The sequence below is a fragment of the Mastigoproctus giganteus genome, chromosome 4 (assembly GCF_048544385.1).
Source record: "Mastigoproctus giganteus isolate SK-2022 chromosome 4, ASM4854438v1, whole genome shotgun sequence".
NCBI classification, from domain to species: Eukaryota; Metazoa; Arthropoda; class Arachnida; order Uropygi; family Thelyphonidae; genus Mastigoproctus; species Mastigoproctus giganteus.
In genome coordinates this window covers 97,692,679-97,981,036 of record NC_143578.1, presented here as the reverse complement: position 1 = coordinate 97,981,036, position 288,358 = coordinate 97,692,679, and the positions used below count along the sequence as shown (strand labels likewise).

The window sequence follows — 288,358 nt, the reverse complement described above, 5'->3', positions numbered from 1 at the left end:
CGATCACTTCAGGAATTCCAAACTGCTGTAATTGCTTACATCAGAGGCATCACAGAAGAACTAAAGAAGGTTTTTGAAAATAAAATTAAGCGTGTTCGGGCCTGTTTGGATGACCGTGGAGATTAATTTACTTTCCTCTGAAATAGGTGTATAGTGGCTTGCCGAAGACCCCGTATATTTCTTAAATTATGTTGCCAATTCAACTTGGCTACAATAGGAAATATATTTTATCTTTTTTTTTTTTTTTCCTCAAGCTACTACTAATCAGGGGTGGTACTTGCCTTTATCCATATCTTTAAAAGAAATTATCCGCACTTTGATTTGTTCCGTCCGTCCGCAAATAACAACTCAACTCCCAGCGAGCGGATTTTCGCGAAACTTTATATTTGGCTTTTTAAAGCTATTTGTCGAGCCATTCCAAATTTCATTAAAATCTGACAAACAGAAATTCCGTAATTATTTTTTTTTCCATACAATTTTTATTTAAAAACTATAGTCATGTTAAACGTAGTTTTAATGTAATTTTAATATAGTTAAAAGTTTTGTTTGCTTTAGTTTAGACAGTCACGCACGCTTCGCGTAAATTGTTATGTAAGACTCGTGAACGTGGATTTACTTGTGAAGAGATACATATATAGATAAAAAGAGACTTAAAAAAAAGTATACGGGAGAAGAGTAATAAATATTATACAGCAGTAATTAAATTGAACGGTTAAGTTTGGAGAATGTAAAATTAGTTTTATTAAGTGTTCTATAAAGTTATAATCTTAGTAATTATCAACTGATAAGGAGACAACTATATTTACTTTCACTTATATATATATATATATATATATATATATATATATATTTTTTTTTTTTTTTTCTGTGAAAAAATGCAAGGAAAAAAAAATCGAACGCACCTGAAATGTAAAAGCACTGTGTAAATTAACTAACTTTTTTAACACACAACGATTTTACCGGTATGCCAACTGTTTGTTCGTATCCCTGTTAGCCTCTCCAATTTACAAACCTCTTCCTTTTTCCTCTTTGGATTTTTACTTACTTTCTGGGTAAGCCTTTCATTCTTATTTTATTGCATAACTTTATAATTTAATCAATACTGAAGTGTTGGTTGAATTATAATTTTTTAAAATATATAAAATAGTGATTTCGAAATTACAGTTCTAAATATATGAAGTTAGTTATTTCGAAATTACAGATGACTGTTTATATTAGAAAAATAAGTAGGCTGTGGTATGCAGGCGTTTATCACTGATATCAAGAGACCTAAAGTGTGCCACAAAAACATTCCACACCATCACACTGCTACCACCAGTGTGCAGTATTGATGTGTGGCACAGTGAGTCAATTGATCCATACTACTGTCGCCATACCACGGTTTTCTGCTCCCAGCATAGAACAAAAAAAAAAAAAAAAAAAAAAAAAACCCTATCATATTAGACGACCCAAGAGCTATTTTATATGCCCACGTATATCATATCCATAAATTTTAGTAGGTTTTTTTGTTAAGAAAAACATGCCTGATTTGCTGGGCTACTGTGTCTGACACAATCTATGCTACACGCGCAGACACAGAAACAGAAAGATCTGGGTTCGAATCCCATCACAGTCTGCAGAAATTTTTAAAAACCTCTTCAATTTTGTAGCCCACATAGCATGAGAGCGATCATCTGTTGGGCTCTCCTTTCTCTCTCTCTCTCTCTCTCTCTCTCTCTCTTTCACAGGGTTCATGTCCCATGAACCCTGTGGGGATGCTTTGTATCCTCCACCCAGGAATGCGACGGAATTCTGCGGAACTCTTTCGTTAACTAGTGGGCTCAGTGTCTCGCCGTGTGGCTGTTCTTATCCGGGCGAAAGGTGGACCTACCCGTTACTAGGTACGTATTCCATGATTTTTGTCCACTCTGTGTAGTTCTGCAATGGCGAAACAATGTTTATGCCAGATCCAACATTATGGGGGGGGGGGATTGGTGAGGGCAAAGGTTAATAAAAAAAAAAAGTAAAGTGCAGCCATTATCAACCCACTGCAGGATGGAAGCCTCCTCAACAATTCATGGTGAGGGAAATGGACCATAATCTGCCACGCTAGTCCAGTGCGGGTTGGCAGATCGACCGTATTCAGCAGTCAGGGGTTCGAACCCCGATCTACTCAAAGAACGTGTGCTACTGCACTCCCGCTCCTGCCCACTCGGCTACGGAGGCCTTATGGGCAAAGGTTAGTACGGGAAGATTATTAGGCACGGGAGACCATTCAGAAATCTCGTGAGGATAGCGAATTTGTACTTCTAAATCTATAGTTTTGACCAACAAAATTTATATTGTATTAATTAGAAACTAATGATATAACAAGCTATAACAGGCGCAATGAATATAAAAACTGATTTCGCCATTTATGCATCTTATCTAAAACTGATTTAGATAAGATGCATAAACTTATATAAATGCAAGAAAACTAAAACAAAATAAAAACACAGTCAAAATGAAATACAGTACTGTATTTATATACAGCACTTCACATGACGCACCGCAGGGCACATGGTTTTATCTAGTACTTCTCAGCAATACTTCATGTCACCAACTACTTTCCTGCCTTTTCGGTTATTTCCTTATTTACAAGTAAGTTTACAATTCTCTTTCGAATGTATCATTATACGAAGAATTGAAACAATACATATTTGTATTAGTTTACTTACCGAATTTTGCTGCCGTACCAATTAACGCAATTGCTATTAAACTTTTGGCGGATAAAATTTAATTCTGTCCCCCTATAATGATTTCTCTAAAATGAGATTTGATAACAGATATAGTATAAATAAAAATGAAATTTTCAAATAAAACGAATGGCCCGTCTTCAGCCCAACGTGTAGTTTCTAATATGTACATGATTCTGTTTTCCTAGTTTTATTATAACAACAATTCTCTAAGATTCACCTTTACCTGAAGTTTTAAATTATTTTTTTTTGTTTCCAAAATTACTTCTTCTAATTTTTAAAGTTTTATTTTTCGACTTTTCCTTGAGATAATTCCAAGCTAGATTAAAGAAAACTAAAATAAAATAACAATACTATAAAGAAGAATACTATAAAGCAGGAAATAGACTCTTATTTCCTGATGAATAATCGTGACCTATATCGATCTTTTCTTTACCGCTTCTATCAACATGTTCATTTAGGCTTTATTTATGTCTTTTTGTATTCCTAATGGACTATCATCATATTCAGATACAGAGGTATTGAAATTAAAGAGAGAAATTTTAGCGTGATGTGCCTTTTAGTCCTCACTAACTTCACTACTAATAGAGGGCTGTCAGTCCATTGCAGCTCAGACTATCTATCATTCTACCACCAACGACAAGAGCAGTAAACAATCTACGTCTCTCAGTCGTCTCCACTTTTCCCTTGCCACCGCGCTCATAAGTCACAGCCTCAGTAGTCGTTTAAAGACAGATTGAATTCTGCATAATTAAATAATATGCAGGCCAATATTCGCTATATCAACTATAAGCAACGTTTTCCACACACCGGAAAATGCCTTTATCGCTACGGCCAGCCCTGTGGGAGGAAATCCGAATGTCGGGAATGAGCACTAATTGCCATTAAAGAAAGTTACTAAAGTGAAGTGAATCACCACAGAGTACGGATGGAAGAGGAAAAATTTTCGGTTGAGAAATAACTTGTGAACTTCCCGCCTTCCCGTTACTGAAGAAAAGTGTATAAATTAATGCAGAAACAAAAAACAAGACTTTTTTAAATCAGTTAGGTCATGAAACTTCAAATTCGACATAACTATTTTCAAGTAACTGCAGCGCTTTGAAAGTGATTGTGGTCATCCTTACGAATACATTTTCGGAGCATTCATTGGGTGTCATCTTGTGATCAAAAACTTGGAAGGTCAGGGCTGACTTTTCATTTCCTTTCGCTAACTGAGCGTTCATTCGAATTGCTACATCAGTGTTGTACAACGACTGTAGAAGCTTGACGGAACGGGTGCTATGTTCAGGATTGTCTTGCTAGCAGTGAGCATCATCATTTGTTCTGCTGAAGAGCAGGGTAAGCTATTTCAATTATCTTACAACTAAACGTGTCATTTGGAGAAACTGGGTTGTCGCATTTTAGATTCACAGGTGGTATGAAATTCTTACAAATCATTCTTTTCGCCTCTCTTTCTTTGTGCGTGTGTGTGTGTGTGCGTGTGAAAATAACAGTTAAAAAATTCCTGCAGGAAATACCCGTCTTCAACCAATCCTAACTGAGTTAAAGTTACTTTCTTAAGTGTCAAAGTAGCACCAACAGGGTACTAAATTAAGAAAAATCAGAAAATTTATAATTTTATAATACCCAATTAAAAATCACAACCCAAGAAAAGCACGTCATTTTGGCGCTTCAAAATTCAGCACCGTAGATCTATGCGTAATGCGGGTCTCAATGTCAGGGTAATAATTTCAATACTTATACAATCATAATCATAAATAATTATAGACGTTAAATAATCTTGAGTAACAGAAAGAAAGTGGAAATTATTGCACAGGATCATGGGATGGTATAAATTTGACCAGTTAATAATTAAAATTAATTTACTCCTCTTCGAGTTTGTTTTTTTTTTTTTTTTTTTTTTTTGGTAAGTAACATAGTGCCAGAAAAGTCTTTCAGATAGAATGATTTCCGTTAGTATTTTCAGTTTAGAGTTATTATTATTATTATTATTATTATTATTATTATTCATATCCATATGATGCAAGGAAGCCTGAGGCTTATGCTGCACCAGGAAAAAAAAAAAAAAGTTCCCGAGTAACCCTGAGAGAGAGAGAGAGAGAGAGAGAGAGAGAGAGAGAGAGAGAGAGAGAGAGAATTAGAAGTAGGAAGGAATCACCAAGAAAGAGAAGAATGATGATATCCAGCTCAGGACCCTGGGTGTGCCAAGCCCATACTCACCAGATGTGAGCCCCCGGGGTAAAATTTAAAGAAGTTGTTGCGATGATTATGGATTTAAAAGAAAAAGAAATTGTTCAAACAGTTTTCGATAATTTACTTGGAAAATTGCATTTCTTCTCGGTAAACTGACACATTAAAATGGTATATGGCCCACTCTGTACACGGCATGGTTGTTCAAAGTAAAAAGCACAAAGGTCTATTTCACTTATTTTTAGGTTTGGGCTATTTTTTGCCTGCACCTTTTTATCATATTTGAAGTGATATTTTTCAGTTTGATTTTAAAATCGGACAAGTACTATCGTTTAGATTTCACGATTTATAAATTTAAATTCCTAATCAACTACTTTTATGTCAATGAGAAAGTTGATCCCAAATCCCCAGTTTAGCTTAAACACATTATTATCATTATTATTATCATTATTATTATTATTAGCCATATGATGCAAGGAAGACTGAGGCTTATGCTGCACCAGCCAAAAAAAAAATTCTGAGTTACCCTGTAAGAGAGAGAGAGAGAGAGAGAGGGAGCGAGAGAGTCAGCAGTAGAAGGAAATCGCCAAGGAAGAGAAGAATGATGATATCCAACTCAGGACCCGGGGTGTGTTGAGGCCATACTCACCAGATGTGAGACATTATCGGTATACTTTTGAAAAGAAAGTAAATTGATTTTATTGGAAGAAAAAAACAAAACAACCGCAATAAGCTATTGTAGCTTGACGTGGAGACGGCGCGAAGTGTCCTCGTATTAACTAGTACTGTAGTTTGCACTGCTAACAGCATGCTGAAGAGCGAACATCACATTCAACCGTTGTGTTCGCTAATTTTTTTTTTTTTTTTTTGCTGGTGCTATATATGCTTGCTTTCTTTACCATATGCCACTACCAATGCTAAATCAGAATAAAATCGGTCAACTACTGAGTTCCGGTCACCCAGGATGAAGGATCCATAGTCAGTATAGTATCTCAATTAGTGTAGTATCTCAATTAGAGAGCTTAACTGAAAAAATGTTTCTGGTACCCCGGATTGGCCTAAAACTGAGGAACTAACGAAAACGTTGTCTTTGAGTCTTTCCAGTTGTTGTAAATGACAAGGGTGGGAGAAGCGACTCCGACTTCTTCCTGGAGAAGCGATTAAAGTCTTGGGGGAGAAGCGACTGGCAGGTGAGGACCGTGCAAGACTCCGCGCAGGTTCCTCCCCACCACCGCCTCCTCAACACTGATTCTCTGAGTACCTCCTTGCCAGGACAACTCCAGCTTTGAAAATTGTTAAAAAATACTTCTAACCTCAAAATTTATAAATGACCTTTATTAACTAACTATTTAGCAACCTTTTTGTTACCAAAAGGAGAGTTACTTAGTAAAAAGAAGCGCGCTATCGAAGTGCAATAAAAAATTGTGTTTTTTTTTTAATTTTAACACAAAAAGTAAATGAAAGATTTAAATCGGAATTGTGTTCCCTTGATAAGCTTTGAATAACGCATAGCTAATATGATTTTTAAATTTTTAGCTCCATTAGCGACGGAAATAGAGGGGGAGACACGAAAATTACTCACATTTTCCCGTCTGGCGCCGCCATTTTTAATTTTAAAAATATTTTAAAATTATATTTTAAACCTACTCGTTGAGTTCTTTCCAACGGTGTTTAATAAGCTATAAGTTGTCGAAAACATTTTTGAACCCCCCACATTTCACCCCCCCCATTTCTCAGACAAATTTTTGTCAACAACGATCAATATGGTGTTATGTTGGCTCACATGATGTACAAACTCGTGCAAATTTTCAAGTCAATAGGTTCAATGGTTCCAGCTGTGACGGACAGACAGACAACCGAGTGACATTATAAAGGTCCTTCGTTAAACTACGGACCCTAAAAACTGAATGCAGGGCCGTGCTAACATGGAAGCCTGGAAGTTGCCAGAACAAGCGCTAGCTCTCAGGGGCGGGAAAGTGATTACGGCGATTGCTAGAACCTTTTCATGAAGTTGGGAGCAGAACAGATAATGCACTAAGATAGTTAGGGAAGGACGTCACGAGGTTGTTTCCATAAAAATTAATTGTTATAATAACCACTGTTTTACCACGTGAGATAATGATAATATAATTTATTAAGCCCAAATCACTATACATAAGGTGACGTTTTAAGCAACTTATCTCTGTCTATCATGAGACCATACATTTGCTAATGATAGACAGGGATCTCCCCATAACAGACAATGTATGGTCTGATGACAGACAGAGATAAGTTGCCTGAAACGTCATCTTAAATGTATAGTGGTTTGGGCTATAAGCTTAATAAACTACGTATATTATTATCATCTCACGTGGTAACAGAGTGGTTATTATAACAATTAATTTTCATAGTGAATGCACTGTTTTACTGATATTTCTTCACATAACGTGGGGAACAGCATTTCTCCTTTGTAAGTCTAAAAGTCTCGACCTGCTTTGACCGAAAATTCAAACCTAGTGCTCGAATTTGGCTAGAACTCCGTTCCTGTTGATAAGCATACATAAATAAATAAAAACAAACATAAATAAATAATAACAATATTTTTTTAATTGGAGCACTTCACAAACTGTTAATGATCTCTCTCTCTCTCTTTAAATGGTTGACTAATTAAACTCAAAAAATATATGTCGATATATGTAGTATAAGTGAAATTCAGAACTGTGCTTAGCTAATTTTGTACCTAGGGCAAATAGTTCATAGTCCGCCCCTAAAACAAATAAAAGTTAAGTGATCACCTACTGTATACTGGTGTGACAGGGGGTTGGGATATATCTTCCCAGAACTACGAAAACAAAGTGTCCATCAAAATTTAAGTGAAGCACAGTTGGAAAACCGATTTCCAACTATGCTTCACTTCAATATATCAATTACTTTTCTCACGGCAGGATGCCAAAAGTTTCATTTAATAATTCTAATTGCGTCTTGTAAGACTTAGATCTAACAAATATAATAGAAATACAGTGTATTTATTTTAGATAGAATAAATCCAGGAAGGGCGATGGAAGGGGGGTATTAAGTTTTAAAAATAGTAAGTATTAAGATTGAATATTTAATTTGAATGTGTAATAAAGGTTAAAGTTGGAGAAAACTGGATTTAGAAATAAGGGGTTATAGATGTGCAAATTGAATAGCAGTCAAATGGAAAAGAAGTAACAAGTACTGTAAATGCAGATGTGTGGAAAAGGGGTGAACTTGAGTAAACAAAGACAGTGGCCCGTACTAGGGAAGGAGTGGCCATTTGAGACAGGTGAGAAAGGTTTACTAGAAGCAGAACAATGGGACAGTGAAATGCGGGTGATTAAGAAACGTTTGATGTATTCAGCATCTGGACATAGTCTGGACAGGCTAGCGTTTGTGTCGGAAAAGACTGCGTCACTGTGGTGGACTTTTTGGTAAGTTGACAACATTTCGCAAATTATTTATTTATTTAAATGTGAAAACACGAAAACAGCTATCTTTGGAAACGATCGGCAAACATAAAATGTTTATGCTGCCCGGGGAAGAAAATTACAGGAAAAAGTCTTGGTTTGCACGCTGGGGGGGGGGGGGGAGAGTTATGGTAATTTTTTTTTAACAAATAGGAAAGAGGGAATGGTTAGGTGAATTCTTTGGATTGGTAGAGAGTCCTGTGGGAGGAGGTTCAAACGACGGAGAAAAAGTTGGGAGTCGTCAGTGTGGGATGAAAGGGAAGAGTGACTGAAAAAGTGATCGTGGGGACAGAGCGGAGAAAGGTGGAGTAAGTCGGAAAGTGCAGAAATGCAGGGAGTGCAAAAGGGCCCGAGACAGTAAGGAGCTAAATAGTTAAGAGTAGCAAAGAAAAGCGAAGGCTAAGTACGATAAGCAAAGAGTTATGAAAGATGGCTAAGTGAACCAGGAAAGGCAACGACCTCCTTGAACAAAATACATCCAAAGGATCCGTAGTAAAGGAGGAGACGTGTCAAAGTGGAGACGTGTCAACGTGTCCAGGAGATCAAGGATGCCGGACCCAAGCAACCAAGAGTTCTGGAAAAATATCTGAAGCAGAGTCAGGAAATAAACCAAATGAAGGAAACCAGAAAGGAAAACTCTAGGCAGCCTGAAACCTCCCTGGAGAAGAATATAGAAGTAGATTGGCGATATATTAAGTGTATTCTAAGTTAACACGAAGGATAATTAATGAAAGGGGGGTAGCACTAGAAAGTAAAGTGAAAGATAAATTATCTCCGAGGTAGATATACTAACGTAGTTTATTATGCTAAAAAGGGATTATTGTATAATGCAAGGGAAACGAAGGAATGAGTAATAGAGAGAAAGAGCCCAGATAAAAAAGATGAGAGAGACGGAGAATAGGATAGTTACTAGTTAAGAAAGATATTATTGGGAAAGTGATAGAAATATTGTGTATAGGGGAACATTGAGAGAGTTGTGAATGTATAATATGTTAGAAGGGAAGTAAAAGGATTTAAAGAAAGATTCTGAATATGTTTTAAACGATAGATAAATAAGATATATGAACAAATCTGAATATGGTGTGTTTTAATCGATGAAAATTTGTGTACAAGTAGTTTATCTGAACGATTAGTAACAAAGAGGGAAATTAGGATACCGAAGATTTGTTTACAAGCAAATTGTAACAGTGTAGTGAAAATAAAAGTTTAATGATGAATATAGTATTTTGAATATTACTATAGGAAACAGTATTGTATCGTGAAGTAAAGAAAAGAGGTAAAGTGAAGGTATAAGTGTTAGGGGTTAATTAGGAAATAAGAACAATGAATCATGTTTTTTTTATATAATTGTCTAATCAGATAAACTAGTGAAGGGTAACTGTAATATGACTAATATATGCAAAGTATCTCTGGTTTGACTTTGTGTGACAAGATTATATGAATTTGATTACCTAGGGTCAAGAATAAATAAAAATAATGACTGCTCAAACGATGTAAAGAGACGACAGGCAATTGCTAAAATGTTGGTCACTGATCTGACAAAATTATGGAGAGATTAAGATCCACCCCTAAAGACGAAACTGAGAATCATTGATTCGTTAATTTTTCCAGTTGCCACTTATGGATGTGAAGGGTGGAATCTGAAAAGAGTTGACAGGAAGAAAATTGATGCATTTGAAATGTGGTGTTACAGGAGAATAATGCGTATTTCTTACTTGGATCGAAGAACAAATGAGTGGGTATTGAATAAAATTGGCCGGACTAAAATTCTTCTTCATAGTATCAACAAAAGAAAACTAAAGTTTTTTGGTCATATAAGAAGGGAAAACTTTCTGTTGAAGAATATAATGGAAGGGAAAAAATCGGGGGGAAGAGGTGCAGAGGAAGACCTGCAACTAGGTGGAAGGATGGGATCAGTGAACTTCTGGGCATGACACTTTGCGATGCCGCTCGTAGAGCACATGATCGATGCAGTTGGAGGAATTTGTTGGTGGCTACAACAGCTCCTCAGGGAGCTATGTGACTGAAAGAAGAAGAGAATAATATTATGAAACTGTATCTATACTAGCATTATGTATTAATTATTAATGTCATTTTGCTTAACTTTCTCTTCATTTTTTTTTTTTTTTTTCTGTTTTATATGAAGATTTTGTAATCATTATACTTGTATACTTCTCTGTATAACTGTGTATATTCTCTGTAAGCTGGTCCTGGCTCAAGACCAGCTTACAGAGAATATACACAGTTATTGGTGCCGTTGGAGAATAATAAAAAAAAAATGTTTTTGTTTATACTCCGGCACGTCCACCAGGTCAGCGCAGTTTACAATAAATCATCAATACAAATGCTATTTAGCAGTCACGTATTATCGTATTTAATAATCACGAACCTGAACCCAAGTCCACTCAAAGATTGTGTGTTACCAGCACTCTCGCTCCTGACCACTCGCCTACGTCAGGCCTGTCGACGCCGGAGACGAACAGAGTGCTTTTTTAAGCGGAAGAACCGTAGGTGAAAAATTATAAGAAATAAGAATTATTTCTCTCTTTGGCATCCGCTTATATGGTCGAATCGCTCATGTGTTTCTATACATAGCACACTGCTAGATTCGTATTAATACTTTTAAAATACATACACACCCTCCTAGCCCACATCCATTCAAGGGGTGAATTCTTTCATAGAAAATAAAGGAATTCATTCATTCATTTACAATTCTTCATGAAATCGAATTAAAAAATCGATTTTATTTATACGCTTTCCTTAATAGGCTATCTTTCTTTCCTTCACAGCAGTATGATGTGGGTATACACTATTTAGAAAACTAGGTAAGCAGGAGCCACACAGACTACGTAGGACAACAAACGATATTCATCAGAGCGGCTGATTTCCATGAACCCAAAATATACTAACCGCTGACCGGCAAAGTTAATATCCTAAATGGAGCACAACATGGCTTTCTAAGGGAAAAATCTACCTGGAAAACTCGAAACTATTATGACGCGGATGCACAGGAATTGGATGCAAGAACCAAACTGGACATTAATATACTTAGACTTTAGACAAGAATTAGATAATGGTCCAAGATTGGAGGCTGCGAAAACCGAATATTATTGGAATTACAGGCAGGAACTTCAAATGGATTGAAAGATGGCTCTAGTATAGGGGCAGAAATTTGTTATAAATGGTCGGGGTTAATTGCTTTATTTAAGATTTAAGATTTGGTTTATGTACGATTTATGCTTATAAGCAAACCTTAAATAAACCAATTTATGATAAATGGATTGGATAAATGAATTTTATAGTCTCACGACCATTTTGGACATCAAAATGTTTATCGTATGAATATTCCAATAATAGCCAGTGCTCGAAATGTAAAATATTAACAACCGGAACCATATACCAGGTGTGGGAATAAAGTTCCTGACTCGTCCTGTTGCGGCCATGTTCGATGAGTTTCAAAATATACGGAAATGTTGGCAGTTCAAACTTCCTGCAACAGATGGTAGTACAGAGATTGTCCAGTAGTCTGACAGGTTTCAAGTAACAACCATTTTCTTTAGTAGCCTTACAGTTCCGTGTCACGATTTTCCAATGAAGAAACAAAAGAATATCAAATCTTGCTTTAAACTGGGAAAATCTGTAACAGAAACATATGAAATGTTAAAAACTGTTTATGGTGCGAAACGTTAACTCATACCTGTGTGTTTGAAAGGTATAAGCGGTTCAAAGAAGGACTTGAGGATGTTCGCGGAGCCCAAAATTGTTCGTCGTTTGATCCTCAGAATGATGATCAAGCGGATCAGTATCGGAACGTCTTGTTAGAATCTTGCGTCTCCATCATATACGATGCGTGCAACTTCCGGGGAGGAAATTACCATCCATTATTTATAAGGTGAAAACACCTGTTCCTCCTTTCCTACGGAGTGGTTCCGTATACCGTATTACGTGTCTGGGGCCGACCGGGCTAGCCGAGTGGGTTAAGTACCTGCCCGGCAACCCAAAGGTCGCGGGTTCGATTCCCGCCTCGGGCTTGGATCAAAGTACTGCAAAAACTTTGGGAGGTGCAATATGGCCACAGAAGCCGATGCGCCAACAACTACCAAATCTAAAAAAAAAAAAAAAAAAAAACGTATCTGGATTGTGGGGGATGTTACGTAAGGTGTATTTAGTGTGAGACGGCACCAGGGGTTTTCCCCATCTCCACGTAGTTTTCATTGTGGGTGTACCAGTTCACCGGAAATGCCAGAGATTTAAAAGTGTATGGATATTGTATATGTGTAGTGCCGTGTACCGTTGTTCATCTAGTCGTTTAGCCACTGGACCCCTGCTGAGGCCCAACGTTGCCCCGTGGAGGCAGACCAGGAACCCAGTAGACTTAAGTTACTCTGGCAGGTCCTGCCACCTAATTTCCTGAGATTTCAGTGGCTAGGACCTAAAAAAAAAAAAGGAAATAAATAAAGAAATAAAATAAAAATAAAAAAGATAAATATATAAAAGAATAATAAAAAAAGATTAATAAAAAAAATTATATTGTATTTATATTGCATGCATATATGTGTGTATACAAGCACATATATACACACAACTTGCATACACATACCAATGTCAATCGTGGGGTTGATGTTGCTTGAGTTGGGCCAGAACGTGGTTGAAGATATTTTGGATGTATTTAAATTTAGGTGTATGAGCTTCGCTAGCGTGAAGATAGAGAGAGGAGAGCTGAAGACTGGGGTGAGAAAGACAGAAGTATGGAGCCAATAGGGAAGACAGCCCCAAGTTTCAGTGTTGCAATGCCCATGCCCCACCAGAGTAGAAATGGGGGGGGGCGACGAGAGAATCGTCTCCCCGGGGGAGTAGGGTTTAAAGGTGAAGGGTGCTAGGGTGCCCTCTTCAGGCTGCCGTGAAGCTTTGGGAGCTAGGCTGCAGTTTGTTGTCTCTATTCTTGTCCACTTGATTCATATTGGGACACTCATGATGCAATCCCTGTCCTTTTTTTTTTTTTTTTTTCGTTGATTCTCTTTTCTTTATTCCTTTCTTTTCCGTTCATTTTCTTTTCTTCCACAGTTTTCTTTTCCAGGAGTTGTCTCTGTCTTATGCGATTTATGTTACTGTACTATCAGTCTCGATGTATGGCAATTAACACCCTTCTCCTTGTGAAGAGGTCCTGTGCATACTGGGAGAGCGCGCGGTACTCCTCTTCCGTGTCAATGAAGTGATGTTCAAGTCCTTTGGGGAGGTAATGGATTTTCGTGATGAGGGTGCATCTGAGGTCTTCGTATTGTGGGCAGCCGTAAAGCAGGTGGTCCCAGCTTTGGACCTCCCTGCACGTGCAATTTGGGTCATCGGCGAGGCCGAACAGTTTCTGGTTGAAGGGTCCATATCCTGTGAGTAACGAGGTCAGGTGCAAGCCCGGTTGCCTTCGGTATATTTTGTTCAGTTCTGGAAAGAATTTACGAGTGATATCGACCTTTGTCGTCTCTGTCCATCTTTGTTGCCACTCCTGAAGGAGGTAGGTCTGTAGTCGTGCTCTATCCGTTTTTTGACTGCTTGCTGGGTTGATTGTGAAGTCCTGATGATTTGCAGCCACTCCCTTTGAGTGCAGGTAGAGCAGTCCTGCTTTCACAACTTCTAAATCCAGGGGTAGCGCTCCAGCAAGCACCTGCAGTGCAGGTGTGCTTACCGTGCGGCAAGCTCGTGTGGTTGTCAATAGGATGGTCCTATGTGTCATATCCAGGATTTTCTTGTTGGTTACCAGTGATCTTTTGGTGTACCATACTGCAGCTGCGTAGATTATTGCTGGGATGAAGGTTGACTTATAATATAGCATTAGGGTTCGTTTTTTCAGTCCCCAATCCTTTCTCGTAATCCTAGCCACTAGGGCTGAGTGTCTTCTTATTTTCATTCTTATGTGTTTCAGGTGAGGTATGAACGATAGGTTATTATCGAAGATAACTTCTAAGTACTTCATTTGCTTGGTGAGTTTGATGGTCAGGCCATTTATTTTTATTTGGGGCGGACGCTGTACCTGAAGAGTTCCTTTCAGCAAGATGGATATGGTTTTCGTCGGTGCAATTTTTAGCTGGTTTTTTGTGGCCCAGTATTGTAATTTCTGCATTGTCTGATTACCGATGTTTTCCAGTTGGACTCTGGAATCTACCTCAATAGTAACAACGAGATCGTCCGCAAAAGCCTGGGCCTCAGCCAGCCCCAAGTCATGGCACAGGAAATCGTCCAAGCCCATGTTCCAAATGAGAGGACCAAAACAGACCCCTGTGGACATCCCCTATGTATGTTTCTTGTGATTTTTTGATAATTTGTATTTATTTCCACTCTTCTGCCTGAAAGGTAGTCTTCCATTGCTTTGTATAAGTTGATTGGCACTGCAGCTTCTCTCAGCCTGTTCAGGACGCTCGGCCACCAAAGTGAGTCGAACGCCCGGCAAATCGACTGAAATGACCAATAGATATTTTTTCCTGCACTGTTGTGCTTTCCTAAGCAGATCTCCAAGGGCATCCACCGTAGAGGATCCTGGCTTAAAGCCAAACTGATTTTTAGCTGCGAGGCCTACCCTTTCGTAGTGGTTCTGTATCCGCATGTGGAGCAGCCTCTCGTACAATTTACTGACTACTGAGAGCAGAGCGATGGGTCTGTATGATGATGGACATTCTGGGTTCTTAGTAGGGTTTTTCAGAATTAGCTTGGTGTTTGCAGTTTTCCACGCCGCAGGGAATTTCCCTGTTTCCAAAGATCTGTTGTAGAGGGTGAGTAGGTAGGAGATTGAAAGATCGGGTTTCTGAACATGAGGTGGCTCTGCGAACCGCTAATTTTGAACGCTCCGCAGTCGTCGAACATTATTGGGTTGAGCAGCACAATCTTGATCACCAATGGGATATTGAAATCGTCGACTATTCACATGATAACCGCCAGCGCTCATGGCTTGAAGCACTACACATAGCCACCAATAATAGTACTATGAATCGGACGAGGGCAGTACATTTACACCTATTATAGAATGTATTGTATTGCAGTGCGATGAGCGCTGGCGATCATCACGTGTACGTAATTCTGCTTTACCCACATCAGACTCGTGATACATGATCATGCCCAGCTGACTTGTGCTATTGTAACCATTAATATATATACTTAAGTACACCAATCACCAATCACAGACTAGCTGATGAAGAGACACTTCGCTTCGAAAGCTACTATATATTTTAACTCTTTTATTTTATTTCTGTTTTATCTTATGTATATATTATATTTTTATTTTAATAAATTTATTTTAACCCAGTTAGTCGGTCATCGCAAAAAACTTTGATGATATAATGCAACCCGACGCACAAGGCCTGTTTTCTAACCTCAGAATGATGGTTGATGAGTTGGATATGAACGAGATGATTCGTCAAATTCTGCATGAAGATTTAGAGAAAAGGAAGCTCTGTGCACACGTGTCTTGCCGAGCCTCGCGGTTGAGCAGAAGAAACGAATAGTGCCATCATGCCCAGACTTGCCAAGACAATTCTAAATTCTTCGACTGGATTATCAATGGAGATAAGTGTTGATTGTTTCAGTACGACCCAGAGACAAAGCGTCAGAACATGCAGTGGAATTCAAAATCAACAGGGCGCTGTAGCCTAGTGGTCAGGCGCGAGGTTGCATAATTAAACGAATTGAATGACCGGGGTTCAAGCCCATGATTGCTAAACAGGATGTGATTCAGAAAGTGTACCAGAAGGGGAGAAAGTCGATGCTGCGTTCTACGTACAGGTGCTTCAAAGACTATCGAAGCGCATTTCCTGGGAAAGGCCGCAATTTCGAGAGAAAGGTAGCTGGTTCTCGTTGCACGACAACGCTCGTCCATTCCGCACTTTCCGTGAAGACGTTTCTGACGAAATATGTCATTGTACAGATCAACCATCCACCCTACTCTCTCCCGATATAGCATCAGCGGACTTCTTCCTTTTTCCAAAACGAAAACTGCCCTCAAAGGAAAGAGATTTCAGGATATTGAGGTCATAAAGTGAACGTAACCGCCGAATTGAACATCATCGATTTGGAAATCTTGGCTCGTCGTTCTACAGAAACTTGTAGAAAGGCGTAATAAGTGCATTCAACCAGTGATAATTACTTTGAATAAAAATAAAACCAATTTTTATTTCCTTCACTTTTTTGTTAATTTTATTGCACCAGTCCGGGAGCTTTATTACCACACCTCGTATATATTTTTTCTTTTTATTTCAAAACTTTATCCAACACATGCAAATATCATACACGAGTTCCCATGATTCTGATATTCAGACAATACGATTAACTAGAAGTGTATTCGAACTTATAATCGAAACGACCATCTTAACATTTGGGAATCGTTAAAACCAGAACACTCTAAACTTATTTAAAAAAAATAAAATGAAATAAACTTATTCGCTGGAACGGTGTGTTCCGGTCTAATATGAACACAGATAACAACCATTCTTGTAAAAAAAAAAAGTAACCATTTTCTCCTTCGTTTCGTTAAACTACTGCTAGAAGACTGTAAAGAACAAATTTTCTTTATTTAAGATATAATCATTTTGCAAAATATAAACTTCTCTATGCAATTTTATGACAATGTAAAAATTAACGAGTATACGAAATTGATAATTGATTAATTCAAATAAAATTACTCATTGACTAAATGTTATCAAACTTTGAGTTTGGTTAATTATTTAAGTCGATAAAATTCGTTCAAAACATCATTGCGACAATTTTATTATTTCCTGTTGAGACAGAATGAGCTCTTTGTTTCACCTCGCACTTTCCATTGACCTTTGGTAAGGTTAATAACTTAAGAATTTGAGCTTCGTTCTTATATATACTTGCAGAAATTGTGCAATGCATTTTATCCTTCATAGGAATGATGTAACTATTGAAACAGTCACCAGATAGTACTTAGCTATCAGGGTCGAAAGCTAAACAGCTTGTTATAAGAATGAGCCTGTTCTAGGAAGAGCCGGCGCTAGGCATGGACAACTAGAGCAGCAGCAGCAGCAATGGGCCTTGCACTTGCATAGGGCCTCACTAGACCTAGGTGTATAGTACTTAGTTTTGTTTGATTTTATAACTTCAGTTCCACTCCCATATTTTTTATGGCCCCTAAGACTTTGTGAGAACCGGGGTTTCTTACTATTTATTTTATTTATTTATATGGTTAAGTGTCGTGTAGATGTACACTCTTTTACTCTGTGTACTATATATATATAATTGTTTAATTAATTTATATATATTTTTTTACCACCTACTGGTATTTTATTTTGGTAACTATATGTTACCCTTGGGCATCTGACTGCATATACAAGTCCAGGGATTTGGGTTAGTTAGAATAGAGTGAGACAAACTGACAAATACACATAGTTAATTGTAACATGTTTAATACAAGGGTTAAAACTCATGTACATACAAATTTTCCACTAATTGTCCAATACAAGCAAACTCCACAGGGATGTACCGTTACAAAAGTTCTTTACTAAATCTCATTACCACGAAGAATAATTTACAGTTCTTTCAAGGAATGTAGAGAATAACTCCCACCCCCACCCTATATCCAATTATTAGACCCCTAAATTTAACTCAAAATTCCTGCCACAGCACCAAAAAGAAAAAATCGATCCTTAATTATTAGCCAGTTTAGACCTCCAAAATCTAACTTTATGACAATGTCTTGCAAAATTGATATCGCCTTCCCCATGAATTATTAGCGAGTTGGACAAGGAGAGTTGGAAAAGAAGCTTCCTATATCAAAAATAAAGGTAAGCCCTGTTGATTCATAATATAATAGAATATAGGAAATATCGAGCACTTAATAGCTCTCTAGTATCAAGTTCTTTTAAGACATAAGTCGGGTTTTATCCTTCCACTTTACTGGTTAATCATGTCATTCGCAGATAGGAGTACAGAATGCCTTATTTTGCCATTCTCTTCTCCCCAGGGACTATATCTTGGCTAGGTATAATAATGATAAACAGCACTTACAATTAATTTTCCCCTTCTCCTGGTTGAGCCAGCTCCTTGGTTTTAGGACGACTTTCCATTATGGTCTTCATTTCGGGATTCCGTTGTTCTGTACTTCCAAAAAAAAAAAAAAAAAACTCACGGATCAACTCACTCTCTAAAACGGCTTACTCACTCTCTAAAACCACCAACTCACTCTAAACGACCAACTCTCTCTCCAAACGACCAACTCTCTCTCTCTACGTTTCCCGCCGAACAAATCCTTATATCCCATTTGGTCCTAAATTCTCCCCCACCCCTTATTTTAATATAATCCCTGATTAGTTCGTTCGTCAAGGACGAAGGAACTAATCAGGGAACTCCATATATTTCTCCTGGAGAAATATATGGAAATATATTTTCAAGGAGAATTCCATATATTTCTCCTGGCTGACTTTTTCGAGAAATTCTGACCTGACCTTCTTTCTGTAGGTCGAAGTTCACCGTCCTTCTGAGAAATTTTCCTCGCCCTTAAGCATCTTCCTAACGGTTAATACCTGATCCTATTTTAATCCTTCGTTGACGGGTATAATTAAATGTTCAGTCTAATTTGTAAGAATATACAGTATTCCAATGTTAAATGAATATATATTATTATTATTTTATTTATTTATTTTTTAGTAAGCCAAAGCTTACAGTCGTTATACCCAGTGCTTTGGAACCCAATTTAGGTAGCTGTATTATCTCAATTAAAACACAACTGGCTCCTCACTCCTCCAAATCTCACAAGCTACCTGACTGCTTTATTTATTTTTTCTGTCCCAGAAGACTCTGAGCACCGAGGATATTTTTATTTCCCCTGAATAGATTAGGACTTAATGAAATTTTTTTTTTTGAGAGCAGTGTACATTTCTCTTCGAATAATGAGGCAGTTATTTGAATTTTTAAAACATTAACAAAGGTTTATTTCAATATCAAAAAATTTACATATCTTTATCGCCTTTAAGGTTAAGAAACATTATCACCACCTTCCCTCTGAAAATTTTCACGAAAGTGAAAAATGAAAAGTTCACCAGGTGCAAACTATTTTTTGGTTGAACTGCCCTGATGACTGCGGCACGCCGTCGAGGCATTGACAAGATCAATTTCTGAAGATAATTGGGTGGTGCAGCATAAGCCACAGGCTTCCTTGCACCATATAGCTAATAATAATAATAATAATAATAATCAACTGATAGTTCGTGATTCCAAACACAAATTTTGGATTCCTGAAGTTCACGAAGGGTCTTTGGTTTTTTTTCTGGCAACTGCAGATTCCACACAATATCAACAGTTTTCTATAGGATTCAGGTCCCAGCTGTTTCCTGGCCAGCTAAGAGTTGTAATGGACCATTCTTCCAACCACTTTTTCACCAGTAACAAATGTAAACACATTACTGTCAAACCTCTAATGCAGAAATGAAGCTAAAGTAACTACAGAAGTGCCTACTTACACTTTTAGCCCAATGACAAGAAGCTGAGTCGTCCTTAAAAAAATGCAGTTACTTGGCAGGTTGAAATGGTCTCTATGAAATGATATCGGGATGCATTTCATTTGGCTGGTAGGGAATTTCACTGTAGATATAATACAGTCTGGATGTTATTCTTCACCACGTCTACGGCGAATCGTTTGTCTCCTATCACAGCCATGCAGATTGAATTTCTTCTCATCCTAGAAAATAACTGACTTCCACTGCTCGGGGGTCCATTTGACATGCTCCTTACACCAAATTAATCGTGCCTTTTTCGTTTTTTGTGAGGAGGGGCTTCTTCTGACTGTTACTGCACTTGCAACCACTCCTGTATGTTTTTCCCATTCTCTTTTCGGCTCAGACGAAGCAACTTTAAAGTTTTTAAGGCATAAGCGCTTCAAAACGCAGTCCTGTTTTGGCGTAGAGACTCGTATGCATCTGGTTTCTTTTTTCTTATCAGCAGAACCAGTATTCTTGAGTTTGGAAAGAAATCTTCTCACTGTCGACTCATTACATGACACTCCATAAGCAATATGACGGAAAGAGCATCCTTCCTCACGTAAAGCAACAGTAGCACTCTTTCTTGGTGGCGTGAACTGCACGTAACTCGCCATCGTGACACATCAAGGAATGACTGTAACTCTTGCAGAGCATGCTTATATAGCTGAAAGTAATAGCTGATGCAATATTACGCCATCACCTACGCATGTCAATCTTATCTGATGCAATCTATAAGAAATATTGCTATATACTTACGTTATTCGGACGACAATTACAATTTTAAGGGGTGATGCACTTTCTTTGAACTCCAGTGTATGATACGTACACTTGAAATTGTAAAGAGTTTTATATTACCAGAGGCTTTTGCAGTAGAAACGGACACGAGATGAATTATCATAGTTATCGTTGCGTTCCTACTGTTTACCATAGTTTCTTTAGGAGCATTATTAAGCCACAAAAGGATGCGAGATGTGAACTGCCACTATGTTGAAATTCGATCAGTTTAAAATAGTTGACGATGTAGTAGTAGTAGTGGCATGTGATGCAAGAAAGCAAATGTATGAGCTTATGCAGCATCAGCCAAAAAAAAAAAAAAAATCACACCATTCCCTCCAAATGCCTGTCCAGTTCCTCCTTAAATTTATTCAACCTATCAACTTCCACAACGACAGATGGAAGTTTGTTCCAGCAATTAACCACCCGCTGGCTAAAGGAAAATTTCCGCACATCTATTCTACATCTGTCTTTTCTTAATTTGAATTTATGCCCCCTTAGATTCGTAATCTGAACAAGTGGAAGGATCCCATCATAATTCAGCGTGCTCAACCCATTCAAGGCCTTATATACCTCAATCAGATCACCGCGCAGGTGCCTAGTCTCCAGCCACTGCAATTTGCAGCACTTAAGCCTCTCTTGGTAAGAAGATCCCTTCATTCCCCTCACCAATCTAGTTGCCCTTCTCTGTGCACGCTCAAGTAAATCTACATCCTTCCTAAAATGAGGCCTCCAGACCTGTACGCAGTACTGAAGCCGTGGCCTGACCATTGCCTTATACAGAGGGATAATCACCTCCTTTTCCCTGCTAGCAAAATTCCTATATATCATTGACAAAACCCCATGACCTGCCCTGGCAGCCTGTCTGCATTGCTCAGAAAACTTCATATCTGCCTGCACAATTACTCCCAGGTCTTTTTCATTTTCTACCGCCTTAAGTGTAGTACCACACAGTTGGTACGTTTCTCTGGGGTTACTTCTATCCATATGTAGTACTTTGCATTTGTCAAGGTTAAACTTCAGTTGCCACTTCTTAGCCCATCTGCCCAAATTATCTAGATCCTGTTGCAGTAGCACACTGCCGTTACTGTCATTAATAACCCTGCCAACCTTTGTATCATCTGCAAACTTCGACATTAAGCCTGATATACCTTCATCAATATCATTGATAAATATACAAAATAACAGTGGACCTAACACCGAACCCTGTGGGACTCCACTAATAACATTAGTCCAAAAAGAGCAGCAACCATTGATTACCACCCTCTGTCTTCTAGCACTTAACCATCCTTTTATCCATTGTAGCAACTTACCCTTAATACCATTCTGCTCCAATTTGTACAATAGTCTTCCATGCGCAACGGTGTCAAAAGCTTTCCTGAAATGCAAATATATATCAAAATTATTTTTCGCATCCAGTTCCTTTGTAACCACATCATAATATCCTATCAAATTTGTCAGACAAGACTTTCCCTTAACAAACCCATGCTGTGTCTGAATTATTGCTGCAGTCTTGTCTAGATGATCCTGCAATGCATCCTTAACCAGCGACTCCATTATTTTACCCGGAACAGAAGTTAAACTAACTGGTATGTAATTACTCGTGTCACCCTTCGATCCCCCTTTGTGAATTGGGGATACATTTGCACATCTCCAGTCCGTGGGAACCTCCCCTGAGTCCAAGGATGCTCTCATAATTATGGCTAAGGGTTTGCTTAGTTGCTTTGCCGTCTCCTTTAATATAACTGGATAGATCCCATCCACCCAACCTCAGGGGCTCACATCTAGTGAGTATGGGATTGGCACACCCAGGGTCCTGAGCTGGATATCATCATTCTTCTTTTCTTTTCTTGGTGATTCCCCTCTACTTCTCTCTCTCTCTCTCTCAGGGTAATTCAGAATTATTATTTTTTTTTTTTTGGCTGGTGCAGCATAAGCCTCAGGCTTCCTTGCACCATATGGCTAATAATAATAACAATAATAACAATAACCCCAGGTGCTTTTCTTACGTTTAACTTCAACAATTTCTCTTCCACTTTGCTCTCGGTTATTACAAAATCATTAAGTATCTTGCTACAATTTGATAACCTTCTGCCATTTTCAAACCTTAATAATTCCTCACGTGTGAATGTAGATGCAAAATACTCATTCAGTTTGTTTGCTATGAGCAGGATCATCAACAGTCGAACCATCGATGTCAAGTGGACCGATCAGATTCATTCCATTCCTTTTAGAGTTTATATAAGTAAAGAAATCCTTGCTATTTTTCTTAGCATCTTTTGCCAAGGATTTCTCGTAATCTGCCTTCGCCTGCCGAACCTCCTTTGTGACCTGATTATAGATTAACTTATATCTGCCATATGCTTCTGAGTCGCTTGATAATTTATATGCATCCCATGCATTTTTCTTCTCTGTTACGAGTCTCATTAGTTCATTTGACAACCATTTAGGCCTAAACCTTGAACAATATTTCTTAATAGGTATGAACCTTTTAGTAGCTATTCCGATGTAATATTGTTGAAATGAAGGGAAACGCTTAGACTGAAGTCAAGTTAAAATACGATCCACAAGTTTATTAAAATGAATTGCACGTTACTGCATTTTCATTAACTAATGTCGCCTTTTCCATAAATTGAAGAGCTTCTACTTGCTCGTCGGTTTATCCAACAGTCGTGTTTTAATCTGTATAAAAGTTTTAGAGATTTAGGTCAATCAATTTCGTTTGCCCTCAAAAGTTAAGAAGAACGTAGGTTTACCCAATTACCATCGTAAACTGATCTATTTTACGTTGTACAGTAATAAGTTGAATTTGGAATCGATTTCAAAAACGCTAAATTCTTTTCGATGCAGTTACTGGCGTATTCTCGAGATTGGATTTATTCTTGGGTGAACTTAGCGTCCTTTCCGACGAATCTCGAGTTCTTAGTCTCATTATTTTCATGGCCATATAAAGATGAAGAATCTTCTTTATTATAAAGGCGTGATTCCACGCCGATCTGAACGACGAAGTTCACTCGATGTTACCATAAACGGTAGCATCGACCTTTAAATTATTTGTAAACTCTCGATACTGACCAGTGACAAGGTAAAGGCCGCCGTAGCCTAGTGGTCAGGCACGCGGTTGCATAAGTACACGTGCCTTGAGTGTCCGGGGTTCAAGCCCGTGACTGCTGAATACGGTGCTGTTTCTTGTATTCTGTCTATCTTGTGACTTCCTCTGACCGTCCTTGGTTGTTCCGGAGTATAAACAGAAAATTTATTTATATTTTAAATGCTAGGAAACGACAATTCTTGCATGATCGTTAAAAAGCAAACTTTGTGGACCATTTCGTTCACCAGGAGCTGTTCGTAAATATTTGTCATCACTCCGCAAAAGAGTTTGTTGTTGAGCGACTAAACTTTCTTCAATAGGTATAGCTTCACTCATTTTATCCCGTGTAGGAGCATCACCGAATTCCATGTCTTCATCGAAGAATGCTTCGTCAATCTCGATATCATACAGACAATATTAAGGACAGTCGTAAGTAGATACTTTAACCCTTACATCTCGTTTACGAACCAAGCTCATTAAATAACTCGATTTGTGAATTTTCTTAAGTTTGATATGGACGTTAGCACAATAATCGAAATCTATACTCCGAGGCAAATGATTTACAGGAACATTCTCGACAAGTATCACGAGCCTTCGTAGTTGTTACGTCTGTCTGTCTGCAGTTGGTAATTCTAAGAGAAGTAACGGTAACTTCCTGGAGTGCATAATTTTACATAATTTTCATATTCTATAATCGATCACAGATATCACAAACAGCTCCAAATGTATTTTTCAGAAATTGTCGCTCAAATACTTACCTACTTCTACTTGGTCAAGATTCAGTAGCGGGTACAGCCAATGAGAATGAAGTGAATGAAGGCAGCCGGCTCCACCCAGTGGGCGGAGTCAATTACGTCCTCACGATCACAACTGACAACTGTGCCACGAAGTGCGTGTCACACGTGTCGCAGTGCGTGTCACCCGATATTGACTGGAGCCTCCACATTGACGGGGGTCTGGGGGCAGAGCCCCCAGAAAAAAAAATTAAAGTTATTTATTTTTCTGAAAAATAAAGTGAAAGTTAAAGTGACGTGGCCACTTTCCTCCTCTTCTGAGCCTTCTCATTGGCTGAATAGTAATTCCTAATTACATTCTTAATTACCTTCGTAATTAAAAAAAATCACTTATCCGATTTTAAATGTGATTAAATTCCCCATTTATGAAATTCCGCTTAAACGGGGGTCTGGGGGCAGAGCCCCCAGAAAAAAAAATTAAATTAATTTTTAAATGTCGACTGATGAAAGTGACGTGGCCACTTTCCTCGTCTTCTGAGCCTTCTAATTGGCTGATTAGTAATTCCCAATTTCCCCCAATTTCTGTGGTTCCTCGTGATTTTCTTTCTTGTTCAGCCACGTTGGGTGCAGGTGTGAATTGTAGGTATGTATTAATTTTTTTATGTTAATATTAAAATATATTAATTTTTTAGGTATGTATTAATCTTTTTAGCTTTTCTGATGATGTGCATCCCAAATTTTCATTGTTAATGCTGGTGAAATCGGATAGTAAACAATATTTTTTTTAAAAAAAATCATCATAACCATTTCTGTTGTTCACGTGCATCCGCAATTCTCGTTGTTAATTAATGCTCGCGAAATAGTCTTTTTTGCAATTCCCTGGCGAAATTTACGTTGTGCTGTATTTCCTGCGGTCGAGAAAAGGGTTAGTTTTTGAAATTGGGGTGAAATCGGATAGTACGATTTTACGTTGTGCTGTATTTTTACGTTGCGGCGAAATTTACGTTGTGCTGTATTACCTGCGGTCGAGAAAAGGGTTAGTTTTTGAAATTGTGGTGAAATCGGATAGTAAAACTGGTGAAATCGGATAGTAAACAATATTTTTTTAAAAAAAAATCATCATAACCATTTCTGTTGTTCACGTGCATCCGCAATTCTCGTTGTTAATTAATGCTCGCGAAATAGTCTTTTTTGCAATTCCCTGGCGAATTTTACGTTGTGCTGTATTACCTGCGGTCGAGAAAAGGGTTAGTTTTTGAAATTGTTCAGTTTATTTGCCTTTCCTTTTAGCGAAATTTCGGTTTAAATTACACTTTCCCCTTTCCTTTTTAGCTCAATCAGACTTATTCCAATGTCACGTGACATTTCGCGAACTCGTAGAAACGTGTATTTTTGTATGTGGATTTTCTGATTTTCGCATTTATCCTTTGTTTTCAGCCTCCACTTTCGTTGCTGTGCCACCTGCGTGTCACTTCGCCTCCGCCGGGCGAGGAGAGAAGGGGGAACGCAGTGAGTGGGTGGAGTCAAAACCCGTCAATCACTGCTTTTCCCCTTCATCTCCTCGCCGCCATTTTTGTTGGCCGTACCCGATATTGAATCTTTACCAAATACTTTATTGGAATTACAGTCATGCTCGACTACCGTTGAATGAACCCCGTGGAGGGACTTACAACCGGCGATTTAGCTGAAACACGTTTTTTTTCCTTTTTGGATGATGCAATCGAAGCTGGTTGTTGCAGTATATACTCTATCAGGTTCAGGAATAAACTGAAAATCCTCAGGTAATCCATTAAAACTCAAATCTTTTGGGTCGAAATCTTCAAGAAGTAGAAAGTTCTTGAATATAATTTCGTGATGTTGACGGTGCAGTCGATGTTCACCAAAATCTTGAGAAGCAGATTTTATTAAACTCTGCATTTTCTTTTCTTTTCGTTCGCTACGTATTTGAACTCGTTCTTTTGTCAACATGGGAGGTTTCCTCGGTGGTTCTGAAGCTTTTATTCTTACACAATTCTCTCCATTTCGCTCAGCTGCAATTTTAACCATCTTAGAAATACTCTTATAGGTTGTTAACTAAAATCAGATTTTGTATTTTTATAATTCAATAGTCAGCGAAATCCATTTGTAGAATGGTATGATGTCATTACCAAAACTACTGCAGGAAGTGATTGTTTTATTGTTGCATTCTTAAATCAAAACCGTTTATATTTTTAAACGGTTTAATCGAACAGCTATTCAAAACTAAGAGCTAGAAGTTATTAACGATGCAACGTTTTATGCTCACGCCCGCTACTTACTTACGCTATTTAGAAGGTTGAAGTTGATTAAAATCTTGAGAAGCAGATTTCATTAAACTGCATTTTTTTTCGTTTTTGTTTTTGAACTTGTTCTTTTGTATATGACGCTTCTTCAGTGTCTGAAGCTTTTATTCTTGCATAATATTATTACCCGCCACCAGTGGCAGACTGGGTCTAAAAATATTAGTTGCCAGGAGACAAAGGGGGCCAAACCACAACTATTATATTTTCAAGCTACTAAAAGGTCATTAACATATTGTCTAATGTTATTGCAAGGGGGCCCACTTGACATCGGGCAAGCCGACACCCTGACCAGTCTGCCACTTAGTCTATCGAACCAACGTTAATCACTGAGTTAGCGTCATTTAGGAAGTGACGTTATTGCATCATTTCTGTAAGAAAATTTTGTTACCAATTGGTTTTGCTTCAGTCCGAAAATGTAGAAGGTGCTGCCATAGATGTTTTCACATCAAAATCCTACACGCTACACCCATCCATACCCTCCAAAGATTTTAGTTTTTTCCTTGAATTCGAACCACTCACTTCCACGACAGATGGAAGTTTGTTCCAACAATCAACCCCCATCCAGCTGAACGCAAACTTCCGCACCTGTCCTGCAACCATCCTTCAACTTGAATTTATATCCCCTCATGCGTATAGTCTCAGCAAGTGGAACAATGCCATTAACATTCAGCGTATTCAATCCAGTCAAGGCTTTAAACACCTCAATCAGATCTCCCCACAAGTGCCTAGTCTCAAGACGCTGTAATTCACAGAACAAAAGCCTTTCTTGGTAAGAGCACCCTTTTGTTCCCTTCTCTACGCCCATTCCAGCAGTTCTACATCCTTTCTGAAGTGAGCAGTGTTGAATCCAGAGCGTTTGCACTGGAGGAGAGGAGAATGTAACTTTGGTGGTAAATGCACCACTGGGGAAGAATGTAAACTTCGGGGGTACATGTAATATATTTTTTATTATTATTTAATATTTAAAACATATGTATATGTTACAAACAAATCTATATATTTATGCATATTTATAAATGTTATAATAATAGAATATGAGAAAACAAAAGGAAATATTTAGTATTTAACATCTAAATACTAATAGTCAGTTCACAAAAACTACATCACTGACAATAATCACAGTTTAATAATATGAAAATTACAGATTAAAATTCGCAAAAAAATTATACAAATTATAATCAAACATGTAAGTACTGTATTGTAATAATCTTATTCTTCTTCCCTTTTTCTTTGCATGTGTATTTAATTTTTCCAATAAATCATTTGGGCCCTCTAAGCTTATCTTCATGCAATCTTACAGTTCAGATGCATATATAATAAAAATGTTATAAAATGTATTGTTTATAAGCTGCAACCAAACCCTCTTGTTTGCTGTATACAAAGGAACAAATAAAGGGAATGTGAAAACCATAAAGCGAAACTGCTGACAATTGAATTAGTGGCTGCAGTAGACTTGCCTCTCTGCCCAAACATCGTTCAGCCCTTTCCCTGAAAGCCGCGGGACACATATTTACGATAGCATCTGTCAGGAACCAATTCAGGCTAACCTACTCGCAGGCTGTGATCTTGTTCACGATATACAAAGAATTAGTTGTAAATAGGCTGTTGGTGTGAAACTATCTAGAAATGGTTTATGTAAAAATAAAGGTAACTTGAAAACCATAAAACAAAAATGTGGACACTTGAAACCATGGCTTTTAGTTACAATTTTTGTGGCCAGAAATATTGTCCATTTAATTATTTTGAAAATTTCGCATCTTTTGAATTTTACTGATTTATTTTCACCGTGTACCACCTAACAAGTACCACACTTAGTTGATGTAATTTTTTGTGTTGTGTTTATTTTAAACAAATTTATTGAATTCATGTTTTATAAAATAAAAATTACTATTTTTCACTGGTGGGGATTTTATTCCATCGGGGATGAAACTCACCCTCGGTCACTAGCCCCCCTGGATTCAACACTGGAAGTGAGGCCTCCAGACCTGTATACAGTATTCAGGATGCGGCTAGCCATAGCCTTGTACAAAGGGATAATCACTTCCATATATTGTACCTGCTAGCAAAGTTTTATTGACAAAATCCCATGAGCTGTCCTGGCCACCTGTCTGCACTGCTTGGAGAATTTCATATCTTACTACACAATTACCCCCAGGTCTTTTTCATTCTCCACCTCCCTGAATGTAGTACCTCACAGTTGATATGTTAATATGGGATTACTGCTACCCATACGCACTACCTTGCATTTGTCAATATTAAACTTCAACTACCATTTTTCATCCCATCGACCTAATTTTCCTAGATATTGTTGAAACAGCTCATTCTGATTAAACATTGACCGTCATTAACCATATTTGAGGTGCTTCCGTAGCCAGGTAGGCAGGAGCAGCAGTGCATAGCACACGCTTCTCAATTAGACCGGGGTTTGAGCCCATGACCACCAAATATGGAAAGGTCAGAGAATAACCAAAGAGCGGGAGTGCAGTAGCACTCCCGCTCTTTGGTTATTCTCTGACCTTTCCAAAGAGCGGGAGTGCATTCTCTGACCTTTCCAAACTGTGGGAGTGCTACTGCACTCCCGCTCTTTGGTTATTCTCTGACCAATTGGTTATTCTCTGCAGGAGTGCTACTGCACTCCCGCTCCTGCCCACTTGGCTACGGAGGCCACCGGCCTCCGTAGTTGTGCCACAGTCAACAGAAGGTTGACTGGGGCGCAACTCGCTGGTAATTGGAATGCTGGTGATGGAAGTAATATGTCACAACACACAGTACATCGAACCCTGCTGAAAATGGGGCTGTGTAGCTGCAGGCTGCTCCCAGTGCCCATGCTAACCATGGTTCACTGGCAACAGCACCTACAATAGGCATGCATCGAAACTTGAGTGATTGAAAGAAGGTCATCTGGTCCGATGAATCACATTTCCTGTTGCACCATGTGGACAGCCAGGTACGTGTGCGTCGTTTACCTGGGGAAGTGATGGCACCTGGATGCACTGTGAGACGAAAACAAGCTAACAAACTACCAACTCAGTCACTTGGTAGCCCACTGTATTTCTCAGTATAGTCATTTCTTGCACGTAATAACAAAGATTGCTAATTTTTGTTTTTGCTGCCATTGTAACCACAGCATAGAGCAAAGACAACAGAGAGGAGTCAAGGTCACTCAACAGGCCTTCTCTTCCATAGCATAAGCATGGTAAGGGAATCAAAGTGGTTGATCTTGAGCTGCCTGTAGATTCCTCCCTACTTTAGTCATGCACCTTATGAGCTATATGACTAGTTATAATGGTGGCACAAAAAAAAAAGAAAAAACTATGTGTGGAATTAAATCTGTTGTTTATGTACTCAGCAAGTCACTGTTTATGGAAAAGATTATCCGTACATTAATTAATGGCGCCTCCGTAGCCAGGTGGGCAGGAGCAGCAGTGCGTAGCACATGCTTTTTGATTAAACCGGGGTTTGAACCCGTGACCACCAAATGCAGAGGATACGGAAAGGTCAGGGAATGACCACCGCATATCCACAGAGCAATATGACCTTAGTTGCTAATGCTCCTAAAAACCAAATAACAACAACATTAATTAATCATATATTTTTCCATATATACCCACACCAAGCATTTTCAATCTTTCATTGCTCTCAGCTGTCCTAAAGTAGTAAAGTAAAACTGGTTACTAGCTCACAAAAGTGATGTATGACCACCTATTTGGTAAACTGGCCTATAAATACACTTATGTGAACATAATATAATGCACAATATGGCCCAAGTCGTTGATATGCTTAAACAACAACTCCAATATAATTTGGCATTGAGCTTAAAGGAAGCTCAAGGTGTGTGTGTAATGTTAGGAAAAAAGGCAGCAAGGAGCAGGAGCTCTCCTTTCCTGAATTAAACTCCCATCTCCTTTGTTGGGATTTGGTGGCCCTTTTTGGTCTAGAACCCAAATACTGGGTCCTAGATCTAGACTAAACTGAAATGTATGCACTGGATATGTACCTAGTGAATTCCAACCCCCACCAAAGGACCAGTCCTGAACTAGCCCCATATTGTTATTTTTAACATGGCCTTGCAGAGTTTATTTTGTACTTGGCATTACAAACCATGAAGCTGTTCCTGACAAGCTACTGTTGCAATATCTACTGTTGCTTTTCTTTGCATCCATTGGAACAGGCTCAGAAAAGAGAAAAATTATTAGTCAAGGGCAGAAGGGCTCTTACCAAGAAAGACTTCAGTTCTGTATCAGCATACATCTAGAAACTAGCATTTGCAAGGTGACCTGATTGAAGTATTTAAGGCTTTAGATGAGTTAAACTGATGGTGTCCTTACTTTTTCTCAGATGAGACATGTGATGACATTAATTTAAATTGGAAACGGATAAATGTAGTAAATTTCTCTCCAGCAAGAGAATAATTGATTGTTGGAATAAACTTCTACTTACTGTAGACTGAATAAATTTTGAAGGATTGGACAAATTATTAGTGCAAATAAAGTGGGTAATTTTATTTTTTTTAATGGCTGATGCTGTTTAAATTTGTTTTCTTGCATCATTTTGTCACTATTAATAATAATAGCATTAGCTATTTTACAAATTTGGTGGTATAATTAGATTCTTGTAGTATTATTATGTTATGATTTTATGAAAATATAGTCAGACTATCATCATTTCATTTTACACAGAAAATGAATGCCAACCAGGATTTGCTGATACATGCTTTAGCGATGCTCATGCTGATCTTGATATAATTCTTGGACTGACTGATGGTGTATCAATGGAACTGTCCACAGAAGCCATTCAAGATTTTTGTTTGTAAGTGCAACACAATATGCCCTAAGCAATTTTTTAAAATATTATATAAAAGTAAAGAAACAAATACAGTGAAATCTTATTGATCCATATTAATGACAGAGTGCAGGAGGTCAGTTAATAAAAATTACATTTTAAAAGGTATTCTTTATTAATTGCAATTACAAAAGAAAATCATTTATTCATTGAAAATGCATAATTTTTATGTACAGTACTATCTATCCATTTCCTTACAAGAGAAATTATCTATGTACATAACTTTATATTTTTTTAACACAAGAACAGAAGGTAAATTTACTAGAAATAAATAATCTAATATTAGCTCTTCTTTTTTTTTTCTCTCTGAAAACTGCTTTTGTGTATATTGGTTCCAATTTTCTGTAAATGTGAAATGCTTGTGAATTTAGTGTAGTCCTATATATCTAAGAAAGCAAAAAAAATATATCTTTCACCTTAAGGAAACTGGGTTGCAGTAATTTTTATTTATAGGAACAAACACTGCATCGCTATAATTATTTTCCACAGAATTTTTAACTTCCGCTGAAGTAGAAGGTTCATTTCTTAGATGTATTACACGGCTTTTTATAAACAGTGCCATGAGCTTGGATGTAAATGACAGTGTGTCTGGCCAATTTCATCATTGCCTCTGGTTTGGTGCTGTTTAGGTTCAACATCAAACTGATTAAGGTTTGATTTGTTTGCATTTTGGAAATGAGAATCATCTTTTGCTATTTGAAGGCAATTTTCCATATTGGACCTCTGTCCTTTCCCACATCTTCTTACTTTATTGCATTACTTTGTTAACCATTGACTCCATTTTTTTTCCCCCCTGGTACAGAATCAAGCATATAAGGATGTAATTACTCACACTGCCTTTCGATCCCCCCCCATTTGTGAAGAGGAGGACATTTGCACACCTCCAGTCTGTATAAACAACCTCTGAGTCCAAGGATCCCCCTCATAATTATTGCCAAAGGTTTGCTTGCCTCTCTTTTACCATGTCTTTTAATATAATTGGATGGATTCTTTCAGCTCCAATTGCCTTATTTACTTGTAGTTTCAACAATTTCTCTTCCAGCTTCCTTTCAGTAACTATAACATCATCTAACTCACAGTTAGGCTTAGATACACTTTTGGTATCCACATCTCTAAAAACTTCACATTTCAAAAAAGATGCAGAATATTTATTTGATTTGTCAGAAACCTGCCCAGGATCATCAACAACTATCCCATTATATATTAGTATTAGAGTGGCAAATGATGTAAGGAAGCAAGATTACACGCATCATCCAAAACAGCAAAATCTACTCACCTCTGCTTAGTATACCCTTTAAAACTTTGTGTGATCCTTCCTTAAATTTATTCAAGTTACCCATTCCCACACACCAGATGGAAGTTTGTTCCAACAATTGATTATTCCTTGGCTGAAAGCAAATTTTCATCCATCTGTCCCACAACTGTTATTTCTCGTTTTAAATTATGTCCCCTTATGTATGTTGTTTGAGGAGTAAGGATGACATCAGGTTGTGAATGCTGTGATATCCAGTGGACCAATGTAGTTTGCCCCTTTCCTTCTAGTGTTGACATAAACAAAGAATTCTTTTCTACTTTTCTTTGTGTTTTTAGCCAAAGACCCTGTAATCTGCCTTAACATGCCTAACCCCTCAATAACTGGTTACAAAGGGTTAGGCATGCCAAGGTAGATTGAGTTACTAAGGAGTTAGGCATTATCGCTGGACACAGATGCCTATATTAAGTATATAATATATACTTATTATCCCCTGATAATTTATAATCATTCCTTCAGTTTCCTGCTCTCCACTAGTCTTCTTAGTTCAGCTGTCATTCATTTAAGTCTAACTTTGAACAATGTCTCTTAGTTGGTATAAAATTCTTAGTAGCTTATACTGTTACTTCCCAGAACAGCTCTTTCGAAGGTTCTAAACAACAGCTTTAATTGGCAGTTAGACTAAAATCAGTCCCACATGTATACTTCGATTTGGAGATCTCAACTTAAAAAAAAAAAAATTAATTTGGAGATCGTATAACTTAAATGCAGTTTTTAGTATGGATTTTTTTTTTTTTTTTTAAATTATTCCTACTGAAAGTTTTTTTTTTTCCTGGTCAATGTATCTCTTAGTACTGCAACTCAAAATGCTATTATCATAAAGGCAGAATTTTTCTTTTTTGTACTGCAGAATTTCTGTAGTTCTGCATGCCAATTTTCATATACATTTCAACAGGTTATAATGCTGCTGCCTCTGAATGTTTCTGAATTAATGCTACTTTAAAAATAAATTACTGTGTTGTTAGCATAAGGTACCTTCAGGGCTGCAAGCAATTATGAAACACACATTGTCTAATTAAGTACAGCTAAGCCTGTTCATGAAAAATTGCACAAATGAATGAGGTAGAACAATTCAGTGGGAATTTTGACCTTAGCTCTGTTCACAGTCAGTGAATGTAAAAGGAGTTTCTTGCTACTGACCCACCTTTTAGAATGTCTTTGAAATGTGCTGAGCAGCACAGGAGGTTCAGGAAAACTTTGTTTTTCTTTGAAAATTACTTTTCCCTGGGAATGAATTTCATTCCCATGCCTTAGTGTGAGGTTAATTACATTTTAGCACTGCCACTGGATTACCTTGTTTTACAGGTCAGATAAGCCATACTTTGCTTACTCCTCTTAAGTGATATTTGTATTTTTTACTTAAGTGTGATGCATGGGTAATTTTTCTAAACAAAAATGGCTATTACACATATATTTGGTCTCGTTTTAATATTGATATAATAGCGATTTATTTTTTCAGTATCAATACATTATGTGAATAATATGTTTTTAACTATTTTTTGAATGTTTTTTCCTCCTCTCCTTAGGTCATTAGAAGATGCTTTAAACTGCACAGAAGACATTATAGACGGCGACTGTTCCACAGATGATGGTCGTGACCGATTTGACTCTTGGCTGTTGGCATTGAGAGCAGCTCAAAAATTTGCGTGTTCTAACAGTGCAGAAAATCTTGGAAGTAAATTAATGATTATGTTGTGTTATTACTGATTTTATAAATACTTTAAGGTTAAATACTTGATAAGGACATTTTGTTGTAGTTGTTATTTTGGGTTTTAGGAGCATTAGCAACTAAGGCCATATTGCTCTGAGGACATTTTGTGGATGTACCATTAGGTAAGAAATTTAATAAATGACACTTTACTATGTATTTAATTATTTAATTGGTATGAAAGAACAATTGATACAATTAGACTCAAACAGTCCTAATAACTAAATAAAACTGGCTACATTTTGGATTCCTATATTGAAATCCATCTCCATGCCTTGATTTTGGAGTTCAATAAAATTTTGTTCTTTTAATTTGACCTTTATGGCTTATATGTTTGTTTATAGCATCAGGTAAAAAGGTAAAACAGCATCCTCAGAAGACAAAGGTCTACTTTCTGTGTCCCAATACCACTGCTTTTTTTTTTTTTTTTGAGTATTTGATGTGATATAGATCATGGCATCATGAAATGTCTGATAACCATGAGCTGCCTCTGGTTTAAAGTTCAGGTTTTTTTGTTTTTTTTTAATTTTTTTTTAAAATCTCCTAAGTTTTATATATATCATGTCATATCTCTGAACATCCTGCCAGTTGAATAATTATAGTTTTGAAAGTAATGGCTAAATCAAAACTGTCACTAAATTTAAAATTTTTAATTATCTAAAAAAAATTACTTTAATTTAACCAGAAAATTGATTTGTTTTGTTAACCTATATTAATTTTTAATTGCTTTTGGGTTCTATAATTTTATAGAACCCAAAACCAAGGCCTGAAGATGGATTTCAATAAAAATCTAAATGTAGCCAATTTTGTTTACTTACTAGGATTGTTGGGGTCTTGTATCAATTTATCCTTCCATACCAATAAACTAATTAAATATTTCATATGGTAAAGTGCCTTTTATTAAAATTTCTTACTTAGTAAATACTGAAATTCTTTTTTTTTTTTTTTTTGAAGGTTGGATTAAAGAATCTTTTTGAACTCTGATTCCACTTTTGCTTTCCACTTTAATACAGTAGGGATCAGTTCAGATTTCTAAAATATCTAACCACCTCTATGTAATCACATGTACCCCCATAATAACTGATATTAGCATTTAGCAGAGGCACATGATAAAAGAAAGCAAGCTTATGCAGCATCAGCCAAAAAAAAAAAACTAACCCTCCCATTTCACTCATCTATTCACTCCAAATGCTTATCCAGCTCAGCCTTAAATTTATTTAAGCTATCAACTTCCACAACAAGAGATGGAAGTCTCTTTCAGCAATCAACTACCCGCTGGTGAAAGTCAAATTTCCATACACCTATTCTACAACTATCTTCCTCAGTTTGAATCTATGTCCCCTCAGGTTTGTAATTTGGTTTAAAGAGGAAGAATCCCATCAGCAGTGAGCTTGCTCAACCGGTTCAAAGCCTTATACACCTCAATGAGATCACCTCGCATGTGCCTAGTTTCCAGGTGCTGCAATTTGCAGAACTTAAAGCCTATCTTGGTAAGAGCACCCCATTTGTTCCCCTCACCAAAGTTGTTGATCTTCTTTGTACACATTATAGCAACCAGAGGCGGATTTAACGGCGGGGGCACCGGGCACGCGCCCTGGGCCCTGACTTCTGAAGGGCTCATGCAAAACCCCAACAAATTAGTTGAACTAATATGTTCAACTTTTAGTTCAAAACTTTGTGATTATTATTATGCTTTTATTAATTATATTATATTCAAATTTAATCGGAAATAAAACATTAATAGTACATAATATCATAATATTTTTTATTTATTTTAAAAAATGGTTAACATGTATTTTTATTTTCCCTGTCTCTCTCTTTTTTAAGGGGCCCAATATTTTCTTCTGCGCCCGGGGCCTCAACCGACTTTAATCCGCTACTGCTAGCAACTCTACATCCTTCCTAAAATGAGGAGGCCTCCAGACCTGTACACAGTATTCAAGGTGTGGCCTGACCATTGCCTTGTACAAAGGGCTAATCACCTCCTTGTCCCTGCTAGCAAAATTCCTATATATCATTAACAAGACTCCAATGACCTGCTCTGGCAGTCTGTCTGCACTGCCCAGTGAACTTCATATATGACTGCACAATTATGCCCAGGTCCTTTTCACTCTCGACTTCCCTGAGTGCAGTAATAACCCAGTTGGTACGTTTCTCTTGGGTTACTGCTGCCCATATGCAGTACTTTTCATTTGTCAATGTTAAACTTCTCAGCCAATTTGCACAACTTATCTAGATCCATTTGCAGTAGCATACTGTCTTTACTGTCATTAACAACCCTGTAAAACTTTGTATCATCTGCAAACTTGGACATTAAGCCTGATATATCCTGATCAATAACATTGATGAATACAAAAAACAACAATGGGCTGAGCACCGAACCCTGGGGAACTCCATTAATAACATTAGTCGATGAAGAGCAGTGTCCACTGATTACCACGCTCTGTCGTCTCCCACTCAACCATCCCTTTATCTATTTTAGTAACTTTCCCTTAATGCCATACAGCTACAATTTGTACAGCAGTCTTCCATGTGTAGCAGTATCAAAAGCTTTCCTGAAATCCAAGTATATGATATCAAAATTATTTTTTGTGACATCATAGTATCCAATAAAATTGGCAAGACCTCCCTTTCACAAACCCATGCTGTGTCTTAACTACTACTGCAGTCTTGTCTAGATGATCCTGCAATACTGCTTTAACCAATGACTCCATTATTTGTCCCGGAACACAAGTTAAACTAACAGGTCTATAGTTACTTGTGTCACATTTTGAACCCCCTTTGTGAATTACTGACACATTTGCACATCTCCAGTCCATGGGGACCTTCCCTGAGTCCAAGGAAGCTCTCATAATTATGGCTAAGGGTTTGCTTACTTCCTTTACTGCCTCCTTTAATATAACTGGATAGATCTCATCCACCCCAGGTGCCTTCTTTATGTTTAATTTCAACAATTACTTCTCCACTTTTCTCTCAGTAATTACAAAATCACTTAGCTCCATGTTAGAGTTTGATAAGCTTCTGGCATTCCCCTCATTGAATAACTCCTTGTATGTGGATGTAGATGCAAAATACTCATTCAGTTTATCAGCTACCTGAGCATGATCATCAATAGTCAAATCATCTATGTTAAGTGGACCAATCTGATTCATCCCTTTAAGAGTTTTCATAAGTAAAGAACTTTTTGCTGTTTTTCTTTGCATCCTTTGCCAAAGATTTCTCGTAATCTGCCTTTGTCTGCCTAACCTCTTTGTAACTTGATTACAGACTAGCTTATATCTGCCATAGGCTTCTGTGTTGCCTGATAATTTATATGTATCCCACGCATTTTTCTTTTCTGCCACGAGCCTCACTAATTCATCCGACATCCATTTAGGCCTAAACCCTGAACAGTATTTCTTAGTTGGTATTAAAAGCCTAGTAGCCTCCAAGATTAAGCCCCCGAAGGTTTCCCATTTAGAATTCATTGCTAGTAACATCATCAGTTGATCCCACTGTATAGAATTTAAAAACAGTCTGAGACCACTGTAGTCACCTTCACAAAAGCAAAAGTCCTTCCCTTTTCTCTTGATGCTAGTTACATCTTTAAATAAATCCCACATCAATACACTGCAATCACTGTCACCCAGTGGTTCCTTTATCTGCAAATTCTTAATGCATGAACAATCACTGCTGATAATCAGATCAAGAGTATTACTCCCTCTGGTTGCCTCTCGAACATGTTGTGTAGAAAACAGTCATCCAATAAATCTACAAAAGTCTTGCTAGTGTGCAAGTGACCAACCCACAAGTTCCAGTCAATATCTGGAATGTTAAAATCCCCCATTATAAGACATTCTGATTTACTGGCCCACTCTATTTCTCTGCACAATGGCGCATTGTACTCATCAGATTCATTAGGCCTATAACACACACTTACTCACATTTTTCCTTTCCCAGTGCTTATGTCACACCAAACAGACTCAACATTGCATTGTCCACCAATGTCAATGAGATTCACTTCCTTAGATTTTGTGTGTTTCTTAACTAACAACATAATCCTTCCTCCCTTCCTGCCCTGTCTATCCTTACTGTATTGGAACATTCTGTACACATTGTACGCCCCAAATTCCAATTCTGCACTGCTTATATCTGTGTGACACCACATCTCTGATATCTCAACAATATCTTCCTTTGATGCCATGACTAGCACTACAAGCTCATCAAATTTATTAACTATACTCCTAGCATTGGTGTACATGCAAGTATACATGCACCTGTTCCTACTCTTAGTTACCCTAACACAGCCCATGTATTTACTTGTTCCACTATGACTCCCAGCAGTCCTGGAAATCTCCATTACCTTTCTTTCCAGGCTGCTGCTTATTCTAATAGAAGCAGTGCAAGAATCACTTTTGCCTGTACCTGCGGCCACTGTTAACCTTTTAGTCTGTGTATTCCCCAAGCTAGCAGTTTTCCAACCCACCTAACACTGCCTCAATAGCATCAGCAAATATTCTTGCACCCTTTCTATTTAAGTGTACCCTATCCCTGTAGAAGCAGTCTCTCCTGTTAGCAAGCACAGACCACACTGAAAAAAATTCTACTTCATTCTACTTGCAAAATCTCTCCAGTACTGAATTAATTGATAAGGCTTTCATCATATACTCCCTCCCTCCTATTGTGTCTGGGCAGAATTGCAGAGACTTTCAAATTCATTCTTAGCTCGAAACTTTTTTTCAACATTGACATGTACTTATTAATTAAATCTGCAGATCTCTTACTCTTTTAAAGTGCCAACATGCACAATAATATCAACTTTTGTGCCCTTAAAAGATGATATCTGCTCTACAACATCATCAACTTTTGTCCCTGGCAGACATACCCTGGTCCTGTTCTACCTATCCTTTTTAAAGGATAGTTCAGCTTAACAAAATGTATAAATCATTTATACAAGGCAATTCAGGATATTTCAGCTTAGTAAAATGCATAAATCCTTTATACAGGGCAATTCAGGAGGAATAGTAAATATTTTGGGAGGTTATAGTATCGATTATTCTGAGTAAAAAAAATTCATATAAACATGTGTCCAATTCTCAATGGATACAGAGATACAGCTGTTTGAAACTGGTGCTCACAAAGCCATTATGGTATTAAAAAACTTTAGTTTTAAAGAATGATAAATGACACTGTTCATATTTACTGACTTTTTGAATGATACAAAACACAATAAATGTCCGAAAATCCCACCACTAAACTCATTGCACTTTGCAGCTCTTGTGGCAATATGATGTGGCATTCTTCTGGGGTAGTCTTGGTGTTCCTTCATGAGGACAGCAGTATCCAAAACGTGAGCTAGCAATTCGTCTCTTGTATTCAGCTTTTCTTTGTATACTGCGATTTTCATCCATCCCCACAAACAAAAAATCTAACGGAGTGAGGTCTGGAGACCGTTGTTGCTAATGAATGGGACCCACCATGGCCAATCCATTATTCAGGAAAAGTTTGATTTAGATATTGTATCACTAGACAGGTATAACGTGCAGGAGCTCCATCATGCTGAAAGTACATATCAATCCTTGTAGCCAAGGGAACATCCTCCAATAGTAGTGGAGGTTGGTTCGGAACATCCTCCAATAGTAGTGGAGGCAGAAATTCTAGGTAAATGGGCCCTGCAAGATGATTTTGTAACACAACAGGTCCAGTAAACTGGCTGTCGATGATACCACACATTTACAGAGAAGCGATGTCGAAAATGTTTCTACAGTGGCACATGGATTCCAACTGTCACCTGGTTTAAGACGTTGCACCCACTGTATGTGAAGTGGATACAAGCTGTGCACACGTAATGTTTGCCATTCTCTTGTCTGTGGAGCACTGATATGCGTAGAAATTCTGTGCTAATAGTAGGACTACATTCTTCCAACTGAAGAATGTGTTCTATTTCATCCACATTTTGTTCATTTGCACATTCAGAAGAAATATGAGTGCTGGGAACTGTACCAGTCTCACACAGTTTGGTGTAAACACTAGTAAATGCTCTTGAATCTAGTATTCTGCAGTTAGGAAACTGTCAACAGTATTCTCTACAAGCAGCAGTAGTACTTCCACCACAAAAACTGTAGATAAACACCATATCAGCATATTCAGGATGTGTGGCATTCTTAACAACACTTCTAAAACCAAACAGAGTCAGGTCATAACTGCTTCTTGGTGACATCTGATTCAGGGAGCTCTGCGAGCCAGTTTCAAACAGCTGTGTCTCTGTATCCATTGAGAATTGGACACATGTCTACATGAACTTTTTTACTCAGAATAATTACTATTCCTCCTGAATCACCCTGTATATATTGACACATACCCTTCTAATAATAACACTAACAATTGTAGACAAGACACAAATGAAAGTCATCTTGAAATTCAAGTCAGTGAAAAGGATGCAAATCATACAGAATATGGGGGATACCTGTGCAATTTCAATAAACTGGAATAAATTTCCAGTTTACTGAAAATTATTCCAGTCAAATACAATCAGCAGGTTTTTAACCAGCAATCAGCATTTGACAATCAGCAGGTTTTTAACCACCAGGAAAGAAATACCTTGTATTTACAACAGAATGACTTTCAGTATTATAAATTACCTTGAAATATATTACTTTTAAACAAAACACATCACCAAAAGACTTATTTGTTTGAAATATATGAGAACTAGTTTGTCATCTGTGGAACAAATAACAATACTATCTAGGATTGGCACATACATATAGATGTCAAGGTGCCCAATGCAAGGTGGGAACAGTAGCTGTAAATAAAAAAAACAAACTTTTTTAGTAGAAAATAACTAAAAAGGTTTAATGTTAAAATAATTGGCTACTCAACTGAGTCATTTTTGACTCAGTTGGTCATTTAAAAATGACCAACTTTTGGTCATTTTTAGAAAACTGAAATAAATTTTGAATAATAAAGGCTAGACTTTCATTCTGACCACTTAAAACCATTTTCCCTTTATGCATATATGGTGTATTTACACCAATAGTGTATTTAGATAGTACATTTTGAGACCACTGTGGCAACCTAGTTGGCATAATACATCACCATCTGCTAGTCGTTCAGAGAGGTCTGGGTTCCTGTCAAAGTCTAAAAGAATTTCTCATGATCTCTTTAATCATGGCTAAATAAGCTGACCTCAAGCAGAGGGGGTGTAGGGGTTTCCTGTGAAATATGCTATGTTTTTTTCAGCCTGCATAACATAGTAAACCTTCCTGTGAACCCATGCTGGAACATAGAGAATAGACACAGGTATGGAAGGCAATGGGAAACCACCACATTACTTCTGTCTGATTTCCCTAGTCAGTCTGAGTATTTTTCACCCAGATCACTGATCCTCTAATGTATGAGTGTAGTATAAACTCTAAAATCTAGCAAACTTGATACCAAACCATTGCCTGATTTTAGGAAGAAAACTGTTAACTGTTGTAGGCCAGTTTTGATTGCTGAGTTCTATATTCTTGCAATTCTATAGTCCCAGACTGGACATGTGAAAGTGAAGTGTTTTCAATGTGGGTGATAGGGTATTACAAAAAAAAAAATTATTTTTCCTTTATAATATGAAAAGAAAGAGCAATAACAAGAAAACAATTTCAGCGGTCTCATAAACAAAACCACCAAAAATACAAAAATTGAGAAGACAAGAACAACTAATTCATTTATATTCATTATGCACTCTGAATAAGTGAATACAAAGTTACAATTACTAGAAAATATAGCATAATAGAGTATCAGGTACCAAAATTACTTCCCACCTCTTCCAAATTTGGAACTCATGCAACCAGAGTTTCCATTTACACACTCTAGTGCAGGGGAAATATATAAAAACTCTTATAATGAACAAACGGATTGTTTGGGAGGGTCAAAGAACACAAAACTGATACTGGGACTGATGGCAGAATAACAAAATCAGATCTGCTTTCTCCGCCTGGGCAAAAGGACAGAAGTGTTCCCCAAATCTCAATATTAACTACAGATAAATAATATCATACAGGATTAGTGCATATTATCAGATTTGTATATAGCCATATAAAAGCAAACAAAGTTTCCATAAAACATGCAAAAAATTAATAAAATTAATTAAATAAGTTAAATTAAAATATATTTAATAAAAATATGCATAAATTATGCAAATTTTGTTGCTTTTTATATGGCTATGTACAATTCTGATGCTTATGCGCTGACCTGTAGGATGTTATACAGGGTGTTTCAAAAATGGTCAATAATTCAAAGGTGAAAAGTAGAAACTAGTCCCAGTGAACATCGGGCCACAAATGAACCGTTTTCAAGATAATGCACATTTTCTGTCAAGATCCACCACTGGCTATGAGAGCACTAGTTTAGCAAAAAGCTGTGAATCCTTTGCTAAGGGTGGTTTTATTAAGCATAAGATAATACATTTTTAATTTTTGGTTTCAACACCACATGATTTTACAGATGTTACATGTTACAGGATGTTCTTTCTAACACCCTTTCCTCAACATCAGGTGTTATGCTTCTGGGCCTACCCTCGTACTCCATGTGAGAAGCACCCACGTTCTCTAAGGGGTTGATGTACCCTGATGAATGTGCGCCTGTTGGCTGCCTTCGACAGAGAAATGCTTCTTGGTACAAACGTGCAGCCTCGAGTGCACTGCCATTGGCTTTACCATACATGAAGTGCATGCCCACATACTCTTCATTGCTGTAACCTCTTTTCATGTTGACTATCCTTTGACAAGTACTAGCATGCCTGCTATGTCTCAGACCACCAAAAAGCTTAACTACCATTTGGATAAGTTTTCTAGTATTAATTTGTTCAAAATCAAGTTTGGATTGATTATTAATTTTGTTTTACAACTCGCAAGCTTTAATATAGACAGGAAATGAAGGTGAAGATATGATACAAGCCAAATGCAATATGCTGTTCTCTTCTTGAGGAATCTCAGTGCATTTATTGGAACACCAAGTTTTAAATAAAGAAGGAGATTTTATAGTGGAACAAGAAATAAAGGATTTCATTTGTTCAAGAATAATTTCACTGACATAATCTGAGTAAACAATAGGATCAGAAGATTTAAAACAGCAGTCCAACCAAGGGAAAGAGGGACAGAAATTGTACAGATAATCTCATTTTGAATTCTTGTCAAACAAAAAGAGGCTGTTATGGGCAAGCAAGAGAATCCACCTTCACTAAGTTGTGAACAGAGGTACCTAGAGGATAATAACATTAACTGTATACTTTGAAGGGTTTTAATAAGGAAAAGATCAAAGTTGTGTAAGGTCATTAGTAATAGCAAAAGTCTCAGCATCTCTATCAGCTCGGTCCAGGGCTGTTTTCAATTTCGATTTTCAATTTGTGAGGTGTGTATGAATTGATGAAATTTTTGAGAAAAAGTAAAGAAAGAGTTTACAAGAAAACTCTATTGGTAAGTACTGACTTCTACTACTAGAAAACTGAAGCCTGCTGGAGTTAAGAAAATCAAAATCATCAAGAAAATTACTTTAATCTTAGGAAAGTTAGATTGGAGAAACTTGGATTTCAAACAAAGAATGTTGTAAAGTCCCAAGTGATTTGTTGAGTTAGGAAAACAACAGCTGCAACAGAAGAATTTGACAGAATGGGATAAAGAAATTTTAAGCAAGAGGAGAAGGAGAGATTCTGGATCAGAAAGTTTCTGACAAGGAATATCAGAACAGACAGACATATGCATAAGTCTCATCTTTAAAGTGGAAAGAACCAGAGAGTGAATAATTAGGACAAATGAAATGAGTGGTGCTTGAAATAATCAACAATTGAGATTTTGTCAGAAAAAGTTGAGTGGGGTATAACATTGCAGGTAGAAACAGACATCGATAAATTTGGAACTCAGACCACATATAATTGTAAAATGAATTAGGAAGATTTTGGTGAGAGGTTTAGGTCTTATCACAGATTAGTGTTTTTCCATTAGTTTGAATTAAAAGTTGTGTTTGTGGGGTTGGGGGGTGTACGAATTGATGAAATTTTTCAGAAAAAGTAAAGAAAGAGTTTACAAGAATTCTATTAGCAACTTTTTTGCCACACACTTAGTAAACAGAGACTATGCATGCTTAGTCAGTCCTCTATTAGCAACCACAGAAGTTTTTCTTCTGTGTGCTCATTAAATGGAAAATGTGTGAGCTTAGTCAGCAGTACTGTGGTACATAATTCAAGCACTATGCAGTCTCCTTGCCAAGCACATGCAACATCACTATGGAAAAAATCCAAACCTGTGAGCTTGATCAGCAATGTAACACTCCACAATGAGTGAGAACATTGTAGTGTCAATAATGACAAAACTGCTCATTTTATTCAAAATTCTGATGCATTCTACTAACTCGGAATTTTGTAAATTTTTCTAACCTATCTTAATGTAACAAAACTCACTAAAATATTAAACTGGAGAATAAGCTCGTCAACAAGTAGAAGCACATGTTTAATTTTACATTGTCAAGTGGTTGCCAGTGGATAGTATAACCAGCTGCTGAGTGGGAACTTTCATATGGCCAATTGAAGACTTCATACAAATTAGCAGGAAGAACCCATCATCGTTTTCTGTCATCAGTTACTCTTCCAATATGTTCAAGAAATGGACAGAGTATCTTCACCTACTTCATATAAAAAAGTTTCTTTAACCATGGTGAATCTTTTTACCACTCAGCAGTTTTCACTCCAAAAAAAAAAAAAAAAAAAAAAAAAAAAAGGTGTACTTAAAACTGTTAATGCACTAAAAAGATTGCACCCTACTGATCTTATTCCAATAAACTTGGAAAAATATAAAGATGCCCAGCACTTAAAGCAGTTCTACTCAAATTTCCAAATGTTTTTGAAAATCTATCTTTACAACCCAACAGGAAATAATACTCATGAAGGATCGATCAGTTGAGCATGATGTACATTTTCAGAGTCAATTTTGATTTGTCATATTGTTTTAAGTTTATTAACTTTTTGGATAACTTTTTTTAAATTTTTATGTTAATTTATTATATTTTTGTCATATATTTTATGTCAGTTTATTAAAATTCAATAATTTTTTTTTATAGTAGTAGTAGAGGCATATGATGCAAGAAAGCAAGCTTATGTAGCATCGGCCAAAAAAAAAAAAAAAAATCATTTCACACATCCATTTCCTCTAAACATTGGGAATTTTGTCCAGTTCCTCCTTGAATTTATTTAAGCCATTTATTCAATTACTTGTTGGCTAAAGGCAAATTTCCACACATCTATTCTATAACTGTCTTTCCTCAATTTTAATTTATGCCCCCTCAAGGTTCATAATCTGAGCAGGAGAAAGAATCTCATCAGAACTGAGCCTGCTCAATCCATTCAAGGCCTTATACACCTGAATTAAATCACCTCACAGGTGCCTAGTCTCCAGACACTGAATTTGCAGAACTTGAGCCTTTCTTGGTAAGAACACCTCTTTGTTTCCCTCACCAATTTTGTTGCCCTTCTCTGTACTTGCTCAAGCAACTCTACATCCTTCCTAAAATGAGGTGTCCAGACCTGTATGAAGTACTCAAGAGTGGCCTGACCATTGCCTTATACAAAAGGATAATCACCTCCTTTTCCCAACTAGCAAAATTCCTGTATATCATTGACAAAAGCCCACGAACTGCTCTGGCAACCTGTCTGCACTGCCTCTGAAAATTTCATATCTGACTGCACAATTACTCCCAGGTCTTTTTCATTTTTTTTTTTTTAGCACCCCAAGTGTAGTACCACAGTTGGTGTATTTCTCTGGGGTTACTTGTACCTATATGCAGTACTTTGCCTACGGGTAGAAGTAAATAAAATTGTGAGTAAATATAATCATGAATAAAATGAATTGAATAACTTACCCTACTTGAAATAATCTAACAACTTTTTAAAAATCTCTTCTGTTTGTGGCCAATAATGATTAGAGTCCTGAATCTAGGATAAAAACATTGCAAATATTTATTATTGTTATCATCTAATCAATTTTTTATGACACATCAAAAAATTTTTCTATGATTAAAATAAAGAAAACTGAAACATTTTATATACATTAGTTTCCAAGCAACAAGTACTGCAAGTTTGTTTTTGAATATGGAAACTATTTTCTCATAACACTGATCATTCTTCCCTTGTATTTTATTTTATTTTTTTTATGAATGCTCTACGTAAATGACTTCTTGTGTTCACTTTAAATCTTTAATAATCCAAAAGGAAAGTAATATGTTGAGAGAAGAATATAATATGTTTGGTCTTCTACTCTGTAAAGTTAGCAACAGACACCAAATATTTTCTGATTAGGTCTCCCGATGAAAGGATTCAATGAGGAAATCATAAATGTTGTTAATTAAGTAGTTTTATTATGTTGATATTTAATTTATTTTAAGTAATATTTTTACAGGCTAAAATTCAGTTAAACAAATCACATGGTTTAATTAGTGTTATTCCATTTTAGTTAATTCAGAAGGTAATTTTTTGAAATTGTGCCACATTAATGATTCATTCACCTTTTTTATAATTTTTAAACAAGAACATACAGTATATAGGAAATACATGCTACCTCCCTCATACATTAAAAAATCTGAAAGGTGAACAACCTTAAAATTGTTCCATAATATTGATACACTCATGTTCCCTAATTTTTAAATAAGGCTATTTAAGGATACAGCATACCGAAATGTTGGATACAGCATACCTTGTGACTTTTCTTTCTTTTTTTTTTTTTACTTAGCTGTTGTGACTTTCTTAATGATTGCTAATACAAAGTGGCCCTAGTTTTTAAGCTTAACCACCTGTCCATCATACATAACTTCGCGTGTTTCCCAACACAGTATAATTTCTGTACTCATTTATTAGTATTTCAGTATTAGGCTGATACTTTTATGGTATCAGCCAAAAAAAGATGTCATGTCTCTGTTCTTTCTGTACACATTATAATTACCATATTCAAATTCTGCATCCCCAATATCAGATGACACTATGTTTCTGTTATACATATGTCAGAATTTAATGACTTAATTAATATTTCACACTCTTCAAATTTATTTACTTGACTCAAGCAAATGTGTGCCCTTTCATATTTTTATGCAACTCTAACACAGCCTGTATAATCACTACTCCCCATATGGTTAGGGCTGTGTGAAAGGAAGCAGGGGTTGCATTGGATGCAGTGCACCCAGGCCTTAACACAGAATGGGTCCCCCATAAACATTTCTTAAACAGTTATAACATAGTTTAACAAAACAAATTTATATAAATTTGGTATTGAAGTTACATAACACTTATTTCAACACTGAGTTACTCATAATACAAACTTTGATGACATTGTTAATGATTTTGCTTAGAAAGAAGTTATCTTAGAAATCTATTTTTTTAAAAATTAGTTTGTAGAATTTTATTGTTTTAGGCACAGTGCTTAATGGATCTGTGACCTTTCAGCTCTGGATGGAGGGGTACAACCACCCATGCAATCAGGCCCCCAGATACTACTACATGGTCCTGCATGTGGTCACCCAGCAGGGCCTAGAATTCTTTGTAATCACTTCCCCTCCTGCTTTTCAAGTTACTGCATGTCTTCTCAACAGAAGCAATGCAAGAATCAATTCCATCTCTGCTAATAGCTAATTAAACTATTTGTCTTTGTATTCCCCAAAGCATTGGCCATGCTGTGAAAAATCTATCCCATCAGCCTTACACAATCTCCATGCTCAAATTAATTGACTAGGCTCTCTCTCTCATCATGGTCTTCCTCCTGGTACATCTTAGTAAAATTACAAACACTTTCAAATTCCAGATAAGAATGTAATAAGTGCATTATAGCCTTAGTTGCTGTTGCACCAATAAATCAAACAACTTTCAAATTCAGCCTAACTTGTGACTTTCTCAACATAGCTAAGAAAAAGAACAGGTGCATGTATACTTACGTATACACCAATGCTAGGAGTTTGGTAAATAAATTTGAGGTATTGCTCAAAGAATCAAAGGCGGATATTGTTGGGATATCAGAGACGTGGTGTCACACAGATATAAGTAATGCAGAACTGCAATTTGGGGAGTACAATGTCTATAGAAAGGATAGGAAAGGAGGAGGGGTTATGCTATTAGTTACGAAACACATAAAATCCAAGGAAGTGAAGCCAGTCGATATCGCTGGACAGTGCAGTGTCGAGTCAGTTTGGTGTGACATAAGCACTGGGAGATCAAAATTGAGAGTAGGGGTGTGCTATAGGCCTAATGACTCTGATGAATATAATAAGAAACTGTACAGGGAAATAGAGTGGGCCAGTAAATCAGAGTGTCTTATAATGGGGGATTTTAATTTCCCAGATATTGACTGGAATTTGTGGGTTGGTCACTCACACACTAGGAAGGGTTTTGTGGATTTATTGGATGATTGTTTTCTAAATCAGCATGTTTGGGAGGCAATTAGAGGGAGCAATACTCTTGATTTGATTATCAGTAGTGATTCTTCATGCATTAAGAATCTGCAGATACAGAAACCACTAGGTGGCAGTGATCACAGTGTGTTGAAGTGGGATTTACTCAAGGAGGTAACTACCATCAGGAGTAAAGGGAAGGGTTATTGCTTTCGTAAAGGCAACTACGATGGTCTAAGACAGTATTTAAATTCTATACAGTGGGACCAACTGATGATGTTACCAACAGCAAACTCAAAATAGGAAGCATTCAAAGAATTCATCTTGGAAGCTACTAGGCTTTACATACCAACTAAGAAATATTGTTCAAGGTTCAGGCCTAAATGGATGTCAGATGAACTAATGAGACATATGGCAAAGAAGAAAAATGCATGGGATACATATAAATTAACATGTGACACAGAAGCCTATGATAGATATAAGTTGATCTGTAACCAAGTTACAAAGGAGGTTAGGCAAGCGAAGGCAGATTACGAGAAATCTTTGGCAACGGATGCAAAAAAAACCAGCAAGGAGTTCTTTACTTATGTAAACTCTAGAAGGAAGGGGATGAATCAGATTGGTCCACTTGATATCGATGGTTCAACTGTTCATGATCCTTCTCAGGTAGCTAACAAACTAAATCAATATATTGCATCTACATTCACACATGAGGATTTGTTCAGGAAGGGGAATGCCATAGATGAAGTAAACTCTTGCAGTAAGCTAGATGATCTTGTAATAATTCAGAGTAAAGTGGAGGAGAAATTGTTGAAGATAAATACAAGAAAGGCACCTGGGGTGGATGGGATCTATCCAGTTATATTAAAGGAGGCAGCAAAGGAAGTAAGCAATCCATTAGCCATAATTATGAGAGCTTCCTTGGACTCAGGGGAGGTACCCACAGACTGGAGATGTGCAAATGTAACCCCAATTCACAAAGGAGGATCAAAGGCTGACACAAGTAATTATAGACCTGTTAGTTTAACTTCTGTTCCAGGAAAATTAATGGAAGCACTGGTTAAAGAAGCACTGCAGCATCATCTTGACAAGAATTCAGTTATAGCTCAGACACAGCATGGTTTTGTTAAGGGAAGGTCATGCCTGACCAATTTGATTGGATACTATGATGTAGTCACAAAAGAATTGGATGCAGGGAATAACTTTGATATTATATATTTGGATCTTAGAAAGGCTTTTGATACTGTTGCACATGGAAGACTGCTACACAAATTGGAGCAGTGTGGTATTGGTGGCAAATTGTTGCTATGGATAAAGGGATGGTTGAGTGGCAGAAGACAGAGAGCGGTAATTAATGGACACTGCTCATCGTGGACTAATGTTATTAGTGGAGTCCCTCAGGATTCAGTGTTAGGTCCATTGTTGTTTTCTATATTTATAAATAATATTGATGATGGTATATCAAGCTTAATGTCCAAATTTGCAGACGATACAAAGGTTGGCAGTGTTGTTAAGGATGCTACTGACGCTATGCTGCTGAAACAGGATCTGGAAAGGTTGAGCAGATGGGCTGAGAGGTGGCACATTGACAAATGTAAAGTACTACATATGGGAAACAGCAACCCCAGAGCAACGTATCAACTCTGTGGTACTACACTGTCAGTGGTAGAGAATGAAAAGGACCTGGGGGTAATTGTGCAGGCAGATATGAAGTTCTCTGAGCAGTGCAGACGGGCTGCAAGAGTAGCTCATGGTGTCTTATCAATGTTATACAGGAATTTTTCTAGCAGGGATAGGGAGGTGATTATTCCCTTGTATAAGGCAATGGTCAGGCCACACCTTGAGTACTGTATACAGGTCTGGAGGCCTCATTTCAAGAAGGATCTGTTGGAACAAGTACAGAGAAGGGTAACAAGGTTAGTGAACGAAACGAAGGGTTGCTTTTACAAAGAAAGGCTTAAGTTTTGCAAATTACAGTGTCTGGAGACTAGGCACCGGTGAGGTGATCTGATAGAGGTGTACAAAGCCTTGAATGGTTTGAGCATGCTCAATGCTGATGGGATACTGCCTCTTGCTCAGAATAATCACCTGAGAGGGCATAAATTCAAATTGAGGAAAGACAGATGTAGGATAGATGTGCGGAAATTTGCCTTTAGCCAGCAGGTAGTTGGTTGGTGGAACAGACTTCCATCCCTTGTTGTGGAAGTTGATAGCCTAAATAAATTTAAGGCTCAGCTGGACAGGTATTTCGAACGTACGGAGGAGTGAAGTGGAAAGGTTTTTTTTTTTTTTTGGCTGATGTTGCATAAGCTTACTTTCTTGCATCATATGCTAATGCTAATGACTTCAACTCTTGCAGAAAGTGCTTATATAGCTGAAAGTAATAGCTGATGTAATATTATGTCATCACCTACACGTGACAATCTTGTCTGATGCAATCTGTAAGAAATATCGCCATAAACTTACATTATTGGACGACAATTACAATTTTAAGGGATGATGCTCTTTCTTTGAACACTAGTGTATGTATAAATATTTTGTCTGTACAAAATATTTTTCACATAGGAATTTGCATGTTGTGCAAGCTGAAAAACCACTAACTTAAGTCAGGGCCCTACTCACTCTGCCTGAGATTGGATAATTTAGCCTTGATTGAAGAGGCTACTTCCTCCTATTACTACAGAAATCAAACCCAAACCTCTTCAAACGAGTGACAGTATACCATACACATTTGTTTATTATTATTGTTTTCTAATAGCACCAAAAGCTGTTACTCATATTAGTAGGTATTTTTGTGTGTGTAGAAGTGTGTGTTCACAAACTGATTTGCATGTTGAGCAAATCAGTTTGAAAATTCTTTGTAAGCTGAAAAACAACTCTGGGGGAACCCTCCTCCTTTTGCCTGAGATTGGCTAACCACAGCCTTGATTGATGAGGGTTTTAGAAATTACTCTTGTTATTAGTGGGAACTGAACTCAGACCTCTCCAAACTAGTGGCAGACAGTGATGTATCATGGCAACTAAGCTGCCAAGGAGGACTATTTCAATCTACAGTCAGACCTACATGCATACATACCATGCTGTGCAAGCAATAAGGTCTTGATTTTTAGGTGAAATGCCTTCAGCAGCCCCCTTCCCATCAAAGCATTCTTCCTGCTATCAAGTATATGCTTTTCAGCTCTAGTCCAAGGCCTAATTTCAGTTAAAAAATTAAATAATGAGTCGTTCCTACAACAGTATACCTGAATACTACACTACTAGCACAGTAACAACATGTTATATATTAGTGCAATAGTAATAATACTACATAATCCTATCTATTACAACAATACACACACGTGCACATATATATATAAAGTTATAAATGGATAAAGATATCCATATCCATTTAGTCGAGCTCACAGTGTATACCATATATTCAATAGATTTAAATCAAAATCTTCTTCACATTTCTACATACAATATACTTTATATATATATATATATATATATATATACACATTATGGCTGTAGGGTACGTTTTGCTAATGCAGTGTCCCTGATCCATAAGCTATGTTATCTTCCTTTTTGTACAGTCCCACGATTAATTAGCTTCTTAATACAATTATTCTTTACCACACACTGCATCGCTCTTTTAAAGTTTAATATTTTGGTGACTACTTTCATTAAAGACTCTCTCTATAAAGGTAAAATTATGTAATCTCAAGACACTATTACCTAATTCTGTAAAATTATGTGTGATATTGTATCATCTTGCTTATAAAAGCATCACCTGCTGCTATCTGTCGTCGCTTCCTATTCAGCAGTATGGTATACACTCAGTTAACTCCAAGGAAAAAAAGCATAATTATTGCTCTCTATAGGGAAGGCATTTCTAATTGAGATATAGCTATAAAGGTAGGTTGTAATCAGGGCTGCTGCATGCCTATAAGCCACCTTTATGCAAAGTCTTATCAGCCCCAAAATAATAAATAATTCTAGACAGTTATTTTATTAATATATTTTGTAATGATCAATGAACACGGTAAAATATATTTTGGAAAAAAAAACTACAACTATATTCTAACACTTTACAACAAAAAAAAGGCTTTTATTCAGCAGTAAATGTTTATCATATTTCCTGCAAATTACTACATGTAGAAATTCAAGTCCAACATTAACAAGTATCCTTTGAACCTTCAGCTATTATATGGTACTAAAATACTATAGGTTTCAATCAGAGGTGTATTGCTAAAAAAAATAGTACCGGAACGCTCGTCGATTAACTGCAAATAGTTACCTACGCTTTTTTAATTTGCAAAAATAAATAAGTCAAAGATTAGAATATTTGTTCAGTATTTATTTATAACTATTAAATAAAAATTTCAAAAGTGAAAAACAAAGACAAAAAATTTAAAAAATCAGAAAAGAAAAAAACAAAAACTCCAAAATAATATAAAAAATACTGTTTAGAAGAATCATAGAAATTCTCATACAGGATCGATTACATAGTCTTATGTGACTGCCCTTTTTGTTTGTTGGTCAATAGCAGAACGATGAGACTACAACCAAGTTCGGACATAAAATTTGGATTCCATAATTCTAATGGTGGACTGTGTAATTTAATAAACAACAAAATTGTCACATGTTCGACAAGAATACGGGATCTTTTCTCAGTTAATATTAAATTCATACTGCTGAAGCCACACTTGCATTCAGAAGAACTGCAAGCTATAATTTTGGAATAAGTTTTTTAAATGTTCCAAATCTGTGGGCACACTACAACCACCTAAATAATTCCTGTAGGCATTCAAACATTTTGTGAAAGATAAATTGTTTACAGAGAGATTCTATTTCATTTTCTCCAAATCCAAGATCAATTTCAGATGGCCATTTCCTTGGTTCAAGAATTCGCAACTCTTTTATAATGTCTGAAGTTGAAATTCCTTCAATAAATTCAGTAGAATCTATACTAACTCAGCCTAGGCTTCATATTACTAATAATACTGTTTAGAAATTAATTGCTATGAATTAAAGTTACTTTGTTATTGCCCATTAATGTTACTGAAAATAATCGCATTTTTTCAATAGTATCTGAGGCTTCTAACAACTTTTTTCCTTTTTGAGGATCTTTTAAAAATTCCAAGTAACCAATTGTATTGATGAATCAATTTGTATGCATATACTATTGTCGTATCTCTTTTTTGTAAAGACTCTGAAAAAATCGATAGCTCAAACAATACATCCTACATCAGGGCTAAATTTAGAACAAACTGTTTGGATAAAATTCGTTTATACTTTGTATAATCCGTTGAACATGGATTGTTCAGTTTTGTCGGTTGTTATCTTTATTGGCATTATCAAAATGATCGCATAAAAATGCAAAATTCTGCCCAACTGCTGATACGGTTCCAAAGGAGGTGGCCACCCACCTTACATTAAATACCCGTCCAATCCTTTTAATTTCTTCACCGATGCTTCTAATTTCTCTCAGGTTTTTTGGATTGACTGTACAAAGTGTACAGCTTGTCCATAAATATTTGATTTTTTTTTGTTTTGTTTTTATTAGTTATTGGCGCATCGGTTTCTGTGGCCATAATGCACCTCCCAAAGTTTTTGCATTTTTACTATGATCCAAGCCCGAGGCAGGATTCAAACCTGCGACCTTTGGGTTGCCGGGCTAGCCAGGTGGCCCAGTGCCGACCGGGCCACCTGGCTAGCCCGGTCGGCATAAATATTTAAAAATGGTTAATTCCATGTTGTTATGTTATGTTATTTGGTTTCTAGGATCATTAGCAACTAAGGCCATATTGCTCCGAGGATATGCGGTGGTCATTCCCTGACCTTTCCGCATCCTCTGTATTTGGTGGTCATGGGCTCGAACCCAGATCTAATCAAGAAGCGTGTGCTACAGACTGCTGCTCCTGCCCACCTGGCTACGGAAGCACCTGTTAAATTCCATGAACTTCTGATATTGCATCTCCAACTGATAACTCAAACCAATGGTTTAAACAATGCCATATGATCAAAATTTGGATATTTATCTAATAATTTATTTTCAACTCCAGATTTTCTGCCCAACATGACACTTGCCCCATCGCTCGTAAAAGAAATTAAATAGTGTTTTAAATAATTGTTGTCAAATCCGTATTTTTCAAGACATTTTAAAAGATACTGTTATTGTGAAAGCTGTTTGATCTGGCAATTCGATTAAATCAAGAAACAAGTAATGTGGATCTTTCATTTTATTGATTTCACATTTTAAATAAATAATCAGAGTAGATTTCTTGCTTAGAGTGGTAGACTCATCAATGAGAATTAATAAGTTTCCACGTATGTCCACAATCTGTTGGCACAATTTTAATTTCATTTGCCTTGCGACATTCTCCATTATATTAATAGCACTTAATCTTGAATGCAAACCATGAACAATAACAGTGCCATTCAATTCTTGAAGTTTGTTTGTTTGTTATTTGGTTTTAAAGAGCATTAGCAACTAAGGCCATATTGCTCCGGGATATGCGGTGGTCATTCCCTGACCTTTCCTCATCCTCCGTATTTGGTGGTGACGGGCTCGAACCCTGGTCTAATCAAGAAGCGTGTGCTATGCACTGCTGCTCCTTCCCACCTGGCTACGGAGGCACCTCAATTCTTGAAGTAGTAACAACTCAAAATGATCAGAATATGGTCGATCATGTTTCACAATATAATATGCAGTTCTAAAAACCTTACAGGTGCTAGAAATTTCGGAGTCATTCATTTGATAAATTACCGCTTCTAAATGTTGTTAATTTGCAGCTTGAAAGATTTTTTCAGCCTGTATATGTGAAGTACTTTTTGAATGTTCATAAATTTTCTTACACAAAGATGTCAATTGTGCACTTCTATCTTTGCCATAAGATGATACCACTACCAAACTCCATTCCTTTGAAATGCTAACTCCGTGCGTTTTAGACAGCCCTAATTTTTTTAAAGCAGCACAAGTCAAACATCCTAATTTTCCAGTGTCACACATGAGCCAAGGATATGCTTTTTTCTTCTCAGTCCACATGTCAGCATTCCAAACGCGGGGCCAATTAAATTTTAATTCTGTGTCACTGTTTCCTTCATCTTTAGATCTTGATGGAAAAGAAGAGGTAATGTCATTATCATTTCCAGATTTTCTTGCACAGTTTTCAGTTTTTTATCAAGAAATCTATTTAATGTTGTTTGCTTGTGTTTTTTACTCATTTTGTATTTAATGAAAATTTCTTCTTTTAATTTTTAAATACTGAAATCACGTAAATTTAAATTTATATATTTAATCCCATAAAAATTAATTTTTACCTTAGAAGAAACAGTAATAAACAAATTAATTAATCTAAATAGTAGAGATCGGTCATAAACTGACATGTACATATTATATATATACACTGGTGTGCAAAACTTAAGGACCAACACTATTTCTAAAGGTTACACAACTACAATTTTTACTTAAGGTACTCGTTACTGATGAGAGTAGATTCGGTCTCAGCAGTGATTCTGGACATCAGCTAATCTGGCGAGAGGTTGGTACATGGTATCACCCCCGCAAACATCATTGAAATGGATCAATGTGGCGGTCAAAGTGTTCTTGTCTGGGAAGGCATTATCTTGGATGGATGTACACAACTCCAGATACTGGAAGGCGGTACTGTAACTGGTGCACACTACTGTACTGAGGTACCATTGGCCCAGAGTTTGTGTTTATGGATGATAACACCACACCCCATTGCACTGCAGTTGTTGATATGCTTTTGGAAAGTGAGGATATTGTTCATATGGATTGGCCTGCCCATTCCACCGATCTAAATCCCATTGCACACATATAGGACACTCTGGGGCGATGCCTAGTGCACATCCACACCCACCAGAAAATGTTCACCAGCTGAAGATGGCACTGACAGAGGAATGGATGATGTTACCGCAAGAACTTATCAACATTGTTCTAAGTATGGACAGGCAGTGTGTCGACCTGCATCGACATTAGTGGTGGCCATATCTCCTACTGAGGACCACCTCTTCCCTTTGTTCCATCTTTGGCAGTGATGCATCTGTATCATGGCAGCCAGTGATATGTTGCCATTTTTGAATAACTGACACAACAACAGAAACATTTTGTTTCCGTTGTTGTGTCAGTGTTGTTTCCTTCATCATTTCTGTACCTCACGAGGTTCCTTTAGTATATGCTTTTCCCATATCCAGGCCCCTCCTATGAGAAGCTACAGGCGAAAACCTGACTGGTCCTTAAATTTTGCACACCAGTATATAATACATATATGAATGACAAAAAAAATCCTTTACATCATTCTCCAGAAGACGCTCTATAAGCAATATAGTCGAGAAAGTGATCATACAGTCCAGAAGACTGTATGATCACGCCACATCGACAGTACAATAACTGAATCAGACTTCAGACTCATGACATAGAACAACCAGTTCTAGCATTCAGTTCACAGCGAATCAAAATGCAGCGTTTGCATGCATCACAATACATCTCATTCATTGGATCTCTTTATCTAACACATTATACTTTAGTAAGAAACGTTCAAGTTTCATTGCGAAATTTATTTGTTTTTAAATAAATTTTTAAAGAAATCTATTAATTTTAAAGATTACTATTAATATATATTTTTAGTAGCAATGGGTAAAATAGATATTATTTCTCCCTCCCCTTTGATTATGCCATTGTTTCATAATATTAGGTGTATAAATTTAATGATTTTCTATTACAACATTTAGAAAAAAAGTACCGGAATGTTGTTCTGGCCCAAATAGATACACTATAAAAATAAAAAGAATAATAATACAATTTTAATTAGAGGAAATTTTTACAGAAAAGATGTATACATATATGAAAAACATGTAGCTATTTTTCTAACTAGTCTATGTCACATATTTTGTGAACATTGAACTAGTTATTGTACATTGGTTTCATAAAACTTATTTATAGCACCAAAAACATGTATGAAATCCATTTATCTGCAGGCCAAATAGATGGTACCATGGGAAACAGCAACATTCAAAGACATGTTAAGTAACATATGGCAAAATGTTGACAGCCATCAATGGTTGATTGCTTTCAAACTAAAATTCTTTTGTACTTATAAAAATTTTAAATATTTTTTTAGATTATTGTTGTTCTGTTTTTATAAACAAAACTATAAAATATATTTTGACCTTCTTTCATTTATATACCATTTTCAAAGTTAAAGAAGTAAATAATTTTGAAACTAAAGTGACATGCAAAGCTAATTTAGATAAATGATAAAAATTTTACAAGTAGAGCATACCTCACTTAAAAAAAAGATTTGAGGAATGCAATGATTTAATCTTTGTCCTTTTCTTTTTTAAGTGAGATTAATTAATTATCATTTAAAAAAGGATTTACCATCATCACTGATTCAGGGAGTGCCCACATGGAGAGTACTCTGAGTGATACTTTACTACCTGTAAGGATATAATTATCACAGTGTTGTAACATGTAAAATCAAACTTAGTGAATTATTTAACAGGAAAATATACTAATACCATACATGGATGTCTCTGATGACATTACTTTGAAACAAAATTTTGCTTCTTTTTAGATATCTTATCAGGTATTCAGTGTTGGAATGCATCTAAGTTTTTTGACTGTACTACAGAGAATTCTGGGCTCAGTCACATTCGGGATCTACTTCACAAAGACTCAGATCAGACTGAATGCAGGTAAGTATTTGATGTAAATTAATATACAGAATATCAAAAAGAATTGTTCACATTTAACATTAAACTTCATTAGAAATGCCATGTAACAGATAGTATTCGCTAAATATAAATTGAAGCCTTTATATATAAACATAAATGCCAATTAATACACTCATCATCCTTGCCATTTTGGGTGTAATGTCAAAACAGTACAGCAATAACTGGTTGAATCCTTGGGATATGCTGCTCTGATGAAGAGTGCTTTCAGCCTGATCATTATAACATTCTTGATATAGAGATATGATGTGTGATAAAAAGTTTCTGGACTGGCCTCAATAGTGACACTACCATAAGTTAGTACAAAATTTTCATCTGCTAGGTGCAATGTTGTTGAACTAAAGCAACTAAGTTTATGAAGCAAAAAGTATATAATATACTTTTACTTTTGCCTGTAAATTGCATGATTTTAAGGTAAATTCGTTCTTTCAACTCAGTTTAAAAAACTGGCAGCTACAGCTTAAAAAACATTAAACTGTAGCTGCTATTTTTGCAACCAATCCAAGTAATTCTGAAGCAACATGGCATGTTTCTGATTATTAAACACCCTCCTTCCAAGTTCAAATCATCAGTAAACTTTGAAAATATTTCCTGCGCTCTCTCAACAATGTCATTAAGGCAGATTAGAAACGGGAGAGAGGAGTCCCCAGAACTGATCTCTAATGGATGCCACGATTCCAGTGCCTAGACTGGTCCAATCCAATGAACATCCATTTATGGCTATGGTTTGCCTTCTCCTTTTTAGCCAGCATGATACAACAGACCTGTCCTAGGTAAAAGAAGAAATTTGTTTTGAAAGATAGTATTTATTTGATTGGAAGAGGTGAAGAGTTTTTGGTAGTGTATTAAATAGTATTATTACTGGTCATTTGATTTCAAGAAAACCCTATGTTTTTGCTGCACCAGCCAAAAAAAATTAAATAAATAAATAAAAAAAATAATAAAAATTGCCTATTTGATTCCCTCCTTACATAGATGTCTATCCAGCTGACTTCTGAATTTCTCTAAACTGACAGCCTCAACTACCATTGGAGGTAACTTATTCCACTAATTAATAACTTGCCGACTAAAGGAAAACTTCTTGAAATCCAGTCTAAACATCTTTCCCAATAATTTATGTCCCCTGCTTCTGGAATCATAACAAAATTTTGCACTCATTAATTTTACTTTCACCTCTCAGGCCTTATATACCTCAATCAAGTCTCCTCTAAGATGCCAGTTCTCAAGTACTGTAGCCCACATATTTTTAATCTTTCATGTGGACACCCTTCTGCTGATGTAACAGGTGAGCTGCCTGTCTTTGGATCCTTCAAGAAGCTCTATGTCTTTTTTAGGTGTGGTCTCCATACTTGAACACAATATTCCAAGTGTGTTCTTACAATTACCTTATGGAATGGGATTATGACCTCCTACAAGCAAATTTTTGATAAATCATCAATAGGTCACCATGGGGACTTCTTTGCCACTGTCCACATTGCTTGGAGAACTTCATGTTTGACCATGCCACACTGATAAAAACTTCCCCTCAAAAGCCATGCAAGTCCCTTTACTCCATTCCCCCAAATATCTGACAATCCGTTGATGGTATCATTAATTGTTTCTTCTGGCAAACACTCTGGTTCTAGTCCACCTATCCCTATTACAAAAGATGTTACCTGTTCCCCCAATGATGGAATCTCCCAGTAGAACTAAATCCTTTTGAACCAGAGCAGTATGCACTTGATTATTCTGTTCTGCGACCTGAATAGGGAGTTCATCATATGGTAGGTAACTAGACAAGGTAGGTAACCTTTTCTCTGGGCTAGTGCCCTTTCTTCGGTGACCTCTAATTCTTCTAGTAACACACAAAGTGTTACGTTGAAATCAGAACTTTCAGCAATTGATTAGCAACTAGATACAACTTTTGAAAGCATGCCACAACTTATACAAGCAATGAATTCATGATTCATGTGGGAATCAGCTATGGCCATTTCTGTCTGAGTTACAAAGTACTCAAAGTGGATCTTGTAACATTACATCTTGTATCACTGTTGGTACTTGTATTTTAAGGGTTCAGGGAAATTGCTAATCTGGGAGGCTAGGGGAGTCACTGGAATGATGCAGGTTAGTGACATGGGCCAAAATCATAGTTGCATCCTCCACATTCAGCCAGTAATTACCATGCACAGAAACATACCAAAAACCACTAGCAGTTACATGTTTAAAAAATTATAAGGGACTTATCAGGGTTGTAAAAAGCCAAAAAATACAAAATTAAATTTTATAAAATTTTAATTAATTAAATTAAAATTAAAGCCTTAAACAAATTTAAGGCTTTGATTGATTCAATCCATTCTGATATAACAGGACTAATGGAGACATGACTGCCATCCAAATATATGGGATAAAGAATTTCATTATGATGAGGATAATGTGTTTGGGAAGGACAGGGAGAGTCGAAGGGGTCAGGTTTCTTATCAAATGCTCTCTGAAACTATCAGACTGTACCCAGAGTCAGAGTCAAGTTCAGATGGATGTTTGAGTCTGTGTGGTGAGAAAAAAAAAAAAAAAAAAAAATGCAGCCATTATCAACCCACTGCAGGATGGAAGCCTCCTCAACAATTCATGTTGAGGGAAATGGACCATAATCTGCCACACTGGTCCAGTGTGGGTTGGCAGATCAACTATATTTTGCAGTCAGGGGCTTGAACACCAGTCTACTCAAAGAGCGTGTGCTACTACACTCCCGCTCCTGACCACTCAGCTACGGAGCCCTCTGTGGTGGGGCAAAGATACCATGCCATAAAGTAAAGATAATAGTTGGGGCATATGTTGCACACAAAATGATTCTGAATAATAAGGCAAAAATCTAAGTAGGCAATTTGAATGGGCAGCCAAGTGCAGTTGCCTCATTATGTGTCACTGCAACATGCTCCATAAATTTCAAATCATGTATAGGCTTTCAGAGTAGAGGAGCCAATAGCTGGTGGGGAGCCATATGTCATAAAATGTGTAGCATCCAGAGATTTCCGTGGTCAAAGAAACAATGAGGGCTTCAATTTCAACAGAGGGAGCAGAACAATGAGAGCTTCAATTTCAAGAGAGGGAGCTACAGTACATTCAGGCATTTCTTGAGCTCTGTTAACTGTAGACACAACTATACACTATTAAATATGAATTCATTAAGGGAAATATTCAAGGAATTTATCATGGAATCTACAAGTGCATTTACTTGCAGAGAAGTTTTGCAAAAGAAAAATGCCAAATGAATAACAATAGACATTAAGTGTTTAATTGAGTAAAAGAAAAAAAGCACGAGATACTTAAAGACCATCATAACATAATGAGTTATATGCCTATTATACATTGGATGGGTGAAAGTTAAGTATGAAGAATCACTAGCAAAGAGAGCTAAAAATGGAGACAAAAAGAGTTTTTTTGACAATGAAACCAAAAAAGAAGAGAGAAGAATCAAATATGGTAAGGTTACTTGATAGAACTGGAAGAGTTATTAAAAAACCAGCAGAAGTGGCAGACAAGATGAATAGATACTTTGCAATGATCTTTACAAGTTAAAGGCCATTCAAACAATGAGAGATCACAGTCAAGTTGCTGTAAATTAAGTGATATTATCACTATCAGAGAAGATTAATGAGAAAAAATACTGAAGCTGAGTGAAGGTATGACTACAGAAGTGAATGATATACATCCGGTTATAATAATAATAATAAAAAAAAAGTGCATTTTCCCTTTGGGGAATGTTAATGAGATTATCATTAGACTCCAGGATGATCCTCCCCAACTCAAGAAGTCGCTATCATCTCCCAGTCCACAAAGGAGGTCTGAAAGATGTAATGGACCACTACAGACCAGCCAACGAGGACTTCAGTGGCAAATGAGATCACAGAGCCTCTGATTAAAAATATAATACAAAACCATCTTGACAGGAATTATATCTTTAGTACATCACAGCAAGAGCTCATGAAGGGAAAGTCTTGCCTAACCAATCCAGTTAATTATTATAACAAAGTTGTAAAATAGTTGGATGCAAGAAACAAATTTTCCATTATTTACCTTAACTTCAGTAAAGCTTTTCATACAGTTCCTCATGAGAAATTATTATATAAGCTGCAGAAAATTGTGATTAATGCAGATCTTCATTGGATCAATGACTGGCTAAAAGATAAGAGTAGTCAATAAATGGACATACCTCAGAGTAGACCAGTGAAACAAGTGGAGTCCCTCAAGGATCAGTGTTGGGTCCACTTTTGTTTCCTATCTTTCTTAATGACACTTATGAGGGAGTGCAGGGAAAGTAGTCAAAGTTTGCTGATGATCAGTTAGGAAGTGTCATTAATGACCAAACCAGATGGTTTTGCTTCAAAATGACAGATTGTTGTACAAATAATCTGAAAAATGGCAATTGAATTTTTTAGCCCATCAGAACGGCAAAGCCTGCAACTCTACCTTTCTGGCATCAATCAAAATAATACATCCAAATCATATGAATATAGGTTTTATTAATTTGAAAAATAGGGGTGGGTATATGATATAGATATATGTATAAGTGTTGCTGAGAAATGATGAATCATGATAATGGTGGTAATAAGTAGATAACAAAAAATAATAAAATAAAATAATAGGAAAACAAGGGTATTGCTTTACAAGGACGGAGCTTTCAGTATAATGCTACTAAGAAAGGTAAACATGGTAGGTCAAGTGCCAAAGAAAATATATACAGTATATAAACATGGTGCAAAGAACAGATTTTAAAAGAATTAACTAATTACACTTGTAGAATAAGGTTAGTAAATGTTTCAGTTTTAGTAAATTTTCCAGCACAATGTTGCATCTATAGGTGGTATAAATTCTGTCATAATTGTTCGTCATATAGAATTTAATCAATTTTGGTAGGATTTGGTTGTGTGCTAATTTTTTATAAAGTTTCTTTAATGTTATTATTGCATCAAGGCTAAGCAGTCTTGCAACTTTGAAACCAGGCAATTTCTCCTCCTGGATTTCAATGTTTGTACACAAGGGTGACTTCTAATAATCTATGGAGAAACCCATAAGCTTCTGAGTCTGTACTAACAGCAGTGTCTATCAATTTTATAATATGCAGTTCAGCACAGATCTTCTATCTTTGAAACCAGCAAAACTTAAATTAAAAGGAGCAAGATTATTTACTCTCACTGTCACCTACTCCCATACAAATTTTCAGATTCAGGAGCTGTGGGTTCACACAAACTGTGTCTGAAACAAGAATAACATTCTTTTATATAACTGCAGATATGTGTACATATATCAGACAAACATTATCATTATGAATATACATTACTGGATGTATGTTAACTAAGCATTAGGTGTATTTAGTTATCTTATTGAAATATAGGTAAAAGCTCTGTATTTTCATGGAAATTAAGTATATGAAACATTCCTATGGAAAGGATTTCCTCATGAAAATATTATTACATTATACAGATACAAATCTTTTGCTTCCCCCCCCCAAATTCATCCTTAATTATAGAACTATTTGTAATCAGATTTTAAAAGGTCTTTCATATTTCAAGTCAGCATTCAAATTAGCTTGCATCACTTAATATTTAATTGGCAGCAATGTATATTTGCCTAATTAACTAATGATATTATACAGGCCACCTCTGCCACTCAGGAGAATATTTTATGAAAATAAACCTTTAGTTTGCTGCAGTGATCGGTTGGGAATGACACCAACATGCATGTTTCAATTTTATTGGGTTATCAACTAAAGCATATTCTTATGGATGAGAATGAACTAGCTCTGCCAGTGCATATGAGAATATGTTTATTAACCTGCTTTATTTGGCATATTTCCTACTTTATGTATTTTGTTTATAACAAAGTTAATTAATTTAGTGTCAATGTTTCATATTCTGTGTGAATCACGACTTGTGTGTATTCAAATTTATAGCCCTTTCTGTTCTCTCCACAGCATGGTCTGTTGATGGGTATCGGTAAGACACTCAAAACGCCACCTTATTACACTATATTATAATTAATAATATAGTTTTATATTTTTAAGACATGTCAGTGCTTACTTACTTCAACATTCATAAGTATTATTTTTTTTTTTATTCCAGTGACCCCATAAAAATCATGTTGAAGTTGATGTGTCGAAAAAAAGAAAAGTTGATGTTGAGTGTCGTGTTTTTAATGAGTGGTGGCCAATTAATTACTTTTTTGCACTACTCAATGATACTTGCACATCTTATTTGCAATGAAGCTCGGTGTTCAGGGAATATAATGTGAAATGCCACTACACCATGAAACATGCCTCAAATTATAAATTTCAAGGAGCTTTGCAGCAGAAAAAAACTCCAAGAACCAACCCAAACTTTTCAAAGTCAACAACAGAAGATTAGAACTTTTACTCTTCAAAATTTATCTGCAGTTACAGCTAGTTTTCAAGCCTCCCAAATCATTGCCAAAGGAGGAAGGGCTTTTACAGTGAAACAAATTTGTTGGCAACTGCAGAAGAAGTATGTCCGGAGAAAATAAAGAATTTTGCATCGGTAAGTTTATCTTCATCAACTGTAACGAGAAGAATTGAAGATTTAGGAGCCGATGTTCAAAATCAACTCAGAGAAAGTTTGTGAATTCACATATTTTTCAATAGCAAATGATGAGAATGAAGATACAAGCCATACAGTTCAATTACTAATTTATATTGAAGGTGTAAATCAAAATTTTGCAGTAATTGAAGAACTAGTTGCATTAAAAATCTTGAAAGATACAACAACAGGTGAAAATATATTTTCGAGTGTGTCAGAAGCAATTGACAGCCTCAAATTGAACTGGAATTTGCTATCAGCGATTATGACAGATGATACTAAAATTGGGTTCATGGGTTGGCTTCATAAATATCTTGAGAGTAAAAATATTAAAAAACCAATGCAATTTCATTGTATAATTCACCAGCAGTCTTTGTGCAGAAAATTTTTGGGCATAGATTGTCATGTCAACTGTAATATTAACAGTAAATTTTATTTACAAGACTAATTTGAAACATTGGCAATTCAAAAATTTTCTTGAAACTATTGAGGCTGAATACTGTGATTTCTTGTACTACACCGAAGTATGATGGTTGAGTCGCAGTAACATGTTGAAGCGATTTTTTGAACTTGGGATCGAAATAGATCTATTTATGAACAAAAAATTGCAACCAGTTCCGGAACTGTCAGATCTCAAATGGTTGTGGAACCTTGCCTTTTTAACAGATATATGTGAACACCTGAATTTTCTTAATATGAAACTACAAGGACAAGACAAACTTGTCAGTCAACTGTATTATAATGTCAAAGCATTTGAAACAAAACTGGAGTTATAGATTTTAAAAATAATTCAAAGGTGTTTGAACTTTTTCAAAATCAGTTTGACATACCAGTCAACGATGTTGATGAGAATTTACAATTAGAGTTGGTAGATCTTCAATCTAACGACGCACTAAAGACTATTTAAAAATGAAAATCTAATTCAATTTTATTCAACATTATCTGAGAGTCAGATTATCCAAAAATTAAAAATTTTGCAAGAAAGGTTACACCAATTTTTGGAAGTACATATATGTGAGCAGACCTTTTCAAAAATGAAATAGGTAAAATCAAAAATACAATCACATCTAACCGACCGGCATTTACTTTTTAAGAATTAGAACTAGTACTTTAAAATCCAATATTAGAAACTTAGTCACACTTTACAACCACATTCATTGCACATATTTATAATTTTATTGTATTACTAACTGTATTTTTGCGATTAATACAATAAATAAGTAAAATTTCATATAGACAAACTGGTATATTTTTTATTACATATCCTTATATTTTATTACATCTGTAGATACAGGTAGGTATAAAATGTTTCTCTGATAACTTTAATCACCCCAGGGGCTCACATCTGGTGAGTATGGGCTTGGCACACCCAGGGGTCCTGAGCTGGATATCATCATTCTTCTCTATCTTGGTGATTCCTTTCTACTTCTCTCTCTCTCTCTCTCTCTCTCAGGGTAACTTGGGAATTTTTTTGGCTAGTGCAGCATAAGCCTCAAGCTTCTTTGCACCATATGGTTAATAATAATAATGTTATGCAGAGAATGTAGTTTTCAGTAATTAGGAATTTTCTCTGGCTGCAAAATATTCCAAAAATTCATATGTGGCCCACTTCTCTAAAAGTTTGGGGACCCCTGCTTTACAGTATAAAAATTTATATTTTATAAAAACTTTTACTAGTTTGAATTAAATACATGTAAATGCAATGAATAAAAAAAACTAACTAAATGCAAACACAAATAATATCAAATCAGGCTGGCTATAAATATTCCACACATAAATTTTGGTTCCATTCTGTTTGTGATGGCCTGCAATTTTGCAGATCATCACAGTTTATTAAATCTGGATTATAAATCAAAAATTAACATTTAAATTTAACTTAAGATATACATTTTGATCTGTAATCCAGTTTTAATAAACCCATTATAACTAATGTTGTTATATGTTTGAACATTTTCTTACAAATTTTTCTGTACTTACCTATGATTCATTCATTTGACTGCCAGAATGAGTTAGTGCTGCACATACTGTTACAATAGAATAGCACAAATAACACTGTTCACTTTGTGTTATAGCCTTGTGTCTACAATACAATACAGATGTGAAATAAACAAAAGCATTTTTCCTGTAGAAACAGACTTTTGTTATTCAAAATTTGTTTGAAAAACAGTTTGAACTGTATTCATATTACAATGTTTCCTTATTTAGCGTGGGATGGGCAATACATGCCTTTTTGTTTAATGCAGATGTATAAAAATAATATTTTATAAGAAATTATATGAAAGATTCAAAGCAACAATAGCTGTTTCATTTCTTTCAGTATGCTAAGGACTGCATTTAAATACTGTACAGGAGCAGCTGGAGTATCATCATGTCGAGAACAGGAAGATGTCAAAATTCTTGTAAATGAGCTCCTGACAGCCTTCATGGATAGTTCTCATTGCAATAGTCATTCTCACCTGCTAGCCCATGTTTCCACAGTGTTCACTGTAACATTGTTCTTTATGTCACTATGGAAAATGTGATTAATACCAACTTATTTTCTTACCAATAAGAAAATTTAGTTAATATTTAATTAAATTTATACTGTGCAAAGAACTACCTTTGCAAGAAATAATTCTATGTCAAAAAATTATATTTTAAGTTCTTGTAAATATTTCTAATTATAAATGAATTCTAAACCTATAGTAAATGCTTTTCCTAAATAATTTATAATAGTCATAAAAGGATTCAGGTGAGCATAATAAAAATATGACAAAATACCTTAGCCCTTTCTTTTGTCCAATAAAATTATAATTATTGTTAATTATAATATGTCTGATTTTCATTAAAAACTGTTAACTTTAATCCTTCAGAAACTGTCCTGGCTTATTCTCACAAAAAAAAAAAAAAAAAAAAGAGTCCTGCTCTATTGCCCATCTTCAGCGATCTAGACAAGGTTGCATCTCCATTAGGCATTACCCTGACTTCTAATCTATCTCTCTCTCGGCATAAACACATCTTGAGTATTCCTCTGCATTAAAAAACTGGATTCTTTTTTTTACTCCGAGTACTGCTACAGAATAATTTTTCTACATCTGTGAGGGTGAAAAAAAAAAAAAAAAAGAGGGCTAATCAATGAACAATCTATTGTGAATTCTGTTAGTTCTCTATCTCACAGATGTTCAAGTTTCTGGTGCATGCAGTATTTATGTATCTACTTCCAGGTATTAATGCCTATTCAGAACATGGGCACTGTTCTGAATAGGCATCTGTAATTCCACTTCTCTTTTCACTTATCCTTTGTACCTCTTTTCTGTATAACCTTCCATCATATGTATTTCCTGAAAATTATAATCTACATAAATTCAAGCCTAATGACAACAGGTACCTTCCTGTCTTCCTTACCTTCAGCCCAATAGTACCATGTTTGTGTTTGATACTTAATTATAATAATTAAGTATCACACACAAGGAACATATACTATTAACAAAAAGCCAGATATTCTTTAACAGATTATTACATAACATTTTACAATATATTAAAACAGTTTGAAACCAAAATTATCTCAATAAACTTGATCTGCTCTACTTTAACTGCTATTAAAATATACAATAAAATAGAAGACAAGGGCTGCAAGAGTAGCTCATGGTGTATTGTCAATGATATATAGGAATTTTTCTAACAGGGATAAGGAAGTGATTATTCCCTTGTATAAGGCAATGGTCAGGCCACACCTAGAGTACTGTATACAGGCCTGGAGGCCTCATTTCAAGAAGGATGTAGAGCTGCTGGAATGAGTACAGAGAAGGGCAACAAGATTAGTGAATGGAACAAAGGGGTGCTCTTACGAAGAAAGGCTTAAGTTTTGCAAATTACAGTGTCTGGAGACTAAGCACCAGAGAGATGATCTGATAGAGGTGTATAAAGCCTTGAATGGTTTGAGCATGCTCAATGCTGATGGGATTCTTCCTCTTGCTCAGAATAATCCTACCTGAGAGGGCATAAATTCAAATTGAGGAAAGACAGATGTAGGATAGACGTGCGGAAATTTGCCTTTAGCCAGCGGGTGTTTGGTTGGTGGAACAGACTCCCATCCCTTGTCGTGGAGGTTGATTGCCTAAATAAGTTTAAAGCTCAGCTGGACAGGTATTTCGAACGAACAGAGGGGTGAAGTGGAAGTGGTTATTTTTTATTTATTTTTGGCTGATGCTGTATAAACTTGCTTTCTTGCATCAAATGCCTCTACTAATGCTAAAGTGAAAAAAGTGGGATAAACAACCAACAGAGACAACAATCGTAATGTTGATTTCTAAGTTAAAACGAATTTCCAATGCTTTTTATAAGATAATAGAGCCTTATCCTTGCAGATAATCAAAATTTGTTTTACTGTCAGTACTAAATAACCTCTAAAAATTGTAGGAAAACAATTTAGAATTAAATTTGCAATAACTTCATTGTCTGAGGAATTAAAACTAAATATATAACATAAGTAGAATATGTAAATTAAGAAAATATTAGTAGAATAGTAACCCAGGTAAGAAGTAAATACAAAGACAACCATTATTTCACAATAGCAAAAGTGAAATACATAAAAGAAAAAGTAAATTGAGAATACAGAAACAATCATGTTATCATGGTTGTTTTTTTGTTTCCATTTATAGTGATACTTCATGCAATTTGGCATTGGTGCCATCAAGAGTTACTGTTAAATTTATATTAACTAACATTTATTCTCAATTGTTTTAGAAATACATTCCTTCTACAACCTCATTCTCAATTTAGTTCCCCCTTTCTTTTGTTGCTATAGTTGAATGTTGGTTTCCTTTGTAGTTGGCTTACCTTTCTGCTAGCATTTTCTTAATTTTACATATTCAATCTGCACCATTCTGGAAAGATGTGGTAAGTAATGCTTTGCAGTCACCAATGCATATCTTACTATCTTTTTTTTTTTACCCATTTTCTTTACTATTTATTTAATTAAAATTTATTTTTAATGTGTGTACTAATGGGCGTGGAAATATTCCCCGACTGGTGCAATAAAAATAACACAAAGTGAAGGAGCTCAAAAATGGTTTTAGTTTCATTCAAAGTTACACCATTTGAAAAGTTTCTGAAAAGAATCAGCAAAGGCATCCAAAGAGATGATTGTTCAGTTCAGCAGTTATGTCCTCAACATCCTGAAATCTTTCCTTTCAGAGAAGAAAAACTTTTTTCTTCTTTTTCACGTTGAGAAAGAGTAAGAGGCCTGCTGGTGCTAGATCAGGAGAGTAGAGTGGATGGCTGATCTGTACAATGCCACGTTTCATCAGAAATGTCATCACAACAATTGTGGAATGGGTGAGGCAACAAGAAACAGTTGTCTTTCTCTTGAAATTGCAGCCTCACCCAGGAAATGTTCTTAAATAGGCATAGGACCACCTATAGGTAGAACACAGTATTGACTCACTCCCCTTCAGGTAAAAATTCCTTATGAATCACATTGTTTGTCGAAAAATATGATCAGCATTGTCTTGATCCTGGACTTCTGTTTAAAACTTTTTGGGCTTTGGCAATGATTTTGAAGTCCACTCCAGGCTCTGACGTTTCATCTTTGCATTGTACTGAAACACCCAACACTCATTTCCAGTGATAATACAGTCAAGGAAATTAGAACTGTTTTCTGGACAAAACCTTTACATGAAGACACTCATCATTGCTTCTGTTCATCTGTGAGGGACAAATTTTGCACAGATCTTCCTTTCCCATAAATCATCATGCAATTGATGACTCATCTCCTTGTTTGTATCCAACTCATCAGCCATCGTTCTGAGGGTCAAACGATGTTCTCTTGCCACAATTTTCCGAACTTTAACAACTCTGATTTCGAGAGGTAGTGGATGCCCACTTTTTGGGTAATTGCAAACATCCTCACATCCATCTTTGAACTGTTATACTATTTAAACACACTGATATGGCTTAATGTTCCATTACCATAAACAGTTCTTAACATTTCATATGTTTCTGTTGCATAAGTTTTAAAGCAAAATTTGATATTTGTTTGTTATTCCATTGTAAAATCACTATGTGGAAAGTTAATGCTATTAATGAAACTAGTTGTTACTTGCAACCTGCCAGTCTACCGGGCAATCTCTGTATCACCATCTGTTGGAGGAAATTTGAATTACAAAATACCCAATTCTATTTATTTTCGAACTCATCAAATATGACCACAACAGCACCAGTCTGGGAACTTTATTGCCACACCTTGCGTGCACGTGCATACACACACAATCCTATCTCATCAAGGAACTACAAAATGGCAATGATTTATTGAAGCAGAAGAATATATTTAAATGGTGAGACAATTCAGTGTATTATGCTAGATTAATAATTTAGAATATTTTGTATTTTCTAAATTATTAATCTGACAACCCAGTTATTGTACTTATATGCCTCCAAATATTTTCCATTTGGGAAAATATTTGGAGGGAATGTGAGGGAAGGAGTATGATAAACAGGAAAAAATTATATCATTTACTAAACTGAGACAAGCCACAGGCAAACCTAGTCACGGTACATTTGTTCTAAATACAATGCAAGTATACTTATACATCCCTCTCAGCTTTATCAGCTTAGCATTGGTTACAGCACTAATTTTTTTTTTAAATTACTGCAATTAACAGAATTGTATTTAGCATTAGTAGAGACATGTGATGCAAGAAAGCAAGCTTATGCGGCATCACCCAAAAAAAAAAAAAAAAAAAACCACTCCCATTTCACCCCTCCGTTCGTTCCAAATACCTGTCCAGCTCAGCCTTAAATTTATTTACACTACCAACTTCCACAACAAGGGATGGAAGTCTGTTCCACCAACTACCCGCTGGCTAAAGGCAAATTTCCGCACATCTATCCTACATCTGTCTTTCCTCAATTTCAATTTATGCCCTCTCAGGTGATTATTCTGAGCAAGAGGAAGAATCCCATCAGTATTGAGCATGCTCAAACCATTCAAGGCTTTATACACCTCTATCAGATCACCTCGCCTCCAGACACTGTAATTTGCAAATAAGCCATTCTTCATAAGAGCAATCCTTTGTTCCACTCACTAATGTTGTTGCCCTTTTCTGTACTCGTTCCAGCAACTCTACATCCTTCTTAAAATGAGGCCTCCAGACCTGTATACAGTACTCAAGGTGTGGCCTGACTATTGCCTTATACAAGGGAATAATCACCTCCTTATCCCTGCTAGAAAAAGTCCTGTTATAGCACTGACAAGACACCATGAGCTACTCTTGCACTGTCTGCACTGCTCAGAAAACTTCATATCTGACTGCACAATTATCACCAGCTGCTTTTCTTTCTCTACATAAGTAAAGAAGTGTTGTGCAACACATTTGATACGCTACTCTGGGGTTACTGTTTCCCATATGTAGTACTTTACATTTGTCAATGTTAAACCTCATTTGCCACCTCTCAGCCCATCTGCTCAACCTTTCCAGATTCTGTTGCAGCAGCATACTGTCAGTAGTGTCCTTAACAACCCTGCCAACCTTTGTATCATCTGCAAACTTGGACATTAAGCTTGATAATTAAGCCTTTGTAGATAAATATATATTTCATATATATTTATCTACACAGAGGAAAGGAAGGGTATATTCAAAATTTTGAACTGCTTTGAGAGAGAGAGAATTATAGAAATCCAATTCAGAAGTGCCCATAGAAGTATCTATACAAAAGGTATACAGCCACAACACAACAGAGATGGGTCATTAACTACCCTTTTTTCAGTGGAGTCTATAAGCCCAAGAATATTGCTCCCAGATGTGGGAACAATATTCAATGGTGGAGCAGATTTGAATTTGTTTCCTCTGCATCATTTTTAGATTCATAGGAAGCAATATTCGTGATGTGTTTATGCCAAGAGAGATTAGAAGTCTGGGTAATCCTTAATAGAGATATGTGCTCTTCTCTAGGAATCTAAGAGTCATTGAAGATAAGTATGGGAGCAGAAGAATCCTTTTTGTGAGATATAAGACAGGACTGAAATCAACTAAGTTATCTTTGCCCCACTGGAAAATTACTTGGAGCTCAGCGTTTAAGGAACTGGTAGAGAATATTTGAAGAAAAAACTGAACCTGGGAGAACACCTGCATTAGTGGAAAATTTAGAAGACAGAGAGAGAGCTATCTGTCATCACCCACAGTGAGCAATCAAAAAGAAAACTAGATACCCAATTACAAAAAACAGTTGGCAAAACATAAGATGGAAGCTTATTTTAAGACCTTTTATGCCAAACATGATCAAAGCCTCTGAAATGTTAAGAGCAACTGCTTGAGTTTCACCAAACTTTTCCATAGGTGAGTAATATAAGTCAGTACATCACCAGTGGATTGACACTGACTTAATCCATACTGGCAATCACTGATCAGATAGGTTTCTAGACAGTTTAGGAGTTGGCAGTTAATGGATTTCTCCATTACTTTAGAAAGAGTACAAGTGCAATGGGATGATAACTGGACAAGAGGGATTTCACCTTCTTTAGCAACTGGCTGGATATGAGCAAATTTGCAAGCAGAAGGGAAAACCTGGTAGAATAAGGAAGTGTAAAAAGGCAACACAGAACAGTAGTAAGCTCGGGAGCACAGGTTTTGAAAACAAGTTAAGAAATATCACCAGGGCCAGGAACTTTCTTGGAAGCAAGATTGTTCCAAATTCTGATATCCTTTTGACAAAAGACCACAGGAGGCATTGAAAGAAGTGTACTCAGAATAGTAAGAGATGTTTTAGCATGATCATCAATACAAGAGTTAGAAAAAAGTATGATGCTAGAAGGTTGGCTTTATCTTTAGCAAGAAGTGATAATAGAACCATTAGGTTTTTACAGAGGTGGGAATAGAGATGGTCAAAAGTTGCAGCCAAAAGCTTTGGAAAGAGACCAAAATGCTTGACTACCATTTGGAAAAGAAGTAAGTTTTCTACACTCAGCCTCTTCAAAATCAAGTTTGTACTCATTAATAACTGCTTTACAATTGTTGTGAGCTTTGGTGAAGCCATAAAATGAACCAGGGGATAGGATACAAGCCAATTTCAATATGCAACATTCTTATATTGAACAGCCTTAGCACATTTATTGGGAAGCCAAGATTTCAACAAAGGATGAGATTTTTAAAGTGGAATATGGGAAAAAAGGACCAACAAAAATAATTTCACTGATACAATCTGAGAACATTGACATCAGAAGACTTAAAACAGTAACCCAATAAGGAAAAGAAGAATATAAACTGTGCAGATAATTCTATTTTTCATTCCTGCAATGCCAAATAACACAAGGTATAAAATTCCCAAAAGAGAAAGGCTCCATCGGAGAAGGGACCATCACCAAGTTATGATCTGAGGTGTCTAGAGGACCACTCACCTTGACTATGTACTTAATATTAGTAGCGGCAAATGATGCAAGAAAGCAAGCTTACATAGCATCATCAAAAACAAAAAAAACCTTCCCATTTCACTATTCATTCCCTCCCATAGTTTGCCCGTGCTGTCTAGCTTAAATGAATTCTCCTTGAATTCATTTAAGCTATCCACCTCCATACCAACAGATAGACGTTTGTTCCAGCAATAAAACCACATGCTGGCTAAAGACAAACTTCCGCATTTATTCTGAAACCATCCTTCCTCAATTAGAATTCATGTTTCCCCGTGTGCATAATGCAAGCAAGAGGAAGAATCCCATCAGCATTGAGCTATCTTTATCCATTCAAAGCCATAAACATCTCAATCAGATCTCTTGGCAGGTGCCTCGTGTCCAGACACTGCAGTTAGCAGAACTGAAGTCTTTTTGAAGACCACCCTTCTGTTCCCCTCACCAATCTTGTTGCCCTTGTCTACACCCATTCCAGCAACTCTACATGCTTCCTAAAATGAAGCCTCCAGATCTGTATGCAGTACTCAAGATGTAGCTTGTATAATCATATCCTTATCCCTGCTAGCAAAATTCCTGTATTTCATTTACAAAACCCCATGAGCTGTCCTGGCAGCCTATCAGCATTCTTCAGAGAACTTCATATCTGACTGCACAATTAACCCCAAGCCTTTTCCATTTTCCACTATCTGAGCGTGGTACCACACAGCTGGCACACTACTCTGCAATTACTGCTACACATATATGCAGTATCTTGCATTTGTCAATGTTAAACTTTAATTGCCATTTATTAGCACATGTGTAATTTTTCTAGATTGTGTTGCAGTGGCATACTGTCATTAACCACCAAGCCAACTTTTGTATAATAAACTGCAAACTAGAACATTTAGCCTGAAATGCTTTCATCAATATCATTATTTTGCATCTACATTCACACATGAGAAAGGCTGTAGGGAAGTGGAGGGCAAAAGCCTATCAAACTCTGGCAGGGAGCTAAATGATTTTGTAACACCTGAGAGCAAAGTGGAGGAGATCTATCCAGTTTTATTAAAGGAAGCAGCAAAGGAGTAAACAAACCCTTAACCATAATTTCTTCTTTGGACTCAGGGGAGGTCCCCATTGACTGGAGATGTGCAAATGTGTCCCCAATTCACAAAGGGGAATCAGAGTAACACAAGCTGTTGTTTGTTATTTGGTTTTAAGGAGCATTAGCAACTAAGGCCATACTGCTCCGGGATATGCAGTGGTCATTCCCTGACCTTTCCGCATCCTCCGTATTTGGGTGACAGGCTCAAACCCTGGTAGAGTAACACAAGTAATCAGTGGCATATCCAGGTATCACTGTAGGGGGGGGGCATGGCAACCAGGTCCGGGTATCATTGTGAGGGGAGGCACGGCAACCAGGTGTCTGATTTTTTTTAGAACACCACATGAACATTCTTTTTCTATAATTTAAAATTTTTGGTTAAGGTGGGGGAGCATATGCCCATCCCTGAATATGCTCCTGCGAGTAATTACAGACCTATTACTTTAACTTCTGTTCCACAGAAAATAATGGAGTCATTGGTTAAAGAAACAATGCAAGATCATCTAGACAAGACTACTTATAGTTCAGACACAGCATGGGTTTGTTAAGGGAAAGTCTTGTCTGATAAATCTGATTGGATACTATGTGGCCACAAAGGAACTGGATGCAAAAAATAATTTTGATATCAATTTGGATTTTAGTAAAGCTCTTGATACTGTTGCACATGGAAGACTACTGTACAAATTGGAGTATTTTGGCATTAAGCACAAGTTGCTACAATGGATAAAAGGATGGTCAAGTGGGGGAAGACAGAGAGTGGTAATCAATGGACACTGATCTTTGTGGACTACTGTTATTAGTAAAGTCTCCCAGGGTTCAGTGTTGGGCCAAATGTTTTCTGTATTTATCGATGATATTGATGAAGGTATATCAGGTGATATGAAGGGTGGCAGAGTTGTTAATGACAGTACATTACTGCAACAGGATCTGGAAAAGTTGAGCAGATGGGCTGAGAGGTGGAAGCTGTAGTTTAACATTGACAAATGTAAAGTACAGCATATGGGTAGCAATAACCATAGATTAACATACCAACTGGTATGTTAATCTGCAGTTATTGCTACTGGTAATCTGCGGTTATTCCTACTGGTATATTAATACCAGTTGGTATGTTAACGAGATAGTGGAGAATGAAAAGGACCTGGGGTAATTGTGCAGTCAGATATGAAGTTTTCTGAGCAGTGTAGACAGGCTGCAAGAGTAGCTCATGGTGTCTTGTGAATCATATACAGGAATTTTGCTAGCATAAGGAGGTGATTGTCCTTTTGTATAAGGCAATGGTCAGGCCACACCTTGAGTACTGTATACAGGGCTGGAGGCCAAATTTTAGGAAAGTAGAGCTACTGGAACAAGGGCTTGTTGTTGTTATTTGGTTTTTAGGAGCATTAGTAACTAAGGCCATATTGCTCCAGGAATATGCGGTGGTCATTCCCTGACCTTTCCGCATCCTTTTTATTTGGTGGTGATGGGCTCAAACCCCGGTCTAATCAAGAAGCGTGTGCTACGCACTGCTGCTCCTTCCCACCTGGCTACGGAGGCACCACAGAGAAGGGCAACGAGATTGGTGAGTGGAACAATAGTTGCTGTTACCAAGAAAGGCTTAAGCTCTGCAAACTGCAGCATCTGGAAACTAGGCACTGTGAGATGATCTAACTGATGTGTATAAGGCCTTGGATGGATTGAGCAAGCTCTATGCTGATGGGATTCTTCCTCTTAATCAAATTACTCACCTGAGGGGACAAATTCAAATTGAGGAAAGATAATTGTAGAATAGATGTGCAGAAACTTGCTTTTAGCCAGTGTGTGGTTGATAGTTAGAACAAACTTCCATCTGCTGTAGTGGAGGTCAACAACTTACAACAGAACTAGACCAATATTTGGAATAAATGAATAGGTGAAATGGGAAGGGGTTTTTTTTGGCTAATGCTATATAAGTTTGCTTTCTTGCATCATATGCCTCTACTAATGCTAATTAATAAATCACACTGCTTCAATCTGTACACTATGAAATTCAAGGTGTAGGATATCAAAATTATTTTTTTGCATCTGGTTCCTTTAACACTCATGCATTAAGAATCTGCAGATAAAGGAACCACTAGGCGGCAGTGATAGTGTGCTCAAATGGGATTTACTCAAAGAAGTAACTACCATTAGGAGTAAAGGAAAGAGTTTTTGCTTTCGTAAGGTGACTACGGAGGTCTGAGACAGTATTTAAATTCTATATGTTGGGACCAACTGATGATGTTACCGACAGCAAATTCAAAATGGGAAGCATTCAAAGAATTAATCTTGGAAGCTACTAGATTTTACATACCAAGTAAGAAATATTGTTCAAGGTTTAGGCCTAAATGGAGGTCAGATGAACTAATGAGACATATGGCAGAGAAGAAAGATGCACGGGATACATTAAAGAGTGACATGGATGCCTATGATAGACATAAGCTGGTCTGTAACCAAGTCACAAAGGAGGTTAGGCAGATTATGAGAAATCTTTGGCAACGAAAAACAGCAAAGAGTTCTTCACCTATGTAAACTGTAGAAGGAAGGGGATGAATTAGATTGGTCCACTGGATATCGGTGGTTCAACTGTTGATGATCCCACTCAGGTAGCTAACAAACTAAATGAGTATTTTGCATCTACATTCACACATGGAGTTATTCAGCGAGGGGAATGGCAGAGGTGAACTAAACTCTGGCAGTGAGCTAGATGATTTTGTAATAACTGAGAGGAAAGTGGAGGAGAAATTGTTGAAGATAAACATAAGAGAGGTGCCTGGGATCTATCCAGTTATATTAAAGGAGGCAGAAAAGGAAGTAAGCAAACCTTTAGCCATAATTATGAGAGCTTCCTTGAACTCAGGAGAGGTATCCATGGACTGGAAATGTGACTCCAATTCACATAGGAGGATCAAAGGGCAACATAAGTAATCATAGACCTGTTAGTTTAACTTCTGTTCCATGGAAATTAATGGAGGCACTGGTTAAAGAAGCACTGCAGGATCATCTAGACAAGGCTTCAGTTATAGCTTGGACACGGCACAGTTTTGTTAAGGGGAAGTCTTGTCTGACCAATCTGATTGGATACTATGATGTGGTCACAAAGCAACTGAATGCAGGGAATAACTCTAATATCATATATTTGGATCTTAGAAAGACTTTTGATACTGTTGCATTTGGAAGACTGCTGCATAAATTGGAGGCAAATTGCTGCTATGGATAAAGGGATGGTTGAGTGGGGGGAAGACAGAGTGGTAATCAATACACACTGCTCTTCGTGGACTAATGTTATTAGTGGAGTCCCTCAGGATTCAGTGTTGGGTGCATTGTTGTTTTCTGTATTTATAAATGCTATTGATGATGGTACATCTGGCTTAATGTCCAAGTTGGCAGACGATACGAAGGTTGGCAGGATTATTAATGACACTAATGACAGTACACTGCTGCAACAGGATCTAGAAAAGTTGAGCAGATGGGCTGAGAGTTGGCAAATGAAGTTTAACTTTGACAAATGTAAATTATTGCATATGGGAAGCAGTAACCCTAGAGTAATGTATCAACTCTGTGGTAATATACTGACAGTGGTAGAAAATGAAAAAGACCTGGGGGTAATTGTGCAGGCAGATATGAAGTTTTCTGAGCAGTGCGGACAGTCTGCATGTGGTTGTAGCTCGTGGTTGGTGTCTTGTCAATAATATACAGAAATGTTTCTAGCAGGGAAAAGGAGGTGATTATCCCCTTGTATACGGCAATGGTCAGGCCACACCTCGAGTACTGTATACAGGTCTGGAGGCCTCATTTTAAAAAGGATGTAGAGCTGTTGGATTGAGTACAGAGAAGGGCAACAAGATTAGTGAATGGAACAAATGGTTGCTCTTACAAAGAAAGGTTAAGTTTTGCAGATTAAAGTGCTTAGAGACTAGGCACCTGTGAGGTGATCTGATTGAGGTGTATAAAGCCTTGAATGGTTTGAGCATGCTCAATGCTGATGGGATTGTTCCTCTTGCTCAGAATAATCACCTGAGAGAGGGCATAAATTCAAATTGAGGAAAGACAGTTGTAGGATAGATGTGCAGAAGTTTGCCTTTAGCCCATGGGTAGTTGATTGGTGGAACAGACTGCCATCTTTTGTTGTGGAAGTTGATAGCATAAATAAATTTAAGGCTGAGCTGGACAGGTATTTTGAACGAACGGAGGGGTGAAATCGGAGTTTTTTTTTTTGGGTGATGCTGCATAAGCTTGCTTTCTTGCATTGTATGCCTCTAGTGATGCTAATAGTATCCAATCAAGTTGGTTACACAAGATCTTCCCTTAAGAAACCCACGCTGTGACTGAAGTTAAACTTCATTCCTGTCTAGATGGTCTTGCATTACTTCTTTAACCAGTGGCTTCATTATTTTCCTTGGAACAGAAGTTAAGCTAGCAGGTCTGTAATTGCTCGTGCTGGCCTTTGTGGACTGGGGATACATTCGCACATCTGCAGTCTGTGGAGCCTTCTGCTGAATCCAAAGATGCTCTCATAATTATGGCTAACTGTTTACTTACCTCCCACCCTTAATATTACTGGATAGACCTCATCTAACCCAAGTGCATTTTTTATGTTTAACTTCAACAGTTTTTCTTCCACTTTCCTCAGTTATGATAAAATCATTTAGCTCCCTGTTAGAGTTTGATAAACTTCTGGCATCCACTTCACTAAAGAATTCTTCATGTGTGAATGTAGATTCAAAATACTTATTCAGTGTGTCAGGTTACCTGAGCAGGATCATCAATATCAAGCAGACAAATGTATTTCATCACTTTCCTTCTAGTGTTTACCTAATTAAAGAAGTCTTTGCTCTTTTTATTTGCATTCTTTTCCAAAGACTTCTTGTAATCTGCCTTCACTTGCCTAACCTCCTCTTTGACTTTATTACAGATTAGTTTATATCTACTATGACACCTGATAATTTATATGCATCCCATGGATTTTTCTTCTCTGCCACAAGTCTCATTAGTTCATCTGACATCCATTTAGGTCTAAGCCTTAAATAGTATTTCCTAGTTGGTATGAAAAGCCTAGTAGCTTCTATGTTTTGTCCTCGAATGCTTTATATTCAGAATTGATAACATTATCAGTTGGTCCCACCGCATAGAATTTACAAACTGTCTGAGACCACTGTAATCACCTTTATGAAAGCAAAACCCCTTCCCTTTACCTTGATAGTAGTTACATCCTTAAGTAAATCTCTCATCAATGCATTCTGATCACTGCCACCTAATGGTTCTTTTATCTGCAAATTCCTTATGCATGAATTATCACATGAACAATCTGTGTGAATTGATTGGTAATTGCAAAAGCCTCAGCATCTCGACCAGCTGGGTCCATGTGACTAGAAAAGGGAAGCCAGTTGAGATTTAAACTGAGACCATCTATACTTGTGAAATGGAAGAGTAAATGTTTTCGAATTTAGATCTTTTTGCAGATAAGTTTGTTCTATTAGTTGACTATTCATGATGTATTCAGTAGTAAGAACAAATCCAAATCTCAGTGTTTAATCTAAACTGTAAATGGTGTACACTCTTCAACAGGTGTGTTTAGCTATACAAGCATAGTTATGTGCTACATCTCCTTGTGTTTATAACTATTGTCCCACCCAATAAAATTTCAAAGTTAAAATTTTTTTTTCCCAAATAAAAGCAGTTCGAATTCACTTCAGAAGTACTCTGGTGGCATTTTTAGGCTAAACAAGGGGTGGGAAATGATTTTCCCATTGAGAAAAAAGAAGTTCATTAAAAAAAAATTTAAATGGTGATATAGCATCCAGTTTTAACATCAAATTCATCAGAAAATCCCAGCCAAAACCAATTACAAATTCACAATACCACCATTTATAAAAATGTGCAGAACATATCTTCAGATAATTTTTTAGTTTTCACACTGTCATAAAAATTGCTGCATAACGGTCAGCTGTTAATCATCATTACACATTTGATAACAAATCACATAAAACACAAATTTCAAAATACTTTGTGCTTGAAGATATAAAGACTAATTTTAAAATAACAGTTTAAAAAAACAATTACTAAGTACGCTGGTGATCTGGCACCTGCATTTGTGTTCTGTGTGTCTACACATACAGGACAAAACAAATAACATATACATTGAATTATGACTACCCCATCCATAATAGACTATGCCTCATAGCATGCAGTTTAAAAAGTCAAACAGCTTCATATGCTAGAGCAGTGGTAATTTTCATCTGGTTGTGCAAGCCAAAGTGAAAAAGTAGCAATTATGAGATGTAGTAAAGACATCATGGAGCTTCAAAATAGCATAATTGTAGGAGTTTGTGTGTTGCATGCTTCCTGCTACCGAAAAAATGTAAAGGATTATGCAAGGATGACGTCTGGGGAGAGCAAAAGTGCAGCACGTTGTACAGGCTCAATGACAGGTCACTGTGCAACAGCTGACATTGCAATACAATATCCCAAATGATGTGCCGCACACTCAGATGTACTCATGGGGTTTCACAGCAAACGAAACAAGAGATACCCTCTCTTCACTGATAATTATCATCGATAGTGAATGCTGTAGTGTCAACAACATTCTGGTTGGCCAATGGAAACAAGTGTTCTGGTTTGATGAGTCCAAATATATGGTAAAACATGCCAACAGATGCCTTCTGTGTGTGGCACAAACAACAGAAATCCATCGTGTATGGTGCCCATTATCTAGGCATGTGACGGTGGTTGCTTAATATGGGGCATATTTTGCTGGCAAGAACTAGGACCCCTGGTGGATATGGACCAATGTTTCACTGGTGAGGCCTACTGGCAGCTCTTAGGAGATAATATGCATCCTGCCACGAGGTATTTTTTCCCAAACGGAATCTTCCAAGATGATAATGAGCTGTGACATCGGGCGGTTCAAGGAACATAGTGAAGATATCATCCATCTTCATTGGATTACAAATTTGCCTGACACCAATTCAATTGAACACATGTGGGATGTTTTGGAATGGGAAGTGAGGCACATGGACACATAACTGTCATCTGTTCTGACACTGTGGAAAGCCTTGCAGGAAGCACGGACTGCAAACACTTACTGATGTCTTCAGACGTATTGTGGAATCAATGCCTAAGCGAAAAGCAGCTGTTATCAGTGTGAATGTGGCCGAACACAGTATTATGTAGGTGGGTATAATTCAATGATCATTGAAAATATATATGTTATTATAAAATACATATATTATCATTATTTCCACATATACATATAGTAGTATGTAATAATATAATTTTGGCAGCTATTAATATCAACTTAGATTTAAAAATATATATGACTATCCAGCAATAAAATCTATATTAAGCTAAATGATAAATGGGATGAATTCAGCTTTAATGTTATTAAACTTACAAATTGTGAGTCAAATATACTAAAAAGGTACAGAAAAGTGATTAGAACCCAAACACAGGCCAATACACATTAGCAGCACCCTCAAACATATGATTAGCATATTAAATAGAGGGGGGGAGGGAATAAGGAATTCTTCACATATATAAATGCCAAGAAGAGCAGGACAAACCAGATCAGACCTTTACTTAAGGGAAAGGAGATAGTATTAAATACACCAGCTGCCGTCGCAGATGAACTCAACAGTTATTTTGCATAGATATTTACAAATGAAAAACCTTTTGTGGCAATGGGAAATTGTGGGACAAAGTTGAAAAATATGTAATTAATGATATTGAAATTTCGCAAGATTATTTAATGAAAAAACTTTCGAGCCTACAGGCCAGTAAGGCTCCTGGGAATTGATGGAATATACTCTATTCCTTAAAGGAGATGGCAAGTGAGTGCATTGAACCATTGAGGCTAATTATGCGAGCATCACTAGACTCTGGGGAGATTCCCTTGGATTGGAAAAGTGCCAATGTATCTCCCATACATAAGGGTGGCTCTAACAGTGAAGTGGGAAATTATCGACCTGTCAGTCTGACTTCAGTGGTAGGAAAAATCATGGAGGCAATGATCAAGGGTGGAATTCAGGATCATTTGGATCAAATTGAAATTCTCAAGGATACTCAGCATGGTTTTGTAAAGGGAAAATCATGTTTAACAAACCTGGTTCACTATCTTGAAAGGGTCACTCACAAGCTGGATTTAGGGAATAATTTCGACATTGTTTATTTAGATTTCAGCAAAGCTTTTGACTCAGTCCCACATGAGGGGAAAATCCTTAGATGGATAGCAGGATGGCTTCAGGGCAGGAGGCAGAGGGTTGTGATAAATGGCTATTCCTCAGATTGGGTTGATGTAAGAAGTGGGGTTCCTCAAGGATCAGTATTAGGACCACTGTTGTTTTTAATTTTCATAAACGACATCAATGAAGGGATAGAGGGCGTGATGTCTAAATTTGCAGATGATGTTAAAATTGGTAGAGTAGTTAATGATCACTGTCAAGCTGAGCTTCTTCAGAGAGACCTAGATAGACTTCAGAAATGGTCAGAAAATGGCAGCTATGCTTTAATCCAACAAAGTATAAGGTATTACACCTGGGAAACAGTAATCCCAAAATAACTTATTCACTTGGTGGAGTTCAATTAAACCCAGTACTGGAGGAAAGGGACTTGGGTGTTACGATACAGTCAGACATGAAATTCTCTGACCATTGTAAACAGATAGCCAGGAAGGCCCATGGTGTCCTATCGATGATCTATCGAACTTTTGCAAGAAGACATAGGGACGTGATAATCCTATTATATAAGGCTTTTGTTAGACCACACTTGGAATACTGTGTTCAAGTATGGAGACTGCACCTAAAGAAAGACATTGAGCTTCTTGAAAGGGTGCAAAAACGGTTAACTCGCCCAGTGAGATTGGCAAAAGGGCGTCCTTATGAAGAAAGACTTCGAATATGTGGGTTGCAGAGTTTGGAAACTAGACACCTTAGCATTAGCATTAGAAGAGGCATACGATGCAAGAAAGCAAGCTTATGCAGCATCAGCCAGAAAAAAAACAAAATAACCTTCCACTTCACCCCTCCGTTTGTTCGAAATACCTGTCCAGCTGAGCCTTAAATTTATTTAGGCTATCAACTTCCACAACAAGGGATGGAAGTCTGTTCCACCAACCAACTACCCGCTGGCTAAAGACAAATTTCCAGACATCTATCCTACATCTGTCTTTCCTCAATTTGAATTTATGCCCTCTCAGGTGATTATTCTGAGCAAGAGGCAGAATCCCATCACCATTGAGCATGCTCAAACCATTCAAGGCTTTATACACCTCTATCAGATCACCTCGCCGGTGCTTAGTCTCCAGACACTGTAATTTGCAAAACTTAAGCCTTTCTTCGTAAGAGCAACCCTTTGTTCCATTCACTAACCTTGTTGCCCTTCTCTGTACTCGTTCCAGCAGCTCTACATCCTTCTTGAAATGAGGTCTCCAGACCTGTATACAGTACTCAAGGTGTGGCTTGACCATTGCCTTATACAAGGGAATAATCACCTCCTTATCCCTGCTAGAAAAATTCCTGTATATCATTGATAAGACACCATGAGCTACTCTTGCAGCCCATCTGCACTGCTCAGAGAACTTCATATCTGCCTGCACAATTACCCCCAGGTCCTTTTCATTCTCTACCACTGTCAGTGTAGTACCACAGAGTTGATACGTTGCTGCTTCCCATATGTAGTACTTTACATTTGTCAATGTTAAACTTCATTTGCCACCTCTCAACATTTCCAGATCATGTTGCAGCAGCATAGCGTCAGTAGTGTCCTTAACAACCCTGCCAACCTTTGTATCGTTTGCAAACTTGGACATTAAGCTTGATATACCATCATCAATATTATTTATAAATACAGAAAACAATAATGGATCTAACACTGAACCCTGAGGGACTCCACTAATAATATTAGTCCACGATGAGCAGTGTCCATTGATTACCAGTCTGTCTTCTCCCCCTCAACCATCCCTTTATCCACAGCAGCAATTTGCCTCCAATGCCACACTGCTCCAATTTGTGCAGCAGTCTTCCGTGTGCAACAGTATCAAAAGCCTTTCTAAGATCCAAGTATGTAATATCAAAGTTATTCCCTGCATCATAGTATCCAATCAAATTGGTCAGGCAAGACTTCCCCTTAACAAAACCATGCTGTGTCAGAGCTATAACTGAAGTCTTGTCTAGATGATTCTGCGGTGCTTCTTTAACCAGTGCCTCCATTAATTTTCCTGGAACAGAAGTTAAACTCACAGGTCTATAATTACTTGTGTCAGCCTTTGATCCTCCTTTGTGAATTGGGGTTACATTTGCACATCTCCAGTCTATGGGTACTTAGCCTGAGTCCAAGGAAGCTCTCATAATTATGGCTAAGGGTTTGCTTACTTCCTTTGCTGCCTCCTTTAATATAACTGGATAGATCCCATCCACCCCAGGTGCCTTTCTTGTGTTTATCTTCAACAATTTCTCCTCCACTTTACTCTCAGTTATTACAAGATTATCTAGCTTACTGCCAGAGTTGAATACACCTCTGGCATTCCCCTCGCGAATAACTCCTCATGTGTGAATGTCGATGCAAAATATTCATTTAGTTTGTTAGCTACCTGAGCAGGATCATCAACAGTTGAACCATCGATATCAAGTGGACCAATCTGATTCATCCCCTTCCTTCTAGAGTTTACATAAGAAAAGAACTCTTTTCTGTTTTTCTTTGCATCCTTTGCCAAAGATTTCTCGTAATCTGCCTTCGCCTGCCTAACCTTCTTTGTAACTTGGTTACAGATCAACTTATATCTATCATAGGCTTCTGTGTCACGTGTTAATTTATACGTATCCGAAGCGTTTTTCTTCTCTGCCATATGTCTCCTTAGTTCATCTGACATCCATTTAGGCCTAAACCTTGAACAATATTTCTTAGTTGGTATGTAAAGCCTAGTAGCCTCCAAGATAAGTTTTTTGAATGCTTCCCATTTTGAATTTGCTGTTGGTAACATCGTCAGTTGGTCCCACTGTATAGAATTTAAATACTGTCTCAGACCATCGTAGTCGACTTTACGAAAGCAATAACCCTTCACTTTACCCCTGATGGTAGTTACCTCTTTAAGTAAATCCAACTTCAGCACATAGTGATCACTGACACCTAGTGGTTCCTCTATCTGCAGATTCTTAATGCATGAAGAATCACTACTGATAATCAAATCAAGAGTATTACTCCCTCTAGTTGCCTCCCGAACATGCTGATGTAGAAAACAATCATCCAATAAATCCACAAAAGCCTTGCTAATGTGTGAGTGACCAACCCACAAATTTCAGTCAATATCTGGGAAATTAAAATCCCCCATTATAGAGGAGATTTGATTGAGATGTTTAAGGCTCTGAGAAGCATCAGTAAAATGAATGAGGACGATATTTTCAAGATTATAAATGATGCTAGAACTAAGGGACATAAATTCAAGTTACGGGGGGAAATGTTTAGATTGGACTGCAGGAAGTTTTATTTCAGCCAGCAAGTTATAAATTACTGAAATATGTTGCCTACATGGGTGATAGAGGCTGGCAGTTTGGGGAAATTCAAAGGTCATCCATCTGGAGAGTACCTTCGGGTCAGGGAAGCGCATAGGATGATAGGTTTAATTTCCTTTTCTTTTATTAATTATTATTATTTTTTTATCATTGTTTTATTCGGATTTTTTTTTTGGCTGGTGCAGCATAAGCCATAGGCTTTCTTGCACTATGCAGCCATTACTATTACTAAATAGGTTAAGATTTAAGTTAATAATATAAGATTCATTAACTATCATATGAATGAAGCTTTTAGAGATGCAATAAATAAATGTTACCACTACATTAATCCCAATAGGACCACTGATGGCATTTGCTTATGTGCTTGATTTGATTCACTATGTTAATCTCCCACTGATTTTATTGCACTTGGGCAGGGTTTGATGGCAGATAAAATAGTACTATTTTATGTGCTTTCTCATAATGCCCCTTCCCTGAGTTCATCTGTACTCAAATAGGGTTCACTTTCTAATAACACTGTAACCAGGAACTCCTCTTCCTCATTTTTACTTTATAAATTTCCACAATAAATCTACCAATACTCTTTTTGGAATAGCATACCAACAATAATTTTATAACTCTTTTCATTGAGCAAAATGTAACATGAAACTTGGGTTCTTTACACTGGAACAACTGGACTGATGGGCCAATACACTATAACCCATAGTGCTTCCACCCTATCTAAAATTTAAATTAAATTTATCCAAATTGCTGCATAAAATTATAAATTTGATAGTATGTAACAGAGCTATAAGGATCAATACGTTCTACGTTGATATCAATATTGGCAGAAGAGTAATAGAAGTTTACCTCAATCTGATACGTAGAATACTTATGCTCTCCAGAAATTAAAATGAATAAATGACTGCTTATACTTAATGATGCAATTGCACTAACTTGTACGTCAATGAATAAATGATTAACACAAAATGATTACAGTAAAAAATCAATTGAAAACAATTAAAGAATTCATTTAAAAAGTTTAACATTAGCATTTGATGCAAGAAAGCAAGCTTATGCAGCATCAGCCAAAAAAAAAAAAAAAAAAAACCACTTCCACTTCACCCTTCTGGAATACCATCTTCGTTAGAAATACCTGTCCAGCTGAGCCTTAAATTTATTTAGGCTATCAACTTCCACGACAAGGGATGGAAGTCTGTTCCACCAACCAACTACACAATTAACGTAAATTGTGAAAAATGATTTTCATTAAACTTTTTTTTAAATTAATTTTTTAATCGCTTTTTGAATTGTTTTCAATTGATTTTTTACTGTAATCATTTTGTGTTAATCTTTTATTTGTTTTAATTTCTGGAGAGTATCATATGGAAGTGTTCTATGTATCATATTGAGGTAAACTTCTGTTATTCTTCTACAAATAAAATTATAAGAAATAGATTAATAATATTCAAGTGATTTCCTCAGTACATTATACCGTAGTTTAAATAGGTGATCTTACCAAGTATTTGTTGGCTGCAATATTCTGAAAGGTCTTACCAGTCCTTGCAGAATAATTAACATCAAATATTAGTATTAATTATTCATTACATTTACAATTTTATTATTTTTATGTCTGGTTCTTGATCACACCTTATTGACAGCATTTTATTTACCCCTCATTCAGATAGCCTTTTTGAATATCTAGCTTAATAAGTCTCTTTTTATATCTGATATATATACCTGTCGGGTTTTGCATTTCATTCCCAATTTATTGTTAATTAAAATGACATTGCTATCAATTACAATTTAGTTATTAATTAGCTCTCAAATTGACAATATTTTGCACTATTAATATCCAAATATCATATAATTTATTAGTTAAACCGATAATTGAATAACTTTGTCAAGTAATGTCCATATAAGATTTATTAATTACTTTTATTTTATTAGATTTTCTATTGTAATTAATATATTAGGCATTAGATTAACATGTGGATAGGTATAAAATAGCTAATAATGTGCCTAGCAGCCATTATGTCAGTAATTAGTATAAACTGGCAAAAATCCACCTGAAATGCAACTATGATTTCATGCTAAATCAGACATTTCTAAAATGTATATCCTCTAAATTATTGCATGTGTGTGTGTATGCATACTAGTAACCTAAGTAGGCAAAACCTTGGGATATCAGAAAGATTTACTGACTCTACAATAATATAAATAAAACAATGTACACATGTTTATGTCTGGGCATCACATTATACAATTACTGCATTTGTTATAACAAATGCACCGAATGAAATGAACATCCATGGGTAATATTAGAACAAAAAACAAAAGTGAAATGAATCACTGATGATATTAAAATAGTTTGCAAAACGGTTAGTCATCTGCAACATTTTCATCTTGTGAATTTTCATCACTTGTTGATCCACTACAATCTTCACTGCCATTCTGGCGAGCTCGTTTCAGATGCTTATTGTGATGTCGTAGTTCAGCATTTTCTTCTTGTAAATGCAAAAGTTGTTTCTGAAGTTCTGCTAATGGATCACAAAGTGCAAACTCTTTTTGGATTTCACGAACACGGCGTTCGAGTTTTGTATATATTCCAACAAGTTCATCGTGAGGACACTCCATCAGTTCTTCAAATCGTGCACCACTATACGCCAATTCAAAATCTCTGGCATAAAAGGCAGTCACATCTGAATCATGTGGTGATATATATTCATAATCTATATCTCTGAAAGCTGCATCTTCTCCATAGCTACCTACATTTTTTTTAATACTTTCATCTGTATCTTGTTCATCTTCTTCACTGTGAGGATTAGGACTCTCAAAACTGAAATACAAACGAGAATTTTCATGATCATCGATTATGAACTGTGTAGAATTGAATGGAGCTCTGGGAACTTGTAATGGCCTTATAAGCACAGAGACACCTTTCTTTTTTTTGATTGGGGTTGATGTTACTTTAAAATGCCGAGTTTCTGGTTCTGCTTGCTTGTCACTTTGGGTTGAAAAAGTACAGTTATCATCACTTGTTAAATCAGGCTGCTGGTAAGAGTCCTTGTGATCATCTTCACTCTTTGGCTGGCTAGACAGTTCACTGTCTGTTCTAAATTTTCGTTTCTTGCCCCTTCGGGTTCTTTTGTGTTTTTGACCTGAACCCATACCATTATCTTTTGTATCACTGCTCATGTCACCAATTCTTCTTTAAAAGTTTGACTTATAATATTAAAAAAAAAAAAAAAAAAAAACACACACCTGTATCCACTGGCTGAACTTACAGTATAGATATATAAACAAATGTCTATGTATTACACTTACACAATGCACATATTATATGTAAGTGTAATCTTGACATGTCAAAATCAATATTCTTGTTAAAGACTTCGGTTCAAAACTTCAGGTAGAGGCTAGTTCTTTTGGTAATTTAGTAACATTACCTGTAAAAAAGAAAAAAAAAAAAAAAGTAAGGCAAATAAACTTAAACATTTGTAGTGGGTAAAGTAATAAGTATAGAATTACTCTATTTGTAGGGTTGAGATATAATGTGTGCTTGTGTAGAAGCTTTAAACATGACATAAAGCTTTTTCCTCAATTATCAAAAATAATTGAGGAAAAACAAAAGGAACTTTTAAGCTATGATTCAGTGCAGTATTGTTGACATTAACAGCAAATGCATGCAATTCACACACAACTCATGTATGAGTATGACAGCATGAATGCAGATTAGTATGGAAGAAAAACATTGATATTGTAAGTTTTTTACAAGGTCAGATGGCCTAAGTTTTGAAAGAGATACACTAAGATATTGTTGATAATGTTGAGATATTGTTAAGATAATGTTGATAAAAATTTAGCTTTCCTATCCAAGGATAGAACTTTAACAGTAATATACTGTTAGTGTGAAGGTACAAAGAACTAAATGCTTTTGAATAATAGCATTCATCATGAACATTACCAAAAAGATAGTTCAACTCCTAATGTGAAATTATTACCTTTTTATTAACATATTACTAGAATGAAGGTTTTCCAAGCTCTTTAAAGTTAAAAAGAACCAAGGATAGGAGTAATTTATTTATCATTATTTTTCAATAAATTTGAGCTGGATTATAGTATTCTCCTAAGGAGAAGAAACATACCACTCAGGTTGTTCGGTAAAAAAAGGCATATTTAAAATGTTGTTTTTGTATGTTCTGAAACATTAATTATAATAATAATAATAATAATAAAAAAAAAAAACCCTCTCTCATCTAACAAAAAAAAGCAAAACAGCTTCCATTTTACATGTTGCTGATTTTGGCCCTCATACCACAAGTGGCTCACAGGATTTATCAACAACACTTCCCAGATAGACGATTGCCTCACCATGCAAAATTTGCTATGATACACCAAAGACTGCGGGATAGTGGCTCATTCGGTGTGGATATGCACAATACTGGATGTCAACGCACTGCTAAGGCACCCCGGTTTGAGGAACACATTCTGCAGATCTTCGCTAATGCTCCTACCAGCACAAGAGCCGTTGCACACCGATTGGGTGCGAAGCATCGTTTGGTGTGGGATGTGGTGCATGAAACAGGACTACATCCTTTCTGATGCCAGAAAGTGTATGCACTAGAACCTGCTGACTTTGCCCACTGTGTCAAGTTCTCCCACTGGTTTTTACAGGAAACAAACTTGCAGCCTGATTTTGCCAATAACGTGCTTTACACTGATGAGGCATGTTTCACCCAAGAGGGACTGTTCAACAGCCGCAACAGTCATGTGTGAACAGAGAATAATCCCCAAGCAATGGTTGAACACGGCTACCAACACAGGTTTAGTGTCAATGTATGGGCTGGCATTGTAGGAAACATTTTAGTTGGACCATACATGTTGTCTACACATTTAGATGGATGCCTCTATTTGCGTTTTCCAGAGCAAATACTTCCAGAGTTGTTGGTTGTTGTTTGGTTTTTAGGAGCATTAGCTACTAAGGCCATATTGCTCCGGGGATACGTGGTGGTCATTCCCTGACCTTTCCTCTGTATTTGGTGGGCACGGGCTTGAACCCCAGTCTAAGCAAGAAGCGTGCGCTACGCACTGCTGCTCCTGCCCACCTGGTACGGAAGCACCCAGAATTGTTGGAGGATGTTCCTCTGATTGTCCAAGCACAAATGTGTTCCAACATGATGGTGCACCACCACATTTTGACAGACGTGTGCATGCACACTTATATACAACCTTTCCAGGCGAATGGATTGGTTGAGGTGGACCTGTAGCCTGGCTAGCAAGGTCGCCCGATCTGACTTGTATGGACTTTTTCTTTTGGGGATTCATGAAGGCTCTTGTGTACGAAACGCCAGTTGACACAGTGGAGGAACTTATAGCACGGATTGTCTTAACAAGTGCAGAGATACATGAAAATTCTAAGAACTTCCAACGCCTACAACATTCAATGAAGCATCGGTGTGAGCGATGCATTGAACATCACGGTCACCAGTTCAAGCACTTCTTATGAATTGTTTTTTCTATTTTGTGTGCAACAGCAAATGATCTGTATGCATTAAATGACATTAAATTACTGAATGTGTTGTTCTGGTTTTTATAACCCTTTAACAGCTTCTGCTGCTATAACGACTCATTTATGACCTATATTTACTTGACAAAAAATATTTCTTTTGGTACCATCTATCACCTGTTCAAGCTTGTCGGTAGAGTTTCTCTGCAGCCTGTATGTATATATATATATATATAAAATAAGTAAGTGAATAAATAAAAGTAGTATAGGTAAGAAAAGTTGAGAGCGAAGGAGAGAGAGATTACAGAAGTACCTGAAAAAAAAAAAAAAAGTGCAAGAAGAAGAAAAAATTATTATGCATATAAAGAAATAAGTCAATAATATATATTAAATATATACATGATTATATTATCACATATCACACAACCTTGGTGTCAGTTTCAAGTGTCAACCACCAGAATTGCCCGACAAAACAATATAGCGTCCTCTGTTTCTGACAAAATACATGCTATGGCAAAATAGGATTATATAAAAAAAAATAGTAAAATAATAATAAAAATGTAAAGTAAAAATATTTTAGGTTATAAGGGAGGATATAAAGACTGCCGGCATGTAATTTAAGGTTGACACAACAGAGGACCCAAAAAAAGAAAATAAAGCTAAAGCAAAAATACTAAAAACAATGTTGCAAGTAGACAAAGGCTATTGTTGGGAGCAGACAAAGGCTACTGTGGAAAGTAAGACAAAGAATATAGAATAGAGTGGATCAAGCCTAATGGTGGAAAGATATATAGATATATAAAAATTATTATGTAGTTGTTTATAAGCAATATTATAGCTTTATGGCTAACTGGAGACAAAATAAAGTAAGTTATAGGATAGTAATAGATACTCCTCCCCTTGCATTACACTAATAGCCAAGAGTGTAGAAAAATGATAGATATAGGTAAGTGAACAGTATATGAATGAAGAATATAAAGTAGTAGCTCAGGTTATCCGGGAGCATGATTCTAGTCTGTACTATATATATTTATATACATAAAAAATAAATTAGAATGATGATTAAAAAAATAATAATAATGGCGGCAGCATGGCAAGACAGAAGAGTGAAAATAGTCAAAATTAAACAATGGTCAAACCAACAGGGAGGGAAGAGAAAAGTAACAAGAGTAAAAATATTGAAGCAGAAACTCTCCAAGGTAATTTAGAAAATCTAAATACAAAGATAATAAAATAATAATCAATTAAATTTTAAATGCCAATTAAATAGAAATTTAATGCCGCCCCTAGTCCAAATTTATGTGAAATATCACCAGCAGAGATGTAAACCAACTACAATAAAATAAACCAAAAATTGACTGACCATTACACCCCATCTTAAGAGGACCACAAGACCAATAATGGTCAGGGAATCTCCGCATTTCAATCGCCGCAAAGGTGAGTCCATAGAAAGATCAGCCCACCACCCGATATTTACTTTACCTTTTTATTATGAAAGATTTAGTTTCAACTATATGTATAAGCATACATATATTAAAGTTATATTAAAGGAGGCGGCAAAGGAAATAAGCAAACCCTTATGAGAGCATCCTTGGACTCAGGGGAAGTCCTCATGGACTGGAGATGTGCAAATGTATCCCCAATTCACAAACAGAGATCTAAGGGTGACAAGTAATTACAGACCAATTAGTTTGACTTCCATTACGGGGAAAATAACGGAGTTACTGGTTAAAGATGCATTGCAGAATCATCTAGAAAAGACTACAGTAATAATTCAGACAGCATAGGTTTGTTAAGGGAAAGTCTTGTCTGACAAATCTGATTGGATACTATGCAGTGTTTACAAAAGGAACTGGATGCAAAAAATAATTTTGATATCATATACTTGGATTTCAGAAAGCTTTTGATACTGTCGCGAATGGAAGACTCTGTACAAATTGGAGCAATATGGTATTAAGGGTAAGTCGTTACAATGGATAAAAGGGCAGTTGAGTAGGAGAAGACAGAGAATGGTAATCAATGAACACTGCTCTTCATGGACTAATGTTATTAGTGGAGTCCCCAGGGTTCAGTGTTAGGCCCACTGTTGTTTTGTATATTTATCAATGATATTGATGAAGGTATATCAGGTTTAATGTTGAAGTTCGCAGGGTTGTTAATGACAGTGTTCTACTGCGACAGGATCTAGAAAATTTGAGAAGATGGGCCAAGAAGTGGCAACTGAAGTTTAACATTGACAAATGCAAAGTACTGCATATGGGTAGAAATAACCCAAGAGAAATGTACCAACTGTGTGGTACTACACTTAGGTTGGTAGAAAATGAAAGTTCTAGGAGTAATTGTGCAGTCAGACATGAAGTTTTCTAAGCAATGCAGACAGGCTGCCAGAGGTCATGGGATATTGTCAATGATATACAGGAATTTTGCTAGTAGGAAAAAGGATTACTTTTGTATAAGGCAATGGTCAGGCCACACCTTGAGTACTGCGTACAGGTCTGGAGGCCTTATTTTAGGAAGGATGTAGAGTTGCTTGAGCATGTACAGAGACAGGCACCAAGATTGGTGAGGGGAACAAAGAAAGGCTTACATTCTACAAACTGCAGCAGCTGAAGACTAGACACCTGCAAAGTGATCTGATTGAGGTGTGTAAGGCTTTGAACGGGTTGAACACGCTGAATTCTGATGGGATTCATTCACTTGCTCAGATTATGAACCCGAGGGGGCATAAATTCAAATTGAGGAAAGACAGTTGTAGAATAGATGTGCAGAAATTTCGCTTTAGCCAGCGGGTGGTTAATTGCTGGAACAAACTTCCATCTGTCGCTGTGAAAGATGATAGCTTGAATAAATTCAAGGAGGAACTGGCTGGGAAAACCTTTTAGAGGGAATGGATGTGTGAAATTGTTTTTTATTTTTTGGCTGATGTTATATAAGCTCATTCACCTGCTTTCTTGCATCACATGTCTCCATTACTACTACAATATTCTCAGGGAAAACAGTACTGCTGTAGCAACGTTAGTTGGTCAACTGCATTAAATCAGTAAAATTACTAAGGGATGAATGATACTAGAGCTTGCTTTTTTTTTTTTTTTTTTTTAATACTGAAAAGAGAACTGAAGAAAATTGCTGGCAGTCCTTTTTGGTGATTTCCAAATCTCTTTAAATATTTTTCCAGGTTGGAAATTCAATAATTACTCCTTAATAAAAACTTAAACACAGTTTTCTTCAACTTAATAAAAGTTGTTTCAATTCAACACATTCTGAAATAATATACTACCCTCCAAAAAATATCCAGTGCCCCCCCCCCCCCCCCCTTGGATGCTATTATACACGCCACCCTCCGAAGTAGGCTTTCTGCCAATGAACAGACTACATCAGGTATTGTCCTCTATCGCTCCTGCAGAACAGTGGTCTAGTGATGCGGGATGCATTGGTCTGGCCCTCACCTGATGTTACAGTTCATTTCATAAGATTCAATTTAAGGCTCTACATTGGTTGTCCCAACAACTGACCATTAAACATACACAAACAGCACTAGCAGTATGGCACAGGACATCACTCTATTGAAACATATATGAATCAGTAGCAAAGAACTCCCACATTGTAGGGAGCAATGGAAATGTTCAAAATGTTACAGTACAAGTCAGTGTCCATGGTTCCCTGCACAAATATCAAAACGTCTCAGGCAACATCAGACGGCTCCACATCATAACATGATGTGGAGCAGATATTCTGCATGCCCACTCATATGATCAAAACAAGGTATATGAGATTTATCACTCCACAGAACTCATTTCCATAGCTCTATGGACCAATTGCAGGTTCAGTGCATTATGCAAGGTTATGACCTGCTAATTATGCACCACTATTTTGTGAAAAACTGAGGGCATGGGCACAACTGTATGGACATGTATACACATTATGTCGATACAGATTGCAACCCCCCCCCCCAGATACCTTAAACTTCTGCTTGTTTTTTTTGCAGGGATGTCTAACGAGATTATCATACTACCTTTTGAAGTACCCCTATGGCAATTTGAAATAAGCTTCTGTAGTTTCCTGTGCATTGCTGATACAATTATACTTCTTCTTCATGATAACACTACTGAGAGTAAACTATAAATGTTGTGGACCATCAGAAATTGCACAAAAAAAAAAAAGCTAACAACATCTGACAATAACATCCTGCTCATATATTGGTCTGAACCACTTGTTTATCTAGGAAGGGAAAACAGTTTTCTAGATATTTTCTCTCAAATAACCACTCTTATACCAGATGTTTTTAAAAGTCAGTTTTTTTGGCCTTATTGAATTAGGAAATGTTTCGAGGAACCTTGCCAGAACCCATCATCAGACCATATTTGGCTGTACTAAAAGGCAGAAAATATTGTTACAATTAATTTACGCATTACTTTTTTTTTTTTATGAAAACCCCAAACATAAGAGGTATTAGAACCTATAGTACTTAGTACTGTGCTTGGATTGTAGGTTGAGAAGATGAAAGAAGATATTTGTTGACATTAGACTTGAACTTCTGTAGACTGTAATTTTCAGGAAATACTTATGAAGGAAGGTTGTTCCAGAAAATGGCAGTTGAATGAATAAACGAGGAAGATGAAAAGTTGGTTCTGTGAGTTTGAAGTTGGACATTAAATGGATGTTGGCAGCACGTGTTGGGACTGTTTTGAAAGAGAGTGGGAATTATAGAAGCCTATTTTTACTTTATTCTGAAGAACAGTGCCCATAGAAATATCTGTAGAAAAGGCATACAGCAGAAACAGTACATCTATAAGACAGAGTCATTAATTAACCAAACTGCCCCAGATGTGGAAACAATATTCCATGGTAGGGCGGATTTGCGATTTGTACAGAGTGAACAGCTCTTTGAAAGAAAAGTAACACCAAGAGCGAAAGAGAAAACCAAGTTTTTTAGCTGCAGAGGAAGCAATATTTGCAATGTGCTTGTGCCAAGAGAGATTAGAAGTCAGGGTAATCCCCAAAAGAGATATATCATCTTACTAGAAATCGGAGTGTCACCAAAGATAAGCATAGGAGCAGAAGAATCCTTTTTGCGAGATAAGACAAGACTGAGTTTTAGAAAGATTGAAATCAACTAAGTTGTCTTTGCCCCACTGGCGATCAGCATTTAAGGAACTGGTAGCAGATATTCGAGAAACTGAAGCTGATTGAACAGGGCAAGGTTAATGTGCTATCATCGGCAAAACTATGGATAGCATTTCTAGTCAATGGAAAAAAAGTCATTAATATACAAGAAGAAAAGAGTGGGTAAAAAAACTGAACCTTGGGGGACACCAGATTAGTGGAGAAGTTAGAAGACAGAGTGCAATCTACCATCACCCTCAGTGAGCGATAAGAGAAAAAACTCAATAACCAATTACAAAAAACAGTTGGCAAACCATAAGACAGAAGCTTGTTTAGAAGACCTTTATGCCAAACACGATCGAAAGCCTTAGAGATGTCAAGAGCAATTGCTTATGTTTCACTGAACTTTTCTGTTGAAATTGTCCATAAATGGGTAACATAAGCCAGAATATCACCAGTGGATTGACACTGACGGAATCCATACTGGTGATCTTTGATCAGACGGAAAGTTTCTGGGTAGTTTAAGAGTTGGCGGTTAATTGATTTCTCCATTACTTTAGAAAGAGTAGAAGTAATTGCAATGGGACGATAATTGGATGGGAGGGATTTTTCATCCTTTTTAGGAAGTGGTTGTATGAGCAAATTTCGAAGCAGAAGGAAAAACATCTTTGGAATAAGAAAGTGAAAAAGGATGACAAAGAACAGGAGTAAGTTCAGGAGCACAGGTTTTGAGAACAAGTGGAGAAATACCATCAGGATCTGGACCATTTTGAGCATCAAGTTTCGTCAAAATTCTTCTGACATACTTTTGACGGAAGACCACAGGAGCGTGTTGGAAATGGTGGGAGATGTTTTACCAAGATCATTAATACAGGAGTTGGAAGAAAAATGGGATGCTAGCAGGTCAGCTTTATCCTTGGCTGAACTGACAACAGAACCATCTGGTTTTGACAGAGGTTGGAGCAGAGATGGGCAAAAGTTACAGCCAATAGCTTTGGCAAGAGACCAGGATGCTCAGCTACCATTAGGGGCAAGAAGCAAGTTTTCTACTCTTAGCCTGTTCAAAATCTAGTTGCAATTAATTATCACATATTGGTCTGAACCACTTGTTTATCTGGGAAGGAAAAACGGTTTTCTAGATTTTCTCTCTCTATTAACCACTCTTATACCAGTTTTTAAAAGTCAGTTGATTTGGCCTTATTGAATTAGGAAATGTTTCGAGGAACCTTGCCAAGAACCCATCATCAGACTATACTTGGCTGTACTAAAAGGCAGAAAACACTGTTACAATTAATTAACTTGTGCATTACTACAAACATTCAGCCACCGAATGTTTGTAGTGGTCAGGCATGAGGGTGCATAAGTACATATGCTTTGAATGACCAAGATCCAAGCCCATGGCTGCTAAATATGGTGCTGTTTCTTGTATTCTCTCTGCCTTGTGAACTCCTCTGACCATGTGGTCATCCTGGAGTATAAACAGAATTTACTTTTATTTATTGAATTATCTATAATTTATAAGTTTTATACAAATAAAGGTAAAAATAAATAAGATGCTGGCCTACCTGTTAACAGCCACCTGTCTTGTCGAATGATTAAGTCTCTTTCATTTAGACAAGGGATGCTGCCAACAGCTCATTTTATACCTATTGGGACTGTCTGAATGTTGACACCTTATTAGTTTGCTAATGGTAGGTTGTCAGGTTGGTAATCTTGGTGCCCAGTGCTTCTTGTTGTCCATGTACCTAAGTTGTGATTATGCCGGTCTTGGATCTATGGGAGGGGGATTTAAAAACTACTTATACCAGATGGGTTTAAAAAAAAAAACAAAAAAAAAAAAAAAAAACCATGTCATATAAGAGTGGTTATTTAGAGATAAAATAAAATTTCACTAGAAATCATCGTGTAAAGTCAATTAATGGTTTTCTGGATACTTTTTTTTTATTTGGAGGGAAGCGTAAATGCTACTCTGTCTGGGAAAGCTTTGATCAATCTCATTTATTTTTTATCAAAGAAGCAAATTTTCTATTCATTTAAAAACTGAGAGACTACTATTACATCCTACTTTGAGACTTCCTGGTCTCTTGTCAGAGGAAGCTTCCTACCATTTGACAAGCAGGACAAGGAAGTCTTGAAACATGCTGTAATGACAGCCAGTTTTTAATAGACGTGTTGAAATATGGTAAAGCAGCACAATGATAAAATCCTGTACATCACATTTTTTTTTAAATTAGCACTTATTATCATGCAGTAAAACAATATTTTTTAAATTGTATGAATTTTAAAACAAACATTTTGTGAATAATGAGAGCCAGTGCATTACTTAATCCAGTGTTTTGCATCCTCTCTGCATGAGATTCCTTTTTGACAAAACCAAATTTATTAATTGTTCCATAAATAAGTCAAAAAGGGAAGTAGAATATGCAGCCATTCATCTTATGAGAATTAATTAAAAATAAACACTTATTAAGTGTGAATAAATACTGATATATTAAGTTATTTATGGAAATGTTACAAAATAATGATTATCCACTTCAACACAATCTTAATACAGTTTTTACGACTCAACTGAATACTGTTTTCAGGCCTGGATCAGTTCTTTTTTGTTTCTAAATCATATCCAGCTGAATCTGAGCAAAAAAATTGCATTGAATATTAAGGTTATGTATTTAAGTACACTATCATTTTTTTTTGTAACACTTCAATAAATAACTTAATACATCACATGTAGTATAAGGAAATAAGAGTATCTATTCTTATAATTAATCATTCTGTAAACATCCCACGCACAACTGGCTATGAAGTTTGGTTCCCTTTTTTCATTTATTGTGGTAAATCAACATATCGCCTTGATCAAAATCGATGGATTAACCTATCCAGATAGGTAGCTCTCTCTTGAATATTAATATGAATGCAACATATTAAAATAAGCCTTAGGTTAGCAAAAACTGGATGAAATAATTATGAATGCAGTGGAAACAAATCTTTATACGAAAACCACTAAGTCTTGCAAGTTTATTATTTGGGAAAATAAGTGGGCTCTTCATTGGAAGATTTTAGCAAGAACTCCACCAACAGAAACGGAACTGTGGGCGTGGTAGTTGGATGGCGATAAAGATGTGTTGATGGTGCTGAAATGTCGCACCATATCCCATTTTCATTATATTAATTATACTATGCTATTATAGTAATACTATTATTCGAATTTAAAGTAATATCTACCTGCCAACAATCCAATCCAGGATGTAAATAATTCTCCTGGGAAGCGAAAAGAAGAAACACTCAGAAAAAAAGTTATAAAATAAATAATAATAATTAAGCTTAGAAGCTGAAATCAGGCATTATATAACTATTCTTTTCTTCATTCAATAACATACATAATATCCACCTACATAAAGTTATACATTTTTAGTTAACTTTATTTAAATTAAAAAATAAACATATAAACAAGCACCTTAATGATGAATAAAGAAGCTTACTGTGATTAGAGTTGTTTTTAGTTTTTGCAAAACACACAAGGTTCATAATACATATGTAATTGAGCCACTTCGAATTACATCATAACTCCAAGATGTACAAAATATTACGATACTTGGATGAACCACTAACTCCGATATAAAACTTGCACGACTGCTTCTGCACGAAAAAAAATTCCAGTTACCAACTGACTTCCCAACTCGATCTCAAGGTCTTTTCGGTGTAATACAACAGTTCGGTTGCCACACGTAGTTCCTATTGCCCTATCAGTACAGAAATTCCATGTTACGTCAGTTCTCCCATAATTCCTTATTAACAATAGCCTCGTTGGCCATGAAACTAGCGCCAAGAAGGTGATCTGGCAGACCTTGGTAGTTTGAATGGTCGAGCTTAAACATGTGGGTACGGTCTTTTGCATTTCTTATATATAATCACAATTTTAAATCTGAAAATTTTAGCAAATTCATACGGAGGTGCTGTCCATCTTGATTTAACTTTAGTATTAATATAAAAATTAGTTCTTTTTGGAAGTGACTTCAAAATGCCAAAAGAGAAGAAGAAAGGAAAGTCTGGTAAGCAATAGTCCAAGTTTCGTGCTAGTTTTTGTTCTTAGAGTAAACAAGCAAAGTTTGATGTATTTTTCTTTCTTTTAATTTTTGTTTATGTTTTACAACAGTTTGAAGTGTTTGTTTTCAAGCAATGGAATTTAAGGATTTAAATTTCATCACGATACACCAATATCACCATATTGTCAAATATCTTAGGATCACCACTTTTAATTGCATATTTCATTTACAAATCGCTATGACTAGACACCGAAGGAAACAAATGTTAAAACTTTCATCGCTATAGCTGCTAGAATGATAATATGTTGAAGAGTCATCGGAGCTAAAATGTTTTACAACTTTTACTGCTGTAACATACTCTTCTTGCGCAACGATTAGAAAGTAGGAAAACATTTGATTTAAAGGTGTAGTTTCATATGCTAGTGTTGCAGATAAGTAAATAATAAAAATAAAAAACGTTACTCAACAAATACATAGAAAAAAATCAGAATTAAAAGAACTTGGATATTTGTGGTAATCATTAGTTTTGTGAGCTCTTTAATTCCTACATAGTAGATGTGTAATAATGTGAACATGAAATGCTTTCAGGACCGGAAAACAATAAAAATAAGTTTATATAAACATGTCTTCGAAATCACTTTGTTTGCGAATTATAGCCTATTTTTATCCCAACAATTATCCACCTTACTTTGAAGGAAGTGCTTAAAATTACTGCCTAGGATTTGAATATACATGCCTCATCATGGACTTTCTGTGCCATGTTCAAAAATTCTAGGTATTTCGATTTGCTGCCATTCTACAAGTTGGCGAAAATTTCAGATAACCACACATGTAAAAATTGAATGGATTCATATCTGGAGATCAAGCAGCCATGTCATGTTTGTGACATGCAGATTGTCTTCTTCCTAGTCATAAATGTTATTAAAACTGATCACGCTTGTTCTTGTGCAGCTAGCCTCAACAGAAAACAAAGTAAAGGTGGGAAAAGAGAATTGCAAGTGCATTGTTGTTGTTGTTTCAACTAAGTACAAAATGCTTCTCATGGTAGGAAATAATCTTCAGTGAAGCATTGCAATCTTTGAATGTGAATTGAATAAAGTTGTTCACACAATTGTATGTCCCACACCCTCTACTGCTTTCGGTGCTGTCACCAGAATGTTTCATCTGCACGATTCCTCCAGTTTAAAAGTTCTGGCTAGTTGGTCTACTACCATCTGAAACTTTCTTATTGAATGATCCTGTATTTCCTTTTTTTTTTTTTTTTTGTTCATTTGTTCTCCAGAAAGTCTTATCTGGCAGACAATGACGTAAACCTTTCAAATTGGCCGTGGCTACATTGCACTCAGCCAGTCCATTCATGAGATGGATATCTGTCATTTCTTGGTTTGAATAAGTCTCCATTCTCGCTTCAGATGTACACTATCACTTAAACAGCACAAAAACTTTTTTAAGTTCATCTCCTACACTTAATTGGTACTTTGGAAGTAATTTTGTAGCAAGAAAATATGATTGTGAATTGCAAAGTACTGTTTCTTAACAAATTTGGGCTAATTGTACTGTGTAGCATTTTGAGCCAAATAAACATTACAACACCAAAGGCCTCTAAGAGGTCAGTTGAATGTCACAAGCAGTCTTCCTATTTTCAGAATCAATCGAATACATTGAAAATTACAGAACATATCATAAATTTGAATGCCTTCTAGATACCCCAACCTGTGGTCCGTGGAACTTAACAGTAAAGGAGAGCTTAATTGCAGTAGGCAATCCTGTTAACATTAATGGGAAATGCAGATATGTTTATAAAAAACTATTGGATAGTACATACACTGTCCATTCAAAACATTGAGTGCCTACATATATGTCCTCCTCTTAATGTGACACAGCAAGGCATAGACTCTATTGAGGCCTCTGAATGTTGCATGACATATTTTGTACCACTTCACAGGGATTGTGTTCCATAGATCTGCGATAATGCATGGTGGAGGGTCCAAATGCTGGATCTATCAATACACATAATCCCAGAGGTGTTCCTCTGGGATTATGTGTATTAGAATTCATATGTGGCATTCAAATTCAGCAACCAAGGTAGCACCTGGAAGTCACTTTTGTGTTCACCGAAACCACTCTTGAACAATACCAGCACCATGACAGGGTGCATTATCCTGCAGGAACACACCTGCACTATCCAGGATGACAGTCGTTGTGAAGGGATGTGCTTGATCAGCCACAATGAATAGGTAGTGTTTAGCATTGAGTGCTGTCTAGGGTGCGAGGACTCAGAGATTCCCAGGAAAGCATTCACCATACCAAAACACTGTCCACCTGCCTGTTTCGGTTTTGGACTACAACATCCAAGATTCCTCTCTGCAGCAGTTTGGCATCATACCCTCCATCTACTCTTCACACAGTGTAGCATGAAACATGATTCTTTTGAAAAGGGAACTTTTCCTGTCTGTCAGCTGGTACAAGGCGGGACAGTCTGCTATCTATCCATTCACTCTTAAAATGCCTTAACTACAGGACTCTGCACACATACTGCAAGATTTGCTGTTTCTGTAATACTCTCACCTGACAATCATCCTTTTTTTTTTTTTTTTTTTTTTTTTTTTCCAGTTCATCAGATTACATCCCTTGCCCACGTCAATCAACTGTTTGGTATTAGGACCACATGCCATGAACCTGTGGTATCACATGCAAAAAAGTTTGAACCTGAATTTGAGACATGAATTCATCCCAAAAGAGAATATTTGATGGTGAACACCAAGACAAAGTTGAAATGACAGAGAAGAAAAATTTTAAGATCCACTTTTTCAATATTTTACCCCCAAGTCTTTTTCATTCTCCGCAACCCTGATTACTCTGGAGTTACTGCTACCTATGTGCAGTACTTTACTGCATTTGTCAATGTTAAGCTTCAGCTGCCATTTCTCAGCCCCCATCGACCCACAGCCCAACACAGTCACTGAAAAACAGGTATGAGTTGATTGACTGTAAAGCATAATGATTAATTCTGATAATGATTTAGAAATTCTGCGTATAGATGATAAATAGAAAGTATTACCATCTATATGTAGCATTAAGAGCAAGTTACTGCAATGGATAAAGGGATGGTTAAGTGAAAGAAGACATAATAGTTATGAATGGGCACTGCCCTTTGTTTGACTGATGTTAGTGGAGTTCCCCAGGGTTCAGTGCTGGGCTCATTATTGTTTTCAATATTGATAAAGGTATCAATATCATTGATAAATATCTCAATGATATTGATATAGATCATTATCATTGATTAATGTCTAAGTTTGCAGATGATACAAAAGTTGGCTTGGTGGGGGGGTTAACGACAGTAATCAGTGTGAGCTACTGCAGCAAGATCTAGGAAAATTGGGTCGATGGGCTGAGAAATGGCAGCTAAAGCTTAACATTGACAAATGCACATAGGTAGCAGTAACTCCAGAGTAACTTATCAACTGTGTGGTGCTACACTCAGGGTAGTGGAGAATGAAAAAGACTTGGGGGTAATTATGCAGCCAGACATCAAATTCTCTGAGCAGTGCAGACATGCTGTCAGGAAAGCTCATGGTGTTTTGTCAATGATATACAGAAACTTTGCTAGCAGGGATAAGGAGGTGATTATCCCCTTGTATAAGACCATGGTAAGATTGCATCTTGAGTACTATATACAGGTCTGGAGGCCTCACTTTAGGATATAGATCTGCTGGAAAGGGTGCAGAGAAGAGCAACTAGATTTGTAAAGGGAATAAAAGATGCTCTTCCTAGAAAGACTTCAATTCTGCAAATTGTACAGCATCTTGAAACTAGCCACCTATGGAAAGATCTCATTGAGGTGTTTAAAGCCTTGAATGGATTGAGTAAGCCATATACTAATTGCATTCCCACTTCATTTTATTTTTGAAGTGAAAAATCTTTTTCAGCTTATGGATTGAGTCATGGGTGCAGGGCTGTAGTGGAGGGTATACTCCGTTAGGTGAAAAGCGTATACCTTCTGGTTTTTGAAAGACTTTAAAAAAAAACAAATATTATTAACATACTTACTGAAAAAAAAAAGTTTATTAGAATTTGATTCTTACTCAGTACTTATAGTTTTATTATTTTTAATATATATGCTGTATATCCTCTGGAATTCGATTAATAAGCAGAGTACAGCCAACTCTCGGTTTACGAACATTCGCCATAACAAATGTCACAATTCATTCAAATTTTCTTAAGGTCGCCAATAGATAAGAGTTCCTCATAAGACAAAATGCCAAATGTATAGAGAACATAATTGTAAGATTTAAATACTTTTAAAAAATGTATTTATTACAATAATTATCAGAAAAAAAATATGATAATTATAGCGGACTGTTCTTGGTTAATAAAACTAATCTAGCGAGTAAAAAAACGTTGGTTCACATGCCATGCCACATAGAATGTTGAACTCTGATGAAGGAAATTTAAAATCGAGAAAGGAGTTTGATGAAGATATTGATGAGTAAAAGTTGAATACATATGTATGAAATGAAATTGACTTCATCCTCACTAACAGAAGATATATTGTGAATGATGTTACCGCCCTGAATAAGGTAAATGTTGGATGTGATCACAGAATGGTAAGATGTACACTTGATATAGATGTAGGAAAGGAAAGGAAAAAACTGACTTGAGTAAATAATACAAAGGTCTTTGAGATAACAGAAGAGGAGAAAAAGCAGTATGTACTGGAACTTAAGAACAAGTTTGAGCTTCTGCAGACTGCTCAGGACCAAGATATCAACAAGGAATATTACAACTTTCTGAAAGTGATAAAGCCCAAGAAACCTATAGGGAAAAAGAAATCCAAAGAAGAAAAATTAGTCAAGAAACACTTGTTATGATGAACCGAAGGCAAAAAAATTAAGAGCAAGACAAACACTGACAAGGAAAAAATTGAGTATACTGAGTTATGCAAAGCCATTAGAAAGAGACTCAGAGAGGACATAAGATTTAACACAAAAGTAGAACAAGCATTAAGTGAAAACAAAGGATTTAAATCAGCAACCATGAGCAGTAATACAGAAATACAAACGATACTGAAACTGAAGAATAGCAATGGTGTACTTATGAACAGTGGAGAGGGCATAATTCAAATAGCAGATGATTACAGAGAATTATACAAGGAGCCAGGGAATGATGCCAGCAGTGGGGAAGATGGATTGCAAATTAGCAACGCATACGACATACCCGATATTCTTCCTGATGAGGTAGAACATGCATTGAAGAAAATGAAGAATCAGAAAGCCCCAGGGGAAGATGAAGTTACTGTAGAGTTGTTAAATTTGGGAGGAAGAGACAACACAAAAACTGGCAAGGCTCTTCACAAAGTGCATTAGAAAACATGTGACACCTAAGCAGTGGAATAATGCAATCATAGTTTTACTGCATAAGAAAGGAGATAAATTAGAAATTATAGACCAATTAGCTTGTTATCCCACATCTACAACTTGTTCACAAGGGTCATTACTAACAGATTAGAATCAACTTGATGAGAATCAACCAAAAGAGCAAGCTGGCTTTAGGACAGGATTCTCAACTATATGAATCACCTTCACGTAATATCACAGCTAATGGAGAAAGCAAATGAATATAAAACACCATTATGCCTGGCATTTGTGGATTATGAAAAGGCATTCGACTCCATACAGCATAAGGCAATGTTTCGAGCACTGGAAAGAAGAGGCATAGATACCCCATATATTATGATTTTGAAGAAAATATGAGAATGCTACCTCCTTTATTAGACTAGAAAAAGACAGTAGGAAATTTAAAATCGAGAAAGGAGTTTGACAAGGAGACACAATATCTCTGAAGTTGTTTACTGCTGCCCTTGAGGAAGCTTTCAGAAGATTAGACTGGTCACAGAAAGGAGTCAATGTAAATGGAGAGTACCTAAACTATTTATGATTTGTAGATGACATTATGGTCATAAGCCATGATCCCAAAGAATTAGATGGAAATCTTAATCAGTTATGCAGAGTTAGTAAAGATTTTGGACTAAAGATGAATATGGCTAAAACAAAAGTAATGATGAACAAGTATGCCACAGAAAGGGAAATAATGATTGAAGGAGCAGTAATTGAAAAGATGGAGTCATATACTTATCTGGGATAAGTTATTAGCTGTAATAATGATAAATGGCTGGAAGTCAAGAGAAGAATAAATTTTGGATGGATAGCATTCAGGAAATACAATCACATACTGAAGAGCAATATCCCAGTTTGTCTGAAACGTAAAATAATGAACCAATGTATACTCCACACCATGACTTATGGATGTGAAACTTTGGCACTCACCAAAAGAATGGAAGAGAAGCTGAGAACAACACAGCGAAGAATGGAACGAATTATATTGGGAATCAGACTGTTAAATAAGAAGAGAAACACGTGGATTAGGCAGCAAACTCAAGTAAAGGACATTCTTATCAAAACTAAAGAACTAAAATGGTCTTGGGCAGGACACACAGCTCGAAGACATGATGACAGATGGACTAAGAAAATAACAGAATGGTACCCAAGATGAGCTAGAAGAAAACCTGGAAGACAAAGTGGATGGCCAGTGCTCAAAACAGAAGGAACGGGAAAGTTGCTGGAGAGGCCTTCATCCTGCAGTGGATTGATGATGATGATGACATATGTATGTACAGTACATATATTATGTTGGTACTCATTTTCTTTATTTCTATGTTGTAACTCTTTTTATGTTTTTAATTAAAATTAATAAGTACGATATATTGGTTTTTTATTCTTTTCTTGTTTTATTTTATGTTATGTATTGCATACAATAAACTATAATGCGTACATACATTATAATAAATATTGTATAGACCATTCGACGTTTAGTACATGGTTTTAATGCTTTAAAATGGCTGCTAACCTATATGATACATATCGTAAAAGCTCGAGAATGCAAGATACACATAACAGACGTCTTGGAACGGAACTCACTCATAAACCGAGAGTAGCCTGTATACTCTGCATACGTAACGTTCACAGAGTATGCCTTCTAATTTTATGACTACAGCACTGCATGGGTGCCAAACCAAAGTTGGCTTAGGGAGCCACAACCCTCTGATCTGCTTTTGCTAATAGTAATAGTAAACTTGCATTTAGTCAGTTGTAAAAAGATTACTACAGTTGTATACCTCTGATGCTCAAGAAGTTTTTTTTTTTTTTTTTTTTTTCTGATGAAAGATTAAAGTGTGAGTGGGACTCTGTAATGAGATGTAAAATTGTGAAAAAGGATTTGGAACTATACGTGACATTTTGAAGTCTAATTTTTAAAAGAATGACTAAGTTGCATTATCATACTGAATTACTTCTCGTCAATTAACCACAGCACAATTTGATGTAATATGGCTCACATACCAGAAAGTAACTGAACATCAGGAAATACATACATTATCTCCTTTTACAAAATTGGACTAACATTCTCTTACAAACACATACTGCTAATAAACACTGTATTCTTACAGATTTAAGGTGAAGTACACATCTTTTACAACTGAGTTTATTCATAAGAGGTTCACTTTTTTTTTTTTTTATTACGTTGGAATTTGTAGAAATTTAATAATGAAAATCAATTAAGTGATATAACATGCATGTATGTCACATATGCAGTTAGTAATATGTTTCTCTTTCATAGGCATTGCACACACTGTTTACATACATACATACATAAAACACAAATTTATGTAAACTGTTACCTGTACATCAAATTGCACATTTAATAATACTGCATCTAAAAGACATAATCTAATTTTTGGTTATTTTTTGTTTCTTGACCAGAATCACTTTTTCCAGGTGAAATTCAAGTTTTGTAGCCTACGAAACGATGCAAATGAGTGACATCTGTTTTTATAGAAACTATCCAAAAGCTCAGCTACTTATTGTTTCGTTAATAGTCCAAACTTTCAGTCCATCTTTGTCACACTTTGTCATTGTTAAAGTTTGCAATCTGTTTGTGCCATCAACAATAGCATAAGCATCTAAACCATAGTGATTTAAATCGATATGATTTGCTTTATGAATCCATCAATTATGAAATCAAAGAAAGATTTTCTTTCCTTAATAGTATCATTTTCAACAGAATCAGTCCTAGCAGTTCTGTATTGAATCACACATGATGAAAAGCATTACAGGTGATTCTATTCCATGCTTTTTTATACTGCATTAAGTAATATTATTGTGCAGCCTTTCTTTCAAGACAACTACTCGTTTTAGGCAACATTAATTTTCAAAAATGAGATTTGGATCTTTGTATTATCCTTTGATCCGTAGGTTTTTAAGATGTTTGTTGTATTGCTTGAAGAAACAAAGGTTAGTTTGGTGTTTTTTATCTTTATTTAGCTGACTGACAGAAAAATTCATCCTTGAATTTTAATGTTTTGTCTCATCCATATTAAAAATATCTTTGTTGAGGTAGTAGTCTTCAAGCACTTTGGGCTGCATTGAATTTAACCACTGCACAATAAATTGTATTGTCGGTTTTTTGCTTCACCTGTAACTTTTCCAAACATATGTTGTGACCAAAGTTCCCTCTAAGCTGTGTAGAAGTGCCATGCACTAAATTTTTTGAGCATGTACTATATTAGGGACCCTTATGAAGGGTTCACATGTTTTTATTACTGAAATCCAATTATGCTTTATATTTGTTAGGAGCCACATGCGCAAGGAAACATGGAAGACATACAACACAGATCATTCAAAGAAATTATTTTTTGGGACAAATGTACCTCCTAACTCTCAGTGATTGAGAGATCACATTGTCTTATTGCCATTAAAGAAGGTATGGGAGGCATATAAGGATTATTTTCTGATTGTTCACTTTGTAATTTATGAAATTTGTTAAAACTGTCAACAATGGCTTTTGTAAAGCTTATTTTATTTTATTTATTTATTTTTTTGTAAAATCTATAGAGGGAACTATGGATTTGACACTACTTAAATCAATCTATCCAGCCACTGGTACACACAAACTTCTCATTTCCAAATAATTTGGCAAAATGTTTAGCTCTAATGCAGCTTTTACTCTAACAAACCATTACACAAGATGCAAAAGGTAAACTGTAAAAAAGGGATTCAGCTTATGTGGCAGACATATATTTCTGGTCAGTATGCTGAAAAATCTGACTTTATAGCTGAGGTATGCAATGTTATAGCTATTTCCGATGTCCAGTTAACCAAGTTTGACTGTACTATTAAAATGCCAAGTACTCTTGCAAATTAAAACAAATGACAAGGCATTCTACAATAACATGTTAAATACATCTGATTAATGGGTAAAAAAGAAGAAAGAATATATATCTAACAATCGTTTAGAATAATTCCATGAATAAAAAATGTGAAAGCTAACTACATTTTGGAACCAAAGTTGATATGAATACTTGCATAGTATCAAGAAGCACAGAAAAGTAGTAAACATTACAATAACCCAAAACATAAATGATACAGTAAAAACTGTCAGATAACCCTGGTGCATCACACCCCACCTGTTGAGAATTACATGTAGATTAAGCAGATTTCACATAAATCAGAACACATGTATGTGACATTAACAGATTCATGTACTACTTGTGATGCATACAAGCCTTTTGTGCCTTACTATAGTAGACAGTTTTATTTGTGTAGTTTGATATATGAATTTATACTCTGACCTACAGATTATCTGCCACTGTTCCATGGTCACTCAGATTAAGTGGCCTTGGCATTAGATTAACATCCTGATGGCAGTGTAGCAGTTTGTTTCATGTGTATAGTCCCAGTGTTTTTTGAGTACTACAACTATTTTTGTGTGCATTTGGTGTGTTCTTTTTTTTTTTTTTTTTTTATTTTATTATATTATTATCTTTAATGCCCTTACTGAATTGAAGTGACTTAGATTTAAATGTTTGTTCTTTATATATTTGCAAAAGTCTTACTTGTTATTCCAACTAAATAGATAGCCAAGTAGTGGGTTTTATTTAATCTCATCAAAAATGCTCGGTATCCTCAACTAAGAGAAGCACTTTGGAGAAATGGCATCTCTTAAGTATAATGCAAAAGTTTTGCAATAACTGACTAAACAGCAAATGAAAATTTTAATAAAAGAACAGGTAGCAATTAAATAAAATAAATAAAAATGGCATTGCAAATATGCAGATAAAACTAAATACAGCTGCAAATAAAAGTATTAAAAGCACTAAAATATACCTAAATAGCTTTTGAATAGGGTACTCAGCTTAAACGTGTGGCATAAAATTACTTAAATAGAAGGGAGAGACATGTCTAGGTATGAACTGTAGTAGTAGTGGCATATGATGCAAGAAAGCTAGTGTATGAGCTTATGCAGCATCAGCCAAAAAAAATTACAAAACAATCCCCTCTAAATATTTGTCCAGTTCCTCCTTAAATTTATTTAACCTATCAACTTCCACAATGGCAGATGGAAGATTGTGTCTGAATTATTGCTGCAGTCTTGTCTAAATGATCATGCAATGCATCTTTAACCAGTGACTCCATTATTTTACCCGGAACAGAAGTTAAACTAACGGTCTGTAATTACTCGTGTCACCCTTCGATCCCCCTTTGAGAATTGGGAACACATTTGCACATCTCCAGTCCGTAGGGACCTCCCCTGAGTCCAAGGATGCTCATGATTATGGCTAAGGTTTTGCTGCCTCCTTTAATATAACTGGATAGATCCCACCCACACCAGGTGCCTTTCTTGTGTTTAACTTCAACAATTTCTCCTCCACTTTGTTCTCAGTTATTACAAAATCATTAAGCACCCTGTTACAATTTGATAACCTTCTGGCATTTTCACTTTAATAACTCCTCATGTGTGAATGTAGATGCAAAATACTCATTCAGTTTGTTTGTATCTGAGCAGGATCATCAATCAAACCATCGATATCAAGTGGACCAATCAGATTCATCCCCTTCCTTTTAGAGTTTATATAAGTAAAGAAATCCTTGCTGTTTTTCTTAGCATCCTTTACCAAAGATTTCTCGTAATCTGCCTTCCCTTGCCTAACCTGCTTTGTGACTTGATTACGGACTAGCTTATATATATCATAGGCTTCTGTGTCACCTGATAATTTATATGCATCCCATGCATTTTCCTTCTCTGCCACGAGTCTCATAATTCATTTGCCGACCATTTAGGCATAAACCTTGAACAATATTTCTTAATAGGTATGAAACGTTTAGTAGCTTCCACTATTAATTCCTTGAATGCTTCCCACTTAGAATTTGCTGTTGGTAACATCATCAGTTGGTCCCACTGTACAGAATTTAAAAACTGTCTGAGACCACTATAGGCACCTTTACGGAAGCAAAAACCCCTTCCTTTACCCATGATGGTAATTATATCTTTAAGTAAATCCCACATCAGTACACTGTGATCACTGCCACCTAATGGTTCCTTTATCTGCAAATTCTTAATACACGAATGATCACTGCTGATAACCAGATCAAGAGTATTACCCTCTCTGGTTGCCTCTCGAACATGCTGCTGCAGAAAACAATCATCCAATAAATCCACAAGTCTTATTGGTGTGCATGTGACCAACCCATAAGTTCCAGTCTATATCTGGGAAGTTAAAATCCCCCATTATAAGACATTCTGATTTACCAGCCCCCTCTATTTCTATGTATTGTTCGTTGTACTCATTCGAGTTATTAGGCCTGTAACACACTCCTCTTATTTTTGCTTTCGCAGTGCTTATGTCACACCAAACTGACTCAGCGGTGCACTGTTCATCTATATCAACTGGATGCACTTCTTTTGATTTTGTTTTTCTTAATTAACAGTATAACATCTCCTCCCTTCCTATCCTTTCTGTACACATTGTACTCCCCAAATTGCAGTTCTGCATTCCTTATATCTGTGTGACACCACATCTCTGCTATCCCAACAATATTCGCCTTTGATGTCTTGACCAACACTTCAAATTCATCAAATTTATTTACTATACTTCTAGCATTGGTATACATGTTCCTATTCTTATTATTAGTTACCCTAATGCATCCCATATACCCACCTGTTTCACGATAACTGCATCAGTCCCTGAAATCCCCAACACCCCTCGCTCCACGCCGCTGCTTATTCTAATAGAAGTAATGCAAGAATCACCTTCACCTCTGCCTGCAGCTACTTTTAGTCTTTGAATCTAAAATCTATTTGGTATACTTGCATGTATACCATTGTCATTGGTGACAACGTGTACAACAATATCACCCTTTGTGCCCTTAAAAGATGATATATGCTTTTCAACGTCATCAACTTTTGCCCCTGTCAGACATACCCTGGTCCTATTTCATCTATCCTTTTTACACAATATATTCCCCATCTCCCTGACAATAGAGTCACCGACGATAACTAACTCCTGTGGGACCAGCTCATTCTGCCTTGGAGGTTGCCGCTGTGTTACCTAATGCCCAGGAGTGAGCTCTGGCGTTGATTTGGGCAGCTGAGAGCTTGATGGGCCACTCATATTAATTTCTTCGAGGGCATCTACCCTACACCTCAAGCTCTCACAGACGCCCATCAGAATGCTGAGCTGACACCTAATTTCTAGACACTCTCTGCACCTGGCACACACAAAGACATCCTCCTTGGCTAGATCATGTTCCATTCCAGAGAGTTCGGCAAACATTTCACAAGTTGCACATTTTTTTAGACTGCGATGTGTTGGAGAATCGCCTTCCTCAGTTCTCCCCTGAGTCACAGCACTCCTGCTACTTTGTGCCTGTTGCTCTAGTCTGGGGCATGATATTTTAAATTAATAAGATCAATAAATTTAATTAAATAATTGTCAATACTACACTATCTAATAGAATACTAAATGCAGGGATGCGAATTATGCTATATAATTTTACATTAGAGCTACCTAGTTACCACAATTAAAAATTTGAATTCCCTACCACTCTATACAAAAACAATGGCTGCAAGATTCGAACGAAACAACGGTTTTACGTATATTAAGTAGTAATCTACAAAAACTTATCTAAATTAAAAATAAAAATAACCAGCATATCTAGATCTATATGGCTACTTATAAGGTTCAATATAAAATAACAATTAGGTAAATAAAATGGCAAACCCTTATCGCTTTTTCGGAGCCTGTAATTCACAACTGTGAATTTAAAGAGAGCCAGCGCCCTCTTTATGGATCATGTGCTACTTGAGCAAGGGAGAGGGAGAAGAATCCCATTCTTATATGTTAGCAGCACTTAATATATGCGGTGGGCTCAATTATTAATCAGAATTGGGATGGCAAACACACTCATACTGTTAAGTTGTTGGTAATATTATCTTGTGTTGTGATGAGGAGTGACACATTTCTTATAACACATACACTATATATGTGTATGTTTCATTAAATAGCAATATTTTATCATAATAGTTATTAATATTATCCTTATATCTTTGGTACTAAAAATAATTTGTCAGATATAAAGTGAAGCAACTGAAAAGATAGAAGAATGTTTAAACTTAAAATAAGTTGTCCAGAATTGTTTGCTGCTGTAGGTGATATTTTTCAATTTAAAACCAAACTGTTCATAAAGGCTGCTGTAATTACAATTTTGCATATATTCTGCAAAGTACAACAAAACAAATCTAAAAGACATTTCTTGGCTAAAGCCTCACAGTATGAAGGAGTTTACTTATGCATGGTTAATGCACACATCATTTCTACTACCCAGGTAGTTTTCATGTATCATTTTTATTATATCTCATAATTAAAATATTGTGAATACCTTCACAACGAATAAGTAACAAGTTTTCTCCATAGGTGAAACATTACTTACTTGAGGTGGTGCAATACCGTGGCAACTCTTTTTGAAGGTATTCATGGTACTTCACACAGCAGTAGTATGAATGATGATACTGATGAGAGTGATTCCTCTCATGTCAGTATGAGTGATACTGACATGAGAGTAATTTATGAGTTTATATTTTGATTGTTGTAGAATTAAATGGAAGGTAGGTTTAGTTCTTGAAACGTACCAACTGTGTGGTACTACACTCAGGGAGGTAGAGAATGAAAAAGACCTGGGAGTATGAGATATAATTAAAATGATACATTAAAACTACCTTGGTAGTAGAAATGACGTGTTTGTGTTAACCTATGCAAAAGTAAACTCCTTCAACAAAGCATTCACTGAGAATAGTAGATGTTCTTGCAGCTAATCAAACTGTATGGCTGATGACACTGTTTGTCTGGACTCCTATGCATTCATGGAAATACTATCAAAATATGTCCATGCTTGGTTGCAGGCTGATTACACAACCGACCAACACAAGATTACATTATTATTATATGTGCCATGTTGAATGCTGTACTTTCGTGTAGGAGCAAACAATATTGTTTTATAGTGGAGTATGGGATAGTGAAAATAACTATATACTAACTTCATTCGATTAAAAAAAAAAAAAAAAACTAGTGGTTGCACAAACCTGCAACCTGCCCACAGACTACCACTGACCACTTGATAAACCTATTACCCCTGCACATAATTTGCCGATATATATATGTGCTGTTTTCAGTTAAATGGGTTACGGAATCCAATTAGTTATTACTGTTGTACAAATATGAGTTTTATTAATTTCTTTTTGAAAGAAGACAATGTTCATGTGAGGTGATGGCGAAAAGTGAAGACTTAGGAAATTGTGAAAGCTTCTGCAACATATTCAATTATTTTTCTCAAAAGAGAGTTTGTTCCAGCACTCTTTGGCGACACTTTTCCAGATGAAATAAGATGTCTCTACAGTCAGTACACATTTGCGAAAGCGTATTGTTGTTGGTTTTTTTTTTTTTTTCCCCCCTTCTAATTCTGCATATAACTAAGGCCATCGACAGGATTTTAAGGCCTTGGTAATAATATTTCTGTGGGCCCCTATTATATTAGGGTTTTTGTTTAACCCTTTCGGTGCATTTATGCAGTGTGTAAAAATTTGTCGCCCCTCTCAAATTGAGAGGGGTGGCAAACTCAGGGACTGCCCCAGGTGGCAAAAGCTCTAGCTACAGTACTGCTACTAAATGAAATGAAATAGAAAGAATACAACAAATATGGCAGTATGTTGATTGCTGTAGGAATGATCATATGCTAACTGTACAGAAACAAAATACTTTTAAAAAAAAAAAAAATATTTTGTTCAAAAAAAATAAGGGAGACTGAAAAGCAGCTACTGGACCCAGCCGATCTTATTTTGCCCAACAATATTTTGAAGATGAAGGCCTGTACTAACACATTAATTATTTCTTCAACAGACCAACAAATTATAATCTGAACCTATGTAGCAAGCTAAAATCTGTTCTGTTTGGAGCAAACTTCAGTTTTAGAAAAGAAAACTGAACGCAGTATAGACATACAAAATGCAATATAGACATATTTAGAGCTAATTTACCAAAAAAGAGACCATATGGCTAGGAAGCATATTAAATCAAAATACGTCTAAGCTGAAATTTTTATGTAAATTTTAATTTCTGGATGCAATGTGTAGCATGAATCTAATGTACATGCTTATAAACTTGTATCTATTATATTATCACCTACTGCTTCTCATGTATACTGATTAATGGCAATAAATTTTTATATATTGAAGTTTTTGTTTAGTGTTCTACAAAGAAAACATTGCATTTATATAACAAACTTAGTTTTTACTGCTTCTTGCAATAAAGAAAAATAATCTACATTATATGAAATTCCTGATATTTCTATTATTACTGATTCTATTACTGATATTTCAAATCCAGTTACATATTTAAATGATAATGCATAGAAAGGAAACAAAAGAAAAAGATTTTCTTTTTATACATTTTAAAGTATACTCTCATTAATCAGTTTTGGCTGGGAAATTAAAATTTGAAGTTGGTGTATAATTTGTCCCTTGGGAGAGATTAGCACGGCAAGTTATTGATAATGCCTGTGAACCACAACAGTTGCTTGATGCTTCTGCATGGGAAGTGAAGTAATATGCTGCCTAGTATTTTTTTCCCCCTCCTCCCAAATGTTAAGATACCTTTGTAAAAGTTTTGAAATAAATGAAATGCAGAATTACATATACTTTACCAAGTCAAGTAATTTAGTAAAGGTTATATCATTAAAGTTTGTAATTATCAAAGTAGTATTAGTAGTGGCAAATGATGCAAGAAAGCAGGCTTATACAGTGTAAGCCAAAAAAAAAAAGCCTTCTTATTTTGCCTATACATTCCCTACAATAGTTTGTCAAGTATTAGTGCCCAAGGAAAATTGGCACCTGGAATGTAAGTCACACCAACTTTAAGGCAAACTAGATTAGAATCCCAACAGACAGAAATGCTGAGGTCATTTACTCTTCACACAGCAGTAGTATGAATGATACTGATGAGAGTCAGTATGAGTGATACTGACATGAGAGTAATTTATGAGTTTATATTTTGATTGTTGTAGAATTAAATGGAAGGTAGGTTTAGTTCTTGAAACGTACCAACTGTGTGGTACTACATTCAGGGAAGTAGTGAATGAAAAAGACCTGGGAGTAATTGTGCAGTTGGATATGAAGTTCTCTGAGCAGTGCAGATGGGCTGCCAGAGCAGGTCATGGAGTTTTGTCAATGATATAGGAAATTTGCTAGCAGAGACAAGGAGGTGATTATGCCTTTGTATAAGGCAATGGTCAGGCCATACCTTGAATACAGCGTACATGTCTGAAGGCCTCATTTTAGGAAGGATGTAGAGTTGCTAGAACGAGTACAGAGAAGGGCAGCAAGATTGGTGAGAGGAACAAAGGGGTTCTCTTACTGGGAGAGGCTTAATTTCTGTAAGTTGCAGCATCTGGAGACAAGGCACATGCGAGGTGATCTGATTGAGGTGTACAAGGCCTTGAATGGTTTGAGCAGGCTCAATGCTAATGGGATACTTCCACTTGCTGAGATTAAGAACCTGAGGAGGCATAGATTCAAATTGAAAAAATACAGTTGTAGAATAGACGTGTGGAAGTTTGCCTTTAGCCAGTGGTTAGTTGATTGCTGGAACAGACTTCCATCTCTTGTAGTGTAAGTTGATAGATTAAATAAATTTAGGGCTGAACTAGGCCGACATTTGGAGTGACCAGATGGGTGAAATGGGAATTTTTTTTTTTTTTGCTGATGCTCTATAAGCTTGCTTTCATGCATCATATGCCTCAACTAATGCTAACTGTGTAGGCACCTCCGTAGCCAGGTGGGCAGGAGCAGCAGTGCATAGCACATGCTTCTTGATCAGACTGGGGTTCGAGCCCATGACCACCAAATACAGAGGATGCGGAAAGGTCAGGGAATGACCACCGCATATCCCCAGAGCAATATGGCCTTAGTTGCTAATGCTCCTAAAAACCAAATAACAACAACAGCTAACTGTGTATGTAAATGTATGCTGGGATAGAGCATATTAATTACTGTATAAAGGTGGATATTTGTTCTCTGAAGAGGTCAAACTTCTTTATAACCTGTTCCTAATTACAGTTACAGTATTAGCTTAAAACTCTTTCCATTTGTGTCAGTACATGAAGAAAACTATTGATTTTAATTAATTATCATTTAAGTGCATCCTAAAATAGAAACTGAATTCTGTTATAAAGCTAAACGTTTTATAACCACTTCAGTTAAAAACTCTGAAGGGAAGTTGGATCAATTTCTTAGTTAAGTATTACTAAATACCAAAAGATGCAAGGAAGGCTTTTGATGTATCAGCTAAAAAAAAATAAGTGTGTGTGAGAGATAGGCATGACTATTAAATAACAAAACTGTTGCAATATAATGAAATATTTCATACCTTACAAGTTATCCCCTTCAAATAATTGCCTTTGGTTTGCAAACATACATTTCCATATGTTTCTTCCAAGCACTGAAAAATTTCTGGAACTCATCTTCTGTAATCCCTTTAAATGTTTTGGTCTTTTTTTTTAATATCTTCGATGTACTCAAAATGGGTTCCCTCAGTTTATGTGCTAGATCATCCAACCATCCTTCCACAATTCAGGTCTCTTTCTTCGAATTTTTTCACACAATCTTGTCAGAACTTCAACTTAGTACATTTGATTGACAGTAGTCTGATTTGACAGGGTGTATTCACGTAATAATTCCTTTAACATCAAAGAAAACAATAAGCATGGTTTTGAATTTGAAATTTTTTTTTTTTTTTTTTTTGAAAAATTGTCTTGTTTTCCATTGCATTGACTGTCATTTAGTTTCTGGGTCATACTGGAAACAGCCAACTTTCATTGCAAGTAATTACAGAACTCAGAAAGTCTGGATCTCCATTCAAAATTCTTGGTGCACACTTTACTGATGACTGAATTTTCAGTTAAAATCTGTCTTCTTTGTCCATGATGCAACCATTCTAATGCTTAAACAATAATCACTTCTAATTAGTCTCCTTACCCAGTCCAATTTTTCTTCGGTTTCATGGATACCTGACAGCCTGGGCATTCCTCTTCCACATCCTTTCTTCTTTCTAAAAAATCTTTTATGCTATTGGAACATGTAGGCTCTTGACATAGTATCATCCCCATAAATTTGACGAACGACTCATAACTTTCACTTGGTGTTTTCTTTTTAGGTTGATTTTGTTCAATTCTTTTGTCTGTAATTTTTCTGAAAAACTGCAAAAACACAAAAAAATGAATGAACTTGTTGTGTGACTTGGCAGATAACTGTGGAAAGGTTTTCAGCTGCTGTGCCTTTGTTTCACAGGTGGTGGGTGCTTGGTGTGTAATGGTGATGCATGCAGTCTCATTATTTAATAACTATATCTTGTATTTTACTCTAAAAGCTTGAAATCTGGTAAATCCTAAGAGCTACCAATTTGCCTTAGTAAAAGTCTGAAATATCAATACATTTCATTTTGTCACATTGATACTGTTCTACAATAAATTCTATTATTTAATAGGATCCAGAAAAAAACAGATTATGAGGAGCTGTGAGACATATGTCTGTCTGGAGGACAAAGATTCCAAATATGCATTTGCACTCAAAAATATTTCAACAAGAAATGTTTTTGAAGATCATCTAATATGATGTGTAACTTAAAGTGCCACAAGCTTACTGTGCCTCCATAGCCAGATGGGCAGGAGAGCAACAGTGCATAGCACACGCTTCTTGATTAGACCAGGGTTTGAGCCCGTGACCACTGAATACGCAGGATGCAGAAAGGTTAGGGAATGACCACTACATTGCTCTGGGGATATGTCCCCGGAGCAATATGGCCTTAGTTGCTAATGCTTGTAAAAACCAAATAACAAACATAACAAACAAGCTTACTTAACAACATATAAAGTATTAAGTCATATCTGTTTATGTTTCTGTAAACAGAAAAGAACTTTCTTAGAGAAAAAGAATATAGAGATAGAGATAAATAGTATTATTTTATTTTTGGATAGTGCAGCATAAGCCATAAGCTTCCTTGCACCATGTGGCCATTACTAATACTAAAATCTACTTATTTTGACTTATAGGTTTTAAAAAATCATCATTCTTTTTTGATAAAAATGAATCTACCATATCATAGCACTAAAATTCAAAAATAAACTGGAAACTTGATGTTTTGGACTTCGCCAATGCAAACTGGTAAATCCTAGGCGTTTCCAGATTTTGGGCTTTTCCAGTAACATATATATGAAGGGAAACTAAATAGTATTTATAGAGTAAAATATTAGATGTACCATTACTGTTGAGAATTGATTGAACATTACATCTCTCTTGAATGTAAATATTTATTTCAGCTGGAAAGGGCAGAAATAAATTTTTTAGCTAAAACATAGAATGCCTAGGTCAGTCAAAAACAAGTGCATCTGTCCTAAGAAGAAAATTATTAAAATTAATAAAGAATTTATATACTAATATCGACAAATTACAAACCATCAGTTAAGTAGAATAAATTGAATGACACACGTTTAGTGACTAAAAGATTCAGCCTATCTAAACCATAATTGGGTTTTACCAATTTACAATTGGTAAAATTGTGGAGTTAGTCATATTTTAGGTTTAAATTTAACAGCTTACTGATAAAAAAAAAACATAGCCAATAGCAAACATTAAATAATTGAATATAATAATGGTCTTCTGTTGATTAAACAACATTGAGGTAAAATGTAGGAAGAGGACAGCAGTAACACCACAATTCCCCTTAAATTGCCTTAATTGATTTCAAAGCATAAGAATCAGGCAGTAAAAGGTAGCTTTTTGACCTATAAGATAGGGCCCTGGTATTATAGTAAGTAGGCAGAGATAACATCAAAATATTTATCTACAGATCAGGATAATACCAATTACTCTACAGCAGTTGTTCCCAAACTTTTTTGGCTACCACGCCCTTGATTCACTAAACTCATCCCCAGTGCCTCCTATCCCACCCTATGAAAAGAATTATTCAGACTAGTGGTTTGCATGACCCACTAAGGAAGAAAATAACACAATAAAATTCAAAATTAATTGTACATTAAATTAATAATTACCAACAATTAATTGCATATTTGTTCAAAATCCAATTAAAACTTTTTAGTTTAATTCAACAAAGTTAATGAACTTGATTCACTGATACCAGCTCTTCAAAGTCTGATAGTTATGAGGGCCGGTACAAAAGTAATGCCTCATTTTTTTCTTTCAAATGTGGTGCTGTAGATCATTTTGTGTGTCACTAGGGGTCTCTAGTTTCACCACACTGAGCTGCACTGATCGGTCTCGTGAGTTAATTATCCGAGTGAGTCAACACTCGGATAATTCAGAATGGTTGATGTTACAGATATACGTATCAAGCAAAGAGTGGTGTTTGAATTTCTTACCAATGAAGAAGCGAAATCCATATGTGTTTTAAAAATGTTTATGGTGACAATACTGTAGATGTGAATACAGTTAGATGTTAGGTAAGACACTTTAAGAGTGGGGAATTCATGGCGACAATGTGTTGGGACAAAGATGGAGTCTTGCTTGTGGACTTCTTTTGGAGCGTGGCACCACAGTCAACTCAGATTGATATGTGGAAAAGTTGAAAGCCTGCATCCGTAGAGTCGACCAGACAAAAACCTCAATGAGGATCTTCTTCTTCTCCATGACCCCACACCAGCCTGTGCACAGTGGAGGCCATTGCAAAACTAGGGTGAACTGTTCTTCCTTGCACCTTTTTGGCCTGCTGAAGGATGCACTCTGTGTTAGACATTTTGCAGACTATGACTAGCTCAAGCACAGTGTTTGCAAAGCCCTCTGGAGCAAACATAAGGACTTTTATAGGATTGGAATACAGCGTCTGACTCAGAGATGGCAGAAGTGCATAGAAAATTTTGATTTTGTGGAAAAATAACAGTGTGTATATTAATGATTGAAGATTACTTGATGTAAAAGAAATTAAATTTAATTGAATTACAATTTTTGAGGAAAAAAATAGGAGGCATTACTTTCATACCACTCCTTATATTTAGCAAGAGAACTTAAATACCACATCTAGTAAGTACTTCACTGCTCCATAAATTCTTGATGCAGTAGATGGTCTTAATGAGGTGATACCAGTTTCCCATTGTCTGTTTAAACTCTTGGTGGTGGTGGTGGTGGTTTTATGACAACGCCATAAAACCACCACCACCAACAACAACAATAATAGAAATGGTAGGCAATTCACATGTGACATATGTTCCAAAGTAATTCCCTAGATAACCTTATCTCAACTGATCATGCTTTTCTTTGTTCCTGATGCAAAGAGGCGTACCTGTCTTAAATTAAAACTTCAATTATCGCATAAAATTGGGAATTGAAATATTTAGTGGCCTGTCAGGACAACCACTAAATATATAGACCTCGGAATAGTCAGGTGCATACTGCTATGATTCAAAAATATTTAGTTTTATTGAAAGATTTTATTGTTAGGGGAAAGGAGTAACATTTTTTGTAATAAGAATAAGTGGCCTAGAATCAGGCTGTTGTCTGCCAGGAGCAACAATTGATGATGTAACCAACAGATTGTTCACTTTAAAGGAGGACTAAAGAGAGCATCATTATTCATGTAGGGGACCAATGCTATTAAACACAGAATGGGAAATTTCTTGAATAAATTTAGGACCATGCAAAAAAAAATTCCGCAAGGAGGCTTAAATAAAATTAGCTACCACAGATGTATGGTAACTAATTTATAATAAAATCAGTAGCTGTTACCAATAATTGGCTGTCTTATGACAACTCCAAATCATAAATACAAACAGAAGGTGACAAAACGAAATAGCTCTGAAAGTTGGGAGCAGTAAAATTTTAAATACAAAACAAGGAAGATGTTTTGCCTTAGGCTCTAGTCTGATCAATCCGCTTTGAGGGCCCCATTGCACTTCTGCTGTCTCCTTGCCTTTTAGTACCCCCTAGGTAATCCTGCCCTCACAGGGGATGGTATCGCCAACTTTGGGAACCTTTGTTTCTACAGTATAATGATGTAGATACACCATAGAGAACCCTTAAGAAACTACAATGGTAGTGTGGGCGGCATCATTTGCTCTGTATCTGATATTGTGCTCTTCTTTCACAAGTTTCCATGGTATTGCACTACCTCAAATAAGTAACACTTCACTAATATAAGTTACTTATTCACTCGATTAGGTAATGTTTCAAAGCTATTGGCCTGTCATCGGTGGGTGGGAAGGTAGTTGGTATTGCAGACATGACAACCCAGTTGTGAAGATAATCAAAAACCTTTTGGCATCTCTCATTGTGTGATTATCTTAACAACTGGGTTGTCATGTCTGCAATGCTAGGGTACCTGCCCACCCACCGATGAGAGGCCAATAGCCTTGAAACGGTGTTGTCTGATGGGTGCTAGCCCACAGACAGCACCGTTATACTCACTGAGAATAAGTAACAATAGTCTTCTCTATTAGTGAAGCGTTACTTATTTGAGGTAGTGCGATACCATGGAAACTCGTGAAGGAAGAGCACAATATGAGACACAGAACAATTGATGCATCCCACACTACCATCACAGTTTCTTAAGAGTTATCTATGATGTATCTATACCAATATTATATAGATATTATATTAAACTCTTACTCTTAACCTATTATGCCTTGTGCATTTAGTTATTTTTAAACAGTATAATGAATGACTAATTCAAGCTAGCAACATTTTAACACTGAAAGAGAAGACAGCAGCATGCGTTATGGAAAGTCGTATGTACTAATTATTATAATATTTACATTCCAAAACAAATTACTTGCATTGTATGTTGATATGCATATCATGTGGGCTAGCACCCATCAATATGTAAATAAAGTTATTATCACATTGTCATTTAATTTATTTTGTATATATAAATATATTTAATAATACGAAATCCAAATCAGTTATTAAGTTATCACATTCTGATATGAACTGGCATAAACTGACTGTTATCTCCTGAAATGGTAAACATGCAGAGTTGAGTCTCTGAAATCTTTCATAGCAGTCTTAAAAAATCTGTGACACCTTGTGTGTATGTGCACACACAGTGTCTCAAAAAGATGTTCACACATTTTAGGAAATAAAATTAATTATAAACTTCAGAAAATGTTATTATTGGCTGTGTACAGAAGCATTGGTAAACTAGTGCAGGTATTCAAATTATCCACCATTAACTTCTAGGCACCATTCACAATGGCAAGCAACTGCATGACAAACATTCTCCAATATAACTGCTGGTATAGCTTGTCGAAGTTGAGTTGGTTTAAATCAGTGAATGCAGGAAATACTTGACATTTTCTCTTCAACATATCCAGTGATCTCCGAAATAATCAAGAAAATGTGGTAGTGTCCCATCCTGTTGTTAGTAAACCACTTTGTCCCCATACAGACAGTCACATTGATAATGTAGGTGTAATTTGTCCATTTCTTCCTTAAATTTATTGAAACTACCCACCTCCATGACACCATTTGTTTCAACATTCAGTTATTCCCTAGCTGAAAGCAAATTTTTGTTTACCTCTCCTACAACCGTCCTTTTTCAATAAAAATTTATATCTCCTTACATGTGTTTTTGCATCATATGCCTCTACTAATGCTAATGTTTCCAAGAAAGAGTAAGAATGGCACAGCGTTTAGTTTACTCTATCCATTTAAAGCTTTAAACACTTTATTTGAGTCTCCTTGCAGTTTCCAAGTATGCAATTTACAGAACTGAAATCTTTTTTGGTAATAGTTCCCTTTTGTGTCCTTGACCAATTTCGTTGCTCTTCTCTGCACCCATTCCTACAGATTGACATCCCTAAAATGAAGCTTTCAAACCAATATGTAGTACTCAAGATGCAGCCTAACCATTGCCTTATACAACAGGATAATCACCTCCATATCCTGCCAGCAGAATTCCTGTACATCATAGACAACACCATGAGCTGTCCGCTGTCCTAGCACCTTGTCTGCACTATCCAGAGAAATTTGTCAGACTATACAATCCTTAGGGGTTTTTTTTTTTTTTTGTTCTACACCACTTTGAGTGTGATGCCACCCAACTGGTAAGTTATTCTGAGATTATTGCTACCAATACACAGCACCTTGCATTTGTTAATGTTAAATTTCAATTGCCATTTGCCTAATTTTTCTAGATCTTGTTGCAGTAGCATTCCCTGATTACTGTCAATAACCCCTCTGCAAACTTAGACATTAAGCCTGATATGCCTTCCTTCATTAATAAATATTGAAAACAACAAGCCTCATGCTGGACCTTGAGGGACTCCGCTAATAACATTAGTACAGGAGGAGCAGTGCCCACCGATCGCCACTCTTTGCCTTCTTCCGCATACCTATCCCTTTTTCATAGTGGTGACTTCCCCTTAATGCCACACTGCTCCAATATTTGAGATCCATTTTGACTACTTCTGAGGATATCATCAGTCAGATAGAAATGGTTGGCCTTAACTACCGTTGTGCCATAAAACCACCACCACCAACAACAACAATAATAGAAATGGTAGGCAATTCACATGTGACATATGTTCCAAAGTAATTCCCTAGATAACCTTATCTCAACTGATCATGCTTTTCTTTGTTCCTGATGCAAAGAGGCGTACCTGTCTTAAATTAAAACTTCAATTATCGCATAAAATTGGGAATTGAAATATTTAGTGGCCTGTCAGGACAACCACTAAATATATAGACCTCGGAATAGTCAGGTGCATACTGCTATGATTCAAAAATATTTAGTTTTATTGAAAGATTTTATTGTTAGGGGAAAGGAGTAACATTTTTTGTAATAAGAATAAGTGGCCTAGAATCAGGCTGTTGTCTGCCAGGAGCAACAATTGATGATGTAACCAACAGATTGTTCACTTTAAAGGAGGACTAAAGAGAGCATTATTATTCATGTAGGGGACCAATGCTATTAAACACAGAATGGGAAATTTCTTGAATAAATTTAGGACCATGCAAAAAAAAATTCCGCAAGTTATCTCAGAAAGTGTCTGCACTTCTCTTCAGTCACAATAAGGAGACTATATACCAAAAGTCTTGCAGATTTACTCAGGACTTCAGGGTCTCTGCAAGTCTTTTTGAGAGAAATTTTTAGCAGCATGGCATACACTCTTAGGTAGGAGGAACGTTTTTTATAGATAGAATACATTTGAAAAAGGTTGCACAAGGGTGTTTGCTAATATTATTGAGGATGTCTAAAGTGTTCTGTAAAACTACTAGTTTGGAGAGGGGACAGGAGCAATGTAGATAGGTGTTCATCCAAGGATATGGGTCAAAGTAATGCTTGCATACCTCTAGAGAGTTCTTGTGTTTGGTTGCATGAGCTGATACTGGCAAGGTGTGCTGAGGGTAACTAATGTTTCAAACAAACAGGAAGCTAATCACAATGAAACAATCTTAAATAACTTCAGCAGGTGTGTGTTAGCAAAGTAAACTATAAAAGAAACATGGTGTCATCCAGAAATAGGGAATGATGACTCATTATGGTATGTACAATGTAATTGGGAAGTATAGGGAACAGAAGGGGTAGTTGGTGATGCATCTTATTAGAAGCAGACAAATGCTTTTACAGATTCCGAAGTGTTAACCATGCTAGTTAGAGCAGGTTTGTGGAAAGACAAGCAAAAGAAGGAGATGGAAAGAAACTCCATGGTGAGATGAGAGAAGCTGTGAAAATCAAGAATAATACATTCAGGACTTAGTTCCAGAACAGAAATGATGGGAATAAAGAGAGAGAAGTATTTTTAAAATGTATTGAATGTGCTGGACAGCTAGCAAAAGTAACAACGGCAGATTGATCATAAAAGAGGCAATGAAAAAGAAGATACGGAGAGAAAAACCAGACAGACTTGACATGGAATGATGTAGTGCAGGTATGGAAATACATTGACAGGTAAGTCTGCTGGTATAGATGAGATGCTGAAGGGTACAGGCGAGGTAGAAATAGTGTAGTGTGGACATACAGATTTCCGCAAGATCTGGGATGAGAGATAGGTGCTGAAGGACTGGAAAGAAGTTTGATCATCCCATTGTTAAAGAGGGAGGAGAACAGGAAAAAGTATTCCAATTATAGAGGCATCACATGTGAGTAAGCTGTATGAGAGAGCGTTAGAACGGAGGATGAGAGGAACGATTGAAAATAGGATGGCCGAGGAACAGTATGTCTTTAGGCCTGGTAGATAAACAGTGGATCAAATTTTCTGAATCAGGCAACTGATGGAAAAGTGTTATGAACACAATAAAGAATTATGGATGGCATTTTTGTACATAAAAAAAAGCGTTTGATGCCATGAAGAGAGAGAGAGAAAGCGTGGAAGGTTTTGAGAAACTTGGGGATAGAGGAACATCTTGTGGAGAGAATTGAGGATATGTACACCAATACAGTAAGCAAAGTAAGAATAGTGATTGGGTTGACGGACAGCTTCGAAATAATATCAGGTTTGAGGCGAGGAGGTGTCCTGTCACCACTACTGTCAAGGAATGATGTGCAATGTAGAGTGGCGGAACAACTTGGAAAAGACCAGACAAAAGTCGTCCTCTTCGCAGATAATCTCTGCGTATGAGGAGAGAGCAGAGAACAAGTGCAATGGCCAATGAATTTGGACTGGTTTTCAGTCAGGAGAAGAGTAAACTAATGATTCCAAAGAGGAGTGGCGAGCCTAATGGGTACATTACAATGGAGAGAAAGAGCTAAAAATGGCTAACAACTTCAAGTATCTAGGAAGCACCATTATAAAGACTGGAGTGATAGACAAAGAAATAAGTAGAAGGATATGAACGGGTGGGAATTTCTATAGGTAGACAAGAGACCTGATCTGGAACAGGAACATACCACTGAAGTGCAAGAAGGCTATATCAGACCTATTACATACCAGTTCTGATGTATGCATCTGAAACTTGGATGAAAGCAGAATTTGGGGGGGGGGGGGGCAGAAATGAGATTTGTGAGGATCATAGCCGGAAAGGCAAGATGCGACAAAATCAGGAATGATGTGATTAGGGAGAGAATTCGGGTTGTAAAACTCCAGAATAGGATTGAAAGATCCCATTTGAAATGGTTTGGACATGTCAAGAGGACGAATGAGAGGTATTTTTCAAGAAGAATGTTTGATTTACAATTAGAGGAACAAAATACCAAAATACAGAATGCCGTGAAAAGAGAGAGAAAGCGTGGAAGGTTTTGTGAAAGAATGAGGGAGCAAGACATGATAAAGACCGATATCATTAAAAGAGGAGGAAAAAGGGTTGCGTTCTGCGGAACTCTATGTAAGACAGAGAGAGGTACATCGATGGACACTGCTCTTTGTGGGGTCCCCCAGGGTTCAGTGTTGGGTCCATTGTTGTTTTCTGTATTCATTAATGATATTGATGATGGTATATCAGGAAATTATTTGAAATTATTCAAAAGTTTGAAAACTTTTGAATAATTTCAAGTCCCTCCGTTAAATCTCTAAAGAACCATTATAATGTTGGTGACCAAACAATATGCGTCATTGTAAAAAATAAAGGGAAGCATCGTATTGGACATGCGAGTAGTACATGTTAAGTTTTTTTTTTTTTTTTTCCGGGGTTAACCGCGAGTAACTGATTCAGCAGATATGGGGGCACACTTCTTATTTTATTTAAGCATAGCCTAAACTAATATATACAATTGGGTAAGGTTTCAGGTATATTGCCGATACCAATCGTCAGACTGTGCTGTTTGGGAAATAGAGATAAAAATTAAAAAATTGAAGGGTACTAATTTAGAACTACTCAATGTAAATCTAATTAGTAACCTTCCCCTTTTTAATTTGAACAGTTGATTGTTGAGGTATGGAGGCATGATCTAACTGAACAAGGCAATTTTAAGATCACACCTGGAATACTGTGTCCAGGCATGTAGGCCACACCTAAACAAAGACATACTTGAAATGAAATGATCCTAAAAATGGTTAACACACCTGGTGAGATTGACAAAAGGACATCCATATGAAGAAAGGCTTTGAATGTGTGAGTTACAGACTTTGTAACTAGGCACCTTAGAGGAGACCTGATTGAGATCTGTAATACTCTGAGTGGAAAAACAAAAGTGAATGAAAGTGAAATTTTCAGTGTTATTAGTGATTCCAGAACTAGGGACTATAAATTCAAATTATTATCAGTGTTTTTGACTGGGTTAGCATTAGTATTAGAAGAGGCATATGATGCAAGAAAGCAAGCTTATATAGCATAACCAAAAAAGAAAAACCTTCCCATTTCACCCATTCATTCACCCCAAAAGTTTGTCTAATTCAGCCTTCAATTTATTTAAGCTGTCAACTTCCATAACAACAGATGGAAGTTTGTTTCAGCAATCAACCACCCATTGGCTAAAGGAAAATTTCTGCACATCTATTCTACAACTGTCTTTCCTCAATTTGAATTTATGCTCCCTCATGTGTGAAATCTGAACGAGAGGAAGAATCCCATTTGAATTAGCTCAATGCTGAGCTTATTCAAAGCCTTATACACCTCAATTAGATCACCTCGCAGGTGCCTTCTCTCCAGACTCTGCAATTTGCAAAACTTAAGCCTTTCTTGGTAACAGTAATAGTTTGTTCCACTCACTAATCAAGTTGCCCTTCTCTGTACTCATTCCAGCAGCTATACATCTTTTCCTATGATGAGGGCTCCAGGCCAGTACACAGTACTCAAGGTGTCACCTGACCATTCAGTTATATAAGGGGATAATCACCTCCTTATCCCTGCCAGCAAAATTCCTATATATTATAGACAATACTCTTGCAGCTTGTCTACACTGCTCAGAAAACTTCAGTTGTCAGCCCATCTGCTCAACTTTTCTAAATTCTGTTGCAGTAGCATGCTGTCATTAACAACCTTTGTATCTGCAAACTTGGATATTAATTAATGGCTGATATACCTTTATCAATATCATTGATAAATACAGAAAACAGCAATGGGCCCAACACGAACCCCTGGGGGACACTGCTAATAACATTAGTCCATGAAGAGCATGTCCATTGATTACCACTCTGTCTTCTCCCACTCAACCATCCCTTTATCCATAGCAGCAACTTACCCTTAATGCCATACCGCTCCAACTTGTACAGTAGTCTTCAATGTGCAATAGTATCAAAAGCTTTCCTAAAATTCAGGTATATGATATGAAAATTATTTTTTGCATCAAACTCCTTTGTGACCACATTGTAGTAACCAATCAAACTGGTCAGACAAGACTTCCCCTTAACAAACCCATGCTGTGTCTGAACTATAACTGCTGTCTTGTCTAGATGATCCTGCAGTGCTTCTTTAACCAATGATTCCATTATTTTCCCTGGAATAGAAGTTAAACTAACAGGATGTTTTTTTAGCTTGTAGGGTTTTCATTTAGCTAGTGAGTTATTAATTACTAGGGCTTGCAAACCGGTTAAATCTGTTTTCATATTGAGTTGTTAAAACCAAAACCGGATTCGAATATTTTCTTAGTTAGCCCTCGAATATAGTTTTTTGTTATGCACATTTTCTTTTGTTTGTTCATTTGTCTGGATCGTTCAACTGCTTTATGTTTTAAACATGTTTTTTATTTTATTTTATGTTTAGTTACGAATCTCATGGGCAAGTGGCCCAAATCTAGAAGGGGTACCTTTTATCTTCCCACCTGTATCATGGCATGATGCAGGTGTACTCATTTACTACTGAGTGAGACAGAGCAATAGCGTAAAAGAAAATGCTCAACATTTCTCCATTCCATCTATCTTGTTCGCCAGGCAAGTTATGGAAAGCACCTTATTGATAGTTACCCACTAGAAATAGATTCGCTGAATATTGCATCAAATTTCAATCATGGAAAGTTTTTTGCTTTGTTATTCCTATTATATTTGCGATCAAATGTTCTCCAAAAAGCAGCTTCACCAAATTTAGCTTTTATGTAATTTTGAAAATACAGTAGATTTAATTGGGGAAAAAAAAATTGCAAGTAAATAAATAAAAAATTTCTTTCGTAAAAATTTTTTAAACTTCCCTCGTTTAGACTCTTCATTCAGTGCTTGCGGGAATGACGCATAGTATTGTGCCTTTGTTATCTTCAATATGTTTATTTAAAATTGTCGTTGATATAAAATTCCTACTAATTTATATTTATTACTCTTAATGTCTAAGATGAAATCAAATGTATGGAATTATTTTGCTCGAAAAAGCAAAGATGAAGCACAATGTTTGAAACGTCGGATGATAATGAAGTCATCTGGAGGATCTACATCATCTTTGATGTTGCATTTAACAAAATGCATCAGATTGACATTAAACAAGATAACAGTGAAACTCCCGTAAAAATGGTAAGACCATTAGAAACTTTATCATTAAAAAATCTGTGGAAGAAGAGATTTTAAAATTAGCTGCTTTAGATGGATTTTCTTTTAATTTAATTGCCAAGCGTGAGTTTATACAATCAAGCCTTCACCTTCAGAGAAATAAATACGATAAATTACCACTAGCCTCAGTGAATGGAATTAAAAATATGGTTCTGAATTATTATAAAACTAAGAAAGAAGAACTCATTCAGCATTTCAAAAATTCATTGGCTTTGGGTGTATGGTATTCATTGGCTCTAGACAAATATACGTCTATACAAAATAAAAAGTATATGAATATAAATGTGCGTTCAAAAGACAATCATTGGTTGTTAGGGCTTATTGAGATTAATGGTTCACTTGAAGGAATTTGGTTTGAACTTGGATGAGGATATTGTTGCCTGCTCCACCGATGGAGCAGCAATGATGATTAAGTTTGGCAAGCAAATTACGCCTAATCATGAACAATGTATAGCCCATTGTATACATCTGTCAGCTATAGATGTATTTTATGAAAAAACAATCAATTATGGTGCCACCGTCTCTGTGTCTCCCAAAGATAATGAATGAAGAAAGTAGTGATGATGAAGAAGTTGAAGAAAGACAGCAAGGTATGTTTTATCAAACCGACTTTACCGATGAGCTCATTTATTTCTTCAATCCAATGGTCAATATTGAACAAACTATTAACAAAGTCAGAAAAAATTGCAAGGTTTTTCGAAAATTGCCTACCAAAAATGACATATAAAATTTTGTTAAAGCAAAATTTAATGGGAAAGAATATAAACTTATATTATATTGCAAGACTAGATGGGATAGCACATTTTATATGATTGAGAGATTTTTGAAATTGAAAAATTACATTCCAAATGCTCTATGTGCAGTACTGTCAACTGAAGCTTTCTGACGATGACTGGAAAACACTTGAATTGCTATGTGAAAATTTGCGACCAGTTGAAATGATTCTGAAGGCTATAATCTCAGAAGATACAGACTTACTTAAAGCAGAGTCTTCAATAGAATTTCTGCTTGCTAAGCTTGATACAGCAGAAAACCCATTTGCTTTAAATGGTTTTAAAGTTTTAAAATTTGTTTTAAAGTTTCACCAAAGCCTTTTGCAGTGTTACAATGCAAGATGAAATTGCCAAACTGTGGCTTTGCTGAGCTATCTACACAACCCCAAAAAGTTTAGGAAAGAAGATTCAGGTTCAAGAACTTTTGATTTTCTAAGTAAGCAAGTTTTGAAAAAGAAGCTTGCTGAAGAGATTTATTAGAGATTATTTGCAAAACATTCCGAAGGAGTCTTAGTGTTGAATGAAGAAACTGAAAATAAATGAACTCTTCTTTTAGAAGAAAACAAAGACTCATCTAGTTCCGATGTTAGAGATAAACTCATGCGAGAGTATGATAGTGTAATAAAGAGATTAACTGAAGAGCCTTCAAAATATCTGCGTGAATTGGAAATCAGCAAATAATTTAAAATTTTGGAGGCAACTAGCAGTAGAAGTGAAAAGCTGGAGAAAGTTTATAGAGCACTGATGACCATTAAACCAACAAGTGTCCAATCTGAGAGAGTGTTTTCGATCACTGGTCTCTTTAACACAAAAATAAGGTGAAGTCTATCAGGAAAAATGCTTAATATACTGTGTTTTTTAAAGGATCATTTTCAGAAAAAAGCTGAGCAGTAAATAGTAATTTCCCCAAGCTGTTTTTTTTTCACATTATTTTTATTTATTTATTATTTTTTTTTTTGTTTACTATACGAGAAGATAGTTTTTATTCAAAGGATTTGAATACAATTTGTAATTTTGTATAATCTCAAGCTGGTTACTTTTTTGGAGCATTTTAATTTTTTTATTTTTTTTACTATAAGAGGTGATAGATTTTGTTTGAAAGATTTGATTACGATTTGTACAATCTACCCAAGATAAAATAAATACCTGTGTTATAAGCTTTTAATTATTTTCCCTAAGTCTGAGAAAATTGGTTTTAAAACAGGTTTTAAGGGTAAACTTTGTTTAAACTCGGTTTTATGCAAGCCCTATTAATTACTGAAATAAGTTGCATCGATAGGTGATTGAGGCTGGCAACTTGGGGAAATTTATAGGTAAGCTGGATATGTACCTAGATAGTTTATTTATTTATTTTTTTTTTCTTTTTTATTTATTATTTATATATGTTTTTTGCCTTATTCAGTAAAAGCTTGGTTACTTCCTTGTACCATATGACTAATAATAATTAGAGTTCTAAGTGCACATTTTAAACTGACTGGAATGTGTCCATATTGATTCTCAGAAGATTTCTACATTACCTATAATATAATACTGTATTTGAATATCATTTCTATTAAGTTTCCAATTAACAGTGCCTGCTGTAACTAATGGTTACAGAATGATTTATGAATCTGAAGGTGTGATTTCAAGCAGATCCATAACTAGCTTGAACTTATAAACACAATGTGAATAGCATAGTATATGACTTAAAAAAAGACAATCTTAGTCTCAAAATTGTGTATAGTTATACTTATTTTGATGCAGTATTCAAGAGATGCTATATGAGCGTTTGCTTTTTTTTTACTCATAGAAAATGTTTAACATTCTTAAAACATAGCTGAGCATAGATAATTTGAGTTTCAGACTTGCTGGCAACATGATCCATCCTGCCAGCTTTTGTATGCATTGCTCAGAGAACTTCATATTGTGCAGTTAGATGTGAAGTTCTCTGAGCATTGCAGAGAGCTCATGTAATTTTGTTAATTATATATAGGAATTTTGCTAGCAGTGGTCAAGCCCCATCATGAGCATTGGATACAGGTCTGTGGGCCTCATTTTAGGAAGGATGTAGAGCTGCTGGAATGAGTAAAAAGAAGGGCAACGAGATTAGTGAATGAAACAAACAATTACTGTTACCAAGAAAGGCTTAAGTTTTGCAAATTTCAGTCTGGAGACAAGTCATCTGTATAAGGCGATCTGATTCATGTATTTAAGGCTTTGAATTGATTGAGCAAGCTCAGTGCCGATGGGATTCTTCCTCTTGCTTAGACTATGCACATGAGGGAGTATAAATTCTAATTGAGGAAGGGCAGTTGCAGAATAGATGTGTGGTAGTTAGCCTTCAGCTAGCAGGTGGACAATTGCTGGAACAGACTTCCATCTGTTGTGGAAGTTGATGGCTTAAATAAATTGTGACAGTTGAATTTGCTATTATATTATAATCTAGAGATATAGATTTATTTTAATTATATTTAAACTAGATGTACCTGGCGTAACATATGGCATCTTTTTGATTAATGGCGTAAATAGTTTAATCTAGATCCTTCAGTCTTCGCCATTCTTGTTTAGCGGTGATATAATTCTACAGTAGTCACCTGTGGGATATATGCATATACCTCTATATGCAGGTGGTTCCCCATCTTCTCCCACAAATATTGCAGCAACCTCCATTTTGGATGTAGGTGCATTATATTATCTCTTAACTATCTCATCCAATTGTTGCATTACTTCAGCCATACAGCCTGGCTTGATTGTTTTTCAAGCCATTTTGTTGTTGCTTCAGCAGAATCGAAAATATAAAGTTGGCCGTATCCTGGCTTATTTGCCTCATTTGGATATAGCGGTGAGACCAAATGGTAAATCTGGCCATGTATTCTAAAACAGTATGGACCATTTACAGGCGTTGATTTAATCTCTGTGCCCATCGATGCGAACACCAGTGCTGAGTTGTACTCTTGTATATGTTCTCTGTAGTTTTTTGGTTCACGTGTATCCCATGTAACCAGCTCTCGTAATAGAGTAGGTGTCTCAGACAGTGGGTCAAGTGAAACCTTTCCATCATGACAGCATTTAGTGTATTTATTCGATGTGTTTAACTCATCTCCCCAGTATCTTGTATCACAATACTCACAGTTGTAACACATTTCCTATGTTATGCTCTTCCACATTAGTACAGCTTGTTGATTATTCACATCCGATACTTCTATTTGATTAGTCCTATGCCATTCCGCCCGTCTTCTCATTTCCAATCTTGCTTCTCTTTCTTCAATGTGTTCTGTCTGTCTTCGTAGTCGTAGAGTCTCGTTTTGGTCTCTTAGTCTATTAGATCTCTCCTCTAATGTTTCATTAGCATTTCTTCTACATTTTCTCAAAGTTCTTACACACTGTTCAGCCATTTTTACACATCTTAAAACCTAGAACAGTTTATTAAAATTGAAGACATAAAATAAACATACATTGATAGCTTTCAGGCATAGATTGCCTTTCTTCAGTTGAAAAACATTAGTACAAAAATTAATAAAGAATGCCTGGTATGGTGGTCGTGTGAGGTTAACGGGTGCTGACAACAATTAGCAGTTGGAAAATTTGAGCAGCATACCTAAGCATTATATATATATAGATTATATTAATGTAGTTTCCCCCTCTTTGGCATGAAGTCTGAAAAAAAAAAAAAAAGGCTTAGTAGTTGAGTGTAGCACTGTGGACAGGGTGTACTTTATTGGTTGAGTTCAGATATCCATGTAGCCTTTGTTTTTCTATTAGGGTAGATCTAGTTCCAGAGGGATTCCTACCGCTGTTGGTGCTAGCACTAGGATTCTTGGAGGTTGAACCAGAGGAATGGTAAGGGCAGGTTAGTTAGTTAGTTATTTGGTTTTTAGGGGCATTAGCAACTAAGGCCATATTGCTCCGGGATATGCGGTGGTCATTCCCTGACCTTTCCGCATCCTCCGTATTTGGTGGTGACGGGCTCGAACCCCGTTCTAATCAAGAAGCGTGTGCTACGCACTGCTGCTCCTTCCCACCTGGCTATGGAGGCGCCCCGGTAAGGGCAGGGGGAAGGCTGAATGGGAGGAGGGAATAGTTGGGGAAGGTAGAAAAAGGTGTATCCTGTTGAGGGGATTCCCTCCTCTGAACTTGAAAGCGGCAACAGACTCTTGCTTTCTGGTGTTTCTCTAGAATTTTGGGACTTTCTTGTCGAAGCTGTGTCCTTTAGAGATGCTATATCACTGGAAGCTAGATTACCAAAATTGGTGTGGTCTGAATGCTCTCTCATGTGTGCTGTCAGTTCCTCATAGAATTGGCCTGCATAGGTCCTGTTGCATTAACAGATGACCTCATAGAAAGTCCCTGATTTCCAGTTTTACTGCATCATTTACGTTTGGGGATTTGTTTTTGTTTGTTTCTGGAAGGTGGCAGTTTATGTTGGTCAGTTTGTTCATTGGAAAACAAATATGCAGGCACAGGATGGCCAGTGCCTACACATTTCTCACTATATATATCTCTAGGATTAAATCATCTGATTTGTTTTAGTACACTCTATATCTCACTTCAACATAAGATTCATAAGATAGATGAACCATTATTCCTTACACATTGGTTAACTGGAATATGCAGTTCAGTTTTTGACACACGTAAGAGAAAAGTATATTTTTGGGACATCCTATATATACCTTTCACCCTGGAATATAATTTATATGAGGTAAAAAAAAAAAAAAAAAAAGTTTTAACATAGCTAAACTATAATATAAGTACTATACTACTGATATAATTTATCCTGTTCATATAATATTAAAGATATATATTTTGTTTTAATCAGTCATTCTCTTTTAGGTAGAAGCAGTGGACATCAGAAGCGTGATGTTACTATTCTGGCAAGTGAGGAGGAGTCTAATGCTGACAATGCTAGCATTATCAGCAATGTTTCTGAATCTAGATTTGGCAGTGATGATGGAACCTGTAAGTTTATCTGTAAAGTAAAATTATATATAATTTATTGCCATAAAATAATACAGTAAAATCTCCCTTAACACAGATACCTTGTTATGAACACTGGCTTGGGTTCTGGCCAGAAGTATTAGGAATTACATATTTAAGGACCTTTTAATACAGATGCAGATACTTTCAAGGATAATCGATACGTGTGTATTTGGTAGGTCAGCGGAATTTTCAACAAACGCAAGTGAAAGTCAAGGTCATTACAAATGCTGTTAAGAATATTTACAAACTTATTTGGACTGTCTGCAGCTCCAATATTCGCATCACTTAGTGGGCCGACCGGGCCAGCCGGGTGGGTAAAGTGCCTGCCTGGCAACCCCAGAGGTAGCGGGTTTGCATCCCATCTCGGGCTTGGATCAGAGTACAAAAATGCAAAAACCTTGGGAGGTGCAATATGGCACAGAAGCTGATGCGCCAACAACTCCCAAAAAAAAAAATAAAAATAAATAAATCACTTAGTGAAGCAATAAAATTGCCAAACTGAGTGATGCTGTTGCCAGAATATAAAAAATAATAATAAAAAAGTACTGTATCAAGTTTGTATACAGGATTGTTTTTAGTTCAAAAAGTGTGGAAATGTAGCTGTAATACATTTCTTTCAAAGAAAAAAAAAAATAAATAACTCTACCAACTGACTGCATGGGTAATTTTGACCAAGAAATTTTTCTATGCCTTACATTGATTATGCATTAATTTTTTAAGAAACAAAATTGCTTGCTGTTTGCATCAAGGCCGTGTGCCGAAGTTTAAAAATGAAAGGGTTTGTTGTTGGTGAAGTGGTAGTAATACCTTATATAAAATAATTCTATGTGAACAAAAATGATGAATATGGACTAAAACTTTTAGTATTATTACATATTCAATGTATAGGTGTAGGTTCATATTTAGACCTACACCTAAGTGATCTAGTTATCCATAATGAAAATGAAATGGTCTAAACAGCAACTTATATAAGGTTTTATTTTTAATAAAAATTGTGTTATTTACTAAAAGTTAATCAATTGAAGCACAAATATGTACAATTATAATACCAATTAAAAAAAAACCTTGAGTAAGCAACCAGTTACAGTGAATTTCATTTTTTTTTTTTTTTTTCTGAATTATTGAAATTGGTTATATTGACTTCTGCAAAACGGATGTCACTGTTTAATGGACACTTTCTTCTGACCCAATGATGTCTGCTTTAGAGAGATTTCACTACATAAATATGTGGAGTTGGGGGACCCCCCCCCGAACTGCATTACAATCAACACTATTTACTATGTATTACATAAATTAGTCAATCTGTACAGTGGCATAAAAGTTTGCTCATTTTGCAACAAACAGCAAAAAAAAAATCTGTTAACCTAAATTTTATGTTGCCATCACACTAAAGTAGTAGCTATATGCTGCGCTTAAAATACAAGGAGGAAGACAATCAGAAGTAAGTGCAGATTTAATACTAACATTAATAAAGAAGTCCTTGGGATTTTTTTTTTTTTTTTTTTTTTTTCCCTGTCTAAAGTGTGATGAAGGAAGACGAAGTCTCTAACACTTACTACAGGAATAAATCATTGGGGAAAATTCCAAACACTAATAAAATTATCCTTGCTGGATGAGAAATGAATAGTGAAAACTGCCATAGAGACTTAATCAAAGTATATTCAAGTTGAGAAATGAGATGGGAGTGAAACAGTATAGGACAACTAACACTGATGTAATAGGACTAAAGTAAATGTGCTGTCACCCAAAAATAGTGATTATGAGTTTCACTGTGGTATTTACAATGTATTTAGGAAGGTTAGGGAAGATAAAACGGCTAGTGGTCATGTTTCACATCAAAAGCAGCCTAAGTGATAGATTCAGAAATTACATATGCTAGTGTGGAAATTCTTTATGCAGAAGTAATAAAGTCATCTATAATTAGTATCTTGGGTTATATGAGAGTGATTGGCTTTGGCCGCAGTAGTTGCTAGATCTGAATCTTTGTGATTATTTCCATTGCTGATTACTGAAGGATATTGTCTGCAGTAATAATCCACATATTAGTTAAACAACTGAAAGGTGCTGTGGAGGGCTCTCCGAAGAAACGTTGTTTGGAAAATGGTCTTGGATACGTTGAGATCACATATTGAATGTTCCAGAAATCAATCACTCGCTGGCTAAAGGCAAATTTCAGCACATCTATTCTGCAACTGTCTTACCTCAGTTTGAATTTATGCCCCCTCAAGTACATAATCTGATAAGATAGTATGAATCAGAACTGTAGTACTCAATATGTTCTACGTTGATAATAATATTAGTAAATTTATAAGAGGAGTTTACCTCAATATAGTACATAGAACACTTCCGTAAGATACCCTCCAGAAATTAAAACGGAAAAAACGAAAAAATCGACAATTTACCGGTACATTAAAGTAAAATATAAATAATTAAATAATCAATTTAACACAATTCAACATCAGTTTAAAACAATTAAAATTCAAATTAACGCAATTAAAAGAATCTAACAAAACATTCAAAACGATTTTCCTTCCTGAAGCTGACAATGCTTTTCGACCGACTGTCGTGATCACAGGAATGAAAATTACCGAATCAGGCTAAACCTGCAACTTAAATAGTGATTATATGTCTTCGTGCATGCGCGTAAAGGTCCACGCATTGGAGATCAAATATGGCCGACGAACATTAACAGAATTCTCGTATAATTTAATTTCAACGGTTTCTGCAATTAATAGGCGTGTATAATTACGTTGAACGTTAAGTATTTTGGCCTCGTTAAATAAAAAAGTATGTTTTTCGTTAATGGCATGAAAGGTAATACGAAATTTTTAGAAATCTTCAAGTACCGTGTTAATGGACTAGAAAGGAATAGCGAAAGCTTAAAAAGCGGTACTCACCTTGAAATTAATCTGCGATGGTTTACTTAGGTAGCGTGGTTAATGTTTAAGTTGAATTGTTGAATTGAAAAATTAAAAGGGAGCGAAGTAGGTAAAAGTTGACTGAGTTAAATAGGCGCAAGGAAATAGAAATGTACACATCCAATCCTTGGTTGTCATCGAAATAAAGAGAAGAAGAATAATTAAAAACTATGTAAGTGAATCCAATGAAGCCAATAGTCTTTACGAGGACTTTCGTTAGTTAGAGAACGTGGCATGAAAGGCTAATTCTGACGCTGCTGAACGAGAAGCACGAACTGAGGCTTCGTGTTGATTTACACGAATATTAAGAGAAAACCGCATCGAACCTTGGTAAGACAAGTCGCAATCACCGCAAGAAATGTTGTATACCAGATCATTAATTTGTGTTGCAAACGTGGAAAGAACCAAGCGATTGTTCAGTATAGTGTGTAACTTCCGTATAGGCTTAGCTATAATTTTAAATTCGGTATCTTTAAAGAATCTATTAAGCTGTTTGTGCCACTGTTCAACGTATGGGACAGAAATAAAGTATTTTTTGATATTACTATTGTTGATTGGTGTAGTATTTTGTATCCTATCCTTAGCTTGTACCCTAATTCGATTTATTGTGTTAATGGGATAACCCCTATTTAAGAGTCTGCTAGTTAATATTTGTATTTCTGAGTCCAAAGCAGAATCCGTCGATGAATATTTATAGGCATTTAGAAATTGATTAAAGATAATCGATCTTTTGTAGGTGAACGGGTGATAGCTATTATAATGTAGAAGCATACCGGTGTTTGTGGATTTTCGATAGATGCTAAATTGTATTTTGTTCGAGTCCCGGGTAAGCGTGAAATTTAGAAAGTTTAATGACTTTGTATCCGTATCTTCCCTTTCCAATGTAAATTTGAGTCTAGAATGAATATTATTAAACGAATGTAAAATGTCTTGGATAGTACTACTATCGGTAATAACTAGAACATCGTCTAAATACCTCCCATAGTATGTGATACGGGGACGAAAAGGTGTCAAATGTATCTGCTCAATCGTCGAGAGATAGATCTCTGACATTAAGCCACTCAGACTCAAACCCACTGGTAATCCAAAAATGGAAGTGTTCTACATACTATATTGAGGTAAACTCCTCTTATTAATTTACTAATAATCTGATAAAGAAGAAGAATCCCATCAGCATTGAGCTTGCTGAAACCATTCAAAGCCTTATATACCTCAATCAGATCACCTTGCAGGTGTCTAGTCTCCAGAAGCGGTAATTTGCAGGACATATATCTTTCTTGGTAAGAGCACCTCTTTGTTTCCCTCACCAATCTCGTTACCCTTCTCTGTATTCGTCCCAGCAGCTCTACATCCTTCCTAAAATAAGGCCTCCAGACCTGTATGCAGTACTTATGGTGTGGCCTGACCATTGCCTTATACAAGGGGATAATCACCACCTTATCTCTGTTAGCACAGTTCCTGTATATCATTGACAAGATCCCACGAACTGCTCTGGCAGGCTATTAGCACTGCTCTGAAAACTTCATATTTGACTGCACAATTGCCCCCAGGTCTTTTTCATTCTCTACTTCTCTGAGTGTAGTACCGCACAGTTTGTACATTACTCTGGGGTTACTGCTAGCCATATCCAGTAATTTGCATTTGTCAATGTTAAACTGCAGTTGCCACCTCTCAGCAATGTACCATCATTACTGTCATTAACAACCCGCCAACCTTTGTATCATCTGCAAACTTGGATGTTAAGCCTGACAAAACCTCATCAATATCATTGATAAATATAGAGAACAACAATGGCCCCAACACCAAACCCTGGGGGACTCCACTAATAACATTAGTCCATGAGGAGCAGTGTTCATTGATTACCAGTTTGTTATCCATAGCAGCAACTTGCCCTTAATGCTATACTGCTCCAATTTGTACAACAGTCTTTTACGTGCAATAGTATCAAAAGCTTTCCTGAAATCCAAGTACAGTCCTCGTATAACACATGTTTACACTACATGAATTCAATCATACACGATTTATAAATTGGGGAACGATATCGTATATAACATGAACCGAATTCGCTTATGCACGATTCACCTTTGGGTTTACAAAAATGGTGGTCAAACGCGGAATCAGCCCAACTGAATGCAACAAGATAGGAATGAAGAGAAGATTCTGAAAATGTATTTATGTTTTTTATAACAGTGAAGAGGAAACACATTCACCATAATAAAGTAAAAACCCACACAATTGCAGCCATCAGTATTATCACAAATGCAATTAGATCGAGTTTACTACCAGTTTATAACAGATTCCTAGCAGAAATGCAACTGGAAATTGTTTTTATTATTTTATGGTAGTGACCCCCAGAAATGTGCTTTAGTAAAATGTGAGCTAGTGAGGTGTTAATAGTATGTCTGCCTTTACGGTGTTGTTTATTCAGTTGCAACATGCACGCCGCTTTGTTTATGTGTATCAAACGTGCCTCCTCATTTTGTAATTGTGCTTTATTCCCTAAAAATGTGAAAAATACTTAAAAGGTGTGAAAAGGAAGCGTCCTGGTGAAGACACTACAGATTCAGAGAGAAAAAGAAAAGCAATATTGATAGACAGGCGGACTGGATCAAAAATTCTTACCCGGGAAAATTTTTAGCAGCCTTATACTAGCTTTTATGGCCAAAATCAGGCCTGCCTCTATTGTCTTGTGGCCTCCAGCCCACTGGGTTTCCCTGGTATGGCCAATTCACCTCTGTCCATAGAAAAAAAAATATGAAATTCTGTTCCTTTTTGAAACACTTTGAGCAAAATGAAAGAACATGTGATATTGCATGCGCTACAGGCCTAAATGTGTCAACATTGAGAATTAGAAAGAATGCAGAGAAAATAAAAACAACTTTCATAGCAGGAACAACTCAAAGTGTAACAAAATCATTGCATCAAGGCAAAGAATAGGAAGAGATGGAATGGCTGTCATCTGTTTGGACAGAAGATCAAATAAAGAACAAGTTTTCTTACAATAGAAGCAAAAGCATTAGCAATATTTTATTACAATTATTTATTGTGTTTGGTAATGCTGTATGTTCAATCTTGGGTGGTCAGCACCTAACCCTATTTTTTCCAATGGGGCCTGTTATTTATATTGCACGATTTTGCATTGCACAAGGATTTCTAAGAACACAACTATCGTGCTATACAAGGACTGACTTGCCTGACTCAAATTAGTCAGGCAAGATTATCCCCTTAACAAACCCATGCTGTCTGAACTATAACTGCAGTCTTGTCTAGATGATTCTGCATTTCTTCTTTAACCAGTGGCAACATTATTTTCCCTGGAACAAAAGTTAAACTAACAGGTCTGTTATTACTTGTGTCACCCTTTGATCCCCTTTTTGAATTGGAGATACATTTGCACATCTTCCTGTCCATGGGGACTTCTCCTGAATCCAAGGATGCTCTCATAATTAAGGCTAAGAGTTTGCTTACTTCCTTTATTGCCTCCCTAAATATAACTGGATTTATCCCATCCACCCCACGTGCCTTTCTTATGCTCAAATTCAACAATTTCTCCTCCACTTTGCTCTCAGTTACTACAAAATCATTAAGCACCCTGCTTAAGTGGAACCCAGGAGTTTGATAAACTTCTGGCCTCCACTTCCCTACAGAATTCATGTGTAAATTAGATGCAAAATACTCATTCAGTTTGTCAGCTATCTGAGCAGGATCATCAACAGTCGGACTATCAGTATTAAGTGTGCCAATCTTGATCCATCCACTTCCTCCTTCTAGAGTTTACGTAAGTAGAGAAATCTTTGCATCCTTTGCCAAAGATTTCTCATAATCAGCCTTCGCATGCCTAACCCCCTTCCAGACCACCTAGTGTATAATCTCGCTGCCTCTACTCTGCCAGATAGTGACTGGAGGGAGTCCAAGTAGTGTGTATGCAGGGTGCATCATTGGGGCCACATTATGTTAAGGAGCTCGGTATATTCTACCATGTATACATCATATTCAAAAATTTCCTTACTTCATACAGCATATTCTTGCTGCCTTTTCTTACTTCTGAATACATCATGAATTGTCAAACTAATAGAACAAACTTATCTGCAAAAAAATCTAAACCTACGAAACACTTCCTAGTTCATTTCACAAATATACTTGGTCTCAGTTCTAATCTCAATGAGTTCCATTTCCACTTACAGATCCCATGCCCATTTTCTCACAAAATCCCAGTTATCGGTTGATTCAATCACTGCTCATCTCATTTGTCTGAATTATTCACTGAATGCTTCCTTTTGCTTCAAAGGTGGTTCTTGTGCATATATCCGTTCTGATATTCCATGTCAGAGACTTAATAATTTGGAAATTCCTCTTTTTGATCTCCTTTGGCTTAAAATCTCTCTGGCACATTTCTTCAAATTTGTTTGTTGCATCTATCATTCTCTCAACTCCACTAATCACTTGGAACTCTTTGGCTTCCTCTCTTTGAAACTTGACTTTCTCCAGTCCAACTTTCCTAACAGTTAGATAATTTTCCTTGCTCATTTTAATGATCACAACTCCAACTGGCTTCCTTTTTCTAGTTACATGGACACTGCTGGTCGAGTTACTAATTTTGTAATTAACAGTGAAGTTACACAGATTGTATATTTATCTACCAGAACACCAGAGAATCGTAACCCCTCAGCCAACCATTCTTTCTCACAAAACCATCCTTCTAAATACACAGTTCAGGTTCTCTAGGCACCTCAGATCACAACTTGGTGATGGTCTCTTTTGCAGTGGAGCCTTTCTCTCATTACCATTTTCAACCTCATGTTGCTTGGCATTATAAGAATACAAATGATCTGCAAGGTTTCTTTTCTTCGTTGGTTGGATTACCGTTTCAAATATTCTGATGTCAACACTTGCTCAGATTGTATGAGTGATATTCTAGTAGAGATGGAATTCTTTATTCCACCTTAAAATCTCGTCCCTTCTCTAAACCTTAGTTTTCCAATAAATGTGCTAAGACTGTTCAAAAAAAGAATGTTGCATATTGCAATTGTCTCGTTGCCAATGCTCGCAACAATTGTAAAGCAGTTATTTATTAATCCAAACTAGATTTTGAACAGGCTAAGGGGAAACCTTTCTTCTTGTCCAAATGGTAGCTGAGCATTCTGATCTCTTGCCAAAGCTTTTGTCCATCTGTTCCCACCTCTGTCAAAACCAGATGGTTCTATTGCCACTTCATCCAAATATAAAGCTGACCTGCTAGCATCCTATTTTTCTTCCAACTCATGTATTGATGATCTTGGTAAGCCATCTCCCACCATTCCCAGTACACATTCACTACCTCTTTTGGTTTTCTGCCAGAAGGATTTTGATCAGTCTTGATGCTAAGAAAGCTCCAGCTCCTGATGGACTTTCTCCACTTGTCTCAAAACCTGTGGCGCATTATAGCCTAAGTTGCTAATGCGCCAATAAAACCCAAATCAAACTCAAACTCAAACTCTCAAAACCTGTGCTCCTGAAGTTACTCCTGTTCTGAGTCTCCTTTCTTCACTGTCTTATTCCAAAAGTGTTTTTCCTTCTGCTTGGAAATTTGCTTATATCCATCGAATTCCTAAAAAGGGTTACAGATCCCTCCCATGCATTTATCATCCTATTGCACTTACTTGTACTCTTTCTAAAGTAATGGAGAAATCAATTAACTGCCTTAAACTATCTAGAAACCTTCCATCTGATCAATGAGCACGAGTATGAATTCCGTCAGTGTCGATCGCCGGTTGATATTCTGACTTAGGTTACCCATCTATGGACAAATTCAGTGGAAAATTTTGGTGAATCTCAAGCAGTTTCTCTTGACATTTCAAAGTTTTTTGATTGTGTTTGGCATAAAGGTTTTCTAAATAAATTTCCATCTTATGGTTTGCCTTTTTTTTTTTTTTTTTTTTTTTTGTAATTGGGTATCCAGTTTTTTCTCTAACTGCTCACTGCAGCCAATGGTAAATAGCTGTCTTCTAACTTCTCCACTAATACTGGTGTTCCCCAAGGTTCAGTTCTTTGTCCCACTTTTTTTTCCTCTTGTATATTAAAGTTCTTCCATTGACCAGAAATCCTATCCATAGGTTTGCTGATTAGCATTAGTAAAGGCACAAGATGCAAGAAAGCAAGCTTATATAGCATCAGCCAAGAGAAAAAAAAAAAACCTTCTCATTTCACCCATCCACTCACTCCAAATGTTTGTCTAGTTGTTCCAGCAATCAACCACCTGCTGGCTAAAGGCAAACTTTCACACATCTATCCAACAACTGTCTTTCCTCAATTTTAATTTATGCCCTCTCAGGCAATTATTCTGAGCAAGAGGAAGAATCCCATCAGCATTGAGCATGCTCAATCCATTCAAGACTTTATGCACCTCAATCAGATCACCTTGCAGTTTCCTAGTCTCCAGACACTGTAATTTGCAAATTACAGTTTTGCAAATTACAGACACTGTAATTTGCAAAACGAGTACAGAGAAGGGCATTGCCCTTCTCTGTACTCGTTCCAGCAGCTCTATGTCCTTCTTAAAATGAGGCCTCCAGACCTGTATACAGTACTCAAGGTGTGGCCTAACCATTGCCTTATACAAGGGGATAATCACCTCCTTATCCCTGCTAGAAAAATTCCTGAATATTATTGACAAGACACTGAGAGCTATTCTTGCAGACCATCTGCACTGCTCAGAAAACTTCATATTTGCCTGCACAATTATCCCCAGATCCTTTTCATTCTCTACCATTGTTGTCTAACACATTACATTCCTCTTCCAATTTGAGAAACCTTGCCATGCACAAACAGCTTTAACTTCTCCAATATCCAGTGCTGATCTCCATTCCGTTTCTGCTGCATGCCTTTTCTGTAGCTACTTCCATGAGCACTGTTCTGAATTGGCTTCTATAATTCCTGCTCTCTCTTCCAAAGCAGTCCGAACACGTGCTGCAACCAGGCAGCGTCCTTTTACTGCCCAACTTCAAACTCACAGGACCGACTTTTCTTCTTCATTATTTATTAATTCAACTTCTGTTTTCTGTAACAACATTCCTTCATATATATTTCCTGAAAATTACAATCTACAGAAGTTCAAGTCTAATGTCAACAAATATCTTCTGAACCTTCAACTTGTGTACAGTACTGAGTACTACAGGTTCTAATAACTCTCGTGTGTGGGATTTTCATAAAAAAAAATAATAAATAATGTGATACAATATACATTGTTTGAACTTTGACTTTTCTGAATTTATTTATTAAACAGTTTCCTTCTAAAATTTATAATTAGAATAAAATTATCATTTGTGGCAATTTCAACTTGCCAAATTCTATAGCTTATTAAAAAACTAAAAATTGTATCATATAAAAATCCAAATTTTTTACGTTAAGATCTTTGTAGAATGCTGTGAAGATCTTAAATTTTGTTTTTCCAGAATAGTGCATTGTCACATTTTTGTCAACCAGGCATTTTGTAACTTGACTGTAAATTGCTTGTTAGTATGGTAATTTTATTATTTACGTATATATGCATCTTATTTATTTCTATTCTTAGTAGTTACTAGTGTGTGTTGTATATGTATTGCAATTATTCTTTGTTGATTTTTTTTGCCCCCTAATATACCTTTTTATATTTTATGTAAGCCCCTCTTGTGAATGGATTGGCTGTATCATGGTGAGCCACTGTGTATATTCTTGGCAATAAACTGATTGATTGAAATGCAGGGTAGGCCATACGTTAGTTTACCAAGAAGAGATGCAATTTACCAAGAAGTAAGTTACCAAAAACAAATTTAACAATTCATTTCAATGTCATAAATTGCCATGTAAAATTAATATTAATAAAGTAAATATGAGCATGAAATTAACTTCAAGATTTAAATTGTACAAATTATTTCTCGGTAAACTGACATATGGCCCACCTTGTATTATCTACACCGAACAGTACCATTGTGTGAGAGTTGATATACAATATCTCATAAAGATGTACATATATTTTCATCATAAATATTTAATTGTGTATTTTTTTTTTTACTTTGCTTATTATGTTTTGCTGATAAATGATGTACTAGTTGTTAAAACAAACGTGAAATGGTACACATAATACAAAGCATAAACAAAGGCACCTGGAAGTTTGACTTTTAACAATGAATTTCAAAGACAGTGGAGATGTGAATTTGCCACAGAACAAACATTACAAAGAATTTGAAAAAATTGTGGTAAATTTTGGACATGCAGTACTGTGCAAGATTTGTGCAATCTTGGATCCTGGTGGGGAAGCCTGTGAACATGTGAGGTGAATTCTGATATGGTATTACAGCAGTTTATGCAGTCACAATGAAAATTTGTAAAGCAAGCTGCATGTGCAATTGGAATCAGGTAGTTACACTGCATTCTCAAAAGAGCTGTGGATGCAAGATTTTTAGACAAGATTGATCAGATGAAGCAATATTGAAGTTCAGAGTTACAGTAAACCAAAAGAACTGTGTGTGTGTGTATTGTTCCCATGGTAATCAAAATGGTCATGTGTAGAAGGCAGGGAATCTATCCAAAGTTACATTTTTGTGTGATCCATTTTGGTGTCTTATCCAGGCAAAGTGGACTGTATTTTGTTTTGAAGGGACAGTTGATGAAGAAATGCACCTCCATATGATTATTGTATCAATTATGCCTGCCATTTATAAGCTGTATGGAGATAAAGTGGTTTACTTCCAACAGCAGGGGGCATTCCCACATTATTATTGTGAAATCACAGCCTATCTTGATCATCATTTCATAGACTGGTGAGTAGGCTGACGAAGCTTCATGTCACTCATGTTTATCTGATTTAATCCCACTCAACTTCTATTTGTGGGCTACCTGAAGGATGTACAAAGTGTGCATGCATCATTTTGAGACACTTTATAAATATGTTCAATTATTGATGTGTTAATTTCCTTGAGTATATAATATTAATTTTCCATATAGAGCCAGTGCCTTATATTTATTGTAAACTAATACATCAGTATGTGCTTCAGGTCTCATATTGGATTGCTGTATTAAAGTTTTCCAAGATTGAGAGAAATGGAGTAAGTTCAAAACAGCAGTGAAATTAAATGCAACAAAATGTAGTTTTGGAGTGATGAAATTGAAGCAGTGTTAAATGAGACTTCTGTGCTTTTTTAAGAAATCTTAGAGTTTAGATTTGAATGTCAACTAGTTGAGGTACATGTTTTGATTGTCCTGGGAGGTGGATGACAATTGCAGATGCCAGTTCAGATGAGGAAATATCTATAGAAAAGGTATGCGGCAGAAACTGGATGTCTGTATTAGAGTGGAAGAAGTTTCTAAAAGACATGTCATTAATTAATCTGATTGTCTTCAAAGAATCCTGCTGTTTAAGAGAGGTGTTGAGGCACCACCCCAGATGTAGAAACATTAATATTGGTAGTGGCAAATGATCCAAGGAAGAAAACTTATACATTATCAAAAAATAAATAAATAATATTTAATCCATTCATACACTCTTATAATTTGTCTAATTCTTTAAATTTATTCACAACACCAAGGTTGAAGTTTGTTCCAATAATCAACCTGTCTATCCTACAACCATCCTTTTTCAATTTAAGTTTACATCCCTTATATTTGTTTTGTGTATCTCAAAGTGTAAGGATACCAACAGCATTTAATTTATTCAATCTATTTATAGCCATTAAACACTTCAACCAGGTCTCCTTACAGGTGCCTAGTTTCCAAGTGCTGCTGTTATTCCATGGTAGTGCAAATTTGTGATTTGTATTGGGTTATAGAAGCTATCTAGAAGAAGGTAGTGCTCTCAAAGCAAAAAAAAAAAACCTAGTTTTTTAATGCAGAGAAAACAGTATTTGTGATATACTTATGCTGAGAGAGAGAGATTAGGCTAATCCCCAATAGAAGTGCATGATCATGTTTAGAAATCTGAGAGGCAGTGAATCACTTGGAAATTGGCATTTAATGAATTTAGGGTAGATAATCGAGAGGTTGAAGATGTTTGTGCAGTGCAGTTTCTGGGTGAAGGATACATACAGGAGGTAAAGAAGGAGAAAGAAAACCTTAGGAAACACTAGCATGAGTTAAGACATTGGAGACAGATAGTTGTCTACTGTCATTAACAGTGAATGGTTGGAGAGAAAAATATACAGGAGATAAAGAAGGAGAAAGAAAACCTTAGGAAACACTAGCATGATTTGAGACATTAGAGACAGAGAGTTGTCTACTGTCATTAACAGTGAATGGTTGGAGAGAAAAATTGGCTGCTCAGTTGGTAAAAAAAAAAAAAAAGAGATCGGGCCATATAAAAAGTGAATCAAATGACAGAATTCATTTTGTTGATCATTAATCTGATTACACTATTTTGAAATAAGGGCTGGCATAGACTGTTAGATTTCTCCATTGTTTTGAAAAGAATTGAGATAATTGAAAGAGAGGGATATAGCTTCCCTTTTTAAAATTTAGCCTGATATGGCAAAAAGAAATTATCATTAGAATTAGAGAGTTTAAAAGTGGGACACAAAACAGGATCAGCTTGTGGATTGCACATTTTGAGAACAAATAGAAAAATGCCATTGGGACCTGAAGACTTGGCATTAAGTTTCTTCTAATGGCCTTCTGTCAAAAGACCATGGTGGCATTGAATGGAGGTGTATGGTATGATAGGAGGTGATTTATCAAGATCTTTGATGCAGCAGTTAAATGAAAAGTATGATTCTAATAAGTCAGCTGTATCTTTAGTATGGAGATGCAGTAGAACCATCGGGATGTATCAGAGGAGGGAGTATTGATGTACAGATGTTGTGGCCAATAACTTTTGCCTGAGACCAGAAGGCTCACTTTCTCTAGCCTGCTCAAAATTGAGTTTGGATTTTATTTATTTTTTTTAAGATAAGAACTTAGGATGGAATGAGGATTTTAAAGATTTCATTCCTACAAAAATAACTTTACTGACACAATCTGAGTAAACCTTGGGATCAGAAGTTTTAAAATTGTAGTTCTGCCAACAAAAAGCAAAATAGAAATTGTGCAGATCATCCTATTTCTGTAATTCATTGGAAAAGAGACCATCACCACCTATAACAAGTTGCTGATGACAAAAAGAACAAGAGTATTAGGTAGATGTGTTGGGGGGGGGGCAGTATCCTAGTATGCAAATGAATATTTTGTGTAAAGTCATTAGTTATAGTATCAAAATTTTTACTGGAGCATGATCCATGCAACAAGAAAATAATTAGCTGGAGTTATGAATATGAAAACCGCGAAGGAAAAGTACTTCACTGTTACGAAAGTTACTTTGGAGTTAGTCAAGTTTCAAAAAAAAGAAAATGTAAAAATTCTCAATTATTTATAGTTATGGAAAAACAGTAGAGGAAACATGAATTTAACAGAATGGGATAAAGAGATTTTTTAGCAAGGGAAATTCAAGGAGAGAAATTAGATTAGGATGCCTTTGACAAGGAATATCAGAGTAGACATATATGCACTAGTATTACCTTTAAAGCAAAAGGAATCATTATAGAAAATGGTTATGACATTTAAAATGAGTGCTTAAGTCATCCAGTGATTGAGATTCTATCAGAAAAAAGTAAGTGGAGCTGGAGATTGGAGGTAGAAATGGGCATTGAAATTGAAACTATATATGTGTGTATGAAATTAATTTAAAAATTTTTGCGCTGTTACATCTTTTCAGAGATAATTTCATTCTGTTAGTTTGACTATTCAATGCTGCATTCATAAAGAAGTTGTGTTATAACATATATGGATTGTGCTGATTTTCCTTCTAATAGAAAAGAATAATTCTCTCTCTCATATGAAAAACTTTATTCTTTCAAATAAAGATTTGAAAATGCATTCAGTGACTTGTACATATACATAGAAGAAGATGCTTTATTTGATGAGTTTGAAGACAAATTGAAAGAAGCCATTGATGGTACCACTCAGAAAAGGTAGCATGCCGAAATGTACATACACAAGTTCACAATTATTTACTTCTTGCAAATTGTTCATAGAGCATTTGAAGCATTGAACTGAAAATTAGAGCATTTTTATTGACTGTTATTTGGCTTTTAAAGGCTGAAGAGATTTGTTGTTTGATAAAGAATAGCCTACTTCATGTCATGATTAGTTGTTGAATCCACCTGTGAAAGGAATACATATCCTAATTAATTTTTGCATGTTAAATTTTGAAGAAATTAATAAACCTTGCCCTTTTTGTGTTGCTATTCATTAATTGCTTAATTGATTGAACCTGGCAGAAAATCTTGGAAAATCAAAATGGGAAGTTTTATTTGTTTAAACACCTTACCAGAATGTTGATAGCTTAGTATTAGACAATATAAAATATTTTAATTGGTTTAATGGAAAATCTGATTGCCTCTGCATGAGACTGATAGATCAAACAAAAAAAAAATTTTTTTTTTTTTTTTTTTTTACAGTGCATTTTTTGTTGGAAATATTATGTTTCTATGTATAAAATCATATGAAATCTTGTTACCTTGATAAAGTAATTTGTAAAATGGATTTACTTTAAAATTTAGTTGCTGAACCAGAGCCAGAAGAAAGTGCTTTATTTGATGAGTTTGAAGACAAATTGAAAGAAGCCATTGATGGTACCACTCAGAAAAGGTAGCATGCCTAAAATTTTATACCTTTGCATGGTAATTTTGTAGATACTATCTATGTCTACTGCAGTTTAAATAGAAAATGAAAATCAACTTTGTAGTTTAAAAAAAAATAACCCGATGTTAATAAAAATATTAAACAGAGTACTTTATTTTAAAAAATAAATAAATAAAATTATGCACCATATTTCATTTGGAAATGAGATCACTATGATCTCACATTTCCAAATGAAATATGTTTAAGGAAAATCAGTTTACAGTATGGATTTTTAAACAGACAACAAAGAACAGTTGAGTGAAATAGTCAGTGGTTCAAACATACGCAACATGATAAAAACAAAATCGGTATTCTGTACTTTTGATACTGTATCTTTTGGTTCCTTTAAGATTCTTAAAGGAGTACTATTATCTGTTGTGCAGTAAACACATCTGTTTTTAGCTTTTAGAGGTTCTTTGGGCAGCATGGTATGTAGGTAAATTGTGTTATTTGAAGATAACAAAGCACTCAAACCTACGTTGGTTTAATTATCTTTATTTCTGATTTGGAAATATGTACATAATGGAATGAAACATTTCATGGTATTTTCTTACCACTTCTTTAGTGACTGCAAAAACAGTAACTAAGAGTTATTATTATGTAATTCTTAAAATTCTAATAGAAATAAAGGACTAGAAATGGGCATTTATATAAAAAAAAAAATTTTTTGTAATTAAAACTCAGATCTAATTCTAATAATTTTGTTTTAAGATTAATGTTATATAAGTAAATAATAATAATAATAAATAAGCACTTATTATCTGTCTGCAATATCTCTGTCACAAAAGATCACTTAGGCCACAAGAAGTTATTGACTTGTTTGTGGGTGAAATATATATATATATATGCTGTAGTTTTTTTTAACCTCACATAGCAGGTGGTTTGGTGTACCAGAATTTAAAGGATTATCTTTATAGTCTTGATACCAGGGTTTACTTGTGCCTTGCAGATAACATTACTGTAGATATTAATTTAGTGGATAATGTGGGGAGGTTACTGCACATTTTTCAATATATGGGAGGGGGAACTAATTGTATTATCAGAAAACTTTTCCAGATCCTCTGTTTCTAGGGTGGTTGGTAGAGATTGATTTAGTACACTCCTTGGAGGGGTTCCAGTTAAGAAATTTAAACTTTTTAATTTGGGTTAGGACATCTCTTAAAGATGGCTGTTTTTAATCTGAATTCCTTTGTTGCATTTAATGTTATCTGTGGCTTCTTTGTTGATGTCTGTTGTAATTATTTCCAGAAATGTCTAGTGCTGATGTTTCTGGAAATACCCATTTGTGGTCCACTGTCCATGTATGGAAAGCTGGGTGTGAATTTGTTATTCTGCCTTTTTCAGTGTCCTTCCCGTGCTCTTTTACTCCGACTAAGAGTTTTCTCTTGCTCTGCCCTATTGTAAGCTTTAGGCCAACCTACATGTAGCCAGTATATAGGGGTTTTTGTGGTGAGGGTAGATATTCTCGACAGATCATCCCTTTAACACAAAACTAAGTGTCTTGAAGAGCTTAGTCTTGAGAACCTGCTACCTCTGCAAAGGGCCAAGCACTAAGGGATGACATCCTCCAGATAACACATCTTCAGAAACTGTGGATATCCATATAAACTCATATCCAAAACGATAAAATGCACAATAGGAAATTTCTCCAACAATATTCCTGACAAAGATAAATAAGTCATCACCGTCCCCAATGCACCATATATCAATGAAGAAATAGCAAAAAAAAAAGATTTTTATCAGGTATACAAAAACCACAACAATAAAAGACACATTAAAATCTCATCCCAACCTCCACCCCTCCAAGACCCTTGCCACAAAAACAAAAAAAAACACTACAATACTAGCTACAATGTAGAGATTGCCTTAAAGCTTACATAGGGCAAAGCAAAAGAAAACTCATAGAGTAAAAGAGCACAAAAAGGTCGCTGAGAAATAGTAGAATAACAAATTCATACCCGGCTTTCCATCCATTAACCGAGGACTTAAACTAATATGCGAGATTCCAGAAACACCAGTACTAGCTACAGATAGATACCACAAACATAGTCTACAAAGAAGCCTTTTTAATAGGAGCCATGGATAACATTAACTGCAACCAAGAAATTTGGATCAAAAACAGCCACATATACATGTTTAAGAATAAAGTCCTAACCCAAATTAAAATTAAGTTTAAACTTCTTAACCAATCCCCAAACCAAACAATCCTTCCCCCCACCAACTAAGGAGTGCACTGTGACCTAGGTCTATCATCCTAAAAACAAGATCTTGACTGGAAAAGTTTTCCAACAATATAATTAGTTTATTTATTTTTATCCTATGTTATTTTAATTTATATATTTATTTTTACCACATATCCAAAAATGTGTACTAACCCCCCCCCCCCCATTATCCATTAAACTAATATCTGCAGCAGTGTTACCCACAAGGCATAAGTAAATCCTAATATCGAGACTATAAAGATAATTCCTCAGATTCTGGTCTTTCAAACCACCTGGCACCTTAAGAAAATCTCTCTCTCTGTGTGTGTGTGTGTGTGTGTGTGTGTGTGTGTGTGTGTGTGTGTGTGTGTGTGTGTGTGTGTGTGTGTGTGTGTGTGTGTGTGTGTTGCTTAAGCAAGTCAATAAGTTCTTATGACCTAAGTGATCTTTTGTGACAATAATATTGCAAAGACAGCTTGTAAGTCTTGTTTATTATTGTTATTTACACATATAAGATTAACTTAACCTTAAAACAAAATTCTTTGAATTAAATCTGAGTTAAATTTATAAATTTTTTTAGAAATTTAATTCTACTAGAATTTTAAGAATTAGACAATATAACACTTAATTACACTTTTTTGCAGTCACTCAAGAAGTGACAAGAAAATACCATGAAACGTTTGACTCCGTTATATACGTATTTCCACGTTGGAAATAAAGATAATTAAACAACGTGAATTTCAGTGCTTTGTTACTTCAAATAACATCTATGTTTTTACTGCACAGTAAAAACTTGAGTTTTCTACTCTGGATAGCATTACAATTACATGCGAGATTATAGAGTTAGACACTGAACTGAGTTGTTTAATTAACATAAGGCCATGTGGAAAAAATACTTAAGTAACTATGAGGGAGATGTACCAGGATTTTCAAAAACAATAAAGTGTAAAGCTTAATTTGTCTTTATGTAGTGCCAAGAGTATTGTAAACAAATTAAATGAATTTCAGTTTTTGATCAAATCATCTAATGGTGATCTCTCCAATCAGAGATATGAGATGAAGAATTTTGTTTAAGGAATGATAAAGGGATGGAGAGTAATGATTCTGATCAAAAACTGCTCAGAAGTGACAAGAATGTTCCCTGAGTCAGATCAAAGTAACACACTTGTTGAGTCAATGTGATGTGAAATGACTTAAGGGAAGATGATAGTGGAGTTATGTTACAGGTCATGTGACTCAGAGTAGTATGACAAAAATCTCTTTAGGTGGACTGAATGGGATAGCAAGCATGATTGCTTCATTGTGGGCTGTTTCAACCTAACTCTTACAGACTGGAATACATGGATCAGAAATATGGTTACCCACAAGGCATAAGTAAATCCTAATATCGAGACTATAAAGATAATTCCTCCGTAGCCAGGTGGGCAGGAGCGGCAGTGCGTAGCACACGCTTCTTGATTAGACCGGGGTTCGAGCCCGTGACCACCAAATATGGAGAATGCGGAAAGGTCAGGGAATGACCACCGCATATCCCTGGAGCAATATGGCCTTAGTTGCTAATGCTCCTAAAAACCAAATAACAACAACAGTTAATTCTTGGGCTTGATTAACTGGAGAGACTACTATAAGCTGCATAGATACCAATATGCTATGGAAAATATTCAAAAAATTTATCCTCCAAGTCACAGAAGTGTTTGTACTAGTGATCAAGTTCTTAAAATCTTAAGATGGCAAAATGTATGACAGATCAGGGTTTTTTTTTTTGTTTTTTTTTTGTTGTTGTTTAATTGAGCAAAAGAAACAAGTGTGGGACAGTTTTGCAGGCAATCATGTGATTCTGATTTGTACAAGCATTGCAGTAAAGTACTGATTACAATAAAGCACTACCAAGATTACTGAGAACAGTTATGGTAGGGGTTCTCGTGTATACAAAAAAAGTAAAGAGGAAATCAGTTAGGTCCTTTAATTGGTTGCACTGTTTTTCTTTAAATTGAACGAGCCCTGGAAGTTAATTATTAGACCCTATGTAATTTAAGATGTAGTGTTTTACACAATTTACAAATATGCTTGGAGTTGCATGCTAGTTTGGTAGTGTTTTTTTTTTTTTTTAATTATCTAATCTTTTAGAAGTTCTGGACTGGTATACCAAATGTTAAGAAAATGAATGCCTGTTTCTTAAGTATGATTGTGTAAGAGAGACAATGCAACACAGTTTGACAGACCCAAACCTTTAGTGTTAAATTTCTGTGAAAAATCTAATATAACTACTCAGACCTGTGGAAAAAGATATTGTCTAAACTTCAGCCTTCCTTTCAGTTTCATAATGCTTTCATCAATACATTGGTTTCAAAATAGTTTCAGTAGCTTTTGTAAATTAATTTTTAAATTCATTATGACCTTATGGATTTTAAAGTCTTTACCTTCTGATTCATCATTGTTACTAAAGTGCAGCAAGCAAAATGATAACAGAAATTGATCTTGTGAAAGTATTATTTCCGATAAAGTCATAATTATCATTAGATCCTTTCATCAGTAATCCTTCAATCAGTTTTTCATAGCATTCCCCGTCAGCATCATTATTACAAAAAAATAAGCATACATTTCTGCAACCACAGGGTGATTCACTACCAGTGCGACAAACTTGCAGGAGGTGTAGGGGGCACAAAGACGAATCGGAATCACATAGCATTGCAGGGTCCAAAATGCCTTTGTCATGCGGTAGAGGACGTTGAACGGGAGGTCGCATGAACAGCGATCCCGCTGGAAGTCACAACGTCATTGGTCCTTGTCACAGACATTCTCTCAGATATGCTAGACAAGCTGTACTTGCTACCTGGGAGTCTAAAACGCTGATGGAACTGATATTCGGGGGACACTCAAGTCAAGTGTACCCAATTTCGGCGAAGTCCGGACGGTCTGTGACAGCCAAATCCTCTGCTTACACCTTCACGATGGTGGGACTGTTAGTAATCCTGGGTATAACCTCCATGTACAAGTAGATGGTGGGTGACCACCCAGGTGTGAACCAACGTAAGCAGGGGTTGAGGTGTGGCGACCACACCACATGGAGGAATGCTGCCCCTCTATGTTACCAGGCAGTACTAGGTGGTAGATGACTTTCATCAACCGATGAAATACCACCACTTTGCTTATTAGAGGCTTGAAGTGGTGGAACCCATGTTTAGTCTCTAGAGCTAATAAGTTCCGGTCAACCCTTCCCTATCTCTTCCATCATGCAGTATGATTGATGACTTTTGAGGTTATGATGAACGCCGTGGCGAGATCCAATATTCCTTACATTTCGAGGGTACAGCTCTAAAACGGTATTCGCAGGCCGGCCACTAGTTAGTACACCGGACTGAACCTGTTGGTAACTCTCTAGGAGGCTTCCAGATCAGCTAGTGTATAATCTTGCTACCTCTACTCTGCCAGATAGTGACTGGAGGGAGTCCGAGTAGTGTGTATGCGGGGAGCATTGTCGAGGCCACGTCATGTCAAGGATCTGGGTATATTCTTACCACATGTACGCCATATCCAAAAATTTCATTACTTCATACAGCATGTCCCACCCACTTTTTCTTACTATTGAATACACCATGAATTGTCAAACTAATAGAGCAAGCTTATCTGCGAAAAGATCTAAACCTCCCAAGGACTTCCTAATTCATTTCACAAATATATGGGGTCTCAATTCTAATCTCAACGATGTCCATTTCCACTTGCAGTCTGCCAAACCCCATGTACTTTTTCTGACTGAATCTCAGTTATCAGGTGATTCAACTACTGCTCATCTCAGATGCCCAAATTATTTGCTGTATGATTCCTTTTGCCTCAAAAGTGGTACTTGTGCATATGTCCGTTCTGATATTCCCAGTCAGAGACTTGGCAATTTAGAATCTCCTCTCTTTGATCTTCTCTGGCTTGAAATCTCTCTACGTCATTGTGTCAAATTCATCTGTTGTCTCTACCGTTCTCCCAAATCCACTAATCACTTGGAGCTCTTTGACTTCCTCTCTTTGCAACTTAACTTTCTCCAGTCCAACTTTCCTAACAGTGAGGTAATTTTCCTTGGTGATTTTAATGTTCAGAACAGTAGCTGGCTTCTGTTTTCTAGTCACACCGACCCAGCAGGTCGAAATGCTGAGGCTTTTGCAATTACTAATAACCTAGCACAGATTGTTCACTTACCTACAAGAATACCGGACAGTCCTAATCATATAGCCAATACGCTTGATCTTTTTTCTCACAAACAATCGTTCTAAGTACACGGTCGAAGTGAGAGGTCCTTTAGGCACTTCAGATCACAACGTGGTGATTGTCTCTTCTCCATTGGAACCTTTATCTCATGGCTATTCCCAACCTCATGTTGTTTGGCATTACAAGAATGCAAAATGGGATGACCTACGAGACTTCTTTTATTCTTTTCCTTGGTCGGATTTCTGTTTCCAAACTTCTGATGTCAACGTTTGCTCAGATTGTGTCAGTGAAATTATTCTTGCAGGAATGGAATCCTTTATCCCACACTCCACTTTAAAATCTCATCCTTTATCTAAACCTTGGTTTTCCAATAAATGTGCTAAGGCTGTTCAAGAGAAGAATGTTGCATATCGTAATTGGCTTGTTTCTAATTCTTCAGTTTCATTTTCTACCTACACCAAAGCTCGCAACAATTGTAAAGCAGTCATTAATCAGTCCAAACTAGAGTTTGAACAGGCTAAGAGTAGAAAACTTGCTTCTTGCCCTAATGGTAGCCGAGCATTCTGGTCTCTTGCCAAAGCTATTGGCCGCAACTTTTGCCCATCTCTGCTCCCACCTCTGTCCAAACCAGATCGTTCTGTTGTCACTTCAGCCAAGGATAAAGCTGACCTTCTAGCATCCCATTTTTCTTCCAGCTCATGTATTAATGATCTTGGTAAAACACCTCTCAACATTCCCAAAACAGTCCATTCAATGCCTCCTGTGGTCTTCCGTCAAAAGCATATCAGAAGGATTTTGATGAATCTTGATGCTAAGAAAGCTCCAGGTCCTGATGGTATTTTTCCACTTGTTCTCAAAACCTGTGCTCCTGAACTTACTCCTATTCTTTGCCGCCTTTTTTCACTTTCTTATTCCAAAGGTGTTTTTCCTTCTGCTTGGAAATTTGCTCATATCCAGCCAGTTCCTAAAAAGGGTGACAAATCCCTCCCATCCAATTATCATCCCATTGCAATTACTTCTACTCTTTCTAAAGTAATGGAGAAATCAATTAACCGCCAACTCTTAAACTACCTAGAAACCTTCCGTCTGATCAACCATCTCCAGTATGGATTCCGTCAGTGTCGATCCACTGGTGATGTTCTGGCTTATGTTACCCATTTATGGATTAATTCAATGGAAAGGTTCGGTGAAACATAAGTAGTTGCTCTTGACATCTCAAAGGCTTTTGATCGTGTTTGGCATAAAGGTCTTCTAAACAAGCTTCCATCTTATGGTTTGCCAACTGTTTTTAGTAATTGGTTATCCAGTTTTCTCTCTGATCGCTCACTGAGGGTGATGGTAGATGGCTCTCTGTCTCCTAATTTCTCCATTAATGCCGGTGTCCCCCAAGGTTCAGTTCTTTCCCCCACTCTTTTCCTTTTGTATATTAATGTCCTTCTTCCATTGACTGGAAATCCTATCCATAGTTTTGCCAATGATAGCACATTGCATTCCACTTTCCATTTTGAGAAACCTTGTCCTGCTCAATCAGCTTCAACTTCTCGAAAATCTGCTACCAATTCCTTAAATGCCGACCTTCAGGTAATTCTCCAGTGGGGCAAAGACAACTTAGTTGATTTCAACCCTTCTAAAACTCAGTCTTGTCTTATATCTTGCAAAAAGGATTCTTCTGCTCCTATGCTTATCTTTAGTGACACTCCGATTTCTATGCAAAATGATATCTCTTTTGGGGATTACCCTGACTTCTAATCTCTCTTGGCACAAGCACATTACAAATATTGCTCCTTCTGCATCTAAAAAACTTGGTTTTCTCTTTCGCTCTCGGCGTTACTTTTCTTCCAAACAGCTGCTCACTCTGTATAAATCGCAAATCCGCCCTGCCATGGAATATTGTTCCCACATCTGGGGTGGTGCCCCCAAAACCTCTCTCAGGCTTCTTAATTCCATTCAGAAGAGGGCAGTTAGGTTAATTAATGATTCATCTCTAACAGTCTCTCCACTCGCTTTCTCATAGACATACTGTTTCTGCTGCGTGCCTCTTCTACAGATACTTCCACGGGCACTGTTCTTCTGAATTGGCTTCTATAATTCCCACTCTCTCTTTCAAAACAGTCCGAACACGTGCCGCCACCAGCCAACATCCATTTACTGTCCAACTTCAAACCCACAGAACCAACTTTTCATCTTCCTCATTTATTCATTCAGCTGCCGTTTTCTGGAACAACCTTCCTTTATTCGTATTTCCTGAAAATTACAGTCTACAGAAGTTCAAGTCCAATGTCAACAAATAACTTCTTTCGTCTTCTCAACCTCCAACCCAAGCACGGTACTAAGTACTATAGGTTCTAATACCTCTCGTGTTTGGGGTTCACGTAAAAAAAAAAAAAAATTTGTGAACCGGGTCCTGAGGCAGTGGGATGGACGAGTATTCAGACGTTGAACTGGCCGACATGCACCTCGCGTATGGAGCTGCAGACTGTAACGGGCACGCCGCTCTGCACTTGTACCAGGAACATTTCCTGCACAGGCATGCTCCTCATCATACGATTTTCGCACGTGTGCACAGAAGGTTACGTGAGACTGGTTGTTTCATGAGAGGTACCATGAATCGAGAGCGAACGACGAGGACGCCAGACAATGAGGAGAATGTCCTATGTCTTGCAGAAGGCAATCTGAGTACGAGTACTCGAGCGATAGGCCAGTGATTGGGTATTTCCCAATCCACTGTATGGAGGATACTGTAAACAAACCAAATGAGTTCATACCATCTGCAACGCGTCCAATCATTGGAGCCTGCAGATTTCTACTCCTTTTGCTACTTGGTTTCTTCAACAGAGTGCAGCAGACAGCGCATTTGCTGCGTCCGTATTGTTCACGGCTGAGGCAAGTTTCACAAGAGAGGGAACCTCAATCAACATACCGCCCATTTGTAGGCTTTGGAGAACCCCCATGGTACGTGAACATGTGCAACTCAACGCCGTTTCTCTGTCAATGTTTCGGCCTGCATTGTTGGACCGTACCTTCTCGTTGGAGACCACCTCGTTGGACCGTACTTTCTGCCCCGTCGTCTGGATGGTAGAGCACACTTGATCTTTCACATGTTCCTCAGTCGTTGTGCTGCTCAATGTGGTTTCAGCATGATGGCGCACCCCCACATTACACCAATGACGTCTGCCAATACCTAAACGTTACATTTGGACAGCATTGGATAGGTCATGGTGGTCCGGTTCATTGGCCTGCTAGATCGCCGGACCTATCATGCCTGGTCTTCTTCTGCTGGGGTCAAATGAAGACATTGGTGTACGAGACCCCCGTTGATTCAGTTGAAGACCTCATCGCTCGCATCTCTGTAGCTGCCGGGGAGATTCGAGACACACCAGGAATCTTCCAGAACGTTAGGGATTCCATGCGGCGGCACTGTGAAGCCTGTGTAACTGCTTCTGTTCGAACTTTTGAACACCTTCTGTAGCATGGCTTTTTGCCATTGTAAAACTTGTCATTAAAATGATTTCTGTTACACTAATGAGTTGCTGTTTCTGTTCTTTTTCTTTGCTTCTTTGTTTACACGGCCTCCCGCATGATGAAGGCATTTCGGACCCTGCAATGCTGTGTGATTCCGATTCGTCTTTGTGCCCCCTACACCTCCTGCAAGTTTGTCGCACTGGTAGTGAATCACCCTGTATAGTCTGATGCCATTTCTTCATATTTGATTGGTCCTGCACATTGTCGTCACTTCAAAGATGTTGGTAAAAGCCATTCATTTCTATTACAATACTACTAACAATTTAATCACCCACTATGCTTTAAAATTTCAATTTCTGTGAACTTAGTTGATAAATCCACATGGTACACTGCTAAGAAAAAATTCCAATTCTTTTATTTAGTTTGAAAATACCTTCATTCCATTCAAAATCAAGTACCACTTGAAGCTGTTATTAATTTTTATATATAATATAGAATAGCTTGTATGTAATCTGCTACCTTATTATTATTTTCTGCAAGTACAACGATATTCTCTTCTATTTCACTTTCACTTAATTCTTTGTCTTTGATGTCCACAGAATTCTTCTCTTTCAGCTTTGTAGCACCTGTGGTCAATGAGAAATCAAGTGTAAGTGCAAATATACTTGTTTTCATCTTGAAAACAGTGGATTAAACAGAGGCAAAAACTGGTTGCATGTGCAGGAATAGTTATGTGGCCATCCCAACAGATAGAGTGACACAAACTGAATGCACACTTAAAAACTTCTGTATACCTACTATGCACACTTGGAGGGAAAACCATTTGTGAAAACACACACATATACAGGGTGTTTCAGTTAAACGTTTCAGAACTTCTAAGAGGGGTAGGGTACATCCTGACAACTCGAAATCATATAGCAATGTGGGGTCGGAGATGCTTTCCTGAAGCGGTGTTGTACACAGAAGTCGTCGTGCAGCACAGATTCGATTTTCGGTCAATGTATGGGCCGGTATTATGGGAGATCACCTTGTCGGACCTTACCTGTTACCGTGTCGTCTAACCGGACCTATCTACTTGATCTTTCTGCAGCAAGTATTGCCACAACTTTTGAGAGATGAACAGATTTCTGCATCGACGCAACAGACAATGTGGTTCCAACACGATGGAGCCCCTGCCCATTATAGCGGAGATGTTCGTAACTACCTGGATGTCACATTTGGTCAACAGTGGATCGGACGTGGTGGTCCCGTGCGTTGGCCTGCTCGGTCACCCGACCTATCATGTCTTGATTTTTATTTCTGGGGTCATATGAAATCGCTAGTTTATGACACCCCTGTTGACAATGCTGAGGAGCTGGTTGCAAGAATCGCAGTAGCTGCCGAAGAAATTCGCCTGGAGTATTCCAGAATGTTCGGATGTCCATGCGTCGGAGATGTGAGGCGTGCATTGTAGCCCGTGGAAGAAACTTCGAACACTTCCTTTAATCTATGTACCTTTTGCTTCTTTTCATGTATTATTAAAACGATTTCTCACTTACGGTCTCTTTTCTTTATGGTGCTTCTGTGTACAACACCGCTTCAGGAAAGCATTTCCGACCCCACATTGCTATATGATTTCGAGTTGTCAGGATGTACCCTACCCCTCTTAGAAGTTCTGAAACGTTTAACTGACAGTAGACTCTCGATTTTCTGGAATAGATGGTAAAAAACAAATCCCAGATAATCAAGTTTCCGGTTAATCCAAAAATACAGAAGTCCCCGACTTCTGAACGTAAGAGATACGTTCCAGGATGTCTTATTTGTTGAGTTTTACGTAACTCAGGAATGACTAGTAACATATTGCTACTATATTATTATTGGCAAATCTGAATTCAGCTCGATACTTGTTAATGTTTGACCATTTTCATACATTCTTGTTATTTTAATATTCTGATCCAACTCGATGCACCAGGAACGTGAAAAACTCTTTCCTTTTCTTCATAGATTTACTAGTACCGCTGTCACTTATTCTCTTAGTTGGCACCATGATAATGGTCAAAATGAAATTTTCTGTAAAGAACTTCATAGGGTTAAGACAAAAAACTCACTGTTATCAACCCACGCAAACTCACATTTTACTAAAGCACATTTCTGGAGGTCAATAAAAGCAATTTGCACTTTCTGTTTTATTGGGCATTTCTGTTAGTGCAATTCATTATAATGGGTAGTAAACTCGATCTTATTGCATTTGCGATAATACCGATAGCTGCAATTCTGTGGATTTTTATTTTTTATGTTATTATGGTGAATTGTTTGTCCCCTTCACTGAAATCTTCAGTTATACATTTAAAAAACCATAAATAATTGTAAGAATCTTCTCTTTTTTTTTTTGTCCCTATTTTTTTGCTTTTTACTCCGATCTCACTTGTGCAATTTGTGCGTGCCGTGACCGTCATTATTGATTGCTTATTATTATTTTTTTGTTGTTTTAAATTTTACAATCCTAAAAAAAAAATAAAAATTGAGTGAAAACAAATTTACATAAATCCATAGTTGTGTAAGACAGGGACTTACTGTATCGAAACATGTTCAGCAATCTATGTAAAAAATATGGCGATAGATAAAAAACTTACCATACTCGTGTGTCCAATACGATGCTTCCCTTTATTAGATTATTTTACAATGTCACTTGTGGTTTGGTCACCAACGTTATAATGGTTCATTAGAGATTTAACGGATGCACCATTTTCAAACTTTTGAATAATTTCAAGTCTTTGTTTAACTGAAAGTGCAACTCTTTTGCGTTTACCCATAATTTTTGCAATTTCTAAACAAAAAATATATATATATTTACTATAAAAAAAATTTACATCCCTGACATAAATGACGAAACAAAATAATAGGCACATTAATCTCCAAATGACGACTTATAATGCCACTTCTTGCTGCTTATTTACGATTTGCAAAACATCTGTTTATACCTATTGTAGTTATTACTTGAATTTTATGATTTCTGGTTGATTTTTTATTTTTAAATTGGAGTCTTGAAGTGTCCCGGTTAATCTGATCCTGGTAAATCGAGAGTCTGTTGTACATATTCATGAAAGTATTAATAATACCCTAGTCTGCACCTTTAAGAAGAGTTCTCTGATGTTTTACTACTCTTAAGAAATCTGAACTATATTTTTAATGGAAATTTCAAGGTTACTTGAAATTTGCTTTATCCTCCTGTCAAAAATAGGTTGCCACAAATTTGATTTCTTATACACTAGACAGGGTTAAATTTGTGGCTTTTTGACTTTCTCAAGCAACCAATTTCAGTTGCTGATCCTCTTTTTAGCATCCAGTGGTAGTTAGCCATCATATTGACATTGCATCCCTTTTTTTTTTTTAATGTTCTGATGGAATCTTTTTCTCTGCTCTTCCTGTAAACTACCTAAATTTTCTGGGAAATAGTTGATATGAGCATGCAAGAAATGTACCTTAATATTTATATTGCAGTCTATTTTTCAGAACTTCTCCAGCATGTCACTATGATTATTTCATAATCTGGGTGTTTATTGTTTTCCAGAAAATTGTATGCTACATTTTAAAAGCAAGCCCAATCATCTTTTTCATTTTGGTTCATGAATTCTTCAAGTAAAGAATCCAGCAGCAACTTGTAGATTTGAGGACCAACAAAACGTCCTACTTGGATTTTTTAATACACAAGTGATGGAATTTAGTGCAGACATACATGAAACAATTTTCTTCTTTATTCAGGACTTGGACAAATTGCTTTTCTCAACTATCCCACTCCCACAGAAAGCAAGCCATTTTTTGTAACCCATAAAAAATCAAAAACTTTAAAATCTCCACATGCTAGTGAACCATGATCCATGTTCTGAATTTTTCAGAAAAAATCTTAATATTTTCATAGTTTTCTTTAAAGTGTGCTGAATGGGCTACAGGAATGGATGCATACTTGTTTCCATTATGAATGGAGAGTTCCTTTGAAGCTTTGCTTCGATGAGTCATTAAATAGCCACCACTTTATTGGTTGGTAGAAAATTTCAAAAGAAGTTCATAACTGCAAGAATATAGTTGCAACATATCATTTAACTTTCTTTGGGAAAAATGGCGACCCAATTCTTTTTCATGAAAAGACTGTTCCCTGGTACCACTAAATTCTTGAATTTCATTCTTGATCCTAAAAGCTCTGTGGATCCTTTAAGTAGATTTAAATTTCTCATAAGATTGTTGAGTTCACTTTATATAAACAGCTGTGGTCTAGAGTTGTGTGAATTCCTTCTTCACAATAGTTTATACCGTCCTTAGATCACATATGGCAGATTCGGGATTTTGGTGTCATATGTTCAGGAACAACTTGTGGTGGTGATACTTGCAGTTTAGGTCCATGGGGTACTGGCTATACAACTGAAGTAATGTTGTTGAAGTACACAATGCTCTGCTTATTCTTCGTGTTATAACACAAAGGACATACACACAGTAGGTTATAATCTACTGCATTTATGGAACAAAAGTAGCAATTGTTAATGTGATCCTGAAGTTTCCTCCACACACCATGGGAACAGGAAATGTCATTTCTTTCTTTTTACCACAATCACAAACCCTCCACATACACTGAGTGATCACTGAATTATGACCACCCCCTATGAAAACTGAATGCAACCCTTTGACCACGTTAGGTAGAGAGTTCGAAGTTAGTTGACCTACGTAGTATAGATGGGGTGTCAATGGTTCAGTAGGTAGTAAAATTCCGAGTGTGATGGGTAAAAGGAACGATTTATTGGACTTTGATAAGGACAGATTGTGGGTGCTCGACAAGATGGTCCCTCGATTTCCCAAACGACTGAACCACTTCGCGAAAGGTTGATGTTAGTGGTGAGCGCAGGGTCCAATGACTCGTACAGGCGAACAGGAGCAGCACCGTTGAAGAATTGGCTACCCAATACAACATGGGCCAACCTGAAACAATATCTGGCATGACCATGCATCGCTTGCTCGCACATACACTCTACAGCATCCTCTCCTAACCAAGGTTCATCAGCATAAAAGACTCGCCTGCTGCAAAGAGCACACGAGTTGGACATTAGAAGACTGGAAGAAGGCGTGCTGGTTGGATGAGTCACGGTATTTACTCCAGGGTGTGGAGTAAATACCGTGACTGGCTGACTGTGTACACCCCGCTATGTTACACTTTTTTCCCGAATGGTGATGGTGTCTTTCAATATGACAATGCACCGAGCCATCAGGCACTTGTTGTGCAGGAATGGTTTGAGGAACACAGTTCTGACTTGCAGCATATCGATCCCATAGAAAACTTGTGGGACAAATGATGTTACATCCTGCCTTTGTTTTGCAACAAATGTAACAAAATATATTCTGATTGTTCACACACACACACACACACACACACACACACTCATTTCCATTGTCAATGTCACAGAATATCAAAATCACTTTAGAAGCAGATGGCAGTTAGTGCAGCTGATCTAGTAATCAACTGAAAGCATAAGGAAATCTTTGAAGTTTATATAGCTACCTCAATTGCAAGTGTCAACATGTTTAAACTTGTCTGGGCAGCACATCTACACCTATCAGTCACAAAGAAAATAATACTCATATTGCTTATACATGGATTATGTATCTAAGAAAACATTTCTTACTTTTTAAAAAAAAAAAACTGTACCTAATAGGCAAAAGCAGTTTATGTATATTTAAAATTAGCACTAAAAGTGTACCCAGAAACATAATGAATTTTTGGAAAACATCAAAATATATGAAGACTAGTGTAATTATTCAGATTTTATCAAGATAATAGCATTCTGCCTTCCATATTTTACAACATACAATCATTAAATTAATATTTAGGCCGTAAAGCCTTGAAATTGGAAACTTTGAGGTTTAAGAAGTTAATGGTTTTTGGCATTTTTCCAATTTGTTGGACAGTAGTCATAAACATATTCGCATTAGATTTAGTAGAACGTTAATTCCACCTTTTAATCATATTCAGAACTGTACTCCCCCGCCCGCCCACAGCATTTCTCATTGCTAGTTTTCATTCTGTACTTATTACAACTCGTTATAATAAGTGTAGTGTGATACTATATTAAATACAAAGATATAATATTCAAACAAAATTTTGTAACGACACATCACAATTTTCTGTGTGAGACAGAAAATTGCAGCAGGTTATTAAACAAAGAACAAGCTATCACATGGGTCTGAAATTTGATATACTGTGCTTTGGGACAAATAGTCCAGTATTAAATGTAAATGAATTGATTTTGGCCATTTTATGTATACACTGATTTCTTTTATTTCTACTTAAATATAATATATTTATTTTTATCAGTAATGTTTTGATACATAAATGTTATATATATATAAATATTTATATTATTTTTGTATGTATTTTGTGCTAGTTTATTAAAATTGGCATTTAAACAAATTAAAATATTAGCAAATTTTTCAAATTCAAATAAAATAGAGAAAACTTTAATCTTTCTTTCATTTGAATTAATAAATATACAGCTGATCATGCTATAACATGGGACTTGTTCTGGAAAAAACTGCACGTGGTAGAAATGTATCTGTAACCTGCTCATTTTCTTATAACACTCAGGGATAGGTTTCATAAAAGCTATAAATTGTCATTACTTACCCTATTTTCAAACTTAATTTTTATCAATACATATTACACAATGATTAGTAAATAACATATTAAAATTCAAATGTTATTAAATAAAAATTTAATGAAATAAAACATTATTTTGTTAAATAGTGTTTCATTTTTCATGTCAAATTTTTTATTCAGAGGAAGAGAGGGAAAATCTTTCTGCATTGGGCCATATTTTTATTTATTTTTTTTTTTTAAGGATGGATGCGAGGTCCATTTTTATTTCAATATTTAATTTTTTTTGTTGAGATATTTCATTCATTGTTTACAGTATGGATATAGTAAGAATATAAATGTAAATTTTTACACACAAAATATGTAACATGGTGGCATGTATGGGCTTCTGTATTCTGAAAAATTTCGTAAAGCAGCATCTAGCCCTGAAGTGCTTGGATCTGTGATGGTCTGTTGTATAAAAATTATCACCCCCTTGCCTTTCCTCTTACTCCTGAACAGTATTCACCAAATTAAATAAAAATCCAGAAACTTATTTTCTGGATTAATATTTATAATAATCATTGGCAAAAGATTAATAATCTTTTGCCAATGATTATCAGTGCAGCAATCCAGTGGTAAAAATTAAAGGATTATCACCCATAAATATGGATACACACACGTACACATTGGTCACTGAATTATAACTATCTACTTAATATCTTGTTGGTCCATTGTTCACATGATAACACCTTCTATTCACCACAAGATGTCTAAAGATGTCCATAGGGATCTGCAGCCATGCTGACTGCAAGGCTTTCCACAGTGTCGGAATAGATGACAGTTGCATGTCCATATGTCTCAATCCATATTGGATTGGCGTAAGTTGAATTTGGACACCAATCAAAATGGGTGATATCTTCACTGTGTTCCTCTTTCTGTTGAGCCCGTACGTACTGCACCCTTTGCTCACTACGAACATCCACCCTGCATACTCCTTTACAGTTCTGTCTTCAGAGGTGGTTTGGTTCATTCAACACTTTTTTGTACACCTTAACCACAGTGGGTCGTGAACAACTGACAAGACATGTAGTTTCCAATATGGAAATGCTCGAGACACAAGCTCCCACAGTCATACACTTTTGAAACTCTATATCTTTAATACATCCCATAACTGTTTATCATTTTAACTTGCATGAACAGCTACAAATTACCACTGCTCTAACATATGAAGCTTTTCACCATTTTTGTAATGCAATCTATACAACATAGTCCATTGCAGATGAGTGGTCATAATTCAGTGGTCAGTGAGTGTATATGCACATATTTTGTGTGTGTATGTGCACACTTGATATTTATTATAGATGTACGTATGTACTATAACAGATCTAGGTTTAGTTATCATTGCAGCATAAATTGTGAGAATTACTAGAAACATAGGATAGAATGTTTAAAAAAAAAAGAATGAACAGTACTATTATAAGAAATTATAACTGAGTGAACAATAAAATTAATAAAAAATTAATGTAATAAATATGTAACTTATTGGTACCATTGCAGGTGGGTGGGGGTTAAGGATAACAGTATACAAGAAAATGTGAAGAAAGTTCTTGACCCATGAATGTAAAGACAAAAGGAATGAAAAATTATCACAAAAGTGATTGAAAAGTGTGGGGGGGGTAGAGCAAAAGTATAGGTAGAAAATAATTTGTAAAGATATTTTGCCATATCGTCAGTGGAATATTATATATATAATGTATATACATTAGATGTCTATTTATGTGTGTATATGTATTTATGAATGTGTAATTTACTTCAAATTTCATTTTAGTGCCAAAGGTCGTCAAATATGTCTTGAATTAGTAAGAAAATCATTAACAACAAAGTATTTATATGACTTCATTTCTGAAAGGTAAGCTTGTTTATGTTTTCTCTAGAGGGAAAAATTTTGTTAGTGTTTTCAGTTAATATCTTTTTCTTTCCTTAGTTAACATCCTAGAGTACCATTACAAAGCATGTAAAAACATAATGCAGTATTGGCATGTTTTTGATGTGTTGTTTATATATATATATATAAACATCTCACCATCAGCTGATTCCGAAAGGACTTTTGGAATTAGCTGATAGGAAGATAAAAGAGTTTTGAGAGAATGGAAAAAGAAAATAATTCTTATTTAACAGTGTAGTGTCATAATAATCACATCAGGTTTGGGTTTATGATTATAGCACATAGGTTTGCAATAGCATGAGCTTCCACATCTTTGACTTCCCTTTGTTTTATGTTAATTCTCCTCTCCATATATGGAAATTTACAAATGCTATTTGAGTTGTGACATTTTTTGTGCATGACATGCAAGATATTTTTCAGACTTCTAATGAAACGTTGACAGTGACTATGTGGTAGGAACATAAAAGCCAAACTATTTATTTCCGTAATTGTTATACAGTCAGAGCTCTTTATAACAACCCTCTTTTTAATGTCTTGGCATGTTATAATGACCTGTGTGGTGGCCCCTGGCTGATTTTCCATTAACTTAACTATTTTACATTTCTTATAACGATCCAAAAATTTCAACTAGTGTTGTTTTTTACATTTTTTTTTATTGCCGTATTTGCATTAAAAAAAAAGCTCATGATGAGCTTTCAGGCTGCAAGAAATCACTTGTTGGCAATTTGCTGTGCTAAGTGGCAATTCTCACACTTGGCATAATGAAATTAACTTTGACTATAAGCTCATTTCATTATACAGTATGTGTAGACTATGATTATTGATGTGTATGTTTATCAATATATCAATTGCAGACAGTTAAGCTTTTACAAGCTGTGACAGTTCAAAATTCTAAAAATACACTGCACATCATTCTAAATAATTGAAAAAAGATTAAGTTTAGAGAAATCTGCTGCACTAGGTAAGATCAGATCACAAAAAGGGAAAGTATCTGGATCTTTAAAAGGTATTCTTGGATTGGTTATGATGATGCATGCAAAAAGTGTTCCTGTAGATGGAAGTCATTTAAAAATTAAGGATGACTCATTTGCTCTTCAGATGAATATTGATGAATTCTCTTTCAGATGAATCTCTTGCTGGTTCCAGAAATTTTAGACTTGTTATGGGGTGTCTTTAAAAAATTATGTAGTGAAAGTGCAGCTGTTGTTAACACTAAAGCTACAAGGGAATAGAGGAATAATTTAAAAATTGTTTTGTTCAAATGATCAGAATGGCATCTTTGCTAATGAAACAACCTTTTCTTCTTCTTTTTTTTTTTTTTTTAGTTGCTATCGGATAAAATGCTTATGTTTTAAGGTGAGAAATGTTAATGGTGGGGGGGGGGGGAAGGTACAACAATGGATTACCGTTCTCATGCGACAAACATGTATGGTACAAAGAAGCTTCCCCTCTAATCATTGAGAAACCAGAGAAAACCCAATGCCCTAAATGTTTGAAGACATTGCTGACTATGTATCGGACAAACAAAAGGGTCTTGTATGTCATGAACAATCTACAAAGAGTGAATCACACAGACTTAGATTGCAAAATGAGTGGGAGAATTGAAAAATTTTCTGTATGTAGATAACTACATCTCTCATTACCTGCTGAATCTCCTTTTCTGTGTGCAATCATTGTTGAGGACCTCCCATCTAATATGACACCAGTTCTTCAGCCACTTGATCAAGGTGTAATCCAGTGCTTGAAAGAGAAACTGCAGAAGAATGCTGTTTAAACGAAATCGTGCCTTGTCTCAAAAGCAAAACACAGTTTACTGAAAATTCAGTGTCACTCCTGGATAAGCATCTTATGGTGTATTATATAATTAGCACAAGGATAATTATTCTTTTGGCATTCATTTACGTAGTCACTTTGTAAATCTGCAGTTGATTTTCCTCCTTCAGTATACATCTGAATCCATGCTTATCTCATGATTAAGTTTTTTGGAATATTTATGTTTTCCACAAAGATCTTCCAAAACAAATTCTCCATGACAGTTCTTATAGATTTATTATTAAGGTCAAGAGTTACCTTATTAAAAATTTTTTCACACTCAAATACACTGCCTTTCTACCTTAAAGTAAACATATTATTTAGGTTTCTTTTATTGTTATTCTTCTGATACTGATACACAGTGCTTTTTTTGTAAAAAAAAATAGGTGCCAGTACTGGTTCTTTGCTATCAGGAAAAATTGAAAATTAAAAGGATATGAAAAGTACTCTAAATTTTTTTTTTTTTTCCTGATATTGTTACTTCAGTAGTAATGTTTTTAGAATAAGAACAACAAATTAAGTATATTAACAGTTTATTAAACAAATTTATTATTCATGTATATAAAAAAATAAGTAAAAAATAATGACATAAGTAAAAATAATTTCATAATAAAGTTTTTGTAGAATATTCCAAATTTTCATTAAGTTCTCACCGGATACCCTATGCTGACTTCTTTTCTTCCTCTTTTTGTGTCAGTTGCTGAATGACGTTTCCGAAGCAGCCATGTATCGACATAGTTTGCTGGATTGAAGCGGGTTAGCGGTGGGCCTACAGTTTTAAGAAACAATATTGAAGAAACTGTTTTTTTCATCAACAAAGCGCTGGTTGGACTGGCGATCATATTCATTTGTGAAAATCCTCATTCACATTCACTCGATGAAATTGGTATTGTAATCAGAGCGTTCATCAAATGCTTCAATTCTTCCGAAACCTTATCAATTAGGTATCTCCGAATTGCATTTAATTGTAATTGAAAGTTAAATGCAATTCAGAGATAATTGACAATTTTCTAACTTCATTTTAACCAAATGCCAACAATTCATGTTTAGAAGAATTAATACTTTTGTTGTCCTCATTTTCCTTCTCTCGTTGTTGGTATTGTCACTAGTTCTTAAATTTGAATTTTTTTTTTTTTTTTTTTTGAAACTGTCGGAAATGACGGTGTCATTCGGATATTCAGGTACTGTGACCATGTAAATAGAGAAAAGGGGGAAATTTATTGAAAAATGTGGATAACGCACTTCCTTGAAACAACAGGTGATTATTTGTCGGGTTAAAAGAAAATCACTTTTCTAATTCTTGAACGGGGCACTTACAGTTGATTCACAGAGGTGTCCAACCTACAGCCTGCCCGGAAAGTGAACTAAAACAGCATTTTAAATTTTGTTAATTATCAAAAAATTTTTCTCATTAAACGTTTTGTTCAGTAAATGTAATTGTGTATTGTACTTAATAAAAGTTTTGAATATTTTTAATTTTACTTTTACATGCAACTAGATGTGGAAAATGTAACACACTAAAGAAATCTAACTTTGAATTTTTTTCAATATGGCCACTGTACGGGAAAAGGTTGGACACCACTGCAGTATAAGGTGTGTCAGAGCCTATTGGGAATACACCTTGAACTGCTCACTGTTGACCTGCGCAACTTCTCCGTACGCTGGACAGGTGGTCGGATAGGTTTTACCAGGTACCACTAAGTTGTAGAATGGTAATCCCTTTAGCTCTCTTAATTCGTGCAGCAGCACTAATTGTCTAAATGGCCTGAAGGCCAGAAATGTGAACAGTGTGTACTGGGTTAATTCTCTCCTAATCCGTGCACTATATGAACATTTTCTTTGCTCAATGGAAACTATTTTAAATGTAGCTTCCAAGGGGAATTAAATAATTCGTTATAAAAGGACTTCATTAAACAGAGGTCCAACTGAGTAATTTAGAATTATAAAAATGGTTATACAGTCTTACGTAGTAAATATCTTAACAATAGACAGTTAAAAGTGCAAATTTAGTTAAATAATTTTAAGCTTATTTGAATAGTAGGTAAAAAAAAATTTACGGAATATTACAAATTTCAAAGTGCATTGCATCGAAATGTCACACGTCACTGTTAATAAAGGTGCCGGTACACCGTACTGTACCAAAAAAAGCGCTGCTGATACATCAGATCTACAGATTATACATTTTACCCATAAGTATCCCATGGGGGTCAATTAGACCCAAAAAAAAATTTCAGAACTGTATTGCTAACCAATACCTTTCAACATTTTTTTTTCTCCCTTCATTAAAATTTCACAAATCTGTTAATTATTGTAAAAATAGGAGAAATGTTAAATTAAGTGTGAATGCTACTGAGCATTTTTAGTTTATTCCTGAGATAAAACATGGTTGTTACCTTTGTTAAGACTTGCTTTGGAAAGAACTACCTCATTTGCTGGATTTTTGAAACTCCTGTGGTTCTCACACTAGCCATAGCAAATCAACTACTGTTAGCACAGAGTTTGTAGTCAGAATACAAATAAAAGATAAAATAATAAATTTCTCTTTATTTTTAACAGCTGAGGCCAGAAGAGATGATCGCTTTCTTCTTTTGAATAATCACCAAATTACAGAAATTTTCTTTTTAAGAAGGAAAATTGCTCTAACATTCGGTAATTATTCAAATAGAGGTACAACAAGTGTAAAACATATTCAGAGAGAGAGAGAGAGTGAGTTACAAATAATAATCTTTACAATAGGAACACTGTCTCTTTTTTAAAATTTTATTGTTACAAAATCTTTCTTTTTATATGTATTTAACTTAACAAAATTTCAAGGGAAATTTTGGAAATCACATTATAAATTCCCAAATGCTAGCATCAAATTCAAATTAAAAAAAGAAAAGAACAAAATGAATAGATGCAATTTTAGGATGCGAAAAAGTTATAAAATTTTCATAAATGCTGGCATGCTATTGAGTTTGCCTTTGGTTCTCCTTTTCGAACCACAAAAACCTAAAAATGGGTTAATGCAAGAAAATCACATTGTATCATTGTTTCCTAATTCCCACTACTTTGTAAGAATTTTTTTGCCTCACTTCAAAACCTATTTTAGAAGAATAGTGCAGTTTGCATTTGTTATCACAAGAGGATTTTAATTTTCTTGCCACAAAGTTTTTTACTTTTGGAGCTGGCAGTGTATGCTTAACCAGTGTTTCAATTGTAACTCCATTAGGGTTTGTATCTCACCTTTCTTTACTACAAGTACTTTCTTTTGTAAAACATTGGATATCATTATCACTTATTATTAAGGGTAAGTTGCTACAATGGATAAAAGGATGGTTAAGTGGGAGAAGACAGAGGATGGTAATCAGTGGGTGCTGCTCTTCGTGGACTAATGTTATTAGTGGAGTCCCACAGGGTTCGGCGTTGGGTCCACTGTTGTTTAGTATATTTATCAATGATATTGATGAAGGTATATCAAGCCTAGTGTTGAAGTTTGCAGATGATACAAAGGTTGGCAGGGTTATTAATGACAGTAATGGCAGTGTGCTACTGCAACGGGATCTAGATAATTTCGGCAGATGGGCTAAGAAGTGGCAACTGAAGTTTAACCTTGACAAATGCAAAGTACTGCACATGGGTAGAAGTAACCTGAGAGAAAAGTACCAACTGTGTGGGCGCCTCCGTAGCCAGGTGAGAAGGAGCAGCAGTGCGTAGCACACGCTTCTTGATTAGACCGGGGTTCGAGCCCGTCACCACCAAATACGGAGGATGCGGAAAGGTCATTCAGGGAATGACCACCGCATATCCCGGAGCAATATGGCCTTAGTTGCTAATGCTCCTAAAAACCAAATAACAAACAACAACAACCAACTGTGTGGTACTACACTTAAGGTGGTAGAAAATGAAAAAGACCTGGGAGTAATCGTGCAGTCAGATATGAAGTTTTCTGAGCAATGCAGACAGGCTGCCAGGGCAGGTCATGGGGTTTTGTCAATGATAAATAGGAATTTTGCTAGCAGGGAAAAGGAGGTGATTGTCCTTCTGTATAAGGCTCGATGTTGGTGCATAAATCATTATAACCTTTAGCTTGTACCTCTTAGAAATCTTGAGTATTAGTCTTGACACCCTTGGTAATGTACTTTTGAATTCCAGAATGTTGTTTTTTATATCTTTATGGACCAGAAACCCAACTCCATCTTCACTCCTTTCACTGTTTCCATTGGTGTACAACAGATTTCCACTTGATAAACTAATAACTGATTCATTTCTTCTTCTTGTTTCAGCCAAACCGATGATATTCCAATTCACATTTTCTAATTCCTTTTCCAGCTTTAATATCCTGTCTTCACCGATGAGTGATCTTACATTATAACAGGCCAAGTTCAGTTTCTGTGTATGGCAGCCTGGTCGTACTCAGATATTCTTAGAACCCTCTGCTTCCACTCTCATTCTCTCGCTGCCGTAAGAGGTGGAGTGAAAGCTGCTGGGGACTGAGGGCCATTTGTTTCGTTGTGCTGTCATATGCTGGAGTGTTTGGTCTTTTCCTCTTCACGCTGACTAGGCGTCTTGAAGAGAACCACTCTACACGTTCGTTGCCATCTAAGTGATGTAACAGGGCTTACCATCGAGAAGGTGTGCCTGAGTGGATTTTAGGGAGGCAGGCCAACCGGACTTCTCCAAAATCTTCTGTAATAGAGAGATATTAGATCCCTCAGTGTTTTAGGCTGAGTGTCTGATAACACACAGGATACCTGTTCCCCTCTAAGCTCCTAGATTTCCGTACAAATATGTGCAGTTAAACATTACTATGCACACACACTAAACCCATATTGAGAATATAACTCGTGTAAGTTTTTTATATATATACAGGAACTCCCCAGCTTACGCAAAGTTTGTGTTCTGTGGAGTGCTACGTAAGTCGGAATTTCCCTAAATAAGTATTTAGAGAAATTCGGCACTTGCAGCTATTCGTGCTCAATTTGATAGAAGCAAAAAAGGAATGTTCAACAAACATATAAATAGAATTATTCAATTTTTTTTTATCTCATGTGCAGGAAAAATTACAAAAGTGTACAAAATTACAAAAATTTCAATATTATAAAATCACATAAAAGAGAGAGTAGACAGGCATAATGTCAGCAAGTTTTACCTTTCGAGCATCGTTGCCAGAATTAACTCTCCTGCTGATAAGCACGCCACTGCGGAAGTTGAGGGCTGTGGAGATTTAGAAGGGGTTTTTTCGAACACATCACAAAAGTTCTTAGCAGCTGCAGAATCGGCACTGACGACTTCACCACATACTTTAATCGTTTCGAGACCAGCGCGATGCTTGAACCTATTAAACCACCCGTTGCTTGCCGCGAACTTGGCTTAGTGTTTGCTGTACTTATCATTACCTTCATAAATACTTCTTGCTTGAATGGCTGTTAGATTCAGGGACATTTGCTTCTCAATCTGATTTTCCGTCCATATTATTAATAGCTTTTCCATCTTCAATTTTCTAAATTTTGTAAGGTCGTTTGTCAGTTTTGTAGCACAAAATTCTCAAAAAAATTCATTCTAAGAAAGAGTCAAATAAAAAAATAGCGAATATTTATTCACCATCTACTTAGCACCTGAACGCTGCTTTGTGATCACTGTTGGGGTGGACTGGCCCTGGTGTGAAATACGTTGATCCTTGAACATGTTCTTTTATACGCACACTGTCCCTTAAAATAGTATCTTCATTTCTAAATCAATTTTGTTTCATTTCGTTTCCTAGCACTGCCAGCACTTGCACTTTCTGTTGGTTTCTTTCCCTTTATCATTGTAATAAGTAAATAGGAATGAAGAGAAGATTCTGAAAATTTATTTATGTTTATTATATGATTGAAGATTTCAGTGAAGGGGGAACACATTTCACCATAATACCGTAATGTAAAAACCCACAGAATTCCAGTTGTCGGTATTATCACAAATGCGATTAAGATCGAGTTTACTACTCATTTATAATAGATTGCACTAACAGAAAAGCCTAATGAAGCAGAATGTGCAAATTGTTTTTTGGTAGTCACTTCCATAAATGTGTTTTAGAAAAATATCACAAAGACGTTCAGAATTGATTCTTATAGTGTAACATATAATGTATGGAAGTGTAACCCAATTTTCATTATAAAAATGACCTTTTAGAGAGATAAATAGCTTAGTTATATAGCGAAAATTTCAACTTCCAAGGTCTTGGAATGAATTCCCCTTTTTGGATAATTCATTTTTGGGCAATTACCCTTTTTGGGTAATTCATTCCAAGACCTTGGAAGTTGAAAAAATGTGTTATTGGGTTCACATTACGATATTTTCACGATACCTCCATTTATTCCTACGGGATGCCAAATATGTTTCCACGATTTTTTTAAGTTTGCTCCTTCTTCCAGTCACATAGTTCCATGAGGAGCTGTTGTGGCCTGCAACTGCATTGATCATGCACTATACTAGCGGTAGCGCAAAATGTTACGCCCAAAAATTCAGATCCCACCCTTCCACCTAGTTGCAGGTCTTCCTTTAACAGCAGGTTTGGAGTTGGTTTTGTTATGGTCTCTGTGGCATCAGATAATGTGGTGGTATGCCATTGCCTACCACATGGCCGATTTTGAAAGGGGCTGGCTTTAATCATATGAAGAGTCATTATGCATCCTATGAGATGCTTTTGAAGAGGAAAGGTGACTACAACAGAGCCCTACTTGGTGCAGAAGGCTGATTACAATCCTGGTTTCCAGAGGTCGTCTATGTATATATAAACATATATATTATTCATTAGATTCGCAAAAGTAGTTATATCTTCAGTCAATGAATTTATTGATAAGGTGGCATTATTATCCCTCTTCCTTCTTCAATGTCTAATTAATGTCCAGTATTTCTAATTAATTAAGTAGAATATTAATTATATATTTTAAAATAATTTTCTCCCAAACCATAAAGCATGCAATGTTTCCTTACCATAAACATGTTTTCATGCTGATTCGAACAGTCCCCTATGAATACATTTCTTAGGTTTTAAAATATTCATTCCTGTATTTCAAATTTACACTCCTTTCATATAGCATTAACCATTGCGTAATCTTCTTTATTCATTGAAAGCGCTAACCGTTAAACTGTTATTTTAATCTTAGAGCCTAAATATTTACCACACAGATATAACATGTGTCTAGTGAATCCTCTCTACCACTTCTTCTGTATGGTAAGATGTATTTTCAGTTTTTTATGCTTCAACCACCAAATTTAATATAACCAAGTGCACATTTTAACACAGCCACTACATGCAAACACCACCGGCCAGCAAAAACTTACGCAAAGTCGAATTTTCATAAGTCGGGAAGTTCCTGTATATACAGTAAAATTTAAAATAAAGTTATTGCATGGAAAAAGATTCCAAATTATTAAGGATAGTCAATGTTCCACTCTATATAAATAAATAATAAACAGTAAAAGATATTTCAATTGTGATTTTTCTTTTCTGGATATATCTTTTCAATTCCATTTTATTTTACTTGTAGATAAACACCAATATTCTACTGCTAACATTAATTTAGTGGTGTCATATCCACTAAATTAATGTTAGCAGTAGAATCTTCCATTTTACACCTCATAACTGCATTGCATTTTCAGCTGAATGTCTCAACTGACACCCAGCTCACGAATGATTGGTTGCCTGCCAGTAGAATCATGGTTGCATCAAGATTGGACTGGTAGGAGGAATCCACAAAGTGAACAACGGAGTAAACTGACAAAAAGAGCAGCACGTACAAGACTAATGACATCATTAATAAGGTAAAAAAAAAAGTAGCAGCTATTAACTCCCAAGTGACAATCCAGCGGAAAGGAATGCCTAAGTTTATAATTGGCCAGCAATAAGATAATAGGATTTCTATAGTTACAGAGAGTCTACTTCTGAACAAGCTCATATTTTATCATTGGTACAAATGCTGTCAGCTGTTTTCCTTGAAGTGACAGACTCACTTCGTTCATTTTCGAAAAAATGCCTGCCAAATACTCAAGTCTGAATAACAGTAGTTTGTCTGTCAGTTGTTCTTTCAAGTAAAAATGGTGTTCCATGAAAAAGCAGCTAGTTCAGCTCTCAACTCAAACAATCGCACAAGTGCTTTATGCGTACTTCCCATTTTGTCACACAGAATATTAAAAAGGACATGTACTCAAGGGTCAATATTTAATAACATTTATAATTTTTACTGCTTCATCAAGTACATTCGTAAGTGAAACTGGCATTTTTTTTTTTTTTTTACTGCAAGTGCGTGATGAAGAATACAATGACTACTAGTACAGTTTGGTGCCACTGCCTTGATTTGTGCTAAGGCAGTTTTACCCACTATTGCTTTTGCACCATCAGTGCAAATGTCAACACAGTTGTTCCAGGATAAACCATGAGATTCACAAAAGTTATTTAACGCTTTAAATATTTCAGCACCACTTGTGTTTGTTGCCAAACATTCACATAAAAGGTCTTCAATGATTAGTTGGTGCTGATACCAGACTAATACAAGCAAAACAGCAAGTCCAGCCACGTCTGTAGATTCGTCCATTTGTAAGGCACAAGTACAATTCTACAGATGGGATATTAACTCAGTCTTCATGTTTGCAGTTAAATCTTTAATTCGATCAGTTACTGTATCACTGGAAAGTGGCACTACCATGATTTCTTTTACTGACTTTTCATCCATCAGGCATTCAGCAAGGCGCCTCCGTAGCCAGGTGGGAAGGAGCAGCAGTGTGTAGCACACGCTTCTTGATTAGACCGGGGTTCGAGCCCGTCACCACCAAATACGGAGGATGCGGAAAGGTTAGGGAATGACCACCAAATACGGAGGATGCGGAAAGGTTAGGGAATGACCACCGCATATCCCCAGAGCAATATGGCCTTAGTTGCTAATGCTCCTAAAAACCAAATAACAAAAACAAAAAAAAAGCATTCAGCAATGTGACCTGTACAAGGCTTTATTAGTCTCTCAGCTATTGTGTGCACTTCTCTGGCCAATGCAGTATGATAACTTACCCTGTAATATGCTTCAGCAGCTTTTTCATTTCTAGTTTGAGAGGCTGTAACAAACAATTTTTGGCCTTTAAAGAGCTCATCACATCTACATTTAAAATATTAAATTTCTTTTTCTTTAAACTCTGAATTTTCTCAAAGCGACGGCGCAACTTAACTGACTCCATAATACTATTCAGAAATGTTCTGTTGCATAAGACACGATAAGGTAAATTATTAACATCTATAAAGCTGAGGGAAAGATAGCTTTCATCATATTTTCATTTCTTGTTTGCAGTTTTGCTCAGTTTCTTTGGAGAAAATTCCTCCCCTTCCACGAGTCAGAGAATTCGCTGATGTCAGTTTCATCTTTAGACATATATATATATATATATATATATATACTATCATTGAATTATATTAAATAAAGTTAAATAATAATAAAATGAATAAATAATTAAGCATTCATTAGAGGCAGCGACATGCAATTCCTCCATATGAAGCTGAAATACATCCATTATTTTAAATTAAATAAAACATAAGCCAGTAGTATGGCAAAAAACTGTAGAGCGAAAATTAACATAAAAATAACCCAAATAAACAATCGAACGAAAAGAAAGAATAGATATAAACAGTAGCCCAGAAACCCTAATATAATTTCGATCTTTAAATCCAATTAACAAAAACTATACAATTTTTAGGATAATGCCAATTAGTTATTAATTTAGCGGTACCCCCCCGAGAGGTACCAGTTCCGAAAGACGTGAAATATCACCCAAAGAGGGTTAAAGGAACTACCAAACGAATAACAAAATCAAAATAAACTAAAATAAAATAGACTGACCATCATGCCCCATATCGACAGAGGACCACGAGGCCAATAATGGTCATGGAATCGCTGCATTTCAATCGTCCATACAAAACATCGCAAAGGCGGAAATATCGAAGAACCAAACCACCCTTCCATTCTCCGATAGATCAACCAATGCAGAGGATTTGCATGGCGGTGGTCCTTATGCAGCGAAAATAAACTATAGAACAGACAGCACTCTAAAGCAGAGCCACACCACTGACATACTGTAAGCTGAATCAGCTTATATTGAAGAAAAAAGGAAATAGATGGCGGCACAGGCGTTGCTAAATTAGCATATCGACCCATTACTATTGAATTATATTAAATGTTGACGAAAATTAAATTATAATAAAAAATTAAAATAATTAAGCATTCATTAGAGGCAGCAACTTGCAATTCCTCCATATGAAGCCGAAATATACTATCATTGAATTATATTAAATAAAGTTAAATAATAATAAAATGAATAAATAATTAAGCATTCATTAGAGGCAGCGACATGCAATTCCTCCATATGAAGCTGAAATACATCCATTATTTTAAATTAAATAAAACATAAGCCAGTAGTATGGCAAAAACTGTAGAGCGAAAATTAACATAAAAATAACCCAAATAAACAATCGAACGAAAAGAAAGAATAGATATAAACAGTAGCCCAGAAACCCTAATATAATTTCGATCTTTAAATCCAATTAACAAAAACTATACAATTTTTAGGATAATGCCAATTAGTTATTAATTTAGCGGTACCCCCCCCGAGAGGTACCAGTTCCGAAAGACGTGAAATATCACCCAAAGAGGGTTAAAGGAACTACCAAACGAATAACAAAATCAAAATAAACTAAAATAAAATAGACTGACCATCATGCCCCATATCGACAGAGGACCACGAGGCCAATAATGGTCATGGAATCGCTGCATTTCAATCGTCCATACAAAACATCGCAAAGGCGGAAATATCGAAGAACCAAACCACCCTTCCATTCTCCGATAGATCAACCAATGCAGAGGATTTGCATGGCGGTGGTCCTTATGCAGCGAAAATAAACTATAGAACAGACAGCACTCTAAAGCAGAGCCACACCACTGACATACTGTAAGCTGAATCAGCTTATATTGAAGAAAAAAGGAAATAGATGGCGGCACAGGCGTTGCTAAATTAGCATATCGACCCATTACTATTGAATTATATTAAATGTTGACGAAAATTAAATTATAATAAAAAATTAAAATAATTAAGCATTCATTAGAGGCAGCAACTTGCAATTCCTCCATATGAAGCCGAAATATACTATCATTGAATTATATTAAATAAAGTTAAATAATAATAAAATGAATAAATAATTAAGCATTCATTAGAGGCAGCGACATGCAATTCCTCCATATGAAGCTGAAATACATCCATTATTTTAAATTAAATAAAACATAAGCCAGTAGTATGGCAAAAACTGTAGAGCGAAAATTAACATAAAAATAACCCAAATAAACAATCGAACGAAAAGAAAGAATAGATATAAACAGTAGCCCAGAAACCCTAATATAATTTCGATCTTTAAATCCAATTAACAAAAACTATACAGCTAAAGACTAAATTAATAGCAATAAATAGCAAAAAGCTAAATTAATAAATAGCTAAATTAATAAATAGCTAAATAAATAAATAGCAAAAGCTAAATTAATAACTAATTGGCATTATCCTAAAAATTGTATAGTTTTTGTTAATTGGATTTAAAGATCGAAATTATATTAGGGTTTCTGGGCTACTGTTTATATCTATTCTTTCTTTTCGTTCGATTGTTTATTTGGGTTATTTTTATGTTAATTTTCGCTCTACAGTTTTTGCCATACTACTGGCTTATGTTTTATTTAATTTAAAATAATGGATGTATTTCAGCTTCATATGGAGGAATTGCATGTCGCTGCCTCTAATGAATGCTTAATTATTTATTCATTTTATTATTATTTAACTTTATTTAATATAATTCAATGATAGTATATTTCGGCTTCATATGGAGGAATTGCAAGTTGCTGCCTCTAATGAATGCTTAATTATTTTAATTTTTTATTATAATTTAATTTTCGTCAACATTTAATATAATTCAATAGTAATGGGTCGATATGCTAATTTAGCAACGCCTGTGCCGCCATCTATTTCCTTTTTTCTTCAATATAAGCTGATTCAGCTTACAGTATGTCAGTGGTGTGGCTCTGCTTTAGAGTGCTGTCTGTTCTATAGTTTATTTTCGCTGCATAAGGACCACCGCCATGCAAATCCTCTGCATTGGTTGATCTATCGGAGAATGGAAGGGTGGTTTGGTTCTTCGATATTTCCGCCTTTGCGATGTTTTGTATGGACGATTGAAATGCAGCGATTCCATGACCATTATTGGCCTCGTGGTCCTCTGTCGATATGGGGCATGATGGTCAGTCTATTTTATTTTAGTTTATTTTGATTTTGTTATTCGTTTGGTAGTTCCTTTAACCCTCTTTGGGTGATATTTCACGTCTTTCGGAACTGGTACCTCTCGGGGGGGTACCGCTAAATTAATAACTAATTGGCATTATCCTAAAAATTGTATAGTTTTTGTTAATTGGATTTAAAGATCGAAATTATATTAGGGTTTCTGGGCTACTGTTTATATCTATTCTTTCTTTTCGTTCGATTGTTTATTTGGGTTATTTTTATGTTAATTTTCGCTCTACAGTTTTTGCCATACTACTGGCTTATGTTTTATTTAATTTAAAATAATGGATGTATTTCAGCTTCATATGGAGGAATTGCATGTCGCTGCCTCTAATGAATGCTTAATTATTTATTCATTTTATTATTATTTAACTTTATTTAATATAATTCAATGATAGTATATTTCGGCTTCATATGGAGGAATTGCAAGTTGCTGCCTCTAATGAATGCTTAATTATTTTAATTTTTTATTATAATTTAATTTTCGTCAACATTTAATATAATTCAATAGTAATGGGTCGATATGCTAATTTAGCAACGCCTGTGCCGCCATCTATTTCCTTTTTTCTTCAATATAAGCTGATTCAGCTTACAGTATGTCAGTGGTGTGGCTCTGCTTTAGAGTGCTGTCTGTTCTATAGTTTATTTTCGCTGCATAAGGACCACCGCCATGCAAATCCTCTGCATTGGTTGATCTATCGGAGAATGGAAGGGTGGTTTGGTTCTTCGATATTTCCGCCTTTGCGATGTTTTGTATGGACGATTGAAATGCAGCGATTCCATGACCATTATTGGCCTCGTGGTCCTCTGTCGATATGGGGCATGATGGTCAGTCTATTTTATTTTAGTTTATTTTGATTTTGTTATTCGTTTGGTAGTTCCTTTAACCCTCTTTGGGTGATATTTCACGTCTTTCGGAACTGGTACCTCTCGGGGGGGTACCGCTAAATTAATAACTAATTGGCATTATCCTAAAAATTGTATAGTTTTTGTTAATTGGATTTAAAGATCGAAATTATATTAGGGTTTCTGGGCTACTGTTTATATCTATTCTTTCTTTTCGTTCGATTGTTTATTTGGGTTATTTTTATGTTAATTTTCGCTCTACAGTTTTTGCCATACTACTGGCTTATGTTTTATTTAATTTAAAATAATGGATATATATATATATATATATATATATATATATATATATATATATATATTTAGTGCAGCTGTGAGTTGAGAAAACGAGTCTTCTAAACTCCCTTTTTTAAGCTAATGATCCATTCCTAAATATAAGAAAAGTATATTATAAATAAATTCTCTTTTATTTTAGAATAAAATATTATTAAATTCTAAAATTAACAGTTTTAGATAAAATTTTAAAAAGTTTTTGAAAAAAATTGCAAAATAAGACAGTTTTCGGGATTTCAAAATAACGATTTATTGGACGATAATGAGGTTACAGAGATTATAGGGTATAACCGAAGACAGCTAGTAAGAACACAGAAGTACTGAGAATCGAGCCCGAATACGGAGGATGTGGAAAGGTCAGAGAATGACCACCGCATATCCCCGGAGCAATATGGCCATAGTTGCTCCTAAAAACCAAATAACACAAGTACTGAGAACAAACTGAGTTAATCTCTGAAAATGCACATATTGATGCCCTAAAGTTTAGGGTATAAATATGTGCCTTAACCTACTACCTTAGAAAATTCTAGAAAACACAAGCACACATTCCATTAGCCATCAGAGCGATGATGTCATCATACGTCCACCGTACACTTGTGAGAAAATGAGAGTGAAAAAGGCAAATAATGTCTTAGTATTATTATGAAAATAGTTTTGACCTAGGCATCCGCTGACTGACCACACCCTGAGAACCTCTAGTCTAGGGGCTTAAAGGAAAGGGGGTTTTGGGGACACTATCCCAGTTGTAGAAACAATATTATATGGTAGGACAAAGTTGAAATTTGTACACAGTCAATAGCTGTTTAGAAGAAAAGTAATGCTGAGAGCAAAAAAAGAAAATCCAATTTTTTGATGCAGAGGAAGCAATATTTGCGATGTGCTTAAGCTAAGAGATTTTAAATCAAGGCACCTAGAAATCTGAGAGTCAGCTGAAGATGAGAATGGGGGAGTAGTTTTCCCACCTTTAGCGAGAAATAATAATGGACTGAGTTTTAGAAGGATCAAAGTTAACTAGGTTTTCTTTTCCCCGTTGGAGAATTACCTAGAGATCGACATCTAAGAAATTGGCAGCAAATATATAAGTTGAAACTGGTCATGCAGAGCAAGGTTTCTCAAACTGGAATGCAGGATGTAGCCTACTACCAGTGGCAAATTATGGGTAAGATATCCATTCAGTGTCGGGAGTCATTAATAATATACACTGAGTGGACAGAAATCGTGGGATCCCTACCTAGTAGTGGGTGGGCCCACCTTTTGCCCGGATAAGGGCAGTGGACAGAAATCGTGGGATCCCTACCTAGTAACGGGTGGGCCCACCTTTCTCCCGGATAAGGGCAGTCACATGGTGAGGCATTGAGTCCAATAGTTCATGAAAGCATTCCACAAGTATTTCCATCCATGCTTGCTGCACTGCTGTCCATAATTCCGATGCATTCCTGGGTGATGGGTCCAAAGCTCGACCAGACCTTTCCACAGCATCCCCCAAAGATGCTCCACATGGTTTGTGTCTGGTGAATGGGGAGGCCATTCCATGGTGGTAAAATCTGCAGAATGCTCTTCAAATCATGTTCTATTCACCAGAACTCTGTGGGTGAGTCACATTGTCCTGCTGGAAGAGTCCATTGCCCTGTGGGTGAGTCACATTGTCCTGCTGGAAGAGTCCATTGCCCTGTGGGTGCACAATGTCTGTGAGGATGCAGATGGTCTGCAAGGATGGACACGTAACCTAGACCATTTAGAGATGTGCTAGATATACCAGAGATTCCAACATGACGGGTGCATAGCTTCATGCGGTTTTCGCAGATCCTGACCACTCGAAATAACTAGAAATGGAACTAATCAGACCAGGAGACCTGTTTCCGATCATCCAAGGTCCAGTGCCGATGTTTTTTTGCCCAGTTTGAAGCGTAGAGTCCTGTGTCGTGGTGTTAGCAATGGGACTCAGGTGGGTTGGTGTCTCCAATAACCTATTACGGCTAATGGTTAGGAGAGCCTGGTGGTCTTGGTGTCAGTGTTTCTGGCACCTCCCTCATTGAAGTCAATAGTAATTTATGCCACTGTTGCTCGCTCTCCGGTTGGCTGAAACAATGTGAGACAGACGTCGACAGCCACGTTCATCCCCCACCTTTCTCCATCCACAGCGCTGTCCACAACGAGATGTTATTCCGGAAATGGCATATTCCCGAAACACTCTTGATACCGTTGAATGGGGATAGTGCAATTTCTGTTACTACCTCTGCAATAGAGTGATCCATGTGTCGGGCACACGCTATCATCCCTTTTTCAAAGTCGGCTAACTCATGACGTTTATCCATACTGACATCGAATTACTGTCTATGTGAATGCAGTGTACCTATATATCTGCCAAGCAGTGGGTTTGTCCACTAGGGAGAGGGGTGACAGTGTTGCATTGCCCAGGAACCAGGTATCCCATGAATTCTGTCCTTTCAGTGTACAAGAGGGAGAAAGAACTGATCCTTAAGAGGACACCAGTATTAGTTGAGAAGATAGAGACATCTGCTCTCATCTGTAGAGATCAAAACTAGCTGCAATTTAACTGAAGAGTTCAAGCCATTGAGGTACCGCCTGTCATATCAGCTAGAAATGCCAAATCTGACTGATCATGTGAAAGAAGTTTCTTCTCTTTCATTTTAATTTTGTTGCAGGGCGGGAAAAGCCCATGTATGCAATGCCATGACCACGGTGAAGAACATCTGAGTGGTATGGCCCACCAGAGATCTCTGCTTCACTGTCACCTGTTGGTGCTGGAACTGTGCAGATGAAGGAAGGTAGTTCACACTGCAGATCACGTCATTCATAGTTTTATCCATTTTCAGCGTTTTGCATGATGAATTATGCTAAGAACAACTTGGTGAATTATTTTGAGAAAGTGATGAGGGTTGCAGTTCTGTGTCTTTTTTCTTGCCAATGAGACCATCAATTCCAGTGTAACAGTTACACATTGTTGGCATGCCGTCTGTAGTAAAGCATATCAGGTTTTCACAGGAAAGCTGACAAAATTTCCAGGAATTTAGAAACTTCTCTAAACAAATCTCTCCTCAAGTTTATGATATGCAAGTTCCTCAGTTACAACCAAGTTTTCATACATGGTTTAGATAGAAACCCAGCAGTTACTCATGTCTCTGTGATATCTCCATTTTCACTTATACAAAGATTTAGGACTTTAAGCAGACAGTAATCACTAGATATATTCATATTTATGAACTTGCAGAAAGTGATGTGTGAAAATGTTTTTCTAAACTAAAATGCATAATAGATAAAATAAATAGGCAAATCAATAAAAGTAATAAAATTGATGGCAAAGCAATAACATTTGACAAGACACTTTTGAGTGTGAACTTATCACCTGATACCTAAAAGAAAAATTGTGTGTGCATTGTAGTGCCAATATTTATTTTGGGTCTCTGTTGATAAAGTATACAGTTTTCACCCAAATGCCCTCTGTCAAATTTTTCCACTTTTGTTGTTTTGCCCTTTGAAATCATAGATAAGTCTAGTTATTTTATTTTGGCAAGTTTTTTATTAAACCATTCTGTCTGCAAGCTCTTTAATATGGTCTGTTTCTTAACCCTTTTACAAGTATGTTTGTAGTTTTGCATGTGTTGCCTCTGTTAATGTACAAATTGTCTCAATTTTTAAAGTACCATCTACCATCTCTTAGCTGTTTCCAGCTAATTGTAGACATTAGATGGTAGCACAAGAAGAAAAAAAAAAAAAGCTTTGAAAATTCAGTACTTTTTTATTTATTTATTATTGTTATTTTTTTATTTTATTTTATTTTTTTTTTTTTTGTGCTGGAAGGGATTGCATGTTAACCTTAGTTATTTGATTTGAACTTAGAAAAGCCAAAATTGAAGAAATTTTCTGGTATTCAAATCCTGAAATTGATAAAATAGAATCAGATGATAATTTAAATTGATGTAGAGGATGATATTGCAATCACCCTAACTAAAGCTAGATGCATCTAGCATGGTGTAGCCCACCATTCTTGGACCCTAGACCAATGGAAAGTTGGAATGATGAGTCATGGTTCATGGCCTGCTAGTCTGATGATTGTGCCTGAGTGTTGGATGCCCAGAGAAAACTACCTGCCAGACTGAAGAGTAGTAGCAGAGGCAATATGATGGACTACTGGTTGTTTTGGACAATAGCGCATTACCTATGTTGTAGCAAATTGGGGAAGTCCCATATCTGTATCAACAGGACAGTTCTCCATGTCATACTGCTTGCATTGTGATGGACTAGTTTGAGAACACAACTGTCAAAAAGTTGGACTGGTCAGCCCAGAACCTGACCTTGATTTTATAGAGAACCTTTAAGATGAATTGGATCATATGGGGTGTGTGAGGAGAGACCGTCCTAAAAACAGCTGAGCTAGCCACCATTTGAAAGCTGAATGGAGGGAAATACTGGAGGATATTTACTGGTGGTGTATTCCACGTAGACTGGAGGCTGCCATAAAGGCTAAAGGTTTCAGCTCATGCTATATTAGTTTTCCTGTAAATAAAAGTTATTTGTAGATATACAGGTGTAGAGATATTAACATTAGATCAGTGGACATTTAGACAATAAACTTGAAATGCCCACTTCGTTATCAAGAATATTAGAAGCAGTAAGGTAAGAAACAAGCTCTGTAGGATGTTACTCTTTTAATATGGATCTGTAAACAGAAGTGGCTATTCTCCTAACGCTTACATATTCCCTTATCCAATGTAGTAACTTGTCCTTAATGTCACACTGCTCCACTCTTTGCAAAAATTGTTCACATGGTTCTAGATAAAAGCCTTACTAAAATCTAAGTAAATAATGATAAAGTTATTCCTTCCATCCAGTTTACTATATGGAAGAAATAACTGTTAGGAATTCAACACAAGATCATGTGGACAGGTAGACTTATAAGGGAATCACAGCACAGATTACTCAGACATGATCTCCTCCGTGGGTGTGATTCCCTTACCTTTCCAGATGATCTTGTGTTGCATCCTTGACTAAGGACATTATAATAGCACATAATCCAAATTGATAGGCCTGTAGTTGCTCATTTTACTCTTTCAGCACCTCTGTGAATAGGAGATTCATTGCACATCTTCATTCCATAGGGATTTTGTCTGAATTCAAGGATGCTGTTATTATAACTGTTAAAGATTTGTTTACATCTTTTGCTTCTTCCTTCAGTATAATTGGATGGATTCCATCAGCTCCTGGAACATTGCTTTTAATTTTAATAACTTCACTTCTAGTTCCTTTTCAGTTATCATAAAATCATGCAATTCCCAATTAGTATTAGCTAGAGCACCCACTGGTATCCTCAATTTTATAAATGTTCTCACATGTGAATGTGGACAAAATTTATTCAATTTTTCAGCAATGAGTTTGGGACCATTGATATTGCTACCACAGATATCTCGTGAACCAGTATGGTTTATTCCTTTCGTTTTATTGCCATAAGCAAATAATTACCGATGCTGTCCTTTGCACATTTAGCTAAGGACATCTTATAATCTTACTTAGCATGCCTTAACCTCCATTTTTCACTTGTCTATAACTTTAATAACACTTGTTGGATGATACTTTTAAAAATGTAATCTTTTATGAAAAGTTTATACTTGTTAATGCTTACAGAAAGATTACCATCTGTGATATGTTGGAACGTTGCCTGAAGAGAGGAAAAGGAGAAGAACAAGCTTCTGCAGCATTATTAGCAGCATTAGTATGTACTCAGTTGGGAGCAGATGAAGAAAGTGAAACTATCTTTAATGATCTACATCCTTATTTGGTCGCAATTATGACTGATCCTACCGCAGCACCTAAAACTCGAGCAAAGGTGAGTTATGTGACACTTTTGAGTGTTAACAAATTAATTAGAAGACCAATTATATATTGGTCTTCACCCATTCAAGGTTAAAGACTGAATTAATGTTAATTCTCCACTTTATCTTTCTTGTTTTATTTTATTATTTTTATTTATTTATTTTTATTTTATTTTTTTTCTCATTATTGAGAAGTAATTTTGTGGAACATTGCCATAAGAAAATATGGTGAAGGAAAAGAAAGCCAACACGGGAAACTTCGGTAAACTTATACTGGGCAAACTCGTTTCCTGCTACCACAGTTTCTCCCTGCCACTACCAGTAATACGTACAGATAGTGTGTGTTATTGGTAGTGGCAGTAGAAGTCGATAATGATGTATTTATATCATTATAAAAGCAGATTATTGGGGTTTGTGAGTTTAATACCTCCATGGCTAAATTTACTTACGGGTACACCCCCCCCCCCCCCAGACTGCCTCAGTCTTAGGGTATTTATCTCTCCTTCCCACTGTTTCAAAATAGGAAAATGACTTCTACAGACGGTGCACGTAGAAGTAGTGGCAATAGAAGTCATTTTCCTATTGGGTTAAAACAGCAGGAAGGGGGAATAAATACCCTAAAACTGAGGCAGTCTGGTGGAGGGGGTACCCGTAAATAAATTTTAGCCCACCCATAATATCCAATAATCTGCTTTTAATAATGAGAAAAAACTAATCAATCCATTGTATCAGCTTCTACTGCCACTATTGATAACACGCACCATCTGTTTACCGAGAATGCAGGGAGAAACTGCGGTAATGTTAATTCTCCACAGGAAACGAGTTTGCCCAGTATGAATTTACTGAAGTTTCCCGTGGTTCTCGTAAAGAAAGTTCTCGACTTTCTTTACCTTAGCTGAAAATGTCACTTGACTTTTATATGACTGATAAATATGCTGTTTTAAAATTAAATACTTGGATTTGGAATTACATAATACATTGCTGTTTAAAAGTTACAACTATATTTTTGTAACATAAATGTTTACAAGAAATGTAAAAAGAATTGGATAATGGTGTGTTAACAAGACAGTCTGGTTATGTCATCACACTGTGATTTTAAGCTCCAGAGCATCAGGTGAAATGAATTAATCAGAATGCAAATTAATACTATAAAACTGTACACTACAACATTGTGTCATCAGCATCACTGTAATCCAATACCGAACTAGAATTTGGTTTTCTCTTTCTGTAAAATGTCAAAAACTTGTGGAACTGAGAGTGGTGCATAATTATTGATTCAACAATTACAAACCGAGACCAGAGCCTTTTAAATATGCTGAGAATAGTAATTTTAGGGTTATGACAATAACATGACAGTGACAGCTTTTGGGCTTCAGCTCATTAGAGATTAGAAATATAGTCATTTCTAACTAATTTGCCTTTAGGATCACTTTAGTGAACCTAAAGGCAAATTAGGCCCATTAGGCAAATCCATTGCCCATTAAAAACTTGGGTCGCTACTGTGACCAGTTTCAGAACTCTTTGGTTCCACCATTATTATAACCCTATTGGCAATTTGGCTCATTAGAAATGAGCCAAAGCCTGAATTCTGTCACTGGAGGGAAAACAGCATCTGAGGATGCTGTTGTCCCTCCAGTTGTTGTTGGTTGACTGAAAAACCTAACACAGAGCATTGTTTTAGGAAACCATTTCAATTTTTGCATTAACCTATGTTGTAATAGTACCCAGTTTCTTATATTGTAAGTGAATAAACCTGCCAATTTCCACATCCATTGTGTAGAATCTCATAACACATTTGCAAACAGAGAATTTGTCTAATTTCTCCAACTTCTAAAAAAAAATACAAAAATTATTCACAAAAAATATGATATTCTAAAACAGTGCTACTGAAAGTGTAGTGCCCGTCCGCAACGAATTGGAAATTGGTCGTGGACATTACCAGTCCCTGACGAATTGGAAATTGGTCGCAGATGTTACCAGTCCCGGAGATTCATCCATTACCAGTCTGTGAGATTTGTATTTTGCAAAAGTACTGGCCTGCGACAGATTGGAAATAAAAGAAACTGCTCCTTCACCACAGATAGTTTGAAAAGCACTGTTCTAAAACACAGTAGTAGTGTATTTATTTTTGGAAGAAAAAATGTTTTACAGTAATTGGTCATTGATCTCCGTCTTCAAAAGTTTGTGGCTGTGAATAGATATTTGTCATTGAAATTCGTTTATCATATCAATAACACTGTATCCATTTCAAATGTAAAATATTGTGTTTATACTGCAATGAGTTTTTTTTTTTTTTCTTCTCCTCTTCTCCTTCTTTAAGTGGTTGTTATTTGGTTTTTTTAGGAGCATTAGCAACTAAGGCCATATTGCTCCGGGATATGCGGTGGTCATTCCCTGACCTTTCCACATCCTCTGCATTTGGTGGTGACGGGCTCGAACCCCGGTCTAATCAAGAAGCGTGTGCTACGCACTGCTGCTCCTTCCCACCTGGCTACGGAGGCACCCCTTTAAGTGGTTACATCTGCCAATTTCCACATTGTAGAATCTCATAATAGTAGAGAATTTGTCTAAATTTCTCAAACTCCTGAAAAATATTATTCAAAAACATAGTAGTCATATGTGGAAATAATGTTTCATAGCAATTGGTCATATTTTATTTTTATTAATAACAAGATACACAACAGGTAACCATTAACAGTGTATCTGTGTTCATTGTTCTGATCTCAGATACACTGTTAATGTATCTGAGATCAGATACATTAACAGTGTATCTGAGATCAGAACAATGAACACAATAACAATAATAAGAGATCCAACGGGAAGATAAACATTGATATAGATTCAAACATTAAAATCATATGTACAAAGAGGATTGCATTAAGTTAAGTTACTGGTAAAACAAGTAATAATTAATCAGTTAGAGAATAGGAAAATAATAAAACAAATAATAATAAACTACAATAATTAGATCAGAGCAAGTCACTAGTCACTTTGCAATTTAAGAGAAGAGGCAGACTTGTGGATGGAGTTCATCAGTGGTTGGGAGTTGTCAAAGAAGTCAGTGAAAGTCATTTGCTGATTCTGTTCAATGGACTGAACTTCATAAAGTCCGTGGTGGCAGAGTCAAGGCGAAACGGTGTAAGGTTCCTGACTTGTCTACAAGGAGCATTGAAGTTGATTTTGCTAAGGATATCAGATGCTTCATAAGTTCCAGTGATTACTTTGGATAGAAGGGTGATGTTCGCAGTAACTCTTGTCGTTGTTGTTATTTGGTGTTTAGGAGCATTAGCAACTAAGGCCATATTGCTCCGGGGATATGCGGTGGTCATTCCCTGACCTTTCCGCATCCTCCATATTTGGTGGTCACGGGCTTTAACCCCGGTCTAATCAAGAAGCGTGTGCTACGCACTGCAGCTCCTGCCCACCTGGCTATGGAGGCGCCACAGTAACTCTTATAGTGCACAGAGGTAAAAGTAATAAAAGTAGTAAAAGTGATAAAAGTAATCACTGAGTGATAGAATAGAGGATTATGGTACTTAAGGTAATGGACAAAAAATTTTTTGGACTGCTTCAATTTTGTTAGTTAAAGTCTTTGTGTGAGGATTCCAAATGGATGAACTAAATTTAAGGATTGGCAGAACAATAGTAGTTTTTGAAATTGTAAGTGTTTTGAATGCTTTGCTGGTGATTTTAAGGACATGGGCATCGAATTTAGCACTGCTGGAGAAGAGAATCTCCAAGTCGTTGACTTGGTCGCACCTTTCGATGATCACAGAATTAATACTGTACTCCGTATTTATTAGTTGTGGAGATTTGCCAAATGAGAAAGAGATTACTTTGCACTTCAAGGGGTTAGCAGACAAGCCATTCAGAGATAGCCACAGAGAGAATTTATTGAGAGCACATTGAAGCTGTGAAGAATCAGTAATCTCCTTCACTGCTGATTAGATCTTAAGATCATCTGCATAGGGAGCAACTTGAACATTCGAGGTGTAGATGGAAAAAGGAAGATCATTTATGAAACAATGAAAAGAAGAGGGCCTAAGGGGGGAGCTTTGTGGTACTCCACTTAGTGGTATAAAACAATCTGAATTCACTTGATTGATGATAATGCTCATGGAACAATACGTAATATAGCTGCGTAGCCATGAGAGTAAAAGGTCACGGATACCATATAGCTTAAGTTTTTCCAGAAGTTGTTCGTGTGGGACTTTATCAAATGCCTTAGATATATCTGTGTAGACTGCATAAACTTGAAGGTGGTTATCAAGAACTTTAGAGGTGTATTGCCAGAAAGGAAGCAAATTTGTGACTACTGACTTGCCACTGCAGAAAATGGTGTTGAATCTGATCCATGAAAGGCCTGAAGAATTCGAAGAGATGTTTGTATACTGCTGTGTCGAAGAGTTTAGCCAGGCTATTTTGCAAGGATGTGGGTCTGTAATCAGTTACATCATTTTTATCACCTTTTTTGAAAATTAGGAACTATATTGACCTACTTAGGGTGAAGTGCTTAGGGTACTTCCCCAGCCTGAGAGACAGGTTGAAGATCTGCAGTATGAGGGGGTTTTAAGGTATTGACAGTCATTTTCCAAAATAAGCCTGGAATGTCATCTGGACCTCTAGTATAGTCATTTCTCATGCTTTTTTAATGCTGAATTTAAATCTTCATCTGTGATAAAGAGGTTAATAAGGATATCATCTTTAACAGGTGTGAAGTCAGGAAATGAGACAGGTCTCAATGTATCTCAATGTTTGAATTCTGGAAAAATGTTTGGCAAACTCTTCAGCAATACTGAATTTGTGTGATAAGAGAATTCCATCTGCGTTATGGAGTTGTAACTTTCTGCTGGTTATATTCTTGTGCTTCATGAAATTCCAGAATGGTTTGATATCTCTGTAAGCAGACTATCCCGAACCGACTCTGTATACATATTGTAAGAGTTTATTATGAGCGTTTTCACTTTGCGGAGTTGGCTGAATATTTCATAGTATTGACTGTCACCTGATTGCTTATACTTGTTTCTATAGAATTCTTTAGATTTAATTTTATGTATAAGTTCGCTGTTATACCAGTGCAGGTAGGTAGAACGTGTGGTCAGATGGGATTGAGGAACATGTCAGATATAACTGAGTGGACTTAGTTGATCAGGTTATTGGTGAGCACATTGATGTCATCCATAGCGTCAAAGAGCTACTTGTGATTTCCCCATCAATATTTTGCAAATTTATGTTTAGTCAATCTTGGATACCCAATTTCTGTGAAATATGTCACTATGATATGAGGAATCTTTATTGTTATTATTATTTTTATTTATTTTTGAATATATCAAAAATTTTATAAAAATGGGATTTTATACAAAAATTAATATTTACTAGAATCAGAAGAAAGTAGAACAACTACACAAGATAAAAGCTGAGCAAAGAAAAAATGGATTAACTGGCTATACAAAAAGGCAACTATGAATTTTTTGTACTGACTCCAAAGAAGCTGCTCACCATTTTGAGAGGAATTGTATAATCCCCCCCCCCCATAGGTGCCTCTGTAGTCAGTTGAGCAGGAGCAGCAGTGCGTAGCACACGCTTCTTGATTAGACTGGGGTTCGAGCCCGTGACCACCAAATACGGAGGATGCGGAAAGGTCAAGGAATGACCACCGCATATCCCCGGAGCAATATGGCCTTAGTTGCTAATGCTCCTAAAAACCAAATAACAACAACAACAATAAACTCCCAACCCCCACACACACTTCAGGTTGAGAAACGAAGACCTCTTGAAATTACAAGATTTTTCTGTTTCTTTGCATTCAGTACAAAAGGAAATACTGAATAGGAAGTACTGGAAAAAGTATGTTAGTAATAATAAAGCATCAAAAATCTGATAATATGATCGCAGACACAGCAAAACTGGGTGGGGTGTGTGGTTTTTTTTTTTTTTTTTTTCCCCCATAGGGTCCAGGCTGTTGTGAGCCTTGGTGCTAAAAATCCTGCCATCTTTTCTCTACCAGTTCTCAGGATATACTGCAATGAATGCCTGTTATTTAGTCGTGTATAAGGCCAAGCCCAACATCCTCAAGGTGTCTAACTCCTGTACAGTGTTGTAGTCGGAGCTTTTTTTGTGACGGTACGCAACGATACGGCATACCGGCACCTTTATTAACAGTGACGTATGACATTTGGATGCAGTGCACTTCGAAATTTGTAATATTCTGTAAATTTTTTTTACATGTTTACTACCATTCAAATAAGCTTAAAATTATTTAACTAAATTTACATTTTTCACTGTCTATTGTTAAGATATTTTCTATATGAAACTGTACAACCATTTTTTAAAATCAAAATTGCTCAGTTGGACCTCTTTAATTATTTTGAATTCCCCTTGAAAGTTACATTTAAAATAGTTTCCGTTGAGCGAGAAAATTTTCATATAGCGAATGGATTAGGAGAGAATTAATTCGGTATGCACTGTTCGCATTTCTGGTCTTCAGGCAGTTTAGGCAGTTAGTGCTGCTGAGCAAATTAAGAGAACTAAAGGGATTACCATTCTATAATTTAGTGGTACCTGGTAAAACCTATCCGACCACCTGTGCCCCGTACGGAGAAGTCGCGCAGGTCAACAGTGAGCAGATCAAAGTGTATTCCCAATGGGCTTTGGCCCACCTTCTACTGCAGTGGTGTTCAACCTTTTCCTGTACAGGTGCCATATTCAAAGTTAGATTTCTTTAGTGTGTTACATTTTCCACATCTTGTTGCGTGTAAAAGTAAAATTGAAAATATTCGAAAATTTTATTTAAGTTCAATACATAATTACATTTACTGAACAAAACATTTAATGAGAATTTTTTTTCATAATTAACAAAATTTAAAATGCTATTTTAGGTCACTTTCCTCGCGGACCATAGATTGGACACCTTCGTGAATCAACTGTAAGCGCCCCCATTCGAGAATTAGGAAGGAGTAATTTCTTTTACCCCGACAAATAATCATCTGTTGTTTCGCGGAAGTGCGTTATCCACATTTTTCGTAAATTTTCCCTATCTCTGTTTACATGGTCACAGAACCTGAATATCCGAATGACACTGACATTTTCAAAAAAAAAAAAAAAAAAAAATTCAAATTTAAGAACTACTGACAATACCGATGACGAGAGAAGGAAAACGAGGACAACAAAGGTATTAAACCTTCTAAGCATGAATTGTTGGCATTTGGTGAAAATGAAGTTAGAAAATTGTCAATTAGGTTACAGTTAAATGCAATTCGTGGAAATGCCAAACGCATGGTTAAATCACATTAATCATGCGTTATTCGATGCGTATCAAGGGGAAACTATTGCGATTGAAATCTATCATTTATTTTTGTGTTTAAAATTAGTTCAAAGTCTTTTTTTTTTGTTGTACTTCAATTTATTGAACTTCAATAGCGTGCTTCTTTTTACTAAGTAACTCTCCTTTTAGTGACAAAAAGGTTACTAAATAGTTAATAATTCTATAAAGGTCATTTATAAATTTTGCGACAAGAAGTATTTTTTTAACAATTTTCAAAGCTGGGGTTGTCCCAGCAAGGAGGTTATTTATTTGTTATTTGGTTTTTTTTTTTTTTTTTTTTCAGGAGCATTAGCAACTAAGGCCATATTGCTCCGGGATATGCAGTGGTCATTCCCTGACCTTTCCGCATTCTCCGTATTTGGTGGTGACGGGCTTGAACCCCGTTCTAATCAAGAAGCGTGTGCTACGCACTGTTGCTCCTTCCCACCTGGCTACGGAGGCGCCAGCAAAGAGGTACTCAGAGAGCCAGTGTTGAGGCGGTGGTGGGGATGCACCTGTGCGGAGTCTTGCAGGGCCTTCGCCTGCCAGTCACTTCTCCCACCCTTGATATTCACAACTGTAAAGACTCAAATAGACAACGTTTTTGTTATTTCCTAAGTTGTAGGCCAAGCCAGGGTACTAGAAACTTTTTTCATTACCATAAAGCTCTCTATTTGAGATACTACACTAATGACAATTAGTGTCATCCTGAGTGCCCGGCACTCAGTAGTTGACCGATTTATTTACTTATTTTATTCACATTTTACTTATTTTTCTATATATACTTGAATAATAAATTTATACTTAATAAACTGTGTTAATATACTAAATTTGTGGGTCTTATTCCAAAAACATTACTACGAAAGTAACTATCAGGGAAAAAAAATTGTTAGAGTACTTTTCACATCCTCTCAGTTTTCAATTTTTCCTGATAGCAAAGAATGAGGACCAGCACCTATTTATTTACAAAAAAAAGCACTGGTTGTAGTCATTTACTGTTTGCATGCAAGATGATTGATACTTAGCGATATCAAGAAATTGGAAAAATATTCTGGCACACAAGTTGCTAAACATCTCGTCAACTGTATCTATACCTCCTTCAGTTTTGTTGCAGTCAGTGATGATTTTTGACTTTCTGTCATTGCTGGTGCTGGGATAAGTGGTCCCATTGTAGTGCATAGTAAATAATAGTATGATCTCTCTCAAATCAGTATGGACTGTTTTATGTGCCTTCCACAGAGATCATATAACACGTCCAAACATCACACAGCATAAATATTTTCAAACCATATTTAGCTGCCATGCTTAGAATGTACTGCCAGAAGAAGCACCAACCTCTGAACGGCATAAGCTTCTCATGAACGGCGTATTCAGCAACGGTATAACTTTTTTGGCAGTGGATGACAAACAGCTCGAATACCCAGTACCTGTGGTGTTCTAGCTGGTTTGTTATCTGCCTCTTTCCTTGTTCTGATGTAATCGAACTGAATGCACTAGAGAAGGAAGAAAAATCTTTTGCATGAAAAATCTGCACACCCACCCTATTGAGATCCCATTTTTACCAAATTTCACTGTCCACAGTGACATCCAGACAACAACAGGATTTCAATGACAGCTTTCATTTCTATTTTGTCTCTCGGTTTGCAGTCTCTTTCTCTCCCTGTCAGAATGCAGTGCCGTGCTGTCAATATGAATGTTGGTATATGGAACCAGATTTCTATCATAGCTTCTGTGTTATTAATAAGACTTTACCATTTTTTGTGTGTGTGTGTCTCTCCTTTCGGACCAGGGAGATGGAGTGATGATATTTAAGCTTCTTGTTCTACCTTTTTTGGTGGTGGTATGTGCCCCCCCCACTTCTTCCATCTGGAAATTCTGTCCCAGCCGAAGTATGGGTTATAGGAGAAATTGATTGTCATAGATGCACCTTCTTCTGTTTCTGTCTTGCTGCAGCAAACAAACTCTGAACAGTAGTCATTCTCCCCTAATCAGAAATATCAAACTGATTTCCCTTCTTTGCATTAGGCAGCATTAGCCTTCTTTGCATTAGAAAGAAAGCAACCCACAGAGCCAGAATGGCTCTGTGTGGTGGGGGGGGATACACACACACCTCAATGAGCCAAAACATTATGACCAGCGAGTCGTTATGCAAATCGAAGCAACTGCAGGTGAACTACAGCATGGATCGGGACACTATATAAAAAACACCTGATACTGAGCTCTGTTAAAAAGTGTTACTCTTGTACTTCAGATGGGAAAGGCAGCAGACTTAAACGAGTTTGACAAGGCCAAATTTTAAGGGCCAGACAACTGGGTCAGAGCATATCCGAAACAGCACGGCTGGTGAGGTACTCATGGTCAGCCATGGTTAGTACAGTCGGTCCTCGTATAACACGTGTTTACATTACACGAATTCGATCATACACGATTTATAAATAGGGGAACGTTATCTTATATAACACGAACCGAATTCGCTTATGCACGATTCGCCTTCATGTTTTACAAGAAATGGCAGTCAAACGCAGAATCACCCCAACCGAACGCAACACGATAGGAATGAAGAAGATTCTGAAAATGTATTTATGTGTTTTATATCAGTGAAGGGGAAACACATTTCACCATAATAACGTAAAAACCAACACAATTCCAGCTATCGATATAATCGCAAATGCAATTAGATGGAGTTTACTACCAGTTTATAACAGATTCCACTAGCAGAAACGAAACTGGAAATTGTTTTTATTGTTTTATGGTAGTAACCCCCAGAAATGTGCTTTAGTAAAATGTGGGGTGTTAATAGTGTATCTCGGCTTTACGGTGTTGTTTATTCAGTTGCTACACGCGCGCAGCTTTGTGTATATGCCTTCTCGTTTTGTAATTGCGCTTTATTCCCTAAAAATTAGTAAAATACTTAAAAGGTGTGAAAAGGAAGCGTCCTGGTGAAGACACTGCAGATTCAGAGAGAGAGAGAAAAAAAAAAGCAGCAATATCGATAAACCGAGGCGGACTGGATCAAAAATTCTTACCCGGGAAAATTTACGGTGGCCTCATACTACGGTTTATGGCCAAAATCACACTGGCCTCCGGCCCACCGGGATTTCCCGGATAACGCTTATGGCCAGTCCGCCTCTGTCAATAGAGAAAAAATATGAAATTGTGAAACGCTTTGAGCGAAATGAAAGACCATGTGATATTTCACGTGCTACAGACCTAAATGAGGCAACGCCGAGAATTACAAAGAATGCGGAGAAAATAAAAACTTTCATAGCGGGAACTACTCAAAGTGTAATTAAAATCCATTAGATTAAGACACAAGAATTGGAAGAGATGGAACGGCTGTCATCTGTTTGGATAGAAATCAAACAAAAAAAAACAAGTTTGCTTACGATAGAAGCAAAAGCATTGACAATATTTTATTACGTAATAGTCTTAATAAAATACGTAAGCATTTTATTACGACTATTTTATTTAATATAATAAATTTTTTACGAATAAAATACGTATTTTATTCGTAAAAAATACTTTTTAGTATTAAAAATACTAAAAATACTTTATTATAATATAATAAAAATATATATTTTTTATTACGTATTTTAATCGTTATAAAATACTTACGTATTTTATAACGATTAAAATTACCCGATTATTTATTGTGTTTGGTAATGTTTTGGTTCCAAATGTGTGTTCAATCTTGGGTGGTCGGCACCTAACCCCACTTTTCCCATAGGGCCTGTTGTTTATATTGCACGATTTTGCATTGCACGAGGGTTTCTAGGAACACAACTATCGTGCTATACGAGGACAGACTGTACCTACCGAAAGTGGTCCTAGGAGGAGAAACCCACGAACCGCTGGCGAGGTGCCAGTGGTTCGTGGCGCATGGCTCATCGATGCTTGAGGTGAGCAAAGGCTCTCCTGGATGGTACATGGCAATGGAAGGGCAACTGTGGCACAACTCACCAGTAATTGGAATGCTGGTGACGGGTAATGTGTCACAACACACAGTAGATCGAACCCTGCTGAAAATGGGGCTGTGTAGCTGCAGGCCACTCTGAGTACCCATGCTAACCACGGCTCACCAGCGACAGCACCTACAATGGGCACACAAGCATCAAAACTGGACCTTGAGTGATTGGAAGAAGGTCGTCTGGTCCGATGAATCACATTTCCTGTTGCATCATGTGGACAGCCGGGTACATGTGTGCCGTTTACCTGGGAAAGTGATGGCACCTGGATGCACCTTGGGACGAAAACAAGCCGGTTGTGCTTTTGGCGATGTTCTGCTGGGATACCCTGGGTCCAGTCATCCATGTGCCGGGCACTCTGATGTCTACCACCTACCTAAACATCATTGTTGACCAAGTACACCCTTTCATGGCAGTGGTCTTCCCCTCTGGTGGTGCCGTCTTTCAGCAGGATAATGCACCATGCCGTGCCACCCGAATTGTTTGAAACTGGTTCGCGGAAGATGAGGAAGATTTCCAGGTATTGCCCTGGCCTCCAAATTCTCCAGACACCAGTCCCATCGAGCATCTGTGTTTTGTGTTGGAACATCAACTCCGATCTGCGGCGTCTCAACCACAGACCTTACAGGAGTTAAAGGATCTGTTGGTTACGTGTTGGTATCAGATACCACAAGACACATTTAGAAATCTCATAGCATCCATACCTCGCCAGGTATGAGCTGTTTTGGCTGCACGTGGAGGACCAACATCATATTAGGTAGGTGGTCATAATATCACACAGTATTACTGTGGTAATAGTATCCAAGTATACTTCTGTAGGTCTAATTTAATTTTTTAACTAGCACCCCTTCATGTGTATGACCCCCATTACTGCATTAAAATGACTTTGGACTAATTCATCTGGTGGTGCTCTTTAGGTAGCCAAAATCTGTACATTGGACACTCTGCCTTCAGTCATATTTAATCAAATAAATACCAGTTATTCCTGGAAGTGCAGACCTAATTAATTCATTCCACACTTTGGTAATGGCAGAAGCTCTCAGTTATATCACTATTAAAAGAAGATTGATGGAGAAGACTCACTACCTCTGTCAGTGTGATTTATTGCCTAATCGCACTGAACTTTTTTAACTAATGCCACTTTATCGAAACCTTCAAGACACAGCAGTCTTTTCACTGTAATAATAACTGTGTACATCTTTCAGTGCTTTATAAAAAAAAAAAAAAAAAAAAAAAAACTGCCTTTTTAGTTTAACACTGTCATAGTGAACTTCATCATATCAGAATTTTCCAGTCATTCTTTTCTGTCACCATTGTAATATCATAAAATGGTTGCATGCCCAATGCCTGGCCTTATTGGCTTTATCAGCTTCATGGAATATATTGTAGGTATCCATATGCCATTCCTGATCCCTTTCTGTGTTAGGACTGTCTCATTATCAAACTGGATTCTTAACCTGACCCCCATGACTACCTGACATTTTCTCTCATTTCGTGAACTGGTGATGAAGTATATAGCTATATAACTTTTTAAAATTGTATATTCATCACAACAGTAAAAGATAATTTAGCATTAGCATTAGTAGAGGCATATGATGCAAGAAAGCAAGCTTATTCAGCATCAGCCAAAAAAAAAAAAAAAAAAAAACACACCACTCCCATTTCACCCCTCCGTTCGCTCGAAATACCTGTTCTGTTGAGCCTTAAATTTGTTTCGGCTATCAACTTCAACAACAAGTGATGGAAATCGGTTCCACCAACCAACCACCCGCTGGCCAAAGGCAAATTTTCGCACATCTATCCGACATCCATCCTTCCTCAATTTGAATTTATGCCCTCTGAGCTGATTATCCTGAGCAAGATGAAGAATCCCATTGGCATTGAGCATGCTCAAACCGTTCAAAGCCTTATACACCTCTATCAGATCAGCTCTCCGGTGCCTAGTCTCCAGACTCTGTAATTTACAAAACTTAAGCCTTTCTTCGTAAGAGCAACCCTTTGTTCTATTCACTAATCTTGTTGCCCTTCTCTGTACCCGTTCCAGCAGCTCTACATCCTCTACATTCATCCTTGAAATGAGGCCTCCAGACCTGTATACAGTACTCAAGATGTGGCCTAACCATTGCCTTATACAAGGGAATAATCACCTCCTTATCCCTGCTAGAAAAATTCCTGTATATCATTGACAAGACACCATGAGCTACTCTTGCAGCTCGTCTGCACTGCTCAGAGAACTTCATATCTACCTGCACAATTACCCCCAGGTCCTTTTCATTCTCCACCACTGTCAGTGTAGTACCGCAGAGTTGATACGTTGCTCTGGGGTTACTGTTTCCCATATGTAGTACTTTACATTTGTCAATGTTAAACTTCATTGGCCACCTCTCAGCCCATCTGTTCAACCTTTCCAGATCCTGTTGCAGCAGCATAGCGTCAGTGGTGTCCTTAACAACCCTGCCAACCTTTGTATCATCTGCAAACTTGGACATTAAACTTGATATCCCATCATCAATATCATTCATAAACACCGAAAACAACAACGGACCCAACACTGAACCCTGAGGAACTCCACTAATAACATTAGTCCACGTTGAGCAGTGTCCATTGATTACCACTCTCTGTCTTCTGCCACTCAACCATCCCCTTATCCATAGCAGCAATTTGCCTCCAATGCCACACTGCTCCAATTTGTGCAGCAGTCTTCCATGTGCAACAGTATCAAAAACCTTTCTAAGATCCAAATATATAATATCAAAGTTATTCCCTGCATTCAGTTCTTTTGTGACTACATCATAGTATCCAATCAAATTGGTCAGGCAAGACCTGCCCTTAACAAAACCATGCTGCGTCTGAGCTATAACTGAATTCTTGTCTAGATGATCCTGCAGTGCTTCTTTAACCAGGCCTCCAGTAATTTACCTGGAACGGAAGTTAAACTAACAGGTCTATAATTACTTGTGTCAGCCTTTGATCCTCCTTTGTGAATTGGGGTTACATTTGCACATCTCCAGTCTATGGGTACCTCCCCTGAGTCCAAAGAAGCCCTCATAATTATGGCTAGGGGTTTGCTTACTTCCTTTGCTGTCTCCTTTAATATAACTGGATAGATCCCATCCACCCCAGGTGCCTTTTTTATGTTTATCCTTAACAATCTCTCCTCCACTTTCCTCTCAGTTATTACAAAATCATCCAGCTCACTGCCAATGTTTACTTTACCTACATCATTCTCCTTCCTGAATAACTCCTCATGCGTGAATGTAGATGCAAAATACTCGTTTAGATTGTTAGCCACCTGAGCAGGATCCTCAACTGTTGAACCATCAATATCCAGTGGACCAATCTGATTCATCCCTTTCCTTCTTGAGTTTAAATAGGTAAAGAACTCTTTTCTGTTTTTCTTTGCATCCTTTGCCAAGGATTTTTCGTAGTCTCTCTTTGCCTGCCTAATCTCCTTTGTGACTTGGTTACAGTCCAACTTATATCTATCGTAGGCTTCCATGTCACCCATTAATTTGTATGTATCCCATGCATTTTTCTTCTCTGCCGCATGTCTCATTAGTTCATCTGACAACCATTTAGGCCTAAACCTTGAACAGTATTTCTTAGTTGGTATGTAAAGCCTGGTAACCTCCAAGATTAGTTCCTTGAATGCTTTCCATTTTGAGTTTGCTGTTGGTAACATCATCAGTTGGTCCCACTGTATAGAATTTAAATACTGTCTCAGACCATCATAGTCGCCTTTACGAAAACAAAAACCCTTCCCTTTACCTCTGATGGTAGTTACCTCCTTGAGTAAATCCCACTTCAACACACTGTGATCACTGCCACCTAGTGGTTCATTTATCTGCAGATTCTTAATGCATGAAGAATCACTACTGATAATCAGATCAAGAGTATTGCTCCCTCTTGTTGGCCTCACGAACATGCTGATATAGAAAACAATCATCCAATAAATCCACAAAAGCCTTGCTAGTGTTCGAGTTACCTTATATTTATTACCTTTATCAGACAGGTAAAGCCCCACAATTTACAAATGACTGTCTTAAAACCATTTAATTCAGTGGCATATATGTAATTTTTTAAATGTTGTTGAATTAGAAAAAATTTCATAATTATGAATTGTCTACATTGATATGATTTTAAATGATTACATTTACATTTTTTCCCAATAATCAGTGCACGTGGTTTAATAACAAATTGATTTATTTTTATTTTTTATAATTATTTAGTGTGCCACCTCTTTGGGAATGTGCTGTTTCATTGCCAGCTCAGGAATAGAGGTATGAAGGATATATTACAAATAGGATAATGGTTTCTTATCACTGTTTAAATGCCCAGCTTGAATTGTTGTAAGCACCTCTAATTTTGATAATTATTTAAAAATATTTTAGAAATCTTTGGAAATAATTTCCTTAATTGTAAAAACTTATGCATTTTCATTAGTAGAATTAATTATAGTCAAACCTTATCCATTTAGTTATCCATATTTAGTACCTAATCCCACATCATTAAATCTGAAAACATGCTAAAATATTAGAATTGAGAATATTCTTTTTAATTCAGTACTAGAAGATACTCTTACAGTATTCTAGTCAATACTAGAATACTGTAAGAGTATCTTCTCTGCATTTTAGTACAGATAATTTGAAATACATCTATGTTAAAATTCAAAGTCTGAATAGTTTGATTAATTTTAAAAGACTTCCAAAATCAGTATGTCAAATGTCATTGTAATAAAATTGAATGAAACTATAATGAATATTAACTATTGTACAGTATATATGAGGTGTGGCAATAAAATTCCCAGATTTGTACTGTTGCAGTCATGTTCGATGAGTTTGAAAATAAGAGATATTTTCTGTTATAGTTCAAATTTCCTCCAAGAGATTGTTCAGTAGGCTGACAGGTTGTAAGTAACAACCAGTTTTGTTAGTGGCACAACTTCGTGTATGATTTTGCAATGGAGAAACAAATGAATAACAAATTTTACTTTAAACTGGGAAAATTTGCATAGAAACACGTTAAAAACTGTTTCTGGTGATGAAATGTTAAGTTGTACCAGTTTGTTTGAATGGCATCAGCAGTTCAAAGATGGTTGTGAGGATGTTTACAATGAACCACTGAGTAGGCATCTGTCAACCTCTTGAAATGAGGACAAAGTTGCAAAAGTTTTGGAAATTGGGACAAGAGATCATCATTCAACTGTTAAAATTATGCTGATCAGTTGAATATGAATAAGGAGATGATTCATTAAATTCTGCATGAAGATAAAAGAAAATGGAAGGTCTGCAAAATTTGTGTCACATCATCGTCTGACTTCATCCAGACTTGTCAAGGCAATCTTAATTTCCTTGAATGTATTGTCATTGGAGTTTAGTGTTGGGTGTTTCAGTTTCCCAGAGACAAAGCGTTAGGGCACATAGTGGACTTAAATCATAACCAAGGCCCAAAAAGTTTTGTTTACAGAAGTCCAGGACTGCGATGATGCTGATTGTGTTTTTTGACAAACAGGGTGTGATTCACAAGGAATTTGTACCTGAAGGGGAAGAAAGTCAGTGCTGCATTCTGTGTACAGGTGCTTCAAAGACTATTGAAGCATATTTCGCCTGTGAGGCTGCAGTTTCGAGAGGAAAGGCAGCCGATTCTTGTTACACAGCAATTTCCCTGTCCATTTCGCACTTGTTTTCAAGACATTTCTGATGAAACATAACCGCCAAATTGAATATATTCTCTTTGGATGCCTTTGCTGACTCTTTTCAGAAACTTTTAGAATAGGTGCATTCAATCAGGTGGTAATTACTTTGAATAAAAATAAAACCATTTTTTGAGCTCCTTCACTTTGTTCTTTTTATTTCACCAGTCTGGGAACTTTATTGGCATATATCATACACAGCCTTACCATTAATATCCAGACACTTGTGTGTCTACAAATAATCATTATTTATAAGAAATTGAATAATATTTGCTGAAATCTTTAGTCTTTATGACTGCCTCTAATCTCTGTACAACACCCTCCATCAGTTGTTTGCCCCTCGACGTGGGCACCTGTACGTGGTGAGGGGATCTCCCAGTAACGCTGCTGGACTTCCAGACTAGCATCACTGGGATCCAACGCCCACAGCCCAGGTTCCAGGCTTACATCAATGGAATCCGGGGTGTTTGCCATGTGCTGCGACCCGTGGAAATCCTGGTGGTTGAGGGGCCCAGCTTCAATACACCACTTTGGCCCCTGCTTCGACAAGACGGGAGGTCCTGGAAGGCCCGGCTAGGATCAACCGGCTAGTAGGCTCGCCTGCGAGGGTCAACCGTGTCAATGCCACGCCCCTACCCTCATGGTCCGAGGGACAGGATTCAGGTTGGCGGCAGTGCGGGTGTAGTGTCTGGGTAGCCCTGGCGTTCCACTCCCGAGCGCATTTATTGCATGCCGGGTAGTGGGCGTCCCTTTGGGCTCTGTGGTGGGTGGGGAGCCCATGCACTGACCCAACCCGGTCCCTATCTGAAAATATTGACGGAGAGGCAGATAGCATTATTGCTCCAAAGAGGCAGCGAACCGAACTACCATCAGGGCCTGTCCCAAGGTTCTTAATAATGCATTCCACCAACGAAACACCGATTGGTAAAATGTCACCCTTTTTTATACAAAAAGGGTTGGATGGGTTAGCAGGTACACCCAAGTCAGTTAAGAGGCTCCGTTCTGGGGACCTCTTGATTGAAACAAAAAATGACAGGCAGTCTGAACATCTACTCCGAGTAACATCAATCGGAGGAATACCCATAACAGTGACACCACACAGAACACTAAATTCATCGAGAGGTGTCATTTCGGAGTGGGACCTTCTCGACGTCACCGAGGAGGAAATCTGCTCTGAATTAAAACCACAGGGAGTTACTGCCGTCAAGAGAATCACTGCGCAAAGGGATGGAAAAATTGTTAAAACCAGGAGTGTTATCCTGACTTTTAACTCTCCCAAACCTCCTGATGAGATTAAAGCTGGCTACATCAACTGTCCAGTGCATCCATATGTTCCAAACCCTTTACGGTGTTTTAAATGCCAGAAATATGGACATTCTCAAATGGCCTGCCGTGGAGTCCTTGCATGCGCTCGATGTGGTGCAAAGGACCACGAAACAACATGTTCAGCCACGAAACCCACCTGCATTAACTGTGGAGGCGAACACCCGGCCTACTCACGAGCATGCCAGAGGTGGAAAGAAGAAAAAGAAATTCAACGGCTGAAGGCAGAGCTAAACTTATCGTACCAAGAGGCAAGGAAAGCAGTGAAACCTCTCAACATCAAAAAACCTACATACGCCCAGAAGGTAGCAGGGAGGTGTTCGATTGGGACTCAGACAGACATGTCTGTCCCTCCAAAAGAATCATTTACTCCCATCGCACGTTATCTTTTAAGCTCCCAAAAACCTGCACAGAAGGACCAATCAGTTGCCACTCCTATATCGGTACCTCCTAATGCTCCACAAATAACAAAAGCAAATGCAAAAGAAAAGAATAAGAAAGGTGAAATACCACCTAGTACCCAAGAAAACATGGATGTCGAGCAGAAGGAGGTACAAGAAGACTCAGTTTTGGAGCTCTTTGCTGGGGAGGAAATGGACACTGGACAGCGTCCATACTTCCCCAGGAAGGAGAAAGCTAGAACTGAAAATGGTAAGCCCTCAGCACCTCGGAAGCCGCCTGATGGACCCACCAAGCCAAAATAATGGCTAAATTCCTACAGTGGAACTGTCGTGGATTCCGGCAAAATACTGATGACATCAAGGCACTCCTGCAAAAGCACAAACCAGCTTGCTTTTGCATACAGGAGACTTATTTAAAGGCAAATGATGACCCCACTATGCATAACATTACCATCATTCGTAAGGATAGAATTGTGGATGGTCCTGCTCACGGAGGAGTCGCAATCCTCATCGGCAACCAGATCCCATTTCAGCCTTTGCAGCTTACGACTAGCATTGAGGCTGTAGCAATTCGCCTTTCAATGGGGTTCTTATTAACTGTCTGCTCTGTCTATTTGCCACCTGGGATAGACATCCCCCAGACAGACCTTAATGATGTTATCAAGCAATTGCCTTCCCCATGTTTAATTCTTGGGGATTTCAATGGACATAACACTCTGTGGGGTAGTACTAACACCAATGGAAGGGGACGAGTCATAGAGCATATGCTCACTGACAATGACATCTCCCTCTTAAATGTGGGAACAAACACCTTCTTCCACATGCTACCCGTACATTCTCTGCCATTGATCTTTCTATCTGCTCCCCTTCTCTCCTTCCTTCACTTACTTGGGAGGTAGAAGAAAATCCACGTGAAAGCGATCACTTCCCCGTGATAACAACCCTAACTAGTGGTAGACCCTGTCTGCCATTTAGTTTACTGCGGTGGAAGATTGATCAGGCTGACTGGAATGCCTTTCAATATCTGGCAAACTTTGACATTGCTACAGTCAGTCAGGAGCCAATCAATGAAGCAGTCATGTATGTCACAGAAACGATTGTCCAAACAGCTGCAATTGCAATCCCAAAATCATCCAGCCGGTTCCCACTATTTCCCACACCTTGGTGGAATTCAGAATGCACGGCAGCAAAAAAAAAGCACAAAACAAAGCGTGGGGGATATTCCGCCGATATCCCACGACTGAAAATTTAATATCATTCAAACATGCACGTGCGAAAGCGCGTTATGTACGACGTCAGAGCCAAAGGAAATCTTGGATTCATTTTACATCTTCCATAACTCAGGCTGCTAGCTCAAAAGTAGTCTAGGATAAGATCCAGAAAATGAAGGGAAAATATTCACCATGCCCTTCAATGTTCCTCAAGCACAACGGATGTCCAATTGCAGATCGAACTGCAGTTGCAAATACTTTAGGGGAAACATTTGCAAAAATCTCTGCAACAACATCTTTTCCCGCAGAGTTTTTGGCCCTGAAAAAGAAAATTGAGAAAACCCACCGAACTTCTCTTCAAAAGGGCTTGAATCATATAACAAGCCCTTTTTACAGGAAGAGTTAAATGCAGCACTCTCTCTCTCACGCATGCAAGTGCTATGGGGCCCGATGACATCCACTACGAAATGCTAAAACACCTCTCACCACAATCTAAGGATCACCTTTTAATTCTGTTTAACAGAAGTTTTATTCACAAACAATTTCCGGATTCCTGGCAAAGGGCTATCGTCCTTGCTTTCCCAAAACCAGGAAAAGACCCTAGCAATCCAAGTAACTATCGTCCTATTGCTCTGACAAGCTGTTTGTGCAAAGTCCTGGAAAGAATGGTTAATGCACGCCTCGTATGGTATTTAGAAACAAATGGTCTGCTTTCCAGGACACAGTGCGGCTTCCGAAGAAATCGATCCACTCTGGATCATTTAATCCGATTGGAAACGTCCATTCGTGATGCTTTTATTAAATCCAAGCATTTGGTAGCAGTTTTCTTTGATATTGAAAAAATGTACGACACAGCCCGGCGATTTGGGATTTTAAAAAACCTCTATAACTTTGGTCTTAGAGGTAACCTTCCTCTTTTTATTAAAAACTTTCTTTCGAATCGCCAGTTTCAAGTCCGTTTAGGATCCACCCTCTCTCGAGTTTTCTCTCAGGAAGAGGGAGTCCCACAAGGATCCATTCTAAGTGTCACGCTTTTCGCAATCAAAATAAACTCTATCGCAGAACAACTTCCACCCACTGTAAACAATGCCCTCTATGTTGATGACTTTGCTATATTTTGTCATTCATGCAATATGAGGGTCATTAAAAGGCAACTGCAGAAAACCATTGACCATCTTACAGCTTGGTCTTTGGCTAATGGGTTCAGATTTTCATCACAGAAGACTGTTTGTGTACGCTTCTGTCGCAAACGTAATCTTCATCCTGACCCAGAATTAAGGCTTGGGCAAAATAACATCCCAGTTGTAGCAGAATTCAAATTCCTTGGACTTATTTTCGACAAAAAGCTGACATTTTTACAACATATTCGTCAGCTGAGGACAAGATGTGTCAAAGGGCTTAACATCCTTTGTGCCCTTTCGTCAACCTCATGGGGGTGCAGATCGTGCTACCCTTCTTCATCTCTACCGGGCACTTGTCCGTTCCAAACTCAACTATGGGTCTCAGGTCTATGGTTCTGCTAGAGATAGTGCACTTCGGTGGTTAGATCCAATCCACCATCAAGCCATCCGGACAGCCACTGGAGCATTTCGCACATCTCCTGTCCAAAGCCTTTACGTTGAAGCAAATGAACCATCTCTGTCTCTTCGACGTAAGCAGTTGTCCTTACAGTACGCCTTCAAATTAAAATCCCTGCCCGATCATCCCACGTGGTCATCCTTTTTTGAGCCGTGCTGGGAAAACCTCTACAACACCCGTCGGACTGCCAACAAACCTTTTGGTATTCGCATTCAAGGGCTGCTGAATGAGCTAAACTTGACGGTAGACAACGTTGCCCAGTCACCAAGGCAATTCTTTCCACCCTGGCATGCTTATTTTCCAAATTGCGACTTCTCCCTTAAGATCTGGGAGAAGGCTACTACACCGGCATCTGTCTACCAGCAACTCTTTGCATCACATAAACAGCAGTATTCTGACTTTCTGCCAATCTATACAGATGGCTCAAAGTTAGAATGTCATGTGGGATCTGCTGTTGTGTTCCCTCACAAAACATTATCCTATAAGATCCCACAAGAAACTAGCATTTATACTGCAGAGTTGCATGCAATACAATCAGCCCTAGATCACATTAAAAATCGCGACTACCAGAGGTATGTGATTTATTGTGATTCATTGAGCGTATTACATGCTCTAGTATCGGTGAGGTATAGCCCTCATCCGATCCTGTCCAGGATCCGGAAGATTCTTTTTTCTCTTGTGGAATTAGAATTTGATATTCGCTTTTGCTGGATCCCAAGCCACATTGGGATCCGGGAAAATGAATTAGCTGATACTGCTGCCAAATCAGCCATTTCCCTGGATAATCATTGCCTGTCAGTCCCCTATACAGACTACAGGCAAATAATACGTTCTAATTTACTCTCCCAATGGCAAGATTCTTGGCACGGACAGGCCACAAATAAATTACATCGCATTAAGCCTGTAATTACGCAATGGCAGTCCAGTCTACGCAGGGTCCGAAGAGAGGAAGTTGTTCTTGCTCGGCTCCGCATAGGTCATAGTCATCTAACCCATTCCTACTTGCTGAGGGCTGGTGACCCACCTATGTGCGAGATATGTAATGTTATTTTAACCGTTAGTCATATTTTAATAAACCCTGTTTTTAAAGAAGCACGATGCTTGTATTTTACCGCTTTTAATAATGTGACTGAGCCATTTACACTCAGTCAGATTATAGGTGACAGAGACAATATGTCCGACGTTTTTAACTTTTTACAATCTATTAATTTTTATACAAGAATCTAAGGTTTATACTTTTACTTTGCATCTTTTGACAATAATTAATTACTTGACGTGGTAGCTTTGGCTACAGAAATGTTTAGTAGCGTTTTAAAATTTGACTTGGCGCATTATGGCCTTAGCTGTCAGTGCACCATAAAAAATCAAATCAAATCAAATCAGTTGTTTGTAAATGTCCTCCAATATTTTTCACCATTTAGAAAGCTGCAGCCACCTCAGCACTGTCTTTGGATAGCTCTCTCTCTCTCTCTCTCTCTCTCTCTCTCTCTCTCTCTCTCTCTCTCTCTCTCTCTCTCTCTCTCTCTCTCTCTCTCTCTCTCTCTCTCTCTCTCTCACACACACACACACACACACACACACACACACACACACTCACTCTTCATTGAGGAGAGGGTTCTGGGATGGCCAGGCCAATCTTACAGATATCACCATGTGATATCTGTTAAAAAAAAAAAAAGGCAACCATATTGAAAAAAATACTTCCATTATGTGTTCTACAGAGCCTGGCAACCATACAGCTTATAGGAGGACCCAATTGATATATTCTTGTTTCTTTGTGCACTTGTCAGTTCCCCAACCAAGGACCACCGTTATAAAGGATTCCAGAACTAGGATTCACAAATTAAAATTACAGGAGAACAGGTTTAGATTGGATTGCAGGAAGCTTTCTTTTAGCTTGCAAATTGTTAAAACTGCTTCTGCAGTAGTTGAGGCTCACTGTTTCAAGAAATTCAAAGATCAACTGTATAGTTATCTCTCTCTCTCTCTCTCTCTCACACACACACACACACACACACACACACACACACACACACACACACACACACACACACTCACTCACTCACTCACTCACTCTTCATTGAGGAGAGGGTTCTGGGATGGCCAGGCCAATCTTACAGATATCACCATGTGATATCTGTTAAAAAAAAAAAAAAAAAAAAAGGCAACCATATTGAAAAAAATACTTCCATTATGTGTTCTACAGAGCCTGGCAACCATACAGCTTATAGGAGGACCCAATTGATATATTCTTGTTTCTTTGTGCACTTGTCAGTTCCCCAACCAAGGACCACTGTTATAAAGGATTCCAGAACTAGGATTCACAAATTAAAATTACAGGAGAACAGGTTTAGATTGGATTGCAGGAAGCTTTCTTTTAGCTTGCAAATTGTTAAAGCTGCTTCTGCAGTAGTTGAGGCTCACTGTTTCAAGAAATTCAAAGATCAACTGTATAGTTATCTCTCTCTCTCTCTCTCTCTCTCTCTCTCTCTCTCTCTCTCTCTCGCTCTGAATACTAAGAAAGAATTGAAGTGCAGTGGTCCTTGGTTGGGGAACTGACAAATGCACAAGGAAGCAAGAAATATAGCAAATTATCCAAGGTCATTTTTGGCATTTTAATAATCCTCATACTAATGCTGAGTCAGGGACTATTCAACCTAGGATAAAAAAATTGAATTCATATCTTCTCTTTCTGGTGAAACTTTGGAAATGCTCTTGATAGCTAAGTCCAAACAGCAGTGCCATTGTTATAAACAAAACTTTGACTTGCCATTTCTGAAGAGGTATGCCAAGACTGCAACAGTCATCAATTGATGTCTAAGAGACAATTCAAATGAGATTCCACAGACAGAAAAGTGTCGGGTAAACTATTTGAAAGCCTACTGTAATCATAATGACCATACTTAATCTTGATGAAACTTGATATATAATGTGTATAATGCCTGTGAAATTTAATTTCATGTTAGAAAAAGCTCTTTTTTTTTTTTTTACTTCTTTTGTGGGGCATAGTTGGTGCATTATAGTCTAAGTTGTTGTTGCACCAGTAAACCCAAAATCAAATCAAATCTTTTGTGGGTGGGGGGAATCTGTTCTCAGTTATCTCCTATTCTGCAGTTATCTGATCTCCATCATTTCAAAAATCAAAATTTGAAGCTGTGTATATAGTGTATATCAGAAGTGGCCATCCCATAGCATATCTTGATGTGTGGGATGGTGGGAAAGTAAAAATACAACTGACTTGAAAAATCAGAAGGGACATCAATAAACACACAGGTTAAATTCCACTTTTATTGCCAGAAATTATGACCTGGGTTTTAATATGATAGGAATATGATGTTCGTATTTATCACCTTTAATGTTGTAGGGATGTTGTGAAGACATCGATTTCTAAGAGCCAACATTTATTCATTATTCTATATTAAATTTATTTTTTATAAGGGTAAAACTTTTTTTAATTACTAGCACTTAGCATAAAATTCCTTTTATGTATTTAGCAAACACAAAAAATTTGATGACTCCAACCATGGTTCAGCATTTGGCTGGGGGTGTATTTATTCCAGTAGTTTCTGGATCTGTCCCTAGGTGTCACCTGACACATTTCATTTAACCATTGCAGAATCTATTGGCATGCTGCAGAGAAAGGTTGTCTACTCCTGATTATGCATTATCCAAATTTAATATAATTTATATTTGCTCATTTGAAAATTAAGTGCTTAAATAATAACTGGGAAAGGACATTAGGTGGTTTCCATACAGTAAAATTTATACTATATATCACTATTAAACCACATGAAAATTTCTTAACAAATAAATTTTATTAAACCCATAGAAGCTCAATACTACATTAATTTGTTAGCAGGTGACATTTCAGGATTCATGCATGCACGTTATATAGCCCTGCACGAGGTAAGTTTTTGTTGTTTGTATTGCGGTGTAGGAAGTAAGGTCTGGTTCCTCAAAAGTGTATGTTGGCATAATTAGTCATGTTCCTAATTAATATTTAACTTGAATATAGAGTAGTTCTAAATATTCTGTATCCTCAGCATTATATTAATGCAAGTGTATACATTTCTTAACTTAATTGTAATTTCTTAATTAATTTCATAATAATTTTCATGTTGTGAAGATGTTTTTATATCGCCCCTTCCCCATAGTATTTATGGTCTGAAGTGGGGTTCGGCAAGAATCCTGAAACATCACCTGCTAACAAATTAATGTAGTATTGAGCTTGTATTATATACAAATTTAATAAAACCTATATATTTAAGAATTTTCACCTGGCATAATAGTGTTATTCCATTATTATATGTATTAACATATATAGTATAAATCTTATTTAAGGTAAGTGCATGTCCATTATTCATTGAAATTTTTACTTTAATAATTATTTATGTGAAGCATCATGCCCATAATTAAATGCTTTATTCAGTAAATTTTAACTAATGGGGAAAAAATGTGGAAAATAATTTTTTGGGTGGCCCATGTACATTCTGTATATTATGAGATATTCCACTCTAATTACTGTATTTTCCAGCCCATAAGACATGTTTTTTTTTTTTTTTTTCTTCCTATAAAAGGTTGCTAAAATTTCCCCCGTGTCTTATGATCCAAATGGATAATTAGGGGTGTGTGCACGTGCAAGAAAAGCTCAGTGAAGTCTGCTCATGGGAATTATTTCAACAATGTTCCTAAGCATTTCAGTAGTTAATTTGCTTCTGCAACAGATGAAAGAAAAATTTATAGTGACCCATATTCCAGAAAGATGAATCAAAAATTCGAGAATATCTTGAATTTTGACAGCATTTATTGGTAGGCTGCTAACTTACCTATATTTATAGCATTAAGTGTGTGAGAAGATATGTTCCATATTACATGCATAAAGTGAAAAGTTTAGACCAAATACCAGTAATAATGAACGTAACTAGGTCGAGATTTTGATTCTACGATGCTTAAATTTTCTACACTGATGTTTTGTTTAATTAGCACTTGTGAAATTGTTTCAGATATAAGCAATAAAATATTTCCCCCATATTTACCTTCTAAAACATGAGTGCACTTTCTAGTCTGGAAAATACAGTAATTATGTGTATTTTTTATAAGAAATAGGCTCATTAATGATTCATTGTATAACAGTCCTTAAAATTGTACTTTGTTTAAGCATTAGAAATCAGTATACTTAGGAAAGATATTCACACTGTAACCACAGTTTTTGATTGATACTAATATTTTTTATATGTGTTTACTATACAAATACATTTGAGAATTCTTTATTAACAGGTTATGACAAACACTATGGAATCTCTTCACTCGGTGTTCAGTGCTTCCTTCCTGAAAGGCAATGGTGTCGCTCCAACCCATACTCCTGAGATGGCCTCTCTTCACAACAGTGCTCTTTTAGCTTGGAGTTTGCTACTTACAGTTTTGTCTACTAACCAAATACTAGAAATAGCACACACGTAGGTTTTTGCATACATTTCTACATAAAGTTCTTCATATCCATCCATACAAGCTGTGGCAGTGAAGTTCCTTAACTGGTTTTATTATTACAGTATCAGAACAGATACTTTTTCAGTTATATGAATAGGTGTCTGCTGTAATCTCCTTTAAAGTAAGACCCATCAGAAGATATACTTCATTCAATAATTCTGCAGTTGTTTGATGCATGCTTGGAATGTTTCCTTCAGAATACATTGTAACTTCTTTATTATTAATTTTGATGTTGTTGAATTGATGACACTTAATGGTGTTATTTACATGTGGGGAACAGGAAGATGTTACAACAGAATTAGATATGGGGAATGGAGTAGCTTCTTGATCATAGCCATATTATATCCTTGCCTAGAATCTCTGAACTGCTATTGAAATGAGAATGTGGCAAACAGAAGAAATCACTTTTCTGTGTGGAAGGGTAACATATCCTACATTTATTGGGCAGGGTTACAGAACCACTTTACGATGTGTGGAGAGTGAATGCAATATAAATAAAATTCCAGGACTATAACTAAAGTTTATAGTGCAGTCCTGTAAGCATACCTTTGTATAAGTGAATAGAATAGCAAGCTCCTGTGGCTAACACAGTAGCCACATTATTCTTCCTCACCGTGTGGAAAAGGCCTGGAATTGAGTTTTGCTGAGATAGAAAGTTCTTTTTCACACACACACACACACAGTCAAAACGTTATGACCAGCCTTGTGAAGTACTTGATTGACGTGGGCAGGGGGGGGGGTGATATGATGGACTTCAATAAAGATAAAATTGTCGGGCAGTAGTCAAAGTGGCAATATTATGAAAATTGAATCTTGTGGGCTATTTGTTGAGTGCTGTAGGTAAGGTGTTCCAAGAGTGGATGGATAGTAAACAGCAGCAGTTGCCAGGCCAAGAGAAGGGCACCCACATCTCATCAATGGTCATGGTGAACTTAGGCTTTCTGCCTTGTGCAAGCCAATGAGTAGAAAATAATGGAACAACTAACCATGGACTTTAACCAGATGATGACCAGTGGTGTCCACTGTATTACACTCGCACCTGACACGCACTGGCAGTAACTGGAACTGAACCTTGCCCACACTTGTTTACCTGCAACCCACAAAAGTTAAATAAATAGGGGAAAAAATGACATAAGAAAATTTATTAAATTTTCTACACATCGGTAATAATACAATAGTTAAATTTAAATAAAAATCAATCAATCAATACTATTAATATTTTATTGTATTGTATATAATACATAAAAATAACAAATAATATATGAATATAACAATGAAACATATGCATACCTCATATTAGAGTCTTGCATGGGTCCATTGCATTAGGCTTGCACCTGCAGTAACTGAAACTGAACTTGAGATCCACCTGCGTTGTTTGTACTGATAACCTTGAATAAACCACAAAAAAAGGGAATTTCTATTAAATTTTTTACACATCGGTAATAATCCATGGTTAGCTTTAAATTAAAATAAATTGATCAATAATGTTAATATTTTAATACATAAAAATAACAAAAAATATATAAATTTTTAAAAAAATGAAACGTATTCATAATATAAGTAGCAAATTTTTAATCAGTTGCAGAAACAGTACATCAACAGTTTCTGGGTTCAGCTATAGTACTCTTCTTCCTTGGATTAGAAAACTCCTTCACTTATTGCACTGGTACCATCAGTAGGTATGGCAAGAATGAAATCTAGATAATAAAAAATGAAAATGCAGACAATTTTGTATCATCATCAGCCATTTTCAGTCCACTGCAGGATGAAGGCCTCTCCAGCAACTTTCCAGTTCCTTCTGTTTTGAGCACTGGCCATCCATTTACTACCCACAAACTCATGAATTTCATCTATCCATCTCCGCCTTTGTCTTCCAAGTTTTCTCTTATCTCTTCTTGGGTACCATTCTGTTATTTTCTTAGTCCATCTGTCATCATGTCTTCGAGCTATGTGTCCTGCCCAAGACCATTTTAGTTCTTTAGTTTTGATAAGAATGTCCTTTACTTGAGTTTGCTGCCTAATCCATGTGTTTCTCTTCTTATCTAACAGTCTGATTCCCAATATAATTCGTTCCATTCTTCGCTGTGTAGTTTTCAGCTTCTCTTCCATTCTTTTGGTGAGTGCCCAAGTTTCACTTCCATGTGTCATGGTGGGGAGTATACATTGGTTCATTATTTTACGTTTCAGACAAACTGGGATATTGCTCTTCAGTATGTGATTGTATTTCCTGAATGCTATCCATCCAAAATTTATTCTTCTTTTGACTTCCAGCCATTTATCATTATTACAGCTAATAACTTGTCCCAGATAAGTATATGACTCCACCTTTTCAATTACTGCTCGTTCAATCATTATTTTCCTTTCTGTGGCATACTTGTTCATCCTTACTTTTGTTTTAGCCATATTCATCTTTAGTCCAAAATCCTTAATAACTGCACATAATTGATTAATATTTTCCTCTAATTCTTTAGGGTCATGGCTTATGACCACAGTGTCATCTGCAAATCGTAAATGGTTTAGGTACTCTCCGTTCACATTGACTCCTTTCTCGATTTTAAATTTCCTACTGTCTTTGTCTGGTCTAATAAAGGAGGTAGCACTCTCATATATTTTCTTCAAATCATAATATGTGGGGTATCTATGTCTTGTCTTTCCAGTGCCCGAAACATTGCCTTATGCTGTATGGAGTCAAATGCCTTTTCATAATCCACAAATGCTAGGCATAATGGTGTTTTATATTCATTTGCTTTCTCCATTAGCTGTGATATTACATGAAGGTGATCCATAGTTGAGAATCCTCACCTAAAGCCAGCTTGCTTTCTAATCTGTATTCTTTCTAATCTGTTAGTAATGACCCTTGTGAACAACTTGTAGATGTGGGATAACAAGCTAATTGGTCTATAATTTCCAATTTCTGATTTATCTCCTTTTCTTATGCAGCAAAACTATGATTGCATTATTCCACTGCTTAGGTGTCACACCTTTTCTAATGCACTTTGTGAAGAGCCTTGCCAGTTTTTGTGTTATGTCTCTTTCTCCCAATTTTAACAACTCTACAGTAACTTCATCTTCCCCCTGGGCTTTCTGATTCTTCATTTTCTTCAATGCATGTTCTACCTCATCAGGAAGAATATCAGGTATGTTGTATGTGTTGTTAATTTGCAATCCATCTTCCCCACCGCTGGCATCATTCCCTCGCTCCTTGTATAATTCTCTATAGTAGTCTTCTGCTATTTGAATTATGCCTTCTCTGCTGTTTATAAGTACACCATCGCTATTCTTCAGTTTCAGTATCATTTGTCTTTCTGTATTACTGGACATGGCTGCTGATTTAAATCCTTTGTTTTCCCTACATGCTTGTTCTGCTTTTCTTGTGTTAAATCTTATGTCCTCTCTGAGTCTCTTTCTAATGGCTTTGCATAACTCAGTATACTCAATTTTTTCCTTGTCAGTATTTACCTTGCTCTTCATTTTTCACCTTCGGTTCATCATAACAAGTGTTTCTTGACTAATTTTTCTTCTTTGGATTTCTTTTTCCCTATAGGTTTCTTGGGCTTTTATCACTTTCAGAAAGGTGTAATATTCCTTGTCGATATCTTGGTCCTGAGCAGTCTGCAGAAGCTCAAACTTGTTCTTAAGTTCCAGTACATACTGCCTTTTCTCCTCTTCTGTTATCTCAAAGACCTTTGTATTATTTACTCAAGTCAGTTTTTTCCTTTCCTACATCTATATCAAGTGTACAGCTTACCATTCTGTGATCACTTCCAACATTTACCTTATTCAGGACGATAACATCATTCACGATATATCTTCTGTTAGTGAGGATGAAGTCGATTTCATTAGTTGTTAATCCATTTGGACTCTTCCATGTCCACCTTTCTGTTCCCCCTTTTCTTGAAAAGAGTGTTCATTACTGAAAATCTGCAAATTCCACAAGTCTTTCGCCTCTTTCATTTCTTTCACCAATTCCAAAATTTCCTATAGTTTCCCTTTCTGCACTGTTTTGTCTTTTTCCAACCTTAGCATTGAAGTCCCCCATAATAATAGTGTAGTGGGTTTTCTGCTCATCTAGAAGATTCTCAATTTCGGTGTACATTTCTTCAACCTCTTCATCATCATGGCTCGATGTTGGTGCATATATCATTATAATCTTTAGCTTGTACCTCTTAGAAATCTTGAGTATTAGTCTTGACACCCTTGGTGATGTACTTTTGAATTCCAAAATGATGTTTTTTAAATCTTTATGGACCAGAAACGCAACTCCACTTTCACTGTTTCCATTGGTGTACAGCAGATTTCCACTTGATAAACTTATAAGTGATTCATTTCTTCTTCTTGTTTCAGCCAAACCGATGATATTCCAATTCACATTTTCTAATTCCTTTTCCAGCTCTAATATCCTGTCTTCACCGATGAGTGATCTTACATTATAACAGGCCAAGTTCAGTTTGCCTGCATGGCAGGAAACTGAACTTGGCCTGTTAAAAAATGAAATGCAGACAATTTTGTATGTGTGACCGTAACCTATTTAAATTCTACAGTAATTTTGAATTTACCATGGTGAATTCAATCCTAAGTTGATATTCTTTATACCTGCAATTTTTGAGAAACTTCTAATGTTCTTTTAGTTTTGTGATGAAAGGTTTAATTTTTATTGTTGGTTCAATTTCTAATTCTGAAGCACTGTTTGCAAAGTTCATAATCAGAAGCAATATAACATAAAAACAAAAACAGTGACATCATATTCAGAGCCCATATGGGTAACACAGTTTGTATAATCACCATCCTCCCCATACCAGGTGGAAAAGACCTGAATTCAAATCCCATCAATAACAAGAGGAATTTCTATGGGTCTTTTTTCACAATGTGGCTGAGTTAGTCGGTCTCGGGCAGGAGTAGAATGGTGTTTTCTTTCGGAAAGTCAGGTTTTTCATCTAACAAACAGCTAATCAACCACAGAACATATGCAATTTGCAGACATATTATATATCTAAGGTGCTTACATGCCTAAAACAACAACGCCATCACAATCAGAGATAATTCAGAAGTTGAAAAAGGACATCTATAAGTCTTGTGTTTGTCTTTTCTGGCAAAGCAATATTGAGGCCAAGGTATTAAAAATTATATTTTTAATAATTTTAAATCTAGGAAACTAATTATACCTTTTTTGAATGTATGCAGTTTATGAAGATATCAGTAGTGGAGTGGCATTGCATAATTAAAACCACCAAAAAAAATTATACACACCTCATAATTTATTAATTAATGTTACTTATGAAAAACTAATAAAAACAATTACTTTGTAAGTTAATATATTAATTTTTGTATTATTGTATTAAATTATTTATATTCGAAAACTGGAACCACAGCATGAGTAACTGGTGCAATTGGATCTTCAGGTACCCAACCTGATGCAGGACTACTGTTTACAAGACCATGATGCAGTTAAATCCTCCTCCATATGGACCTCTGGAGAAAGTGCTTGGTTAAGGTACCCGTGCTTACAGCTACCCATCACCAGTGACGCCTAAAGTTGCATCTGAATGGCATCGTCAAATCAGTGATTTGACAATGCCATTCAGATGAATTGTTAAATGAATTTAAATTTTTATTTCAAATGAATTATGTTTCCTGCTTTGAAATGTTGGATGGTAGATGGAGAGTACAGCAGCAAACTGCAGAGGGGAATCGCTCTACTTTTCTGGTCTTTCAGGTAGGTGATGGTGGCAGTGTTTTGGTATGGGGTTGGGGGTTTCCTGGGAATCTCTTAAAGCCATCATATCTCTTAACCACACTCTGAATGCTAAAAACTACCTATCCATTTTGGTTCATCAAGTACTTCCCTTCATGGCAACTGTATTCCAGAGGGCATTGGCAGCATAATTCACTCTGCCATATTGCCGGTATTATTCAAGAGTGTGGTTTGCCAAACAGAAAAGTGACTTCCAAGTTCTGCCTTGCTGCCGAATTTGTATCTGGCATTTGGATCCTCCATCACAGAACTGCAGGATGCAATCCTGGTGATGTGGTACAATACACCTGCAATGTCGAGAGGCCTTGCCGTGTGTCGGTAGTACTTGTGGGAAGAGGATATATCTACTATTAGGTAGGTGGTCATAATGTTTTGACTGCAAACTGTATATGTGTGTGTCATTTCATTTCATAAACAGGCAAATCCTAGAATTCCATGGAATGTATTGAATTTTTTTACTTGACATACTGATGCTTCATTGTTTTGACTGCCTTGTCACTCATTTAAAACAACTAATTGCAACCTTAATGTTCTCAAGTATTATATGCACAGATGCAGTCTACCTCTCAGTTATGTTTCCCTATTAGAAACAGTAGGATAGAGTAGTATATCAGATTTTTATCGAACTCACTGAAACAGCTGTTCAGAGGTAAGAGTTATTATGCAAGCTGATTGGAATTATTCCAAGCAATGATCCCGAACATTTCACTAGTTCATTTGCTTCTGCAACAGATGAGAATGCGCATTATAGCCTTAGTTGCTAATGCGCCAATAAAACCCAACAACAAGCAACAGATGAGGAAAAAAATAAGGACTGTTTTCTGGCAAGATGAATCAAAAATTGGAGATCATTAAGAAAATGCGACAGCTTGTATTGGCAGACTATTAACTTAACCAGATTAATAGCATTAAGTGTTGAGAAAATATGTTCTGTATTACACTAAGCACTCATTTGCAATGAACAGTTTTTTAGGAATGCATTATGAGCATAAAGCCTAGAGATTATATGCATCTGACTGTTGACCCCATTATGGTTATCTGCCCATAGTGCATTTCATTTATATCGCTTTCTTCAAACCAAAATTAAATCATGTTCAAAGTTAATTAAAAATTAGGGGCTGTTAATCTGATGTATAAGTTATTTATTGTAACTTTCTTGTTTTATCTCTGTATTTATTATTTACAGGCATCTGAGAAGGTTACCAGGAATTTTGGAAAGTCCAGATTTGGAATTGCGGATAGCTGCTGGGGAGACAATTGCTGTTATTTATGAACTTGCAAGAGAATATAATGAAGTAATGATTTTTTCCCCCTTCTAGTAAACACAGTTAGTAATTCATACAAATGCCAGGAATGCTTTTAAATATATTATAACTAATTTTTTATTACATATGCTTCAAGCCTACTTTAGTATAGAATTGCTTAAAATATAGTACTTTATGATAATCGTCCTTTCAAAATAACATTGACCTGTCGTACCATGATGCTCTTACTGTGAATTTTTACAGTCATGTTGCCAACCCTCCGAATATCTGTAAAGTTGGAGTTAACATGACTTTCCATCATTTTAGTAGGGGCTAATGATACAAGAAAACAAATTATACCGCATCAGCCAAAAGGGAAAAAAACTTCCTGATCACCCGTCTGACCACTAATAATTTGTCTAGTTCCTCCTTAATTTTATTCAAACTACCCACTTCTGCAGTACCAGATGGAAGTTTGTTCCAGTAATCAACTGCCTGCTGGCTGAAGGCAAATTTCTGCACATCTTACAGGAATACGATGTGCAGAAACACCATCAACATTTAGCTTACTCAATCCATTCAAAGCCTTAAACTCCTCAGTGAGATCTCTTTATAGGTGCTAAATCTCCAGATGCTGCAATTTGCAATGCCTGTTTGTTCCCCTCACTAATATCATTTCCCTTCTCTGCATCTATTCCAGCAGATCAACAACCTTCCTAAAATGAGGCTTCCATACCTATATTGCAGTTTGCAAGATGTGGCCTAACCACTCCCCTATACAAGAAGATAATCACCTCCTTATCCGTGCTGACAAAATTCCTGTATATTATTGACAAAACCTGTTATGACAGAACTGTCATAGCAGCCTATCTGCAGCAGCATACTCTGATTACTGTCATTAACCAACTTGCCAACCTTTGTGTAATCTGCAAACGTAGACATTAAACCTGATTGTTATGCCTTAGATATCATACCTCCATCAATATTATTAATAAATATTGTAAACAATATTTGCCCAGCACAGAACTCTGCACAATCCACTGATAACCATGGTCCAAGAAGAGCAGTGCCCACTGATAACTACTCTGTCTTCTTCCACTCAACCATCCCTTTATCTATAGCAGTAATTTGCCCCTAATGCTGCACTGCTCCAATTTGTACAGCACTGTTTTATGTGTAGTAATATTAAAAGCATTTCTGAAATCTAAGTATGATGTCAAAATTATTTTTTGCATCCAGTTCCATTGTTACTTCCAATCAGGTTGGTCAGACAAGATCCTTAATAAATCTGTGCTGCCACTGCAGTATAATTGCATTCCTATCTAGATAGACCTGCATTACTTCTTTAACAAGTAACTCCATTATTTTTCCTGGAACAGAAGTCAAATTTACAGGTCGGTAATTACTCAATTCACTCTTTTATTCCCATTTGTGAATTGGGGATATTTTTACACACCTCCAGTTCATAGGAACCTGCCCACAATCCAATGATACTCTCATAGTTATGGCTAAAGGTTATTTTTACCTCTTTTGCTACCTTTCACAATGTAATTGGATGGATCCCATGTGCCCTATTTACATTTAGTTCCCTGTAATTTATATACAGGGAGTTAAATGCCTAGCCTTAGCCTGTCTAACCCACTTTACAGTATCTCTTTGCTCTTATGAAAAGTCTAGTAACTTATGTGATTACTTGCCCAAGTGCTTCACATTTATAATTCATTATTGGTAACGGCAGTTGATACCACTAAATAGATTTTAAAAACTGTGTGACACTATTGTAGTCACTTTTGCAAAAGCTTTTTCCCTTTTCCATCAACAGTAGTTTAAGTGAATACCACATCAGTACACTGTGATCACTGCCTTCTAGTGGTTCTTTTATCTGCAGGTTCTTAATGCACAAATAGTCACTGCTGTACTCACATCCAGAGTATTGCTTTCCCTTGCTGCCTCTAAAACAGTCATCTATTAAATTCAAAAAATTTTGCTACTGTGCGAGTGACCAAGCCACAACTCCTCAAATAGGCCTCTGAGGTTGGGTATATTCATATTACGTTCTTAGCGTTTTTTCACCAACCTTTCATGGAGTAAAATAAAATTAAAATAAAATAAAACAAAACAAATCTTGATAACTATATTTACAATAACCTGTATTTACAAAATTAATATACGTATTACAATATTAAAAGTATTAAAACACAAGATTAAAATGCATTAAAATATACTAAGTTAAAAGCGATAAAATCCTGTAGCTTTCAAAGGCTCCAGCCTTCTTCTTCAGCAGTACTCTCTATTATTCAGTACACCTTTAAATATCAGCAGGGTAATGGTAGGCATCACATGTTTCCATTCTCACGTGTTCCGCTCTCTTGCATTTTGGAACCGGAAGTGGCTCGAACGGAAGTCGTACGGAACCGTTCATCCTTTTTTAGGATAATAGTCTCTAAAAGGGGGTGAATCCGTACACCCCTATCCCTATTAATGTTGGTTGTAGAGCTGATCCGCAAACTCTCGAGCCACTTACGGTCCCAGAACTCTCGAGCCACTTACGGTCCCAGAAGCCACAAGTTCTAGTCAATATCTAGGAAGTTAAAATCCTCCATTATAAGACTTTCTGATTTACTGACATGCTATTTGTCTGTATAGTATTTTGTTATACTCGTCACATTCATTAGGCCTATAACACTCCTACTCTCATTTTTGTTTTCCTACTGCATATGTCACGCCAAACTGAGAAAACATTGCAATAACCATATTGTGTCATGGCCAGTGCAGTGACTTATATGTTATGTCACTGCACATATTATTATATGTTATGTCATGGCCAGCCATGACATAACATATAATAATCAAAACCCAGCTTAATTCCTGAGGTTTACCATGCTTCTCAATCCCCACCTAAAAATTGAGGAATTCTCCCTCTAACTAGTGGAATTTCAATATATATCTCAGTTCATTAGTTAAATGTTGGAATTCACTTAAACACCAGAAGTAAACCTAAACTACATGTATTAAGCAACTAAATATTACAAAAAAAAATGTACATAATATATATGCCCAGTCACTTAACGTATACAGTTTTTGTAAATTAGGTGTCTACCTATACTAATTTTAATAACTTAATCTTTCAACTTAATCCCGTGTCTTTTGTGAACACAGTTTGCCTTGGGTACACTTAGTGCCACATAGATTGGAGTTCTGTTTTCATTCCAACGTTAATGTTCCAAGTTGTAAATAATGCTGTTTTGAGCTTTTATGTTGTCACTGTCTAGAGACAGTCAGGGACAGAGCTTGAGCTAATTCTCTTTAGAAATTAACTATTTTTATCCACAAGTTGACCTAAAGTGACTTTCATCTCTTATCATATTGACAATACCTAGTAAGTGAATCTGTTATTCATTAAAAATGGTGTAACTCATACAGCTTGGGATGAAGCGGGTCAAAATTTGGTATGGTGCCATACCATTGAATAAAGATGAAATGAGAAGACAGCGAGAAACTTTGGACAGGTATACGGGACATATATGGAGTTCTATAAGAATTACCAAAAAAGGTCACATCGCAGAAGTGTATGCAAGATGCTCGAAAATATGGTCACATGACATCATTATGGCTAAATGGGCCTGACAGCGGTGAACCGTGCTCAATATAAGGGTGTCTATAAGATTCGGTTGCAACAAGTCCCATTCTTCCGCCAGCGCAGACCTTAGGTCACCAAGTGATTGAGGAGTTGGCTGAGAGCATGAAATGCGATACCTAAGGGCATCCCACACATGTTCAGTTGGATTTAAGTCTGGTGATTTTACTGGCCACAGCAGTCATTGGATATCTTCAGTTTCAAGATATTCCTCCACCACTTAAGCTCTATGTGCAGTGGCATTGTCATGCATGAAAAGAAAATATGGGCCAACTGCACCCCTAAAAAGTTGCACATAGTGTTTGAGGATCTGTTCTCGGTCCCTCGGCGCAGTTATGGTACCCCTATCAAAAACATGAACAGGGGTGTGACCATTGATTATTATTCCACCCCACACAAGAACACCAACTCCACTGTAAGTCTTCCTTTTTCTGTTGTGGGAGGGATGGTACCACATTCCTTGTTGTCTCCAGATGAAATAACTTGTAGAATTTTTGGGCTAAAACAGGACTCATCAGAGAACAGAACTGTACCTTATTTGTCAGGGCTCCAAGTCACATGTTCGCGTCACCAATTTCAACAAGCTCTGTGGTGGTTTAGGGTTAATGGGATACAAACCACTGGCTTCCTTGTGTAGAGGCCACTTGAATTGAGCCACCTTAACACAGTCCGATTGTAAATCTTTTCACCTGTAGCCTCGGCAACCTCAAGAGACTGTTGATGACAGGACATTGTAGAATTCCATCTTGCTGTTAGAGCTAGATAGCAGTCTGTTCTGGATGACATAACCCTTGGGCAGCTCCTCTTGTAATGGTTCCTGTCTCTTGAAACTGCTTCCATAGTGCCGAGACGACACTGCGTGGCACATTAAGCTAAAGTGCCACCTCCTCCTGTGACTGCCCAGCTTCAAGTCATACAGCAATCCACCAAATCTCAGAGAATCATCTAAACAAAAATGACTTGCCATCCTGAGTACTGGAGATGGAGCTATCCCACAGAGCAAGCAAAAAAAACAGGATTGAATTGACGTTATTACAATCCATGTATAATTATTTGCATAATGTGCAGCTCTATAAGGTGGTAGATCAATTTCTATTAGATGCTCGAAATTTGCATGCCAGGAAGCCTATTATATCAAATATTTGCCTTGGCAACACTGTTCACAATAAAGTATTCATGAAAAACATTTTGTTCTATTAATTTTTTATCAAGCAGGTGGTTTTGTACCTACTTGGATTACTCATCGAACAATAGCCTCAGTTGGTGACTTTATGGTGAGCAGAGAATAAATGTTTCAGATCTAAACAAGCTCAGTTATGCTATTTTTAAACAAATCACATGATGCAGGGCTGGGTTATTTTCTTAAACTATTTCAGTCCTTCGTTATAATAATACCTCACTTTGTTGAAATGCTTCACTGGACCAATGCAGTCCAGTAATAGAATTTATATTATACTTATAACAAATTATGTGAAGTTTTTCTTTCACATGCTTACCACCCAACACAAAATCACTAATTGAGGATCTTGTTGTCTGATGAGTTGCCCAAGTACATTTGAAACTGTTCACAACAAGTGCCTTTGAGTTTTTAATGATGTTATTCAGTTAAGAATAACATTAGTTACTTAAATTGATTTATGGATAAATATAAGTAGTTTCTGAAGAGCTTAAGCCCAAACTTTGTCACTAGGAGGAATACATGGGCAGGCATGAAAATAGAGCATAATGCAGAATTGGGGGGGGGGGGGGCACCTCCGTAGCCAGGTGGGAAGGAGCAGCAGTGCATACCACACGCTTCTTGATTAGACCGGGGTTCGAGCCCGTCACCACCAAATATGGAGGATGCGGAAAGGTCAGGGAATGACCACCGCATATTCCGGAACAATATGGCCTTAGTTGCTAATGCACCTAAAAACCAAACAACAGCAGAATTGGCATTATTTTCTCAAACCTTTTCAATGCCATTTTGAAATAGCACCTGCCTTCTCTACTGAAAACTCCTTGTTAATTAAGTAATAAAATCCCAGTATTTGATTTGTTTTGTGAGTCTAAAGTAGATATCCCAAATTATATTATTACTGTAGCAGTCAATTTTTTAATGATGAACATCTTTCATTCCATCTTTTCTCTCGAAATACAGTAGAATTCCAGTTATCTGAATACTGGTTATTCAAAATTTCATTTAACTGAAAACTTTTCAATTTTATTTTTTCCCATAATTTCACTCAAACAAAGTGACACATTTAATATTTAACTGTAAGAAAAAAAATAATAATACATTCATGATTCCACTTATAAAGAATTATGAATGAAGTAAAGAAGAGTAAATTTCATCCATAAATTACTGAAAATAAAATTATGTGATTGCCAATTTGCATGATAAACTAATATGGCTGAAACAAAGATGTTATCAGATTTAGTCAGATGATCAAAGAGTGTCGTCATTGAATACTAATCCAAATTAGGCAGAAAATGAAGAGGGACATTTTGATAAAAAGTAAATATTGAAACTAACAGTAGGGAAGTGTTTAACACCCTTCAGATTGCTACTAAACAGACCAAATTGTAAAAAAAATATTTGAATGAAAACCAGTTAATGTGTTCAAAGGAAATGTAGAATTTTGCAGTGGAAAAATTCTCTCTCATTAATTTCTTGTCCTACTTACCCCCCCCCCCCCCCCCGTGTCCATATGTGTGTTATGATACTACTTGGCCAGTATTTGATCCACATTCAAATTCCCATTTTATAGAGATATCCTTGCGATTAATTGCATACACACATGCACACTTAACTGCCTTAAATTTTGTCACTTTTATAGCAACGTTTCCTGATATAATCTTCACTATTTACGATGCTTTCAAAGAATTTAGTTTTAAAATGCCTACAACAGTTTGGTTTCAGAACACTAATGATAATATAACTCAGTTTAAAATTACTTTTATTTTCCCTTTCTACCTCTGGCAGTACTCTTGCTAATTATTTATTTCTGTTTTCCAGCGCTTCCATTAGTGAAATAATGGAAATTCAAATTGCCATTAATATTAATATTGACAAAATTATGTAGAGAAGCAAGCCTTTGAAACATGGGCCAGGTGGGAACAGTAGATGGATAGATGGAGATTTATATTGTCCATAAGTTTAATTTTATGCCTTCTTATGCACAATAATAATGTCACATAACTAAGTTTGTTGTTTAGTTTACTCAGCCCATTAAAAGGCCTTAAACTGCCTGAGTCTTGATCAGGTTTCCCTAGACATGCCTGGTTTTCAAAAACTAGCTAGCAGGCTCATGTCTCTCTTGATAAGAACCCCTTTGTACATTGCCTTGTCATTCTTTTCTGTAATGTCCACATCTTCTTTAAAGTGGGGGTCTCTTAAGCCTTTGTGAAATATTCAAGATGTGACTTAACCACTGCTTTATATCAGTGACATGCATAAGAAGGTGAATTCTCTGTTATTATGTGCACTACAGGTGAGTTACATATCAAAAAGATGCAAGCTTACTCATAACACTAATTCTGAAAGAGATGAGTTAGAGATCAATTTTATGATTATATATTGAGCATATTATATACAGACAGACAGCCATATAGAGTTTTAATTTCACTTTTTAAATGTGTGCTATGAAATATGGAAGGGCAAATTTTAAAGGTGAGTTAGAAATATCTTTCTCTTCAGTCACAATGTTTTATTATTGTGTGTTTGAAGGAAATATAGAATTTTGCAGTGGAAAAATTCTTTCTCATTCATTTTTTAGCCTACTTACCTTTTATCCTGTAAGATAGATTGCATTTGAAATTGATTGCATTTGTTTTATTGTGAACAACAAAATAAAATGTTTTATTATTTTATTTTATTTTTTGACGGGGGGGGGGATCTGCTGGTAAAGTTAAGAATCAGAAGCGGTCAAACGTTTGTGTGGTGCTGCTTTATACAACATAATAATCACAACTTTGTCTATTTGCAAAGTTCTTCAATATCAGGCATCTCCAGCCTGTGGACCATGTATGTCCTATTTCTTCATATTGTGCAGCTATGTAGGCAGCTCTAAGTGTAATGCCCTATCCCTTCCTCAGTTTAAAACTAGCATGTCACAAAATATAGTTTCACATTGACTGTTTAAAAAATATCCATTTTTAGTGTTTTAGCTTTCTATACTGCTTTCTTATGTTGTTTTGTGTATCCTCCTCAGTATATAATAATATTGTTACAAGCAGTATAATAAGAATGTTATTGACATCTTGTTATAATTGTTTGATTTTGTAGTTTAATTATTAAGTGCAAAAAAAAAAAAAAAAAATTAAATTGTAAATAATGGCAATGAATGGTTCTTGTGGACTATGCACCTAGTAACCCTCAGCATTTTATCTGTTTTTATCCCCAGCCAAAAAAAAAAAAAAAAGGGTTGGACACCACTGCTGTATATCATAGACAGAGCCCCATGAGCTGTTCAAGCAGCCTGTCTAAACTATTGAACTTCACACCCAATAAGATCAGATGTGAAGTTCTCCAAGCAGTGCTGTAGACTGCAGTGAGGCAGGCAATGATGTCTTTTGATGATTTAGTGTACATTTGCTTGTAGAGATATAGTGGTAGTCATAATCCCACTGTATAAGGCAGTTGTAAGACCACACTTGAGGTACTGTATTCAAGCGTAGAGGCTGCACCTAAAAAAAAAAAGACATTACACTTCTTCATATAGTCCAAAGATGGACCAAGGTGCCTGGTAAGATCAGCAAACTGGTGTCTGTATGAGGGGATACTTTGGATGTGTGAGCTACAGAGGTTGGAAGCTAGGCACCTTAGAGATTTGATATTGAGGTGTTATAAGGCTCTGAGAGGCAAAAATAAAATGAGTGAGGATGGAATGTTTACTCTTATGAATGATTCCAAAACTAGGGGCCATAAGTTGAAATTAACAGAAGAGGTTTAAACAGGATTGTGTAACATAAGAAGTGGGGTTCCACCAAGGATCAGTACTGGAGCCACTCTTGTTTTTAGTTTTCTTAAATGACAATGATGGAGGGATAGATGATGTGATGTCAAAATTTGCAGACGATATCAAGATTGGTAGAGTAGTTAATAAGCACCAAGTACAGCTTCTCCAGGATGATTTAAGTAGACTTCAGAGATGGTCAGAAAAGTGACAGCTGAATTTTAATGCAGTAAAATGCAAGGTGTCCACTTTGGTAATACAACACACCCAATAATTTATACACTATGCAGTTGAACTAAAAACAGTAGAAGATGAGATTTGGTAGCTACAATACAGTTGTGTATGAAGTTCTCTGAGCAGTGTAGACAGGTGTCAAGGATGGCTAATGGTGTCCTATCAATGATTTATTAAACATTTGCTTGTAAGAGAGGTTATAATACCACTGCACAAGGCAATTGTGAGACCACACCTTAAAAAAACATGGAACTCCTTGAAAGAGTCCAAAGCTAGGCAGTGCACCTGGTGAGACTGACAAAAGGGTGCCCGTATAAGAAATGACTTCAAATATGACTGCAGAGCTTGGGAACTAGATACCTTAGAGGAGATATTATTAAGATCTATAAGTTCTGAGAGATGAAAGTAAAATGAATGATAATGAAATTTTCAGTGTTAGAAATTATTACAGAACTAGAGTAAATTAAAGTTACTGGGAGAAAGGTTTAGACTGGATTGCAGAAAGTTTTCTTTTAGCCAGCGAGTTGTTAATTATTGGAAAAGTTTCCTCCATGGGTGTTTAAGGCTGATATCTTAATGAAATTTAAAGCTCAGGTGGCACACATCAATTGGACACTGAGGGCCCACAGTGTCCAATTAATGAATTATCAAACATTTGCCTGTAAATGATAGGAGGTCGTAATACCACTGTATAAGGCAATTGTGAGCCCACACCTGAAAAAGACATCGAACTTCTTGTAAGGTCCAAAGACAGCAGTATGTCTGGTGAGATTGGCAAAAGGGTGCCCATATGAGGAAAGACTTGAATATGTGCACTGTAGAGCTTGTAAACTTTATACTTTAGAGGAGATTTGATTGAGGTCTATGAATTGACTGCCCTCCCGGAACTAGGGAGGGCAGTCAATTCAGATTATGGGGAGAAGGGCTTTGACTGGATTGCAGGAAGTTTTATTTAAGCCAAGTTAGTGGATTGTTAATTATTGGAATAAGTTTCCTGCATGGGTGGTTGAGGCTGACAGCTTAGTGAAATTCAAAGTAGAGCTGGATAAGATACCTATGTGAGGTGGAATCAAATAGGGTTGGGTTGGGTTTTTTTTTTTTTTTTTTTTTTTTTGTTTGTTTGGTGCAGCGAAAGCCCAGGGCTTCCTTGCATCATGCTGCTAATACTACTACTATTCTGGAAAATTGGAAGTTTCATTTTGTTGACCAGTTATTGAAGAGTTGCTAATACTGTTCACAAACAGCAGTGTATTATCTCATGACATTCTTATACATTACCCATTGTGTTCAGGACATGATAAAAACATTTATAACCCTAACCTGTGTAATCAGTTCTGATATGCTTCTTTTGTGAAAAACTAACCGGAAAACTAAATTTTCAATTCTCAGATTATTTGCTTCATTTTTGTGGTTCAGCTGTATTTATAATAATTTTGCAGGTCATTAGGTTCCTTTACATGCACAGACAGAACAATGTAAGTTCTCTCTTTAACTAGTGGAATTTTAATATCTCTCTGTCTTCTACTAATTAAAATGCAGAAATTCACTAAAACATCAGAAATAAATTTAACTGGATATTTTAAAGCAGTAAAACAAACTACAGGATATATACAAACAAAACAAAACATGCTCAGTCTTTTTCACTTAATAAATAGTTCTTATAAATTGTGACCATTAGTACTAAGATTAATAACCCAAGCCTTGAACTTGCACCTTTCAAAATATTTTTTTTAAATAGTAAATAACGTTTTTGAGTGCACTTTGTCTTTGATACAATTGACAGACAGCACATAATAAAATGTAGAATCAAAAATTATTTACAGTAGGTGTTTTAATTGCATTAAAGGTCGATTTTTATGTATTGTTAATAAGCGATTTTTTTTTAATGTCATATTTTAAAAAAACATCTATAAAATTTTACCTTTTGTCGAAGAAATGAGGCTCAGAGGCTATAAATGATTGCTGACAGATTGTCACAATTGTTTTCAGAGGTGAATGCAGTATCATTAAGGATGATGCGTGGTGTGGGAATTTTACTTGTTATTGAGGTTTTGCCTATTGCTCATATAGATTAATTCTTGCTTAAGGTTTATGGAAATCTAACAGCCAGATTTGGCAATTATCTACATTGCCCTGCCATTATAATCCAGAGACCACCTCCCTCGATAGTAGGTTATGTCCTACCCAAGCATCACGTGTTGCTCATGACTATAAATATGATCATATGCCTTCGAGAAGACAGTAGTAAAATCATCAATGAAAGATGCCATGATTGATGGAGTTAACAGACTTATAGTGTGCAATAATAGTGCCATATAAGTAATCAGTCTGTATGTGACATGTCATGAAATGACCCAGAAAATTCCCAAAGCTGATGGAATGCAGGGGAGAGTCCTGCAAAGAATTATCCACCTAGAACACAGGTCAACATTGTTGTAGCATGCACACATCCTCAGTGAAATAATTGGACACACCAACATCAGTACAGTACACAGGATGGTGCATGATGGTGGGTTACCATGGTCATGCAGCTGTCCACAAGCCACTAATCAGCCCACTGATGCTATACACCATCTAGTTTGGTGTAAGGCCCACTGTTTTTGTACTCTAGACCAGTGGAACACTGTCTGGAGTGACAAGGCAGAGTACATAGTCTACGAGTCTGACAGCTGTACCTGGGTGTGACAAATGCCCAGAGAAAACACCTGCCAGACTGTACTGTTACAACAGTGCATTGACAAGATGAAGTGTGATGGTCTGGGGCTGTTTTTCATGGTTTGGTCTGGAACCAGCGATTGTTTTGGAAGAAACTGTGAATGCCAAGGTCTATCTGGAGACATCCTGGACAGTAATGCATTAACTACATTGTGGCATAAAGGCTAAAGATTTCCGCACATTAGTAGTTTTCCTGTAAAGCAGGAGTCTGCAACCTGCGGCTCTTTAACTTTTAGCCCACATGAAGCAAAGTTTGAAATGAAGTTAGAGGACTTAAAAATCAGGGACATGTAGAGTGCAAAGACTAAAATGCCTTAAAACTGAAATTGAGGATTTGGAGAGGCAAAAGGCTGCCCTTGCAATTCTACATAAATGGATGCTGATAGATGAGTTGAAAAAGCAAGACCAAATTGTGTTCAATGCATGGTGTAACTTACCAGACACGTATATAAATTTGAAAATACAGTATTTGCATTTGGACTTCTCAGTTTGGTTCGACGAATTTCTGCGGGCAAATATTTTTGGACATGAACTATATTAAAAATAAATCAAGAAACCATCTGAACAATGCGAGTCTCTCAGCGTGCTTAAAGGTGAAAATTACGTCGTAATTCCCTGGTGTTGAGAGACTCACCCAAGAAGTTCCAGCAGCAAAAGTCACATTAGTTAGAAATATTAATTTCTAACTAATGTGATTCCATTTCTATTCCATTTCTTAAAATCCCCAACCCCCATCCCAGCTTGAGCTGAAGTGGGGCTCTTCAGATTCTCTCTTTTTTTTAATAAGATCAAAAATGGCTCTTCACTCAAAAAGGTTGCTGACCCCTGCTGTAAAGGTTATTTATAATTGGATGTGTTTAATATGTGATGCTATCAATATTTTCAAGCAGTAATAAAAATTATAATTTTAATTACTGCTTGTATAAACTAATTCCTGACAAGCTATGTAAACTAATATATCTTGTCAATTTTTTTTTTTTTTTTTATTGTATATATTTTGTGCATTCTGCATTTATTTTTAAATAGCATTTTTTCACAGAAGCAGAATAAAATATAATGAATGTTGATTTAAATATTTTCTGATGTGATTGCAGTTTTTTATAAAAATTTTCACATTTGTTTTAGCAGTTTGATGGTGACAACATTGATGATCTTTGCCAGAAACTACGACAGCTAGCTACAGATAGCCATAAGTTTCGTGCAAAAAAAGATAGGAGACAACAAAGGTCAAGTTTTCGTGATATACTAAGGGCAATTGAGGTAATTTTGATTACAAAAAGTTGACATATTTTTGTCTTATTATTCCTTCCACTTTCTTCTACCAGTTGTTTTCTTGCAGTGTAATCTAAGAAATGTGAATTCTAAGAATCCAACACATGCTTGCTTAAGCATGCAAAATGAAATGTTGACATAAAATAAATTGGTATAATTTTTAAAATTATCTTCTGATTATGTACTTAATTCCTACTAGATACAGTAAACTGTAAAATCCAGCACATTTAAAAAAAAAAAAAATTTTTTTTTTTAATCCAAAAATATGAAAGCAATCTGGTTTTCACGTGAATTATCACATTTCTCTTTAAGGATACATGCCAAATCTTTTCCTTTAAATTGTTTTTGGTGTTAACAAAATTTAAATTGTATAGATAATAGTTTAAATCTTGTTAGCCTCAAAAACAATTTATGCCATAGTTTGCATTACATTCAAACAGATGATCCCACCAAAAGATCAATTAGCCATTTGTTTAAAAGATAATATGTTCTTGTTTATACTCCAGCCTGACCACCAGGTCAGTGGAATGAACAATAAATCATCGATACAAATGTTAATCATATTTAGCAGTCACGGACTTGAACCCTGGTTCACTCAAAAAGTATGTGCTACTGCACTCACACTCCTGACCACTCGGCTACGTCAGGCCTATGACTGATGACTGCTGTGACAGCCTGTTTCAGAACTAACAAGTTCCATATTAGGTAGCAGGTGGGGTCTACACACAGGCAAAAGAGTTGTGAAGAAGTTTTTCAATGTAAGCTGCTATGTGGTATATGAAATCAGTTTTCAGAGTTTCGGTATAGCTAAAACTGTTTTGTCTGAGTGCTGTCATTAGAGAATATTGTTATCTGATGAGGACTGCTAAGTTCTGAAACAGGCTGTCATAGCAGACTCACATTTTTAAGCAAATGCCAGTTAACCTTTTGGCAAGGCCATCTGTTTAAAACAACACTTCAGTATTCATTTCATTATCAGTGCAGTTTAAATCTTTGCTGGCCACAAAAAACAGATGAACAAACAAGGTAGCCCTGCAAACATCTTGTGATTTCTCTGAATCCGTATGCTTTAGCTGTATTATACTTTGAATTTCTTTTAGTGCTGACTGCACTTGTAGAGGCTGCTACCTCTATAACCCAGAAAATGAGAACATTTGAGCAGAAAAATTAGAACTTTTCAGGATACCTACCCTATGATACCACAACTCACCTTAAATTCTCTTAGTCTTTTAGAAATGTCCTTTGGCTTTGCTAACAGTTTATTATGATAATCTCAAAGAAAACATTTTATGTTCACTGGCAAACTAATAATATGTTAACCACATTTTAATTGAATATCTCAAATTTCTTAAATTAACAGGATTCACTCTTACTAGCCTTATATGGATTTCTTTACAATCTTAAACCTGCATACTCTCACAAGAAAAACTTTTGTGTGGTATAGACAAGAAAACAAAAAAATACTCATATTTTTCTCAGCATACTCTATGTTCTCTACATTTCTTTTATGTTTTTCTGCTGATGCAGTTTTTCTCAGTAATTCTGGCTTGTTGGCCAACCATGAGTTGATATCTCCACATGCTATGACAGGCTGTCGTGGCATATGGAGATGATGCTGGTATGTCCTGAATTCAATTATGTGACTCCACGTAAGAGAGAATTTCTCTTCTTAAATCATTGCATCTCCATTATTGAAAATAGTCTTTCAATGAATGCATTGCGTTGTGGCGGCATAGAAAAGAAAAAATTTAAGCAATTATTAAGAACTCTGAGTACAACTCTTGAGTGTTACATTGGCTGAAATAAGTAGCCCATCTTACATAGAAGGAACAGAACTATCAATATCCCTAATTTCTGCTACAATTTTTTTAAATTACAAAATGATCAAAACATTTCGCATTGTCCACCCACACTCTTTTGTACAACCTAATTGTTGAAAGCACGCTATCCCACTCAAATGGCTCCCTTAATGACATCCACCTCGATGAACAAACTTCCCCTAGCGGTTCCAACCACATGTCCAAATATTCAATGCAAAATATATACAGGGTGTTTCAGTTAAACGTTTCAGAACTTCTAAGAGGGGTAGGGTACATCCTGACAACTCGAAATCATATAGCAATGTGGGGTCGGAAATGCTTTCCTGAAGCGGTATTGTACACAGAAGTCGTCGTGCAGCACAGATTTGATTTTCGGTCAATGTATGGGCCGGTATTATGGGAGATCACCTCATCGGACCTTACCTGTTACCGTGTCATCTAACTGGACCTATCTACTTTATCTTTCTGCAGCAAGTATTGCCGCAACTTTTGATAGATGAACAGATTTCTGCATCGACGCAACAGACAATGTGGTTCCAACACGATGGAGCCCCTGCCCATTATAGCGGAGATGTTCGTAACTACCTGGATGTCACATTTGGTCAACAGTGGATCGGACGTGGTGGTCCCGTGCGTTGGCCTGCTCGGTCACCCGACCTATCATGTCTTGATTTTTATTTCTGGGGTCATATGAAATCGCTAGTTTATGACACCCCTGTTGACAATGCTGAGGAGCTGGTTGCAAGAATCGCAGTAGCTGCCGAAGTAATTCGAAATTCGCCTGGAGTATTCCAGAATGTTCGGATGTCCATGTGTCGGAGATGTGAGGCGTGCATTGTAGCCCGTGGAAGAAACTTCGAACACTTACTTTAATCCATGTACCCTTTGCTTCTTTTCATGTATTATTAAAACGATTTCTCACTTACGGTCCCTTTTCTTTATGGTGCTTCTGTGTACAACACCGCTTCAGGAAAGCATTTCCGACCCCGCATTGCTATATGATTTCGAGTTGTCAGGATGTACCCTACCCCTCTTAGAAGTTCTGAAACGTTTAACTGAAACACCCTGTATAAGTTGTGGATATTTCTTTGGAAAACTTCACATTTCTCTGTATATCTCTCTTCTCCAGCATTTCCTTAACTCTGAGGAAAATGAATTGATGTTTACTTCTTTCTGACAGAATATCTCATACAGAGGCAAGAAGTTCAATAACCTCTATTAAAGAATTGTCCTTTAAATTTTACATTCCTTTAAATTTTGCTTATGTAAATTAAAGACTGACATTATTGTTTGCCAATGCACAAGATAAACTTCATTAAATTCATCTTCAAAGAAAAGTTTTAAATTCTTGGGGTGGGGAGGATTTTCTTGGGGCAAAAAGATTTTAGGGATGGATTACTTGCTACTGAAAGGATAGAATTCTTTCACTAGCAAGTAATAATGAAAGCCAGAATGTTCTGCTATGATACAGAAGCTTTTTATAAGTAGCCTCTCTAAATTTGTAAATTATTTTTCATTTTCAAAACGTACAGCGTAGACACTGAAATAATTGAAAATCTTCAGAACAATAGAGTAGATGTTATAATGGATGGATACATTAACAAAAATAAATTATGCCACTAATATAGTATATAGATTTGCAATTCCTGCATATTTAGTATCCTTTGCCTACATACTTTAAAAGGATCAGGAAGGTGGAAAAATATGACATTTGGTTAACAGTATCAAAACAGGAGCAAAATCCATAATAAAGGTGATCAAAAGTGATATGGACAAAGTTTAACAGAAGAAACGGATATTTTAGAAGTATGAAGTAAATAATTTGAATATGTTCGAATTATTTACTCCATGTTCTAATGAAGGAGCTGCAGATATCATTGCGAAGAGGAAAAGATTGTTGAAATGGAAAAAAAATTTTGATACTACCTCTGTCATTCAGGTTATGGAGAATATCAGGTATAAAAAGGTGGCATAAGTAGAATAAATTACACCTGAAATGCTGAAAAGTTGGAGAATAATGTCTCGTTGGTTACATCACGTGATCCATGGGTCGTTTTTCAAAGTATAAGTTCTAGAAGATCAGAGCAGCTGTAATAATATGTAAAAAGGGAATTGAAGTTAAATGTGAAGATTACAGAGGAATTTCACTCCTTAATCTTACTGGGAAAAATCTGTGAACGTCTCATATAATTATGTTGGACACTTGAGAAAAGATTCAGGTTTTTGACCAAATAATGAGATGCTCATATCAAATATTCGCACTAAGAAAATTTATAGTCATTAGAACACAGCAAGAACCTTTATTCAAGATTTGTTGATCTTGAAAAAAGCATGACATTGTACCTGGAAATCTTTTCTTTCAAGTTTTTGAAAGATATGGCATAAAGGATAATCTTTTAAGGGAAGTTTATCTACTTTACAAGCTGCAGGAATGACAGACTTTTAAGCTACTGTCACGGGTAAAGGGAAGGGTTCTTGTTTTTGTAGAGGTGGTCATACACAGACTAATAGCTTAACTTAACAGCAGCCACGAGCAGATGTAAAATTGCTTCTATTTTGGCATGCTGGGGATCTATGTGCGAATAGTAATTAAGTGGGCTGTGTAAAAGTAACTAAAATCACAAACAGGTACACATTTACTTGCTTGTGCACTAAGGAGTGTAGTAAATAACTTTGATGAGTTAAGTCATCAAATGCTGTGTTATAGTAGGTTATGTGTTAGGGCCACGCTTTTCAGAGTTCCACTAATACGGCAGTTTTCAGTTATATCCATGTCCATTATGTTCAGAGTTTTACAGAATGATGCGCTCAGCAGCCGAGTCCAAGGAAGGTGTCAGGTGCCATTTTATTGTTGGTGATTCAGTCTGTTTACAGCATATGATAGTGTAAACATGTTATTAGGCTTTTATGTGCATTCACCAAAGAAAAACAGCTGTTCCACTTTTTCGTCTTTCGGCAGGGTCTGGAACCTAACCCGCCATATGAGTGGGACTGTGCTGTAATAGAAATATTGCTCGATACATTCTACGTTGATATCAATATTTGTATAAGAATAAGAGAAGTTTACTGCAATATGATATGTAGAACACTTCCATATGATACTCTCCAGAAATTAAAACGAATAAAAGATTAATGTAAAATGATTACAGTAAAAATTCAATTGAGCACAATTCAAAAATTAATTGGAATTCAAAAAACAGTTCTAAAAAAATTAATTAAAGTTGAAAGTAAATTTAGAAAAACGATTTTCCTTCCTGAAGCAGACAATGCTTTTCAACCATATATCGTGATCACAGGAGTGGAAATTACAGTGTTGTGAGCTTGAATCTTAAATAGAGTGATTATTTGTCTTTGCACATGCACACAAAAGACCACAAATCAGAGACTAGATATGGACGACGAACGGTAACAGAATTCTCATGTAATTTAATTTCAACAGCTTCTGCAATTAATAGTCTCGTATAATTATGTTGGACACTAAGTATTTTGGCCTCGTTAAATAAAAATGTATGTTTTTCGTTAACAGCATGAAAGGCCAATTCTAACACTGCTCAACAAGAAGCACAAACTGAGGACACGTGCTGTTTTATGTGGACAGTGAGCGGAAATTGCATAGACCCTTGGTACGACGAGTTGCAACCACTGCAAGAAATGTATATCAAGTCATTTATTTGGGACACAAATAAATGACTTGGTATACCAAGATTGCACGAATGCGAAGGAATGCGATGAAATTAGGTGCCAACTCAGCGTGTGATGGGCCTTTATGAGAGCTTGAAGAACAGGGTAGATGCTCTCGAAGGATTTAAATTGAGAGGCCCATCAAGCTCTAAGCTGCCCACATCAATGCCACAGCTTGCACTTGAACATCAGGCAACACAGCAGCAACCCCCAAGGCAGAATGCACTGGCCCCACAGGAACTAGTTGTTGTCAGTGACTCTATTATCAGGGAATATATAGTGCAAAAAGGATAGGCACAAAATATGATGTTGTTGTTGTACATGTTGGCACCAGTGATATTAAGAGTAGTAGAATGGTGGAATTACTTAACAAGTACAGATCAGTGTTGAAAAAAAGCCACAAGTTAGAATTGAATTTGAAAGTGTCTGCAATTCTACCCACACATGATTATATGATGAGAGCCTTGTCAATCAATTTGGCCCTAGAGATATTGTGCAAGGCTCGTGGGGTAGAATTTTTCTCAGCCTGGTCTGTGCTTGTTAACAGGAGTGACTGCTTCTATGGGGATGGGATATACTTAATTAGAAAAGGTGCAAGAATATTTGCTGATCGAGGCAGTGTTAGGTGGGTCGGAAAGCTGCTAACTTCGGGAGATACACAGACTAATAGATTAACAATAGCCGCCTGGCAGAGGTGAAAGTGATTCTTGCACTGCTTCTATTGGAATGAGCGGCAGTCTGGAAAACAATGTGTGTGGGGGATTTCAGTGACTACTAGGAGTCATTGTGGAACAAGTAAATACACAGGCTGTGTTAGTGTAGCTAAGAATAAGAACAGATGCATGTATACTTGTGTGTACACCAGTTCTAGGAGTTTAGTAAAAAAAAATTTTATGAATTGAGGTGCTGGTCAAAACATCAACGGCAGATATTGTTGGGATATCAGAGACGTGTTGTCACACACGGGCTGTGTTAGTGTAGCTAAGAATAAGAACAGGTGCATGTATACTTGTGTGTACACCAGTTCTAGGAGTTTAGTAAAAAAAAATTTTATGAATTGAGGTGCTGGTCAAAACATCAACGGCAGATATTGTTGGGATATCAGAGGCGTGTTGTCACACAGATATAAGGAATTCGGAATTGGAATTTGGGGAGTACAATGTGTATAAGAAGGGAGGAGGGGGTTATGTTAAGTGACACACAAAATCTAAGTGCGTTCATCCAGTTGACATGGGTGGACAGTGGAATGTTGAGTCAGTTTGGTGTGACATAAGCACTGGGAAAGCAAAATTGAGAGTAGAAGTGTGTTATTGGCCTAATAACTCTGATGGGTATAATTAACAACTGTACAGAGAAATGGAGTAAGCCAGTAAATCAGATTGTCTTATAATGGGGGATTTTAATTTCCCAGATATTGACTGGAACTTGTGGATTGGTCACTCACACACAAGCAAGGCTTTTATGGATTTATTGGATGATTGTTTTCTACAGCAGCATGTTAGAGAGGCAACAAGAGGGAGTAACACTCTTGATCTGATTATCTGTAGTAATTATTCATGCATTAGAAATTTGCAAATAAAGAAACCACTAGGTGCCAGTGATCACAATGTGCTGATGTGGGATATACTCAGAGGTGACTACCCATCGTGGGTAAAAGGAAGGGTTTTTGCTTTCGTAAAGGTGGCTACGGTGGTCTGAGGCAGTTTTTAAATTCTTAGAGTGGGACCAACTGATTATGTTATCAACAGCAAATTCTAAATAGAAACCATTCAAAAATTAATCTTCGAAGCTACTAGGCTTTTCATACCAACTAAGAAATATTGTTCAAGATTTAGGCCTTAATGAATGTGAGATGAACTAATGAGACGTGGCAGAGAAGAAAAATGCATGGGATGCATATAAATTAACAGGTGACACAGAAGCATATGTTAGATATAAGCTGGTCTGTAATCAAGTTACAAAGTAGGTTAGGCAGACAAAGGATGCAAAGAAAAACAGCAAAGAATTCTTTACTTATGTAAACTCTAGAAGAAAGAGGATGAATCAGATTGTTCCACTTGATATAGATGGTTGAACTGTTTATGTTATCAACAACCAACTGATTATGTTATCAACAGCAAATTCTAAATAGAAACCATTCAAAAATTAATCTTCAAAGCTACTAGGCTTTTCATACCAACTAAGAAATATTGTTCAAGATTTAGGCCTTAATGAATGTGAGATGAACTAATGAGATGTGGCAGAGAAGAAAAATGCATGGGATGCATATAAATTAACAGGTGACACAGAAGCATATGTTAGATATAAGCTGGTCTGTAATCAAGTTACAAAGTAGGTTAGGCAGACAAAGGATGCAAAGAAAAACAGCAAAGAATTCTTTACTTATGTAAACTCTAGAAGAAAGAGGATGAATCAGATTGTTCCACTTGATATAGATGGTTGAATTGTTGATGATCCTGCTCAGGTAGCTGACAAAGTGAATAAGTATTTTGCATCAACATTTACACATGAAGAGTTATTTAAGAAGGGGAATGCCAGAGGTGTATTAAATTCCGGCAGTGAGCTAAATGATGTTGTAATAACTCAGAGCAAATTGCAGCAGAAATTGTTGAAGTTAAACATAAGAAAGGCACCTGGGATGAATGGAATCTATCCATTATGCATTGATGTGAAAATTTAAGGACCAGACAGGTTTTCACATGTAGCTTCTCATAGGTGTGGCCTGGATATGGGAAAAGCATGTCAAAGGAACCTCATGAGGTACAGAAATGATGAAGGAAGCAACGACGGAAACAAAACAGTACAGAGGGACTTTATTCGAAAATGGCAACATAGCACTGCTGCCATGATACAGATGCATCACTGCCAAAGATGGAACAAAGGGAAAAGAGGTGGTCCTCAGTAGGAGATATGGCCACCCCTAATGTTCATTCAGGCTTTGCACTGCCTGTCCATACTTAGAACAATATTGTTGATAAGTTCTTCTGGTAACATTGTCCTTTCCTCTGTCAGCTGGTGACATTTTCTAATCTGTGTAGACGTGCCGCTAGGTGTTTGTCTCCCCAGAGCGTCCTATGTGTGTTCAATGGGATTTAGATTGGCAGAACAGGCAGGCTAATCCATACAAACAATGTCGTCACTTTCCAAAAGCATATCAACATCTGCAGTGCAATGTGGTGTGGCGTTATCATCCATAAACGTGAACTCAGGGCCAATGGCACCTCAGAACAGACGCACCTGGGGAAGGATTACCTCAGTACAGTAGCGTGCACCGGTTACAGTACCGCCTTCCAGTATCTGGAGTTGTGTACGTCCATCCAAGATAATGCCTCCCAGACGAGAACACTCGACCGCCATATTGATCCATTTCAATGATGTTTGCGGAGTGATACCGTGTGCCAACCTTTCGCCAGCCAGATTAGCTGACATCCAGAATCGCTGCTGAGACTGAATCTATTCTCATCGGTAAAGAGAACCTTAAGTAAAGATTTTGTGGTTGTAACCTTTAGAAATAGTGTTGGTCCTTAAGTTTTGCAAACCAGTGTATTAAAAGAGGCAGCAAAGGAAGCGAACCCTTACCCATAATTATGAGAGCTTCCTTGGACTCAGGGGAGGTACCTATCGACTGGAGATGTGAAATGTCACCCCAATTCACAAAGGAGAATCAAAGAGTGACACAAGTAATTACAGACCCGTTAGTTTAACTTCTGTTCTGGGGAAATTAATGGAGTCACTGGTTAAAGAAGCACTGCAGTATCATCTAGTTAAGACTTCAGTTATAGTTCAGACATAGCATGGGTTTGTGACCAATTTGATTGAATACTAGGATGTGGTCACAAAGGAACTGGATGCAAAAAATTATTTTGATATCATATACTTGGATCTTAGGAAAGCTTTTGATACTGTTGCACAATGTACTACTGTACAAATTGGAGCAGTGTGGCATTGGAGGCAAATTGCTGCTATGGGTAAAGGGATGGTTGAGTGAGAGAAGACAGAGAATGGTAATCAATGGACATTGCTCTTCATAGACTGTTATTGGTGGAGTTCTCCAGGGTTCAGTGTTGGGTCCATTGTTGTTTTCTGTATTTATTGATGATATTGATGAAGGTATATCAGGCTTAGTGTCTAAGTTTGCAGACAATACAAAAGTTGGCAGGGTTACTAGTTGCACTCATGACAGTACGCTACTGCAACAGGATCTAGAAAAGTTGGGCAGATGGGCTGAGAGGTGGAAACTGAAGTTTAACATTGACAAATGTAAAGTACTGCATTTGGGTAGCAGTAACCCCAGAGTAACGTATCAAATGTGTTGCACTACACTTCTTTACTTATGTAGAGAAAGAAAGGTGCCTGGGGATAATTGTTGTGCAGTCAGATATGAAGTTTTCTGAGCAGTGTAGACAGTCTGCAAGAGTAGCTCTTAGTGTCTTGTCAAATGATATATGTGGATTTTTCTAGCAGGGATAAGGAGGTTATTATCCCCTCGTATAAGGCAGTGGTCAGACCACACCTTGAGTACTGTATACAGGTCTGGAGGCCTCATTTTAGGAAGAATGTATTGCTGCTGGAACAAGTACAGAGAAGAGCAACAAGATTAGTGAATGGGACAAAGGGTTGCTCTTATGAAGAAAGGCTTAAGTTTTGCAAATTACAGTATCTGGAGATAGGGCATCTGTGAGGTGATCTGATTGAGGTGTATAAGGCCTTGAATGGTTTGAGCAAGCTCAATGCTGATGGGATTCTTCATCTTGCTCAGATTAATTGCCTGAGAGGACGTAAGTTGAAATCGAGGAAAGACAGTTGTAGAATAGATGTGTGGAAATTTTCCTTTAGCCAGTGGGTGGTTGATTGCTGGAACAAACTTCCCTCTGTCTTCTAGAAGTTGACAGCTTAAATAAATTCAAGGCAGAACTAGAGAAACATTTAGAACAAATGGATGGGTGAAATGGAAAAGGTGTTTTTTTTTTTTTTTTTTTTCGGCTTATGCTGTATGAGCTTGATTTCTTGCATCATGTGCCTTCATGTGCCATCATGTCCCAATGCTACTGCCAAGAGGAAAGTGAATTGACAGTACCAAGAAAGAGAGCTTACTCTGGCTAGAGCCAAAGATCTAACAGGAAATATATTTAAAGTGGGGGGATAGTGATTGGAAGACTTTGTTCAGAAAGGGCATGGTTTATATTGTCATTCTTATTCAAACTCTGACAGAGTGAGTATGCTCCTACAAATGAGTTATTCCAGTTTTTTTTTTTTTTTTTTTTCAGTTCCATGCAACATGCAAATTGACCTGTGAACACAGAGTGAGCTTTAAATGTTCATTTGGTATACATTAGGTGATGATTTTCCTTTTACATAATGTGCAGCTGCAAAAAATCAATTTTAAATAGCACTATCCAAGAAATAACTGGAATTAACATATCAGTTGTTTCATGAATTTGTGGATTATACTTTTTGTGTAGGAAAAATTATCAATCTATAAATTCATTAATATTTTATAGGTTTTGAGTATAGCTCTCTCTCTCTTAATGTTGAATTAGCATGACTTTATATATTATACATGTATTCATTACTTCAGTTTTTCTTCTGAATTATAGGAAAAAGAGGCACCTGACATCCGTGTAAAATTTGGAAAAGAAATTCTCTATATAAATAGCTGGTGTCGTAAGCACCAGTATGATGCATTTTGCCACTTGCTAGGATCTGGAATGAATCTTCACCTCACGGTAATTAATTTTGTTTCTTTCACTTTTGCTTTGTAATTTTTATCATATTTTAATTTTCTTCAAGATTGTTTTTTATTTAAACAAAAATTATGTTTATGTATTGCAACAGTGATAAAGGACAACTTGTTGTCATGTGAACTTTCATCTGGTGTTTTGTGTTGTATGTTATAGCTTTTACACTGGCTTGTTCTAACGTTAATTACACTGACATCACGTTGTTTAACAGCATGCTACTTATTTAAGAAATCTACCACAGGTTTTCCTCATTTGTATTCCTAAAAAAAGTCTACTCAGTATAATTGGGTACTAAAGAAAGGGGCAACACTTACTTCCCTACATTGCAACTAGTTTTATTTAAACCACATGTATTGACTCCCCTCTGAAGATTAGTACATTAGAACGTCAATTATCCGAACTAATTGGGACCAAGGTAGGTTAGTTAATCAGATAGTTCGGATAATCAAACATACATGAAAGTACCCAGTTTATATGAAACAAAGTGTAATTAGTCCTACAATTAAATTATTTTTTAAATTAAACGTTTTGAGGAAACAGTGTATATTATATTTATTTTGAACACAACCTAATTGTTTTACATGGTTTCAACTATAAATCACACTTTTTTTTACATAAACAAACAAGTAATTGCACACAAATAAGAATTATAATGAATCTTGGGAAGGTTTATTTTTTAAAATATGTAATCCTGAATTTTTCTTTGAACCATGCAAGATTGTCTTTTTTTGCAGCTAGGTCTCTTGTCCTCTTTAATAGCAATATCTCCATAGAACTGCATTCAGACTGTTGCTCACACCATCACCATACCAACATTGCAGTTTCTAGTGCAGTGAAGGCCTCTGCATGAGGGGGCACACCTTCCTCTTCTTCGTCATCAGAATCACTTTGGTTACAGTCAACACGTTCTTCATCCTGGACTAATGCAACAATTTCTTCTTTGGTTAAAATATGATGACCAGAATCATCAGCATCATTGTTTAAGTGTGGGCAAGATGATGCAGAAGCATCATCTTGCCAACACTTGGAAAACCCGGGAATCCCTTGAAATAAAGTTACAATCTCACTTACGTAGTCATTCAGATCTTGCACATGTATGTCCGTCTCTTCAGCAGCACCCCAAAGTTTATGCCATGGCCTTTTCAGATTTCCCTCCGACAACATGTTCCAGGCATTATCATATAGTAACAATCCTTAATGTTGAGCATCATTGAAAACGTGACCAAACTCTCTTCATCTCCCTCTAGTAGCAGCAAGTGATGCAAGACTTGATTTTTTATACATCTTTTTTAGTTTTTTTATAACACCTTGAGCCATTGGCTGCAGCAGGGCTGTAACATTTGGCACTAAAAATCTGACAATGAAGTTCTCATCAGTTGAATTTTCAAGAGGAGGGTGGGATGATGGTGCATTATCGATAATACGCAAAACTTTACCCTCATTTTCTTGGTGCCTCTTCACACTTGGAATAAAATCTTGGCTAAACCAATCCAAAAAAATGTTGGGATTCATCCAAGAATTTTTTTTTTTTTTTTTTTCCTTCTTTGCTTTATATCGTACTGATAGGCACATTACGCCTTTAAAGCATCTTGGATTCCTCAATCACGAACAGTGGTAAAACATACTGTCCACTTGTATTTACACACACCACAACCGTAACATGCTGTTTGAAAGCTTTGAAACCAGGAGCAGCCATTTTGCATTGTGATGCAAGTGATTTACTATGGAGTTGCTTCTCTTTTGTAGAAATCATAAATAAACAGTCTTCTAATTTCTCATCACTAGCTTTTTTCATAGTTTTCGTGTTTTTTTTTTTTGTTTTTTTTTTTTTTTTAAGTCATCTTCATTGTTTAACTTTGAAGCAAACTTCAAAATTTTATTTTTTCTGCTCTTTATGTCAGACATGCATGGTTGCTTTACCAACATTTAAAATCTTAGCATGAAATACACAGGTTTCTCTCTTTTCCAGTCTATTAATAATTGTTATCTTGTCTTCTATTAACAACACGTTGGGGTTTCTTTTGACTGTAGATATGATTATTAACACAAAGGGGCAGCAGTGTTAAAATTAAAAAGCAAATTGACACAGTATTTCACTTTGAAATAGCTACAAACAAAAACTCAAAATTGAGTGATTAGAAACAAAAGACCTACAATAACCTTGCACTGCAGTGGCTTGCAGCAGACTGAGTGAAAGTAACACCCTCCCCCCACACACACACCCTACTCCCGCACTCACAACAGACAATGACCCATCAAGGTCATTGGAGACCGTTCTGGGTCCACACAGTAGCTAAAGCCAACATTTGATTTTTAACTCCTATGATAACAAATTGAGACTATTTGTATGCTATACTGCATATATCTTCAAATAAATAATCAGAAACAAATGCATTTAGTGGCAGAGTAGTATTTCAGCATAACAACCAGTGCACTAAAAGTAGATACTGTAATTTTGTGGGTGGGGGGGAATAGTTTGGATGATTTCAGTCAACTACGAACAAATATAAAGTATTGAGATTGGATCTGTTCATCTGGCTGATCTAGGGATGATATTCCTTGGATTCTCCCAGTTATTCTGGGAGGGAAGATGAGATGCTGAACTTAGGATTAAATTTTGGAAGGGCTGAGATACTGTAACTGCTGAATGAAGTAGGGAGGATGGTGAGTTTTCTGCTATCAAAAAGAACATGTATGATTTGCCCTTTAATTTATTCCCTTTTGTCAAGTCAAGCTTTTCAGTTACCACAAGAAGTCACTGAGAAAATTTGAAGTGTTAATGATTTTTGCGGGTTATCAAATTATTTACAAACAGTTAGCTTGGTAAACATTCTAACTAAATTTTTTTTAACAGTAACACAATGTTCCATCAATTTTAGAGCCAAAAATACAGCATTCCTCACAATTATACATATGACCACTTTATCACTATAAGTTTTTAGTTTAGCCTTTAGTGTGTGTGTGTGTGTGTGTGCGCGCGCGCGTGCGCTTTACTTGAATTGTGACTGTGCCTTACTGCCTACAGGTTATGCTTAGCCATTTTTTTAAAGACTGTCTGCAATAATTTACACAATTCCTCATAGCAATGTTCCTATATATTGAAAACAAATTTGTTTGTCTTACTGCTGTCTTCAACTATTCTGTATATGCAGTTTGTGTTTCATTTATGGGAATTATGTGTATCTTGTTGGAATTTCCTCACAACCAGCCAAGATACTTTCAAAAAATGAGGTAGCAAAACCATGCAAGGCTTTAATTGTGATAATGCCACCAGAAATTATATATGCTCTCTACAATGATTTCAGACTAAGATATAAACCCAAATATTCATAAATGCACAAAATATCTTCTGCTAATTGTGTAAGTATGAAAATTTTACAATTTCTGTAATAATAAAATCTTAGGTCTAGTCATAGCTGTGCCTACAGACTGATGAAAGCTGTCTGGCAAAGGGAGTTATATAGTTTTACAAGAACTTAAATATTTCTGATCAATTTGTTTCTTTGGAAATGGAAGAATGAATAAGAAATTTAAGCAAAGCACAAAACTGTCCCATTTCTATTGAATTTTGACCTGTGGATATAACCACCGGATCAAATTCCTTTGGTCTTTCAGAATTTAAACTAATTTAATATATTCCTACCACCTTTCTGTATTTGTCATTCTCTCAGTAATAGAGATAATATTGAAAGTACAGTCTGTCCTCGTATAGCACGATAGTTGCGTTCCTAGAAATCCTCGTGCAATGCAAAATCGTGCAATATAAACAACAGGCCCTATGGGAAAAGTAGGGTTAGGTGCCGACCACCCAAGATTGAACACACATTTGGAACCAAAACATTACCAAACACAATAAATAATCGGGTAATTTTAATCGTTATAAAATACTTACGTATTTTATAACGATTAAAATACGTAATAAAAATAATATTATATTATAATAAAGTATTTTTAGTATTTTTAATACTAAAAAAGTATTTTTTACGGATAAAATATGTATTTTATTCGTAAAAAATTTATTATATTAAATAGAATAGTCGTAATAAAATACTTACGTATTTTATAATACGTAATTATAATACGTAAGTCGTAATAAAATATTGCTAATGCTTTTGCTTCTATCGTAAGCAAACTTGCTTTTTGTTTGATTTTCTATCCAAAGAGATGACAGCCGTTCCATCTCTTCCAATTCTTTGTGTCTTAATCTAATGGATTTTAATTACACTTTGAGTTGTTCCTGCTATGAAAGTTGTTTTTATTTTCTCTGCATTCTTTGTAATTCTCCGCGTTGCCTCATTTAGGTCTGTAGCACGTGCAATATCACATGGTCTTTCATTTCGCTCAAAGCGTTTCACAATTTCATATTTTTTCTCTATCGACAGAAGCAGACTGGCCATAAGCCTTACGGGGGGAAACCACAGTGGGCAGGAGGCCGGTGTGATTTTGGCCATAAACCGTAGTATGAGGCCACTACAAATTTTCAAGGGTAAGAATTTTTGACCCAGACCGCCTCTGTTTATCAATATTGCTTCTTTTTTTTTCTCTCTGAATCTGCAGTGTCTTAGCCAGGACGCTTCCTTTTCACACCTTTTAAGTATTTTACTAATTTTTGGGGAATAGAGCACAATTACAAACGAGGTGGCACGCTTGATACACAGAAACAAAGCTGCGCGCGTGTAGCAACTGAATAAACAACACCATAAAGGCCGAGATACACTATTAACACCTCACATTTTACTAAAGCACATTTCTGGGGGTTACTACCATAAAACAATAAAAACAATTTCCAGTTGCGTTTCTGCTAGTGGAATCTGTTATAAACTGGTAGTAAACTCCATCTAATTGCATTTGCGATTATATCGATAGCTGGAATTGTGTTGGTTTTTACGTTATTATGGTGAAATGTGTTTCCCCTTCACTGATATAAAACACATAAATACATTATCAGAATCTTCATCATTCCTATCGTGTTGCGTTCAGTTGGGGTGATTCCGCGTTCGACTGCCATTTCTTGTAAACACAAAGGCGAATCGTGTATAAGCGAATTCGGTTCGTGTTATATAAGATAACGTTCCCCTATTTATAAATCGTGTATGATCGAATTCGTGTAATGCAAACACGTGTTATACAAGGACCGACTGTATTTTCTGCATTTCAGTTTTTCACTCTTGGTAATCTTCAGTTCTTTCATTTAGCAATTCTATTTCTAAAATATCCTTCTCTTCTGTTTTACCTATTCATTTTTCATTACCTCTGTTATGGTTTCCTCCCCTATTCTAATTTATTTCACTAAATGACAAAACATTTCTACTTTCCAGATGCTTGTTTTCCATAAAATCTTCCCAAGATTTTTCTGAAGCTTCTTCCACACACACACACATTAACCATCTTATACTTTTAAGTTTTGCCATTCTTCAGCAAAGTTAATATTAGCATCAGGAATACCATTTAACTTTCAGGAAGGCTTCTATATTTAAGGTTTGTTGGCAAATCTTGAGACTCTCTCGACTTTTGTTTGTTTTGTTAATTCTTTATTCCCCTTATTTTTGATATTAATTATCAGTTTTGATTTACTCAGTACAAAAATGGTCATTTCTTCTAATGGGCTTTATTTGAGTAAGACTTGGCCATAACATCTCTACTTGATTGATCATTAAACTCAAAAGAAGTACTGAAAATTGCTAGAATGTTACAAAAAAGTGCTTTATTATGAAATAAAAGAAATTTAAAAACTGTTGTAATACCGTATTTTCGTGCACTTAGTAATTTTGTGGAGTATAAGAGCTTGAAAATTTCCTCTGACCTCAGTGACCTGTATTCTATAATGCAGGTCACTAAGGCTTGTCACAAACATTCTTCCTAGATATAACAGCCAGGTATTGCTCCCGAGAGTTTAAAATGCTGATGCAGCTGATATTCAGGTCCCACTTGTGAGTTAATGAGCCAAATTTCAGTAAAGTCTAGTTGCTCGACCAAATCCTCTGCTTGCACCTTGATTGTGGGACGGTTAGTAACCCTGGGTATCTTCCATCCATGTGCAGTCTCAAGCACAATATATACTGGAGATGACCACTCAGACTAACATAAGCAGGGAACAAGTGTGGAGTCCACATCACACAGGAATACTGTCCCTTCTGTGTCACCGGGCAATATGGGGGGGGACATTAGCATTAGTAGAGGATACAAGAAAGCAAAAGTTTGTAGCATCAGCCAAAAAAAAAAAAAAAAAACCATTTCACATCCATTCCCTCTAAACGTTTGTTCAGTTCCTCCTCGAATTTATTTAAGCTATCAGCTTTGTTCCAGCAGTCAACAACCCACTGGCTAAAGGCAAATTTCCGCACACCTATTCTGTAACTGTCATTCCTCAATTTGAATTTGTCCCATCAGGTTCATAATCTGAGCAAGAGGAAGAATCCCATCAGAATTGAGCCTGCTCAACCCATTCAAGGCCTTATACACCTTGATCAGATCACCTTGCAGATGCCCAGTCACCAGATGCTGCAATTTGCAGAAATTAAGCCTTTCTTGGTAAGACCACCCTTTTGTTCCTCTCATCAATCTTGTTTTCCTTCTCTGTACTCGCTCAAGCAACTCTACATCCTTCCTAAAATGAGGCCTCCAGACCTGTATGCAGTACTCAAGGCAAGGCCCGACCATTGCCTTATACAAAGGGATAATCACCTTTTCCCTGCTAGCAAAATTCCTGTATATCATTGACAAAATCTCATGACCTGCTCTGGCAGCCTGTTTGCACTGATTAGCAAACTTCATATCTGACTTCACAATTGCTCCCATGTCTTTTTCATTTTCTACTACCATAAGTTTTGTACCACACAGTTGATACGTTACTCTGGTGTTACTTCTACCCATATGCAATACTTTACATGCATTTGTCGATGTTAAACTTTAGTTGCCACTTCTCAGCCCATCTGCCCAACTTTTCTAGATCCTGTTGTAGCAGCACACTGCCATTACTGTCATTAACAAGCTTGATATACCCCTTCATCAGTATCATTGATAAATATACAAAACAACAGTGGGCCCAGCACCAAACCCTGGGGGACTCCACTAATGACAGTAGTCCACGAAGAGCAGCATCCATTAATTACCACTGTCTTCTCCCGCTCAACCACCTTTTATCCATTGTAGCAATTTGCCCTTAATACCATGCTGCTCCAATACAGTAGCCTTCTGTGCGCAACAGTGTCAAAAGCTTTCCTGAAATCCAAGTATATGATATCAAAATTATTTTTTACATTCAGTTCCTTTGTAATCACATCATAGTATCCAATCAAATTTGGACAAAACTTCCCTTAACAAATGCATGCTGTGTCTGAATTATTACTGCAGTGCATCTTTTACCAGTGATTCCATTATTTTTTCCCCAGAACAGAAGTTAAACTAACTGGTCTGTATTACTCGTGTCACCCTAAGCAAAGTGGCAGTACCACCACTTTGCTTATTGGAGACTTGAAGTGGTGAAATAACAGTGAATACTTAGCCTCCAGAGCAAAGCCCAACAACCACCGTCTCTTCTATTATGCAGTGAGTAATGTCCTTTAAGGTTATGAAGAACATCATAGCATGATCCAGTATTACATTTTGTGGATACTTCTCTAAGACAGTCTTCACAGGCCAGTCACTATATAATCCACTGGACCAAACATATTGGTAACTCTTTAGGAGGCATCCAGATCAATTAGTGTATAATCTCACTGCCTCTATTCTGCCACTTAATGACTGGAGGGAGTCCAAATAGTGTGTATATGGCAGGCAGCTGGCTAAATTCTTGCTGTGTGTGCCATATCCAAAAATTTTATTAATTCATACATATTCCCATTTTCCCCCTCCTTTTTTTACTTTACCTGTTGAGTGCATCACAAGTAGTGAAAGTAACAGAAAAAACTTAACTATGAAAAGATCTAATCATCTCAGAAATATCCTTATTCATTTCACTACATGGCTTCAATTAATTCTCAATGTCGATTTCCACTTACAATCTATCAAATTGAGTCTCAGTTGCTTCAACCACTGCTCACCTCCGTTGTCCTAATTATTCGCTACATGGTTCCTTTTTTCTTTTCAAAGATGGTACTTGACATATGTCCATTCAAATATTCCTTGCCAGGGACTTTCTAATTTGTAATCTTTTTGTTTTCCTCTGGCTTAAAATCGCTCTCGCTGTCTCTCTCTCTCCCCCCCCTCCTATTTTGTCAAATTCATCTTTTTTTCTCTATCATTCACCCAACTGTACTAATCAGAACTCTGAAACTACTTTCTCCAGTCTAACTTTCCTAGTGGTGAAGTACCTTTCACTGGTGATTTTAATATCTAAAACTTCGGTTAGTTTCAGTTTTCTACTTACATGAACCTAGCTAGTTGAGATGCTGAGGCTTTTGCAATTACTGATGAACTTACACATCTTGTTCATTTACCTAGCAGAATACCAGAGAATCCCAACCTTAAATCTTTTCCTTGGGAACAATCTGTGTAAAAAGAAGAGACCATAACAACTTGGTGGTGGTCTCTTCTCTAATGGAACCCTGTGGATTGGCCATTCTCATCCATGTGTCATTTGGCATTACAAGAATGCAAAATGGGATGATCTCCACATTATTTCTATTTACTTGACTGATTTACATTTTAACTTTACTTTAAATTTTTATGTATACCTATCTAATATGTTTTTTATAATAAAAATCATAATAATTTTACCTCTTTATTGGTTGGATTACTGTTTTAAATCTTCTGATTCCACCCTAAAATCTCATCCTTTGTCTGAACTGTGATTTTACAATAAATGTATTAAGGCTGTTCAAGATAAGAATGTAGCATGTCTACCAGCTTATATCCAAATCTCCATCTTCATTTACTGCCTACACTAAAGGTTGCAGCAATTGAAATGTAGTTACCAATCCATCCAAACTCAATTTTGAATAGGCCAAGGGTAGAAACCTTGGTTCTTATACAAGTGGTAGTCTAGCATTCTGGTCCCTTGCTACAACTTCTGTCCATCTGTGCTGCCACCTTGGTTACAACCTGATTGTTTTGTTGCATCTTCAGCTAAGGAAATTGAATGTATTGAAAACTGATTGACCTCTATATCCAGTACACTCTGTTCAATGCTTCCAGCAGAAGGATGTTAGAAGAATTCTGAGTGATCTTTAATACCAAGAAGGCTCCAGATCTTGATAGCATTTCTCCAAGCCCCTCAAAAACCTGTGCACCTGAGCTTGCTCCTATTCTGTTTTCCTTTTTTTTTTTTTTTTTTTTTTAAACACTTTCTTATTCCACTGGTGTTTTTCCTTTTGCCTACAAATTTGCTTGTATTTGGCTAGTTCATAAAAGGGGGTGACAAATCCCTTCCTCTTGCATAAATAATGGAGAAATTCACCCTTGATTTTTTAAGGAGTCCTTATGTGCTGTAATGTAATAACTAGATCGTATGTATAGCTTAGCTTAATTTTCAGCACTCACCTCATAGTAATCCGCTTAGCTGGTGGAGGGTTTTACCACATACATAGTGGTTATAGGATTCTAATACTTTACAGGAATTATGGGTTTAAAATTAAGTTATGGGCTATAAAAAATTTTTAAGAAAGGAAAGTGCACCTTCCATGGTTGCCTAATTAAATTAAATTAAATTAAATGAAGAGAAAAAAAAGAAAAGGAAAATATAAGCTAATAATCGCACATGAGCGACTTTCGAGTTTCCTCGTCTTCAGTTAGCTATAGTGGGGGGGGGGAAGAGAGCGCGCTTGTGTTATGTACGGGTTGGGTTCCCGAAATGCATTTCAGTGCACGTGGAAACTTAATACGTGCTAAATTCCAAATGGGGGAGAAATTGGCGGGAATATTTTTGTTTAACACGTTGAGTGATGTATGGCGCTTAAACCATTCAATAATGAGGGCTTCGTTTTCAAGGATTTCGTAGCTAGAATTTAATTTAATTACTGTGATGGCTAAATCGATGAGTGGGTTGTGATTTTGAGATTGGACGTGTTGTGTTAGTTCTGTACTTGCTGAATTAGTTTTGAAGCTATTAAAGTGGTAGTATGCACGCGTGTTGGAAATTTTTAATGTCCCGAATTTTGCTGTTGTATTGCCTATGTAACATGCTTGGCAAGCTGATTGGCATCTGATCAAATATATAATGTTGTTGTAATTTTGTGTCTCGTACTCGTGTGTTGTCTTGTATGAATTGAATTTGGAACTTAATTTGTTATAAGATGTTAATATTAATTTGATATCTGTATTTTTAAAAATCTGTTGAAGTCTTCTAGCGTATTGTTGATGATATGGGAGCGCAATAAGGGGTTTATGTATCTTATTCTTGTTCACGTGGTTAATAATTTTGTTTGGGTTATTAGTGTTATTATGAACTTTGGTGATGGTTTCTTTTATTAGTTGTGGTGGGTATTTTCTGTCGATGAATTTTTTAGTGAGGTATTGTAATTCTACAGATAGGTCTGTTTGTGTGTGGCTATATTTTACAGCATTGTATATCTGGTTGTATAGAACTGCTTTTTTGATGTATAGAGGGTGGTGTGAGTGGTAATGTAAGAATTTACCTGTATGTGTGTTTTTTCTGTATATTTTGGTGCCTAAAGATGTGTTTATTTTGTATACAGTGAGGTTTAGAAAATTAATTTTATTGTCGTTTTCTACTTTGAGGGTAAATTTGAGTCTTTCATGTGTTGTGTTAAAGGTGTTCAGTAAAGTATCGATGGTGGTTCTGTTGCCTATTAAGAGGACATCATCTGCATACCTCATGTATAGTTTAATTCCTAGGGGAAAGGGTTGGAGAATTTTTTCTTCAATAGATGCGAGGTAGATCTCGGATAAAGGGGCAGAGATACCGAGGCCCATGGGAAGGCCAAAATTTTGTTCGTAGACGTTATTTTGGAATTTAAATTGTTTGGCGTCAAGTAACAGTGATGTGAGTTCTAAAATATCATTAATGTTTAAGTCGGTACGTTTTGTTAATGTGTCGTCTTTGATTAATAGTTCTTTAAGGGCCAGTAGCATGGATTCGGTGTGCACGTTTGTGTATAGGGAGACGACGTTGAAGGACGCGAGAATATCGTTTTCAGATATGGTTATGGAAGTTATATATTCGTGTGCTTGTTTAGTATTGTAGACCCTGAACCGAGAAAATCTCTTTAAAGGTGAAATAATTTTGATGAGGAATATGGATAGGTTAGCATAGGCAGATTGTTTATAAGAAACGATGGGCCTTAAAGGATAATCTTGTTTATGGAGTTTGATTATTCCAAAAATGTGTGGGAGAATGTTATTGCGTATGCCTATTTGCTGGAGGGTAGGTAAATTAATTTGTTTGTTGGCTCTCAGTCTTCTTGGGATCCCATCAAGTTTATTTTTAAGCTTGTTAATATTAAACGTGTTGCAAGCTCTGTATGTTGTTGAATCTGATAAGATGTGTAACATTTTCTTTGTATATGTGTTTTTGTCCATGATTGCGATGGTATCCCCTTTGTCTGCCTTTTGTATTATAATGTTCGGGGTTTTCATAAAGTCTCGTATGTGGATTAATTGTTGTCGGGGAATGTTAGGTTTACTAGTTAATTGGGAGTTAAAAACAGCGTTAGTTTCATGTATGATTCGATATTTATCTGGGTGGTTATCAAGTTTGGTTTGTATTTCTATCATGGCGTCTTTAACTGGGTAGTTGTTGCTGTTAATGGCGAAATTGAATCCGTATTCTAGACTGGCAAGTTCATTAGGGGAAAATGTTTATACATCAAAAAAGCAGTTCTATACAACCAGATATACAACGCTGTAAAATATAGCCACACACAAACAGACCTATCTGTAGAATTACAATACCTCACCAAAAAATTCATCGACAGAAAATACCCACCACAACTAATAAAAGAAACCATCACCAAAGTTCATAATAACACTAATAACCCAAACAAAATTATTAACCACGTGAACAAGAATAAGATACATAAACCCCTTATCGCACTCCCGTATCGTCAACAATATGCTAGAAGACTTCAACAGATTTTTAAAAATACAGATATCAAATTAATATTAACATCTTATAACAAATTAAGTTCCAAATTCAATTCATACAAGACAACACACGAGTACGAGACACAAGATTACAACAACATTATATATTTGATCAGATGCCAATCAGATTGCCAAGCATGTTACATAGGCAGTACAACAGCAAAATTCGGGACATCAAAAATTTCCAACACGCGTGCATACTACCACTTTAATAGCTTCAAAACTAATTCAGCAAGTACAGAACTAACACAACACGTCCAATCTCAAAATCACAACCCACTCATCGATTCAGCCATCACAGTAATTAAATTAAATTCTAGCTACAAAATCCTTGAAAACGAAGCCCTCGTTATTGAATGGTTTAAGCGCCATACATCACTCAACGTGTTAAACAAAAAGATTCCCGCCAATTTCTCCCCCATTTGGAATTTAGCACGTATTAAGTTTCCACGTGCACTGAAATGCATTTCGGGAACCCAACCCGTATATAACACAAGCGCGCTCTTCCCCCCCCCCCTCCACTACAACTAACTGAAGACGAGGAAACTCGCTCGTGCGCGATTATTAGCTTATATTTTCCTTTTCTTTTTTTTCTCTTCATTTAATTTAATTTAATTAGGCAACCATGGAAGGTGCACTTTCCTTTCTTAAAAATTTTTTATAGCCCATAACTTAATTTTAAACCCATAATCCCTGTAAAGTATTAGAATCCTATAACCACTATGTATGTGGTAAAACCCTCCACCAGCTAAGCGGATTACTATGAGGTGAGTGCTGAAAATTAAGCTAAGCTATACATACGATCTAGTGGAGAAATTCATTAACTAATAACTCTTATTAAACTCTCTCAATCTTTTATCTGATCGGTGCCAATCCACTAGTGATATACATGTGTTTTTGTAAAGGGCGGCTCCTAGAACATGAGTTCAACTCCGCCACTAGTGATATACAGTAAACCCCCGCTATTCACCGTATCTGTATTCTCGGTCGCTGATTTAATATAAAATGAAACCTAAAAAAAAAAAAAAAATGTAAATTTTAAAGCGCCTGAACATTTTTCGCCATAAAAAAACGTGCGTGGCTAAAATTATCTTTCCCAGTCCAAACAGCACCCAGTGGGTGGGCGGAGAGGGGTGACAAAATTGCAAGCGTGGATGTTTCTCGCTAATCCTTGTTCAGTATTTGTTATGCGCATGTCATGGAAGGTTTCGTCGTTTACTTTTAATTTATATGCTTATAAATTTGAATAAAATTTATCCTTTTGTCAATTGATATGCTTACAAAAGTGATAAATCTACTGTTTTGCTTAGCGAATAGAATTCAGTTATTAGACAAAATTTCTAATGGTGAAAGTGTCTTGTCAGTGGCAAAACATTATAAAATCAATGAGTCAACGGTACGATCAATCAAGAAATCAGAAGAAAAAATCCGCCGTAGTGTCTGTGAAAACATGCTAATTGCTTCAAAAATTTGCTCTGTAACTCGTGATGTTAAATTAGAAAAGATGGAAAAGGCTTTAAATCTGTGGATAGAAGACCTAAATAAAACTCAAAATAAAATTCTCTTAAGTTCACTCATCATTCGTGAAAAGGCAAAACTCCTTTATCAACACTTTAGCGAAACTGGTGATAGCACTGGCGGGATAAGTGTTTTTTAGCTATGCCTTTGCTAGTTTGAAAGATTTGTTTGAAATGTCTAATAAATATTACATTTAATATTAAATTGTTTCTTATTTTCATTTCGATGCCCTATGCTTGCATTTCACTATGTACTGTCTATGTACATAGTCATATTATGAAGGTACATATAATACATACATAAACAAAATTTTAGACTAGTTTTTCTTATATATTTCATACTTTGGAACGGAACCCCTTTATTACTATGGGAGCCATAAATCAGTATTCGCGGAATTTCTCAGGAACGTAACCCCCGCGAATAGCGGAGGTTTACTGTATTGTGTTTATGTTGTATGATGAGTAATATAATGATTTATATTACTCATCTTTGGAAAAATTTGATGGAAAAATTCAACAAACTGTCTTGACATTTATAATACTTTCACTTGTTTGGCATAAAGGCCTTCTAATTCAAGCTCCCATCTTATTGACTGCATCTGTTTTTTGTAGTCAGTAGTCAATATTCTTTCTGACCACTCACTGCATGTGATAGCATTTGACTGTCTTCTAACTTTTCCACAAAAAACCAAACCATAGTTCTGTTTGTTTTTGTCCACCCTCTTCCTCTTGTGTGTTAATGCCTCCTTCTGTTTGACTGGGAACTATCCATAGTTTTGCTGCAGACAGCACACTACATTCCACTTTCCAGCTTGAGAAATCTTGTTCTATAGGAGAGCTTTAACTTCTTAAATATCTGCCACCAATTCCTTTCCTTAAATGTTGATGTGGGGCAAAAAAAAAAAACTTCAACCCATATAAAACTCAGTTCTGTCTTATCTGGAAGGGGAAAAAAGTCTCTCCACTCTTTTTCTTTAGATGTTCACAACTTCTGCCACTTGCCTTTTCTATAGAACTTCCATTTGCACTGTTTTGAATTGCCATCTGTTATTCCCTCACCCTTTTCCTGACAAGTTCTAACATCCTTCCTTCATTTCCCAAAAATTACAATCTACATAATTTCAAGATTAATGTCAACAAGTATCTTGTCTTTTCAGACTTGAACTCGCGGTGCCTCCGTAGCCAGGTGGGCAGGAGCAGAAGTGCGTAGCACACGCTTCTTGATTAGACCAGGGTTCGAGCCCGTGACCACCAAATACAGAAGATGCGGAAAGGTCAGGGAATGACCACTGCATATCCCCGGAGCAATATGGCCTTAGTTGCTAATGCTCCTAAAAACCAAATAACAAACGAACTTGTGCATGGTGCTAAGTGCTATAGGTTCTACTACTTGTTCTGTTTGGAGTTTCATTTTTTAAAAAAAAAAAGTTACTGCTACATGTCCATATCCAGTTTTATTAAAGATATATAAAACTAAATATGCTATTAATTTCATTTATAATTTTGTATCCAATTAAGCCTTTTTGCCAATGCAGCTTCAATGTGACATGATAATGTGTTACTTTACGTTGTGATTACATGTAATGTATAATTGATGATCAACATGGTCAGTGTTATGAATTCAGGATGAGTTTTCTTAAGGAGATGATATTTGCATTCTTGTACTTAGAAATTTCATGAGAGAATAATTACACAAAAGCTCCAAGCAAACTTTTGAGATCTAAACTGAAATTAATGGAACATATTGTAGATACCAAAATTTTTGATAATGACAGTAAAGTTTGTGAAGCTTAATAAGTATATATGTAATAGACTTACCAGCATACTTATAATTTTAAAAATGATTTTTGAGAAATTATGTGGAATTTAATATTTTGACATCACAAAAGTTGTTGTAACAACCTGCTAATGCTACGTATATTGGAAACTCTCATTTTTCCGGAAAATCACATGGTCCATTTTGAGTGCCATTGCATTGTGAAAGCAGTTGCATGTCAAGTCATGAGTGATGTGTGTGTATCATGAGTTATGTCACTCTGTTGTGTGACTGGTTTCTTTGTGGACAGCTGGCAACACTCACCTGACAGTTGTTGGCTAACCCACACCCGAGCCACGAGGAGACAAGCCAGGTACTGGAGGAGGGCTCATCTGGATGGAAGTTCTCCCATAACACCAAGGCTATAAAAGACTAGCCCTTAAGAAATGCTGGCTGTCTGTTTTCTGAACTGCTAGTAGCTATATGGAGGAACAGATGGTGAATGTTAGTGAACGGCAAAGGAAAGATGAGACTTTTTTAATGAAAACCCCAAACACAAAAGGTATTAGACCCTATATTACTTAGTACCATGTATAAATTCAAGGTTCTGTAGATTGTAATTTTCTGGAAAACATCTGAAGGGAGGTTATTCCAGAAAATGGAAGTTGAAGGGATAAATGAGGAAGAAGAGAAGTTGGACACTAAATAGACTTTCACTGGTTTCGGCATGTGTTCAGACTGGTTTTGGGAAAGAGGGAGGGTTGTGATTACAAAAACTAATTCAGAATTATAGTGCCCATGGAAGAATCTATAGAAAGGGCATGCAGCAGAAAGAGAACATCTGTGAGACAGAGAATGGAGAGATTTTGTAAGAGATGGGTCATTATCTAACCTAACTGCCCTCTTTTGAATAGAGTCTAGAAGCCTGAGAGAAGTTATGGCACATCACCCCAGATACTGAAACATTTCATGGTAGGGCATATCTGAGATTTGTACCGAGTGAGTAGCTGTTTAGAAAAAAAAAGTGACACCAAGAGTGAAAGAGAAAGAAAATCCACTCTGTTAAATACAGAGGAAGCAGTATTTGTGATATGCTTATATCAATCAAGATTAGAAGCCAGGGTAATCTCTAATATATGTGATTTTGTCTAGAAATTTAACTGTCATTGAAGATAAGCATAAGAACAGAAGAATCCCTTTTGCAAGGATTGAAAGGAACTAAGTTATCTTTGCTCCATTTGGAGAATTACTTGGAGATCAACATTTAAGGAACTGGTAGGGCATATTTGAGAAGCTGAAGCTGTTTGTGCAGGACAAGGTTTCCCAAACTGGAAGATGGAATGCAATGTGTTGTCATTAATATACAAAAGGAAAAGAGTGAGAGAAAAAACTGAACCTTGGAGAACACCAGCATTAGTGGAGAAGTTAGAAAACAGAGCAATCTACCATCACCCACAGTGAGTGATGAGAGAGAAAACTGGATACCTAATAGCAAAAAAAAAACGGTTGGCAAACTATAAGATGGAAGCTTGTTTAGAAGTGCTTTATGCCAAATGCAATCAAAGACCTTTGAAATGCCAAGAGCAACTGCTTGAGTTTCACCAAACTTTTCCCTTGAATATGTCCATAGATCGATAAAATAAGCCATAGTATTACCAGTAGATCGACACTGATGGAATCCATACTGATGATCGTTAATCAGGTGGAAAGTTTCTAGATAGTTTAAGAGTTAGCGGTTAATTGATTTCTCCATTATCTTAGAAAGAGTAGAAGTAAATGCAATGGAAAAATATATGATGGAAGGGATTTGTCACCCTTTTTAGGAACTGGCTGGATATGAGCAAATTTCCAAGCAGAAGGAAAAACACATTTGGAATAAGAAAGTGAAAAAAAGCGATGCAGAACAGGAGTAAGTTCAGTAGCACAGGTTTTGAGGACAAGTGGAGAAATACCATCAAGACCTGGAGCTTTCTTTGCATCAAGATTCATCAAAATCCTTCTGACATCCTTTTGACGGAAGACCACCAGAGGCATTGAATTTAGTGTACTGGGAATGGTGGGAGGTTGTTTATCAAGGTCATTGATACATGGGTTGGAAGAAAAATAGGATGTTAGCAGGTCAGCTTCATCTTTGGCTGAAGTGGCAATAGAACCATCTGGTTTTGACAGAGATAGGTAAAAGTTGCAGCCAATATCTTTGGCAAGAGACCAGAATGCTAGGCTACCATTTGGACAAGTAGCAAGTTTTCTACTCTTAGCTTGTTCGAAATCTAGTTTGGACTTGTTAATAATAACTGCTTTACGATTGTTGGCAGCTTTGGAGTAGGCAGAAAATGAACCTGTTGATTTGGAAAACAAGCCAGTTACGATATATAACATTCTTCCTTTGAACAGCCTTAGCACATTTATTGGAAAACCAAGGTTTAGATAAAGGAAGGGGTTTTAAGGTGGCGTGTGAAATAAAGGATTCCATACCTACATGAATAATTTCACTGACGCGATCTGAGCAGGACTGAGTTTTAGAAGGTTTGAAATGAACTAAATTATCTTTGCCCCACTAGAGAAATACCTGGAAGTCAGAATTAAAGGAATTAGCTCTGGATATTTGAGAAGTTGAAGCTGTTTGCAGGGCTAGGTTTCTTGAACTGGAAGGCAGAATACAATGTGCTATCATCAGCAAAATTATGGATAGGATTTCCAGTCAATGGAAGAAGGTCATTATTATACAAGAGGAAAAGAGTGGGAGAAAGAACTGCACCTTGAGGAACATAGTGTTAGTGGGGAAGTTAGAAGGCAGAGAGCCATCTACTATCAATTGCAATGAGCAGTCAGAGAGAAAACTGTTTATCCAATTACAGAAGACATTTGACAAGGTTATTTAAAAGACATTTATGCCAAACACAGTAAAAATCCTTTGAAATGTCAAGGGCAACTGCTTGAGTTTCACCAAACTTTTCCATTGAATTTGTACATAGTCAGGTAACATAAGCCAGTATATCACAAGTGGACCGACAAAGGCAGAATTCATATTGGTGATCATTGATCAGATGGAAAGTTTCAAGATAATTTAGAAATGGATTTGTTCATTACTTTAGCAAACACATTGACATCAAAAGATTAAAACAGAATTCAGCCGGGGGGGGGGGGGGGAGATAGAAATTGTGCAGATCATTTTACATTCTTGTAATGGCAAACAACAGAAGGTTGAAATTGGCCACAAGAAAAAGGGTCCACTGGAGAAGAAACCAACACCAAGTTGTAATTGGAGGTGTCTGGAGGACCACTCACCCTGACTGTGCACTTTTATGGGTTGTCCATAAAAAAAATAAAAAATAATCAAGAGAGTTGATTGTGTGGTAAAGATTGTATGATATTCTGGTAGTTAGGTGAACAATCTGTGCAAAGGTCATTAATAATTGCAAAAGCCCAAGCATCTTGACTAGCTGGGTCTGTATGACTAGAAAGCAGAATCCAGCTGCAAATATTAAAATTGCCAAAGAAAATGATCTCTCTCTCTCTCTGTTAGGAAAGTTGGACCGGAGAAAGTAGAGTTTCAAAGAACAGACGTCAAGGAGTTCCGAGTGATTACTGGAGTTGGAAGAACGATAGGGATAGCTGATTAATTTGACAAATTGAGTAGGCATTTTAAGCCAGTGAAGATCAAATAGAGAAGATTCCAAATTGCTAAGATTCTGATAGGTGCTATCAGAGTAGATATGTGCACAGGTACCGCCTTTGAAGTAAAAGGAATCGTACAGCGAATTATTAGGACAACTGAGATGAGCAGTGGTTTAATCAACCAATAATTGGAATTCTGTCAAAAAAAAAAAAAAAAAAAGGTAAGTGGGGATTAGTGAACTACAAATGAAAATGGACAACATAGATACCTAGCTCCTTAACAATATCCCCCACATACACTACTCAGACTTCCTTCTGTTACTGTGTTATCCAAATGCCTCCTAAAGAATTACCAATAGGTTCGGTCTGGTTGGCTACCTTGTGGCCAGTCTGCGAACACCGTTTTAGAACTGTACCTTTACATTTCGAAGGTACAGTTTTAGAACTGTACCTTCGAAATGTAAAGAAGATTGGTTGTCACTATGATGCCCATCATAACCTCAAAAGATATCAGTCATACTGCATGATAGAAGAGGTGGGGGTTGCCAGATCTTTGCTCTGGATACTGAACATGGGTTTTACCACTTCAAGCATTCAGTAAGTAAAGTGGTGGTATTGGACCAATTGATGAGGATCATCTACCACCTAGGATTGGAGTAAGAATAAATGTTGGGAAAGGGAGGAAGACGCTTCCTCTAATCAAAACCCACCCTGGGCACAAGAGTAAGCAGAAAATAGTAGGTAGACAGTAAAAGTGTCGGAAGAGAAAGTTAAAATAACAGGGGGGGGGTTAAAGTTCTTCCACACTTCCAGTTTCAATCTTTAGGCAGCATAGAAGTCGGCAGGTAAGGAGCAGGAGATTATTAAAATTAGGTATAATTAACTATATTATTAGTGGAGCCACTATGTATATGCAAAGTAGCAGAGGTATGTATTGGGGCTAGTTGCTCATGCAATTTACCAACCTATCTATCTGTACTTTTACTTCTGTGTAAAGAACTTTGATGATAATATCAAACCATGCTGGTTTCTAGATTTAATTCTTCTAAATTGCAATTTATTGAGATTATTACAAAAGGTGTATATCCAAATTGGTATATTCAAATCTCCTAATCTGGAGATTTGAATATACCAATAGTGCTCAACAGTATAATATATTCTTTGATATATTAGATAGTATGAATCAGAGCTGTAATACTCAATATGTTCTACGTTGATAATGATATTAGTAAATTAATAAGAGGAGTATACCTCAATATAGTACGTGGAACACTTCCGTATGATACCCTCCAGAAATTAAAACGGAAAAAACGAAAAAATCGACAACTTACCGGTACATTAAAGTAAAATATAAATAATTAAAGTAAATTATAAATAATCAATTTAACACAATTCAAAATCAATTCAAAACAATTAAAATTCAAATTAACGCAATTAAAAGAATCTAACGAAAATATTCAAAACGATTTTCCTTCCTTCACCCTGGCAAACTTCGGAACGATGTTGTTTTGAAGGCAATATTTTAGGAAAGAAATATGGTAACTTTGGGCCGAGTACCTTAGTGTAGATTTAATGTAATTTTGTACCAAGCCATTCAAAAAATCTCCCATAATTGTGTGTATCGATTGTATACTACTGGAGAGACAGGAAGTGAATGAAATAGTCAATAAGAGTATGAAAATTAATTAGATAGTATGAATCAGAGCTGTAATACTCAATATGTTCTACGTTGATAATGATATTAGTAAATTAATAAGAGGAGTATACCTCAATATAGTACGTGGAACACTTCCGTATGATACCCTCCAGAAATTAAAACGGAAAAAACGAAAAAATCGACAACTTACCGGTACATTAAAGTAAAATATAAATAATTAAAGTAAATTATAAATAATCAATTTAACACAATTCAAAATCAATTCAAAACAATTAAAATTCAAATTAACGCAATTAAAAGAATCTAACGAAAATATTCAAAACGATTTTCCTTCCTTAAGGAAACGATTTTCCTTCCTTAAGGAAGGAAAATCGTTTTGAATATTTTCGTTAGATTCTTTTAATTGCGTTAATTTGAATTTTAATTGTTTTGAATTGATTTTGAATTGTGTTAAATTGATTATTTATAATTTACTTTAATTATTTATATTTTACTTTAATGTACCGGTAAGTTGTCGATTTTTTCGTTTTTTCCGTTTTAATTTCTGGAGGGTATCATACGGAAGTGTTCCACGTACTATATTGAGGTATACTCCTCTTATTAATTTACTAATTCTTTGATATAGAGATTTAAATTGAATCAGACATGGAAAATACAAAAATATGTAATAAAAGAGAGGCCTTAATAATAACTAAAATTATGACCTTTTTGTTTTTAGGAAAATGAATTATTAAGAGATATTTTTGAACTTGGGCCTCCATTAGCAGATGAAGGTAGAATTGTACCTAAGATTAGCAAGTTTGAGAGGGTGAGTAAAGTTTTGTATGTCGGTGCTCTTATATAAGCTTTTAATGCTTAATATGTCTCTTTGTACATCTGCTATGTGTATGCCCATTATATATTATTGAAAGGTTACATCGTATTTGAGCATGCATTTAAAAGTTTGGATAGTAACTAAAAGTGTAATGATGGAATAATTATTTAGAAGTTCCTTTGGCAATATCAGTTTTGAGTTCATTTTTAATACAGGTAACCTGCACAAGGCTTACCATTAAACATTGATGACTAATAAACCTTCACAAATGGTAAATACTTTTGAGTAATTTGGGGATGGTACATTTCCAATGAAATAAAAAAAAAAATACAGGAAGTTAATTAGAAATAAATACTAAAATCTGCAGACAGAACAAACATTTGCTCCAGTTTTATTCTCTGTCTTTTGATATACCAAATGGTTGGTTCATTAACAGTGCTTGCATGCAATTGAGAAAGCACTCTTTTAGCAATCTTTTCTTTTATTAATATTAGTAAGGTCAAATGATGTAAGGAAGCAGATTTTTTTCTGTATCAGCCCAAAAAAATAAATTAAATTAAATTTAAAACTAATAAAATAAATACCATTCCTACAAGGGAACCATCCAATTCTGCTTTGAATTTAACCAAATTCACCTCCTCTAAGAGGTTTGGAGGTAACTGTTCCAGCATTTGACAACCCACTTCTAAGAGGCAAATATCACAAAATTCAGTCTTTCCCTGAAGTTTTATATTTGTTCCTCCCCCGACTCTTGTTTCAACTACAAAGGAGAGCAGAAGCAGACCATCCTCTTTCATTTTACTCAACCCGTTTAGTGCAGATCTCCACTTAGAATTCTAATTGTAATTCTCTGCAGTCCACACCTTCTGAGCTGTTCTTCACAATGTGTATCAATTTTCTCTTCCTAACATGGTCTTCCTTCTTTGCACATCTCAAGAAGTTCTTTGTCATTTTTTTATGTGTGGTCTGCAGATCTGAATAGAAAACTATTCATCAGTGGTTGTCTTTTTTTTTTTACTAAAGGATCTTTGTTTCCTAAATGCATAACCTTATTTAGAAAAAGCATTAAACTTTAGTTTTTCATACTGCATATGTAACCAATCCAAGTCTTTTTAAAGCAGCTTGGCCTGGCTCGATTTGTTAACCACCTTCAAATCATCAGCAAGCTTTGGCTGCTTACCTTGGGTACCCTTGTCAATATCATTTATGCAAATTAAAAATAGGAAAGGAACCCAACACCAAGCCCTAAGAGACCCCCACTTGTTTCTGTTGTCCACCCTGAAGACTGATCATTTAATACAACTCTGTCTCCTATCTTTAGTCAGCCTGCGATTAAGCATTGTATCTTACCCATAACGCCAGCCTTTTCCAAATTAAATAACATCCTTCTACAGCAGGCCCCCGTTATAACGCGGTTCACTTTACGCTGATTCGCTATAACGCTGTTCTTATATTATAACCCGTATCTGACTATAACGCTGTCAAAACTCACTATAACGCTATTTTACTAGCATACAGATTGAATTTTTGGCAAATCCGTCTTCAGTCCAGTCTGTTTTGAGCCTCTTTTTTTTTGGCAAAAGGAGAAAATAGCCACCATGAAATTAACTACAGTAATTATTTTTATAATTTCTACTCTATGTACAAAATTGAAACTTTCAATATGCTCTATTTTCTTGGTGTGGATAGTTTCAAGGGAGAAATTCTTTTTTAGTACACAAGCTGAAAAAATTTACCATCCAGTGTCATATGCTGTTACGAAGTCTGCATTTTCTGTTCTGACCTGTAATAGAAAGATACTAAAAATAGATTTACTCCCTATCTCTTCTTTTGTTTTACTGTGGGAACTATAACTTGCGAAATGTTTTTCACAAATCAATCCCATGAGTGCTAAATGCGGTGCTGTTTCTTGTACAGTATTCTCTTGTCTTCTGAACTCCTCTGACCTTATGGTTACCCGAAGTACATAAAATTTGTTTGTTTTACTGTTTTGGAAATTCCATAAACATTCTCCATGACTCACACCATAATTTATTACAGTATTTTCGTGCAATAAACAACCATTTGATTTTACTGCACGGTAAAATCGAACTTTTCAGATAAATAAAACATTTGTCACCGTCTTCAGCTCACTTGCCAGAGGAATTCTAGATATCATTCAGTGCATACAGTGTTAGACATACAGACAGTTTACTGTACTCGAACATCGTATCACAATCAGTGCAACGCAGTTACATTTGCAGAGAGTTATGGCGGATAAGAATGAAAAAGCAACAATGTCTGGACGCGGTGCAAAGATTGGAAAGGTAAGAAAAAGAGTTTGAAAATTAAATTAGACGTTTTGAAGAGAATTGATTCCGGTCAAAGACAAGTGGATGTGTGCAATAATTTAGGACTGGCAGGTTCAACTGTAAGAACAATCATAAAAAATAAAGAATCAATTTTAGCAGCTGGAAAAACAGCTGTTCCCCTGCAGGCAACTAAATTGACCAGGGCTAGGCCGGCTATTATGATTGAAATGGAGAAACTTCTACATAATTTTATTGAAGACAACATTCAACGTAGAATTCCGTTAAGTTCAATTATTATTAAAGAAAAAGCGAAGAGCCTATATGAAGATTTAAAGGAAGCTCACCCCGGAAAAAATGTGGAACCATTTAACGCTAGTAAGGGCTGGTTTGATAGATTTAGAAAGCGCTATAACCTGCACAACGTAGCAATACAGGGAGAAGCTGCAAGTGCAGATCAACAAGGAGCCGAAACTTTCAAAAAAGAATTTGTTAAAATTATTGAAGAGGGATGTTATACTGCTCAACAAGTTTTTAACATAGATGAAACAGGTCTTTTTTGAAACGAATGCCTAAAAGAAGTTTCATATCGAAAGAAGAAAAAAACATGCCAGGCTTCAAAGCGGCGAAGGATCGGTTAACTTTGTTGTTGGGTGGTAACGCTGCGGGGGATTTTAAATTAAAACCCCTTTTAGTTTACCATTCCGAAAATCCAAGGGCTCTTAAAGGTTTAGCTAAATCAAACCTACCTGTCATCTGGAAGGCTAATAAAAAAGCTTGGGTAACCAGACCGCTTTTCATTGATTGGTATGCTGAGTTCTTCTGTCCTGCAGTGGAAAAATATTGTGCAAAAAATAACATTGGTTATAAAGCTATTCTAATCATGGACAATGCGCCAGGACACCCAAGCAAAGAGAGCTTAGAAGACTTGAACAATCACATAAAAGTTTTTACATGCCTCCAAACACTACGTCTCTGATCCAACCAATGGACCAAGGAGTAATTGCCACATTTAAAGCGTACTACATAAGGAACACCTTTTCCCAAGCTATTAAAGCCATCAACACTGAAAATGTACCGAGTTTAAAGGAGTTTTGGAAATCCTATAACATTAAAACCGCCATCTACAACATTTCAAGTGCCTGGGATGAAGTGACTCAGAAAACCATGAATGGAGTGTGGAGGAAAGTTTGGAAAAATTGCATAAAGCATTCCCAGGAACCTGATGATTCCGTTGAAAATGTTAAAACACAAATTGTTGAGCTCGGAAAAGAAGCAGGATTACACGAAATTAACGAAGACATCGTACAAGAGATGATCGACAACGACAGGGATGGCCTCTCTAATGAAGAACTAATGGAAATTATAAAAGAACAAGAGCTTGCTATTGAGGGAGATGATGATCAAGATACTATAGATGAAGAACCGATGAAGTTGCTGACTGCAAAAGGACTTAGTGAAGCTTTTGAACACTTCGAAAAAATGTGTGATTATTTCCGGGGAGAACGACCCTGACATGGAACGAAGTGCCAAGGTAATAAGAAATTTGAAGAAAGAAATGAATCCCTACATGTTGTTGTACAATGAGAGGAAGAAGGCCAAAGCACAACCCAAAATCGACTCATTTTTCAGTCCAAAGATACGAAAACTCGAGAGCACAGGGCCATCGAATTAATAAATTCATGATTTTCGTTAGTTAATTACCTCATAATTATATGTGTATATAATGTCGAATATTTTATATGTACAAAATTTTGAATATTAAATATTTTTAATCGACATTGGTGCATATTTTCACTACCATTTATTATTGATTAGAAAATATCCTATGGAATAGACTGCAACTTACAAATACATATGTTACCTTATGGGAATATGGCGCTCGCTTAGCGCGGATTCACTTAGCGCTCTGTTTTCCCGGAACGAACTATCAGCGTTAAGCGGGGGTCACCTGTATTCATATGTCAAAATTTGTAGCAATGTGTCAAAATTGCTACCTCCATCCAACTATTTAATGACTACATCATAGTTATTTACCACATTGGTCAGACATGACCCCTACTTAATGAACCCATGATGTGATATATTCAAGGTTCTCAAAAGATGGTCCTGAACCGCATCCTTAACCACAAACTCCATGATCTTTTGTACTACAGAAGTCAAACTCACTGCCCCATATTGCCCAGCTCCTCTTTAGCACCACCCTGAGGAGACATCACTTCTCCAGTGCAAAGAGATCCACCCGTAGTCTAACGATGTTCTGATTAATATCTCCAATGGCTTGATACGCTCACATGCCTTTTTATTATAACTGAATATATGCCATCCTTCCATGAAGCTGTGCTCTCCTTTTACTTCACTAGAATTTTCTAACAAATGCTTCCTTGATATCATTTTATAACTTATTTTACAGCAATCTAACTCCTTCATGTTCCCCAGAGATTAGAACTTGCTTTTGACTCTAAATATTATTGAGAAATATCTATTGAACTCATCAGCTATTTCTTCTGGACTTTCTATGAATCTTCCATTGCAACCAGCTAAGGAACCTATTTGATTTACTCTTCTTTGTTGTATTTACATAAGAGAGCTCCCTGTCCCCATTCTCAGCTCACTTTGTCAATGATCATACAATTCCCATTCACTCACATGATTGTCACCGTCCCATGGTTGGGTTGTTTTGTTCTCTCTCTCTCTCTCTCTCTCTCTCTCTCTCTCTCTCTCTCTCTCTCTCTCTCTCTCAATTTAACTCTCAACCTCACTAGTCATCCATTTTAGCATCTTACATTTATGGAACTTGGCCACTGGTATTATATATTCATAATAATCAATTCATCATTTTGTTTAAAACTTTAATAAATCATTAGTCCAAACATGGTATTAGCATGCGCCAGCTAGAACCATTATGAACTGAACCATTTTTAAATTGTAAAATCGTCAATTTTTGATCTAGTTGACATGCTCTGGTTCTATGTCATATGTCTTTCTTACTGAATATGTTCCCTGTCTCCCTTACAGTTGCATTTCCGACTTAAGACTACCTTTTGTGGAGGTAGTCTTAACTATATTACAACTTGAAAGCATTCAGTACTGGTTCAACAGTATTACCATAAATTTACATTTCCTCCTACAACAGGATCACATTTCATTAAGTTAACATAATTGCAGTATTATTATACAGTAAAATCCTATTACACCAAACTTCTCGGTGGCACATGAATCATTTTGTCATACTGAAATTTTGTTCTAATAAATATTGCTGAAAATTATCGTTAATTGTTCAAATAACTTCTGTTGCAACTTTCTGATATCCTGAAGTAGCAGTTTCCATTATCAACTTTAAAACCAGTTTTAAGCAAATAAAATGATAAAATACAGTATCACATTTTTTTCTTAAATTCTTTTTTTTTTTGTGTATTGATGCACAAATTCAGCTTTAGTGTAGTTTAAAATGTGTAAAAGGTACGTAAGATTACTTTTAACTTTTTGTACCATGGAGTGGACCTGTTAAAGCAGTATTCTTCTTGTTTTCTTTGGTTTCAACAATACTTACGACAATGAGCCAAAACATTATGACCACCTACCTAATATGATGTTGGTCCTCCATGTGCAGCCAAAACAGCTCGTACCCTGCGAGGCATGGACACTACAAGATTTCTAAATGTGTCATGTGGTATCTGGTACCAACGCACAACCAGCAGATCATTTAACTCCTGTAAGCTCCGCAGATCAGAGTTGATGTTCCAACACAAAACACAGATGCTCGATGGGATTGATGTCTGGAGAATTTGGAGGGCATGGAAAATACCTGGAAGTCTTCCTCATGTTCCACGAACCAATCTGGAACAATCTGGGTGGTGAGGCATGGTGCATTATCCTGCTGAAAGACGGCACCGCCAGAGGGGAAGACCGTTGCCATGAAAGGGTGTACCTGGTCAGCAATGATGTTTAGATAGGTGGTAGACGTTAGTGTGCCCGGCACATGGATGACTGGACCCAGGGTATCCCAGCAGAACATCGCCCAAAGCATGACACCGACTTGTTTTTGTCCAATGCAGGTGCCATCACTTCCCCAGGTAAACGATGCACACGTACCCAGACGACCTTTTTCCTCAAGGTCCAGTTTTGATGCTCACATGCCCATTCTAGGTGCTGTTGCCGGCGAACCGTGTTTAGCGTGGGCACTCGGAGCAGCCTGCAGCTACACAGCCCTATTTTCAGCAGGGTTTGATGTACTGTGTGTTGTGACACATTATTCCCATCACGAGCATTCCAATTACCAACTAGTTGCGCTGCAGTCGCCCTTCCGTTGTGCCCACAGTTACCACTTACCACCCTGGAGAGCCTTCGTTCACCTCGAGAATCGATGAGCCATGGTGGTCCAACACCTCGCCGGCGGTTCATGGATTTCCCCCATTCTCGGACCACTTTCGATAGGTACTAACCACAGCTGACCGTGAGCATCCCACTAGCCATACCGTTTCGGATACGCTCTGACCCAGTCATCTGGCCATTATAATTTGGCCTTTGTCAAACTCACTTAAATCCGCTGCCTTTCCTGTCTGAAGAACAAGAAAAGTAACACTGATTAATGGAGCTCAGTATCGGGTGTTTTTATACCATGTACCGACCCGTGCATGCACCGTAGTTCACCTGCAGTTACTTGCTGGTCAAAATGTTTTCACTCATCGATGTATATATTTTTGATCTGGGGTGTTAAAGAAGGCACCAGTATATGCAGTCATCATATGCCATTAGATTTTATAGATTTATCTACTGCATCTGATTTTCACATAGCCTACAACAGGTCTATATAGCTATCAGTAAAATGATAAAATAGGAAGAATATAAGATAAGAATTGAGACTTACCTGTATGGCTGTTATCCTCATAGAGTAGATATAAGAAAAATGTGTATACTCTATTTTCTTTTTTTAATGCAGAATATATTCTGTAGTCAGCTTTTGTTCACAGTTAGTCTATTCATGTTTCTCAATGTGAAACTGAAATGGCCGCCATCAAAATGCTGAATGTAAGAAACATGATTGGCATTTACGTAACATCTGACTTATCCCATTGTTTTGGAAAGAAAGAGACACTAGAATGAAAGTACATTAGTAATATTATCAAATTGGCATCATGATGATGTAAAAAAATTGATTTTACCTGCTGGGAGAGCATATTATTCTCATTGTCAAAAAGTCCTGTCCATTTCCGCCTCAAATTTCCAAACTCTCTGCCTCAGCTAAATGTACAATAAGTTGCAGGCAATTTATTCCGTCATTCCACAATATAATGCCCAAATGTAAACTTAATAAGATCTAGTCTACTGTTCTTTCCTAAGATTTTTTAGTAGTGCGCTCTGGTTCTTGTGTCACTCACCAGTGAGAAAATTCCACCCTTGTTCATTTTACTAATCCCCCCCCCCCAAGATGTCCATTTGCTAAGTTCAACAGACCACATTTTCTAAGCCTGTCATCAATCTAGTTATATAATACCCTTCTTTGCACCTTCTCTGGAAGTATTATATCTTCCTTTAGATTCAGCCTCTAGGCCTGGTTACAATATTTTGTAGTCTCACTATCATTTTACAGAAAGGGATAAAGACATCCTTCTCTCTCTGCTTGAAAAATCAAAATAAATCAAAGGTAGAATCCCACATCCCTTTCTTGCAGCCTGTTTTCACTGTATTAACAGATGTCAAAATGTTATTCTATAAGTTGAACTTTGTGTTTTTTTGTATCTCTTAATCTCAAAGTAATTCTCATCCCAGACATATTTTAATCTCCTTTCATCCAGTCTATAAACTGTACCTGGGTTTCAGTTCGCTAGTTGCAATACCTTGCATTTGGTAGCATTAAACTTTAGCTGCCATTTTCAGATCATATGTATGGAATTGCCCAAATCCTTTTTTGAAGAAGCATGTCCTGTTTCTGAACATTAACCACCCACCTTCCCAACCTTTAAATCATCATCAGACTTACTGCTTCCCCTGCATTCCTTTATCAATATATCACTAGCTGATGGTGATACTTTTTTTGTACTCAAGATGTATAAAATATGGTGATTTATTTTAAGTTAAAACTTGCTTACTAATGGATGTAGTTATTATTAATATCTTTATTGCAATTGGCGAATAGAAATAAAGTTTTACATGAAGGACTAGAAGATTTACATAATTGAGTCTTTCACTGAGTGGTTGCCCTGGAACGTAACAGATCTGGGAGCTCTGCAGTTACTCAAGTGTTCAGTGCTAAGCCAAGGAGTGCTCTTCCTAAGGACAAGCATCAGAAATGAACCATCAGTTGGAGAATACTCTGCTTCCAATTGAGATAATGTGAGTGGGTGAATTTTTAGGGAACTGAGAATATATTCTGTAGTCAAGACAGGAACAGGACCAGGATGTGTCTACCAGGTGCTAAAATTGATATTACTAACTAATCAGGCGCCTCCGTAGCCAGGTGGGAAGGAGCAGCAGTGCGTAGCACACGCTTCTTGATTAGACCGGGGTTTGAGCCCGTCACCACCAAATACGGAGGATGCGGAAAGGTCAGGGAATGACCACTGCATATCCCGGAGCAATATGGCCTTAGTTGCTAATTCTCCTAAAATCCAAATAACAAACAAACAAACTAACTAATCAGTTCTTAAGGGAATAAAGACCACGTGGTTATGCATGTAGAAACTAATTACTTAAAACAAAAACTGACCACTTGGTCAAGAAATATAAAGTCATACTAGAAAAATGCCACAGGATAGGTAAAAATGTCATTCTATCTGCAATTCTGACCAGATATAATAGGAGAGACTGTATAATGAAAGCCATGTAGATTAACTCAAGATATAAGGAACTCTGCAAGGCTTATGGGAGAGATCCCCCCCCAACTGCCTGCCCTAGTTGATAGAAGGGATTTGTTTTCTAAGGTTGGAGTTCACTTGAACAGGAGAGATGCAAGTCTTTTCTGATTCCATAAAGGAAACCATTTCAGATTAATAGTATCAACCGGAATTACACCTACATCCTCCTCTTCCTTGAGAGTACTGCTAGGATACTTAGTGATTTTGTATACATGGAAAGACCCGATGTATTAGGGGTAGCAAAATATAAAAAATATGTATCTGTCTGTATAGTAATGCTAGGAATGCTGCAAATAAAATGAGTGAGCTTAATCTCCTGTTCAGATTAACTAATGCTGATATTGTAGTAATAACTGAAACACAGTACCATCCTGAGATAGAGAATGATGAATTTTAATATGGGACGGTGTGTACATTACATTCAGAAGGAATAGAAAAGAGTATAGGGGATATGCTGCTTATTAAAGATGCTAGAAAGCAACAGGACAGTTTATAGAGCCTTGTCAAGTCCAGGCATATTTCCAGTCATTGTAGTGTGAGATGGTAGTGGTGCATTACAGGCCAAGCAATTCCAAAGAGCATGGTAAAATCTCTATGCGACTTGAGTGGACAAGCAAGAGTGAGTGCCTCATTATAGGCAACTTTAATATTTCTCTTATTGATTGGAAATGGGGGACATGTGGTAACACATAGGAGTGATTTCTCAAAAGTTTTATTTCAGGAAACCATTCTATTCATTTCTGTACATTAGGATCAAATATCCTTTACCTAGTTCTCACCGAAGATAATAGCAGTATCAAAAATGATAGTTCAGAAACCAATTTCAGAGAATGAACATAAGGTTTTAAATGGAAAGTATCCAAAGAAGTTCCAAAAATTTCTGAAAATATCAAGACATTAATTACAATAAGGAGGACTTTGATGGACTGGGCAGTTACTATATATTATTTGATATTAATGCATTATGAAAAATATTTAAGGGATTTTACCTGGAAGCAGCAAACACATTCATTCTGTTTGAAAAATATTTCAGAAGAAAAATGCCAAAATGGGTGATAAAGGATCTGAAAGATTTAATTGAACAAAATAAACATAAAAGCATGGGAAAGTCACAGGCTATTGCAGCACTTCTTTCTACAGTGATTACAGGAAAATATGTAATAAAACTGTCAGAAAAGCCGAGATGAAAAATCACCAAATGAAGAGAGCTAAGACTGGGGAAAAGAATTCTACTTGTATGTGAATGCAAAAAAAAAAAAAAGTGGAGAGGGTAAATCTGATGTCTCTCCTCTTTACAAAATTAAAGTGAAAGTGCAATTGACAATTCTGAAAGGGCAGCCATATTCAGCAGATTTTTTGCAACAATCTTTACTACTGAGACTATGTTTGTGTCGTGGGGGGGGGGGAGGATGGTGAAATTGAGATGAATAAGTGCCAGAATATCAGAGAAGCGGCTGTCTGAAAAAGCTGCTGAGGCTGGGAGAGTGTAAAGCTCCGGGTGTGGATGGTGTGCGTCTAGCTATACTGAAAAAAGATGACAAGTGTATCTAATTAGTAATATTAATGAGATCATCATTAGATCCAAGGTTTTATATCTTTGGACTTGGAAAGTGTCAGTGTTTGTCCGATCCAAAGGGAGAAGTCAAAGAAGTGATGGGCAGTTACAGATCACAGTTTTAACTACAAAAGTAAGTGAGTGAGTATGAATTCTGTGGTTGGTAAAATTGTGGAGTCTGTGATAAAGTACACAATACAAGGACCATCTTGACAAGGATGGCATCATAAATGTTTCATGAAGGAGATATGTTGCCTGGCAAATCTGGCATATTACTATGACTCTGTCCTGCACAGTTAGTAATGGCATCCAAATCTTTCCTAATTAGGTCATATAATTACAGGATTCAACACAGAATTGAGAAACATCATCAATAATTGGTGAAAACTTCTTTGGATTCTCCTTTATGCATTGTGAGGATATTGACACATCACAAGTTCAAGGGAATTACCACTAAATCTAATAATAATCTCATTAACATCACTAACAGTTAGATAAATTCACATGCTGTCACTTTATTTAGATGTATGTTTTCTGCCCCTATGGCTTTACATTCTCTCAACATCAGTAGCTTATCAGTAGACACTTCTGATATCATTGGCACTTATTTTATGGCCACTCAGTTCAGCTTCACTATTTGACCCCCCCCCCCCCTCCTCTCTCTCTCTCTCTCTCTCTCTCTCTCTCTCTCTCTCTCTCTCTCTCTCTCTCTCTCTCTGTGAGAGAGAATAGAACTCCTTTTTCCCATTAGATTACTTTTCCTGCAATTGTTCATATTAAGCTTTTTGCAAATCTTGCCCTATCAGTGGTTTTATTGTATTTTCTTATAGTTAACATATGAAGCAGTGCCATGCAAGGATCTTTAACTGACCCATGCTTTTACTATTTCTCAATTGTGTTTCAGATTTCTTGTCATCCATTTTGCAAAGGATAACTCTCTTAAACACTCCCGTAATGCATTAGTATCAAATGCACTTAGTAATAACTAGTCAGCAGAGCTCAAAAAATAGTCTGCCATAATTTCCTCTACCTGTAATAAAACCTTGACCTTTCCCTTTGACTACCAAAATTTGCTTGGATATTACCCATTTTATGACATTATAATCACTTCCTTCTATTGATTTCTGAACTGTCATATTTTTTATACTGTTTGAATCCTTTGAGAAATAAGATTGAAAATATTTGACTCTCTCTCTCTCTCTCTCTCTCTCCCTCCCCCCCCTGTGCTTTCACTAACAGGTTGAAATAAATAACAAGTCATCGAATTCTTCAAGAAACTACCTACTATACATATTGTATTCATGATTTCTGATCTATAAAGAGAAGATTAAAATTTCCTGAAGAGATTTTTTATTGTACCTTCAGAATTGCCTGGCCTGTACCACACCCCACTGTTGTCTTTCATTTGCCATTATTCACCTTACGCTGCACAGTCTCATAATCCACCTAGCTCTTCTAACCTTCTCACTCCCCAATCCTTCAATCATTCCCATCTCTACAGAATACACTATACTTATCATAATGAAATTCATCCTCTATCTTGGGCTGGCACCGCGTTTATTCCACAGTTACTCCTAAAAGTTCACTCATTTTATTTATAGCACTACTACTGTATAAACAGGTTAATTATTTATTATTATTTTTTTTTTTTTTCTCACTGCCCTAATAATCCCTTAGTTATTTATCCAGGTCTTTGTCTCTGTTGAGTAACTACTGGAGATTGTGTCTAATTCATTCTGGGTATAACAGCATGATAAAATATCACACAAGTACTCTTCAGAGTAAAGCAAGTTTAACATTAATCAATACTGTTAATCTTATTCTAATGGACCCTAACAGGTCCTTTGTGGTGATATAGTGGTTTCACTACTTGTCATTTGTTTGGAGAGGTATGGATTCATATCCTGTTGGTGACTGGAGGAATTTTTAAAGGTCTCTTCATTCAAGGCTGTAGTTAGCCAGTCTCAAGCAGAGAAAGTGGGATTTTACCCATGAGTTAATCTGTGTTTTTCAGGGCACATAACATGCAAATCAGCCTATGAACACATTTCTACAGGCATAATATACCCTACAGAGCAATACGATCTAAGTCCTGATGCTCCTAAAAAATTAACAATAACAACAAACCCATATACCTCTCTTATTCAAGTGAATTCCATCCTTACAAAATAAATTCCTTCTATTAACTGATGCCAAGCTGGAAATAAACTTCCCGTTCCACTGAAACTTTGGAAGTGCTCTCGGCAGCCAACTCTAGACAGTAGGGCAATTGTTATGAACAAAACCTTGACTTAACGTTTCTGAAGAGGGTGAAAAGTCTGCAACAGAGTATCTCTATGGAAGCAATCAAATCAGTTGATGTCTAATAGAATATCCAAACAGAAATACAGAGACAGGAAAATGTTACGTAAGCTAATGTTTAAAAGCATAGTGTACTGGTAAACAGTCCTGTGGCTGTGATTTAATATCAAATGTGCATTTAGCCAGTGAAATTTAATTTCTAGTACAGTATGGACTTTGAAAAACCTCCTGTTTTTCCTCCTGCTTATTAATACCAGATCTCCAGCTTTTTGGAACTCAACAGTTAGCAGCTATGTGATCATAATAAAAAGTTCTGCTATTATTAGAGGTAGTACTAAATACTCTAATGAAATTTATAAAGTTGTTTCTCACATTTGAAACTCTGTTGAGCTTAATTTGAAAATTCAGTTTTATATTGATATTGCAATGGAATTTATCATAGACAATATTGTTAATTGCATTTTGTTTAATATCTAAATGTGTAATTTTCTTGTATGGTATTCTCATTTTTGTAACTATTTGATGCCAAATATTGAATTTATTTTTTATAAATATCTATTGTTGAATATTAAAATAATTTTTTGCTTTATAGCACATTGCAAATGTTGCTGCCTGCAAGGCCCGTACAAAGTCACGAAATAAGCTAAGAGACAAGAGAGCAGATGTTGTGCGCTAAAAATCCACTTGGTTTTCTTTGTTCTATATAAATTGTGTACAAACTACCATGGGCATTTTTCAGTTTGTACAGGAATTAATATATTTCTCCCTGAAACTTAGTTTGTAATATAAAAGATTTGCAGGAATGCTAATCATTGAGCCTATTATAAATTAATGTACAGGTTTACAGATTTACTGTAATATAGTTTGGCTTTCAGTAGTTGAAATTATGTACATGCAGATATTTATATTAATGATATTGTACTTTGATGGAAAGTAAGGGGTTTATTTTGTAAAAAGATGAAATTTGGGTTGTAACAACAGAATTTAGAGAGTTGTAAAGTATATTTTATTATTTAATTTTAAACTGTGTCAACAGCCTGTTATGGGCTCACCAATAACTTCTTTGGTGTAACGAACTTGTAAAGAAATTTCCTAGTCACAAGACTTTTTTATTTATATAATTTGTGACTTCTTGTTATATCATTTTTCTTTTGTTTTCTTTTGGGCAGCATTTTTACTAAACAAAACTGAATTTTTTACAGTTGCTTAATATTTAAAGCTTCATTGCATCCTTATTTATTCCAAAACCTGGCATCTTTATTTGCATTTTATAACTTTAATGAAATATCGTGGAATAATTATTGGCTTTTGTTACTGTATGGAAAAGATCATGTTTTCCTTTAGCATATCACTGTTAATAATTTAAACAATTAAAATATCTAGGACAAGATTTTCTTTTTTCTATTTATATCAATATAAGAAACCAGTAATTTAATGTTGAATTTTATCCTTCTGAAATTTCAGAATATTTCATTTTGTTATGTAAGCAATCTTTTACTCTTCCCTAGTGAGCATGGCGAACTGTTGAGTTCATGTTTATCATAATATTTAGTGGAAGCTTTTTTGTTGCTCCCCTCCTCTACAAATGGCACATTTGAAAATATCTCTTTAAAGTTAAGCTGATAAGAAATATTTGATGTTGCCTAATGCATTCATGTATAATAGTAATGCATTTTGAAAATGCATCGTTTGGAGGACTTAAATTGACAGACTTTAACGTTTGAACTGAAATGTAGTTTGTAAATACTTTTTAATGATAACCATGCAAGTTGCTGAAATGGATGTTGTATAGAGTACATATGAATAAATGAAATAAGACAGATAATTTTAGAATTATATTTAATGTTTTTAAGACTTTTTAAAAAATTTGATTTTGATTTCTCTACCTCTTCCAAATTGTTGTATATTAATTGTTGTTGCAAAAAAATTTGATCTTAATAAATAAACCTACTAATTGGAATCTTTGAATCTAGTTTTAAAAAATACAGTGTAAAACTGTTAAAACAAAAATAAATTTTTGGCTTTGTTATTGTGTATTATTTATTAAAAAGTAATATACTTCAATTTTGGTAATTGAAGAAAAAACAGTAGGAATCTGGTTATCCAAAACAATTGCAATCAACGTTATTTCTGTTAATCAATTTTTTTCTATAACTGATTTTAAATGCAATCATCTACAGTATAAAAGAGAAGTAAAAAAAAAAACTGAGAGAATTACAGTAACTGTAGATTTATTATTTACACATTAAACACTCTACATGTTTATAAAGATATAAAATAATTGCTAATATTCTACCACTTGAAAAATGTCAGACTTTTTCCACTGCATGATTCTGTATTTATGTCAACATTCCAGTTGGTTCTTATTCAATTCTTGCTGTGATTGGGTCCATCTA

The 288,358-nt window shown here is 36.4% G+C and overlaps 3 protein-coding genes across 4 annotated transcripts; 2 read left to right on the top strand and 1 right to left on the bottom strand.

Moving 5' to 3' along the window:
- Nucleotides 1-3,613: 3,613 nt before the first annotated feature.
- Nucleotides 3,614-67,934, top strand: LOC150086934 (uncharacterized). Its single transcript, XM_090371691.1, has 5 exons — nt 3,614-4,052; nt 31,448-31,577; nt 34,449-34,597; nt 58,594-58,714; nt 67,637-67,934. Exons 1-5 carry the CDS (start codon nt 3,995-3,997, stop codon nt 67,839-67,841), a joined length of 663 nt encoding a protein of 220 aa, XP_090227817.1. The 5' UTR covers nt 3,614-3,994; the 3' UTR covers nt 67,842-67,934.
- A 21,510-nt stretch (nt 67,935-89,444) lies between these two features.
- On the bottom strand, nt 89,445-90,508 carry LOC150086933 (uncharacterized). The gene has a single exon (XM_090371690.1). The coding sequence runs from the start codon at nt 90,461-90,463 to the stop codon at nt 89,648-89,650; it is 816 nt and encodes a 271-aa protein (XP_090227816.1). The 5' UTR covers nt 90,464-90,508; the 3' UTR covers nt 89,445-89,647.
- Nucleotides 90,509-101,742: 11,234 nt separating this feature from the next.
- Nucleotides 101,743-287,223, top strand: Ifrd1 (Interferon-related developmental regulator 1). 2 transcript variants are annotated; one of them, XM_090371688.1, is made up of 12 exons: nt 101,743-101,923; nt 138,297-138,422; nt 153,904-153,991; nt 172,311-172,391; nt 193,377-193,578; nt 209,062-209,112; nt 220,315-220,493; nt 227,463-227,571; nt 240,172-240,303; nt 251,414-251,542; nt 272,866-272,955; nt 286,555-287,223. In XM_090371688.1, the coding sequence occupies exons 1-12, from the start codon at nt 101,893-101,895 to the stop codon at nt 286,636-286,638; spliced, it is 1,302 nt and encodes a 433-aa protein (XP_090227814.1). In that variant the 5' UTR covers nt 101,743-101,892; the 3' UTR covers nt 286,639-287,223. The 2 variants fall into 2 exon arrangements, with proteins under 2 accessions (XP_090227814.1, XP_090227813.1); XM_090371687.1 differs by having other exon boundaries at nt 240,169-240,303; nt 286,555-287,219.
- Nucleotides 287,224-288,358: the final 1,135 nt, after the last annotated feature.

What these genes read in the sequence shown, in the direction of transcription:
- LOC150086934 (XM_090371691.1), top strand. Translation starts at nt 3,995, where the DNA reads ATGTTCAGGATTGTCTTGCTAGCAGTGAGCATCATCATTTGTTCTGCT. An exon ending in TTGTTCTGCTGAAGAGCAGG is followed by an intron (nt 4,053 to 31,447) that starts GTAAGCTATTTC and finishes CATTTTACACAG; the next exon opens with AAAATGAATGCCAACCAGGA. An exon ending in TCAGATCAGACTGAATGCAG is followed by an intron (nt 58,715 to 67,636) that starts GTAAGTATTTGA and finishes CATTTCTTTCAG; the next exon opens with TATGCTAAGGACTGCATTTA.
- LOC150086933 (XM_090371690.1), bottom strand. Translation starts at nt 90,463, where the DNA reads ATGAGCAGTGATACAAAAGATAATGGTATGGGTTCAGGTCAAAAACAC.
- Ifrd1 (XM_090371687.1), top strand. Translation starts at nt 101,893, where the DNA reads ATGCCAAAAGAGAAGAAGAAAGGAAAGTCTG. An exon ending in ATACTAGAAATAGCACACAC is followed by an intron (nt 220,494 to 227,462) that starts GTAGGTTTTTGC and finishes TATTATTTACAG; the next exon opens with GCATCTGAGAAGGTTACCAG. An exon ending in GAATGAATCTTCACCTCACG is followed by an intron (nt 251,543 to 272,865) that starts GTAATTAATTTT and finishes TTTTGTTTTTAG; the next exon opens with GAAAATGAATTATTAAGAGA.